The following is a 288,358-nucleotide window of genomic DNA, read 5'->3' on the forward strand; positions in this document are numbered from 1 at the left end:
GAGGAAAAATGGATCTGCTGCAAGGAAATGGTGGAGCAGGCTCAATGGGTCAAATGGCCTAATTCTCCTCCTATAGCTTATGGTCTTAGTAATGTCACAAGATCTGAATTCCCTTACATGTTCAGTCAATGAAACAGTTTGCCAAATGACATTTATTATTTTTACATATTCTACTCTACCAAACCTGTCTGTGGGTTTTATTATCTCTATAGTATCAGCATTGTCTAATTAGGAAGTAATTGACATAATATACTATCAACATTGTAAATCTAACCCTATCAGTGTTGGAGGATTTTGGAGTTTTAAAGCTTAAAGGTTTTTACTGGTTGCATCACAGCCTGGTATGGCAACACCAATGTCTTTGAACAGAAAATCCTACAAGAAGTAGTGAATACGGCCCAGTCCATCACGGGTAAAGCTCTCCCTACCGCTCAGTACATCTACATGGAGCAATGCCGCAGAAAAGCAGCATCCGTCAGGAGCCCCCACCACCCAGGTTATACTCTCTTCTTACCACCAGAGAGTTGCTACTGGAGCCTCAGGACTCACACCACCAGGTTCAGGAACAGCTATTACCCCTCAACCATCAGGCTCTTGAAAAATGGAGGTAACTTCACTCAACTCCACTTGCTCTGTCACTGAGATGTTACTACAATCTATGCACTCACTTTCAGAGACGCTTCATCTCGTGTTCGCGATATTTATTGCTCATTTATTGTAATTATATCTTTTTGTATTTGCACATTTTGTTTTCTTTTGCAAACTGGTTGAGAGCCCAAGTTATTATCATTATTATTCTATTATCAGAATCAGGTTTAATATCACTGGCATATATACTGAAATTTGTAATTTGTTAACTTTACAGCAGAAATACAATAAACTACATGATAAACACAGAGAACAAGTCTGAATTATTCTAAGTACTATATATATATATATATATATATATATATATACGTGCGTGTGTACACCCCCCCCCCCCCCCGTATCCGCAGGGGTTTGGTTCCGGGACCCCTTGCGGATACCATAATTCGCAGATGCTCAAGTCCCTTATATAAAATGGTGTAGTACGGTATTTGCATATAACCTACGCACATCCTCCCATATATTTTAAATCACCTCTAGTTTACTTATAGTACCTAATACAATGTAAATGCAATGTAAATAGCTGTTATACTGTATTGTTTAGGGAATAATGACAAGAAAAAAAACATGTTCAGTACAGACTCAACCATCGTAGCTCTTCTGCAAACCCTGAGCAGCGAGAGTGGCAGAAAGCAAAAATAGTGTTCAGCATTTGTTTTGCAGTGAGCCGTTATACAGGCAGCACGCAACCCGAGCAGCGAGAGTTGTGAAAAGTGAAAATAGCGTTCAGCGTTTGTTCTGCTCTCAGCATCTCAGCATCAAGCCGCCATAGCTTTGAACTGCATGAGATTTTCATTACGATTGACAGTGCTACAGTGATTGCGGAAAAGTATGACTGTAGCGGTGTGCTACACGCAGCGCTAAAATAACGACACGGAGTCGGTAAATTGCAGTTAAAGAAAGATTTTATTCGAACTTCACAGCCTTGCTTTAAAGCCTCCCTGATCCCGCCCTCCCCGGGCGCGGATGCTGTAGGGGGCACGTACTCACAATCCCCCGCAGGCTTTTCCCTTTGTTGGTGAAGCAGACCTGCTGCCCTTTTGGGACTGGCCTTTGTGCCGGCGTGCTGGCTATTTGTGAGCCGGTTCGAGTGCGCTAGGAAGTGGGTCGCCACATAACCCCCCCCCCCTCCCCAGAACCGGCGATACACCCCCCAATGTCCACAGTCTAGGCCGGACCCTGTTTGGGAGGTCGGCCTCTGCGCCGCGGTGCCGGAAACTCGACCGGTTGCGCCAAGTCCACATGGGCCGGTTTGAGTCAGTCCACCGTGAAAACCTCCTCTCTCCCCCCAACGTCCATCACGAACGTGGACCCGTTGTTCCTGAGCACCGTAAACAGCCCCTCGTAGGGCCGTTGCAGCGTTGGCCAATGCCCGCCCCTTCGTACAAACACAAACTTACAGTTCTGCAGGTCTTGGGGTACGCAGGTCGGGTTCTGTCCGTGCTGTGAAGTGGGTATGGGGGCCAGGTCACTGAGCCTCTTGCGTAGTCTGCCCAGGACTGCTGCGGGTTCTTCCTCTTGCCCCCTTGGGGCTGGTATGAACTCCCCGGGGACGACCAGGGGTGCGCCGTACACCAACTCGGCTGACGAGGCGTGCAGATCGTCTTTGGGCGCCGTGCGGATGCCGAGTAGGACCCAGGGAAGCTCGTCCGCCCAGTTAGCTCCTCGCAGGCGGGCCATGAGAGCCGACTTTAGGTGACAGTGGAAACACTCCACTAGTCCGTCTGACTGTGGGTGGTAGGCAGTGGTGTGGTGCAGCTGTGTCCCCAAAAAGCTGGCCATAGCTGACCACAGGCTGGAGGTGAACTGGGCGCCTCTGTCGGAGGTAATGTGGGCCGGTACACCAAAGCGGGACACCCAGGTGGTGATCAGTGCCCGGGCGTAAGATTCGGAGGTGGTGTCGGTGAGCGGGATCACCTCTGGCCATCTTGTGAACCGGTCCACGATAGTCAGGAGGTGCCTCGCTCCTCGTGACACTGGCAGGGGGCCCACGATATCCACATGAATGTGGTCGAAACACCGGTGGGTGGGGTGGAACTGCTGCGGCAGAGCTTTGGTGTGCCGCTGCACCTTGGCCGTCTGACAGTGCATGCACGTTCTGGCCCATTCACTGACCTGCTTGCAGAGTCCGTGCCAAACAAACCTGCTGGAGACCATCCGGACGGTTGTCCTGATGGAGGGGTGCGCTAAGTTATGAATGGAGTTGAAAATGCGTCGCCGCCAAGGTGCCGGGACGACGGGACGGGGCTGGCCGGTGGCAACGTCACAGAGTAGGGTCCTCTCACCTGGGCCTACGGGGAGGTCCTGGAGCTGCAAACCGGAGACTGCGGTCCTGTAACACGGGATCTCCTCATCTGCCAGCTGTGCCTCAGCCAGCGCCTCAAAGTCTACCCCTTGGGAAAGGGCATGAATGTTAGGGCGAGAGAGCGCGTCCGCCACGACATTGTCCTTACCCGAGACATGCCAGACATCCGTCATGTATTCAGTGATGTAGGACAGATGGCGCTGCTGGCGGGACGACCAAGGATCGGACACCTTCGTGAACGTAAAGGTAAGCGGCTTGTGGTCCGTGAACATGGTGAAGGGCCTACCTTCTAAGAAGTACCTGAAATGCCAGGTATAGTGCCAACAGCTCCCAGTCGAAAGCACTGTATTTGAGCTCGGGTGGCCGCAGGTGTTTGCTGAAAAACGCCAGGGGTTGCCAACGACCCGCGATGAGTTGCTCCAGTACCCCACCGACTGCCGTGTTAGATGCGTCCACTGTGAGGGCGGTAGGGACGTCCATTCTGGGGTGCACTAGCATCGCGGTGTTTGCCAAGGCTTCTTTCGTTTTAATGAAAGCGGCGGCGGACTCCTCGTCCCTGGTAATGTCCTTGCCCGGACCCGACATCAGGGCGAACAGAGGGCGCATGATTCGGGCAGCTGAAGGGAGGAAGCGGTGGTAGAAATTGACCATACCTACGAATTCCTGAAGGCCTTTGATCGTGGTGGGTCGGGGGAAATGGCGGACCACGTCTACCTTAGCGGGCAGAGGGGTCGCCCCGTCTTTAGTAATCCTGTGGCCCAGGAAGTCAATGATGTCGAGCCCGAACTGGCATTTGGCCGGGTTGATTGTTAGACCGTACTCACTCAGTCGGGCGTAGAGTTGACGGAGGTGGGACAGATGCTCCTGACGACTGCTGCTGGCTATGAGGATGTTGTCCAAATAGATGAATGCGAAGTCCAGGTTGCGTCCCACCGCGTCCATTAACCGCTGGAACGTCTGTGCGGCATTCTTCAGGCCGAACGGCATGCGGAGGAACTCGAAAAGGCCGAACGGGGTGATGAGAGCCGTTTTGGGGACATCGTCCGGATGTATCGGGATTTGATGGTATCCCCAGACGAGGTCTACCTTGGAGAAGATCCGTGCGCCGTACAGGTTTGCTGCAAAGTCCTGAATGTGCGGCACAGGGTAGCGGTCCGGTGTGGTAACCTCGTTCAGCCTGCGGTAGTCGCTGCATGGTCTCCAGCCCCCTGTTGCTTTGGGCACCATGTGCAGGGGGGAGGCCCATGGGCTGTCGGACCGCCGGATGATCCCCAATTCCTCCATCCTCTTGAACTCCTCCTTCGCCAGCCAGAGCTTGTCTGGGGGAAGCCACCGAGCACGGGCATGGAGGGGTGGTCCCTGGGTCGGGATGTGGTGCTGTACGCCGTGTCAGGGCATGGCTGCCGTGAACTGCGGTGCCAGAACCGATGGGAAATCCGCCAGGACTCTGGTGAAGTCGTTGTCGGACAGCGTGATGGAGCCGAGGTGAGGGGCTGGCAACTGGGCTTCTTCCAGGGAGAATGTCAGAAAGGTCTCGGCGTGGACCAGCCTCTGCCTCGGCAGGTCGACCAGCAGGCTGTGAGCCCGCAAGAAATTTGCACCCAGAAGCGGTTGGGCTACGGCGGCCAGTGTGAAGTCCCACGTGAACCAGCTGGAGCCGAACTGTAGCTGCACCGTACAGGTGCTGTAGTTCCTTACTGTGCTGCCATTCACAGCCCTCAGGGGGGGACCCGGTGCCCTGTTGCGGGTGTCGTAACTCGTCGGAGGTAAGACGCTGATCTCGGCACCGGTGTCGACCAAAAAACGACGTCCCGACCTCTTGTCCCACACATACAGGAGGCTATCCTGATGACCAGCCGCCGTAGCCATCAGCGGCGGCTGGCCCTGGCGTTTCCCGGGAACTTGCAGGGCGGGCTACAGCGGCGGGCTTCTGCGCCCCACCGCTGGTGGTAGAAGCACCATTATTCGTTGGTCTCCTCACCCCTGCCTCTGGGGTTAGCGGGCTCTGTGGCCGGGCCTGTTCTGGTTTGCTGCTGGGAGCGTGGCCTGGTGATCTGTGTGACGGATGCCCCACTCTCCTTCTTGGCGTTCCACAGCAAGTCCGCCCGGGCTGCCACCTTCCGGGGGTCGCTGAAATCTGCGTCGGACAGCAGCAGGCGTATGTCCTCGGGCAGCTGCTCCAGGAATGCCTGCTCAAACATGAGGCAGGGTGTGTGTCCGTCGGCCAGAGACAACATCTCGTTCATTAAAGCCGATGGAGGTCTGTCTCCCAAGCCATCCAGGTGCAGTAAACGGGCAGCCCGCTCGTGCCGTGAGAGTCCGAAAGTCCTTATGAGCAGGGCTTTGAATTCCGTGTACTTGCCGTCTGCTGGTGGAGACTGTACGAACTCCTCAACCTGGGCCGCTGTGTCCTGGTCGTGGGAGCTCACCACGTAGTAGTAATGTGTGGCATCCGAGGTTATCGGCTGAACGTGGAATTGGGCTTCTGCTTGCTGGAACCATAGGTGAGGTCGCAGCGTCCAGAAGCTTGGCAGTTTCAACGAAACCACATGAACAGATGCGGCGTCGGTCATCTCCGGTCCAAAAATCGTTTGGACCATTGGGGTCACCAATTGTAGTGGTGTGCTACACGCAGCGCTAAAATAACGACACGGAGTCGGTAAACTGCAGTTAAAGAAGATCTTATTCGAACTTCGCAGCTTCACTTTAAAGCCTCCCTGATCCCGCCCTCCCCAGGCGCGGATGCTGTAGGGGACACGTACTCACAGTCCCCCGCGGGCTTTTCCCTTTGTTGGTGAAGCAGACCTGGTGCCCTTTTGGGACTGGCCTTTGTGCCGGCGCGCTGGCTATTTGTGAGCCGGTTCGAGTGCGCTAGGAAGTGGGTCGCCACATGACTTTAATTTTGAAAGGGCACTTAGGTTTAGGGCAGGTTTGCAGAATGTTTTGAGTGCTTACAAGGAAGTGTATGATAGAAAAATGCGCGAACCTTCCAGTGTGCTCGCTGTCTTCCCGATTCCGGTAAGTGAAACTACACTGTACATACATTATTTCTACTTTATATAGTCTGTGTATTTATCATATCATTCCTGATTTTACTATATGTTAGTGTTATTTTAGGTTTTATGTGTTATTTGGTATGATTTGGTAGGTTATTTTTTGGGTCTGGGAATGCTCAAAAACACTCTACTTTCGGATAGCGGGGGAAACCTGTACAATGGAAATGCTATATAAGTGGCTGTTACACTGTATTGTTTAGGGAATAAGAAGAAAGAGAGAGAATTTCTGTGTTTTTTTTAAATCCCGATCTGCGGATGTGGAACTCACGGATACGGAGGGTCGACTGTATATATATATATATATATGTGTGTGTGTGTGTGTGTGTGTGTGTGTGTGTGTGTGTGTGTGTGTGTGTGTGTGTGTGTGTGTGTGTGTGTGTGTGTGTGTGTGTGTGTGTGTGTGTGTGTATCTATTAAGTAGTTAAGTTAAAAAAAGTGAAAAAAACAGAAATAAATAAATAAAGTAATGAGGTAGTGTTCATTGTTTCAATGTCCGTTTAGAAATTGGATGGCAGAGTGATAGAAGCTGTTACTGAATCACTGAGTGTGTGCCTTCAGGCTTCTGTACCTCCTACCTGATGGTAAAAATGAGAAGAGGGCATGTCCTGGGTGGTGGGGATCCTTCATGATGGACGGCGCGTTCCTAAGGTACCACTCCTTTCAGATATCTTGGATACTCCAGAGCCTAGCACACATGATGGTGTGGACTAATCTTACAAGTTTCTGCAATTTACTTTGATCTTGTGCAGTAGCCTCCCTCCCCACCCCCCCCCCCCCATACCAGACAATGATGCAGCCAGTCAGAATGCTCTCCATGGTACAGTTGTAGAAGTTTTTGAGTGTTTTAGTTGACAAAACAAATCTCTTCAAGCTCCTAATGAAATATAGCCTCTATCTTGCCTCAGAGACATTGACACCCAGGAACTTGAAACTGCTCATTCTCTCCACTTCTGATCCCTCTAAGTGGATTGGTTTGTGTTCCCACATCTTACCCTTCCTAAAGTCCACTATCAGCTCTTTGGTCTTACTGACACTGAGTGCAAGATATTCAATGAGATTACCCCCATTCTTCTAAACTCCCGTGAGTACAGGCCTAGAGCCATCAAAAGCTCCTCAAAATGTTAATCCTTTCATGCCCGAGGCTTTCCTTGTGAACCTGCTCTGGACCTTTTCCAATGCCAACACCTCCAAAGCCTCAGTCAATGAACATCTCCAACAGGGAAGACTAACAGTCACCAACTCCACCACCAGCAATGTGGTTCCCTCCCACATTCCAAAGATGCTTGGTTAGAGTTGGGGTTAGTGAGTCGTAGGCATGCCATATTGTCAGCGGAAGTGTGGGGCTGCCCTCAGCGCATTCCTCAGATTGTGTTGGTCAGTGACGTAATATGGCGCATTTCACTGTATGTTACATGTGATGACTGTCTCGAGATCACCAGAAACTCATTTGACCAGTTAAACAAGTATTGTGGCTTTAGTAACAGGCCAGAGGCAGGATATCTTGTTGCCCGAAAAACGTTCCATCATACATAAAAGCTCCAAGAGAAAAGTCTGCTTGATATTCTATTCACTTGCTTAAATCTTGATTCCCTCAGTACCAGGAACTCTGGCTGCAGTTTGTATTAAAAAGAGAATGCTATAGTGACTCCCCAGGGGAACTCAAAAAACACCTCCCAAATCTGAAATCTCTACAGGAAAAGGAACTCGACTTGGAATTGAGTCATCATTCCATTGCCTGGTTCCTAGAACTCTTTTAAGTATTAAAACTTTCAGGTTGCTTTCATCATATTTAAAGAGACAGCTCACTACTCCCTCCTCACCAAAAGCCCCGGGATGCTGCCTTCCAGTGACAAAACACCCAGAAGAAACCTCATCTCTGTCATCAAGGGAGCAAAGGGCAACTATGCACAAAAAATTCAGGAACACCTCTGATGCACCATCAATAACTCACTCTGAGACGTAAGAAGCGAGGTATCGGCTTCCATTGACTGGAAGAACGAACAACACTACATCCTGGAGAATGAGGCCGGGCATCAGGCCTCAATCGCCTTTATACAGGGGTCTGTGGGAGGAGCCACAGAAGCAGTCAGCAGGGGTCCGTGGGAGGAGCCACAGGAGCAGTCCAGACAGGTATATGTAGTTCACCACAACCTCTCTGATAGCAATCTCTGGCATATGTGGCTGGGCATTAAAGGCATTACTGATTATGCAAGGGAAAACAGCGTTGACTACATCAATGACACCTCCCTCCCTGACACTCAATGTTTATGCATGCTTCGAGACGTGCAACATAATGCCAGACCACAATAGTCACCACCCTCTCCACAGGTGAACAGTCACTGTCTGACAAGAGAAAGACTCTGCAGAGAGTCAACACCGGTGTTGCGGCTGGGCAGCAACATCCCAGGCCAAGTACTCAGGGAGTGTGCTCACTGATGTCTTCACAGACTTCACTCATCCAGGCTGCTGTCCCCACATGCTTCAAATCAGCCATCATCATCCCTGTACCAAAGAACTCTACAGCTCCAGCAATTAATGATCACTACCCAGTGCTACTGACGCCAATCACCATGAAGTTCTTTAAATGGCTGGTAATGGCACATATCAAAAGCTCCATTCCTACCACATTGGACACTCACCAAAATGTTTATCGACAGAACCATTCTACGACAGATACTGTAACTTCTGTCATGCACTTAGCCCTGACACATCTAGAGAACAAGGACACATGTCAGAATGATGCTTCTGTATTTCAGTTTGGCATTCAACATTATTGTCCCACAAACCCTGGTGAATAAACTCTTACTCCTTGGTCTAAATACACTTCTGTGCAACTGGGTGTTGAGCTTCCTAACCATCAGAACTTAGATAAACAGGATGTACAACTGCTTTCCCATCATAATCCCTCATCATCCACAACACCCCCCCCTCACTTGACTACATAGCTGTACAGCCAAGCAATCATATCATCAAGTTTGTCAATGACATGACAATGGTGGGTTTTGTCTCCGGAAATGATGAGATGGCCTCCAGAGAGGAGGTGGAAGAGCCCGAGGCCTGGTGCTGGGCAAATAACCTCTTCCTCAATGTCAACAGGATAAAGGAGATTGTTAACTTGCAAATTTGTCAATGACCCCAAGATAGAGGGTGCTGTGGACAGTGAGAAAGACTATTAAAGCTTGCAGTGGGATCTGGACCAGCTGAGAAAATGGGCTGATAACTTGCATCACTCACACCCCTCCTTTACATTGGTGACACAGCAGCGGAAACTGTGAGCACTTTCAAACTCCTGGGAGTGCATGTTTCACGCAACCTCTCATGATCCCAGAACACATCTGACACAGTTAAGAAAGCTCACCAACACCTCCACATTCTGAGGAGGCTAAGAGAGCTGGACTTCGTACATCCATACTCGTGTCTGCTACAGAGGCACAGCAGAGAACATCCTAACAAGCTTGGCGAGGAAACTTCACTGCAGTAGAAGGCTCTACAATGGGTAGTCAAAACTGCCCAATGCATCACCAACACCAGCCTACCCACCATCAAGGACATATATACAGAAAGTAGCTAGAAAAGGACCAGTAACATCATGAAGGATCCTACCTACCCTGCTCATAGTCCCTCTCCCATCAGGGAGGAGGCTACATACCATCCACACCAGGAACACCAGACTTAACAACAGTTACTTTCTCCAAGCAGTAAGACTGATCAACACTGTAGCATAGTGGTTAGTACCAGTGACCTGGTCATCCTTAACCCATGACCTCTAGATGTAGTCCCACCCAACCTCAGTGGAAAAAGCCTGCTAGCATTTACTGTATATCTAGCCCTCAATATCTCACTATCATATCTCCCCACGATCTTCCACATTCTAGAGAATAAAACTCTATTCCTTACAACTCTAATCTGCTATTTAAATTTGCCAACACCACTATATTGATTGGCCTTATCTCAAACAATAACGAGGTGGCCTACAGGGAAGAAGTCATCTCTCTGACACAGTGGTGTCAAGAAAACAACCTCTCCCTCAATGTCGCAAAAACAAAAGAGCTGGTTGTGGATTACAGGAGGAATAGAGATGGGCTAGCCCATATTGACATCAATGGATCTGGGGTTGAGAGAGTAAACAGCTTTAAGTTCCTCTGCATCCACATCACCGAAGACCTCACAAGATCTGTACACACCAGCTATGTGGTGTAAAAGGCACAACAGCACCTCTTTCACCTCAGACAGTCGAGGGAGTTTGGTATGGGCCCCCAAATCCTAAGAACTTTCTACAGGGGCACAATTGAGAGCATCCTGACTGGCTACATCACTGCCTGGTATAGGAACTGTACCTCCCTTATCTGCAGAACTCTGCAGAGAGTGGTGTGGACAGCCCAGCTCATCTGTAGTTGCGAATTTCCCATGATTCAGGACCTTTACAAGGACAGGTGTGTAAAAAGCATCTGTAGGATCATTGGGAACCTGAGTCACCCCAGCCCCAAACTGTTCCAGCTGCTACTGTCCAGGAAACAGTACTACAGCACAAAAGCCAAGACCAACAGGCTCTGGGACAGCTTCTTCCACCAGGCCATCAGACTGATGAACTCACGCTGATTTGAGTGTACTCTATATTACACTGACTGTTCTATTTATTATAAACTACTATGATTGCACATTGCACATGTAGACAGAGACGTAACATAAAGAGTTTTACTCCTCATTTATGTGAAGGATGTAAGAAATAAAGTCAATTCAATTCAATTCTAACATTTAATATTTCCTTTTAACTCAGGTCCTCCAGTCCCATCAACATCCTTGTAAATTTTCTCTGTACTCTTATTTACATCTTTCCTATAGGTAGGTGATCAAAACTGCATGCAATATTCAAAACTTGGCCTCACCAATGTCTTACACAACTTTAATATGGCATCCCATCTCCTGTACTCAGTACTTTGATCTATGAAGGCCAATGTGCCAAATGCTTTCTTTACAACCCTATCTACCCGTGAAGCCACTTTCAATGAATTATGGACCTGTATCCCTTTGTTGTACCGCACTGGTCAGTGCTCAGCCACTCACTGTGTAAGACCTTCTCTGCTTGGTCCTCCCAAAGTGCAGCACTTTACACTTGTCTGCATTAAATTCCATCTGCCATCTTTCAGCCCATTTTCTCAGCTGGTCCAGGTCCCTCTGCAAGCTTTGATAGTCTTCCTCACTGTCCACTGCACCCCCTATCTTGGTATCATTGCCAAATTTGCTGATCCAGTTAATCAGATTAGATGACAAACAACAATGGACCCAGCATCAATCCCTGTGGCACTCCACTAGTCACAGGCCTCCAGTCAGAAAGGCAACCATCTACTATTACTCTGGTATCTCCCACAAAGCCAATGAGTAATCCAATTTACTGTCTCATCTTGAATGCCAAGTGACTGGACCTTCTTGACCAACCTCCCATGTGAGACATTGTCAAATAACTTGTCCATGTAGACAACATCCATTGTCTCACTTTCATCAACTTTCCTGGTAACTTCCTCGAAAACTCACACACAAATGCATGCTGATTATCCATAATCAGTCCCTGTCTATCCAAATACATATCCAGACCTTTAGAATACCTTCCATTAACTTTCCCATTACTGATGTCAGGCTTGCCGGACTATAATTTCCTGCTTTATTCTTACAGCCTTTCTTAAAACAGCAAGGCAACATCCGCCAGTTTTCTAGTATCTAGCTGTTGCTAAGGATGATTTAAGTGTCTCTGTTACAGCCCCTGCAATTTCTACATTTGCATCCCACAGGGTCTGAGGGACACTTTGTCAGGCCCTGGGGATTTATCCACCCTCAAGACAACAAACACCTCCTCCTCTGTAATCTGTATAGGGTCCATGACCTCACTGCTGCCTTGCCTCACTTATAAGGACTCTGTGTTCGTCTCCCAATGCAAAAAAAATCATTTAAGATCTCCCCCATCTCTTTTGGCTCCACACATAGATTACCATTCTGATCTTCCAGAGGACCAATTTATTATCACTTACCTATGTCATGAAATTTGTTGTTTTGCAATACAGTACAATACATAACTACAAAAAGAAAAAAATATATAAATATAAATGGTGCAAAAAGGGAGAAAAATAATGAGCCATGTTCATGGACTGTTTAGAAATCTGATGGTGGTGAAATGAATCTGTTCCTAAAACTTTGAGCATGTGTCTTCAGGCTCGTATGCCTTCTCTCTGATGGTAGTAATGAGAAGAGGGCATGTCCAAGATGGTGAATGCTACCTTCTTGAAGTACTTCTCACAAATGCTCAGCCTTCCTCTGGCATCATCGTGTCCAATAGAGACAAGTAGTTTTAAAGGCATGTGTCCAGTTGACAGCAGATTGAACATGACGTAATGTCAATTGAGCAATAATATTGAAAATGGACAGATTGTATGGGTTGAAATATCCACACAGAATATTGTAACATCAACATGAGGCTACACTCAGTGTGGAGGAACAACACCTTACATTCCATCTAGGTAGCGTCCAATCTGAATATGATTCCTCCTTCTGGTAATTTTGTCCTCTCCCTCCCCTCTACTTCTATTCCCACTCTGGCCTTTTAATTCTTCTCAGCTGCCGCTCACTCCACCTCCCCCCACCCCAGCTCCTTTCTTACTTTCCTTTCTCTCATGGTCCACTCTCCTTTCCTATCAGATTCCTTCTTCTCCAGTCTTCTACCTTTCCCATCCACTTGGCTTTACCTGTCACCTTCTAGCTAGCCTCATTCACTTCCCCCCACCTTTTTATTCTGATGTCTTACCCCCTCCCTTTCAGTCCACAAGAGCAGATGAGGTGGAGACAGACAGATTGAGAGAAGGGGATGGCATTTTTAGATCTGTGACATTTCACACGCTCTGGATCTTTTCAATAATTTCAAGTTCCCTGGCGTCCATCATCTTATTTTCACTATGGACGTCCAGTCCTTATATACCTCCATCCCCCAACAGGAAGACCCCAAAGCTATTTTCTGGACACCAGGCCCAACCAGTTCCCCTCCACCACCACTCTCCTCTGTCTACCGGAACTTGTCCTCACACTTAATAATTTCTCCTTTGGCTCCTTCCACTTTCTTCAAACAAAAGGGATAGACATGAGCACGCATGGGTCCCAACTATGCCTGCCTGCTTGTTGGCAATGTGGAACAGTCTATGTTCCAAGCCTACACTGGTGACCGTCCCCTACTTTTCCTACACTTCATCGATGACTGCATTGGTGCTGCTTCCTGCACCCAAGCGGAGCTTGATGACTTCATCAACTTTGCCTCCAACTTCCACCCTGCCCTCAAATTTACCTGGTCCATTTCCAACACCTCTCTTCCCTTTCTTGAACTCTCTGGAGACAGCTTATCTACTGATGTCTATTAGAAACCCACAGACTCTCACAGCTACCTGGACTATACCTCTGCCCACCCTGTTGCTTGTAAAAATGCCATCCCCTTCTCTCAATTCCTCCTCCTCCACCGCATCTGCTCTCGGGATGAGGCTTTTCATTCCAGAATGAAGGAGGTGTCCCTTTTCAAAGAAAGGGGCTTCCCTTCCTCTACTATCAATGCTGCCCTCAACCGCATCTCTTCCATTTCATGCATGTCTGCCCTCACCCCATCCTCCCGCCACCCAGCCAGGGATAGGGTTCCTCTTGTCCTCATCTACCATCCCACCAACTTTCACATCCAGCACATAATTCTCCGTAACCTCCACCATCTCCAACAGGATCCCACCACCAAGCACATCTTTTCCTCCCCCCACTTTCTGCTTTCCGCAAGGATCACTCCCTACGCGACCACCTTGTCCATTTGTCCCTCCCCACTGATCCCGCTCCTGGTACTTATCCTTGCAAGTGGAACAAGTGCTACACTGGTTCCTACACCTTCTCCTGCACTACCATTTAGGACCCCAGACAATCCTTCTAGGTGAGTCTGTTGAGGTTATATAATGTGCCCACTACTCCCAGTGTAGCCCCCTGTATATTGTTGATACCCGACGTAGAGGGACACCGCTTCGCCAAGCACCTATGCTCCATCCACCAGAAGAAGCGAGATCTCCTAGTGGCCACCCATTTTAATTCCACTTCCCATTCCCAATCCGATATGTCTATCCATAGCCTCCTCTACTGTTGCGTTGAGGCTACCACTCATATTTGAGGAACAACTCCTTATATTCCATCTGGGTAGTCTCTCCTTCACCATTCCCCATCCCTTTTCCATTGCTTATGTTATCTCCTTTCCCGCCCATCGCCTCCCTCTGAGCTCCTCCCCTCCTTTCTTCTTTCTTCCAAGGTCTTCCTAGCTCTTTGCTTCATCCCTCCCACTCCAAGTTTCACTCTCCCCTCCCCTCCACCCTTCAAATCTTCTCAGCTTTCTTTCTCCGGTCCTGCCTAAGGGTTTCGGCCCGAAACATTGACTGTACTTTTTTTCATAGATGCTGCCTGGCCTGCTGAGTCCCTCCAGCATTTTGTGTATCATGCCTTGAGGAACACTACTAGTCACAGGCAGCCAACCAGAAAATACCCCACGAGGAAATCTGCAGATGCTGGAAATTCAAGCAACACACACAAATTGCTGGTGGAACGCAGCAGGCCAGTCCTGATGAAGGGTCTCGGCCTGAAACGTCGACAGTGCTTCTTCCTATAGATGCTGCCTGGCCTGCTGCATTCCACCAGAAAAGACCCCCTTTATTCCCAATTGCTGCCTACTGCCTGTCAGCCATTCCTCTATTTCTATATTTTAATAATTGATTAACTTATTATTATTTAATTATTTATGGTTTTATATTGCTATATTTCTTCACTATTCTTGGTTGGTGCAGCTGTAATGAAACCCAATTTCTCTCGGGATCAATAAAGTATGTCTGTCTGTCTGTCAATGCCATAGGATTTTATTCCAATTTTAATGCAAATGAGGTATAAGAGAAAGAAAGACTGACTATATTTACGTGGTGTATTTCAAAATCCCACTTCATCTCGAAGAGCATTCTATCTGATTAAGCAGATGAAGTCCAACCTCTGCTACAACATAGTTGATGGAGGAAACAATTTGCTTAAAGTCTCATAAATGAGTGATCATGACAGGGTAGATGTTGAGAGGATATTTCCTCTTGTGGGAGAATCTAGAACTGGGGTCATTATTTAAAAATAAGTGGTTACCCAATATAGACAGAAAAAAACATTCTTTTTATCTGTCAGAGCGGATCTATTTTCTTCAAATTCAATGGAAGCAGAGTCTTTGAATTATTTTAAGGCCTAGTAAGGCAAGTGCTTCATAAACAAGAGGGTGAGGGTTGGCAGAGGTATGTAGGAATGCAAAATAGAAATTAGTTGAATGTTCTTGAAAAGAACAATAGGCTCCTGGGGCTAAGTAGCCTACTTTTGGTTCCAATTCAGGTGTACTGACTCTTGCAAAGAAGTTTATCTAATACTTCAGTTAACAAACACTTCAGTGATTATTACTGATATTCCCAGAGATAGCCTGGGATAAGAATGTTCAAACTGCATTTATTGTGACAGGCATTGCAATGTTTTGTCTGGATATGGTTACAGATAATCTGGTATTGTATAACATTGTTTCCTATCATGTCACCTGCATTTATGCACAATGCATTCTGAGATCAATCATCACTTAAACAAAGGACTGTGCAGTGTGTTCTGTGTGCATGGCTGAGTAATGAAGATGAGTCACAGAACCTTCTCCCAAATCTGGCATTTACAATAATGGCTATTTCCTTCTTTCAGTTCTATTATTTTCCAAGTGCTCTAAATACAGAGGAAATTCAAATAGATCTTAAGGCAAAAGATAGGTTGCTTCTATAAATGGGCTCAGCAAATCCACATTCTCCAAGCCACAACCTTTGTGACCTCCGAATTCTCAGCCTCTCATAATCCATGAACTACCTCATATCTGTTCCCTGGCTTATTTCCACACAGAGCATAGGGCAGAAAAAACAGCTGAGATATGTCAACAATTGATGCCATTAAGGTGGAAAGAGTGCAGAGAAGATTGACAAAGACATTACCGGGACTCAAGGGACTGGGTTACGGAGAGAGGTTAAGCAGGTGGGCTCAATTTTCATTGGAAAATAGAAGAATGAGGGGTGATGTTATAGAGGAGTATAAAATATTGAGGGGCCAGATGGAGTCAATGCACAGTCCTGTTTCCAGGATTGGGGAGTCAATGACACTGACGTATGTTGTGAAGTTTGTTATCTTTTCAGCAGCAGTACAATATATAATTACATAATAATAGAAAAAAAACATGAATTACAGTAAGTATATATGTATATAAAATAGTTAAATTTAATCATTAGAGCAAAAATAAAAATAAAAAAGTAGTGAGGTTGTGTTTATGGATTCAATATCCATGGTTTAAGGTGAGAAGAAAGAGACGGAGTGGGAATCAGAGAGGCAACTGTTTCACTGAGGGTGGTCAATATATGGGGTGAGTTACCTTAGGAAGGGACTTAGGCCGGTACATTGACTTTTAAAGGGTACTTGGAAAGCTACATGGATTGGAGAGGTTTAGAGAGAAATGGATCAAATGCAGGAGAAATGGGACAGCCTTAGAAGGGAATCTTCATTGTTGTGGACCACCTGGGCTGAAGACTCCATTTCCATGCCGTATGAATCTGTGGCCCCATCCAGGCCATGCTCGTTGCTCACTGCTGCCATCAGGGGGAAAGTCCAGGAACCTCAGGACCCGCACCGCCAGGTTTCAGAACAGCTATTACCCATCAACCCACAGGCTCTTGAACCAGTGTGGATAACTTCACTCAACTTCATTTTCCCCATCACTGTCATGTTCCCACAACCTGTAGACTCGCTTTCAAGGATTCTTCCTCTCATGTTCTTGATATTTATTACTTATTTTTTATTATTATTATTATTATTATTAGTAGTAGTATTATTTCCTTTTTTCTTTGTTTTTGTATTTGCACAGCTTGTTGGCTTTTGCACACTGGCTGCTTGTCCGTCCTGTTGGGTGCAGTCTTTCATTGATTCTATTGTGTTTCTTATTTACTTGTAAGACCCGCATGCACATAAACTTGAAGGATTCCCAGATAAAGCTGATACTGCACAACACAGTGGTTATTGTGGGTAGGGCAGGAAGAACTGAGGCCAGCTTCCTGAATCATAGCAGTCGTGAATATTTGTCCTTCAAGACTGAAGTGCAAAAATCCTGTATTTTGAAGCAAATGTGTTTATTTTCAAATGCCTGAGGTATTTTCTTTCTAATTTAAAGGACAAATGTCAGGAATGTGATCAATGTTTAAAGTTCAAAGTAAATTTATTATCAAAGTACATATATATCACCGTATACAATCTTGACATTCATTTTCTTGTGGGCATACTCAATAAATCCATAATAGAATAATAACCACAATAGAATCAATGAAAGACCGCACCAAACTTGGGCATTCAATCAGTATGCCCAGACCACATTTGGCTATCCCTCTCCTTCCTGCATACAGGCAAAGGCTGAAGGGCAAAACTCCAAAGATTAGGGCACAAAGAGGTGTTAATGGCAGATACCCATTCTTATTACATTTTCCTTTTCTTAGTACACTTAATTATTATCATTTTGTTGGCCAGAAGAAAGTACAGTCGACAAATTAGTGAATTCGAATAAATCAAGGATAGTGGAGGTTGACAAAAAGAACTACAGTCTCCAATTAACGGATTCGATGAATCAAGGACAAGGGAAGCAGACAAACCAATTGTCTTTGTTTCCCTCCATTTTGTGAACTCTGTTCTGATTCTTGCTCTGGAAGAATCTGGACTCTGGACCTTGTTGTGGCCTTACTCCTCTGCACAAAAAACCTTCCTTAATCAGCCCTGCATACAGTGCTGATTGCCATTTTAGTCCTAGCAAGCCCACCTTCATATACCTTGGATTCATGTTCTCTGCAGTCACATATAAAATGTATTTCACCAGTTATCTGTACAATTATAGCTTTTAACTCTCCTCATTTATTTATTGTTATTATTATTTGTTTCTTTTTTGGAGTTTAGTTTGTCTTCTTTTGCACATTGGATGTCAGTCTTCCTAGTTTTTCTATGATTCTAGTGAATTTCTTTGTTCTACTGTGAATGCCTCCAGGAAAATGAATCTCAGAGTAGTATATGGTGTCATATATGTACCTTGATAATAAATTTACTTTGAACTTTGAACTTATCTGATGTGGCATATAATTTATGGTGCAACAAGTTGCAAAATCACTTCTGTCTTTTAATCATGTAATTGTGACCCAACATATATAAACATCTTGAAACTTGCAACTGAATGAGTAAACCTTCACAACCTCCATTAGCTCTTTCAATTTTGTGTACCAGTTGTGGATGGCATCAGGAAAATGGCAGGTAGGAAAGGTGGCTGAGGGGGAGAGCCAAAGGAAGGTGGAGAGATCACAATAGATAATATCAGTCTTGAACTTGAAGAAATGCTTGAGTTTTCCACACTAGATATCAGAGGTATCAGCAAAGGGTAATGAAGTAAGTCAAGAACTTGTTTTTTGCAATAATTGTTAGGTGAAAATCAGATTTTAAAAAATTGCAGTTTTGTTTTTCATGAGAATCTGACAAGATCCTCCCAAATTTGGCTTAGACTCTATCCTGTTGTCAGTGGGAGTAATGCTGGGTCTGCTCTTTATTACAGTTCAACCTTTCAGGAAGAACATGCTCAATATCTTTCACTTTAAACTATTCTGTTTTCTTATTAATGTATTTGAATATGGTGGATGCATCAGTCATTAATCTCTTCGTGTGATGTTATGTTCAATTGGTTCTACTCAGGCATTCTCACGAGTTGAGGTTACCCTTCTGCAAGTGACAATTTCTGAAGCAATCTAACAGCTGCATAAATGCATGCCTCCGTATCTACACACTAACAAAATATCAGGCACGTAACAGCGGTTTATGCTTATGGGTGGCACGGTACTGTAGTCGTTAGTGTACTTCTATTAGAACACCAGAGATCACCAACCAGGGTTCAATTCCTGCTGCTGTCTGGAAGGAGTTTGTTCATTTTCCTAAGACCGCACAGTTTTGGAAGTCAGTCTTTTCGACAATTTCTAAAGCACTCAGAATCAATTTACAACCTAATAAATTGACTGTGCTTTTTGGAATAATTCCTCAAAATATCCATGGTATTTCTGTGTCTGACCAACATGTTATTGTGTTTGTTACACTGATAGCTAGCAAGGCCATCTTGTTGAAATGGAAGGATATATCAGCTCCTACTTTGCCACAATGGTTCTCTCAAGTGATGCTGTGTCTTAGCCTGGAGAAAATTAGAAGTTGAACCTTTGAACCTTTATTTGATTTTGAGAAGAGGTGGGGCTCATTTACTCGTTATTATCATTTCAGTTAACTGATAGATCTCCTCCACGATCTAAATGTAATTTTTTTTTATATATCTTTTTTTCTTGTTGGCGGTTTGATGTTTACTTTTGGAAGCTTTCTGTGTGACGCATGGCTCCAGGGTTGTACCTCCAATGGGTTTCTTTTTTTCCCCCTCACTTTTCATACTTAGTAGAGGTTTTTATTATTCACAAAATTTTCAATCCTTAAGATAATTTCCTCTTTTATGAGGCATTGTAAGTGTCATTACTTCGATGTACTTGTGCTATTTTTGAATAATAGTAATAATAATAAAAAGATTTGAAAAGGCCGCATAGGTTTCTTCTGGGTGCTCTGGTTTCCTCCCACATTCTGAAGATGTACGGGTGAGTTGTGGGCATGTTATGTTGGTGCCAGGAGTGCAATGACACTTATGGGCTGCCCAGCACAATCCTTGCTGATTTGATTTGATGCAAATGATGCAGTTCACTGTATGGTTCGATGTACGTGACGAATAAAGCTGATCTTTCTCATTCTAAATTAATTGGTCAACTATTGAGTTTCATAGTTGATAATTGTTAAAATCAGGAATATCAGGAACCTAATACATGTTGGGAAGTTCTTGGCCCTGACAAACTTTAATATTTTAATATAATGTAAAGCAATATGTAATATTTTAAAATGAGTAAATTATGCCGAGTCAGACAGTCCTTGAAAAATAATAACATACATGCCAATCGTACATTCCTCCCACACAAAACAGCTAAGTTCTAGGCCCAATTTTGGAGACTCCCAGATTTCTATTCAATAGAAAAAAAAATGACCTGAAATGTTAGTTCTCACTAAATAACAAGACATTATTTTTCAAATGCCTTTCACTGCATTCATCAAACATAGAAAATGTCTTCAAACTATGTGATTGGTCTATGTGGCTCTGGTGAAATGTGAAGATAAAAAATATTTTTGGAATGGAATAAGAATGGTTATTTTACCTTAAGTATTCAGAGTGAGTGTACATCTAGCTAGAAATATGAATCTAATGTATTATACTAAAAGTTAATAGACGAGGCATAATTTTAATAAGTATCAAAGAACATACAACCAAAACTAGTAATTAAAAAATGTGACAGCAATGAGTTCTTGCTTTAAGTTACTCTGACTTCTTGAGCACAAAATATTTTCACAAACTATTTGACTTTTCAATAAAAGGAATGTAAGTTTTAAGAGCCATCAATAATATTGAGTCTTGCAAAAAGTATTTGCTTTGGGCAGTATTGGAAGGCAATGTGAAAAAACTAGACAAACTGAAATGACCAGTTGATTTATTATCATCCATGTATGTAGAATGGCTATCATTTGTACTTCAGCCTCTTTCTGGACTTACGTGAACACACTTTTATTTCAAAATGTAAGGCAGGGGTGGCCAAACTTTTATATTCCATGCATCAATTTTTTCACGCACGAGTACAGATGCGCCAAACAACTCATTTATGTATTTACATTTATTTACCCCCATTCAATTCTTGTAAAAATATGTTAATATAGACATATTTAGCATTTTACATGATATATTGATTTAATATAAAAACAAGATAAACATTACTTACCTTAATGAGACTCCTAACAAATATATTTTGTCTTCGTTTGATTTCTTCCTTTTTCTTAATCACATATTCTTTCTGTAACTCAGACCCAAGCACTAGCTTCAGTTTTCCTTCTGTTTCAGTCTGATGTGTTTTATAGTGTCTATTAAGATCATGTCTTCTATTATGTGAGAAAGTGTTTTCACAAACAATGCACAACGGTTTTCCTGACAGACCTGCTATAAATAAGAACTCATTTTCCCACTGTTCATTGAATTCATGCTTACTATCACTTTCTGCTTTTTTTTTGCACTGTGATGGGTAACTGAATGTAAAAACAAGGCTTAATTTTCGAAAAAGTACAAAACTGCAAATGTTCACAAAGGACGAACAAAGCAGAACTCTGTAGTGCACAAGTGTTAATTGTAAACTGGCAAAATCCTGCGACGTACTGCTGTTGCAGACGCCTGGCGCCTCGGGATCAAACAAGTATCAAACGTGTATTGAACAGTTATGGAACGACTGCAGAACAAAAGTCCTTCTTTCCTAGTTTGACTCATTGAACATTTTTTAAAATTGAAAACAGATTAATGTGAAAGATAACATTTACCAAAAGATGTGCATGAAATAATGAAATCGCTAAAAATAATTGCTAAGTTTTAGATTTATTCTCAGTAAAACCCATTTCTAGCTCTAAGCTACCTGAATTCCTGTTACAGATTCTTTTTTCTACAAAGTGGTTTTTGGTTAATACTTTTTGCATGAGTAGGCTTACTTTTTTATTATTATCACTGGGGTGCAATGCGCCACTTCTAATCATCCAATGTGGTACTTCTGGCGCATGCGCCATAGGTTGGCCATCCCTGATGTAAGCAATTACATTTCACACCTGAAGTAGGATGGTTTTAAATTCAGACCATTGGGAGCAAATGTGGTGAGCTCCTGTGCTTTTACACCCAGCTGACTTCCATCTTAAGACCATAAGATATAGGAGCAGAAGTAGGCCATTTGGCCCATCAAGTCTGCTCTGCCATTCAATCATGGGATGATCCAATTCTTCCAGTCATCCGAATTCCCCTGCCTTCTCCCCATACTCTTTGGTAACCTGGCTAATCAAGAACCTATCTATCTCTGCCTTAAATGCACTGAATGACTTGGCCTCCACAGCTGCTCGTGGCAATAAATTCCATGGATTTACCACCCTCTTACTAAAGTAATTTCTCCGCATCTCTGTTCTAAATGGACATCGTTCAATCCTGAAGTTGTGCCCTCTTGTCCTAGACTCCCCTATCATGGGAAATAACTTTGCCATTTCTTAATTATTCTTCTGATCCATTTACATCTTGATCATTTATAGGTCATGATTTAAAGCTGTTTCCCAGTTCGATGGGTTTTCTACATTCCTACAGTTCTGATCAAAAAGCTCCAAAATCTGGCCCTCTATACCTCTCTTTGCAACTGGATCCTCGACTTCCTAACCGGAGGACCATAATCTGTGTGGATTAGAAATATCATCTCCACCTCGTTGACAATCAACAGTGGTGCACCACAGGGATGTGTGCTTAACCCACAGTTCTGCTCTCTACACCATTGTCTGTGTGGCTAAGCACAGCTCAAATGTCATCTATAAATTTACTGACTATGCAACTATTGTTGACGGAATTTCAGATGGTGACAAGAGGGCCTACAGGAGTGAGATGTATCAACTAGTTGAGTGGTGACATAACAACAATTTTACACTCAACATCAGTAAGACCAAAGAACTGATTGTGGGTTTCAGAAAGGGTAAGACAAGGGAATACATGACAGTCCTCTTATAAGGATCAGAAGTGGAAAGAGTGAGCAATTTCACATTCCCGAGTGTCAATATCTCTGAGATCTATCCTGGGCCCTTCATAACAATGCAGCTAGAAAGAAGGCACAAGAGCAGCTATATTTCATTAGGAGTTTGAAGAAATTTGATATGTTACCAAAGACACTTCTAAATTTCCACAGATCTACCAAGATGAGCATTTTAACTAGCCGCATCACTGTCTGGGTTGGTGGGGGGTGGGGGTGGGGGGGGGGGTGGTGGGGGTGCACTATTGCACATGATTAAAATAAGCTGCAGAGAGTTATAAACTTAGTCATCTTCATCATGGACATTAGCCTTCATAGAATCCAGGACTATTCCAAGGACCGATGCCTTAAAAAGATAGCACTCATCATTATGGATCCTCATCACCCAGGTCATGCCTTGTTCTCGTTGCTACCATCTGGAAGGAGGTACAGAAGTCTGAAGTCACACACTCAATGATACAGGGACAGCTTCTTCCCATCTGCCATCCAATTTTTGAATGGACATTGAATTCATGAACAATACTTCACTAGTTTTTTATTTTATTTTTTGCACTACTTATTTACTGTACTTACAGTGATTCACATTTTTTCTTTATTTTCTATTCTTTGCTACTAGGACAACAAATTTCGTAATGTATGCCAGTGATATTAAACCTGATTCTGTTGCAAGGACGTGGCTGGGGACAAACCCAGGTGCAGGACACAGGCACTGAGACAGAGTCATTAGGTGTTAGCACCACTGCGAACGGAGAGCCGGTATCCAGGAGAGTCTTTATACAGAGACAAGGTTCACGTATAGAATCCAGGAGACGATGCAGGAGAACTGTCAATCCTAAATAACCATGAAACAAGGTTACTCATACAAGAGTTGACCAATGAACTGGCAGTTTCTTGTTGTGATTCTAGGGTTTTTATCCTGCATTTACTGAGGGGAAGCAGGTGTGTGTAATTTGCTGAATTGGGAACGAATGGAAATCAGGCAAGGAGATTTAAGGCTCAGTTAAAGAGCTAATGGGGAATTGCGGGATGGGACCATGACAGATTCTGATTCTAGTGTGCATTTTCCTCCTGTTTCTCTCATACACCTCTTAACTCAAATTTTTGGCATTTCTTCAGTCCATTCTCTGATGCCTCATCTCGATTCCTCTGCTTGTCCACCCTACTACACCCTCCTTGCAGTAGCAAAGAATTGATCCAAAATCAAAACAAAACAATTGCTGCCAGCCCGTGACCCCGAGGAGTTGTTCTAGTTGTGTGACATGCTCACAGCTCTAATGTTTGCTCCAAAAAGATTCCAATTCACTATTCTGAACCTTTGTCAGCAATTAGCAAACATACAATTAAGTATTGTTGAGCGCTAGCTCGGCGGTCAACAAAGATATGACCTTTGCGGTCCCAAGCTACAAACTGCCCCAAAATAAGCATGAATACATCTTACCCCCTTCACTTTTAACACTTATTCACTGCTAAGACCAGTTACCACAATACACGTAATAAATGCGTAGCCAGAACACTCCTGATCTGAATCTTGTGTTTCCTCCATCCCAAGAGGTTTACTTACTTGCTTACCCACTGTCACTAAAGTTGGTATTTCCTTTATCTTTCATTTGTGATATCCTTTCCTCCTAAGGAGTACGAAGAGTTTACGGGGCTTTGCTATCAGAGGTAAAGCACCTGCCCAGAATTAAATTATGGCAGAGGTCAGGCAGTACATATGTGATCCTGTTCTTCTTAACTTCCTTTGGAATTATCTATCTTGAACAGCTATGGAAGCTCTCTCTGATGCTATCAAAACAGAAATGGGTACATTTCTGGGCGTTAATGGAATGAACAGATACAAACACAAGATATTCTGCAGTTGCTGGAAATCCAGAGTAACACAGACAAAATGCTGGGAGAACACAGCATCTATGGAAAGGACTAAACAGTTTTGAGACCCTTCATCAGGACAAATGTTATGCTGGTAAGTGGCGCTGAAGTGGAAGATCAGACATGATCCTGATGAATGGCTTACTCCTGTTCCTAGTTATTTCTATCGTATTAATACAAAACATCAGTTTCATGTGTTAAGCCAATGAAATAAAACATCTCTGCTAAAGTGTGGCATTCAGTAAGCCTTTGAAAATCTTTTGGAAACAAGCCAGAAAATGAAGTTACATTTCTTTTCTAATATGCAATTTTACTTTTCCTTAGTTTGAAAGTATATTAGTAGTGTGGGTGACGGGGTGGAGATACATCTCAACCAACAAAGGTGCAAGGGGCTCCTTGCCTCTGCCACCCTTGGCCAAGGTGTAGCACCTGCTTAGCCTCCACCCTCCACAAAAGTCAGCATGGCTTTGTGCATGTTAGGTCATGTTTAACCAATCTATTAGTTTTTCGAGGAAGTTACCAGAAATTGGATGAAGGGAAGGCAGTGGATGTTGTATACAGGGACTTCAGTAAGGCCTTTGACAAAGTCCCGCATGGGAGGTTAGTTAGGAAGATCCAGTCGCTAGGTGTACATGTAGAGGTAGTAAATTGGATTAGACATTGGCTCAATGGGAGGAGCCAGAGAGTGGTAGTGGAGGATTGCTACTCTGAGTGGAGGCCTGTGACTAGTGGTGTGCCACAGGGATCAGTGCTGGGTCCATTGTTATTTGTCATCTATATCAATGATCTGGATGATAATGTGGCAAATTGGATCAGCAAATTTGCTGATGATACAAAGATTGGAGGTGTAGTGGACAGTGAGGAAGATTTTCAAAGCTTGCAGAGGGATTTGGACCAGTTGGAGGAATGGGCTGAAAAATGGCAGATGGAGTTTAATGCGGACAAGTGTGAGGTATTGCACTTCGGAAGGTCAAACCAAGGTAGAACATACAAGGTAAATGGTAGGACACTGAGGAGGGCAGTCGAACAGAGGGATCTGGGAGTACAGATACATAATTCCCTATAAGTGGTGTCACAGGTGGATAGGATCATAAAGAGAGCTTTTGGTACATTGGCCTTTATAAATCAAAGTATAGAGTATAAGAGTTGGAATGTAATGGTGAGGTTGTATAGGACATTGGTGAGATCGAATTTGGAGTATTGTGTGCAGTTTTGGTCACTTAATTACAGGAAGGATATTAATAAGGTTGAAAGAGTGCAGAGAAGGTTTACAAGGATGTTGCCGGGTCTTGAGAAACTGAGTTACAGAGAAAGGTTGAATAGGTTAGGACTTTATTCCCTGGAGCGTAGGAGAATGAGGGGAGATTTGATAGAGGTGTATAAAATTATGATGGGTACAGATAGAGTGAATACAAACAGGCTTTTTCCACTGAGGCCAGGGGAGAAAAAAACCCAGAGGTCATGGGTTAAGGGTGAAGGGGGAAAGTTTAAAGGGAACATTGGGGGGGCTTCTTCACGCAGAGAGTGGTGGGAGGGTGGAGTGAACTGCCAGATGAAGTGGTGAATGTGGGCTCACTTTTGACATTTAAGAAAAACTTGGACAGGTATATGGATGAGAAGGGTTTGAAGGGATATGGCCCAGGTGCAGGTCAGTGGGACTAGGCAGAAAAATGGTTCAGCACAGCCAAGAAGGGCCAAAAGGCCTGTTTCTGTGCTGTAATGTTCTATGGTTCTAATCCTCTGGCACCATCCCCATTTCTAATGACATTTGAAATATTTCTGTCAGAGCCCCTGCTATTTCTACACTAACTTACCTCAAGGTCCTAGGGAATATCCTGTCAGGATCCAGAGACTTATCCACCTTTATATTCTTTAAAAGCGCCAGTACTTCCTCTTCTTTAATCATCATGGTTTCTATAACTACCCTACTTGTTTCCCTTACCTTACACAATTCAATATCCTTCTCCTTAGTGAATACCGAAGAAAAGAAATTGTTCAAAATCTCCCCACCTCTTTTGGCTCCACACATTGTTGTCCACTCTGATTCTCTAAGGGACCAATTTCATCCTTCACTATCCTTTTGTTATTAATATAACTGTAGAAACCCTTTGGATTTATTTTCACCTTATTTCCAAAGCAACCTCATATCTTCTTTTAGCTTTTCTAATTTCTTGCTTAAGATTCTTTTTACATTCTTTATATTTCTCGAGCACCTCATTTACTCCATGCTGCCTATATTTATTGTAGATATCTCTCTTCTTCCAAACCAAGTTTCCAATATCCCTTGAAAACCATGGCTCTCTCAAACTTTTAACCTTTCCTTTCAACCTATCAGGAACATAAAGATTCTGTACCCTCAAAATTTCACCTTTAAATAACCTCCATTTCTCTATTACATCCTTGCCATAAAACAAATTGTCTCAATCCACTCCTTCTAAATCCTTTCGCATCTCCTCAAAGTTAGCCTTTCTCCAATCAAAAATCTCAACCCTGGGTCCAGTCCTATCTATTTAAGAAAAGCCAATTTATTTCCCTGCGTCTCAGAGAAAAGATAACATTAAATTCATGCAGTCAAATATAGTCGCATTTTTTTGAATCCTTGATCAAATTTGTATCCATTTCACTGAATTTATAACCTGTTATCTGTATCTGCAACAGCATTTTGTAAATTCTGCCTAACTCAAAAAGTAGGTTAATTGTGCTGGGCCATAAAGTATTGAGCATGAAGAGATGGTAGCGACAGAATAGAGATTTGACTCTTATTTCCAAGAGATAAACCCTTGAAAGTAAATACTCACATCAAAGTTCGAAGTTCAAAGTACATCATTTATCAAAGTATGTATACCATATACAACCCTGAGATTGATCTTCATGCAGGCAGCTACAAAATAAAGAAACACAATAGAATCCAACATAAAAGCCACACAACAAAATCCGTCAAATATCCAATCTGCAAAAAAAAGAATAAATCATGCATACAATTAAAAAAGTAAATGAATAATACACAGAACATGAATGGCAGAGTCGTTGAAAATGAAATTACAGTCACAGCCCCCTACAACTTAGTGCTGGTTATGTGCCCTTCAATTTTCCTTTGAGTATTTTGCTTCTCCCATATGATAACATAATGAGCAGCCCATCAACCATCTGTGCAATGTGGGGGTAAGTAGAACACCTGGATTTCCACATGGTCATGATGAGATGCACGTACAGTAGCTCAGTGGTTAGTGCAACCATGTTGCAGTGTCAGTGATCACCAATAGGTGTTCGATTCCCGCTTTGTCTATATAGCATTTGTACCAAGTTAGCCAACAAAACACACAGTTAGTTGTGTCATGACCTCAGCCCCCTCCTTCAAGAGAATCGCAAGATCGCTATTAATTCGGGTCTTGGACCCAGGAAATGAGAGACAATGCCACGGAGTTGACCATTGTTCTAAGAGGCACCTGTGTGAATTGCAACTCTATAGTACGTGCCAGATATCAGGGACATGGACACCCTCGGGTAATGTGGTGTGGGGATGGCCTCACCCTACCTTGATTGACATTTACAAATCTGCCAGCCATGATAAAAAGGAGACTGCTGGAGGTGGTACTCCAGCGACGCACTAGACGGACACCATCGCTCATTCCTCTCGTAATAACGGGAAGCTGCTCGGAAGCCACGTGTGATTCGGATCCCCTAGCTAGGGAATCGAGTGGCTAATAACCCCGAAAAGGAGTTTGGACTGACAACGAGGAACTCCCGTTCTCGATCTCGATCTCAAGCTTTGGCAAGTTTATTTTCTCTCTCCAACCCGTGAACACGCAGCGGTCCCTCAAGCGGCAAAAAGCCTCCATGAACTGGCGAGACTTTTATATTTCAATTGGACAAATCGTTTAACCCCTAGACAACGATAGAGCTCATTTTTGATTGATTATTACTACACCTATGCTTTAGATTGAGTTTTGACGATGTATATGATCCGAATGTTTTGTATTAACCATACGTTTGTGCCCCTTTATAAATAAAACGTTTGAAAATAGTAGCACCAGGCTCAGCGGACCCATCTATCTTTGCTGGTCAATTACCCGGTTACTGGGGAACGTAACAAGTGGGTTGCTCGTCCCGGATTTGAAACCAAAAGGGGAGGGTCAGTGAATTGGGCTGTAAGTCCAAACTTAAATCTGGTTACGCAGGTAGCCAGACAGGAAACCAGCAAAGATGGATGTGGGTGAATTTATGAGAAATCCGACTGTAGAGGCGCTAGGGACGGCTACCAAATCAGACTTGGTAAATCTGGCAAAGGGGTTAGGCCTCGCAGAGGTCATCAATGAAAAAGCAGGAAGTGCGAGGGGTCATAAATCAGTATTACATTGAAAAGGAGGTGTTTGCAGCTGAGGATTTGGAAAATATCCCCGAAAAGAGATTAGCGAGTGGGACAGATCAGGTAGAGTTGGAGAAAGTAAGGTTGGACCATGATCTTAAAGTAAAGCAGCTAGAAGCAGCTGAAAAGGAAAAGGTTGAGGAATGAGCTGAAAAGGAAAAGGCTGAGGAATGAGCTGAAAAGGAAAAGGCTGAGGAAAGGGAGCAGGTGTTCAAACTAAAGGAATTAGAGATGAAACGGGGTCATGAGCTCCAGCTAAAGCAGCTAGAAGCAGAAGCAGAAGAGAAAGAGAAACAAAGGAGCAATGAATTGGAGCTGGACAGGTGAAAGCAAGAGCGAAGAGCTCAAGGGCAAGAGAGAGAGGAGGGGTTTGATGTTAGTCGGGCGTTGAGGGTGGTCCCCCCCTTCGAGGAGATGGATGTTGATAGTTATTTCTTGCTTTTTGAAAAGGTGGCAGTGAATCAGAAGTGGCCCCGAGAGCAGTGGGTGGCGTTGTTACAAAGTGTGTTACGAGGGAAAGCACAGCGGGTATATGCCGCATTGCCCCCAGAAGGGGAAGGGAATTATGATCAAGTAAAGGAGGCCATTCTCCGAGGTTACGAGTTAGTAACTGAGGCGTATAGACAAAGGTTCCGAAATTTAAGGAAAGGGTGGAATCAAACGTATACCGAGCTAGCCCACGAGAAGGGTGTGCTCTTGGACCGTTGGTGCACCGCAGAAAAGGTGGCCGAGAATTATGGGCGTCTCAGGGAGTTATTTTTGATTGAGGAATTTAAAGGTTGTGTTCCGGAAGAGATCCGAATGTATTTAAATGAGAGGACGAATCAGTCCATCTCAGAAATTGCTAGGTTCGCAGATGAATATGCCCTAACCCACAAGACAAAGTTTTCCTTGCCAAAAAGTTACCAGAGAGACCGTGGGAACGGTAGAGAAAGTCCGCCGGCTGAGGCGGAGATCCCGCTGGGAGCTAGTGGTAAAATTGAGGAGGAGAGGCAAGACGGCAGGAGAAGTCCTGGCTTGACCTGTTTTAATTGCGGAAAGGTGGGTCATATTGCATCTAAATGCTTTGCTCCGAGAAAGGAACCAGAGAGGGGGAAAGCAGCGATCCCTATCGGGTGTGCAATGGTAATCAGACAATCGGCAAGAGGGTCCCAGGGGAGCAGAGAGCGCGAGGGGTCGGAGATTTATATGTCACACGGAACCGTGTCTGTGAGGAAGGGGGACCCGCCAATTCCCGTACGGATTTGGAGAGACACGGGGGCGGAGCTATCATTAATTAGCTGTAACGTATTACAATTCGGACCTCCGACGGGCAAGGTAGCCCTGAGAGGAATAGGAAAAGGGACAGAAAGGGTGTCTTTGCGTAGGGTCATTTTGGATTGTGAGCTGGTGTATGGATCAGTTGAAATGGGGGGGCCATCAGAATTCCCGAGAACTGACGTGGATGACCTCCTTGGAAATGATTTAGCAGGAGGAAAAGTTTGGTCGGCCATGACTATGACCCGCCGACCGGTGCGTGTTGAGGCCCCGCCCATAGAGTCCCCGAGCTATCCCGCATGCGCGGACACTCGCAGCCTGTCGAGAGCGGCAGCTGAGAAAGCGAGCAGTTTAAAATTGGCTCAGACGTTTTTACCGACCCTGTGCTACGAGGGTTTCGAGGGCGGTAGAATGAGGAATAGTAACGTAAAAGGAGGTAAGGGAGAGAAGGTAGATCCTCCCTTAGTGAAGAGAAAGGTCCTAGAGGTAGGAAATAAAGATGAGAAACAGATAAAGCTGTTAAAATGTCCAGGGTTGGACATGGATGATCTGTCTGGTTTGGCAGGACTGTTTGAAGAAGTTGAAAATTCTAAAGGTGTTCCCGATAATGAAATGAGGGCAGTCCTAGATGAAAAGGATGCCATTACCTTGAAGAAGTCTGCTGGGTTGGCAGATGGGGTTGTTTCAGCCTGCGGGGTTGAGTTTACTCCGGAAGTGAGTTGCCCAGAGAGTAACTGGGAGGATCAGGGGAATTTAGAATTTGAAAAGGGTACGGGTATTGAAAGCCTGGAAGAGGCCAATGTCCCGTTTGAGTGTGTCCAAGATGGGGATGCACGTGGTCCTGAACCTAGTCACGGAGCTCAGAAGAAGTCTGAGGTACTTGACTCGGCTGGACGAGACGGCCGTCCTTTTGGATCAGATAGACTTGGTTTGGGAAAGAAGGTGTCTGTGCTGAAGGGGGTGTTCAGAGTTAAGGTGGAGTTTGCGAATGGGGAGATAACTGTTGTTGTGGAGGAGAACGGAAAATCTGTAGTTCCCAAATCGAATGGGAAAAAGTTAAAGTCTAGATTGATGCCTGCGCATCGATTACAGGTTGATTTGGAATGTAAAGGGGCCTCACACGCTATTGTTATTTGAGAAAGCGCTGTGAGGAAGCCGAAATTTAAATGCGGCCGGAGAAAAAGGTTCGAACTAAAACACATCAGCCTGTATGGTCTTGACAAAAGGGTTAACTACCTGTGTAGCATTAAGGAATTGGGCGGATATTCCCATGATGGACTAGGTTGGGGACACGGAGTTAAGAGGATAACCCTCGAGGAAAGGAAAGGCGGGAGAGTACCTCGCCAAATTACTCAAGTTCCCCACGGGGGAACTCCCCGGGAAAGAGAAGAGGGTTAATAGAAATTGTCATTTTGAAACAGCGACGCCGGTTGTACGGGTTTGCGCCCAAGCCGGTGACTAATAAAGACAACCCCTTTGGAGACCTGCCGGTAAAATAACACGACCGTAACGATTAGTATTTGTATAAACTTTTGTAGATGCACCTAAGCTAAGATCACACCTCCTTAGTTGTGTTGCTGAAGAAAATAAATAAAAATAGGTGGTTATTGAGCTGAAGTTTGGTGCTACCAGACTTTAGTACGGTACGTGATGTTAAGATATTAAAGAAAGGGGCACTGTAATTGTTACCTGTTTAGATACTGACTGGAATGTATAACGGTAGTACTCTGTGAAGAGAAAAGCTTGTGTAGTATGTTAGAGTCCAAAGAAAAAAAGATCCTGTACCAACTTGTTTTTTAACCGCTGGTAAAAAAACTTTTAAGAGGGGAGGTGTCATGACCTCAGCCCCCTCCTTCAAGAGAATCGCAAGATCGCTATTAATTCGGGTCTTGGACCCAGGAAATGAGAGACAATGCCACGGAGTTGACCATTGTTCTAAGAGGCACCTGTGTGAATTGCAACTCTATAGTACGTGCCAGATATCAGGGACATGGACACCCTCGGGCAATGTGGTGTGGGGATGACCTCACCCTACCTTGATTGACATTTACAAATCTGCCAGCCATGATAAAAAGGAGACTGCTGGAGGTGGTACTCCAGCGACGCACTAGACGGACACCATCGTTCATTCCTCTCGTAATAACGGGAAGCTGCTCGGAAGACACGTGTGATTCGGATCCCCTAGCTAGGGAATCGAGTGGCTAATAACCCCGAAAAGGAGTTCGGACTGACAACGAGGAACTCCCGTTCTCGATCTCGATCTCAAGCTTTGGCAAGTTTATTTTCTCTCTCCAACCCATGAACACGCAGCGGTCCCTCAAGCGGCAAAAAGCCTCCATGAACTGGCGAGACTTTTATATTTCAATTGGACAAATCGTTTAACCCCTAGACAACGATAGAGCTCATTTTTGATTGATTATTACTACACCTATGCTTTAGATTGAGTTTTGACGATGTATATGATCCGAATGTTTTGTATTAACCATACGTTTGTGCCCCTTTATAAATAAAGCGTTTGAAAATAGTAGCACCAGGCTCAGCGGACCCATCTATCTTTGCTGGTCAATTACCCGGTTACTGGGGAACGTAACAGTTGAAACAGCTTCAGAGCCTGCAACAAGTCATGAAAGACGAGTGTTGAAGAATGAAGGCAAACAGTGCTATTATTGCACAATTCTATAGTCTTCCCAAGGTTCATAAAACAGGAACACCCCTATGCCCGATTGTATCATTACTGGATTCCCCCACTTACAACTTAGCATGGGAAATGTGGCATCGGCTTCAATATCTAATAGCAGGAAATGAATACTCAATAAATAATGTGCAACAGTTCTTGGACAAACTGGACAACGTTTGCATAGACGAGAACGAAACAATGATCTTGCTTGACGTCACTTCTATGTTCACCTTCTTTGATCTTAGCCTAACCAAAGAAACTCTAATAGAACTGCTCCCCAAAGAAAGGCCAAACAAAGGGAGATTAAATAAAGATAGCATATGCAAACTGGCAGAATTCTGCTTATGCTCCTACTTTGAATTTAACAGCATGCTTTACAAACAGCTGAAAGGGACACTAATGGATTTGCTCAGCTCTGGGTTCATAAGGAGCCCATCATGCAAAAGGCAGTGTTGCCAATTATAAATTCTAACATTTGGGTTCGTTACGTTGATGAAGCCTTTGTTATAGTAAACTGCAGCAAAATTGATAGAACTTATCAACGATGTATTCGATGATATTAAGTTCACAATGGAAACAGAGATTGAGGTGAAACTAACATTCTTGGATGTGTTTGTCAGTAGAAACACAGATGGCACTTTGGAAACTTCATAAGGGAACACATGCAGATTAGATCCTAAATTATCACAGCAGCCACCAAATGCACACAAGATGAGCTGTATCAAACCTCCCAAAAGTGCAGACTTGCTGCAGCACAGTGGAACTAAAGGATAAAGAGGAGAGACATCTCTTTGAAGTATTCACACTAAATGGATGCCCACAGAATTTCATATGAAGATGCCTATGAGGTTGACAACACACCAACCAAGAAGCGACCAAACGAGTTGCCTTCCAGGCATTTGAAATATTTTTGAAATGACAGCCCAACTGCTCCAAGAACATTGAATTCTATCATACATCAGCCAATAGCAGCATTGAGGAGAGTACTTGCAGGTCAAAAGAATGAACCAAGCTACTAGACAAGACCAATATGCTTTTAAAAATCCAATGCAGGGACTGCAGCAAACATTACATTGGCCAAACTGGGAGAAAACTATCCACAGGGATCCATGACAATCATCTAGCTGTATAATAGCATGACCAACTCTCCCTGGTCTCCACCCATGAAGATGAAGAGGAGCACAAATTCAGCTGGTACCTCAGTAAAAGTCTTGGCACAAGCCAACACACGGCTTGCAAAGGAATTCCTAGAGGCATGACTTTCTGCGAACAATTCTGTAAACAAACACATAGACCTCAATCCTATTTACAAGCCAATGCGGGCAAAAATTCCAAATTGTAATACACAAAGTTCACCACACAACCAATCAGCGATGAGATTTCCTCCCCACTTCACAGTCAAATTTCCAAAATTACATCCAATCAGCTGATCGAAAATTATATAAAGGCCAAGCATTTGGAGACACACCATAATCAACAGTGCCCTGACGATGTCTCCTCACATGGTTATAAAACGTTAGCCAGTAAATTGCCAAGATTAGAGAACTCAGCCCAACCATATCTTCAATAATTACGTAGTACAAACACAAAAACTACCATAATCTCAAAAATTCTGTTCAGAATTGATTTGGATTAGCACTGATTATTACAAAAATATTGTTCAGAAGTAAAGACAAGAATAATTTGTGTAGCTTCTAAAGTCTGTTCTAACTTTCAATAAGTTCAGGACTGACACCACTTGTCACTCTCTTGCTCAATGATTAAACCTGTGCAAGTTCCCTTAGTATTCACAAACATCTCTAAATTTCAGACATTAACTTGGGGGTGGCATGGTGCAATTGGTAGATTTGCTTCTTCACAGTTCTACTGATCTTGGTTCAATCCTAACCTCTGGTGCTGCCCATCTGGAGCTCATGACTGTGGGTTTCCATGAGTTTTCTGGTTTCCTCAACACTTCTGCATTTCATGGACTTGCATGTCAATTGCCTGCTGATTACCAGTATTTATCAGTTTCACACTTCGTAAAAAAAAATATGTGCAACAACCTAGAAATTGGATTAGAGGCTGCTGGTCCTCGAGTTGAGGGAATCCATTCACGCGACATGGCAGATTGTAACATCGAAACAGTGAGCTGTTTACTTTTCATCTCTCGCAGTGGCAGGAGTGATACCTCTGTACCCCTCGCGAGTGAGGGAAAGGAGATGACGAAGTGTGGGGTGGACAGTAGTTTTCGATGGACTCTAGATCATGGTCTCTGGGGGTTTTGTTATCGCTTGCGTGGTGGGAGGTGGGAGCTGATGCTTCCGGCTGGCTCAGATGGTGGGGGAAGGGTTGATACTTTTGCTGCTGTGTTTGCATAGGAGGAGTGCTTTGGGGCTCTAATGCTTTCTGTCATCCATTCCTTGGGTTTGTTTTCCTTTCTCTTTCATGGATGTCTGCAAAGAGTAAGGATTTCAGGTTGTATACTGTATACATTCTCTGATATTAAACCATTGAACCATTGAAAAAAAATGTGCCTGATATTTGTACATAAAATTTGCATAAGAAAACACTTTACTGATTATTTTACACACATTTCCTGCCTATTCGGAAGCTGAACCAGGGGTTTACTGCTGATTCAGTATAACCCTGGCATTGTTTGCATGTGCTAATAACGTGACTATGTAAGTTTCTCATCTTGTGATCAAACGTTTGTGATCTTTTATACTTGCTGCATGCTTGCAGATTTATCGAAGAGACACACACACACACACACACACACACACACACACACACACACACACACACACACACACACACACACACACACACACACACACACACACACACACACACACACACACACACACACACACACACACACACACACACACTCCATTACCATTAATACTATATTCTGCCATCATATTGGACCTACCAAAATGTACCACTTCACACTTATCTGGGTTGAATTCCAGCTGCCACTTCTCAGCCCTGTTTTGCATCCTATCGATGTCCCGCTGTAACCTCTGACAACCTTCCACACTGTCTACAACACCCCCAACCTTTGTGTCATCAGCAAATTTACTAACTCATCCCTCCATTTTCTTATCCAGGTCATTTATAAATATCACGAAGAGTAAGGGTCCCAGAACAGATCCCTGAGGCACTCCACTGGTCACCGACCTCCATGCAGAATATGACCCGTCTACAATAACTCTTTGCCTTCTGTGGGCAAGTCAGTTCTGGATCCACAAAGCAATGCTCCCTTGGATCCCATGACTCCTTACTTTCTCAATAAGCCTTGCATGGGGTACCTTGTCAAATGCCTTGCTGAAATCTATATATACAACATCTACTGCTCTTCCTTCATCAATGTGTTTAGTCACATCCTCAAAAAATTCAAATCAGGCTCGTAAGGCACGACCTGCCTTTGACAAAGCCATGCTGACTATTCCTAATGTTGCCTCTCCAAATATTCATAAATCCTGCCTCTCAGGATCTTCTCCATCAACTTAGCAACAACTGAAGTAAGACTCACTGATCCATAATTTTCTGGGCTATCTCTACCCCCTATCTTGAACAAGGGAACAACATTGGCAACCCTCCAATCCTCCAGAACCTCTCCCGTCCCCATTGATGATACAAAGATCATTGCCAGAGGCTCAGCAATCTCCTCTCTCATCTCCCACAGTAGCCTGGAGTGCATCTCAACCGGTCCCGGGATTTATTCAGCTTGAAGCTTTCCAAAAGCTCCAGCACATCCTCTTTCTTAATGTCTATATGCCCAAGCTTTTCAGTCTGCTGTGAGTCATCCCTACAATTGCCAAGATCCTTTTCCGTACTGAATACTGATGCAAAGTATTCATTAAGTACCTCTGCCATCTCTTCTGGTTCCATACACTCTTTTCCATTGTCACACTTGATAGGTCCTATTCTCTCACGCCTTATCCTCTTGCTCTTCACATCCTTGCAAAATGCCTTGAGTTTTTCCTTAATCCTGCCTGCCAAGGCCTTCTCATGGCCCCTTCTGGCTCTCCTAATTTCATTCTTAAACTCCTTCCTGCTAACCTTATAGTCTTCTAGATCTCTATCATTACCTAGTTTTTTTGAACCTTTTGTAAGGTTTTCTTTTCTCATATTTCCCCTTAACTCCAATTAAACACTTTCCTAATTTGTCTGTTCCTAATGAAGTCAAGGAGAGTTGTAGAAATTGAATAACACAGAGGGACGTGGTTGGTAAACTCAATAATGCAGCATTAAAAGATAGAGTAGGGGTTCCCAAACTTTTTATATCATAAACCAATGCTATTAAGCAAGGGGCCCGTGGACCCCAGGCTGAGAACCCCTGTGCTGGAGAGAGATTGAGCTAAGGTCAGTGAGGGATTTGAAAATCAAAGTCAGGACATTAAGTTTGACGTTGAACATTATTAAACCGGAAATGGTGCAAATCAGTAAAGACAGGAGAAAATTGAAGTAGAACTAGGGAAGGAAATGGACAAATGGATTTTGATTGAATTGGAGTTAATGGAGAGAAGAGGATCTTGGCTGACAAGAAATATTGTAGTGAACGGGTTTGGATGCAAGAGGGGTATGGACAGAGGTTTCAGCAGCAGTGTTGGAGAGTGATATTATAGAAGTGCCTTTGCTCAGAAACATGCTTGGTGAGGGATGGCATGTAGTCACTGGATCAGACAGATTACCAGCCAATTTGATGGACTGCTGGCAAAGAATATTAGATGGTCACATATTATTACTGCGCTTCCAGTTATTTTTTTTTTAATGAACTTTGAAGATTAGCTTTTCAGTGCAGTTGCAATCATATTTTATTTCAATCTGATCACGTGGTTAAATTAACTCAGCCATGGGCAGTCCCAAGCCTGGCTGCAAACGGGGGAGGGTTGGGCATGGGGTTGGTAACCCCATCCTGCAAAAACCCAGAGCTACAGAAACACCAACAGAGCTCCAAAGATCTCATGTCTCAGAGAGGAAGGATCTTCAGAGAGGGGCTACATCTGGGGATAATTCGAAAGACTGGTCCAGGGCAGAAGACTCTGGTGTTGCTGTCAGTGGCCTAGTGGGGGTGATGCCTTTAGAAGAAGAAGAATGTGGCTAAGTTCTACAATTTTGTCCTCTCACATTCCCCTCTTTTCCTTTCTTTCCTTTTCCTGCCCAGTTCCCTTTTCTCATCGTTGTTTTTTTCAATTGTGGTCTCTCTTATTCTTTCTCACACACAAACGTAGGGACTATTTACAAACCGGAGTCTACACTGCAGGAAATTGGCTTGTTTTATATCTCAGGCATCAGCAACATGTTGCAAGTTTAAGATTGTGGTAGCAACAGTGGGGCTTCCTGTTTGCTCCCTTGCCAGGCTCCTGGCTGGTTGAGTATTTCACATCCTGGTCTGCCCTACAGGAAGTAGTTGTTCATTCATCCACACATGCGGTTAAAAAAGTATCAACATATCTCCCTACCACAGTAAAAACTCCATTGTGATCACAAGACCTTAAAACATAGGAGCAGATTTATGCCATTAGTTTCATTGGATCTGGTCCACCGTTGAAGTAAAGCGGCTATCCCAGCTTTGCAATATTAGACGGCCCTGACATTCAGCCCCACACAAGAAGTGTCTGAAGTTAATAATGCCGCAGTTAGTCCTGATGCTTCATAGCACCGGGTGCGAGGGTTCAGCTGCTGATCTTCAGTGCTGTTTATGCAGAATTTGCTCATTAGCTCCATGACCACGTGGATACCATAAGACCAGAGAACCAATAAGACATAAGAGCAGAATTAGGCCATTTGGCCCATCGGTTCTGCTCTGCCATTCCAACATGGCTAATTTATTTTCCCTCTCAACCCCATTCTCCTGCCCTCTCCCTATAACCTTTAACACCCTTCACTCTCTGCTTTAAATAGACCTGATCACTTGGCCTCTGTCTGTAGTAATGAATTCAATAGATTCCCCATCCTTTGGCTCAAATTCCTCCTCATCTCTGTGTTCTGTGCAATGGGATGTTATTTTTGTTACCACTCCAGTACATTTTTAATTCACTCTTTAAAAAAGAGACGTGACATCATAGTAAACCTGGTAATTTTCAAAGGAGCACAGTGGCAAGGTTGCAATGGGTTTCAAAGGAGCATGGTGGGGGTGAAACCAGGTGGGTTTAAGGGGAAACATGGAGCCATGACCCTGCTGAGCTTAAAGGGAATGCCAGAACTGGGGCTCCAGTCAGCTAGTGGGAGGAGATGAACCGGGGCCTTGGACAGAAGCTGATGATTCAAATGTTGAACAGTCAGATTTCTGAACAAAGGGATGATCTTAGTTTCACTATAATAGCAACAGACACAAAATGCTGGGGGGTGGGACTCAACAGGTCAGGCAACACCTATGGAGGGGGCCTCAATATTTTAAGCCAAGACCCTTCAAGAGGTCTGGAAAGGAAAGGGAAGAGAGTGAGAATGAGAAGGCGGGGAAAGGGGAAGGAGTACAAGCTGGCTGGTGGGCAGGTGGGAGGGCAGAGTGATGTAAGAAGCTGGGAGTTGACAGACAGAAGACGTAAAGGGCTGAGAAAGGAGGGATCAGATAGAAGAGGGCAATAGACCATGGAATAAAGGGAAGGAGGTGGGAAACCAGAGGCAAGGTTAGCAGAGCTCGGACTTTTCTCCTTGGAGCGTAGAAGGATGAGAGGGGACTTGATAGAGGTCTACAAGACTATGAGAGGCATAGATAGGGTGGATAGTCAGTACCTGTTTCCCAGAGCATGAATAGCAAACACCAGAGGGCATGTGCACAAAGTTAAGGCAGGGAAGTTTAGGGGAGACATCAGGGGTAAGTTTTTTACACAGAGGGTTGTGGGTGCCTGGAATGACTTGCCAGGGATGGTGGTGGAGACTAAAATATTAGGGGTATATAAGAGCCTCTTGGACAGGCACATGGATGAAAGAAAAATAGAGGGTTACAGAGTACTGTGGGTTTAGTACTTTTTTTAAAGGAATATATGGGCCAGCACAACATTGAGGGCTGAAGGGCCTGTACTGTGCTGTAGTGTACTAGTGTTCTAGGAAGTGTTCGGCAAGAGGAGAAGGAAAAGGGTGAGAGGGTAACCAGAGTGTGTTATGGAAAAAGACGGAGAGGGAGGAGGAGAAATTACTGGAAGTTTGAGAAATCGATGTTCATAGCATCAGGTTTGAGGCTACCCAAATGAGGTATTGCTCCTCCAACCTGAGTTTGGCCTCATCGTGGCAGTAGAGAAGGCCATGGACAGGCATGTCAGAATGGGAACGGAAAATCAAATTGAAACGAGTTTCCACCAGGAGATTCTGCCTTTTGCAGCGGATTGTGAAGATGCTCCAAGCAATAGTGCACAATTTGTGTTGGGCAATGAACTTCAGAAACAGGTACAAAATGGTTTTCGAATGTAGATCATAAAGGCAGTTTTAAAATCAAATCTCCAGTAACAAGTCAATATAGGTGATCAGAGCTTGCAGCATTTAAGCTCACTGTACTTGTTTGAAAGATATAATAATAGAAACAAACTTTTCATTTCATCCCTGAAATAATGTACGTCCTCCCTCACGGTAGTAACGAGAAAAGGACATGTTCTTGCAGGTGAGTGTCCTTAATGATGGATGCTGCCTTCTCAAGGCACCACTTTTTAAGATGTCCTCGATAGTTGACTGCTGGATGATTGCCTGGTGGATGGTCAACTCTATATTCAGTGTAGTCCCGATTCTCTCCTCAGAGATATTTTATTAGAGAATGTGAATAACCTTCACAAATGTAGCATTGAAATTGCATAGTTGTTCTAGTAGACTCCAACGCATGTCCAATAGGATTCATTCAGAATGGACTCCAACAGTTTGAGACTGATGTACTTTGGGTTAAGACAGGGCCTCAATGTTTCCAAAATGGTCCCATGCAGTCCCCCTTTCTGCCACTAGAGGTCACAATGAGAAAGGAAATGGATGGTGGGGAGAAAGGAGAAAGGTCATTCTGTTGAGGTCTTGCTTCTTATCGACACTCAGCATCTGGGTACAAGTGTCAAGAAACACTTGCCAATCCAGTTGGAACTCAGCAGATCCAGGACATAATCTTTCAAAGTCATTGGCTTGAAGGCCTTGCTGTAGGATGACCACAGGGTACCTAAACTCACAAAGAGAAAATCTGCAGATACTGGAAATCCAAGCAACACGCACAAAATGCTGAAGTAACTCAGCAGGCCAGGCAGCATCTATGGAAAAAAGTCCTGCTGAAGGGTCTCAGCCCAAAATGTTGACTGTACTTTTTTCCATAGATGCTGCCTGGCCTGCTGAGTTCCTCCGGCATTTTGTGTGTGATGCCAGGGTACCTGAACTGTTGGGAGTGAGTTGAAGGCATCCACATTGCCCCAGAATAGATAATTCTGCCCGAGTTCTTAAGTATTTCAGTAAGGAGTCACTGCAGATTCAACTCCAAACTAATGATTGGTCTCTCTGTAGGTCCTGTTACTGTTTCAGGTTAATGAAGGTAAATATGGCATTTAATGGACCAATCAATGGCAGGAACACTATAGTAATTTTCAGTTATACAGTACATTTACATACTTGAATCCAGAATTTTGTTGATGGAGATATAAAATGTAAATAACATTGGATCTGAGATCCTCCATTCTGATGTAAAATGTTGGAACTGAAAAATTAACTGTTTCTCTTTCACAAATGCTGCCTGAACTGCAAAGAGTTTCTGGCATTTTTCTGATATTTTTAAATTAAAACTTAAATGAATGCCTTGAAAATTTAGTAAACATGTAGATTTAACATATTGGAATATTGGAAGAGGTCAATACTCCCCAATGCCATTAGGCTTTACAATTCTACTGCCAGGACTTAAGAACTTTTTAAAAGCTACGGTATTATTAATGCTTTTTGAGATAGTGATTTAGATGCATATCATATTTTTTTTTTACTGAGTTAAGTATTGTATGTAATCAGTTTTGCTACAACAAGTGTATGGGACATTGGAAAAAAGTTGAATTTCCCCATGGGGATGAATAAAGTATCTATCTATCTATCTATCTATCTATCTATTTAAGTGTTATCTAATGGTAACACTTCAGCAGACATCATTAGAAAGCATAAACTTGATTTCCACAGTTACACTGATGACACACAATTGTATATCTCAGATGAGCCTGAAGTTGGATACCTTATCTTCTCTGATTTCTAGTGCGGCTGCAATAAGCAAATGGATGAGCAATACTTTTCTAAAAATAAATGAACATAACAAAGAAATACTTTACGCAAGTTCCAAAGCCAAAGGAGATAAACTTCTTGATAAACTTTGGAACTTAGCTCCCCTTGTAAAATCAGAAGTAGGAAGCCTGGGTGTTCTCCTTGATTGAGATTTGAATTTTAAATCCCTCATAAAGGAAGTGACCAGAGCACAATTCCTATTATTGGGATTAGTGGGATGTTCTGTTGAAATAGCATAAGACACTGGTGTGGCCTAATTTGGAATATTGTTTTGGTCACCTAACTACATGAAAGATGTAAATAAGGTTGAAAGAATGCAGAGAAAATTTAGAAGGATGTTGCCAGGTCTGGAAGACCTGAGCTATAAGGAAAGAATGAAAAAGGCTAGGATTTAATCTTGAACATAGAAGATTGAGAAGAGATTTGATAGGGGTATTCAAAATTATGTATAGTGGTATAGATAGGGTAAATGCACTGAGGTTGGGTGGGTCAAGGGTGAAAAGTGTGAGGTTCAAGGGGAACTTTTTCATTCAGAGTGTTGTGAGAGTGTGGAATGAGCTGCTAACATAAGTGGTGCATATGAGCTCAACTTCAACGTTTAAGAGAAGTTTGAATAAATGCATGGATAGTAGGGGTATGGAGGGCTATGGTTCCGGTGCAGGTCAATGGGAGTAGGCATTTTAAATGGTTCAGCAGGGACTAGATAGGTCAAAGGGCCTCTTTCTGTGCTGTACATTTCTATGACTATGATTATTAATAATGGTGAAGAATTGAGATGTGAGTGATTTCCATCCACACTTACTTCTACATCTCATGTTAGCACTTTTCAAAGACTCACAGGTTCAAAGATTCATTTATTATCAAAGTACGTATCCATATACAACTCGGAAATTCACCTTCTCCAGATAGCCACGAAAGAAAGAACATGAAGGTCGATCAGAGAGAAACATCAAACCCACCCCCCGTATGAAAAAGAGTGGCATCCCGATCATAAACCCCCCTCCCTCCAAAATCCCTCTCCCCCCCACACAAAACAGAACAGGAACATCAACCCCCAAAAAACAACCCCACCCCCGCACAAAAAACTAACGGAACATCAACACCCCCCCCCCCCAACCCCCTTCCCTCGCACAACAAAACAGAAAAGGAATGGGCGATATAAAAACACAGAATATAAAAGCTGTAAGTCTGAAAACATCTGCAGTCCATAACTGCAATATTCCAGTCCATGAACACAGAACCACGCTACTGTCTTACAATACCGCTAAAGAGAGGGACACCACATGAGGCAGAGAGGCCTACCCGCCTGCCACAGTGAGTAACACAGTGATAGGCCACTCACAGGTTCCTTCTCCAGCAGCGATCAAAAAGCAGGCAGTCTGTGCTGTAACTCTCGCTGGCTTCTGTATTCATCTCAATCTCTCAGTCTTCCTCAAAGCTTTAATTGGCAATTAATAGACACTTTAAGTAGCAAAATGGACTTGTGCCCCTTCTCGAAGTTTCTTCACATCGAGGCCATCTGACTACACACTTGCTTCCTGGAATTTTGTTCATTATCAAACCATGTACAACTCTGAAATTTGTACTCTCCAGATAGCCAAAAAAACAAGGAAAGAACATTTCCTAGTATCTGGTTAATTTTCATCATGTGCCTCCATGTACCTTGAGGCCTCATCTTTAAAGGTCGACTCCAACATCTTCCCAACCTTCTCCCTAATAGCAACTGCACTCTGTTCTGTTCCCTGACGCTTTCAAATCACCGCCATACTGCTAGTGTGTTTCATAATGAAGTGTGATTTAAAATACTTACTCAATTCATCCACCATTTCTTTGTCCCCCATTGCTACCTCTCCAGCATCATACAAGCATTTTCTAACTCCCATTGTAATTTGTACCCCACATCCTGGCAAATATTCGGAGGCTGGCAAATATAACTCCCATCAGTGTCATTTTACCCTTGCAGTTTCTTAACTCTCTCCTCAAGAATTCGGCATGTCACCTCTTTCTAAGGATTTGATTTCACTTTTTACCAACAGAGCCACCCTTCACCCATTCTGCCATCCTGTCTGTCCTTTCAATATAATGTGTATCCTTGGCTGTAGAGCTCCTGACTATGTTCTTTATTTCAGTCATGACTCCGTGATACCTACGTATGTATCCCTAACTGTGCTACAAGATAATCTATCTTATTCCGTCTAATGCATCCATTAAAATATAACACACTCAGTCCTGTATTCATCACCCTTTTCGACTTGCACTGAACTGCTGCCACGAAACAACAAATCTCATGACTTACTCCAGTGACGATAAATGTGATTCTGACTCTGAATTAACAGAAGTCAATTTCCTCCTTTTACCTTTCCGTCCAGTTCGAATGAAGGGGCCAGACCAGAGATGCCAGCAATAGTTAGGATATAGTTTTTGAGCCAGATTTGAAGTACAGTGGGTTCTTGGTTAATTGGGACACATTGGGACCAGTACATTTTGGCCTATTAAGTGGCTGCTCCAGTTAGCCAAAGTTTCTTGAAAATAGTTAAGAAGGTAGAAAAAAGACAAACTACCATTTAAGTCAACACCAAATTATATATTTAGATTGTAATACAGAACAAATTAGAACATTACCTACACTAGTACAGTACTTTAAAAATGTGTATCCGTTCCTAATAGTTATCGACAGAGGGATTCATCCAGTGTATGCTGACGTGTTCTTTTAATTGAATGTAAATGAACAAAACCAGTGCAGACTCCTATAATGGACTGCCGTCATAAAATGCCTTCAATGATAGTGTTTTCCAAGTCTTTATTTTTATTATAACATCCAAGATGATTGCTGATACCTTCAAATTCTTTGTAGTCCCTAACTTGTTGAAGTATTGAAATTATTTTATTTTCACTCCCGGGTGATTATGGCATCTCAAGCCTGAATGTTTGAAACTGCAGTGAGCAAAACAGTTCTGCTTTGTCTTCTTGCTTGTCTTTTTTTGACAACTATCAGTGACCATAAACCGTCGCTCTTTGAACACAAACACACATGAGACACTATTTAAAAACTGTTCTCTCTAAGCACGGTGTAGTTTATAATGGCCATGCAAGTGCACGCGACTGATGCTAATTAGAAACTGTTCCACAACAGAGTCCTGTCCCAATTAAGCTGCTTGGGTGTCCCAAGTAAACAAAGGGAATCCAAGCTATTTTCTTGATTGGTTTCTGTTCTTTAACAGTTGTCCCAAATAAGAGCTGCCCTGATTAACCAATGTCCCAATTAACTGGAACCCACTGAAAATGGATGCCATTCCTCAGCAGTACTGAGTTCTATCCCCACACACAAGCCAGGAATGTTTTGTCCACAATGGGAACCTTATCATGAGAATGCTTTGGCTCTTGGGGAATACAGACACTGGGCTTTGGATTTGGATAATGAATTCAAAGTTCAAAGTGAAATTTATTATCATAGTATAAACCCATGCAACCCTGAGGTTTGTTTTCCTGCGGGCATACTCAGCAGATCTATAGAACAGTAACTGCAAACAGGATAAATGAAAAACAAACTGCAAATGCAAATATTAATAATGGCAATAAATAACAAGAGCATGAAATAACAAGATAACAAGTCCTTAAAGTGAAATCATTGGTTGTGGGAACACCAGAAATACAATGAGTGCAGTTATCCTCTTTTGTTCAAGAGCCTGATGGTTGAGGGGTAGTAACTGTTCTTGAACCTGGTGGTGCGAGTTTCGTACATTGGTTCCATTAGAACCAAGATTTCAGCTTTTGGAATTTATGGACATGAGTATCATCCATAGTTGGAATTCTTGGAGTCAATATTGAAAATGGGACCCCTCTGGATGGGGCATAGATGAGGTCTCAGAGATCAGGAATCAGGCGATGTGTTGCAGGGAGAAAATGTTGACCAAGAAATTGAACATATGGTAGAAAATGATGGTAAACTGGGAAGAACCATAAAAACTGTCTGTAAGAGCTTCTGCAGGTATATATGAAAGTCAGTGAGGAAAAATTGGAGCCCCTTATGTTCAGAGATGGAGGGAAGTAGAATGGTGAATAAGGAAATTGCAGAGGAATTAACCAATAATTTGGCCAGGTAACACAAGGGAATATGTGAAAATCCTTCCAGAAGTACTGGAGCACCAAGGTTCAAGAACAAATGAGTAAAAAATTTAGTATTATTAAATAAATTGTACTAATAAGCTTGAGAAGTGATACATAAATCTGAAAGACCCAAATTTACCAACATTTTGAATGAATTGGCAATGAAAATAGTGGAAACTTTGGGGATCATCTTCCCAAAGCCTATCTGCTTTCTCTCTCTCCTCCTTTCTTTAATAGCAGAATTATACTTGCTATCTTCTGATCTGCTTGGACTATTCTTAAATCTACAAAATTCCAAAAGTGAAGTCCCGTGCACCCATTGCCCCCGAAGTCACGATTCAAGCCCCTAGGATATAAACAATTAGTTCCCTGGAATACATCAATCTCTCCAGGGATCTTTCTTTTCTAAGACTAATTCCTTTAGCTTTTCCATTCTCATAACATTTTTTTTTGTCACGAAGACAGCACAAATTATTTATTTAATGTTGTTTTCATTCAGCCAACCTCGAAAGAGCAGTACAATCCTGTCCCACACTCCTTCATGTTCCATTGGATGCTTCTAATTAATTATCTTACCATACATGCCCAATTATATTTTCAATGACCTTATCAGATCCATTTCCACGAACTCTTTGCTTAGCAAGCCCTACATCTTACCAAGCCTCCACATGAAAATGCTTTTCCTTATTACCCTTTCATTCTTTTTGCAGTTACAGAACTGTGCAGAAGGGTTAGACATATTTATACAACTAGAGTGACTAAGACATTTGCACAGTACTGTATTTGTCAACATAGAGTGGAGAGCGAGTTTGTAAATCTGGCGGGAGCAAAGGATGTTGGGAGTGGGGAGGGAGAGCTGTGGGACAGGTGGCAAAGTGTGCCAGGGGTGGGGGAGTGGCACAGGTGCAGACACAAATGTTCCTGAGACATTAGGCAAGGTCATTTGATTCCAAACAATTAGTTTTTTTAAAACTTTGGTTTTATCGTTTTGCCAATAACAGAACAAACAGGATAAAAACAAACAGCCAGACAGAGTCATCATAGGTGAAGTAAAATCCGTATCTTATAATAGAAAAATTGAATAGAGAAATGGGTTACATTGCTGGATCAAGGTTAACCAAACTCTTACGTCCATTAATTGTCCTTCAATGTCTCAGGGGACCTTAAGATCCATAATTTTAAAGTCCATTCTGCAGGTTCCCTCATAAGAAGAAATAAAACAAAGTTCTTCAAACCAAGTAAATGTACAGTGAAGAAGTCATTTCAGGCTCAAATAAAATGTCCAATTTTCCCAGTATCTTTCAAATTTTTTAGTGGCCTATCTCAGAGAGAAAGTCAATCGTTCCATGACATAAATTTCTTGAACTATTTCTATCCATTCCAGGACTGTAGGACACTCTTTGCTTAGCCATTTCCTGGTAATCGCTTTCTTACTGGCTGCTGGTAGTATTTGTAACAAATATCTTTCATGCTTTTTGAGCCCATTTGGTACATTACCCAAATAAATAACGTTAAAGTCAAAATTAATCTCTGGGTTGATCTCTGTTACCGCATTTAACCAATAAGGCAAAGTCTTTGGAAACTCCCAGAAAATATGAAAATGATCAGCCAACATATTTTCACACATTCTCCAACATTGACCTTGTTCAGGTCTGTTACTTTGTAACCTCTTTATTTTTGGCATTATGGAAAATCTTAAGGTATTCATCCAGGTGAATTCCCTCCAGAGACCTGAGCTTGAAGTAGTCAAATGTGTTCTGCATATGTTTAACCGATCATCTTCTGTCAATTTTATGTTAGCTTCTTTCTCCCATTTTGATTTAACATACATTGTGGAGAGACCCCTGTTCGATTGTAAAATCAAGTAAATCCTGGTTATCAGTGTCTTTTTAATATTACCTTAATACACATCAATGAATATATTAATCAGACTTAACCCTCTCTCTCCAATAGTTTTAATATTATTATTAAAATACTGTCTTAGTTGAAGATATCTAAAGAAGTCTTGTCTCTCTAAGTGATATGTTTCTGTGAGTTGTTGAAAGGACTCCAGACCCTTAATGGAGGATATTGTACAGTACGAGGTGATTCCCTTATTTGTCCAATGTGTAAATCTACCATCCAATTGTGCTGGAAGGAATAATTCCAAGCAATTAGTTTATTGATCATTACTCCCTCCCCTCTCATAGAACATAGAACATAAGCTGGGTGGCAGTGTGACATGTGATGAGGATGTTAGGAAAATTCAGGGTGACTTGGATAGGCTGGGTGAGTGGGCAGATACTTGGCAGATGGCGTTTAATGTGAATAAGTGTGAGGCTATCCACTTTGGGAGTAAGAACAGGAAGGCAGATTATTATCTGAACGGTGTAGAGTTGGGTAAGGGAGAAATACAAAGAGATCTAGGAGTCCTTGTTCATCAGTCACTGAAGGTGAATGAGCAAGTGCAGCAGGCAGTGAAGAAGGCTAATGGAATGTTGGCCTTTATTACAAAGGGAATTGAGTACAAGAGCAAGGAAATCCTTTTGCATTTGTACAGGGCCCTGGTGAGACCACACCTGAAGTATTGTGTACAGTTTTGGTCTCCAGGGTTAAGGAAGGACATCCTGGCTGTAGAGAAAGTGCAGCGTAGATTCACAAGGTTAATTCCTGGGATGTCCGGACTGTCTTACGCAGAGAGGTTAGAGAGACTGGGCTTGTACACGCTGGAATTAAGGAGATTGAGAGGGGATCTGATTGAAACATATAAGATTATTAAGGGATTGGACAAGATAGAGGCAGGAAATATGTTCCAGATGCTGGGAGAGTCCAGTACCAGAGGGCATGGTTTGAGAATAAGGGGTAGGTCATTTAGGACAGAGTTATGGAAAAACTTCTTCTCCCAGAGAGTTGTGGGGGTCTGGAATGCACTGCCTCGGAAGGTAGTGGAGGCCAATTCTCTGGATGCTTTCAAGAAGGAGCTAGATAGGTATCTTATGGATAGGGGAATCAAGGGATATGGGGACAAGGCAGGAACCGGGTATTGATAGTAATTGATCAGCCATGATCTCAAAATGGCGGTGCAGGCTCGAAGGGCCGAATGGTCTACTTCTGCACCTATTGTCTATTGTCTATATAGTACAGCACATTACAGGCCCTTCGGCCCACAATGTTGTGCCGACCCTCAAACCCTGCCTCCCATATAACTCCCCCACCTTAAATTCCTCCAAATACCTCTCTAGTAGTCTCTTAAACTTCACTAGTGTATCCGCCTCCACCACTGACTCAGGCAGTGCATTCCACGCACCAACCACTCTCTGAGTGGAAAAATCTTCCTCTAATATCCCCCTTGAACTTCCCTCCCCTTACCTTAAAGCCATGTCCTCTTGTACTGAGCAGTGGTGCCCTGGGGAAGAGGTGCTGGCTATCCACTCTATCTATTCCTCTTAATATCTTGTACACCTCTATCATGTCTCCTCTCATCCTCCTTCTCTCCAAAGAGTAAAGCCCTAACTCCCTTAATCTCTGATCATAATCCATGCTCTCTAAACCAGGCAGCATCCTGGTAAATCTCCTCCGTACTCTTTCCAATGCTTCCACATCCTTCCTATAGTGAGGCGACCAGAACTGGACACAGTACTCCAAGTGTGGCCTAACCAGAGTTTTATAGAGCTGCATCATTACATCGTGACTCTTAAACTCTATCCCTCGATTTATGAAACCTAACACCCCATAAGCTTTCTTAACTACCCTATCTACCTGTGAGGCAACTTTCAGGCAACTTTCTCCCTTCACTTTTCCCAACCGTTCCCTGTCCCCTTTCCACTCTCAGCCCACAATAGAGACCCATGTCAGAATCAGGTTTCTCTTCACTCACATATGTCATGAAAGTTGTATTTTTTTGCGACAGCAGTACAGTGCAATACATAAAATTACTATACTACAGTTCTGTGCAAAAGTCCTAGGCACCCTAGCTATATATATATATATATATATATGTGCCTAAGACTTTTGCACAGGACAGTATTTCATATGAACTCTATTTACCAATCCATTTGTCAGAAGAAACAATTTCTCCTGACAGTATATATTGCAGCTTCTGATGATTTTGTTTGCATCCATTAGTTCTCCCCCAGACTTATCTGTTCCAATGTCAACTATTGCTGTTTTTCTGATCTGTACACATACTTGAAATACCTCATTCCCAGTACTGTCCTGTACTGGGAACTACTCAAGTCTATGACGTGTTCCTAAAGAGCAATTCCCAGAACCATATCGAGTGCTCTATGAGAGTCTAAGAGAGCTTTGTAAATGACTTTATTAACTTCTTTGCTCCATCCACCACCAAAGGTCATCATTTTTATTCTACTTCTCACTCCCATTCCAATATGTCCGTCCATGGCCACGATGAGGCCATTGTCAAGTTTGGGGAGCAACATCTCATATTCCATCGACCACCTCCATTCTGACGGCCTGAACATCAATTTCTCCAACTTCAACTTCAAGTCATTTCTCTTCCTTCCTCTTCTCTCTTTTTCCATTTCCCCATTCTGTCTTTCCTTTTACCCCTTCTCTTCTCTTTACCTGCTTAGCACCTCCCTTTAGTTCCACCTGCTCTCTCTCTCTCTCTCTCACACACACACACACACACACACACACACACACACACACACACACACACACACACACACACACACACACACACACACACACACACACACACACACACACACACACACACACACAAAGCCAAACATAACTGCAAAATCAATTTACTGCACCCAGGACATCTGCCCTTGAACCCACTTCAAAATTGTTCAATTCAGATTCCATTGCCTTTCTATGATATTCTTCACACTTTTAATGGCCCATTTTTTTTGCAGATTTAAATCTTCCTGGAATGTATGTTGAGAGAGACCGGGAATATGGTTCATATTTACCTGCAGAGTTCATGCAATAGGCTTTACCTTTTGGATTTCTGTGATATGCATTATGTGAAGTGTTCACTCTCTGCCTCAGCTTCCTCTCCTGCCCCAACCCCATCAACTAATGCAATTCCCCCAACTGCCACAATCAAGTTTCTGAATGAACAATTAACCCATGAATGTTCCCTCACTATTTTACAAATGTACTATTTTCCAATATTCATTTACCTTCAGCATTTATATATTATATATATATCATTATAATTTATAGTATATTTTATGTATTGCAGTGCACTGTTGTACAAAACAACAAATTTCACAACATATAATAACCCTGATTCTGCTCTGCTCTAGAAATGCTGCCATCTTCTCCTGCAGTTCCCCTATCACCAGTACACACATTGCTGGTGTCAATATTCCCACCATCCATCTAGATTTAAGACTCCAGTGCATCTAATTTTGGCTGCAGTACAGACTTCTAGTCTTTCAAGCTCAGCCTTGTGGAATGCATTTAACAGTTGAATGGGGACTGCACTTTATTAGAAGTAATAATTTCTTGATTTCCATGTACGAGCAGGCTCTGGACAACTTGTTCTGCCTGGTGGACACAACTTGTTTGCAATTTATTGTGCTGTGCCTTCCAGCCAAGATTTCTCCACAACACATATGCAGTGCCTGTTATTGAATAAGTTTCCATTGGATCCATGACTCAGAAGTCTGGACATAAATGGCTGAGTCCGTAAAAGCAAGAAAGACTATGCAGCCGAGTGATGTTAACGAGGAAAATCCCAGATCTTAGCCATTATCTCTGGGGTAACTTAATTCATCCCACCCAGCGCAGCTGTCAGAGTATTACACTTGAGGGAAATGTTTTTTTAAAGGTACAGCATGGTTACAGGCCTTTCTGGTTCTCTGAGTCCAGGCTGCCCAATTACACCCATGTGACCAATTAACCTACCATCCGTCTATGTGGGAGGAAACCTACACAGACACAGGGAGAACTTACAGACAGCGGCAGAACTGAACCCCTGTCGCTGGACCTGTAATTGCGTTGCACTAACTGCTGATACTACCATGCTGCCCTAAGCTAAAAAGAAATAAATAAGTGTTCCTCTCCTGATTAATGTATTATAAAATTACATACTCACAGTGGGTTTGACTGTGCTATCACTCCTATATCTCCTCGCCCACCTTCTATTGCCCTCCACATTGCCACTATCTGCACTCGCATGTTATAGGTTTAATCTGTTAATAGTCTGGGACTGCATTTTTACAATGGTCGACTTTGAATCCTCAGACAATGAAATCACTGTAGAAAGCTGTGCAATAAAAACTATTACATCTGCTTCTTGAATAATAGAGATTTACCTGCTTGATTACTTTACAAGCGGAAACTAAGCAGACATTTCCAAAGGTGAATCAGGTGGTGTTCCAGGGAAGTGTGCCAAACTGTAAAATACAGGCACCGTCTTAATCGGAGATGGCAAAGGTCTCCAGGTGCTGGAATGTGGAGCCAAAAATGAGCCACTGGAGGAGCCCAGCAGCGTCTGTAGAGGGGAATCAACAGTTGACATTTCGGGTTGAGACACATCATCCAGTTTAATTTTCATTGACATTAAGGTCTTTCTCCCCGAACGTCGGTGTCTTGTCCTGTACAATTAGAAACTGCAGCTTTATTTATCTGGCGGATATCCCTGGAGATGGTTTAGAAGGACATTGCTGCACAGAAGCTTAATTACACAATGAAATTCTGCGCTGACCACAACCCTGTTGGAGGGTTTGGAGACTTGCGTGCCTCAATGACCCAGAGGGCTATATTGGGCTGGATTATGCTTTGGCTCTTGGTAGGGTCAACCATGGAAAACAGATCAAAGAGCAGAGGCCAGACTAATAGAAGACTACTGGTCCTCTAGTTCTGGGGGTTCATCTCAGGGCTAACAACCCTGACTGGTAGAGAAAAAAGTGCGATGGAAACAGCAATGAAGGACCCTTCTACATCTGAGTGTGGTTGTATTCCTGTGTCTGCACCCAGGACTTGCATGACTGACAATAGTGAAAACCGAAAGGAGACTACTGACACAATGAGATGGAGGACTTTCATTGCCGCCCCAAACACCAGCCGTGTAACGGTCAGTAAGCAAGTAAGTAATTCTGTGTTGAGAGTGGAATGGAAATGTTTTGGTCATTGAGAAGATGTGTATATTAACACTAACCATTCTTCATTGAATGAGACAGGAAAGGCAGAACTCATTTTACAAATTAAGGTGTGCTGTAAGTGGATTGAATTTGGATGGAATGCATCCAGAAATTATAAAGACTTAATAATAATAGGAGCAAGAGACAACCATTGAAACTCTTGAATGTTCTCTACCATTCGATAAGATCATGACTTTTTTTTACAGTATTTCTTCCATGGCGACCAACATATCTCTTGTTTCTCGTGAATTCCAATATCTATCACTCTGAGGCAACAAAATACTCAATGTCTGAGCATCCACTACTCCCTGATCTCAGCCTTAAATGTTATCCTAGTCCCAAGCTCTCTCGCCAAGGGAAACATTCTCTTGGAAGTCATTCTGCCAAATCCCTTCAAAATCTCTGTACTTCAATGAGGTCATCTCTCTCTCTTCTAGATGGCCAAGAATGAAGACCCACTTCTTTTCTCATGTCTGAAGCTAGTGCTCTGAATATTGTGGGGAAATGTTGTCAATTGGTAAAAGTAACTGGTATCACTGGCGAGTAAAATTATAGAAAAGTTATGACTTCCAAACATACCTGTTCAAATGTGAAAATTGCCATTAGCAGCTTCACTCTACCATATGCTTAGCAAAGAGCTCATCCAGGCAGTGAGAGTCAGAGTTGGCTGCTCCACATTTACCGTGCAGGGAATACTGCACTGGTCCTGAGGATCCACAAACACTAACTTGCTATTCATTTTGCTAGAAGCCCATTGCTTTGGGAAACTTGGTGAGAGTCTCATAGCTTACAAAGACCTTCAGTTCAATTATTAGTTAAAATTGCCCTTTTAAATCTTTCCAAGAGTTTTAATAAAAATCTCTAGTAACGCTAAATCAGTTTTTTTGATGTGCTAAAGTTGCGTAGTGTCTGGAAATGTTTTAGAAGTGTTTTAGATTTTTAATTTAAAACGTTTAAAAAATTTGGATATTTCAATACCACTCCAAGTGATTTTAATAGATTTAAGTTTTTACAGCCCTGGCCAAGTCCATGTCTAGGGTAGGGACTTGGCCACTTCTTATTTCTTGTTTCTCTGTTGGGGGTCTTCTTTAGTTTTGGCTCCCCAAGTATGTCGGGAAGTCACAGATAAACGTAGGAGTACAAGAGCTATAGTACAGGCCGACTCTGAGCGATGAATGGGTTCTGTTTTCACAGGCGCCCTTAATTTAGATTCAGATTCAGAATTATTTGTCACATGAATATCGAAACGTGTTCTTTGAGCTTAACCAACACATCTAGGGCTGCACACATTCCAGCATGCTCATACTGTTCCGCAGATCAACACAAACCGCATCAACAACATCAGCATTATGAAACAAAACAACACCAAAACATGCCTCTTTCCCTACTCTTCAATTTTGGGTGGGGGGGGGCTCTCTAACAAAGGAGGTGTAAGGCGCTCCTTCCCTCCACTAGCCTGGCCAAGGTGTAGCACATGCTTAGGCCCGATTAGGGTCATAAGAAACCACGGGAGCAGGTGGTGGATGGTCAAATTAGCAGCTGGTGCACATCACAAGTCCTGGTTATGTGACCACTGACTCCAGGCAAAAAATCTCCAGAAACTATTGATAATAGCTGGGCTCACCTGTCTTGTAAAGACATGGCCCAGAAGAAGGCAACAGAAAACCACATTTGGCAAAACAGAAAACAGAAAAATTTGGCAAAAACGGAAGATCCTGATTGTTCATGTCATAGGACACTGGACATAATGACCCTATCGTATCCACCTCCACCACCACCACTGGCTGCCCATTCCACACACTTATCACTCTGAGTATAAAACTTACCCCTGGCACCTCCTCTGCACCTACTTCCAAGCACCTTAAAACTGTGCCCTCTTGTGCTAGCCATTTCAGCCCTGGGAAAAAGCCTCTGACTATCCACATGATCAATGCCTCTCATCATCTTATACACCTCTATCAGGTCACCTCTCATCCTCTGTCACTCCAAGGAGAAAAGGCCGAGTTCACTCAACCTATTCTCATAAGGCATGCTCCCCAATCCAGGCAACATTCTTGTAAATCTCCTCTGCACCTTTTCTATGGCTTCCACATCCTTCCTGTAATGAGGCGACCAGAACTGATCACAGTACTCCAAGTGGGGTCTGACCAGGGTCCTGTATAACTGCAACATTACTTCTCAGCTCCTAAACTCAATCCCACAATTGATGAAGGCCAATGCACCATATGCTTTCTTAACCAGAGAGTCAACCTGCACAGCTGCTTTGAGTGTCCAATGGACTCAGACCCCAAGATCCTTCTGATCCTCCACACTGCCAAGAGTCTTGCCATTAATACTATATTCTGTCATCATATTTGACTAACCAAAGTGAACCACCTCACACTTATCAGGGTTGAACTCCATCTGCCACTTCTCAGCCCAGTTTTGCATCCTATCAATGTCCCACTGTAACCTCTGACAGCCCTCCACACTATCCACAACACCCCCAACCTTTGTGTCATCAGCAAATTTGCTAACCCATCCCTCCACTTCCTCATCCAGGTCATTTATAAAAATCACAAATAGTAAGGGTCCCAGAACAGATCCCTGAGGCACACCACTGGTGACCGACCTCCATGCTGAATATGACCCATCTACAACAACTCTTTGCCTTCTGTGGGCAAGCCAGTTCTGGATCCACAAAGCAATGTCCCCTTGGATCCCATGCCTCCTTACTTTGTCAATAAGCCTTGCATGGGGTACCTTGTCAAATGCTTTGCTGAAATCCACATACACTACATCTACTGCTCTTCCTTCATCAATGTGTTTGGTCGCACCCTCAAAACATTCAAGCAGGCTCGTAAGGCATGACCTGCCCTTGACAAAGCCATGCTGACTATTCCTAATCATATTATGCCTCTCTAAATGTTCATAAATCTTGCCTCTCAGGATCTTCTCCATCAACTTACCAACCACTGAAGTAAGACTCATTGGTCTATAATTTCCTGGGCTATCTCTACTCCCTTTCTTGAATAATGGAACAACATCTGGAACCCTCCAATCCTCCAGAATCTCTCCTGTCCACATTGATGATGTGAAGATCATCGCCAGAGGCTCAGCAATCTCCTCCCTCACCTCCCACAGTAGCCTGGGGTACATCCCGTCCAGTTCTGGTGACTTATCCAACTTGATGCTTTCCAAATTTCCAGTACATCCTCTTTCTTAATATCTATATGCTTAAGCTGTTCAGTCCGCTGTAAGTCATCCCTACAGTTGCCAAGATCCCTTTCCGTAGTGAATATTAAGTACCTCTGGTTCCATACACATTTTCCCACTGTCACACTTTATTGGTCCTATTCTCTCACGTCTTATCCTCTTGCTCTTCACATACTTGTAGAATGCCTTGGGGTTTTCCTTAATCCCGTCCACCAAGGCCTTCTCATGGCCCCATCTGGCTCTTCTAATTTCTTTCTTAAGCTTCTTCCTGCTAGCCTTATAATCTTCTTGATCTCTATCATTACCTAGTTTTTTGAACCTTTCGTAAGCTCTTCTTTTCTTCTTGACTAGATTTTCAACAGCCTTTGTACACCATGGTTCCTCTGCCCTACTATCTTTTCCCTGTCTCATTGTAACGTACCTATGCAGAACCCCACGCAAATATCCCCTGAACATTTGCCACATTTCTTCCATAAGTTTCCCTGAGAACATCTGTTTCCTACTTATGCTTCCGCGTTCCTGCCTGATAACCTCATATTTCCCCTTACTCCAATTAAACACTTTCCTAACTTGTCTGTTCCTATCCCTCTCCAGTGCTATGCTAAATATATTATCCTTGACTTCCTTTGCTAACCATCCAGTAGATGATCCTCTTCTCATCATCTCCCACTTTCTAACTGGGATGGATCCATGCTGAGTTTCAGAGACCAACTGCATGGATACGCGTGCTCCGGGTTCCTCCCATATTCCAGAATCGTACCGGTTAGTGGGTTGATTGGTTTTGTAAATTGCTCTGTAAGTAGGCTGGGGCTAAATAGGTGAATCACTGGGCCAGAAGGGCCTGTTCTGCAATGTATTTCTAAATAAAGAATTAAGAAATCAATCAATAACTATCTGTCACTCTGCATCTACTGTCCTTTCTTACTTTATTTTCTCAGTTTACAAACAACTTCACCTCCGTGCCATGAAAATTCTCTTTAATTTAAAAACAACGGCTTTGGTCCTGTTGTGTGAACTCTCAGACTGCATCTAGGATTGTGTTACATTGTGACTGCCTCCTCCTAGCGGATCGTTTGACTTTAAGATCTCAAAGTTGAATACTCAAAGTAAAATTTATTATCAAAGTACATACTTGTTACCATATACTACCCAGAGATTCATTTCCTTGCAGGTAGTTACAGGAAAATGAAAAAGTTAGAATTTATGATTAAAAAACATATACATAAACAAAGACTGACAAATGACCAAAGTGTAAAAAGACAAATCGTATAAATAATAAAATATTGAAAACATGATTTGTGAAGAGTCCTGAAGGTTGTGTAATCAATTCAGAGTGGTGAATGAAATTATCCAATCTGGTTCAGGAGCCTTGTGGTTGTGGAGTAATAATTGTTCTTGAACCCGGTGATATAGAACATAGAATAGTATAGCACAGTACAGGCCCTTCGGCCCATAATGTTGTACCAACCCTTAAACCCTGCCTCCCATATATCTCCCCCACCTTAATTCCTCCATATACCTGTCTAGTAGTCTCTTAAACTTCACTAGTGTATCTGCCTCCACCACTGACTCAGGCAGTGCATTCCACACACAAACCACTCTCTGAGTAAAAAAACCTTCCTCTAATATTGCCCTTGAACTTCCCACCCCTTATCTTAAAGCCATGTCCTCTTGTACTGAGCAGTGGTGCCCTGGGGAAGAGGCGCTGGCTGTCCACTCTGATATTCCTCTTAATATCTTGTACACCTCTATCATGTCTCCTCTCATCCTCCTTCTCTCCAAAGAGTAAAGCCCTAGCTCCCTTAATCTCTGATCATAATCCATACTCTCTAAACCAGGCAGCATCCTGGTAAATCTCCTCTGTACCCTTTCCAATGCTTCCACATTATCCAATTATGGATAACTCTGAACATCCTCTACATAGCACCATCCAGAGACAGAGAAGCAGTTTCAGTGACAGGTTACTATCGATGCAATGCTCCTCAGACAGGATGAAGAGGTCAATACTCCCCAATGCCATTAGGCTTTACAATTCTACCGCCAGGACTTAAGAACTTTTTAAAAGCTATTATTAATGCTTTTTGAGATGGTGATTTAGATGCATATCATATTTTTTTTACTGAGTTAAGTATTGTATGTAATTAGTTTTGCTACAACAAGTGTATGGGACATTGGAAAAAAGTTGAATTTCCCCATGGGGATGAATAAAGTATCTATCTATCTATCTATCTATCTATCTATCTACATCCTTCCTATAGTGAGGCGACCAGAACTAGACACAGTACTCCAAGTGTGGCCTAACCAGAGTTTTATAGAGCTGCATCATTACCTCGCGACTCTTAAACTCTATCCCTCGACTTATGAAAGCTAACACCCCAAAAACTTCCTTAACTACCCTACCTACCTGTGAGGCAACTTTTAGGGATCTGTGGACATGTACCCCCAGATCCCTCTGCTCCTCCACACTACCAAGTATCCTGCCATTTACTTTGTACTCTGCCTTGGAGTTTGTCCTTCCAAAGTGTACCACCTCACACTTCTCCGGGTTGAACTCCATCTGCCACTTCTCAGCCCACTTCTGCATCCTATCAATGTCTCTCTGCAATCTTTGACAATCCTCAACACTATCCACAACAGCATCAACCTTGCATTGTCTGCAAACTTGCCAACCCACCCTTCTACCCCCACATGGGACTTCACATCTCTTTACCTTCCTCCCTGGATGGTGGGGTGTTTGATGATTTCTCGTGGCAGTGCCCCATCCAGACGAGCTCAGTGGGCAAGAACTTTGGGCATACATGTTACGTGGGAAGAATAAGCTCCCTCCCCCACCCACCCTCCACCCCCAACTCAGAAACTGTGTTGGTCATTAACACAACATGAAGCATTTCACTGTATGCTGCAATATTTTAATGTACATATGACAAATAAAGATAATCTAGCTTTATTTAGTAGGAAGGGCTTTGCCTGAGATAGACTGGGTTGTATCCACCATTTTCTGGAGTCTCTGACACACTCCACAAATTCTTCTTCTACAATAACTTTACCAGTCTGATTTGTTCAGTTAGTCTTAAAGTTCCCCTGGAAATTCCCTTCAAACAATGGAAATCCCCTTCAAACATGCTTTATTTCCCCCCCATTTATGCTCCAGCCTCCTACTGTGAGTCACATGTTGGAGCCTGTAGACTGCTCCCAACTGTGACTAAATGAAGATCAGCACAAATCGCACTCCTTATTCCAATGACATTCAGTGCCTTGGGTCCAGCACGTCAGTGCATTTACGAAGAAAGCACAGCACCACCTCTACTGCCTTAGGAGTTTGCGGAGTTTTAGCTTGATATCTAAAACTTTGACAAACTTCTATAGTTGTGTAGTGGAGAGTATATTGACTGGCTGCATCACAGCCTGGTATGGAAACACCAATGCTTCTTAATGGAAAAACCTACAAGAAGTAGTGGGTACTGCCCAGTCCATCAGGGGTAAAGCACTCCCCTCCGTTGAGCGTCACTACATGAAACGCTGTCACCGAAGAGCAGCACCCATCATCAGAGACCCCAACCACCCAGCACCATTCTTCTCACTCCTGCCATCAGGAAGAAGGTACTCATGCTACCAGGTTCAGGTACAATTACTACCTCTCAAATAACAGGCTCTTGAAGCAAAGGAGTTAAACTCACTCAACTTTACTTGCGCCATCCCTGAAATATTCCCACAACAAATGGATTTACTTTCAATGACTCTTCATTTCATGTTCTTGATAATTATTGCTTATTTATTCATTATTATTATTATTATGATGATGATGATGATGATGATGATGATGATGATGATGATGATGATGATGATTTCTTCTTTTTCTATTTGCACAGTTTGTTGTCTTCTGCACTCTGGTTGAATGCCCTATTTGGGTGGTCTTTCCTTGACACTGTTATGGTTATTATTCTTTAGGTTTATTGAATATGCCCACAAGAAAATGAACCTCAGAGTTTTATATAGCGGCATAATGTACTTTGATAATAAATTTTCTTTGAACTTTGTCTTTCTGGAGCTTTGTGCTGAAGATTGGGTTTGTAGGGATGGAAGCAGTGTAGTTCGATCACTTCCATCGTTAGACATGCATCTGCTACTGGGACAAGTTCAAACTCACTGATGTGGATCTTTGCCAGAAGGGCAAAGTACAGTTTCTCAACCACCATATTTTCGCCCCAGAATAATCACTAATTCCATGGAAGATTAATTTCATATCATATTGAAAACAAATGGTGATCCAGTTTCTCAATAAAGGTTCAGTTTTTGACTGACTGAGCAAGTAGAATTTGGAAATTAATTTATACCACTGGATTCCACCAGGAGGCACTGCAACACTACTAACACAGAACTTCAAAAGTTTATCAGCTATGAATATTATTCTGTAAACTATCTTGTTAACTTTTTTATACAGCGCTGTGCAAAAAGATATATATATGTGTAGCTAGATATAGCTAGGGTGCCAATGACTTTTGCACAGTTCTGTAGTAATTTTATGTACTGTGTACTGCTGCTGTAAAAAATATCTTGACATATGTGAGTAATGGTAAGCCTGATTCTGATACAGGTCTCTATCATGGACTGAGAGTGGGAAGAGAGCAGGGAGAGGGGATGAAGCAGTAAGCACCAGAGAGACATTCTGTAATGATCAATAAACCAATTGTTTGAAATCAAATGACCTTGCCTGGTGTCTCAGGGCTGGGTGTGTCTGCACCTGTACCACGCCCTGCCCTGGCACTCCTCTGTCACCAGGCCCGCACCCCTCCCGCGGTGCTCCGCCCTCACCATTCCCAACACCCTTTGCTCCCGTCAGATTTACAAACTGCTTCACGTTGACAAATACAGAACTCTTCAAAGGTCTTTAGCTACCTTATTATTGTCATGTGCCAAGACTTTTGCATAGTATTGTACTCACAGCCATGCACAAAATGCTTTCATCAAAGGACTTCTTCAAAAAATTGCAAATATTTGATTTAATGTCTGGTGTTCAGACCTCTTCCAGTTGAAAATGTTTCATCAAGGTACCTGAAGTGTAAACCAGATGACTATGCCTTTGTTATACTTTACACAGTCAAGATAAAAGGAAAAATGTTTGAAAAATATACAGCCTGAGACACTTCCGTTGGATAGCCATCAGATTGCAGCTACCTATTGTTTTCGAAATAGGTCACATGAATCTCTGTTGATTTAAGGTGGGAGGCTTAGGTCTGAACAAGTTTGATAAAGTATTTAGAAATTCTGAGACAATGTTTTTCACTAAACAGTAAACAAATAAGTGCAAAATAATTAATGCTGGGCGACTTATAAATATTGGACTTCTGGCTGTGAGCAAGTTGAATTCTTGTCGTGTACCAGGAGCATAAACGTAGGTGAAGCACTTCCAGAAGGAATGTGGTGAACTACATATACCTGTCTGGACACGCCCCCTGATGACTGCTCCTGTGGCTCCTCCCACAGACCCCTGTATAAAGGTGATGGAGGTCTGAGCCCGGCCTCTCAGTCTCCAGGATGTAGTATGGTGGTCACTCACTGCTTGTTCCTTCTTCCAGTCAATAAAAGCCGATACCTCGCTTTTACGTCTCAGAGTGAGTTAATGATGGTGCATCAAGGAATGACATATCTGATTTGCAATCAGGATTTCCTGACCTGTCACCAATATATAATCACTCCAATTGACTGATTATCTTCAGTTATTAGCATGACCATGTCACATCTGCTGGTAACTAAGGAAAGAAGCACTCCTGGACTGAAAGACTGTAAATGCCTTTTTTTTTGGGGGAGGGGTGTATTTGGGCTTCTGCTTTTCCCAATAAAAAGTGTAAAATCCCCTCAAAATTCCAATTCGGGTTTCCAATTTATACGATGGCCTTTATAACATCTCAAAAAGCCCATTAAAATTTAAAAAAAATTTACGAACACTTCAATTTGCACTAAACAAAGCTCCAGAAACACACATAAAGATAGAGAAAAGATTAACATTTGCATTGAAAAATGCAGTGAAATGCATCGTTTGTGTCGAGGATATGCTGGGAGCAGCTCACGAATGCTACCATGCTTCTGATGCCATCGTATAGTCCCCACAACTATCTTGTATGTCTTTGGAAGCCCATGCCCTCACAGTGTGAGTGTACAAGCTCCTTACAGACTACAGCAGGAATTGAACCTCGATTTACAGCTGACTCTATAAAGCATTTCGTTAACCGCTCCACTACTGTGCCTCACCACATATATGACTGCACTAGCCGGGAATGAATTCTCCCACTGAACCACCAAAGCATACAGTAATGCTCCGCAGCGTGTTGCGATGATTTTGGGTTAAGAATATGTATTGCACCTGAGAACATGTATTGCTCTTTTTCCAAAGTATCTGTTGAATCTTTTATGTTTATTCCAGAGGGTGCATGGGGCCTTGGTTCAGTGTTATATCCAAAAGGTCTCCAGCAAAGCAGTGCTCCCTCAGTTTTGCACTGGAGTGAGCTATCACAAACATGTGCAGCACAGCAAATTGCACTTTGCACATTGTTTGTTTGGCTGTCTTTGTATGTACCAGGGGTGATTGATAAGTTTGTGGCCTAAGGTAGAAGGAGATGAGTTATTAACTTCAAACTTTCCGCATCTTCACTCAAAGAGTTGAACTGCGTGTGCATGCAATGCGAGCTGTATAACTTATCTCCTTCTACCTTAGGCCACGAACTTATCAATCACCCCTGCTGTGGACCACCTGGAGGTCCAAGACGCTCTCGTTACATGCACGTGCAGTTCAACTCTTTAAGTGATAATGCAGAACGTTTGAAGTTAATAACTCATCTCTTTCTACCTTAGACCACGAGTTTATCAGTCACCCCTGCTGTGAACCACTTCTACAAAGAAGGGATCCGTATGCTCCACGACCGCTGGACTAAGTGTGTAAATGTAGGAGGGGACTATGTTGAAAAATAAATGTGCTAGGTTTTCTAAAACCGACTCCTTCTACTTTAGGCCACGAACTTATCAATCACCCCTCGTAGGTTTTACTGCATTTCTTTATTCCACTGCGAATGTCTGCAAGAAAATAAATCTGATGATAAATTTACTTTGAACTTTGAAAAAGCCGTTTGTCTACGATGCTCAAGCTGGCCAACAATGGAGTTATTTAGGTGAGTTTGCAGTGCCAGTCTGTAATACACTCTGCCTTTCATGGAGTGACCTCTGGACACCATTTGTTTGCTCTATGGGTGTAAAACATGTGCCTCTACTCTCCTCTAATCCTTCCACAGTTAACTTAAATCTAAGACCCTGCTGCCAAGAGAAGTATGTTCTTCCTGCTTTCTCAGCCTAGGCCTCTTATTATTTCATATCAGTCCCTGCTTAGAGAACAACCCCAGCCTAGATGGTTCCTGTTCAGGAGTATAATTCTTGAACTTTATGCTCTTGTCTTTGAAGTAAGCCTTGAACTGACAGCCTTCTGACAGAGAAACAAGCGGAATACCAGCTGTTGAACAGCCAACAACGATAATGATTAAAAGGGCTTTACTGTACTTTCATTAAAGAGGTCTACTTGTGTTTCACAGCTAACAAGATGGTCTTTCTGTAGAAACAGTGTTTGGTTAGACCAATGGTTAGAGATAATGGGTGCTTTGGATTGCGAGCTATCCAATCAGGGGAGCGGGTTTTTGTGTTGTGTGCCTGACAGTGGCGTGAGCTGGGGTCCTTCGTTTGGCGGGAGGTGAGGGAGTAGACGCGGGAGAGAATCGGTCGTAGGATTCGTCCCGGTGGGGGACCGTGATTCAATGGAGCAAGGTGCCAAGGTCTACTGAGGTTTGGTGAATGTCACTTCTGGAAGAATTGAGCTCCAACTTGTCCACATTTAACTGTTTAATTATAATGGGCCCTTTCTGTTTTTTCTTTCTTTTCTTTACTAACTCTTTAGTTAAGATTCATAAATATAATTCCTTTAATCGTACGCAGTGCGCTGTCTGTTATTTCTTGGCACCAAGTTGTAACATGGTATTGAATTACACAATATCCACACAAACCAGGGTTTGGGGTGAGAGAACCATCTCAATCTCATGGGTTTGGTGGGACTGGAGTGTGTATTCCCTCGACATATGCAGCCCAAGGAAACCAGGAGGGCGGACACGGTTGGTGCATGGCTTCAAAGTGCTTGCGATCACCGATTAGGGTTCAATTCCTATTGCTCCCTGTAAGGAGTTTGTACTTTCTCCTCATGAACGCATGGGTGCTCCAGTTACCTCCCACATTACAAAAACGTTAGGATTTGCAAGTTGTGGGCATACCTGCAAGCTGCCCAGTGCAATCCTCACTGATTTGATTTGATGGAAATTACACATTTCACTGTACGTTTCAATATTTCGATGTACATATGATAAATAAAGCCAATCTTTAAAACTTTTTTCTTTAATGGCAGCATATATAAATCTTTGACTGGACAGTATTTGATATCGGTATTGGTTTATTATTGGCACATGTACTGAGGTACAGTGAAAGTTAATAATTATTATTTTGATTCTTATTGCTTCCTTCCCTTGAATAAAAGCAAAGTGGTCAAAATTGTTGTTTGAAATTTAAATATTATACATTTTAAAGGAAATAAGAGCATAAGAAACATGAACTAGAGTAGGCCATCAATCCTTTCAAGGCTGTTCTGCCAGTCATAAAGATCCTGGCTGATCTGGCTTTGGACTCAACTCCATTTTCTTACTTCTTCCCTACAACCCTGAATCCCCAAAAATCTATTTGAGTTTTAAATATATTTAATGAGGTATCCTGTACTGTTTCCCTGGGCAGAGAAGTCCTCAGATTCACTGAGAAAAGAGAAAGATTTTTGTGAAAAGCAGTTCCAAAATCTACTCCCCTGAATCTTGAGACTATGTCCATTAGTTCAATCTCACTTACCTGTGGAAATAACTTTCTATCTGTCTATGTAGCTACTTCAATCTTATCAACACACACAAATGTTGGGGGATCTCAGCAGGGCAGGCAGCATCTATGGAAAAAAGTACCAGTAGACGTTTCCGGCCGAGACCCTTCTGCAGCATTGCCAAAGGGTCTTGGTCTGAAACATCGACTGTGCTTTTTTCCATAGATGCTGCCTGGCCTGCTGAGTTCCTTTGGCATTTTGTGTGTGTTGCTTGAATTTCCAGCATCTCCAGATACTCTCTTGTTTGAGTTCGATTTTATCTATTTCTTTCATAATTTCATACAGAAGTAGATGAAGTACTATTGAAATTGCTTCTCAATTCCAATGCATACATAAGTTTTTCTTATCTGACGTCATTTATCATCTCAAGACATCCCAGAACAATTTAGAGTGAAGAAAATACTTTTCAATTGTGGTTATCATTCTAAATCAGGAAGATGCAAAGCTCAACTTGCACACAGCAGTTTCTGAGACAGCAACTAAACCAGATACAGTATGAATGGAATCTGCCATTTCTACTTGAGCAAGATAACAGGGATTTGGCTGATTGCAATCTGATACTGCAGTGGAACATCAATTGAGATTATATGCTAGCATTTTAATTATTATTCACTTACGAGATGTGGGCAACGCCAACTAAGCCATCATTTATTGCCCATCCCTAGCTACCCTTGAAAAGTTGGTGATGAGCTGCCTTCTTGGACTGCAGCAGTTCCTGAGGTGTAGGTACACCCGCAGTGTGGTTAGGGATAATAATGATTCCATGATTTTCACCCAGTGACAATGAAAGAATGGTGATATGTTTCCAAGTCAGGATGGTGAGTGACTTGGAGAGGGATTTCCAAATGGTGGTGTTCCCAGGTATCTACTGCTCTCGTCCTTCGAGATGGTGGTGGCCGTGGGTCTGGATGCCGCTGCCTTAGGAACTTTGGTGTGTTGTTGCAGTGCATCTTGTGGATAGTACACACTGCTGCAACTGTTCGTTGACGGTGGAGGGATTGGATACTGTGGAAGGGGGACCAATCAAGTGGGCTGCCTTGTACTGGATGGTGTCAAGCTTCTTGAGTGTTGATGGAGCTGCCCTCATCCAGACGAGTGGTGAGTATTCCATTACACTCCTGACCTGAGCCTTGTAGATGGTGGACAGGCTTTGGGGAGTCAGGAGGTGAGTTACACGCCGCGGGACTCCTAACCTTTGACCTGCTCTTGTAGCCACTGTGTTTATGTGGTTAGAGCAGTTCAGTTTCCTGTCAATGGTAACCCCCAGGATGTTAATAGTAGGGGGTTCAGTGATGGTGATGCCACTGAATGTCAAGGGACGATGGTTAGAGCCTCTCTTGTTGGAGATGGTCATTGCCTGGCTCTTGGTTGGCTTGAATGTAACTTGGCCACTTGTCAGTCCAAGCCTGGATATCGTCCAGGTCCTGCTGCATGTGGGTATGAACTGCTTCATTATCTGAGGGGTCACAAATGGTGCAGAGTATTGTGTAGTCATCTGCAAACATCCCCACTTCAGACCTTATGGCGGAAGGAAGGTCATTGATGAAGTAGCTGAAGATGGTCAGTTCGAGGACACCTCCTTGAGGAACTCGTGCAGTGATGTTCTTATGATGAGATGATTGACCTCCAACCACCACAATCATCTTCTTTTGTGTCAGGTATGATTCAACCAGTGGAAAGTTTCCCCCTAATTCCCACTGACTCCATTTTAGCTAGGGCACCTTGATGGTCAGATGCTGCCTTGATGTCAAGGGCTATCACTCTTACCTCACCTCTGGTATTTAGCTTACCTCTGGAGTTTAACCTCATGGTACACTGACATCAAAGTGAAACTGCTTACTACAGAAACAAATTTAATTAAAAAAAAATTATTCATACACATTTTCTGATTAGCTTGGAGACTTCCACTGTAAGCTATAGATATATTTTCAATCCAATTTTGGAAGTTAAGATCCTGATCAAAAGATTTCAAGTTTCAAACAGTCAAAAATAAATTTGAAAAGCTGCCTTAAATTTTTGAAGTATGTGGATTAATTAATGTTATGTTTATTTTCATGCATATTAAGAAGGTGAAAAAATTGCATTGATACATCAAAGATTAGTAAAAACTGTAGTTTATTTTGTTCTCTAAAAAAATAAATTTTCGTTTTCACAAAGTGCCAAAATCTTGAAAAAAGACTTTGGAGCCATGAACCAGAAAACCTCACACTCCCTCCTCTCTTCAATCATCCCACACGCAAACATTTTTCAAGATTCAAGAATTTTTGCTGTCTGCTCAAGAGTTCCTCGCAAATTAATATTGTAGGTTAAAATGCTCCAAAACAAGTCAAGTCAAGTCAAGTCACTTTTTATTGTCATTTCGACCATAACTGCTGGTACAGTACACAGTAAAAATGAGACAATGTTTTTCAGGACCATGGTGCTACATGAAACAATACAAAAACTACACTGAACTATGTAAACAATACAAAAAACTACACTGGACTACAGACCTACACAGGACTGCATAAAGTGCACAAAACAGTGCAGGCATTACAATAAATAATAAACAGGACAATAGGCACAGTAGAGGGCAGTAAGTTGGTGTCAGTCCAGACTCTGGGTATTGAGGAGTCTGATGGCTTGGGGGAAGAAACTGTTGCACAGTCTGGTCGTGAGAGCCTGAATGCTTCGGTGCCTTTTCCCAGATGGCAGGAGGGAGAAGAGATTCTATGAGGGGTGCGTGGGGTCCTTCATAATGCTGTTTGCTTTGCGGATGCATCGTGTGGTGTAAATGTCTGTAATGGCAGGAAGAGAGACCCCGATGATCTTCTCAGCTGACCTCACTATCCGCTGCAGAGTCTTGCGATCCAAGACGGTGCAATTTCCGAACCAGGCAGTGATGCAGCTGCTCAGGATGCTCTCAATACAACCTCTGTAGAATGTGATGAGGATGGGAGGTGGGAGATGGACTTTCCTCAGCCTTCACAGAAAGTAGAGATGCTGCTGGGCTTTCTTTGCTATGCAGCTGGTGTTGAGGGACCAGGTGAGACTCTCCGCTAGGTGAACCCCAAGAAATTTAGAACATAGAACATAGAACAGTACAGCATAGTACAGGCCCCTTGGCCCACAATGTTGTGCCGACCCTCAAACCCTGCCTCCCATATAACCCCCTACCTTAAATTCCTCCATATACCTGTCTAGTAGTCTCTTAAACTTCACTAGTGTATCTGCCTCCACCACTGACTCAGGCAGTGCATTCCACGCACCAACCACTCTCTGAGTGAAAAACCTTCCTCTAATATCCCCCTTGAACTTCCCTCCCCTTACCTTAAAGCCATGTCCTCTTGTACTGAGCAGTGGTGCCCTGGGGAAGAGGCGCTGGCTGTCCACTCTGTCTATTCCTCTTAATATCTTGTACACCTCTATCATGTCTCCTCTCATTCTCCTTCTCTTCAAAGAGTAAAGCTCTTGCTCCCTTAATCTCTGATCATAATCCATACTCTCTAAACCAGGCAGCATCCTGGTAAATCTCCTTTGTACCCTTTCCAATGCTTCCACACCCTTCCTATAGTGAGGCGACCAGAACTGGACACAGTACTCCAAATGTGGCCTAACCAGAGTTTTATAGAGCTGCATCATTATATCGCGTCTCTTAAACTCTATCCCTTGACTTATGAAAGCTAACACCCCATAAGCTTTCTTAACTACCCTATCTACCTGTGAGGCAACGTTCAGGGATCTGTGGACATGTACCCCCAGATCCCTCTGCTCCTCCACACTACCAAGTATCCTGCCATTTACTTTGTACTCTGCCTTGGAGTTTGTCCTTCCAAAGTGTACCACCTCACACTTCTCCGGGTTGAACTCCATCTGCCACTTCTCAGCCCACTTCTGCATCCTATCAATGTCTCTCTGCAATCTTTGACAATCCTCTACACTATCTACAACACCACCAACCTCTGTGTCATCTGCAAACTTGCCAACACACCCTTCTACCCCCACATCCAAGTCCTTAATAAAAATCACAACAAGTAGAGGTCCCAGAACAGATCCTTGTGGGACACCACTAGTCACAACCCTCCAATCTGAATGTACTCCCTCCACCACTACCCTCTGCCTTCTGCAGGCAAGCCAATTCTGAATCCACCTGGCCAAACTTCCCTGGATCCCATGCCTTCTGACTTTCTGAATAAGCCTACCATGTGGAACCTTGTCAAATGCCTTACTAAAATCCACGTAGATCACATCCACTGCACTACCCTCATTTATATGCCTGGTCACCTCCTCAAAGAACTCTATCAGGCTTGTTAGACATGATCTGTCCTTCACAAAGCCATGCTGACTGTCCCTAATCAGACCATGATTCTCTAAATGCCTATAGATCCTATCTCTAAGAATCTTTTCCAACAGCTTTCCCACCACAGACGTAAGGCTCACTGGTCTATAATTACCCGGACTATCCCTACTACCTTTTTTGAACAAGGGGACAACATTCGCCTCCCTCCAATTCTCCGGTACCATTCCCGTGGACAATGAGGACATAAAGATCCTAGCCAGAGGTTCAGCAATCTCTTCCCTTGCCTCATGGAGCAGCCTGGGGAATATTCCGTCAGGCCCCGGGGACTTATCTGTCCTAATGTATTTTAACAACTCCAACACCTCCTCTCCCTTAATATCAATATGCTCCAGAACATCAACCTCACTCATATTGTCCTCACCGTCATCAAGTTTCCTCTCAGTTGTGAATACCGAAGAGAAGTATTCATTGAGGACCTCGCTCACTTCCACAGCCTCCAGGCACATCTTCCCACCTTTATCTCTAAACGGTCCTACCTTCACTCCTGTCATCCTTTTGTTCTTCACATAATTGAAGAATGCCTTGGGGTTTTCCTTTACCCTACTTGCCAAGGCCTTCTCATGCCCCCTTCTTGCTCTTCTCAGCCCCTTCTTAAGCTCCTTTCTTGCTACCCTATATTCCTCAATAGACCCATCTGATCCTTGCTTTCTAAACCTCGTGTATGCTGCCTTCTTCCACCTGACTAGATTTTCCACTTCACTTGTCACCCATGGTTCCTTCACCCTACCATTCTTTATCTTCCTCACCGGGGCAAATTTATCCTTAACATCCTGCAAGAGATCCTTAAACATTGACCACATGTCCATAGTACATTTCCCTACAAAAACATCATCCCAATTCACACCTGCAAGTTCTAGCCTTATAGCCTCATAATTTGCCCTTCCCCAATTAAAAATTTTCCTATCCTCTCTGATTCTATCCTTTTCCATGATAATGCTAAAGGTCAGGGAGCAGTGATCACTGTCCCCCAGATGCTCACCCACTGACAGATCTGTGACCTGACCCAGTTCGTTACCTAATACTAGATCTAGTATGGCATTCCCTCTAGTCGGCCTGTCAACATACTGTGACAGGAATCCATCCTGGACACACTTAACAAACTCTGTCCCATCTAAACCCTTGGAACTAATCAAGTGCCAATCAATATTAGGGAAGTTAAAGTCACCCATGATAACAACCCTGTTATTTTTGCACCTTTCCAAAATCTGCCTCCCAATCTGCTCCTCAGTATCTCTGCTGCTACCAGGGGGCCTATAGAATACCCCCAGTAGAGTAACTGCTCCCTTCCTGTTCCTGACTTCCACCCATACTGACGCAAAAGAGGATCCTGCTACATTACCCACCCTTTCTGCAGCTGTAATAGTATCCCTGACCAGTAATGCCACCCCTCCTCCCCTTTTTCCCCCTCTCTATCCCTTTTAAAGCACTGAAATCCAGGAATATTGAGAATCCATTCCTGCCCTGGTGCCAGCCAAGTCTCCATAATGGCCACTACATCATAATTCCATGTATGTATCCAAGCTCTCAGTTCATCACCTTTGTTCCTGATGCTTCTTGCGTTGAAGTACACACACTTTAGCCCTTCTACCTTACTACCTTTTTTACCCTTTATTCTGCTGCTCTTTCCTCAAAGCCTCTCTATGTGTTAGATCTAGCTTTACTCCATGCACTTCTTTCACTGCTCTATCGCTCCTGGTCCCATCCCCCTTGCAAATTAGTTTAAACCCTCCAGAACCATGCTAGCAAACCTACCAGCAAGGATATTGCTCCCCCTTGAGTTCAGGTGCAACCCATCTAACCTGTACAGGTCCCACCTTCCCCAGAAGAGATCCCAATGGTCCAAAAATCTAAAACCCTGCCCCCTGCACCAACTCCTCAGCCACGCATTCAACTGCCATCTCCTCCAATTCTTACCATCACTATCACGTAGTACTGGCAGCAATCCTGAGAACGCCACCCTTGAGGTCCTGTTCTTCAGCCTTCTGCCTAGTTCCCGAAACTCACACTTCAGGACCTCATCCCTCTTCCTGCCTATGTCGTTGGTCCCAACATGTATCATGACTTCTGGTTGCTTTTCCTCTCGTACCAGGATGTCATGCACCCGGTCAGAGACATCCCGGATCCTGGCACCCGGGAGGCAACAAACCATGCGGGTTTCCTTCTCACGTCCACAAAATCTCCTGTCTGCTCTCCTGACTATAGAGTCTCCAATGACGACAGCTCTCCTCTTCTCCATCCCATCCTTCTGCACCACAGGGTCAGACTCAGTGACAGAGGCCCTGCCACCGTGGCTCACACCTGGTCGGTCGTCCCCACCAACAGCATCCAGGACGGTAAACTTATTATTCAGGGGAATGGCTACAGGGGTGCTCTGCACTACCTGTCTACTCTCCTTCGTTTTCCCCCCTCGGACTGTCACCCAATGACCTGCTTCCAGCAGCCTAGGTGTGACAACCTCCCTGTAGCTCTCATCTATGACTGCCTCATTCTCCCTTATGAGTCGAAGGTCATCCAGCTGCTGCTCCAGATTCCTCACACGGTCTTCCAGATCGCCCAGCCGCAAGCACTTCTGGCAGATGTGACTCTGCGGGAGAGGGGAGTTCCCCCAGGACTGCCACATCTCACAGGAGAGGCACATCACCGTCTCAGGAGGCATTGCAAAGACTAATTGGGAACAAACTCGTCCTCTGCCTCTTCTCATCGAAGCCTCTCGAGTCAAAGCCTCAAATCTCCACTCCTTCACTGGCCCACTCACTCACTGGCCGCTTTCCACAGGCCACTCCGCTTGAGTGCTCTTAACGAGCTCTTAATTTGGTGCTCTTAACGATCTCTACCAAGGAGCCGTCGATGTTCAGTGGAGAGTGGTCACTCCATGCCTCCTGAAGTCAACAACCATCTCATTTGTTTTAGTTCACATTCAGAGACAGGTTGTTGGCTCTGCACCAGTCCGTTAGCCACTGCACCTCCTCTCTGTAAGCTGACTCGTCGTTTTTGCTGATGAGACCCACCACGGTTGTGTCATCGGCGAACTTGATGATGTGGTTCGAGCTGTGTGTTGCAGCACAGTCGTGGGTCAGCAGAGTGAACAGCAGTGGACTGAGCACACAGCCCTGGGAGGCCCCCGTGCTCAGTGTGATTGTGTTGGAGATTCTGCCTCTGATCTGGACTGACTGAGGTCTCCCAGACAAGAAGTCTAGTATCCAGTTGCAGAGGGAGGTGTTCAGGCCCAGTAGGCTCAGCTTTCCGATCAGTTTCTGAGGGATGATTGTGTTGAATGCTGAACTGAAGTCTATGAACAGTATTTGAACGTACGTGTATTTTTTGTCCAGGTAGGGTTAGGACCAGGTGGAGGGTGATGGCAATGGCATCGTCTGTTGAATGGTTGGGACGGTACGCGAATTGCAGGGGGTCCAGTGAGGGGGGCAGCAGGGTCTTGATATGCCTCATGACGAGCCTCTCGAAACACTTCATGATGATGGATGTGAGTGCAATGGAATGGTAGTCATTGAGACAGGACACTGAAGACTTCTTTGGCACGAGGACGATGGTGGCGGTCTTGAAGCACGCTGGAATGGTGGCGCTGCTCAGGGAGATGTTGAAGATGTCAGTGAGAACATCTGCTAGCTGGTCTGAACATCCTCTGAGCACTCTACCAGGAATGTTGTCTGGTCCAGCAGCCTTCTGTGGGTTGACCCTGCACAGGGTTCTTCTCAAATCGGCCACGGTGAGACACAGCACCTGGTCATTTGGAGGAAAGGTGGACTTCCTCGACGCCATGTCATTTTTCACCTCAAAACGATCATAGAAGTTGTTCAGCGCATCTAGGAGGGAGGCATCACCTGCACAGTCAGGTGATGTTGTCCTCTAGTTGGTGATGTCCTGAATGCCCTTCCACATGCGCTGCGTGTCGCCGCTGTCTTGGAAGTGACTGTGGATTCGCTGGGCGTTTATACACTTTGACTCGATGGTCCAGACAGTTTGGCCTTTACTGTTGTTAGGGCTGCCTTGTCGCCTGCTCTGAAGGTGGAGTCACGGGACCTCAGCAGCGCACGCACCTCCACGGTCATCCATGGCTTCTGGTTAGCGCGTGTAGTGATGGTCTTGGACAGAGTAACATCATCGATGCACTTGCTGATGTAGCTGGTCACTGATACTGTATACTCCTCTAAGTTGGTAGAGTCGCCATGGGTTGCAGCCTCCCTGAACATGTGCCAGTCAGTGTGCTCAAAGCAGTCTTGAAGAGCAGAGATGGCTCCTGCTGGCCAGGTTTTCACCTGCTTCTGAACTGGTCCGGAGCGCCTGACGAGCAGTCTGTATGCTTGGATTAGCATAACAGAGATGTGGTCTGAGTAACTGAGGTGGGGGCGGGGCTCCGCCCGGTACGCGTCAGGGACGTTTGTATAAGCAAGGTTCAACGCGTTCTCCCCCCTCGTGGCAAAGTCCACACACTGATGGAATTTGGGAAGCACTGACGTGAGGTTCGCGTGGTTAAAATCTCCAGCGACAATAAACAGTCCATCAGGGTGCGCGTTCTGCAGTTCGCTAATAGCCCCGTACAGTTCACAGAGCGTCTCCTTAGCATTAGCGCTGGGGGGAATGTAGACACCGATTATGAGGACAGTGGTGAATTCCCGTGGTAAATAAAATGGTCTGCATCTGACAGTCACAACCTCCACGTTCATGTAAGAATGTCTCTCAGAGGCTTTTTACAGAGAAACGGTTGAGCATCTGCATAGCTTCCTTGTATCTCAAACCCCTGACAATGGGATCTATACCATAGCTGTTCTCTGCACCATTTTCATAATCTCAAAACCATCTTTGTTCCTTGGTGGTCAGGACCGGTCATGTTGCTCAAGGTGACAGCTGATTGAAGAAAAGTACAATTAGGGAGGGGTAGCACTTGGCCAAGTGAACAAAGGTGAACTCAGGTTACAGGTGCGTACTTGGAGCAAGATGCCATCGCGCGTCCACAGGCAGCTCAGACCCTGCAGGCACCAAATTTCGGCTGTGTCAAAGTTCAAATTTCAAAGTTCTTTATTATCAGAGCACGTATGTGTTATACAACCTTGAGATCCGTCTCCTAACAGGCAGACACAAGGCAAAGAAACCCAGAAATGTTACCAGGTTCGGATAGGGCCCAAGCGTGGAGTGAGAGACACTGAAGCAGGCCGACAGTTCACAAAACTTTATTGCAAACAATGTTAAAGGGAAAATAAACAATAAACGCTAGGCTCTCAAATGGGAAATGAAGCCTATACTGCGGCTGAAAAGTAAATCTAAACATTAAGTGAATACCGCCAGTCTTCAGAGTCAGTTGACTCAACAGTCCAATTTCTCAGGGAAGGCCGATGCAAACAGGCAGCGAAGAGTTGCTGTGCTCTGTCCAAGTCTCGACAAGCCCTACGATGACAAGTACGGAGTTAAGTACTATCACGGTTAAATAATAATTAGCTGTCACGTGCATATTCACAAGTGCAATTGCTGTATCTACTGTGCTGCCAAATCCATGGTTGTGACAGGGCCCCACTCTCTGGGTGCAGCCCCCGGGGCATCACAGACCCGTGTCCGCTGGAAGTCCCGGATCAGCGATGTCCAAGATGTCTTTCGCCGGGATCCAAGTACATTCCTCTGGGCCATACCCTTCCCAGTCCACAAGGTACTGGACCTTACCACGTACCCAGCGAGACACCAGGAGGAGCTGCACAGCATAGACTAGGAAACCATCTACCAGGCGGGGAGGAGGGGGAGGTGGGGTGACTGGGGCCGGGGAGAGGTAGTAACCGGTTTGAGCTGGGAAATATGGAATACTGGGTGGATCTTCAGTGATGTTGGTAGACGCAATCTATAGGACACCTTGTTGACAGCCTTTTCCACTACAAACGGTCCCACATAGCGCGGTGCCAATTTCCGGTTCTGGACTTTCAGGGGAAGATCCCTTGATGCCAACCAGACCTTCTCTCCTGGCTTGAATGGCCTAACCTGTCGACGGGGCCGATCAGCCTGCTGTGAATGCTGTTTCTGGGCGCGCAGCAGAGAATCCCTGGCTCGTCTCCAGGTGTGCTTGCAGTGCTGGATCAGCTGTTCAGCAGCAGGAACTCCTACGTCAATCTCCTGATCGGGGAAGAGCAGGAACTTCTGGCATTCAACGGGTGATATACTGGCGGAGGACGACTGGAGGTTATTGTGGGCGATCCCTGCCCAAACCAATCGGGAGCTCCAGGACGTGGGGTTGGAAGAGGCAAGACAGCACAGGGTTGTCTCCAACTCCTGGCTCACTCTCTCAGTCTGGCCATTAGATTGGGGGTGGAAGCCAGACGAGGGATTGGCCGTGGCTCCTACAAGAGAGCAGAAAGCCTTCCGAAAGCAGGAAGTGAACTGTGGTCCACGATCAGACACTACGTCTTGAGGAAAGCCGTGGAGCCTGAAACACATGTTGAACCATGAGTGTGGCAGTTTCATGAGCCGATGGGAGCTTGGGCGGGGCAAGGAAATGGGCAGCCTTGGAAAATCGATCCACAATGACCAAAATGGTGGTGCTTCCATTAGACAGGGGCAGACCAGCGATGAAATCTACTGAGAGGTGGGACCAGGGGCGGTGGGGCACAGGCAGTGGACATAACAGACCCGCAGGACGCTGGCGTGATGTCTTGTTCTGAGCGCAGGTGGGACAGCTAGATACAAAATCTTGGACATCCTGGGACAGAAATGGCCACCAAAATTGCCTCTTTACAAATTTCTGAGTCCATTGAATTCCCAGATGTCCAGCCGGATGGGAGGAGTGACCCCATTCCAACACTTTGGAACACACCACAGCAAGGACAAACAGCTGGTTGGGAGGTCCCCCATCCAGGCCTGGATCTGATTGTTGGGTGGCCCTCACCTCTGCCTCTATTCCCCAGGTCACTGGAGCAGTGATACATGAATGAGGAAGAATGGGCTCTGGATCAGCATTGTCCTCAGATCCGTCGAGCTGCCAGGGCAGAGTGTTGGCCTTTGTATTCTTGCTGCTGGGGCGATAAGTGAGGATGACATTGAACCGTGTGAAGAAGAGAGCCCACTGGGCTTGACAAGAATCGAGTCTCTTAGCATCTTGAATACAGGAGAGGTTCTTGTGATCTGTCCAGACCAAGAATGGATGCTCTGCCCCCTCCAGCCAGTGTCACCATTCCTCCAGGGTCTCCTCGACAGCCAGAAGCTCCCAGTTCCCAATGGTGTTATTCCTCTCGGTCAGAGTCAAGCGGCGGGAAAGGAAGGCACAAGGGTGCAGCCGGCTATCCGCAGACGAGCGGTGAGAGAGGACAGATCCAATGCCGACATCGGATACATCCAGCTTGACAATGATTGGCTGAGATGGGTCTGGGTTTTGTAGCAGTGGGGCGGTGGTGAAACGTCGTTTTAGCTCGGAAGATGCTTGGTCAGCACCGTCTGTCCAATCAATGCAAGCAAATAGTGTTCTGGTCTGAAGACCACGAAGACAGACCGTCCACTGGTCCTTAGTTCAGCGCAGTGCAGAGCAGCAAGCTGAACCAGCCGTCCCTCGTCAAGGGGGCCCGGCACACTGGCCTTTTCAATTTGGCCTTCCTAGTAACTATTCTCGGGTTTTACTCAGTTCAGAGAGGTATAGGAAAATATTAATCAATCAGCCTTGTCCACCTTTGAGTGTGTTTACATGGAGTTCTGGCTCAAGAAAGCAGCCTCCATCATCAAGGACCCCCACCATCCAAGCATGGTCCCTTCTCACTACTATCATCAGGCAGGAGGTACAGGAGCCTTGGTTCCCCCAGAACCAGATCCAGCAACAGGTATTATCCTTCAACCATCAGCCTTATATATCATGCACCAATACTGAGTCTATGATCTACAGGCTCACTTTCAAAGATGCAATAACTCATCAGAATCAGAATCAGAATCAGAATCAGACTTTAATCGCCAAGTACCTATGCACATACAAGGAATTTACTTCCGGCAGATGTTGTCTCTCTGCTCATAACAATAATAATGATAAATATAAATGAAAATATAGATTATACATACAGGTAGCGCAATCCAAGTAATAGTTAGCCGACAGTTAACCGGCAGTTAACTGTTCAGCAAAGTGACCGCAGTAGGGAAAAAACTTCTCCAGTGCCTATTAGTCTTAGTCTGGAGGGATCTGAAGCGCCTACCAGACGGAAGCAGATCAAACAGTCCGTGTGCAGGATGGGAGGAGTCCTTTATGATGTTCAGTATCATTTATTTCCTTTTATTTACACAATTTATCTTCCTTTGGCCATTGGTTATTTGTCAGCCTTTGTTCATGTCTAGTTTTCCATAAAAAACTATTTATCATATTTCTTTATCTTCCTGTAAACGCCTGCTTGCAATAAAATGAATTTCAAGATAGTATGTGGTGACATACATCCACCATTGTTCCTGTACCAAAAAAGACCAAGGTAACATGCCTGAACAACTGGCGTCCCGTCACTCTCACCTCAATAATAAGCAAATGCTTTGAGATGCTGGTTGAGGATTACATTTGCAGCTTGCTACCACTCAAACTGGAATCCCTACAATTCACCTACTGACACAACCGATCGACAGACAACACAATAGCCACTGCTCTACATACAGTCCTTACACATCTGGAGAAGAAGGATGCTTATGTGAGAATGCTGTTCTTGGACTACAGTTCAGCATTCAACACCATAGTTCCATTCAGGCTCAACAGGAAGCTCAGACACCTCGGCCTTGACCCTGCCTTGTGCAGCTGGATCCTGGGCTTCCTGTCAGATCGCTGGCAGGTTGTAAGAGTGGGCTCCCTCACCTCCAACCCTCTGACTCTCAGTACAGGAGCCCCTCAGGGCTGTGTCCCCTCCTTTACTCCCTGTATACTCATGACCGTGTCGTCATCCACAGCTCTAATCTGCTAATTAAATTTGCCGAAGACACTACATTGATTGACCTTAACTCAAACAGTAATGCGGTGGTCTACAGGGAAGAATTCATCTCTGTGACACAGTGGGGTCAATAAAACAACCCCTCCCTCAATGTCGCACAAACAAAAGAGCTGGTTGTGGATTACAGGAGGATTAGAGATGGGCTAGCCCATATTGACATTAATGGATCTGGGGTTGAGAGGGTAAACAGCTTCAAGTTCCTCGGCATCCACATCACCGAGGATCTCACGTGGTCTGTACACACCAGCTGTGCACAACAGCACCTCTTTCATCTCGGACAGTTGAGAAAGTTTGGTATGCGCAAGTCCTGAGAACATTCTACAGGGACACAGTTGAGAGCATCCTGACTGGCTGCATCACTGCCTGGTAAAAAAGGCTCAAAAAGTAAGCCGAGAAATTATAGGCCGGTAAGTTTGACATCGGTATTAGGTAAATTATTGGAAGGAATACTAAGAGATAGGATCTGCAAGTATTTGGATAGACAGGGACTTATTAGAAAAAGTCAGCATGGCTTTGTACGTGGTAGGTCATGTTTAACCAATCTATTAGAGTCTTTCGAGGAAGTTACCAGGACAGTGGATGAAGGGAAGGCAGTGGATGTTGTATTCAGGGACTTCAGTTAGTCCTTTTACAAAGTCCCGCATGGGAGGTTAGTTAGGAAGATCCAGTCGCTAGGTATACATGGAGAGGTAGTAAATTGGATTAGACATTGGCTCAATGGAAGAAGCCAGAGAGTGGTAGTGGAGGATTGCTACTCTGAGTGGAGGCCTGTGACTAGTGGTGTGCCACAGGGATCAGTGCTGGGTCCATTGTTATTTGTTATCTATATCAATGATCTGGATGATAATGTGGCAAATTGGATCAACAAATTTGCTGATGATACAAAGATTGGAGGTGTAGTGGACAGTGAGGAAGGTTTTCAAAGCTTGCAGAGGGATTTGGACCAGTTGGAGGAATAGGCTGAAAAATGGCAGATGGAGTTTAATGCGGACAAGTGTGAGGTATTGCACTTCGGAAGGTCAAACCAAGGTAGAACATACAAGGTAAATGTTAGGACACTGAGGAGTGCAGTAGAACAGAGGGATCTGGGAATACAGATACATAATTCCCTAAAAGTGGCGTCACAAGTAGATAGGGTTGTAAAGAGAGCTTTTGGTACATTGGCCTTTATAAATCAAACAATTGAGTATAAGAGTTGGAATGCAATGGTGAGGTTGTATCAGGCATTGGTGAGACCGAATTTGGAGTATTGTGTGCAGTTTTGGTCACCTAATTACAGGAAAGATATTAATAAGGTTGAAAGAGTGCAGAGAAGGTTTACAAGGATGTTGCCGGGACTTGAGAAACTGAGTTATAGAGAAAGGTTGAATAGGTTAGGACTTTATTCCCTGGAGCGTAGGAGAATGAGGGGAGATTTGATAGAGGTGTATAAAATTATGATGGGTACAGATAGAGTGAATGCAAGCAGGCTTTTTCCACTGAGGCCAGGGGAGAAAAAAACCAGAGGTCATGGGTTAAGGGTGAAGGGGGAAAAGTTTAAAGGGAACATGGGGGGGGGGCTTCTTCACGCAGAGAGTGGTGGGAGTGTGGAATAAGCTGCCAGATGAAGTGGTGAATGCGGGCTCACTTTTGACATTTAAGAAAAACTTGGACAGGTACATGGATGAGAGGTTTACGGAGGGATATGGCCCAGGTGCAGGTCAGTGGGACTAGGCAGAAAAATGGTTTGGCACAGCCAAGAAAGGCCAAAAGGCCTGTTTCTGTGCTGTAATGTTCTATGGTTCTATAGTATGGGAACTGTACCTTCCTTAATCGCAGGATTTTGCAGAGTGGTGTGGACAGCCCAGTGCATCTGTAGCTGTTAATGTCCCATGATTCAGGACATTTACAAAGACAGGCGTGAAAGAAGGGTCTGAAGGATCACTGGGGACCTGAGTCACCCCAACCACAATCTATTCCAGCTGCTACCATCCAGGAAACAGTACCGCAGCATAAAAGCCAGGACCAACAGGCTCCGAGACAGCTTCTTCCACCAGGCCATCAGACTGATTAACTCACAAGTGTATTTCTATGTTACATTGACTGTTCTGTTTATTATAAATGATTATAAATTACTATGATTGCACATTGCACATTTAGACGGAGACAAGATTTTCACTCAAATATGTGAAGGATGTAAGAAATAAAGTCAATTCAATTCAACTTTTAAAATAAATTTTACTTCGTTTTTGACTTTCAACCAAAGTCCAAGGACCCCTGCTTCACCTCAGTCTTGTACATACATAATTTCAACTCCCTGGATGCTGAAAACGGAAAAATCCTATGCCGACGAGTTTCAATGGCTGCCATGATGAGGTGATTAGTCCGTTAAAGAGGGGCTTTAATGGGTGCTACACTTGTAATCTACTTATTTAAGGAGACACCCAAGGCGCTTAAAACAATGCAGACTACTCTGCTGTTATGTTGGTGAGTGTTTGCCCCATTTTACATCTGAAAAATAAAAACAATGCTTACAGTATTGATTTCTACCCCCAAAGACTCATTGGACTACTTCACAACAGTACTACTTCAGCACTAATCTATTTCAAATATTAAAATATGGAGAAAGAATAGTGTTTGCAGTTCTGTGGAGCATTTAGTGTGGTAAAACCTGATTCTCATTCCCAACTATCATCATTTTAAAAATATTTATTTAAGGGATGTGTGCTTCATAGGTGAGCCAACATTTGGCTACCGATCCTAAATTACCCTTGTCAAGGTGTCTCCTTGAACCATTGTAGTTTCTATAAAACCAGAAGACACAGGTGCAGAATTAGGCCATTTGGCCCATCAGGTCCTTGAGGAGTGGATATACTCACAGTGCCATTAGGGGAGTGCGTGGATTTTGATCAAGCGATGGAACGACAAAATATTTCCAAGTTAGGATGCAACTTCCAAGTGCTGGCCTTCCCCTGATTTTGCTGCACTTGTTCTTCAAGCTGGTCATGCACTTGGAAGATGCTTTCTCACAGCCTCAGTGAGTTCAAAGTTCAAAGTAAATTTATTATCAAAGTTCATATGTGTCACCATAAACAACCCAAAGATTAATTTTCTTCGGGCATAGGCAGTAAAACCAAGAACCAAAATAGAATCAATAAAACACCACACCCAACAGAGCGGGCCAACAACCAATCTGCAAAAGACAACAGGTATGCAAAGACAAAAGAGGGAATAATTAATAATAATTAATAAGCAATAAATATTGAGAACATGAAATGAAGAGTTCTTGAAAATGAGTCCATAGGTTTTGGGGACAGTTCAATGATGGGGCAAATGAAGGTGAATGAAGTTAAAAACAAATAAACACAGAAAACCTACAGCACAAAACAGGCCCTTCAGCCCACAAAGCTGTGCTGAACATGTCCTTACCTTAGAAATTACCTAGGGTTACCTGTAGCCTTCTACTTTTCTGAGCTCCATGTACCTATCCCACTCATTTAAGAGCCCGTTGGCTGAAGGGTAATAACAATTCCTGAACCTGTCGTATGAGTCCTGAAGCTCTTGTGTTATGTTTGATCTTACTAAAGACAAACTTGGTGTGGGTTTACGTTAGAACATTTTATTACTGAGCTCCTGCTCAACCCTATGGGTGTGTTACCATCATAGTTTCCGGTTCTGAGTGAACCCCTTGCACTGCCCACTAGGAAATGAAGTTCTTTATTATGCACTTAATAACACATCTTGTACCTTCTTCCTGATGGCAGCAGTGAGAAGAGAACATAGGTAGTGGGGGTCCCTGCTGATAGATGCTGCTTTCCTGCGATAGTGTTTAATGTAGATGTGCTCAACGGCAGGGAGGGCTTTACCTGTGATGGACTGGGCTGTACCCACTACTTTTGTAGGATTTTCCATTCAAGGGCATTGGTGTTTCCATTCCAGGCTGTGATGCAACTAGTCAATATACTCTCCACCACATACCTATAGAAGTTTGTCAAAGTTTTAACTGTTGTGCCAAATCTTTACAAACTTCTAGGAAAATTGAGGTTCCGCTGTGCTTTTGTTGTAATTGCACTTGTGTACTTGGTCTGATCCTCTCCACTTCTGATCCCCTGATGAGGAGTGGCTCATGGACTTCCAGTTTCCTCCTCCTGATGTCAATAATTAGCTCCTTGGTCTTGCTGACATTGAGTGAGAGGTTGTTATTGGGGCACCACTCAGCCAGATTTTCAATCTCCCACCTATATGCTGACTCAACACCATCTTTGATTTGGCCAATGTCAGCAAACTTAAATATGACAATGGAACTGTCATACGTGTAAAGTGAGTAGAGCAGGGGGCTAAGCACACAGCCTTGTGGTGCACCTGTGCTGAAGGAGATTTTGGAGTAGATGTTGGTTGCCAATCCAAACTGACTAGGGTCTGTAAGTGAGGAAATCAAGGATCCAATTGCATAAGAAGTTATCGAGGCCAAAGCTTTGAAGTTTGTTAATTAGTTTTGGGGGGATGATAGTGTTGAATGCTGAGCTGTAGTTGATAAAGAGCATAGTGATCGATACACCCTCACTGTCCAGATGGTCCTGAGTTGAGTGAAGAGCCAATGAGATGGCATCTGCTCTGGAAATTGGAGCAGATCCAAGTCACTTCTCAGGCAGGACTTGCTGTGCTTCATCATCAACCTCCCAAAACATCTCATCACTGTGGATGTAGGTGCCAATGCATGATAGTGGTTGAGGCAGGTTACCACACTCTTCTCAGGCACCGATATAATTGAAACCTGCTTGAAGCAGGTGGGTATCTCAGACTGCTGAAGAGTATCCTGCATATAATACAAACTGCTGCTACTGCAGCTGTCAATTGCAATCAAGCTAACTAGCAATTCACAAAGAGCTAAGCGTCCTGTTCTGCTGTTATTGTTCAGTAATTGTTACAACAAATGTTTATGATATAATTACACATCATCATTCTGTTTTTGTTTAATGCTTTGATATAACTTGATTACCAGGCATTTACACACACTAGAGCAGATTCTCTTCTCAATGTTTCAACACCAAGCAATGGATAGATCTGTCTCAGATTTCCAGAAGTGCTGAAGTAAAATAACTTCAATGTCAAAGTTGAATTTATTGCCATCTGCCACAAGTACCTGTATGGACAGGTGCAGTGAAAATCTTACATTCCACAGCATCTCAAGCACACACCATCAGAGACACAATGATCACAACAAAGACATAAACTAAGCACAAGTTATACAAGAAAGAACATAACTAAAATGAAAAGAGACAAACTTCATTCCAGTGCGAAGTGGTCAAGTTGGTCAGAGTGTTGCTCAGTTGTGATTAGGACTATTCAGGTTGGTTCAGTAACCAAGTGGTTCTTGAACCTGGTGACAGGGAGAGGTTAGAAATAGAAGGAAAAAAAAGCGTTATCTTCAGCAATGTATAACATACAATTTCTGTATTCCGCATTCATGTATCCTTTTTCACTTCTACCCAATGTTCCAAAAATCAACAGGTTCCAATAAATATTCTTTAATCACTTGAGCAATAAAAAATATTTATTTCATTTCAGTTGTGTTGAGAAGAGTGGTGGAAAGACTTAACTAATTTTTCTTGACCAGTCACAAAGTAGAATTGCAGAAACCTTGGAGAGTTGTATCAGTATTATAGTGGAGTAAAGAGAATTACAGAGGCATGAGAGAGGAGCTAGCCAAAGAGTTTGGAAGGGCACAGTAGCAAGGATGATGGCAAGACAACAACGGCTGGAGTTTCTCAGTGGGAATTCAGAAGGGACAGGATCGATACATCGCAAGGAAGAAGTGCCAGTAGGTAGTGTGTTGGTATCAGCACCGGACTTTGAGGTGAATGGTTCTGAGTTTGAATCTGGCCAGCTCCTTGCATGTTTTCCATCCATGCTGGGTTGAGCATCAAACTGGCAATTCAGGCTCATAACAAAACAACAAAAATGCCAGTCGTTGTGCCACAAGGCACGAAAACGAGCAACAAAGAAGTATTCTAAAAGGAGGACGAGGTCAATGACAAGGGAAGTCAATGACAGCATAAAAGCAAAAGACAGGGCATATAATATGGCAAAAACTAGGGGGAAGTTAGAAGATTTAGAAGCTTTCCAAAACCAACAGAAGGAAACTCAAAAAGCCATAGAGAAAAAGATGAAATATGAAGGTAAGCTAGCGAATAAGATCAAAAGATACCAAAAGAAAGTATGTTTTCTATGTTCTATGTTTTCTAAAAGTTTGTTCAGATATATTGAAGACAGACGCAAAAAACTTATTAAGTTCATCTATCATTTTTTCTACCCAGCCAGCATCATTTTCCAGCATCAAATATCCACTCTTGACTCTGTTTTACTCTCTCTCTCTCTCTCTCTCTCTCTATATATATATATATATAGAGAGAGAGAGAGAGAGAGAGAGAGAAAGAGAGAGAGAGAGTGAGAGAGAGAGTGAGAAAGAGAGAGAGAGAGTGAGAGAGAGAGAAAGTGAGAGAGAGAGAAAGTGAGAGAGAGAGAGCGAGTGTGTGTAAAACAGAGTCAAGAGTGGATATTGGATGTTGGAAAGTGATGCTGGCTGTGTAGAAAAAATGGTAGATGAACTTAGTAAGTATTTTGCATCAGTCTTCACTGTGGAAGACTCGGGCAGTAGGTCATAAATTTGAGAATGTCAGGGGATAGAAGTGAGTGTAGATGCTATTACTAAAGAGAAGGTGCTTGGGAAGCTGAAAGGTCTGAAGGTGGGTAAGTCACCTGGACCAGATGGACTACACCCCAGGGTTCTGAAATAGGTAGCTGAAGAGATTGTTTTAGTAGATAGATAGATACTGTTTTGACCCCAAAGGAAATTACAGTGTCACAGTAGCATTACAAGTGCACAGATATAAATATTAGAAAAGAAGTAAGAAAGAATAAAAACTAAGTTACCTCAAACAGTCTAACAGGAGGGGATCATCACTTCCCCAGTTATAGGTTGACTCATTAATGGCCGAGGGTAAGAATGGCCTTAGGTAGTGCACTTTGGAGCAGCGCAGTTGTGTTAGTCTATTACTAAAAGTGCTCCTCTATTCAACCAAGGTGACATGCAGAGGGTGAGAAACATTGTCCAGAATTGCCAGGATTTTCTACCACTGTGTCCAGTTTGACTCCTATAACAGAGCCAGTCTTTCTAATCATTTATTCAGCCTTTCTGCATCACCTGTGTTGATGTCATTGCCCCAGCACACCACTACATAGGAGATTGTACTGGTGACAACAGGCTGGTAGAACATGTAAAGGAGAGACCTGCATGCTTCAAAGGACCTCAGTCTCCTCAGGAAGTAGAGGTGAACCTGGCCCTTCTTGTACAGAACTTATATGTTAGTGCTCCACTCAAGTCTGTCATCCAGGTGCACCCCCAGGTACTTGTAGGTCCTCATTGCATTCATACCCTCTTCATCAGTAGTAACAGGGAGCAGTGCAGGCTTAGCCTTCCTAAAGTCCATCACCATCTCCTTTGTCTTACTGATGTTGAGCTGCAGGTGATTCAGCTTGCACCATTTGGAAAAGTCCACCACCAGGGCCCTGTATTCATCCTCCCGTCCTCCCTTTATATACCCACCTATTGCTGAGCCATCAGAAAATTTCTGTAGGTGACATGACTCAGTGTTGTATCTAAAGTCCAAGGTATACAGGGTAAACAAGAAGGGAGCCAATACAGTCCCCTGTGGGGCCCCAGTGCTGCTTATAGCCATGTCTGACACACAGCTCTGAAGCTGCACAAACTGTGGTCTGCCAGTCAGGTAGCTCATTATCCAGTTTACAATGGAAGTGACAGCCTGCATTGAATGGAGCTTCTCCCCCAGCAATGAGGGCTGTATGGTATTGAAGGCACCTGAAAAATTTAAAAAAACATGATCCTCACAGTGTTGCCCTGCTTATGCAAATGGGAGCAGGCTCCGTTCAGCAGATAGATGACACCATTGTCAACGATGTGCTCCTGATAGGCAAAATGTTGTGGATTGAGGGCTGATCTGACCAGGGGATGGAGATGAGCCAGGACCAGCCTCTCTAGGATCTTCATGATGTGTAAGGTTAGGGCCACTGGATGGTAGTCAATCAAGGCTTCCAGTCAGCCCTTCTTGGGTACTAAAGCACACGTGATGCTCTCCACACGGTCGGGACCCTTTCCAGCCTGAGATTCAGATTGAAAATGCGCTGGAGAACTCCACACAGCTGCTCAGCACACTCCTTCAGGACCTTGGGGTTCACACCGTCCGGTCCCGATGCTTTGGCGTGTCTGTGTTGCCCCAGAGACCTTCTCACCTGCTCAGTAGTGAAGGTGAGTCCATGATGAATGGCAAGTTGGTGGAAGGTGGGGGCTGTTGGAGCTGAAGATTGGGACAATAGCCGTTGGTATGTGGGGGTGTGGATGTTCGGTGCAGGGCAAGGAGGGGATGTAGATAGTGGTAGCCTGTGTTGTATATCCACGTGTTGAACTGGAGGGGGGAGGAGGGAGGAGGGGAGGCATTGGTGCTGAGGGAGCAGGGGTGCAGGAGGGCAATTGACAGACCTATTGAAGAATTGCTTTAACTCATTAGCCCATTCACGACTGCACTTTGAGGCTCTACAGCCAGGCTGATTGAAGCCAGTGATGTTCTTCATGCTTCTCCACACTCCCTGTGTGCTACTCTGCCCAAGCTTGTTCTCCAGCTCTCTCCTGTATTCCCCTTTAGCCACCTTGATCTTCTCCTTTAGCTCCCTCTGCACATGTTTCAACTCCTCCCTGTCTCCTGATCTAAAGTAGTGATCTTTCAAGAATCATTGGATTCTGGAGTGGTTCTGGAAGACTGGAAAATCGCAAATGTCATTGCACTCTTCGAGAAAGAAAGTAGAAAGGAAATTATAGGCCATTTAGACTGATTTCGGTGGTCAGAAAGATGTTGTCTATTATTAAAGATGAGGTTTTGGGGTACCTGGAGGCACATGATAAAATAGGCCAAAGTCAGCATTGTTTTCTTAAGCAGAAATATTGCCTGATAAATCCGTTAGAATTCTTAGAGGAAATAATAGGCAGGATAGACAAGGGAGTGTTAGTGGATGTTATTTACTTGGATTTTCAGCAGGTCTTTGATAAGGTGCTGTACGTGAGGCTGCTGGGAAATGATTCAAATCCCAACCCAGCATTGTTGTGAAAATTATATTCAAATACAATTAGTTGCCGCAGTGTGGAGCAAGTGGGGGAAGCCAGAAATGAATCTGTTTATAGGGAATGTCGTTTGTGACTTGCACTGAAATGAATTGCTTTGGTTTGTTTCAATATTTAACTGATAGAAAATAAAAGCAATTGAGAGAAAGATAAGAGGGGGTTTGAGAAGAAAATTTTCACCCAAAGGAAAGTGGAGCTTCAGAAGACTCTACCTGACTGTGGTGGTGTGTTATAAAAACTTCAATCTAGAAGTCATTATGACACACCACTGTCATAATATGGGTATCTGATGTGACATTCCCTACAATGTTACAACCCAAGAGCTGGAAGCGGGTGAAAGGTGGAGATACCTTTGGATGGCCACCATGAACTCCAAGGGCTGAATGGCATTTGTCTGTGCTGTAACTGTTTTGCCGGTTAACGGCTGCCCTTTGGAAAAAGATTGTCTCCATGGGTGGTCTTTTAAAACACTGGAAGAGAAATCTATGTCCATACTTAATTTTAAATTTAATCAGGATAAATTAAAATTCAGATGTGGGAATATCTGTATCGTTGATGGGTTCATGAATTCAATGCTTTTATTTTTACCTGATAGTATTAAGCTTGCAAGAAATTCACAATTTTATTAAACTAACATGTTGATTGAGATAGAATGCTTCTTCACTTTCTGAGATGATTTGTAGTAATCTTAATCAGAGGTTAAAAATCAGGATCTGCTGAAGACGATTACAAATGAGAAAATCCTCTGAGCTCCCCGCCAGACTTCAAACAGCTGACCTAAAGACAACATTGCAAAGAAAACAACATGATAGTGCAACTCAATAATTTGAATGATGGTCGCGGAATATGGGATTGCCACAGTTAGCACAGTTCAGTGTTATATTATCCCTGAGGCGTTGGGAGTTCCGATATAGTTTCAACTTTGGTCCACATGTTGGAGAACTTGCAGTGAATCTGAAAAGCTATGGAATTTCTTTCAGATTGAAGTGGGCACCTTCAGAGAAACAATCGGCCATCTATAGAATATGTAACGAAATAATAATTTTCCAAGTCCTACCACTCTGACAGCACCAGAAACACTGAACAAAACGGTGACATTGTCATGTTTCACTGCGATACCTTGAACCTGGATAATAGATTGCAGGAGAGTTAGCCAGATGTTGTGTACAATACTGATAAGTATTATCCACTTGACTCTCCACTTAATGCCAATTATCTTTCCAGTCTTCCAGATGATGCTTTCAAAGGTACTTTAAATTGAACATGAAATATGGTATAAACAGACACAACTGTACTTTTAAATTTTCCAGCATCACTATTCGAACAACAGTGTTATAAGACCAGAAGAGACTGCAAGATATAAAAGCAGAATGAGGCCCTTCAGCCCATCAAGTCTGCTCCACTATTACATCATGGCTGACCTATTATCCTTCTCAAAACTCATTCTTCTACCTTCCCCCATAGCCTTTAACACCCTGATTAATCAAGAACCCATCAACCTCCGCCTTATGTATACCCAATAATTTAGCTGGCAGAGTCTGTGGCAAAGAGTTACACAGATTCACCACCCTCTGGCTAAAGAAAATTTTTCTCATCTCTTTTGTAAGTAGACTTCCCTCAATTCTGAGGCTGTGCTTTCTGGTCCTAGACTCCCCCACTATCGGAAGCATCCTTGCCGCATCCTCTCAATCTAGGCCTTTCAATATTTGGTAAGTTTCAATGAAATTCCCCCCTCCACCCCCATTCTTCTAAACTCCAGCGAGTACAAGCCCAGAGCTGTCAAATGCTCCTCATACATTAACCCTTTCATTCCCTATTCCCGGAGTCATTCTCGTGAACCATCTGGACCCTCTCCAATGCCAGAACATTCTTTCTTAGATAAGGGGACCAAAACTGTTCGCAAAACTCCGTGTGTCCTGACCAATGCCTTATAAAGCCTTAGCATTACATCCTTGCTTTTGTATTCTAGCCCTCTTGAAGTAAATGCTAACCATGTATTTGCCTTCCTTACCACCAACTGATGATGAATTGTGGCCCGGGAGGGCAGACGTGAATCTGTCCATTCAGGAGTCAAGGATGGATCAATCTTCATTTGACATCTCATGCACAGCCGTTCCAACATGGGTGGCCCTCAGTTGGCATTGCCTGATGGAGTCCTTGAAGCACGCAAGCCTCCACACGATGTCACTGTGTTGATCCATTCTGGTCCATAAGCTCATCGAAAATGCTCCCCCAACTTCCCGACTCAAATCCTGAAAGCCTTTCTATAATTTGAAAACTCTTGACTCTTATGATGAACACACCGAATGGCAACAATACTGGCACACCAACATGCGTCGTCGTCGTCCCCCCGCCCCCGGTGGAGATCTGATCAATGACCCCACCTTGCTCCTCCCAGACTTTACAACAGCTACCAGAAACAACTGGACAGCCACAAATAGACTCAGAAGTCAGCATGCCAAAACAGTGCAAACACTTCACCAATGGGCCACCTGGCAAACCCTAGCCTGCCCCTGTGGTGCTTCAGTCCAGGAAGTCGTCCGTCTGGCCCAAACATGCCCTCTCACCAAGATCCGAGACGGCTTTGCCACAGTCCATCAACGTGGCCACGAGCTGGAGGAGTGGCTTGTCAAAAAGCAATTAGAAGCGTGTAAAAACACCTGCCATACGAAACAACAATGACCACCAGCTAACACTTTGCCCATTTCCATCAACTATCTAAGTCCTCCTGCAGACACCCCACTTCCTCAACCCTACCTGCCCCTCCACCTGTCTTCATATCATCCGCACACTCAGTCACAAAGCTATCATTTCTTTCATCCAAATCATTGACCGACATATAAAATGAAAAGAGGCGTTCCCAACATCGACCCCTGCAGCACTCCACTAGTCACCAGCAGTCAACCAGACAAGTCCCCCTTTATTCCCACTCATAGCATCCTGCCAGTCAGCCAAGCTTTTAGTACCTTTCCAGGAATACCATGGGCTCTTATATTGTTAAGCAACGTCATGTGTGACACCTAGTCAAAGACCTTCTGAAAATTCAAATAAACAATATCCACTGACCCTCCTTTGTCCATCCTGCCTGATATTTCCTGAAAGAATCTAACTGACCATAGTAACACAAACAGAAAGAATCAGGTGTAGACCATATGCCACCTCATCTGTATGCTACCAGTTAATATGATCATGGCTAATCACCCCTCATTTGATTAAAATGCCCTTTGATTTTCTTAGTGTGCAAAAAAATTGTTTTCAGTCTCAAATACACTCAACCATCGAGTATTGAGACTTCTGTGGTAGAGAATCCTGGAGATTTAAAATGCTTTGCAGAGGTGTCTCTTCATCTTAATCCAAAATGATTGAATCTTTTCCTGAAATGTTTCTAGATTCTCCAGGCTGAAGAAACCGCCTGCCAATCCCTTTAGGAAATTTCGATGCCCTGAAGTAATCGGCTCCCTTTCTCCTAATGCCCAGCCTCTAGATGCTGATTAACAACCTTCCATGGACAGGAACGGAACTTCCAAAGCTTTGTTGCACTGCTGCCAAGCTCTCCAACTATATGCAAAGTCTCCCATAAAACCTTAATATATTTTTCAAGCTAGTAATAATAATAAAATATTTCATTATATTAATTCCTGACTAGGTATGTATATTTAATTAGTTTAATTATGTGTCGTGTTAAAATGAATACTTGTTGAAATGAGTGACAAGTTGCATCTCCATCTGGTATGGGAGCAGCTGAGCATCAGATCAGAAGTCCCTACAATGGACTGTGAGAACAGCTGAGAGGATCATAGGATTCTCCCTACCCTCCATCAGCAAAATTTATCAGGAATGCTGTGTACGCAGGCTGCTTAGTCTTACTAAGGAACCCACCCATCAATTTTGGAGCCTGGGATGAGCAGGCATTTATGGACAGCAAAACCAGCAACATCCTGAAACACGTACTGCCATCATCTCTAGAGAGCTGAGAAGATTCCAAATTGAGCTTGCTGCCCTCTCTGAAATGTGATTGGCCAAGGAAAGAAAATTGGAGGAGAAGGGTAGATACACATTTTTCTAGAAGGGGAAATTAGCAAATGAACCCAGAATCCATGGATTTGGATTTGCCATAAAGAACAGCATCTCTTCAAATTGCCATTTGTCATCAATGAATGCCTCATGGCCATGAACCTTCAGCTCAATCACAACCAAATGGCTACAGCAGTGAGTGCCTACACTCCAACCCTAGTCTCACCAGATGATGTTAAGTTGTCATGACAGGGGCACCGGGAGCAGACCCAGATGCAAGACACAGACACTAAAGTACTAGGAACTGGACTGGACTAGAGTTAGGGACAGGACAGGACACAGACTAGGAGCTAGAACAGGAACACAGACTTGGGCTAGGAAAGCAGGACCAGAGAGACAGGGACCACCGGAGCCTTGATCCCAAGAGAGACAGGGACCACCGGAGCCTTGGTCCCAAGAGAGACAGGGACCACCAGAGCCTTGGTCCCAAGAGAGACAGGGACCACCGGAGCCTTTGTCCCAAGAGAGACAGGGACCACCGGAGCTTTGGTCCCAAGAGAGACAGGGACACAGGGACATGGAACACAGAGCCAGGACCCCCCCCCTTAGGAACAGGACTTGGGGCTGGGGTTCTACACAGAGTCAGGACCCCTCCTAAGGAGCAGGATGTAGGGCCAGGACTTGTACACAGAACAACACAGAGAGACAGTTCCCAACACAAGGTAGCAGCAAACAGCCAGACCTACCAAGCAAAGGCATGGACACAGAGACAGTTCCAAACAACAGTAGACAGTTCTTAGACACAGCAAGGCTCCAGTCTTGCTCCAGCATTAGAACTTGTCAGCAATACAGGCAAAGGCTTCAGAAAGAAAGTGAGGTGAAGGGAACGGTCCAGCAAATGAAGCTGAACCCAGGAGCTATTTATGTCGCCAGCCCAAAATGAGAATCAGGTGCCTCAATTAGAGCGCCCAACAGAACAAGGGAAAACTGGAAAGCCTGGAATAAGGAACAATAGACCAGACCGTGAACCGGAATGCAGATTTCACGGACCGGACCATGACATAAGGAGACCTTCTATGCTGAGCTAGACCGCATGCTATTAGATACTCCAAGGAAGATAAGGTCTTTCTTCTTGGAGACTTCAATGCTAGAGTTGGCAGGGACAACAAGGTGTTGGCAACATCAATTCCAGTGGAGCGCTCTTACTCTCTAACCGTACTGAACATGACCTGACCATCACCAACATCCTGTTCCACTGGAGAAATAAGATGCATCCCTGTTCAAGGGCTTGGCATCTTATAGATTATGTCGTGGTTCAGGGGAGGGACTGTGGAGACGTAAAGAATACAAGAGCCATGATCAATGCTGGACAGACCATCAGCTTATTCGCTCAATATGTCTCAATATCACCAAGACCAAGGAGATGGTGGTGGACTTTAGGAGATCTAGGCCTCATATGGAGCCAGTGATCATTAATGGAGAATGAGTGGAGCAGGTTAAGACCTACAAGTATCTGGGAGTACAGTTAGACGAGAAGCTAGACTGGACTGCCAACACAGATGCCTTGTGCAGGAAGGCACAGAGGCGACTGTACTTCCTTAGAAGGTTGGCGTCATTCAATGTCTGTAGTGAGATGCTGAAGATGTTCTATAGGTCAGCTGTGGAGAGCGCCCTCTTCTTTGTAGTGGCGTGTTGGGGAGGAAGCATTAAGAAGAGGGACGCCTCACGTCTTAATAAGCTGGTAAGGAAGGCGGGCTCTGTCGTGGGCAAAGTACTGGAGAGTTTAACATCGGTAGCTGAGCGAAGGGCGCTGAGTAGGCTACGGTCAATTATGGAAAACTCTGAACATCCTCTACATAGCACCATCCAGAGACAGAGAAGCAGTTTCAGCGACAGGTTACTATCGATGCAATGCTCCTCAGACAGGATGAAGAGGTCAATACTCCCCAATGCCATTAGGCTTTACAATTCAACCGCCAGGACTTAAGAACTTTTTAAAAGCTATTATTAATGCTTTTTGAGATAGTGATTTAGATGCATATCATATTTTTTACTGAGTTAAGTATTGTATGTAATTAGTTTTGCTACAACAAGTGTATGGGACATTGGAAAAAAGTTGAATTTCCCCATGGGGATGAATAAAGTATCTATCTATCTATCTATCACAACTGACCATCAAAATAATGCTGAAGAGTAGAGTGCAAAAGAAGCTGAGCCATCCCGGGTTGAACATTGAGAGCCTGAAAGGCACAGCGAAGGTACAACATCTCCAGAATGCCCTTTCTGAAAGACTCCCACAGCCGTATCCAGAGGGTATTGAAGCACACACAACACTGAAGACCACCGTCCTTGATACTTGTAAAAACATCACTGAAAGAACAAAGATTGGTTTGATGAAAATGACAATGAAATAGAAGAGCTAATCAAGAACAAACAGAAAGCTTTCTGTGGCTGGCAGAAGGACATCAATTGTAAGGCAAAAAGAAAAGACCACTCCAAACCCAATGCCGTAGTCCAACATGGAGTAAGGGAAATAAAGAATCAGTTATGGACTGAGAGAGCCCTATAAGTACAGCAGTTTGCTGATTCTGGTGATAACAGGGGTTTCTTTATTGCCACCAAGGCAGTGTATGGCCCTAACCCTAACCCTAAGCCCCATTCACTCTAAAGATGTACAAAGGCTGCTAAAGAACAATGATATCATCAATTCTTGATGTAAGAAACACTTTCAGGAGCTACTTAATTGTAACACCACTGTTGACATTGAAGTCATCAATCAGCTTGAGTAACCCTCCTGGTATCAAAAAGATGCAGACGGCTTGCAACAAGAAACTGAGGGACAAGAAGGGCACTGGGCCTGATGGAATTCCAGCAGAAATCCTCCGTCAAGGTGGCGAAGAGTTTTAAAATCATATTCACGACTTGCTTGTCAGGATCTGGGAGCAGGAGAAGATTCCAGCTGAACTCAGGATTGCAGGACTCTTCAAAAGGGGTGATAAAGCTGACTGTGGAAATCATGGAGGCATCTCGCTCCTCTGCACAACAAGAAAGGTACTCACCCAAATTTCATGTGACCAGCTTTAATCTCAGTGTGGCTTCTGTCCAGCCAGAGGAACATCTGACATGATTTTTACAGCATGTCAATTACAGGAGAAAGCCCGGGAACAAAATCTCCCACTTTATATAGCCTTCATAGACCTTACAAAAGCATTTGACTCTGTAAGTCATCCTGCCTTTTGGTAGGTACTGTCCAAAATCGGGTGCCCAGAGAAAAACCTCAAGATTCTGCAGCTCTTACACAATGATCTGAGTGCAAAAGTCATCAGCACAATGTGCAATATGTACAATATCCAATATGCAAATGACATCTCCAATGTAGCTCACTCTGAGACGGATCAGCAGTGCATAATGGATGCTTTTGCCAGAGTGTACAAGCTCCTGGGACTTGATCTAAACATCAAGAAAACCCAAGTCCCGCACCAACCTGCTCCAGATCAATCTCCTAAACCTCCAACCATCCAAGTTGACAACATCCCTCTGGAGGACACTGCTCAGCCCATACCTTGGCCGCCTCCTTTCTTCAAGAGGCAACATTGACCTCAAAATAAATCACAGAGTAGGTTGTGCGCGTGGAGCTTCTGCCAGGCTGAGAATGAGGATTTCTGAAGATCGGGATATCAAGACCAACGCTAAGCTTCTGGTCTATAAAGCTATAGTCCTCCCTTCTTGCTATATGGACCTGAGTCATGACTAAATAACCTCATCAAAAAGGCTGGCGACAACCCGGACTTTGAGTTAGTGGTGGAGAGGAGATCACTAAACCAACTCTTACCCATTATCGACAATCTGGCATATCCTCTCCATGACCTACTGAGTAAGCCAGTGGAGCACCCTTTTGAACTGGCTCATTCAGCTCTGCTGTCACGAAGACCATTACAGAAAATCTTTCCTACCAAATGCAATAAGCATATGCAACAGTTCATCTCTGTGCAACAGGAGAACACACATCATAGTACGATAGTCTTTATTTTAATATTTCACATTATTGCACATTGGTAATTTATTATTGTGTATATTATTATTCTGTACTTCATTATTAGTTAATTCTGCACACTGCTAAGTATGTTTGTAAACGTTGCTGTTGTAATGGAAGAATTTCCCACTTGATATCAATAAAGTACCTTCACACAGAGAGTGGTGAATCTGTGGAATTCTCTGCCACAGGAAACAGTTGAGGCCGATTCATTGGCTATATTTAAGAGGAAGTTAGATATGGCCCTTGTGGCTAAAGTGATCGGGGGGTATGGAGAGAAAGCAGGTACAAGTTTCTGAGTTGGATGATCAGCCATGATCATACTGAATGGTGGTGCAGGCTCGAAGGGCCGAATGGCCTACTCCTGCACCTATTTTCTATGTTTCTATGTTTCTATTATTATAACATACAGCAGGCACATAAAATCCCCAGAAACCTATCATCAAAGATGCCTCTGAAAGATTCTGAAAGTTAGCTGGAACAACAGGCGTACTAATTGCAGCATAGTGGAAGAAGCTAACAGTAACTCCATAGCCACAATTGTGACTGAACACCAATTGCGATGGATAGGTCACATCATCCATATGCCTGACTCCCACCTCCCTAGACAACTCCTGCTTGGCCAACTCCAAGATGAAACGCACACTCCTGGAGGGAAGAAAAAGTGTTTGAAAGACAATATAAAGGCCCACCTGAGGTAGTACCACATCAACCTGAATGGATGGTAGAAATTAGCATAGGATAGGGAAAATGGAAAAGGACTGTCAGTGAGGGGACTGCACAGCTTGAACAATACCTCCACCCTGTCACTGAGACGAAGTGGCTTCAATGTGAGGAGAGACTGGGAAAGGTCCAACCAGCTACACCCACCACCATTTCAAAGACCTACACCTGCCAACACCTCAATATGACTTCTGGATCATGGATCAGTCTCTTCAATCATCTCCAGACCAACCACCAGGAGAAGAAACATCCTCGATTACGAATGATCACTGATGATGATGTTATATGTACCACTGTGCTTTACACCCTGGTTTGGAGAAATGTCTTATTTTTAAAAACTGTACATCATATAATTATATGTGTTATATACATGTATATAGTTAAATGACAATAAACTTGACTTGGCCTGAAGAATAACAATATATGGGTTATTAAAGGAAGTAGACATTTCTGATATGGAGAAATTAGATTATGGACTGTCCTCAGGAACTAAACCTTACGTAACATACAGACTGCCCATATATCATTTCCTAATCACAACAAACAAAATCACACTCAGTTTTGATCGCAATAAAGCCCAAATCAACTGCACTTGTATTCTAACCTCCGAGCAATAAAGGAGAAAATAAAACTGCATTTCTATTTGATTTTTGTACCTGAAAATCTATTTTCTGCATTTCATTAAACAAGCACCTGCAATCAATGAGTTACTCAACAAAACCTATTCCTCTACTTTCTCTACCCAAGTGATCAACGTCACATTCTCTAACATTATACTGTCCTCGGCCACTTTCTTGTCCATTCAGTTATCCCATCGTCTGTCCAATTGTCAACTCCCTGTGTTCTCTTGCCCCTCATATTTCAGTCTACCCTCGTATATTTCACACTGGCCTACAAGTTTCTTTGCAGAACTCTAAAAGAAACCAACATTGTATAGCTGAAAATTGGCCTAACCTGCAGTAAGACAATGGTGTACCTAATTCTGGGCTTCTTTCTGCCCTGCAGGAACTATGTTCCTGACTTTCCAGCAGGATTTTTGTTAGTGCTAGAAGCTTTTGTTCTGATGGTAAAACTCTACTAGGTGTTACTGATAATAGCGCAGTGCACTGTTCTGCTCACCAGTATGATGTTCACCCTTACTGGTCTGATGTACACACAGTTGATATTTACAATGTGTAAACCAGCACTAAAAAAGGAAATTTGCTGCTTTAGGGCACTACTATGTGGAGAAATGTGGCGTCCACTGTTTTCATTCTATGTTTGAGCTGCTTTAAATAGCAGAAAAATTTTCCTGAACTTATCAAATCAGCTGCACTATTGCACACTCCTCCTTCCACTTTTGCCTGGAAGGCTGGGCGTTCCAATATTCTAGCAGTCAGAAGAGGTTGTTTCTGACATGTGTTACATATGTAGCTACCACTCAAACATTCCCTGTGGATATTAAAACAATGTGGCTCTTAACTTTCATGACATGGACACCACAGTGTAGTGAACGGGGTCAGTAATATAAGATCATAAGACCGTAAGACATAGGGGAAGAATCAGGCCATTTGGCCCATCAAGTCTGCTCCACCATTCAATCATGGCTGATACTTTTTTATCCCTCCTCAGTCCTGTTCCCCGACCTTCTTCCCGTAATCTTTGATGTCATGTTCAGTGAAGAACCTCTCAATCTCTGCCTTAACTATACCCTACGACCTGGCCTCCATAGCTGCCTGTGGTAACAAATTCCACAAATTCACCACCCTCTGGCTAAAGAAATTTCTCTGTTTAAATAGATGCCCCTCTAACCTGAGGCTGTACCCTCTTGTCCTAGACTCTCCCACCATGGGAAACATCCTTTCCTCATCTACTCTGTCTAGGCCTTTCAAAATTCAAAAGGTGTCAATGAGATCCCACCTCATCCTTCTGAATTCCAGCGAGTACAGGCTCACAGCCGTCAAACACTCCTTGTATGATAACCCTTTCATTCCTGGCATCATCCTTGTGAACCTCCTCTCAACTCTCACCAACGCCAGAACATCTTTTCTTAGATAAGGAGCCCAAAACTGTTCACAATCCTCAAGGTGAGGCCTCACCAGTACCTTATAGAGCCTCAGCATCACATCCCTGCTATAATAATCTAGACCTCTTGAAATGAAAGCTAACATTGTATTTCCCTTCCTTACCACCGACTCAAACTGCAAGTTAACTTTAGGGTATTCTGCACAAGGGCTTGCAAGCCCCTTTGCATCTCAGATTTTAGGATTTTCATCTCATTTTCATCAATAGTCCGCACATTTATTTCTTCTTCCAAAGTGCATGACCAGACTATACATTTTCCAACATTATATTTCATTTGCCATTTTCTTGCCCATTCTCCTAATCTGCCGAAGTCCTTCTGCAGCCTACCTGTTTCCTCTACCTGCCCCTTCACCAATCTTCGTATCATCTGCAAACTTGGCAACAAAGCCATCAATTCCGTTGTCTAAATCATTGATATACAGCATAAAAAGAAGCGTTCCCAACACTGACCCCTGTGGACACCACTAGTCACTGGCAGCCAACCAGAAAAGGATCCTTTTATTTCCACTCACTGCCTCCTACCAATCAGCAAATGCTCTAACCATGCCAGTAACTTTCTTGTAATACCACGGGTTCTTAACTTGGTAAGCAGCCTCGCGTGTGGCACCTTGTAAAAGGCCTTCTGAAAATCCAAATATACAACATCCACTGCATCCTCTTTATCTGTCCTACTCATAATCTCCTCAAATAATTCCAGCAGGTTTATCAGGCAAGATTTTATCTGAAGGAAACCATGCTGACTTTGTCCTATCTTCTCCTGTGTCACCAATTACTCCATAACTTCATCCTTAACAACTGACTCCAACATCATCTCCACCACAAAGGTCACGCTAGCTGGTCTATAATTTCCTTTCTGTTGCCTTCCTCCTTTCTTAAAGAGTGGAGTGACATTTGCAATTTTCCAGTCCTCTGGCACCATGCCAGAGTCAAATGACTTTTGAAAGATCATTGCTAATGCCTCTACAATCTCTACCGCTACCTCTTTCAAAACGCTAGCGTGCAGTTCACCTGGTCCAGGTGACTTTCTTCTCAAACAAGAGAAAATCTGCAGATGCTGGAAATCTGAGCGACACACACAAAATGCTGGAAGAACTCAAGCACCTAGGAAAAGAGTCGACTGTGCACTTTTCTGTAGATGCTGCCTGGCCTGCTGAATTCCTCCAGCATTTTGTGTGTGTTGTACACTTAAGTCTTTCAGCTTTTTGAGCACTTTCTCCCTTGTAACAGTAACTGCACTCACTTCTCTTCCCTCACACCCTTCAACACTTTGCACACTGCTGATTTCTTCCACGGTGAGGTTCTACAGTGTGTTCTTGCTCAGCAATGTATCAGCGAAATAAATGGGGTTTTCAAAGCAAGGAAGTTCATTTAGAGTTCATTCCCTCTGAACAGAATGTATCACTGGTTCAGAGAGATGGAGGGAGAGAGAGAGATAAGTAGATATATATAGAGAGAATATTTTTAAAGATGAAGTAGGTATATTTTTGGAAAAATAGGAAATGAGTTATGCTCAATTGGGGAGGAGAGGTATGCTTTATGAAGGAGGCTATACGAGACGGAATGGTAAGATTAATCTTGGAGTAGAATTAAAAGGTTAGCAGAACATTATGGGCTGAAGAGCCTGTATTGTGCTATATTCTTCTATGTTCTAAACATATTGAAGCATGAGAGAGTGAGTGAGAGAGATAGAGAGAGAGCCCTTCCAGATGCAAGAGGGTACAGATTTATTGTTCAATTTTTGTGTGGTGTGTGGGTTTGATGTTTCTCTCTGAATGACTTTTCTTGCTTCGTGGCTATCTGGAGAAGATGTCTCTCAGGGTTGTATATGGATGCATACTTTGAAAACAAATGAACCTTTGAACTTTTGAACCTTTTTTGAATCTTTGAATCTTTGGAGTCACATGTAAGCCATATAGCAGATCTTCTTCCCCAGCATCCAATTGTGAAGCTGGCTGGTTTTCATGACATTTTGCATGGTCATTACCATTGCTTCTAAGTCGCTATTACTAGCTTTCTGTTCCATTTTTAATGAACTGAATGACACTGGCATGGTGGAACGAGTCCAAACTTCCAGTAGCACATATGTATACTACAGCCCATAAGCTTAGTTTTATTTTGACTACACATCTGGAATAAGCTCAGAAATCCAAACAGAAATAATTGTTGGAGTCATTGCTCAGATGAATGAGGATAGCCACTGTTGCTAGAGTCATGATAATTGGCACTTCAAATATTATGACTTGCTTGGGTCAAAACTCATGCTTCCAGGCCAAGAAAGTTCTATTATGTTTTTTCTTTGTGATGATGAAAAAACACTAAAGATTGCTTCACTAATAAGGCTCCAATTCAGAGCATCTCTAGATTACAAATGACCAGTTTGTGGACACCTGTACATAGAAATCAGTTCCCAAATTCTGAAATCTGACTGAAATACATATGTCATTCCAACAATGCCAGAACTAGTTTCCTCATTCTCTCTACTTGTTGTTTCGTTCTTATCAATCTTATGTGCTTTTGATGCCATTCGTTACAATTCTGTGGAGGTACAGTTACCATTTCAAGTGATTTTTGAGTATTTCGTGAATTAATGGAAACTAACTGACTTATGGCCTTTGGTTAAATCAGTACCCCTTCATTGCCAATGGTTGGCCTGCAATGATACTTAACTGTCTAAATGACTTTTTAATAAGTTTTTAATAAAATTCCTCTGGGAAACACACAGTATCACTGTGCTTTACAAGAGAACTTCGGGCTACTTTCTGGGTAATTTTGTACCGTTTGTTTCCAGGCTTCTTTTATCTGCTTCTGTCGCAAACTCACGCTGGTCCCATTACACTTTTCCTCTGAGTGAGATTGATGAGCAAGGAAAACTGGGACTTGGAGCTGACGGCTTTCTCTTTCCAGCTGGAGATTTTGCACTGCCCCTCGGGCAGGAAGCATTGGATTCACATAGAGTTAGCATGGTGATGGGTAATCAGTAGAAAGTTTGCACCCACTAAACGACACGTTTTGTGCATGACCCCTGCCCCCTACACAAAATTCGATTGTGTGGTAAGCTCAAAGCTGCCTGCAGAGTAGAATAGGCCATGCAAACTTTCTGCTCACTCAGGCTTCTCAAAGTACAAAGTAAATTTATTATCAAAGTACATATATGTCACCACATACAACCCTGAGAGTTATTTCCTTCAGGCATACTCAATAAATTCACGGAAAAATAACTATAACAGAATCAATGAAAGACCGCACCAACTTGGACATTCAACCAGTGTGTAGAAGACAACAAGCTGTGAAATGCAAAACTAAGTAAATAAAGAAATAAAGAAACAATGACTGTTGAGAACATGAGATGAATAGTCCTTGAAAGGGACTCATCTAGCCACTGCAGAGTGAATGGATCAAATCAAGTTGTGGGGTGGGAATCCTGGTTAACGAAGGCACATTAGTGGAGGAAAGATGAGGAATTCAGGTCTTTATTCTTCGCTATAAAACGGAAAATATTGAAACACTTGGCAGGTCAGGCAGCACCTGTGACAAGATAATTTGAAGATATTTAACTCTATTTCAATTTCCACAGATCGTGCCTGACTTACTAAGCTTTTCCAACATTTTTGATATTATTTCAGATTTTCCACATGTGCAGTTTTTTGATTGTCATATTGTAATTGTCTCCCCGACAAAGGAATTGCTGAACAGTTATGAGGCATGATTGTGGGAGGGGAAAGAGTTAATGTAACAGCATTAATGAAACAGAGGCAAGCCGGGAGGTCAAAGACTGAAGCTGGAGGCCCAAAAGGGTCACGAGAGCCTGGGTCAATGGGGGGTCAGAAGTCCATGCAAGTCAGGAAGCTGAGTGTGGTGGTGGTTTGAGGGAGGGTGAGCAAGAAGTTTGTTTTAATGTAGTTCTGCTGAACTTGTGGCCATTGTTGGCCCTGGGAAATGCGGTGAAACTCGCAGGCTGCCCCCAACACATTCTTGTGTGTGTTGGTTGTTAACGCACTACCTCACTTTTTTTCATATATAGTGTTTCTGTTTTTACATGTTTTTAATCTATTTGATATATATATATACTGTAATTGATTTACTTGTTTATTTTTTTCTTCTATATTATGTATTGCATTGAACTGCTGCTGCTAAGTTGACAAATTTCACGTCACGTGCCGGTGATAATAACCTTGATTCTGGTTCTGATGCATTTTACTGTATGTTTCCATGTACGTGTGATAAATAAACCTGAATCTGAATCTTAATGTCTTTCCTGAAACATTAAATCTGCTTCTCTTCCCACAGATGCATCCTGCCCTGCTACGCAGTTTCTGTTGCTGATTTTTCATGTCCATGAGTTACGTTTAACTGATCCGTGATCCATTAACACCTCAGCGTCTTCCATCGCAGAGAATCAGGTGGGAACTGGAATTTAAATAAGGACAGTGGAAGCATAAAATTACATCACTTACCGTATATGTAATTTGCTCACATTCAGTGCTTCTAAAGCTGCTATCTTCGTGCTTCATGTAACTATCCAACCAGATGAAAGCAACAGGAGGATGCTAACAAACCTTACACTAAAGAAACAAACTTTGTTTTCAATTTGAAGAAAAAGGCTGTGTTTATAATAATAGATAGATAGATAGATAGATACTTTATTCATCCCCAAGGGGAAATTCAATGTTCCTCCAGTATGATATCACATAAACACAAGACAGACCAAGACTAACTGACTAATTTTATTCACTTTATTTTCAGTTTTAATAAAAAACCAATGTGTTGCAAGACCTGTTGAAAGGCTGTTGTGAAACAACAATCCCACATTCCACAATCCTTCCAAACATTAATTATTTGGCAAGATGGGAATTTCCTGCTTGATGAATTAAGGAAAATATATTCAATAGGATGTTTAGTACTCCAGTGTTTAAAATTTCAATGATTTAAAAGCAATCTTATTTATGATTTGCTATAAGTATGCTTCCCTTTCTGATTCTATTTTCACAGTGGCTGATTGATGTGCCCTGACTATGTTGAATAATAATGAGTTTTTCCACAGTTTCCCGCTCACTTTGTGTTCACAGACAGAACGCACAGGCTCCAAATACACCAAAGTGAAAAATATATGCATGTTCCAAACACATGGTAACATTTTCTATTGTAAACATGTGTGAACTTGTTTGTATTTTAATCTCATCTGCGGCACTGATAGAGCCAGCACCGTAGCTGTGAACAGAAACTCAGGATGAGGGCAAACCACAAAGAACAACAATGTAGAAGAGGAACTGGAGGTCTTTTCTCATGTTTTATCTCTCCTGGGCATCAGTGCAGAGAGTGAAGTAGCTTAAACACTCGTTTCTCCCAAGAAAGAGTTGTATTTCCTCTCTTTGTGAGGAGTTTCCTATGAGTGCAGACACTGGGTCCATTTGTGCATAGAACATCGGGCCATACAGAATTCTACCCTCACTGCTACAACAGTGGCTGTCTGTGCAGTTTAACAAAGAGTACTTCCATTCAGTCATTTATTAAATTTTGTTTTTACAGGTATGATGTACTGTGTAAAAGTCTTAGGCACATATATATGTTTTGCACAGTATTGTATACATCAACATAGAGCGGAGAGTGAGTCTGTAAAACTGGCAGGAGCAAAGGATGCTGGGAATGGCGAGAGTGGTGCAGTGCGGGAGGAGTGTGGGAAAGGTGACAGAGAAGGAGTACTGGGATGGGGTGGTACGGGTACAGACACACCCTGCCTGAGACACCAGGCAAGGTCATTACATTCCAAACAATTGGTTTATTGATCATTACAGAATGTCTCACTTGTGCTTCCCACTCCCTTCCCTCTCCCTTCCCCCTTTCCCAACCATGATTCCCTTCTCCCTGTTGCCTTCCCACTCTCCGACCACAATAGAGACCCATATCAGAATCAGGATTATCATCACTCACATACGTCATGAAATTTGTTTCTTATTGTGGCAGGAGTACAATGCGATACATAAAATTACTATAGTTCTGTGCAAAAGCCTTAGGCACCCTAGTTAGATATTTATATATGAGAGAGAGAGAGAGAGAGAAAGAGAGAGAGAGAGAGAGAGAGAGAGTGTAAACCTTTTGCACAGCCTCCATGTTCATTGGAACTCTACTTGTATATGTTGTCAAATGACCTTCCCGCAAGACTGTTGATGTATCCGCCTGTGGTAGTAATTCCTTATTACCACCAAAGCATTAGAAGAAGATTGTCTCCTTATTTATTGATTTGACTGCGTGACTTATTGATTATTGATTTGACTGCGTGACTGCCATCATCTGGCTAACACTCATCCACATCCCCTCCCAGACAGCTTGCAGAATCACACACCTTCCTCGGACGGGGCAGGGATTTGCTCAGACAGTTGACAAACTCCAGAAATTTTAGGGCTACGCTTCTCCTTACTTGCCACGACTTGACTTGACTTGCCTTCAGATCATCTCTGGTGATCATGTGACCCATTCATCTTCTTTTCGTTTGGCTTCAGTTGTTTCTCCCTGCATCAGCTGAAGGCTCCCAACCACTGTTCACGGCCGAACTGTGACACTTCCAGTGTTTCTCCTTCTGCAAGTACCCATGTGTCACTTGGAATTTGCCCTGCTGAGAGCTTCAAATGCAACACTCGGTCATTTCTGAAATTCCTCTGATGCCATATTGATTCTAAGTAACATTGTCCAGATGTTGTGCTGGAATATATTAAGCATGAGCAAGCTCCCATGTCAGAATCCTTTTCTTGTACTCTGAACTTTTTCAATCGTCTCAGAACTAACCAAAACGTTTTCTATTGACTTTCAGAGCGGCACAATAGCGAGGTGTTTGGCGTAATACCTTACAGTATCAGCGAACTCCGTTCCGTTCACTCTGCTGTTTGTAAGTTCTCCTCATGACCACCGTGTGCTCCAGATTCCTCCTACTTTCCAAAGGCATACAGGCTGGTAAATTCTGGGCTTGCTATGTTGGTTCCAGACGGATGATGGCACTTGCACGCTCCCACCAGCATATCCTTGGACTGTGTTGGCTGTTGACACAATTGCACATTTCACTTGCTCCCCCCCTCCACTTCACCATTCCCCATTTCAATTTCTCTCTCTCATCTTCCCTCCTTACCTGCTCAACACCTCCCTCTGGTGCTCTTCCCCCTTCCCCTTCTTCTATGGTCTTCTGTCCTCTCCTATCAGATTCCCCCTTCTTACTTGCCATGACTTCGGTCAGCTGAGAAAATCATCGGGGGTCTCTCTTCCCGCCATTACGGACATTCACACTACACGTTTTATCCACAAAGCAAACAGCATTATGAAGGACCCCACACACCCCACACACCCCTCATACAAACACTTCTCCCTCCTGCCATCTGGGAAAAGGCACCAAAGCATTCGGGCTGTCACGACCAGACTATGTAACAGTTTCTTCCCCCAAACTATCAGACTCCTCAATACCCAGAGTCTGGACTGACACCAACTTACTGTCCTCTACTGTGCCTATTGTCTTGTTTATTGTTTATTGTAATACCTGCACTGTTTTGTGCACTTTATGCAGTCTTGGGTAGGTCTGTAGTCTAGTGTAGTTTTTTTTCTGTGTTGTTTTTTATGTAGTTCAGTCTAGTTTTTGTTCTGTGTCATGTAACCACATGGTCCTGAAAAACGTTGTCTCATTTTTACTATGTACTGTACCAGCAGTAATGGTCGAAATGACAATAAAAGTGACTTGACTTGACTTCTCCATCCCTTTTGCCTCTTTCCCCAATTGACTTCTCAGCTCTTTACTTCACCCCTGCCCGGTTTCACCTACTACCTACCACCTTGTACTTCTTCCTCCCCTCCACCCAGCTTCTTACTCTGACCTCATTTTTTTTCCAGTCCTGATGGAGGGTCTTGGCCAGAACCATCGACTGTTTAGTCTTTTCCATAGATGCTGCCTGACCTGCTGAGTTTCTCCAGCATTTTGTGTATGTTGCATTCATTTCACTGTATAGCATATTTTGATGTTTTGATGTACATGTGACAAATATAGGCAATTTTTATCTTTAAAGGTCTTTAAAAATCTTTATTGAATATTGGCTGTCATCAATGGTCCATCAACAGATTGAGGTTTATTCCCTCAGTTTGCTACTTTATTTCTGAACACACATCAAGTTGGATTTTCAAGAGCAGGTGTACATGTACGATTATTTCTTCTTAAGTCAATTTCTCCCACTCAGTTTTTAGCTCTATTCAGAAAGCATGAAAAGATCTTCTCTGTTCCTGGATGTATGTAAAAATCTAGCAACAGTCAACAGTTAAAAATCGGAACAGTTACAATGTTAATTGAGTGGTCAAGTTGGCCCACTCCTTACATATAATATGCAACATAATTTTTAGGACACTTGGTACATCATTTTAATGGATCTAATACATTCTTCAGAATCTCATTGGGCCTCACGGGGCTTTATTGGATGGTGAAAAACTCTTCTGTTGTGACTAATGTATCAAATGATCATAAAGGGAGAAAATTGTATAAGACATGATACAATTGATTCTTTACATTGGTGTGCAATGGTTTATCAGTGCCTTAGATGTTGGAATTAATTCTCAGAAGCACCAAACCATTCAATGTAAATTTGTTATCAAAGTACATATAGTACTGTGCAAAAATCTTGGGCACCCTAGATTTCGAATTTGATTTCAACATTTAAGAGAAGTTTAGATAGATACAAGGATGACAGGGGTATGGAGGACTATAGTCCTAGTGTGGATCAATGGACTAGATGGGCAAAGGGCCTGTTTCTATGATTCTATGACCCTAGCTATATATATGTGCCTAAGGCTTTTGCAAAGAGGTCAGTTGCTGTGATAGAGTCATGGAGACATAGGATTATACAGCTTGTAAAAGGCCCCTCACCTCGGCCTTCCATGCAAACCAGGGTGCCTTCCTAAGCTGGAGCCATTTACCTGCTTTTGCAAATATCCCATTAAAGTGTTCCTATCCATGAACTTGTCCAAATGTTTGTTCATTGCAATGGTACCCGTCTCTGCCACTGGCTCTAGCCGCTTGTTCCATTCACCCAACTGTGTGAGAACCTGCCTCTCATCTTGCTTTCAGATCTTTTCCCTCTTAACTCAACTCAACGCTGTCTAGTTTTATAGAGTCAAACAGCATTATAGCACAGACCAGACCCTTCAGCCCACCTAGTCTGTGCCAGACTGTTATTCTGCCTAGTGCCATTGACTCACGCCTGGACCCTAGCCATCCAAACCCCTCCCATCCATGTAACGAACCAAATTTCTCTTAGATGTTGCAATCAAACCCGCATCCACCACTTCCACTGGCAGATTGTTGCACACTCTATGAGTGAAGAAGATCCCCCTCCAATCCCCTCTTAAATGTTTCACCCTTCAGCCTTAACCTAGTTCCAGTTCTCCGACCATGGGAAAAAGACTGAGACCATCCAAACCTCCTCATGGTTTGATAAATTTCTACAAAGTTAATGTTTGTTTCATGGAATACAGTCTCACCATACCAAATTTCTCCTTATAACTCAACTCCTTCAGACTCAGCAACATCCTTGTGAAACTTCTCTGCACCCAGTCTAGCTTGATCAAATTCTTCCTATAAAATTGCAAGCAGAACTGTACATATAGAGACATAGAAACATAGAAAACCTACAGCACAATACCAGCCCTTTGGCCCACAAAGTTGTACCAAACATGTCCCTTCCTTAGAAATTACTAGGCTTACACATAGCCCTCTATTTTTCTAAGCTCCATATACCTATCCAAAAGTCTCTTAAAAGACCCTATCGTTTCCACCTCCACCACCGTTGCTGGCAACCCATTCCACACACTCACCACTCTCTGAGTAAAAAACTTAACCCTGACATCTCCTCTGTACCTACTCCCCAGCACCTTAAACCTGTGTCCTCTTGTGGCAACCATTTCAGCCCTTGGAAAAAGCCTCTGACTAACAACAAGATCAATGCCTCTCATCATCTTGTACACCTCTATCAGGTCACCTCTCATCCTCCGTCGCTCCAAGGAGAAAAGGCCAAGTTCACTTAACCCATTCTCATAAGGCATGCTCCCAAATCCAGGCAACATCCTTGTAAATCTCCTCTGCACCCTTTCTATGGCTTTCACATCCTTCCTGTAGTGAGGTGACCAGAACTGAGCACAGTACTCCAAGTGGGGTCTGAGCAGGGTCCTATATAGCTGCAACATTACCTCTCGGCCTTCTTCTTAAGCCCCTTGTTGGGGCATGGGCTGCCAACAGTAGTTCACCAGAGCCCTCTGTCCCGGGCCATTCTTTCACATTGTTTCTGAGTGTAGCCCATCTTCTTGGTGTATCCTTCCTCTCCCAGGGATGAGCCCTTTGGAGCTCTGGGTTTTCATAGGATGGGGTGGCTAGCACCAGGCCCAACCCTTCTCCTTTCGCAGCTGGGCTAGGAGTTAAATATTCATGTTTCAATATTCTATCAACTCTTTGAATTGAAGTAGTTTCACTAGTATAAGTAGGGACTGAAGCAGTCAGAAGCCACTTGAGATTGTTGGGTTTTTTTTTAGCCTCTCCAAAGAGTTGCAAAAAAAGTTATAGAGAGTCCATGTGAGGATGAGGACATCTAGCATAAAGATTCAATTGAAGGAGATGCACAAGGATGCTGAGCTTAGCTAATCAATATGACAAATAATATTCCATTCTCTCAGCTGTTAATGCAAGGGATTGAAGAAGCTGGTGAGTCAATGCAGAGTGTGGTTCAGTCAGGATGGAATGAGACACAGAGTAAAGATAAACTTGTTCTCAGAGTCCACATCCATATGACAGATGAACTGGGTATTTAGAGACCAGATATTCTGAGATCAAAGGGTGGCCATTCATCAGAGCTAATGAAAGAATGGGCTTGCCAGGGATGTGTGGGCAGGTCCGCGTCTATATATAGAAATGTCAAACAAGTAATCTTCAGAAAGGAACCAACCAAGGGCGGACTTCACTTTCATCCAGTTCCAGAGAGTTCCCAGGAGAAAGTGAGGTCAGATTTATTTCACTCAGATGGAAAAAAATATCTGGTTAATTTTTAGGATGCAGAATTCATAAAGATTAGTAGTTACTCCTTGGAGAATATAATACCACTTCCTACACAGAGCACGATGAATGGAAATGAACTGCTGAGGAAGGTGATAACGTCACAGTCAGAATTTTTTCCTGGTCCCGCGTTGAGGCTGATGTGAAGATCGGTGATAGCAAACTGGTGAGACCAGAGTTTGAGACCTAGTTTTTGGGGCCCCAACATTGTGAGTCCGGAGTTTGGCTCCAGCGTTCTTTAATCAGCTTGTCCTGGGATTGATGCTGAAGATGGAGGCTCGAGAGTTGAGTCGGAAGTCAGGAAGTAAAAGCCCAATGTCTGAAGGCATGAATCCAAATCTAAGTCTGAGTCTGAGACAGCTGGAGGCTGGAGGCTGAAGAAGATGGTCTGCCCTGGGGTTAAAGAATCGTGTACGTGCTATAGTGGGAGGGAGAAATGGAGCTTGTTTTGCTGCTGTTGTTTTGTTGCTTGCTGTGTTCTGTGTTGGTCTGCTAAGCATTGCAGGAATGCTCTTTTGCAGCTGGAGTGTATGGCAACACTCGCAGGCTGCCTCCCGCACACCCTCATGTATTGGTTGTTAAAGCAAAAGGCCCATTTCACTGTATGTTTCAATGTAAACCATCACTTTATGTACACACAATCAGTCTTCATAGGGCATATAAACTAAGTCTTATATAACTATATTTATTGTGTTTGTTTTTATGCTCTATATCCTTACTGTGATTTTTTTAATGCTACTTCAGATCTGGTGCAACAATTATTTCATTCTCAAAACACAAAAATACAACTGCAGATGCTGTGGATCAAAGAATACGTACACAACGATGGAAGAACTCAGCAGGTCAGGCAGCATCCGTGGGAAAAGAGTAGCCAACGTTTCGGGCCGAGACCCTTCATCAGGAATGGGGGGGAAGAGAGGGCCGAAGCCCAGTAATAGAGATAGGGGAAGGGGTAGGGCCTAGAGGCATCAGGTGGAAAACCAATCAGAGGAAAGATAAAGATAAAGATATCACCTGGCGCCTCTAGGCCCTACCCCTTCCCCTATCTCTATTACTGGGCTTCGGCCCTCTCTTCCCCCCCATTCCTGATGAAGGGTCTCGGCCCGAAACGTTGGCTACTCTTTTCCCACGGATGCTGCCTGACCTGCTGAGTTCTTCCATCATCGTGTATGTAATCATTTCATTCTCTTTTACATGAGAGTAGTGAAGAATGACAATAAAAATTCTCGAGTTTAGAATCTTGAATGCTTAGCACATGGTATCTGGGAGAATAGTGAAGATGGCTGCAACATCGAATGTCTAATGACAGCCATGGTTCTGAGTTGGATAATTGATCAACAGTCTGCCAAAATCCATCAAAACTGTCTGGAAGACCACAGAGAAGTGTTTTGGTAGGTGAGGAGTGGGAGGAGCTAAAGATAGCACTAGAGGTTTTCGCAGACCTGGGTGACTTTTTCCAGTTAGTCCGCAAAACAGTTTAGATCTCCTGTCCTTTCTTTCCTTTTCAAGGTGGCTGAGGTCCTGTCGGAGTCTGTGATCTATCAATGCGCTCAAACTACATTCTTTTTGAGCGATCGGTTCCTACTCTCAGAATTTGCCGAACGGCCTAGCATTTCGGTATCTCCAGAGGCGGCTTGGAAGACCTATGCCCTTAGGATGACGCCCTGTGAACGACCCAATTCCTTGTTGATGTTGCCAACTGAAGCATTGTGGGAGATCGAAGCATCGAGACGGCTGACGCGGCTGTTGGAGGCTTCTGCACTCAAGCGACCTTTCACCCTCTCTCTCAGTCTGCAGGTTCTTGAGCCAGGGGAGCTCAAATAAGTGACGCTACAGATTGTAACATCGAAGCAGTGAGCTGTTGGCCTCCCCTCTCGCTGAGGCAGGAACGATGTCTCTATCTCCCTTGCTGGTGTGACGACTGTTTGAGTCGTCAAAGTGCTGGGGTGGACAGTAGTTTTTAGGTGGGCTTTTTGGGGGCTTTGCTATTACTTGTGTGGAGGGTGGTGGGGGTGTTCTGCTGCTCCCCGCCGGAGCACGTGAGGGGTGGGGGGGAGGGAGGAAGGTTGTTGCTTTTGCTACTGCTTGTGCATGGAAGGGGGAGAGGTGCTTTGGGGTTCTAACGTTTTTCTGTCATTCATTCTTTGTTCTTTTTCCTCTCTTTTTCAATGTCTGCAAAGAGTAAGAATTTCAGGTATACATTCACTGATATTAAATTGAACCATTGAAAACTGGTGAATCAATCGATAACTTTGTAAAATTCATAAAAGTGGTAAAATCGATTTATTCAAAACAGAGAGGGAAGACAGTTGAAAATATAATATCGGCTGTGACAAATGTTATTCACGGCTGTCACCTCTTTAAGCCATGTTGATGGGTTAAAGAGGGTGATGTCAATAACTGCTCTCTGTAACAATGTTGATGGGCTGTTCCAGAGCAGTTGGTGAAGAGCCGTTGAATAAATCATGTATATTTTGTTTTGGCGTCCTGTGTCTGGTGAATATAGGTCTGTATTTTCTGCAGCTGACTTTGTTAGAGCGGAAGATTTTACTGAGCAGCAGTACTCTGCAATACACACACAATGCTGGAGGAACTCAGAAAATCAGGCAGCATCTATGGAAGAGAATAAACAGCCGACGTTTCCGGCCGAGACCCTGAGTCAGGACTCATCATCTCGCTTGAGATTCATTTTCCTGCAGGCGCTTACAGGAAAATAAAGAAATACAAAAGAGTTTATGAAAATTATAAACTGACAAGCAATGAATGTGCAAAAGAAAACAGACTGTGCAAATAAAACTTCAGTAAATAAATAATACTGAGAAAGTGAAATGTGGAGTCCTTGAAATTGAATCTGTAGGTTGTGGTCCGATCACAAACAAGAGAAAGTCTGCAGATGTTGGAAATCCAAGCAACACACGCAAAATGCTGAACACTTTTCTATAGGTGCTGCCTGGCCTGACGAGTTTCTCCAGCATCTTGTGTCTGTGGGTTGTGGAATCAGTTCAGAGTGGAGGTGACTGAAGTTACTCTCGCTGGTTCAGCAGCATGATGGTTGCAGGGTAATAACTGTTCCTGAACCTGGTGATGTGGGATCTAAGGCTCCTGTAACTCCGGTTCCATGCTAGAATAGGGAAGAGCAGACGTGCTTGGAGGTGGAGAGGGCTTTCCATGTAATGCACTAGGCTGCACTGACCACCTTCTGTTGACTTCTCCCTTCCTGAGCGCGGGTGGTTCCATATTGGTTAGTGATGCAGTCAGTCCGGATACCCTCCACCGAGCATCTGTAGAAATTTTTCCAAAACTTTGTAATCATTCCCCAGCCTCTAAACTCCAGGCAGCACAAAGTTTCCTTATAATTGAACTCTCTCATTACATGCCTGACCTGCACTCACTGAGTTGATATCCAGTGATAAATACAGCAGAATAGATGGGTTTGGATTGCTCTTGGGAAGATTTATATTTTGGAACTACGTAACCCCAGTTAATAAAAAAACTATAGAATCAGAATGAAGTTTAATATCACCGGCATATGTTGTGAAATTTGTTGTCTTTGCAGCAACAGTACAATGAAAAAAAATATATATATTAAATTGCTCACTTGAATAAGTTGTGAAAAATAGAAATATAACAGTAGTGAAAGTGAGATAGAGTTTATAGGTTCAACGTCCATTCAGAAATTGGATGGCAGAGGGAAAGAAGCTTTTCCTGAATCGCTGAGTGTGTGCCTTCCTGATTGTAGCAACGAGAACAAGGCTTGACCTGGGTGATGGGGGTCCTTAATGATGGACACCCCCCCTTTTCGAGGCATCACTCCTTGAAGATGTCCTGGATACTATGGAGGCTAGTGCCCATGATAGAGCTGACTGAGTTTACGACTCTGTGTGGCTTATTTCAATCCAATGCAGTAAACCCCTCCCCTACCCCAATACCAGACAGTGATGCCGCCAGTTAAAATGCTCTCCATAGTATATCTGTAGAAATTTTCAAGTGTCCTTGATGACATTCCAAATCTCAAACTCCTAATGAAATATAACTTCTGTCGTGCCTTCTTTGAAGCTGCATTGATATGTTGAAGTAACATTATCCACGTGATTATCTCCTGAAATGATGTTAACTTATTGTAAACCTAACTTTGATTGATGACATCTTTTGGACTCATGCTTGAAATGAATCGGCATACACAAAATTAATAGTGAGCATGTCCACACAGAGCACTGTTTCAGGAAAGTAGCATCCATCACCAAGCACCCCCACCGTCCCAGCTACGCTCTCTTCTCATTGCTGCCATCAAGAAGAAGATACAGGAGCCTCAGGACTCACACCACCAGGGCCAGGAACAGTTACTACCCCTCAGCTCTCAGCCTCTTGAACCAGAGGGGACGACTTCACTCAACTTCAGTCGCCCCATCGCTGAACTGTTCCCACAACCTATCAATTCACTTTCAAGGACTTTTCATTTCACGTTCTCAATAGTTGTTGCTTATTTATTTATTATAATGTTTTTATAATATAACCATATAACCATATAACAATTACAGCACGGAAACAGGCCATCTCGGCCCTTCTAGTCCGTGCCGACTTTCCTTTGTATTTGCACAATTTTTTGTCTTTTGCACATTGGTTGTTTGTCTGTTCTGTTGGGTGCGGTCTTTCAATAAATTCTATTCTGTTTTTTGGATTTACTGTCATTGCCTGCAAGAAAATAACTCTCAATCTTGTCATATAGCTACTTTGATAATAAGTTTTCTTTGAACTTTACTTCTGCCAGAGGAGGCTAATAACAATGTCTCTTTCTGGTACACAGTTGAGCTCAGAATCCTGCTGGTTTTCCATAATTTCCTATTCCAGGGTACTTAAATTCCATCAACAATGCAGAAATGGTCACACTAAAAGTCTTAACTACGTAATGTGTTGAATAGAATACCTAGTCATTCATATTCCAGATGTATGGGATACTGACATCATGTTTTAAAGTATTGCTTCCTTTGACTGTGTGAGGTATTGCATGATTGACTGGTCTGGAGCCCGGAATGCCTTTTCATCATTTGGTCTTGTAAGTCATTGTCAACAGATATAGACATACAAGTTCACCTTAAGAGTAAATAAGTCATAGATACAAGGTTTACTTATTTATCTTTAACTTGTTTATTGTTTTAGTAAATATGATATTCTGATACATCTTACTGATTTTATATGTTAGCTGTGATTGCAACAATGTCATCTGTAACAACTGCAAAAAGGATTTGAAATGGAAAACACAGAACCAAATCCTAGTTATTTTTATTTCATATTCCTTTATAACTGATGTCAGTGAAAGACAATTCTAATTGTTAAGTTCCAAATTGCAAACAATAAAGATGGAAATCTTTAAAGACAGCAATTTTTTATACAGATATACAAGTATTTAATTGCTTTATAAGTTTAAAAACTTTATCATGAAATGCAGCAACCTTTTTCGGGAGATTCCTCAAACATGATGATGACTACATGACAGTTCTGATGACATTAATTAAAGAGTGGACATTTTAACAGTTAACATTTTGAGTAACAGGATGACAACTCTCCAGCGTAGTAGTTAGAGCAATAACATTACAGCACCAGTTCGATTCCCGTGGCTGTCTGTAAGAAGTTTGTATGTTCTGCCCGTAACCGCCCGGGTTTCCTCCGGGTGCTTCAGTTTCTCCCCACATTCCAAAGTTAGGGTTAGTAAATTGTGAGTACTGGAAGCATGGTGACACTTGTGGGCCACCCAACACAATCCACGCTGATTTGATTTGACACAAATGATGTAGTTCATTGCCTGCTTCGATGTACTGTACTTGCCAGAAATAAAACAAATCTTTAGCTTTAAACCCTGCTCAGCACTGAACTAACATGTCAGCTTAGATTCTGTCCTGTGGTTTTTGCAGTGGAGCGTTAACCACAACGTCCTGTCCGAGAGGGGAGTACGACACGTAACATTTGAAATGTGCTGGGAGCTTATGTTTATCTTATGACAGGACACAAGTGAATTTAAAATTGAACAATACTTTTGCATTTGTTCTGCGAGTATATTCTAGAGCAATGATCCCATTTTGCAGTTCGTCTTCACAGTGAAGCTTGAAGCATACAAACTATTAACCAGAAAATCATTTAAGATTCACATAGAGAGAATCAACACTGAAACAGGTCACTCAGTCCAATGATAGAAGCTGACGTCAAACTCTCAGTTTTATACTAGTCCTACCCTGATCCACATTTCTATCAAATCATTCCCTACTCCCATTCCTCAGATTCTACCGCTTATCAACATACTACGGGATCATTACCATGGCAACTAACCCAACAACCCAGAAGGTATTTTGGAAAGGGGGAACAACCAGAGCGTCCTGAAGAAATTAATGGTGCCTGTATATTGTTTCATAATGATCTGACTGAAGTTCATAAAATTGCACTTTGTTATGCTTACGATCACAACAGTAACACAATATGTAATTAAGTCAATAAAATAACTTGTGATTGAAATACATATCATCATCATCATAATTATGTGCAGTGCCATATGATGTAGGTGATCATGGTCTTTTGACCATGATTGCTCTTGTCAAATTTTGCCATTGCTTTCTTCTGGATGGGCCTTACAAGATGGGCCACTGCAGCCATTATCAATACTCTTACAAATACCTGGGGATACGAATGGACAATAAACTGGACTGGTCAAAGAACACTGAGGCTGTCTACAAGAAGGGTCAGAGCCGTCTCTATTTCCTGAGGAGACTGAGGTCCTTTAACATCTGCCGGACGATGCTGAGGATGTTCTACGAGGCTGTGGTGGCCAGTGCTATCATGTTTGCTGTTGTGTGCTGGGGCAGCAGGCTGAGGGTAGCAGACACCAACAGAATCAACAAACTCATTCGTAAGGCCAGTGATGTTGTGGGGGTGGAACTGGACTCTCTGACGATGGTGTCTGAAAAGAGGATGCTGTCCAAGTTGCATGCCATCTTGGACAATGACTCCCATCCACTCCATAAGGTACTGGTTAGGCACAGGAGTATATTCAGCCAGAGACTCATTCCACCGAGAGGCAACACTGAGCGTCATAGGAAGTCATTCCTGCCTGTGGCCATCAAACTTTACAACTCCTCCCTCGGAGTGTCAGACACCCTGAGCCAATAGGCTGGTCCTGGACTTATTTCCACTTGGCATGATTAACTTATAATTTAATTATTTATGGTTTTATATTGCTATATTTCTTCACTATTCTTGGTTGGTGCAGCTGTAACGAAACCCAATTTCCCTCGGGATCAATAAAGTATGTCTGTCTGTCCGTCTGTCTTCAGAGCTTGTCTGCCTGGTGTTAGTGGTCGCATAACCAGGACCTGTGATATGCACCGGCTGCTCATATGGTCATCCTCCATCTACCCATGGCTTCATGTGACCCTGGTTAGGGGATAAGCAGGTGCCACACCTTGCCCCAGGGTGACCTGCAGTCTGGCAGAGGGAAGGGGAACCTTGGAGTGCCTTATGCCTACTTTGGTGAAGACGTAGCTCCACTCCACCATCCAAAAGTAAACATATCACAATATATTATGTAATTAAATAGTATTGTTATTTCACACTCTTTTGCTATTTTTGTTGTCGTTTTACCCTTCTATTATTGGCAAGTGGTCAAAAATCAAGAGGCTGATTGCCATTCTTATTCCTACCATCCTTGGCTGTAGTGTGGCAATGAAGACAAACAACACTGCAGACACTGGAATCTAGATCAAAAACAGAATGCTGGGAACACACAGCAGGTCAAGCAGCAGCTGTAGAGACAAGAGGTGTAAGCTGATGTTTCAGATTGAGTCCCTGCATCAGGACTGAGAGGTTACAAAAAAGATTGCCAATAGGTGAGTGGTGGAACCAGGTAGGAAGGGAAATGGAACCAGGAGGGAAGGAGGGGAGGAGGGTAGGGTTAGTGACACATGATAACAATGGCTGGTCTAGTTTTAATAATCTCTCTCTTTTACAGGTGCCTGCCATCCACTCATAATCTCTCACAATACTGCTATTAAAAAGATGGCACATACAGCTGTGACACAAACTTAACTGCATCAATGAATAAATTCTTCTCAGGCTTCCAGCTGGGTACAAGTATTGATTTTAACTGACATTTCAATGACAAACTCTGCCACCTTCATCAGGAATAATGCTTGGGCATGTCTAGTCCAATGGTATTTATACCCCTGTCATCCATCCCTCTGATTGGTTAGTCCTCATCCGCTGTCCCACCTTGTATACATTGAATTCCACTTCTTACTTAGAGTGAGACCAAAGATGAAACCTGATTGGATGAGGACTAACCAATCAGGTGGGATGGACTATGGATATATATACACCAGTGGACTAGACATGCCCAGGCATCATCCCTGATGAAGATGGTGGAGTTTGTTACTGAAATGACGATTAAAATTGATACCTGTACCCGGCTGGAAGCCCGAGAAGACTTCATTCATCATATATATATATGGGTGGGACAGCATTAGATCCTTTTTCTCTTGCAGCATCCTTCTGCATCAAGCAATGACAAGTCAATGTACTTTTAAAATATCAACTTTGGTAGGTATATTGTTCACAAAATTACAAAGAAACAACTTTCGAGAAGTAAAGCATAAACACAAGAAATTCTGCAGATGCTGGAAATCCAAAATGCTGGAGGAACTCAGCAGGTCAGGCAGCAATTGTGAAAATGAATAATCAGCTGCCGTTTCCGGCCGAGACCCTTCTTCACGACTGGAAAGGAATGGAGAAGACAGCAGAATTAAAAAGGTGAGGGGACGGGAAGGAGGAGGGCTGGAAGGTGATATGTGAAACCAGGTGCGTAAGAAAGGTAAAGGGCTGAAGAGGAAGGAATCTGATAGGAGAGAAGAGTGGACCATAGGAGAAAGGGAAGGAGGAGGGGACACAGTGGAGCGTGTGATAAGCAGGTGAAAAGAGGTATGAGGCCAGAGTGGGGAATAGAAGAAGAGAGAAGGGGGAAGGAGAAATCGATATTCATACCATCAGGTTGGAGGCCACCCAGACTGAATATGAAGTGGCGTCATCGTGGCACAAGAGGAGGCCGTGGACCAACATGTCAGAAAAGTCCTACTTTTGGCGGATGGAGCGGAGGTGCTCGGGAATTTCCAAGAAGCATCAGATCCCTAAGAGTTATCAGCAGTAATTTCTTTTTTTTCTGTCAGCTATAATCCTGTAGTGGAACATAGAGCACATGGGTGATGTGAACTTATATCACCAGTCCAGTACAAGCTGGTCTGAAACAAATCATTGGAGATTCTAGGTGCAAGAAAAGTCAATGACACGGAGCCCCTCTGATAAGTGCCATTATATATGTATAGGCACCGACTTTTCAAATAAAGAAGAAAAGGAGGCCCTGTGATTATAGTACTTTCCACATAGTCGTTACAATGTTTTGACATAATTTACTTGATGGTAAGCAATCATCACTTTCGCTTAGACATGAGCCAGTCTGCTCAGAGAACTTGCAAATGTTAAGTCCAATTAATCTGCTGAAGATGTTTACATTTAAAAAGATGAAGTACCTAAGATGCACTTATCTGAAGTGCTCATTAAAACACTTATCTCCCAGATCTGAAGAGCTGGGTCTATTCTGTCCATTTTCACTTCACCATATCACAGAGGACCATCCGTGCAAACGGGTATCTAGATTTCATGCAGAAAGAAAGCATTTGGCCAGAAGACAAAGTATCCTTTTTACTATCAGGGACAAGACCAACTCAATAGCAAATAAACACATGTTTTTGTCCAAAATCTGATGATTCACTTTATCAAACATTTTTAGGAGAGCATGTGGCAATGTCTAACCACTACATTTTAATTTATTATGTCTTATTTCCTATGTTTTTCAATCTTTACGCTATCCCCTGTGCTGGCCTTTGGTCCAATTTCTTAACTTTAAAATTTGTAGTGCAAGATTTTGGAATTGGAGTTCATTTATTTCATTTATCAACAAAATTAGCTCTGGAATGTTGAAAGGAATATTTTACCTTTGACATTATTAATATTGCAAAGAACTTCAAAAACAAAGTTGTAAATGCACAATCTTGCAATGGCCATTCAATTGATGTATGATTAGATAGTTAGGCAATGAACAGTCAAAATAGCAGAAGAATGACATAACTACATGACAAAGCGGATTCACTTGGACCAAGCAAAGCGGGCCTCAGGCAGTTTTGGATATGAATCATTACTGGGTGCGACTGGAACCTAAAAAAAGGCCTGTAGGCATTTTGATGCTGTTAGTCTGCAGGATTGCAGCATCACTTTAGTGAGAAATGTCAGGTTAGGGTTTTAGCTTGGATGACCTCGGTGAAAAAAATAACGATCAGGCTCAGAAACAGGGCCAGGAGATAGGAGATAAAATGGGAGAGAGTTTGGTGATGGGTTCATTGGTTCAGGGATTAAATATTTGATGAATAAAGAATTAGAATCAGACTTCTTATCACTGACATACAGTATGTTGTGAAAGTTGTTGTTTTGTGGCAGCAATACAGTGCAATAGATAAAAAATTACTTTAAATTACAATCAATAAATCAATCAATAAATAAATAAATAAATAAATAAGCAAATAATAAATCAACAAATAGTTTTCTTAAAAAGCTAAATAAATAGAGGGACGGATAAACACTGCAAAAAAGGAATAGTGAGTTAGTGTAGATGGACCATTCAGAAATCTGATGGTGGAGGGGAAGGAGCTGTTTGTAAAATGTTGGGTATTGGTCTTCAGTCTCCTGCACCTCATTCCCAGAGGTGGTAATGAGAAGAGACCGTGTCCCAGATGGTCGGGGACTTTAACAATGGATGCCTCCACCTGGAAATGATGTCCTCAGTGGTGAGGAGAGTTGTGCATGTGGTGGAGGTAGCTGAGCTCACGCCTCCCGGAAGCCTCTTTTGATCCTGTGCATCGGAGCCTCCGTACCAGGCAGTGGTGCAACCAGCGGGATACTTTATCTCAGAAAGACATCATCTGCCAGTTGCATTTAAAATAAAGATTGACGTCTGTTGCCGATATGTCAAAACAATGTCCTTTCTGTGTTTCTCTAATATGCCAGGCACCCTTTCAGCAGAGGACAGTGAATACGTTTCCTGCAGCTCATCATGCAGTCACACGGGTTAACTTCCCAGCCTCAAAATGCCCTCTGGATAGAAGGAAGGTGGCACTCACTGCACACATTAACGTCCCATTGTTTATGGTTTAATTTCCACATGCATTGTGAGCTCAGGACCACAATGCAGCTGGCCCTGTGTATGCCTGATAGCTACGGCTGTTTGCAGGCGAGGCAGCCAAACCCTTCCCATGGTGAACCACACAATAACTCCCTTCCCATTCACAATCAGACTAAAGTGAGTCAGTCTCTTGTTAGAACCAAGCACAGGCTGACACAAGCTTGATACATCTTTCAAAATCTGCCAAGTGTTTATGAGACATTAGCTTTCAAAAGGTATCTTGACAGCAACTGCATTGCTTCATAGTTTTAATGGGATCTCACAGATTACTCAGAGTCCCTTACATGCCTCAGTGTTGGAAGGGGTAAACTATGTAGGCATCGACAAAACACATAAAAAATACATTACCTTATTTTCCTTCCATTTATTTTACTCATGCAATGATGTAATTAGGTTCCTCCTTTAAAAGTGACAAATACTGGGTTATAGTAGAGCTGTAGGCATTGTACCTCTCTGTGTTCAGTAGACATGGTGACCGAGAAATTCACCACGCCTCCAAAGGAACATTAAGCCTGCGATAAGCGGGAAGTTATGTATGGCCACTCCCGCAGAGATATTCCATAGACCTCCCGGTCTGCGACGTTGTACACAATAGAAATGTACTCACTAATTGTCACACTGGGTTACAGACTGTGGATCGTGGGCATTCATTCAGAAAGGCCTGCGGAGGCATCAGAGAAGTTGAGAAGAGCTTGCGGAATTGAGGCAGCAGAGAATGACAGTGTTGGGTCAGAGGTGTGGAGGGTATTTATGATGGGTTGGGGCAGGAAGGTGTTGGTGACTTCCCTGAAGAAGGGTCTCGGCTCAAAACATTGACTATCTATACACTTACATAGATGCTGTCTGGCCTGCTGAGTTCTTCCAGCGTTTCGTGTGTGTTGTGTTGGATTTCCAGCATCTGCAGAATCTCTTGCATTTGACTTTGTTTGAGAATCTGAGAAGGCAGACGTTCTGCAGCATTGATGGGGGAGGTGGGGGTCACTTCGGGAATACATTGCTCACGGTGGCAATAACACGCACTAATAAGACCCTTGAAGAGGACATCCCTGTCAAAGGATCCAAAGGTCAGACACGACCGCCTCAGCCAACAGTCAAGCTGGCTCTCTGTAAGGGGTGTACACTCAGTGTTCACTTTATGAGGTACTGCCTGGACCTAATAAAGGAGTATGGAATGCATAGTGGTCTTCTGCTGCTGTAGCCCATCCCCTTCAAAGTTCAACATGTTGTGCATTCAGAGGCGCTCTTCTGCACATCACTGTTGTAATGAGTGGTTATTTGAGTTACTGTTACCTACCTGTCAGCTTGAACCAGTCTGGCCTTTCTCCTCTACCCTCTCTCATTAACAGGGCATTTCCACACACAGAACTACCACTCACTGGATGTTTTTTCTCGTTGCTTTCTGTACCATTGTCTGTAAACCCTAGAGACTGTTGTGCATAAAAATCAGCCGTTTCTGAGATATTCAAACCACCCCGTCTGGCATCAACAATCATTCCACGGTCAAAGACAGTTAAATCACATTTCTTCCCCATTCTGATGTTTGGTCTGAACAACTAATGAACCTCTTGACCATGTCTGCATGCTTTTATGCATTGGATTGCTGCCTAATGATTGGCTGATTACATATTTTCATTAACAAGCTATGTACAGGAGTTCCTGATAAAGTGGCCACTGAATGCAGGCACAGGACTCGAGCATGAAATGTATGGTTATGCCAAAAGGGATTTCTGTGTGTATCGATGGATACATCGATGGGTGGGTGGTGGATAGAGGAGGCTTGTTTTGTTGGTGCTTGCTGTGTTCTGTGTTCTGCCGAACATTCTGGGCATGCATTGTCGGTGCTGGAATGTCTGCACATCCTTAGGGTGCGCAAACAAGAGAAAATCTGCAGATGCCGGAAATCCAAAGCCACACACACCAAATACTAGAGAAACTCAGCAGGTTGGGCACCATCCATGGAAAATAGTAAACAGCTGACGTTTTGGGCTGAAACCCTTCTTGGCCCAAAGCGTCGTCTGTTTACTCTTTTCTGTAGACACTGCCTGACCTGCCGAGTTCCTCCAGCATTTTGTGTGAGTTACATCTTTCAGGTGTGTTGGCTGTTAATGCAAATGATGCATTTCATGCTATGTTTCGACGTATATGCGATAAATAATGAATCTGAATCCGAGATGAATTACATCAAATTGTAGCCGCTGTGAATGTCAAGCATCCTCAAGCACATCACAGACACCAAGGACCCCAGAGCTAATACACTAAGCAGGTTTTGCACACAAAAGACCTGATCAGGCCGTTGGATTTTAGATGAAGTGCTTTCACGTAATACACAACAGTATTACATTATATTGGAAGCATTACCAGCCTTCCATGTTTGAAGAATTCCTTAATGGTTTAAAGCATATATGTCAAACTCAAGGCCCGCGGGCCAAATCCGGCCCGCGGTGGAATTATCTTTGGCCCGCGAGATAATATCTAATTACTATTAAAGCTGGCCCCAGTAATCGAAGCGCCTATGGCGTATGATATGGCTAATGCTGAGTTTATTCAGGTACCAGGTTTTCAGGGTTTTTAGTGTTTATTCGGCAGTCTTCTTCATAAGAAACGGAATTTGTAAAGTGAAACACTTTGTAGTTATAGCAGAGACTGAGACACATGGGAGCAGGCTGAAAAAACAGAGGCAACGAAAGCTGCGTTCGCACGCGTCCGACTGATCCGGCCCGCATGAAGCTGCATTTTGCTCAATCCGGCCCGTGACCTAAAATGAGTTTGACACCCCTGGTTTAAAGCATGGGGGAGTGTTCAGCACATGTTTAGGATGCACTGGAGAGATGAATAAAATATTGTGGCAGGTAATTTAGATTAAAGTCATAAAGATGTTTAATTTCATATAATTGTGATCAAACCCAAATTGTTCCCAGATTATATTCACATCTTTGGAAGCAATCTGTTTTTCAAAGGGCAACATTTTAGGTTAGAGGGTAAAAAAAGTGTATCAGACTTACCTAAACTAAAGAGCTTGGACTAGAGTCCTCTGAGGTATCGCCAGGAACCATACATGTAACTCATGTTCACACTGGTAAACAGGCAAGAGATCGAAGCCCAAGAGTATACAAAAGCAAATATTGACTGCAGGCCTATTGGTAAAATTGCTTAAGTGTTTACTTTTGGTTTTCAAGACAGGGTCATTGTGCAAGAATTTAATCTGATGTTTGAAAAACATATTTCAAACAGTCCTTTTAATCATTTATTTTTCCATTCAACATCTATTTGTATATTTCTAAATATTATGATATTTTTATACATTTTTATGTACATCTGGCTCCAGGTGTGCAACTGAATAAGGCTTTGCTATTATTCCCTTTGCTAAGTCTTACCAAAATTAGTCATTAAATTTAAAGGAAGTTGTAGCTTTACGTTGGAACTCAAAGCATCTGTGACTTTATTTCAATAACAATCTTCTTGATTGTTGATAGTTTGTTCTTTTCCAAATGTTTCATAAAGGGAAAACAAAACTATGCTAATTGTAGATTTGTGGAGTGACTGGGGCTAAACTCGAAGACATGTGGAGGGTGCATCAGTCGTAGGGTTTATCAGCTAGCTGACTTGCTGAGTTCCACCAGCACTTTGGCCAGTAGGAGATTTCCTATGGAGGAACTAAGGAAAAATGTATTGGATACAGCCCACTCCTTCACAGGCAAAGAGCTCCCCACCAATGGGCACATCTCGAATGAATACCACCACACAAAAAGCAGCATCCATCATCATGGACCCCACCATGCTGTCTTCTCACTGCTGCCATCATGAAGGAGATACAGGGGCCTTAGATTCCACACCACAAGGTTCAGGAATGGTTATTACCCTTCAGCCATCAGGCTCCACAACCAGTGTGGATAACTTCACTCATCTCAACTCTGAAATGACTCCACTATCTATGGACTCACTATCAGGGATTCTACAACTCGTACTCGCAGCAGTGGTTCAATGGCTCAATTTAATATCAGAGAAAGCATACAGTATACAACCTGAGATTCTTGCTCTTCACAGACATCCACGAAAAGCAGAAGAGTACCCCAAAGAATGAATTAAACATTAGAACCCCAAAGCCCCTTCTCCCCCCTCCCACACACAAGCAGCAAAACACCAACCTTCCCCTTCCCACAAACCCACTTATTTTGGCAGAAAGTATTAGCCCCCACCACCTACCAAGCAAGCAAAAACGAAGCCCCCAATAAAGACCATGATCTGCAGCATAGGAAAAACTACCTGTTCACCCGACCATTTGACAAGCCACAGGCTCTTTCTCTCTGTTATATAGGGACAGAGAGGTGCTACCACAGAGAGAGGGGAGACCAGCAAAACAAAATAACTTGGTGATTATGATGTTAAAGTCTGCCATGCTGTCTTTGACTTGAGAATCAGCAGCAAACTCTCCCCCACCATCGAGAGGAAGAGAAACAAAGAGCAATCTTCTGAGTAGAAAGGCCTCCGACAGCCGATCCACTTTTCACCATGTTCTGTTTCTTCTGCAACGCCTCAGTCGGCAACATTGGCGTGGAATTGGCCTGTCCACAGGGTCACAGTACCTCGCCCCAAAGGCCCGCACATCTTCCAGGCCACATCCTTGGGATATGGAAAAATGGCCAGATGGTGAGCCCCGGGAGCAGAACCCATCGCCGTAAAGAACCGCAGTTTGAGTGCAGCTGTAGATCACGGACTCCGACAGAACCCCATCCACCTTGAAAAGGGAAAAAGAGACATTAAAGGGAAGAAATTAGGCTGTTTTCGCAGATGAGCTCAAAGAAGTCACCCTCTGACTTGTATTGTTTCTTTGTTTACTTTTTGTATTTACCCAGTTGGCCCTCTTTTTCACATTGGTTATTAGTCAGTCTTTATGTGTAGTTTTTCATTGATTTGATTGTTTTTCTTTGTTCTACTGTGAATGCCTGCATGAAAATAAATCTCAGGGGAACATATGGTGATATATACAGTATGGACTTTAATAATATATTAACTTTCTACTTTGGAATTTGTACTTTGAAATGTTCAGGTCCACCAGTTGCCCACGTCATTCTGAATTCCTCTGGGAATAAAAGGTAACTGGAACTTCAACCTGCTCCTTTTTGTCTGAATGAAACTTCCTTTGTGCCTCTGGCAATGTTCTGGAGGCACTCAGAAATTTCAGCCCAGTGTAACATCTGAAAGACCCACAGTGTGTCATGTCTTTTGAGAGCTAGACCTGTACTGGGCTTTAGGAAAACTTTTTTGTGTGTACTGCCCTGGTTAAGATTTTACTGCTAATGTTGTAGGGTATTCATTCAATAGTTCTCTGTAGAAGCAGTGTGTTCTGCTGGTAGTATCTGGGTTGCCATTAAAGATAAGGTGCTGTGATGTTCATGCTTAGGAATGTAGTGTCTTCCAATCAGGATGGTGGAATTGGGAGAAAATTCTAGAAAACACTGGGCCGAGAGGTTTTGTGACACACACCGGGGTGGGTTGAGGTCTTCTCAGCAGGAGATGGAGAGAGAAGAAGCTTGAGACAACCAGGCGTAGGATTTGATCCAAAGGGAATGTGCGATTTGATGGAGTCCAAGAAAGAAAATCCTACCGGTGATCAGTAAATAGGAGATGGCACCATGAGTACATCGGACACACCAGCTTTTGGAAGATTTGAGCCCCAACCTGTGCACATCTGACTGTTTTATTTATGATGGGCCCTTTTGTTTTCTTTTTCTTCCTTAGTAATGATTTGGTTAAATTAACATTCATAAATATACTTTCTTTATAATTGTATGTAGTGTACGGTCCGCTATTTTTTTGCTGATGGGCATTACATGGGGGCAGTACTTGCACAGTATTCACACAGAGTGGGATTCGGGTTGGCAAGACGTCCCGAACTCCTGGGCTTGGTGGGCCCCAAGTCATATTGACCCTAGACCTGTAGAGTCTGAGAAAGGTAGTTTTCTTGCCGTTGAATCCAGTGGCTGTAAGCAAGCGGCAAACAAGCTGCATCTCTAGAGATGCCCAGCAAAAAAGGGTTTCAATTGTATATTCTACCCTGGCTTCCCAGGCCTGTTGATGTTGTGCTGGAACATGTACCAACTGATTGTCATCCATGGGGTAGGATAGTATCAATATACTTCAGCATCCTGTTATGGTCCGGTCTGGAGCCCGCATTCTGGGTCTTGAACCGGTCCGCGGACTCTGGACTCCGGGTCTTGTAGCCATCCCTCCTTTCACCCTTCAGCCCAAATAGGATCATCTTGGCTTAAGGAAACATAGAAACATAGAAAATAGGTGCAGGAGTAGGCCATTCAGCCCTTCGAGCCTGCACCACCATTCAGTATGATCATGGCTGATCATTCAACTCAGAACCCTGTACCTGCTTTCTCTCCATACCCCCTGATCCCTTTAGCCACAAGGGCCATATCTAACTTCCTCATAAATATAGCCAATGAACGGGCCTCAACTGTTTCCTGTGGCAGTGAATTCCACAGATTCACCACTCTCTGTGTGAAGAAGTTTTTCCTCATCTCAGTCCTAAATGGCTTCCCCTTTATCCTTAAACTGTGACCCCACGTTCTGGACTTCACCAACATCGGAAACAATCTTCCTGCATCTAGCCTGTCCAATCCCTTTAGAATTTTATACATTTCAATAAGATCCCCCCTCAATCTTCTAAATTCCAGTGAGTATAAGCCTAGTCGATCCAGTCTTTCTTCATATGAAAGTCCTGCCATCCCAGGAATCAATCTGGTGAACCTTCTCTGCACTCCCTCTATGGCAAGAATGTCTTTCCTCAGATTGGGGGACCAAAACTGCACATAATATTCTAGGTGCGGTCTCAACAAGGCCTTGTACAACTGCAGTAGAACCTCCCTGCTCCTGTACTCAAATCCTTTTGCTATGAATGCCAACATACCATTTGCCTTTTTCACCACCTGCTGTACCTGCATGCCCACCTTCAATGACTGGTGTACAATGACACCCAGGTCTCGTTGCATCTCCCCTTTTCCTAATTGGCCACCGTTCAGATAATAATCTGTTTTCCTGCTCTTGCAACCAAAGTGGATAACCTCACAAGGAGGCGCACCTGATGCCTATCAGCTGGCAGGTGTATATAAGGGGCTCTGGGACTGAGTCTAGTTGGGGGTTGTCCTGTTTGTCTTGTACCTGCTGTTCTGTCTGGTTTGCCTTGTTTGTCTGGCTATCCTGTTTTGACCCTGGCTTGGAATACCCACTGTTAATCATCTAGTTCTGTAAGTCTGTTCTTGTAGTCACTCTGGCCTGAGCTCCCTTCTGATCCCTTGCCTCTGTTGGGTAAGCAGGCTGGACTGCTGTTGCCTGGTGGGGGGACTCTGACCCTTTCCTACCCCTTGCTTCTGATGGGTGGTGCCTTGCATCCTGCCCAGGTGCCCTGTGACCTGCCCAGGCCCCTGTGTTCCTGCCTGGGAGGCTGGGCCCTGCCCAGGGGGCTATCCTCCCAGCATTCCTTGTCCCATAGACCCATCCTTTAGCCTAGCCAGGGCCCTGCCTTTGCCATGAACTCTCTGAACCCCAGGATCACTGTTGCCATGGTCTCCCCATCTTGTTCTATCCTTTAGTTGTTCCTGTCCTGTCCCTAGTATTTCAGTGCCTGTGTCCTGTATTTGGGTCCAGTCTCCATGTCCCCCTGTGACACATCCTGTGTGTTACATCAATATAAAAAGAGTTTTATAGCCTGTTGTTCTGATGCTTTACAGTTCCAGAAGCAGAACTGTGGTCCAGGGTTTCTAAAGCAAATTCAATGGATGTATGCCCCCTTTGAATGAATATGCAGATTGCTTGTCCCTCTTCCCTTTAAAATTTCCTTAGAAACTCAGATGGTGACGAGGAGGTATATAAGAGTAACATAGATCAGTAGGTTGAAGGGTGTCACAACAACATCAGAGAGATTAAGGAATTGATCCTGGACTTCAGGAAGGGGATGTTGATAGAACACATAGCAGTCTTCATTGAGGGATCAGCAGTGGAAAGGGTTTTAAGTTCCAGGGTGCCAACATCCCTGAAGATCTATGCTGGGCCCAACATACTGATGTGATTACAAAGAAGGCACACCAGTGGCTATATTTCATTACAAGTTTGAGGAGATTTGGTATGCACTGAAGACTCTTGCAAATTTCTACAGCCTTCTACAGATGAACTGAGGAGAGCAATCTGACTGGTTGCATCATCATCTGGTATGCAGAGACAGAATCAGAAAAAGCTGCAGAGTTCCAAACTCCGCCAGTTCTATCATGAGCACTAGACTCCCTACCATCTGAGAAATCTTCAAAAGGCAGTGCCTCAACAAGGACCCCTAACATCCAGGACATGCCCCTTCTCACTATTACCATCAAGAAAGAAGTACAGGAGCCTAAAAGCACACGCTGGATGTTTTAAGAACAACTTCTTTCCATCTGCAGTCAGATTTTTGAATGGTCCGTGAAAGCTACCTCATTATTTTTACTCACTTTTTGCACTAATTATTAATTTTTAATATGTATTTCTTATTGTATTTATATGTTGCAGTGCTGCTGCTTAACAACAAATTTCATGACACAAGAGATCCTGCAGATGTTGGAAATCCAGGCCAATACACACAAAATGCTGAAGGAACTCAGTATTGTGTTTTGGGCCGAGACCCTTCATCAGGACTGGAAAGGAAGGGTGGAGGGGGAAATGCCAGAATAAGCAGGTGGGGGGATTGGAAGGAGGTCAAGTTAGAAGGTGATAGGTAAAGCCAGGTGGGTGGGGAGGGGTGATGAAGTAAGATCCTGGGAGGTGATAGATGGAAAGGGTAAAGGCTTGGAGAAGAAGGAATCTTATAGGAGAAGAGAGTGGAGCATGGATGAAAGGGAAGAAGGAGAGGCATTGGTGGGAAGTGGGAAGAAGGAAGAGGTGAGAGTGGGGAATTGAAGAAGTGGGAATGGAGGGAGGGGGATAAATTACCGGAAGTTGGAGAGAACGATGTTTGTGCCATCACGTTGGAGGCTGCCTAAATGAAATATTAGGTTTACGCCACCCTGAGAGTGGCCTCATCATGGCAGCAGAAGAGGCCGTGGATCGACATGGCAGAATAGGAATGGGGATTGGAATTAAAATGATTGGATACCACAGGTAATTTTGCTTTTTGCAGATGGAGTGAGGGTGCTTGACAAAGCGATTCCCCAATCTCCGTCAGGTCTCACCCATGTAGAGGAAGCAGCTTCAGGAGCACCGGATAAAGTAGATGGCCACAGCAAGTTCACAGGCGAAACGTTGCCTCACCTGGAAGGACTGCTTGGGGTCCTGAATGCAAGTAACGGTGGAGGTGAACGGGCAGGTGGATCAGTTCTGCCACTTGCAGGGATAAGTGGCAGGAGGGAGATTAGTGGAGAGGGTCAAATAACAAGGAAATCATGGAGTGAGAAATCCCTGCGGAGAGTGGGGTGAGGGAGGTAAAGATGTGTTTGGCGGTAGGATCCTGTTGAATATGGCAGAAGTTGCGGAGAATTATGTGTTGGATGCAGAATCTCGTGGGCAAGAGGAAGCTTATCCCTGTTAAGGTGAAGGGAAGATGGAGTGAGTGCGATTGTCTGGGAAATGGAGGAAATGCGGGTGAGGGCAGCATCAATATAGTGGAGTAAAGCGAACCTCATTCTTTGAAGCAGGAGGACATCCCTGATGTCCTGGTAGGAAAAAGAACCTCATCCTAGGAACAGATGCAGCAGAGATGAAGGAACCAATGGTGGAGGAAGAGAAACCCCATCATTTGAAGAAGGAAGATACTTCTGATGTCAACGGTGCAGGACATATGTCAGCGATAATCAACCTAATTCTGATTCCGATTCTCATTTATCCAACTCAGGAAAAGGATAGGTTCCCTGCCCAACTTCATCTCCGTATCTACACTGAAATAGAAAATAGAAAGGAGATGAATTTCCAGAGTTGTAGGTACAAAAAAGATCCTGCAGCTGCTGGAAATTCTGAGCAACTCACTCAAGGACCTCAGTAGATTGAAGATCAAAGTTCAAAGTAAATCTATTATCGAAGAACATTGATATCACCATATACAATCTGAGATTCAATTTCTTGCAGGCATAAATGGTAAATCCAAGGAACACAATAGAACCAATGAAAGACTTCAGCCAACAGGATGGACCAACAATCAATGTGCAAGAAAGAACAGAATGCATCAATGCCTGTATAGAAGGACATAGGTCTCAGCCCGAAATGACGACGGGATAATCTGGTGATGGAGGGAAACATCCAATCAGATGTGAAGAAGTGTGATTTGTAGATGTGAAGTTCCAGTGTATCCCATCACTATGCAACATACACAAAATGATGTAGGAACTCGGCAGGTCAGGCAGCATCTATAGAGAGAGATAAACAGTCCCTTCACTACTCTATTTCCTTCCTAAAAAAACAGCTCTGTAGCTTTTGGGCACAATAGAGGGACGTCCACTTAGAACAGAGATGAGGAGGAATTTCTTTAGCCAGAGGGTGGTGAATCTGTGGAGTTCATTGCCATGGTCATTTGTTGAAGCCTGGTCATTAGGTGCATTTAAGTCAGATGTTGATAGGTTCTTGATTAGTCAGAGCATGAAAGGTTACAGGGAGCAGGCAGGAGATTGGAGTTAAGAGGGAAATGATCAGCCATGATGAAATGGCGGAGCAGACTCGATGGGCCAAATGGCCTAATTCTGCTCCTTTGCCTCATGTTCTTATGGTCAGTTCAAAAACAATCGATGAACTAAATCGATTTACCATGCTGATTTGTTTTTGTACATTACTCTTTTCCTATTCCTTATGGGATTGTCACGGCACACTTCTCCGGGGATTGTCAGCTTGTCATGACGGAGAAGCTGGTGAGTTTCTGAGTTCCTGAGATCCTGAGGGAGATGCTGTCTGAAGTTTAGCCATTTGGCGCCTAATTCCTGGTAAGATCACCCATGGAGGTAAGGTCAAGGAGGAGGTTCCAGACAAAGAGACCTCAGTGATGTAGCTGGCAGAAGATAGAGACACACCACCACCGGCAGTGAAGGGTCCCTAGTCATCTTGCATTCCATACAAGTTGAGACCCCAGTTTATAAAGAACCACGTGGAGACTGCCAGTGATTCAGCCTCCCCATGTCACGTACAGGGGTTCTCTATGAAGGGAAAATCTGTCAGACTACCCTGGAGAACATCATACTTTGTGTGAGTCATCACACTACTACAGTTATGGCAGCAAAAGATGGCCATTCAGCCCATCATACCTTTCCTAGCTCCTAATAGAGCAATCCTTTTTATTCTTTCTATATTTTAATCAAAAAACCCTCTAACACATAATGCTCTCCTGCCCATTTCAGACCAACCTGCACATACAATTCACACTTCTTCACATCCATTTGGATGCATCAGCAGGTTATCTGATTTTACGTCCTATAGGTAGATCTGGGAAATGTGTTGCAAGGCTTGGACTGAGTCCATGCTTATGGTGAAATCAGGAGACATAGGAGACTGCTGATGCTGGAAGCCTGGAGTTACACAAAAAGGAGTTGAACAAACCCAGTATAACCATATAACTATATAACAATTACAGCATGGAAACAGGTCATCTCGGCCCTTCTAGTCCGTGCCGAACATTTACTCTCACCTAGTCCCAACCACCTGCACTCAGTCTATAACCCTCCATTCCTTTCCTGTCCATATACCTATCCAATGTTTGTTTAAATGACAAAATCGAACCTGCCTCTACCACTTCTACTGGAAGCTCGTTCCACACAGCTACCACTCTCTGAGTAAAGAAGTTCCCCCTCGTGTTACCCTTAAACTTTTGCCCCTTAACTCTCAACTCATGTCCTCTTGTTTGAATCTCCCCTACTCTCAATGGAAAAAGCCTATCCACGTCAATTCTATCTATCCCCCTCATAATTTCAAATACCTCTATCAAGTCCCCCCTCAACCTTCTATGCTCCAAAGAATAAAGACCTAACTTGTTCAGCCTTTCCCTGTAACTTAGGTGCTGAAACCCAGGTAACATTCTAGTAAATCTTCTCTGTACTCTCTCTATTTTGTTGATATCTTTCCTATAATTTGGTGACCAGAACTGTACACAATACTCCAAATTCGGCCTCACCAATGCCTTGTTCAATTTTAACATTACATCCCAACTCCTATACTCAATGCTCTGATTTATAAAGGCCAGAATACCAAAAGCTTTCTTCACCACTCTATCTACATGAGATTCCACCTTCAGGGAACTATGCACCATTATTCCTAGATCACTCTGTTCTACTGCATTCTTCAATGCCCTACCATTTACCATCTATGTCCTATTTTGATTAGTTCTACCAAAATGTAGCACCTCACACTTATTAGCATTAAACTCCATCTGCCATCTTTCAGCCGACTCTTCTAACTGGCCTAAATCTCTCTGCAAGCTTTGAAAACCTACTTCATTATCCACAATGCCACCTACCTTAGTATCATCTGCATACTTACTAATCTAATTTACCACCCCATCATCCAGATCATTAATGTATATGACAAACAACATTGGACCCAATACAGATCCCTGAGGCACACCACTAGTCACCGGCCTCCAACCTGACAAACAGTTATCCACCACTACTCTCTGGCATCTCCCATCCAGCCACTGTTGAATCCATTTTACTACTTCAATATTAATACCTAACGACTGAACCTTCCTAACTAACCTTCCATGCGGAACCTTGTCAAAGGCCTTACTGAGTAGAGGAGGACAAGGGCCTCCTCTACACTGACACAATGTTGGGCACAGATGAGAGAAACAACACCTCATATTCCACTTTGATGGTCCCCAGTCTGGTGGTATGAATATCTTATCCTTTAACTCCTCCAACTTCCAGTAACTACTCGCCTTTAGCCCTTCCCTCCTGCTCCCCTTTTCGATCCATGTCCCACTGACTTCTATCATCCTATCCTCCAACTTCTTCATCTGCCCATTACTCACACATTCTTCTTGCTGGTTCCCCTGACTCCTCCTTCCTATCCTATCAGATTCTTCAGCCCTTTGTCACTTCCACCTGTTGCCTCCAAGATTCCTACATTATTCCCATTTCCTCGATCGTCATCTACCTATCACAATCCCCCTCACCTGGGTCCACTTAGCACCCACCAACTCTGCTTCACCCCCTCCCCCATGCTTTTTTATATCTACTATCTCCACCCTTCCTTTCCAGTTCTGATGAAGGGTCTCAACCTAAACATTGATTGTCCATTTCCCTCCATAGATGCTGCCTGAGCTGCCGAGTTCCTCCAACTCTTTTGTGTGTGGCACATGGTGAAACCAATCGTTTCTTTGATTAATTGGCTTTTGCCAAATTGATGGCATCACAGTCTCCCAGCTCCGTTCCTATTTGCTGGAATGGAAAAAAAAAATAGAGTGAAAAATAGATTGAATGTTCGTTATGTGCCATGCCATATGACATAGGCAATCATGGTGTTTCCATGACCATGATTGTTCTTAGCACATTTTTCTACAGGAGTGGATTGCCATTGCCTTCTTCTGGGCAGTGTCTTTACAAGGCAGGTGACACCAACCATTATCAATACTCTTCAGAGATTGTCTGCCTGGTGTCAGTAGTCGCATAACCAGGTCTCATGATATGCTCCAGCTGCTCATATGACCATCGACCACCTGCTCCCCTGGCTTCATGTGACCCTGATTGGGGGGCTAAGCAGGTACTACACCTTGACCAAGGGTGACCTGCAGTCTAGGAGAGGGAAGGAGTACCTTAAACACCTCCTTTGGTAGAGACATATCTCCACCCCATCACCCAGAAAAATAGATCACCATTTCAGTTTTGAAAACATCACTCCTCTCCTCCCCATGATGATTTTCTCTTCGAATGACTTAGAAAACCTGAATACTTTATAGGCATGCCTGCCCTTTGTAATGATACTTTTAACCTGTCTAACCTCAAATAAATAATGTAATCCATCATCGTGGTTTTGCTTCATCAATATTTCTTCTCCCATTATACCTTTACTGTTTGATATTTATATTAAATTCCCAATGGAGTCACAGCTCGTATTTACTACCTCTATCATACTTGTTTGGGAATTTGCACTTTTCTTGTAACATTTTACTTCTCAAACCTCTAATGCAACCTATGATTAATTCTGTCTTTTATTCCTCCTTTCAGAATATTTTATAAACTGGAATGTTTATCCTATAAGCCTTCCCTTATCTGCGCTATCATTTTTATATCACACCCTTTCTATTTGCATCTCTTACTTAACCCTCAGTTATATACTTCCTGTCCAGAAAAAGTGTGACAGGCAATTGATTTTTAAAGAAAAAATATTAGCTTTATTTGTATCGTACATCAAAATATTGAAACATACAGTCAATTGTGTCATTGGTATAAAATCAAATCAGTGATGATCGTGCTGTCACCACACTTCCAGCGCCAACATAGCATTTGCACAACTCACTAACCCTAACCTGGAAATACATATGAGATTCTGCAGATGCTGGAAATCCAGAGTAACACACACAAAATGCTGGAGGAACTCAGCAGGTCAGGCAGCGCCTATGGAGAGGAATAAAAAGCAGGTTGAGACCCTTCATCAGGCCGGCTTTTTATTCCTCTCTATAGACGCTGCCTGATCTGCTGAGTTCCTCCTGCATTTTGAGTGTGTATATCTTTGGAATGTTGGAGGAAACCAGAGCTCCCGGAGGAAACCCATGCAGTCTCAGGGAGAAAGTACAAACTCTTAACAAGCAGTGACAGGAATTGAACCCTGATCACTAGTGGGAAAAGTGATGCAGTGACCATTACATGATCATGCCTGTTTGCAGTCTCATAGAGAGGCAACCAGCATACCCATCCAAAACTAGCAGAGGCATCCGAATGCACAAAGCAGGTTCAGTGAAAGTTGTCAAACTTCAGTGAAGTGTTCAGGAGAGAGTAAGAGAACTCTGCGTAGCACATGTTGTCAGAAAGCATATCATTAGTCTTTGGCAAAAGGTAAAATGCTTTGCGTTTAGCTCAATGTTTACGTGGACCCAGTAAAATGAGGATCAACACACCCTTAAAGGGACACCAACAATCTATCCTAACTTGACAGAGTGCCCACACAGCTCATTTAACAGACCTTAACTAAACTGCCTGCTTGATTTTTATTTTTTGCAACCCTTTTGTAACTTCAACTCGTCAAGTTAATACTAATGAGACTCGATCCTGAAACTTATCTAGGCCACTCAATCACTGTGAAAGGTGGGTGATCTGAGAATTTTGCATATATTATGCTATTTGACAACCAGTCTGGTAGACTCTGGCACCACTTCTATTAATAATGTATTTTTGTGATTTGTATACCTTATCCCATTGCAATTTGTCCATCAATTTGGACAATTATACCCTCTGATCAATACTTTATTACTTCCTGAGTTTCTGCTGTTATCTTTTCTACACTTCTTACCACCGAGGATTTCCCATCTATTGCCTCCTTTTATCTGATCCCTTTCCCCATCGTGTTGTTTTAAACCCCTCCTTCAGTATGAGTTATTGTGCGAGTTGAAGACTTTAGTCCCAGCTTTGCCTGGGAACTAGCCAATCCGTCATTGTACAATCACTCATTTGTCACGTGGACCTCATTAACATCTGAAATTGATGCCATTTTCTCAGGCTGCATGTTTAACTCTCTTGTCTTCTTGTAGGGTGTCAGCTTGGCTCAGTGGAACTACATCTAAGATTACAGGGTTAATCCCCTGTTTGGAGACTTGAAATGCAAAATCTAATTTGACGCGGCAGAGAAGTACTGAGGAAATACAGAATATTGCACACTAATCTATCCACAAAGTATGTTAACTGTTCATTTATAGACCATCAAATAGCGGAGCAAAATTAGGCCAGCTCACCCATTGGGTCTTCCCTGCTATTTGATCGCAGCTGAAGTAGTCTATAAGACATTGGAGCAGATTCAGGCCATTCTGCCTCTCAAGCTGCTCCACCATTCCATCATGGCTGATTTATTATCTCTCTCAAACGCATTCTCATGGTTTCTGCAAATAACATTTGACACACTAACTAAACAAGAGCCGAGCAATCTCTGCTTTAAATATACTCAATGACTTGCCTCTGTTATGTCTTGTAACTCCAGAAGCAAATTGAAAGAAAAACACGGGAGCTGGGAAGCAGGTCTGCTCCTAGTTTTACCTGGTGAGATGCTCAAAAATAACTTGGTGGCATAATAACGTATGCCATTCACATACTTTTACGTACTGTATAGCACATTAATGCACTATTTAAACAAACAAAGAATGCTTAACCAAACAATATATTTACAATATTACTTAAATATTACTGAAATATTAAACACACAATAGGCTACACAGTCATCTGTGGCAATGAATTCCACAAATTCACCACCATCTGGCTAAAGAAATTCCTTCTCATCTCTGTTCTACATATATGTCCCTCTATTCTGAAGCCTTTGAACCTAGACTTACTACAGGAAACATCCTCTCCACATCCACTCTGTTGAGTCCTTTTGATATTCAATGGGTTTCAATGAGACCCCCTCTCATTCTATTAAACTTCTGTGAGTACAGGTCCAGAGCCATGAAACACTCCTCATACATTAACCCTTTCATCCCCAGAATAATTCTCGCTGACCTCCTCTGGACTCTCTCCAATACTGGAGCCTCATTTCTTAGATAATGATAAAACCTGCACACAATATTCCAAGTGCAATCTGACCAATGTCTTGTAAATTGTCAGCATCAAGTTCTTGCTCTTATATTCCAGTCCTCTTGATTAAAGATAATATTGCATTTGCTTTTTTTTTTAAAACACTTTGATTCAACCAGCAAATTAACCTCTAGGGAATCCTGCACAAAGTCTCCCAAGTCCCTTTGCACCTCTGAATTTTGATTTTTTTTGTCCCAGTTGAAAATAGATTATGCCTTTATTCTTTCTACCAAAGTGCATGACCATACAATTCTTTGCCCATTTTCACAATCTGTCTTGATCCTTCTGTAGACTCTCTGCTTCCTCAACATTACCTGGCCCTCCACCTATCTTTATATTATCGGCAAACTCGGCCACAGAACAATCAATTCTGTCATCCAAATTGTTTGATATAGCATGAAAAGAAATGCTTCCAATACCAAACCCTACGGAACAACAAAAGTCACTGACAGTCAACCAGAATAGTCTCCATTTATTCTGACTGTATGCCTGCTGCCAGTCAGCCAGTCTTCTTGGAGATATGATGTGGTGGCCATTACAGAGACTTGGATGGCTCAGAGACAGGAATGGTTACTTCAAGTGCCGGGTTTTAGATGTTTCAGAAAGGACAGGGAGGGAGGCAAAAGAGGTGGGGGTGCGGCACTGTTGATCAGAGATAGTGTCACGGCTGCAGAAAAGGTGGACGTCATGGAGGGATTGTCTACAGAGTTTCTGTGGGTGGAGATTAAGAACAGGAAGGGGTCAATAACTTTACTGGGTGCTTTTTATAGGCTGCCTAATAGTAACAGGGATATCGAGGAGCAGATAGGGTAACAGATCCTGGAAAGGTGTAATAATAAGAGTTGTCATGATGGGAAATCTTAATTTCCAAAATATTGATTGGCATTTCCCTAGAGCAAGGGGTTTAGATGGGGTGGAGTTTTTTAGGTGTGTTCAGGAAGGTTTCTTGACGCAATATATAGATAAGCCTACAAGTGGAGAGGCTGTACTTGATTTGGTACTGGGAAATGAACCTGATCAGGTGTCAGATCTCTCAGTGGGAGAGCATTTTGGAGATAGTGATCATAATTCTATCTCCTTTACAATAGCATTGGAGAGAGATAGAAACAGACAAGTTAGAAAAGTGTTTAATTGGAGTAAGGGAAATTATGAGGCTATCAGGCAGGAAATTGGAAGCTTAAATTGGAAACAGATGTTTTCAGGGAAAAGTACGGAAGAAATGTAGCAAATGTTCAGGGGATATTTGTGTGAAGTTCTGCATAGGTACATTCCAATGAGACAGGGAAGTTATGGTAGGGTACAGGAACTGTGATGTACAAAGGCTGTAATAAATTTAGTCAAAAAGAAAAGAAAAGCTTACAAAAGGTTCAGAGAGCTAGGTAAAGTTAGAGATCTAGAAGATTATAAGGCTAATAGGAAATAGCTTAAGAAGGAAATTAGGAGAGCCAGATGGGGCCATGAGAAGGCCTTGGTGGGCAGGATTAAGGAAAACCCCAAGGCATTCTACAAGTATGTGAAGAGCAAGAGGATAAGACATGAAAGAATAGGACCTATCAAGTGTGACAGTGAGAAAGTGGGTATGGAACTGGAAGAAATAGCGGAGGTACTTAATGAATACTTTACTTCAGTATTCACTCTGGAAAAGGATTCAGTGCTAGTTCAGAATCAGAATCAAGTTTATTATCAGTGGTGTGGGCTGGGAAATTTGTTGTTTCGTAGCAGCAGTACAATGCAAGGCATAAAATTACTATGACTTACTAAATAAATACTGCAAAAGAAGAATACTGAGATGGTTATGGGCTGTACAGAATTCTGATAGTGGAAGGGAAGAAACTGTTCCTAAAACATTAAGTGTGGGTCTTCAGGCTCCAGTATGTCCTCCTTGATGGTGGCAATGATGGTAACCAGAAGAGGGTATGTTCCACATAATCCACAATTCCATGGTCTTGCAAATATTTATTAGCTTTATTTTTAGATACCCCTGTGATCTAGCCTTCACAACCTTCCATGGTAGAGACGTCAAGATGTTTATCAACTTCTGCAAGAAGAAATTCCCATGAACCTTAGTTTTAAGTGTTCGCTTCCTAATCTTGTAACCATATTTCTTAGTCTAAGCTTCTTCCATTTAGGAAACAACTCAACAGCTACCTAATAATACTCCTGAATGATCTGTGTTTCATCTCTCAGCAAGGATGTAATTCTGAGGCTTTATAAGGCATTGGTCAGACCGCATTTAGAGTATTGTGAGCAGTTTTGGGTCTCTTATCTAAGAATGGATGTGCTAATGTTAGAGAGGGTCCACTGGTGGTTCACAAGAATGATCCTAGGAATGAAAGAGTTAATATATGAGGAGCATTTGATGGCTCTGGACCTGTACTCACTGGAGGTTAGATGAATGAGGGGGAATCTCATTGAATATTGCTAAGCCTGGACAGACTGGGTGTGGAGAGGATGTGGGTGAGCCTAGGCCCAGAGGACACAACTTCAGAATGCAAGGATGAGGAGGAGATTCATTGCCACAGCCGACTGCAGAGGCAAAGTCATTGGGCATGTTTATTTATTTATTTATTGACATACAGTATGGAATAGGCCCTTCTGGCCCTTTGAGCCATGCCACCCAGCAATACCCCAATTTAATCCTAGCCTAATCATGGGACAATTTACAATGGCCAATTAACCTACCAATTTTGGACTGCATCCGGAGGAAACCCACGCGGTCACTGGGAGAACATACAAACGCCTAACAGGCAGTGGCGGGAATTGAACCTGAGTTGCTGGTACTGCAAAGAACTGTGCTAACCACTACACTACCGTGCCGCCCCGAAGTGGCGGTTGATAGATTCTCGATTAGTAAGTGTGCTAAAGGTTACGGCGAGAATGGGGTTGAGAACGATAATAAATTAGCCATGATGGAATGGCGAGGTAGACTCAATGGGCTGAATGACCTAATTAAGCTCCAATTCCTTTTGGTCTTATAGTCATTCTTCTATACAACAAAAAACCTATTTTCTAATATCTTTCACTGCTGGTGTTAGGACAATCTTCTCACTGCAGCCATTTCGTCTAGTGAATCTCCTCTGGACTGCCTTCAATGCAATGTTTCATTTCTTAAATAATGGGGACCAAACTATGCACTCTACACTAGGTGTGACTTCACCAGTACTCTATACAACTGTAACAATACTTCACAATTTCTAAATTCCAATTTTCTAACCACAAAGTCCAACGTGCCCCTGACTTCTTAACCACTTCCTGCACCTGCTTGCTAACTTTCTGCAATTCATACACAAGGGCATCTAGATCCTTTTGTACTGCACTCAGCAATGACCTTTTTCCATTTATATATTAGTTGGCCTTTAAATTCCTCTTACTGAAGGACATAGTCTCACATTTTCCCCACATAAAACTCCACCTGCAACGTTCTCAGCCACTCACCACCTTATGTACATTGTAATGCAGAGTCCAAATGTCTTCATTGCAACATACCACTTCATCTATATTTGTGCTATTGACAAACATTACTTTCTGACTCTCCTCCAGATCACTAATATAAATTATAAATCCCCTTGTTTGTGACTTTCCCACCAGTGAAAACATCTCATCATCTATCCAGTTAATCCCTAATAGGATCTTATCTATTTGAATAAGGTCATCCCTTGTTCTTCCAAATTCTGACGAATACAGATCCAAACTAGCCTCTCCGAGTAGGACAACTCTCTCATCCCAAGAGTTAATCTTTTTCAATCTTTTTATTATTATTATTAATATCAACATGATAAGATTTATACATAGATAGTGGGATTACAAACTTACAAATTTAAACTGAACATGAAAGGATACACAAGCTATAGTTACAATATAGTTAAGTCTTCCAAAATCATGAATGATACAAATATCATATAAACAAAGCAAAACTAGGTATATCATATATATGTAAAAAAAAAACAGAAAAGAGAAAAAGAAAAAAAATTTAACCCTAAGAAAAACTAATCTAACAACCTAATAACTAATAAAGAGAAAAAAAAGGAATAATGGGCTGTTTATAGTATCTATAAAAAAAATACAAAATCATCAGTGTCGCCAACTCCAATCCTCTCAACATATGTATAATCAAAACCGGAAAAACGAATAGGTTTGGAACAGGGTCAAATTACATCATATGAAAATATTGAATAAATGGTCTCCATGTCTTTTCAAATTTAATAGAAGGGTCAAATACAACACTTCTAATTTTCTCCAAATTTAATCTGCTTTCAAAGCGACTGCATCCTTTTATTGGTAAGGAGACCTAAACCACTAAATTTCCCAGGTGCTGTCACACCAAAACTTTACACAATGGGAACAAAACTTCCCATTTCTTAAACTCCAACCCCTTCACAATAAAGAACAACCTGGCATTTGCCTTCTTAACTAATTGCTTACTAACCTCTTGTGATTCATGCACCAACACATAGCTCCCTCTGAACTTCACTCACTTGCAGTTTTCACTCCATTACAAGTATAATCCACCTTTAGATTCCTCTTGCTATGGTCTCACACTCCCTCGCATTAAACTCCATTTGCCAGATTTTAGTCTAGTCACTCCGTCTATCTATATTCTGTTGCAGAATCATAACATCTTCATCACAACACGCTCTCTCACCTTTCTCCATTTCATTGACAAAGGCTAGTGAAACCCCTTCTTCAGGAGGGTCCATACCTCAGGCTATATTTTTCCCTTAATACAACCTCAGGCTATATTAAGATTCTCCCGATCAATCCAGCACTAGTGTTGTGTTTATTTAATTGCTTATTTATCATGTTTCACAATTTCACATATAAATTTTATGTTGAAATGTACAGTGTGGTTGCTGTAAAACAGCCAATTATCATGGGATTTGTACCCTGTATCCACATGACTTGGCTGGCGGGGTGGAAATACGTCTCTACCAAAGAAGGTGTAAAGCGCTCTTACCCTCCGCTAGCCTGCAGGCAACCCTTGGGCAAGGTGTAGAACCTGCTTAGCACCCTCACCCCACCCCATCCCGATCAGGCATGGACAAGCGAAGCCACCAGAGCAGGTAGTGGAGGGTCGTATGAGCCGCTGGTGCGAATCACAAGACCTGGTTATGTGACCACTGATGCCAGGCAGACAATCTCTGATGAGTATTGATAATGGCTGGGGTCACCCATCTTGTAAAGACTCTGCCCATTCAAAGGCAATGGCAAAGCACATCTGTAGAAATATTTGCCATGAACAATCATGATCATATGCCAAACCACATAACAGACAGATACAGACACCTATAGCAAAAATTAGTTTTAACATTTCACCTACGATACTGAAAGCATTAAACATTGTAGAATATTCTTCCCCACTTCCTCACTGGAAACTAGACCTTCCACAGAAAGAAAGGAGTTTGTTGTAATTAGATGAGGAGGAGATGAGGCCAATTCCCTACAATGGGAAAGTGTTGATCTAAACTGAAATGATTAAAGACTTGGTAGGTAAGGGGTGTAAGGGAACTGACTTTCAACAGGAATGCAGTATCAAGGTTACAATCAGATCATCCACGATCTTAATAAATGACAGCAGGTCTGAGGGGGCAAATGGCCACCTATTCCTGTGCCTAATTTGTATGTCTATATGTAAGTCTGTATGTTTTTGCAGCTTTGCAGTTTTCCTGGAGGTGCATAGGAATATTTTAATGAGAATATCTTTTATAAACTGCTGGAAATCGATTGGGTCATGAGTTAAGGGTTCCATGAAGACAATTCCTGCACTAATAAATCTTAATATTATTATATCGATTTGATCTGCTTTAATGAATTGGCTGGATCAGTGCCAAAGCTGATGGTGGGCCAGGCAAGTTAGTAATTTAATCTCTTACACAGTTTGCTGGATTAAAATTTTCTTGATGGTGTTACTGTCAATTCCTTGTCATGGCATTTATGTAGCTTTTAACCAAGAAAGGATGAATTACTGTCATGAATATTGATTTCTCCTCTCCTCTTGATTAACAAATTTCTCCACCCTCCTCTGTTACCTACTCTGATCTTTTACTTCTTCTCACCTGCCTATCACCTCCCCCTGGGTTCCCTCCTTCTTCCCTTTTTCCTATGGTCCACTCTCCTCTCCTATCAGATTCCTTCTTCTCCAGGCCTTGGCCTTTCGCACCCACCTGGCTTCAACTATCACCTTCCAGCTAGCCTTATTCGCCTCCCCTCAATCTTTTATCCTCCCATTCCTCCTCAGTCCTGAAGTAGGGTCTCAGCCCAAAACATCGACTGTTTATTCTTCTCCATATATGCTGCCTGACCTGCAGAGTTCCTCCAGCATTTTGTATGTCTTGCTTTGGATTACTCTCCCATTGTTTAGAACTTAACCATTCAAAAATTCTGAGAAACAAAGATGATCATACTTGGAAGATGCTGTATTAAGAACACTGCTGACAAACCTTAAGAAAAATAATCTTGATGCTTCTGTCAGTTAGAGAAAGGGCTGAGTGTATAAATGCAAGAGATTCTGGAGATGCTGGAAATGTTGAACAACACACACACAAAGTGCTGGAGGAGCTCAGAGGGTCAGGCAGCAGCTATGGAGGGAAATGAACAGTTGATGTTTCAATTGCCCTCGATAGATACGGCTGTAACTTTCAAGGAATCGATAACTCACATTGTCAGTATTATTTGACTATGGAAGCTTTGCGATTGGTATCGGATCTATCCATACTATCCTTTGGTCTTAAAAGTCACATACTTACAGATACTGATTGCAACATTTCAACGGTAAACCCCGACCATTTTTCTCAGTCACATTTTATGGTCAATATTATTTATTTATTTACTTTTTGTATTTGCACATTGGTTGGTTGTCAGTCTTTGTGTGCAGTTTTCATTGATTCTATTGTACTTCTTTGTTCCTCTGCAATGAAGTGAATTGCAGAGACATACAGGTATATGTACTTTGTTAATAAATATATTTTGAACTTTGAACTTTGACTAGCTGAGTTCCTCCAGCATTTTATGTGCATTGCTGAGTATGTATTACATGTTTTGAAACTTCAGAATCCTATCTCTTGCCTGTGGATATATAAAAATCTAGATAGCTAGGATTTCTTCGGTATTCACTAAGGAGAAGGATATTGAATTGTGTAAGGTAAGGGAAACAAGTAGGGAAGTTATGGAAACTATGACAATTAAAGAGGAGGAAGTACTGGCGCTTTTAAGGAATATAAAAGTGGATAAATCTCCAGATCCTGACAGGATATTCCCTAGGACCTTGAGGGAAGTTGGTGTAGAAATAGCAGGGGCTCTGACAGAAATATTTCAAATGTCATTAGAAACAGGGATGGGGCCGGAAGATTGGCGTATTGCTCATGTGGTTCCATTGTTTAAAAAGGGCTCTAAGAGTAAATCTAGCAATTATAGGCCTGTCAGTTTGACGTCAGTGGTGGGTAAATTAATGGAAAGTATTCTTAGAGATGATATATATAATTATCTGGATAGACAGGGTCTGATTAGGAATAGTCAGCATGGATTTGTGTGTGGAAGGTCATGTTTGACAAATCATATTGAATTTTTTGAAGAGGTTACGAGGAAAGTTGACGAGGGTAAGGCAGTGGATGTTGTCTATATGGACTTCAGTAAGGCCTTTGACAAGGTTCCGCACGAAAGGTTAGTTAGGAAGGTTCAATTGTTAGGTATTAATATTGAAGTATTAAGATGGATTCAACAGTGGCTAGATGGGAGATGCCAGAGAGTAGTGGTGGATAACTGTTTGTCAGGTTGGAGGCCGGTGACTAGTGGTGTGTCTCAGGGATCTGTACTGGGTCCAATGTTGTTTATCATATACATTAATGATCTGGATGATGGGGTGGTAAACTGGATTAGTAAGTATGCAGATGATACTAATGTAGGTGGCGTTGTGGATAATGAAGTAGGTTTTCAAAGCTTGCAGCGAGATTTAGGCCAGTTAGAAGAGTGGGCTGAATGATGGCAGATGGAGTTTAATGCTGATAAGCGTGAGGTGCTACATTTTGGTAGGAATAATCCAAATAGGACATACATGGTAAATGGTGGGGCCTTGAAGAATGCAGTAGAACAGAGTGATCTAGGAATAATGGTCCATAGTTCCCTGAAGGTGGAATCTCATGTAGATAGAGTGGTGAAGAAAGCTTTTGGTATTCTGGCCTTTATAAATCAGAGCATTGAGTATAGGAGTTAGGATGTAATGTTAAAATTGTACAAGGCATTGGTAAGGCCAAATTTGGAGTATTGTGTACAGTTCTGGTCAGCGAATTATAGGAAAGATGTCAACAAAATAGAGAGAGTACAAAGGAGATTTACTAGAATGTAACCTGGGTTTCAGCACCTAAGTTACAGAGAAAGGTTGAACAAATTAGGTCTTTATTCTTTGGAGCGTAGAAGGTTGAGAGGGGACTTGGTAGAGGTATTTAAAATAATGAGGGGAATAGATCGAGTTGATGTGGATAGGCTTTTTCCATTGAGAGTAGGGGAGATTCAAACAAGAGGACATGATTTGAGAGTTAGGGGGCAAAAGTTTAAGGGTAACACGAGGGAGAATTTCTTTACTCAGAGAGTGGTAGCTGTGTGGAACGAGCTTCCAGTAGAAGTGGTAGAGGCAGGTTCGGTATTGTCATTTAAAGTAAAATTGGATAGGTATATAGACAGGAAAGGAATGGAGGGTTATGGGCTGAGTGCGGGTCAGTGGGACTAGGTGAGTGTAAGCGTCGGCACGGACTAGAAGGGCCGAGATGGCCAGTTTCCGTGCTGTGATTGTTATATGGTTATATGCAACATCCATGGTCGACCCTGACCGACGGAGGCCTCACTCGCTCCCTCACACTTTATTCTGCATTGTTATTGTTTTAAGCTATTCTAGCTCAATGCATTGTGTAATGACTTCATCTGTATGCAAGGCGAGCTTCTCACTGTATCTTGGTGCACAATAAACCGATATTCCTGCCCCATTTGAAGAAGGGATTTCTTTTCCTGCATTGGCCTCATTAGCTGCTTCAAAACTGGAGGGAAAGCAAGTCATCCTCAATCCTGAGGCGCTGCCAAAGAAGAAGTCATTCTTTGTAGATAGAAGGAACGAAGTGCAGATATTGGTAAGTATTTTTAAAACTCTTGTATAACTATTGTGTGTACAGTCATGTCATGAATTTTACCAATTTACTTTTGCCTCAGTTGAAGCTGCAGTATAAGATGACCAAATAATCTGGGTTGATATTATAGTGTGATACTGGGGAAGAACTGCATCTGTGAAACAGCCATCTTTTGGATGAGTTATTAAGCTTGCTGCCTAATCTTTAGTTCAGCCAGAGGTTAACGGACCTCATTCCAATACAAAGGTAAGCGGAGATCTCTCCCAGTGTTCTGGTGAACACTCCTTCCTCAACTAACATTGCCAGGTCATTATTCATCATGATGTTGTCTTGTGAATTTGCTGAGTTAATAGTAAGAACAGCTTTCACAAAATAACATGTAAGTATTTTGTTTTATTTCAGCAAGGACTTTTCACTCCTTACAGAATGTCAAGCATCTTTTCAAAGAGAATTCAAAATAAATCTATTATCAAAGTACATATACATCACCATATACTGCCTTGAGCTTAACCTTCTTGCAGATATTTACAGGAAAACAAAGAATTACAACAGAATTCATGAAAAAGTATGCAAAAACAAAAACTGACAAACCAACAATGTTCAAACAAAGACAAATTGTGGATGATAAATATAATAAAAAGAAAGATTAAAAACCTGAGATCAAGTCGAGTCTTTGAAAGTTGGTCTATGGGCTGTGTTGAAGTTAACCACACTGATTCAGGAGACTGCTGGTTGAAGGACTATAACTGTTCTTGACCCAGGTCGTGTGGGAACTAAGGCTTTTGCACCACCAACCCGCTGGTAACAGCAACAGAAGGGCATGGCCAGAATGATGGGTGCCCCTGATAGGGATGCTGCTTTCTTGTGGCAGAGCTTCTTGTAGGTATTCTCAATGGTGGGGAGGGCTTTTCCTCGGATGAACTGGGCTGTTTCCTACCACCTTTTGTAGACTTCTCCATTCCTAGGCATTGGTGCTTCCCTACCAGACCGTGATGCAACCGGTCCATTGTACATTTAAGGAAGTTTGTCAGCAGACCTACTGAATCTATGCAACATACTTGTTTCTATGAAGCTAGATTTCTTACAGCCACCAATATTATCCCTTTCTTTCTCTTTTCCATTCTGCTCCTTTTGCTTCAAGTCTCTTGGCTGTCATGATCCCCCCCCCCCCCACCAAAAAAATTCTGCTAAATCCACTGTCCTTACAACCTGGTATTCAACTTCCAACCTCCCCTTTCTCTGGAACATCATTCAGCATTGAGTCCCATCCCAAAGTCGTGTCCATTCTCCGGGAAATCCACGTCTGAATGCTCCAATCAAGTTCCTGTTCAGCCACCGAAACAAAAAGGCCTCTTGTGAAGCCTTATGAGACTGTGGCAATAGTAAGCAGGCTTTGACAGCAAACCACCCACTCCAAATGTTATCTTCTGCAGTCTCGCTGTGTTGATCTTCTATTCTCATCCACTGCCTGGAAGCCAGCAAATCTCTGACAACAACTTCTCTTTCAATTCCCACACCACTGTCTCTGATACCCAATTCAGGCCCACCACCCATCAATACCCCCCCACCCCATCTCACCTCCACTCAAATCACCAGCCCACTATCACCCCCATCATTCTCTATATCCTCATCTTCCATTTCTCATTCAGAGCTTCAGAGGAAAATAAATCATAATTCACATAAAAGCTGCCCAAAAGGGGGAAATGGGAAAATTATTTGAGAAATCTAATTTCCTAAAAAACACAATGATAACTGTCTGAAGCAGACTCTTGACGTTCAACCATATGGCCATTTCTCTCCACATAATTTGCCCCACTGACTTCTGGTCCCGTATAATAGAAATTCTCTCCAACTAAATACGGGGGAAGTGTGGAATCATTATCCACGCTCCACAGAAACATGATACCTGACCGTGCCATTTCTTTCTCTCCCTGTCAGCTTTCTGAATCTAAATCATAAATTTGATGTTGCAGTTGATCAAGCTGGCTTTCCAACTACATATCCACTCCATCACAAGAAACGTCTACTTCTATATTCGATCCCTAAACTTTCATCCATCCTCTTTACACTTGGACCTCCCTCTTCCACCAGAATAAACCACAAAACCAACATTGGTAGCTGAAAAGCACTCGGTGGGGGGGGGGGGGGGGGCGGGGGCTTCAGGTTATCACTAATATCATATAAATCCAAAATATCTTGATATCAAAAAATTTGGTCATATTCTATTCATCCCATTCACTCATTGCACATTGCTCTCTCATCCACGTTACTCCCTGGTCCAATGGTTCTCAGATTTAAAACCCACAACCTTGTTTTCAAATGCTTTATGTTCATTTGTATACATGCCAACAATTCCCTGCATAACTGTGTGGAACACTGGGGTTTTCAGATGCAAACACAAGTCGTGAGGTTGGAGTCAATGGTTTACAGCTGTTTTTTTTCTGACTAGGCTTCCTTGATCTCTTGGAAGTTGCCTGAACTTCCTGACGCAGGAACTGCCTCATAATTTTTATCAATTGAGGTGAACAGCTTCAAGGGATCAAGATAAGGATTACTTAGATTATTTAATATTTTATTGTGTTTAACTACATCTATGTTTAATCTATTTGGATATATTTCTTTTACTTTTTTTTTACAAATGTCACGTTGTTTTGGAAGTTTCTAATGAAGTTAACAGGGTTTGAATGCTTTTCTGAATGTGCTTGAATGTCAGAAATAGTTTTGGCTTTGGGATAAGGTATTTCATTTGGAGGTCAGCCACAAACCTGGGCGATTATAGGCCAGTGTAAGTCAGTCTATGTGTAAGCCAAGTCAGTTTGAGTTTATTCATTTGAGCAATGAGGTACAGGTACAATGAAAAATTTGCAACAACATCACAGGTATGTGTATTGTTTGAATCCACAGTATATTCCTGTGATGCTGCAGCAAATTTTTTGTTCTTTCTATATTTTACCGTGCTTATGCATATGACAATAAACTCGACTTAATTATGTGGTTCCGTGTCCAATTTTGGAAAACAAACAAAACTGCCAACACTTGAAAATGACACAGAAAACCAAATTGCTGGATGAACTCAAATCTTCTGACATTTTCTGCTTTTGTTATTAAATTTTGTTCCCTGGAACACTTTGGTGTATTTTAAAGATTAAAGCTTAACTTTATATTTCACATGTATATTGAAACATACTGTAGTGATGTACTACATACAGAGCTAGAGACGACATGCAGTCGGTAAGTCGTTTCGAGACTAGTTTTTCAAACTTCGCGGCGCCCACCCTCTCCGGGCGGAAATGATGTCAGAGGTGCATTACCAAAGTCTCTCCCCATGCGCTGGCTATTTGTGAGCCGGTTCGCCTGTGCAGAAAGTGGGTCGCCACAATACAGTGAAATGTGTGATTTGCATCAAATCAAATCAGTGAGGATTGTGCTGAGCTTTGCCTATGCTGTGTTGTCATGCTTCCAGTGCCATCCACAACTCACAAACACGAGCTGTACGTTTTGGGAACATTGGTGGAAAGTGGAGCACCCAGAGGTAATCCATGAGGTCACAGGGAGGACATACAGTACAAAACTGCGCTGGGAATCGAACCCCAATCCTATGGCTGGTGCTGTGAAGCACTGCACTAACCACTACACTGTTCTAATTACTAATACCGTTACTGTAATGATTAATGTACTGTATAAAAGTAGGCTATTGTTCTGCAAAGAGAACAGGGAACAGCACCAGGCATGATAGTTTGGTGACTGTGGTACAGAACAAGGCATTTCAGAAGATGAGACTTAAATCCAGTTACAGCAAGACAGTGAATTCTGTAAATCCTGAAGAGCATGCTTGTAAAAGTTCAACTGGTTTTCAAAGCCCTTCAAGGAAAGGAACATATCATCCCATTCAATTGTGACATTGACTGTTGCCATGAATTATCCCCTCCTCAGATCAAGCAAGGTCAAAGGAACGGGTACTTTAGTGCTTGAGGCATTGAGCTAATGATGCACGATTTGAATTCACGTCCTGAAATAACCATTTAGAAATTATACTGTACATGGATCCATACAGGAAGTGACATAGAGACATGGCTAGACACAGGGACATATATAGAAAGACTCTGTATAAGGAAAAGTGGTGTGTGGGATCATCCACTGTGGATCAGAGAATGAAGCACTGGATACAATGATGACGTTTAGAAGCCATTTAAGGGCACAAAGATTTAGGTATTCGCATACACAGATCGCTGAAAATTTAGTGTGCAGACCCAAAAAGTAGTCAAAAAAGACCAATTGTTGGAACGAACGAAGCGAACCCAAGCACAGGACACAGGCACAGAGATTTAGTTAGGATGCAGATGTGGGCGTGACCATTGAAGGGCAAACAGGGGGAAGAGCAGGAAGGCATTCCACACACCCACCACTCTCTGTGTGACAAACTCACCCCCGACATCCCCTCAGTACCTGTTTCCAAGCACCTTAAAACTATGCCCCCTCATGTTAACCATTTCAGCCCTGGGAAAAAGCCTCTGGCTATCCACATGATCAATGCTCCTCATCATCTTATACACCTCTGTCAGGTCACCTCTCATCCTCCATCGCTTCAAGGAGAAAAGGCCAAGTACACTCAACCTATTCTCATAAGCTACACCCTCCAATCCAGGCAACATCCTTGTAAATCTCCTCTGCACCCTTTCTATAGTATTCACATTCTTCCTGTGGTGAGGTGACCAGAACTGAGCATAGTACTCCAAGTGGGGTCTGACCAAGGTCTTATATAGCTGTAGCATAACCTCATGGATTTTGAACAATCTCACGGTTGATGAATGCCAACACCTCACATGCCTTCTTAACAACACTGTAAACCTGCACAGCAGCTTCCAGCATCCTATTGACATGGACCCCAAGATCTCTCACATCCTCTACACTGCCAAGAGTCTTACCATTTATAATATATTCTGTCTTCAAATTGGACCTACCAAAATGGACCACTTCACATTTATGTGGGTTGAAGTCCATCTTCCACCTCTCAGCCCAGTTCTGCATCCTATTGATGTCCCACTGTAACCTCTGACAACACTCCAGACCCACAGACACCCCCAACCTTTGTGTCATCAGCAAACTTACTAACCGACCCTTCTACTTCTTCATCCAGTCATTTATAAAACTCACAAAGAGGAAGGGTCCCAGAACAGATCCCTGCAGAATACCACTGGTCACCGACCTCCATGCAGAATATGAACCATTTACAACCACACTTTGCCTTCTGTTGGTAAGCCAATTCTGGATCCACAAAGCAAGGTCTCCTTCGATCTCATGCCTCCTTACTTTCTGAAGGAGCCTTGCGTGGGGAACCTTATCAAATGCCTTACTGAAATCCATATACACTACATCCACTGCTCTACCTTCATCAATACATTTTGTTACTTCCTCAAAGAATTCAATCAGGTTCATAAGGCATGACCTGCCCTTGACAAAGCCATGCTGTCTATTTCTAATCAGATTATGTCTCTCTGAATCCTCATAAATCCTGCCTCTCAGGATCTTCTCCAACAACTTCCCACCACTGAAGTCAGAATCACTGGTCTATAATTTCCTGGGTTATCTCTATTCCCTTTCTTGAACAAGGAAAAAACATTTGCAACCCTCCATTCCTTGTGTACTTCTCTCCCTATTGATGATGCAAAGATCATCGCAAGAGGCTCAGCAGTCTTCTCCCTCACTTCCCAAGTAACCTGGAATATATCTCATCTGGTCCCGGTGACTTATCTAACTTAATGTTTTTCAAAAGCTCCAGCACGTCCTCTTTCTTAATGTTTATATGCTTAAGCAATTCAGTCTGCTGTAAGTCATCCCCACAATTGCTAAGATCTTTTTCCCAGGTGAATACTGAAGCAAAGTATTCATTAATTACCTCCGCTACTTCCTCCCACTCCATGCGCATGTTTCCGTGATTGCACCTGCTTGGTCCTATTCTCACCCGGCTCATTCTCTTGCTCTTCACATACTTGTAAAATGCCTTGTTCAAACCCTCTGCAACAGCCTTAGCAAACCTCCCCGCAAGGATGTTGGTCCCCTTTGGATTCAAGTGCAAACTGTCCTTTTTGCAAAGGTCACACTTGCCCCAGAAGAGGTCTCAATGATCCAAAAATCTGAATCCCTGCCCCCTACTCCAATCCTTCAACCATGCATTTATCCTCCACCTCACTCTATTCCTGCACTCACTGTTGTGTGGGACAGGCAGCAATCCCAAGATTATTATGTTTGAGGTCCTGCTTCTCACCTTCCTTCCGAACTCGCTGTATTCTGCTTTCAGGACCTCCTCCCTTTTTTCTACCTATCTCGTTGGTACCAAATATGTACCATGACTTCTGGCTGCTCACCCTCCCATTTCAGGATACAAAACATTCACAAACTCTGGCACCTGGGAGGCAAACTACCATCCTTGTTTCTTTTTCACGTCCACAGAATTGCCTATCTGTCCCCCTAACTATAGCGTTCCCTATTCCCGCTGCGTTCCTCTTCTGTTCCCTGCCCTTCTGAGCCACAGGGCCAGACTCAATGCCACTGTTGCTTCCCCCAGACAGGCCCTCCCAACAGCACTCAAACAGTACTTATTGTTAAGGGGAACAGCCACAGGGGTACTCTCCACTACCTGGCACCCTCCCTTCCCTCTCCTGATGGTCACCCACTTATCTGTCTCCTGTGACCCCGGGGTGACTACCTGCCTGTAGCTCCTGTCTATCAACTCCTCACTCTCCCTAAAAAGCCGAAGGTCATCAAACTGCAGCATCCAGTTCCCTAACTCAGACTCTAAGGAGCTGCAGCTCGATGCACCTGGCACAGATGTGGCCATCAGGGAGGCTGGAAGTCTCCCGGACATCCCACATCTGACACCCAGAATAGAAAACTGGCCTCACAGTCATACCCAATATTCTAATGCGCCGAGCTCCTTTTTAAAAACTCTTCTCCCTGACCTGTGCGAAGCTCTCTCTCTCTCGTCGAATTGATTGGTCTGCCACTAATGCACTGAGCCTCAGGAAATGCTCCTTTATTAAACTTTTCTCCCCAACCTGAGCAAAACTCTCTCTGTCTATGAATCGATAGGTTGTATGAGTCACCAAATCATGGCTGAAAGAATATTATAGCTGGGAACTTAATGTCCAAGGATAGACATTGTACCAAAAGGACAGGCAAGTCGGCTGAGGGGGTGACATGGCTCTGTTGGTAAAAATGAAATCAAATCATTATAAAGTGGTGACATAGAATTGGAAGATGTTGAATAGTTGTGGGTAGAGCTAAGGAACTGCAAGAGTGAAAAGACCCTGATAGGAGTTATATACAGACCCCCAAACAATAGTAAGGATGTGGTCTACAAGTTACAATGTGGTATTGAAAATGCACGCCAAAAGGGCAATGTTACGATAGTCATGGGGAATTTCAATATGCAGGTAGATTGGGAAAATGAGCCTGGTGCTGGATCCCAAGAGGAGGAGTTTCAAGGTGCCTATGAGATGGCTTTTTGGAGCAGCTCATGGTTGAGCCCACTAGGAGATCAGCTGTTCTGTATTGGGTGTTGTGCAATGAACCAGAATTGATTAAAGAGCTTAAGGTGAAAAAACACTTAGGGGAAAAGTGATCGTAACATGATCAAATTCACCCTGCACTTTGAGAAAGGGAAGCTAAAGTCAGATGTATCAGTATTACGGTGGATTAAAGGTAATTACAAATGCATGAGAGAGAGAGGAGATGGCCAGAATTGATTGGAAAATAACACTGGCAGGAATGACAGCAGAGTAGCAATGGCTGGAATTTCTGTGAGCAATTCAGAAGGCACAGGACATCCCAAAGAGGAAGAAGTATTCTAAAGGAAAGATGACACAACTGTGGCTAACAAGAGAAGTCAAAGCCAACAAAACAGCTAAAGAGAGGGCATATAATAGAGCAAAAATTAGTAGGAAGTTAGAGGATTGGGAAGCTTTTACAAACCAACAGAAGGCAACTAAAAGTCATAAAGCTAGCCAATAATATTAAAGAGGATACAAAAAATTTCTTCAGATACATGAAGTGTAAAAGAAAGGCAAGAGTAGATATTGGACTGCTGGAAAGTTAGTATATGGGGTCAAGGAAATGGCGGGTGAACTGAATAAATATTTTGCATCAGTCTTCACTGTGAAAGTCACTAGCAGTACATCAGAATTTGAGAATGTTAGGGTGAAGAAGTGTGGGAAGTTGCCATTACTAGGGAGAGGGTTCTTGGGAAACTAAAAGATCTGAAGGTCTGACCTTTATGCCCCTATATCTTATAGTCTTATGGCCTTGGAGGGAGTTCAGTATATATCAGGGCTTAGAGAATAAGTGAAGAGATCAGGTTGCATAAACTTGGTGCTACAAGGGGGCGTTGGGAGTGGACCCAAGTGCAGGACACAGACACTGAGGTAGTATAAACAGAACAGTGTTTATTGATAGATACTTGGAAGGCCAGGGAGCGAGGATTAAATGTCAACATGGATGTAAACATTGGATAACAAACTGGTGAAACCTGGACTAGGAATTAGACTTGGAACTTGGACTTGAACATGCCTTGGACTCGACTTGGACTAGGAACCTGGACTTGGACTTGACTCAGACTCAGACCCAGGACCTCGGCTTGCACTCGGAACTGGGACCTCGGCTTAGACTCGGAACTTAGACCTTGGCTTGCACTCGGAACTGGGACCTCGGCTTAGACTCGGAACTTAGACCTTGGCTTGCACTCGGAACTGGGACCTTGGCTTAGACTCGGAACTTGGACCTTGGCTTGCACTCGGAACTGGGACCTTGGCTTAGACTCGGAACTTGGACCTTGGCTTGCACTCGGAACTGGGACCTCGGCTTAGACTCGGAACTTGGACCTTGGCTTGCACTCGGAACTGGGACCTCAGCTTAGACTCGGAACTGGGACCTCGGCTTAGACTCGGAACTTGGACCTTGGCTTGGACTTGGAAGTTGGATCTTGACTTGGACTTGAAACTCGGACCATGAGATTGGACTTGGACCACAAAAAGACAGAACACCCAACTCAGAGTAGCGTCAAATGGCCGGACCTACTCGGCTGGAAAGGACTTGGACAACGAGGAGACAAAACCACATAATGACAGTCCATTGGTATCTTTGCTCAGAGTGGCAGCAACCGGCCAGCAAGTCTCAGCCGGCCACGAAAACGACAGAATTCGTACCTTACTCGGAGCTGCGGCAAAGCAGCCGGCAACTCAGCTGGACACGAAAATGACTGAATTCGCTAAGCAGCCACAGGCACCGAATCAACTAGAATCCACGATTCTCGGCGGTTCCGGGATGAGCATAGCCGTAGTGGCTACGGTGAGATGACTGTCTTCTGGTGACTGGTTTCCAGTGACGTGCTTCTGGTGACGATCCAGCATTGAATAGCTGTCCATGATCCTTCTAAGCTGCCGGTTCAAAATGAGGATCAGGTGCCTTAATCAAGGCACCCAACGGAACATGGGGAGAAAGAAATAACTGGAATGAGGAATCTACTGACCGGACCATGACACTTGGCTTTTCCTGCCTGGATTGAGAAGGATGAGGGCTGTGATAATCAATGCAAGAAATATGATGAAAGGAAAATGATCTTTAACTAACTCATTAACAACATACCCCTTTTATAATATCAGAATGTGGCTACTCTTGGGTGATTCCCAATGTTCATCTCCACTCATGGTTCCTCAGATATTGAAGCAAAGTCAAATCAAGTCATTTATTATCATTAACTATATATATATATATATATATATATAATGTATATAGAAATGAGACAAAGTTTCTCTGAACCAGGATGTAAAGCACAGTAGTATACATAACACATGATAACTTAAGGATAAAGTGAGATTGATTCCTGAAATAGCTCTTCTTCTTCTTCGGCTGTCCATCTATTTCAGTGTTGACTGAGGACCAGCAGTTCCCATGCTGCAAGTCTCCTGTCTCCATGCCACCAATGTTGTCCAAGGCAAGGGCACCAGGCCGATACAGCTTGGCAGAGAGACAGTCATCGCAGAGCAATGTGTGGGTAAGTGCCTTGCTCAAGGACACAACACACTGCCTCAGCTGAGGCTCGAACTAGCGACCTTCAGATCACTAGACCAATGCCTTAGCCACTTGGCTGCACGCCAACACTCCTGAAGCAGCAGGAGGAAGCATTAAGTAGACTGTATCTGTTACATTTCCTAGTCCAGTGATCACATTGAACAATAAACCAATAAGGGCCTCGATGTTTGTTCTGCACAGCACCAAGAATCTTAAAATAAAGGGCTGACAAGTCAAGACTGAAATGAGAATAGTTTCTCCACTCATGTGAATGTATCTTTGGAACTGTATTGTCAAGAGGGCCCTGGAGAGTCTGGTTCTGAAAATATTTAAGAGTCTGATAGATATGTTTTTTAACATTCAAGGGGGTACTGAGAATAATTGGACTCTGTAAAAGGATATGACCAGATTGAATGAATGTGTGAAAACTTGGCAAATGGATTTCAATGCAGGAATGTGAGATTGTGCACTTTGGAAAGAGGAATGTAATTCAGGCTATTATTTAAATGGAGAGAGATTGCAGAAGAGCAAGGCACAGAGAGACCTGGGCATTCTCGGTATGAATTACACTAAGTTAGAGGCAGGTACAGCATGTGGGGAGGGAGGCAATTGGCATATTTCCCTTGATTGCAAAATGGTTGGAGTTTAGAAACAGGGAAGTATTAGTCCAGTTATACAGATACTAGTGAGTACTGGCTAAGCAGGTGTATGGTGTATTGGTCCCCGTTAGTCAGTGGATTGAATTCAAGAGCCACAAGGTAATGTTGCAGCTGGTTAGGCCACACTTAGAATATTGTGTTCCGTTCTACACACGTCCTCATTGTTATAAGGATGTGGAAGCTTTAAAGAGGGTGCAGAGCAGATTTTCCAGATGTTACCTGGACTAGAGGTATGCCTTATGAAGACAGGTTGAGCTAGTTAGGGCTTTACACTTTGGAGTGAAGGAGACTGAGAGGTAACTTGACAGACGTGTACCTGATGATAAAAGGCACAGATAGAGTGGATAGCCAGAGACCTTTCCCCAGAGCAAAAATGGCTAACAGAAGGGGCAATGGAGGAAGGTATTGGGGAGATGTCAGAGGTGAGTTCTCTATATACAGAGTGATAGATGCATGGAAAACCCTGTCAGTGGTGGTGGTAGAGACAGATACATTACAGGCTCTGTATTTTGCAAATCCCATATTCTTTTGTCTTAGTTCTTGAATCAATAGTCTCATTTTCTCACTGCATCCAGATTGACCAGACGATCTGCCAGAACATATTGCCATAGTCACTTTGGGTTTCATCCCATCAGAGACACATCTCTACCCCACCCTTCCCTTATCAACTTTCTTCTGTCCCCGTCCCACTCTCTGACCTGAAACATTGACTCTGTTTCTCACCCTACAGTTGTAGCCTGACCTATTGAGTTTTGCCAACATTTTTTTTTGTTTCATTCTCTCCATTGATGGTGGCTGAACAAATGTGTGTTACCAAGCTTTGGTTGCAATCAAAGTTCAAAGTAAATTTTACTATCAAAGTAAATATATTTGACCATATACAATCCCGAGCTTCATTTTCTAACAAATCCACAGAATAATAACTGTAACAGAATCACAGAAATACCACTCAACTAGGCTGTACAAACAGAGTGCAGAAGACAACAAACCGTACAAATGCAAAAGAAGAAGCAATAATAGTAAATAAATTAGCAATAAGTATCAAGAACATGAGACAGGGACCAGAAAGTGAGTCCACTGTTTGTAGGAACATTTCAATGAAGGGGCAAGTGAAGTTGAGTGAAGTTATACCCTTTGGTTCAAGAGCCTAATGGTTGAGGGGTAGTAACTATTCCTGAACCTGGTGGCTCCTGAGGCTCCTGTACCTTCTTCTTGATGGCAGCAGTGAGAAGTTATCTAGATATTTTCTCTATCATCTAGAGAAAGCAAAAACCTTACTCACCATTGATGCTTTTAATGAAATTTTCTTTTGAAGTATCCATCTTCCTGAAGGCAGCATTTTTCCTTATACAAGTCACAGAAAACTACAAAACAGAGACAGGCCATTCAGCCCATCTAGTTTGTGCTGAACTATTATTTTGCTTCGTGCCATTGACCTTCCTTGTGTATGATTCATCTGTCAGCAGTAAAATAGTGCCCTTATCAACTCAAATTACTGCTTCCTAAAATCTTCTGTATAAGGAACCAATCAACAGGTGACATCAGAGCCCGTCTCTTCACTCATACCCTCACAACACACGTGGAGGTTATGTACAAGTAAGAGGATGTACAATTTTTCTTCTGGCAGCTATGGAGTAGTGTCACAACAACCTTGCACCCAGCATCAGCGTGACCAAAGAAATGATTGTGGACTTCAGGAAGGAGAAACCATGAAAAGATGCCCTGGAACTCATTGAAGGGTCGGCACTGGAACAGCTTCAGGTTCCTGGGTGTCAACATCTCAGATGACCTATCCTGAGATCAACATATTGATGCAATCACAATGAAGACATGCCAGTGGCTACACTTCACCTGCAGATTTGATATGTCACCAAAGACAAGCAAATTTCTACAGAGGTACAGTAGAGAGCTTTCTGACTGGTTGCATCATCATCATCATCATCATCATCTGGAATTCCAGTTGCCAATGCATATGATAGCAAGGGTCTTCAGAAGGTCATAGACTCAGCCAGCTCCACTAAGCCTCCCCACCGTCAAGAAAATCTTCAAAAGGCGGTGCCTCAAGAAGATGACATTAAGAAACCTCACCATCTGGGATATGTCCTTTACTCATTACTACCATCAGGGAGGAGGAGAGGAGTAAGAGGATCCACACTCAACATTTTAGTAACAAGCTCTTCTCTTCTGCTATCAGATTTCTCAGCAGTCTACTAACCCATGAATGCTACTCTTGTGCACTATTTATTTATTTTTGTTTGTTTGTAACTTGTAATATTTGGTTATGCTTACTCTGTACTTCTGCTGCTAGAAAACAACAAAATGACAAATATCAGTGACAATAAATCTGATTCATATTCAGAGTTAACAGTGCATTTTGCGGTCATTAGTCATGGTGTGAGTCTCTTAATGGATTTTCCATCACATGTTGATCGAGATCTTCTTCCTAATTTCTTATCCCTCAACAGTTAGGTTCTTGCCCCATCATTGAGCTGCTCCCACAAAATATGGACTCACTTTCAGGGATTCCTCATCTTATGTTCTTGATATTTAATGCTTATTTATTATTATTGTTGTTGTTGTTGTTATTATTATGATTATTATTATTAATAATAATTCTTTCTTTTTGTATTTGCGCAAGTTTGTTGACTTTTGAATGCTGACTGAATGCACAAATTAGCTCAGTCTTTCATTGATCCTAAGATGGTTATTATTCCATTATGGATTTATTGAGTATGCCCAAAAAAATGAATCTCAGGGTCATATATGGTGATATATATGTATTTAATAATAAATTTATTTTGAACTTTGAGCGTTTTAATTTTTCCTGCTGTTTCTGTTGATGGGGACATGTGACATATTGTAAGCTTCCTCTGTTGTATCACTAATTCTGAGTTTCAGTATGTACATGGAACCATAACATAAGACCATAATACGTAGGAGCAGAATTAGGCCATTTGGCCCATCCAATCTGCTCCTCCATTCCAGCATGGCTGAGTTATTATCTCTCTCAACTCCATTCCCCTGCCTTCTCCTCATAATCTTTGAAGCCTTAACTAATATACCCAATGACTTGGCCTCGAAAGCTGTCCAAGGCAATGAATTCCACAGATTCACCACCCTCGGTGAAAGAAGTTCCTCCTCATCTCAGTTCTAAATAGATGGTCTTCTATTCTGAGGCTGTGCTCTATGGTCCTGGACTCCCCCAGTATAAGAAACATCCTCTCCACATCCTCTCTATTTGGGATTTCAATACTCGATAGATTTCAATGAGATCCCCCATCATTCATATAAACCCCAGCAAGCACAGGTCCAGAACATCAAATGCTCTCCATGCGTTAACCCTTCCATTCCTGGGTTCATTTTTGTGAATCTCCACTAGATCGTCTCCAATGCCCGCACAATATTTCTTAGCTAAGAGGCCCAGATCTGCTCGCAACACTTTTAAAGCTTCAGCATTATATCCTTGTTTTTATATTCCAGTCCTCTCAAAATGAGTGCTGACATTGCACTTGCCTTCCTCACCACTGACTCAGCTGGAAGTTAATATTTAGGAAATCCTGCACAAAGGCTCCCAAATCCCTTTGCACCTCTGATTTTTGAATTTTCTCCCCGTTTACAAAATAGTCTATGCCTTTATTCCTTATACCTATGTGCATAAACATACACTTCCCTACAGTACATTCCATCTGCCATTCTCCAAATCTATCTAAGTCCTTCTGCAGACTCCCTGCCTTCTCAACATTGCCTACCCCTCTACCTATCTTTGTATTGTTGGCAAACTTGACCACAAAGCCACCAATTCCTTCATCGAAATCACTGATATATAACATGAAAAAAGCGGTTCCAAAACTGACCCCTGCAATACACCATTAGTCACCGACAGCCAACAAGACCAGGTCCCCATAATTCACACTGTTTGCTTCTTGCCAGTCAGCCAATCTTCCATCTGTGCTAGTGAACCCCCTTTTTTCTCGGGCATCCAAGGAACCGGCTCGTTAGCCCTCGCTGGCAGTTTCCCATCTCAGTGCAGTGAAACCTGCTGTTCTCTGGCATTGTAGGTCTAGGGAATACACACTCCAGTCCTGCCAAATCCGTGAGATTGGAATGTCTCTCCCACCCAAGACCCGGTTTGTGTGAATGCTGTGTGAGTTGCTCATCAACCGGAAATAACAGACCACACACTGCTTATAATTAAAGGAAATTTATTTATGTATATTAAATTAACTACAGAGTTAGTAAAGAAAAGAAAGCAAAAACCAAAAAGGGCCTATTCTAATTAAACATTCAAATGTGCACAGGTTGGAGCTCAAATCTTCCAAAAATCATATTCACCGATCCTCAGTCGACTCCCGCACCTGGCTCCATCGAATCACAGACCCCACTGGATTGAATCCTATGACTGGTTCTCTCCAGCATCTTCTCTCTTCATCTCCTGCCAACCAAAGAGCAAAGCTCACACCGCTGTCAGGCGCAAACAAAACTCCGCTTCCCCAGCCTTTTCTCTTGATTGGATGGCTCACATTCCAAAACACCTGCTATCTCTAACCATAACCTAAACACTGTTTGTGCAGAAAGACCATTAAATAAAATACCCTGCAACATTAGCCATGAAACCTTTACCTGGGCATTACACTAGTATCTTTCCTCTAAAACCATGAGTCCCAGCATACCAGACAGTGATGCAGCCTGTCAGAATGCTCTCCATGGTACATCTACAGAAGTTCTCGACTGTTTTAGTTGACAAATCAAATCTCTTCAAAACCCAAAACAGCCTTCTTTATAGCTGTATCGATATGTTGGGACCAGGTTAGATCCTCAGAGATCTTGACACCCAGAAAATGGAAATTGCTCACTCTCTCCACTTCTGATCCCTTTATGAGGATTGGTTCATGTTCCCTCATCTTACCCTTCCTGAAGTCCACAATCAGCTCTTTGAAATTGGCATTGAGTACAAGGTTGTTGCTGTGACACCACTTGTCTAGCTGGTATATCTCACTCCTGTACGTCCTCTCATCTCCTTTGCTTGGAGTTGCCAGTACCATATCCCAATGAGCTCCTGGCCTGGGGAATCGTGTTGACTGGGACTCCCTCACTCAGGTCATTGGAATGTTTAAGGTGTAGCCAAGGTGAAACCACTGGCCATGGACTTTATAGAATTGCATTATCACTTCTTCTTCAATAGGCTCTAGAAAGATACAACTTCCTGTGTTTTGTAGGTACCTTTTGAGATCCATCAACATTAATTTGTGAATCATTTGCAATACCATTACAGCTGCATGATATACCTATCAGGACATATTTGTAATTCCCTAAAACCAACAGGCCCCTGGACCTGCTTGGATAACTTCACTCATCTCAACATTGAACTGTGTCCTCAACCTACATTTTCAAGCACTCTGCAACTCATTTTCATAATATTACTTACTTATTTTCATATTTGCACAATTTTTCTTCTTTTGCAGTGTTTATGTATAATTCTTTATAAATTCTATTGTATTTCTTCATTTTCTTCATAAATGTTTGCAAGTAAATGAATCTCAAGGTAGTATATGGTGACACATTTGTGCTTTGATAATAAATTTACTTTGACTTTTGTACTGGGCCTCTGACTTACAATGATATGGTGGTCTGTTTCTAGCAGAGTGCTCCCTGTCTCTTTCAGAACTTGTCCAAATGGGAGATTAGGTGTAAGATGAATGGACCCTGGAGCTGAATTTTTCACCAAACCTCACCCTCTCTTCTCTAGCTGTGCAAACTCACTATTGCTCCAGTGAGGAGCAGGATAGAAATCTGGCCACGAAATGAGCTGCTCTTCAATGACATATTTATTCATGTCTGATTGGAGTGCAACTGTAACCGTCCCTTAAAAGCCCTCACATCCAGCTCATGCTTCCAGTAGGAAACTCTCCTTCAGTCTAACAACTTGTTAATGCTAAAAAGGGTCTTTATTTTCTAAACCTCCCAGGGCACAATTTGCTAGCTGTAATGCACTGGAGAAAATTAGCTTCTTCATGGCATAGAACAGGAGTATATATCACCCTCATTAAAACACAATGCATCCATTTTATTCAACTGATTCTGATACTTTTTCAGATGGAGATGTGATTCTTGGCTTGAATATTGAAAAAAATTGCTCACTTTATTGCTGTTTGGAGGTTGTCCTTTTAAACAATTAACATAAATGACATCAGGACACACAATGACACAAGTTTAGTATTTGAGAGGCTGCAAATTAAGTTCTAATCTAACTTATACTTCAGCTAGCTCTCCTTCTTCACTTGAGATTGATAGTTACACCACTGAAAACTTGAAATTGAATTTTTCAATGAATGTGCAACAATATCTGGAGTGAGGTGGTGAGAATAATAAATTAATGTCCATTTTGGGCAGAGTGCTCCCTGTCCCTTTGGGAAATTATTCAAGTGGGACAAAGAAATGGAACAAAGAAAGGGGTTTCCCTTCCTCCACAATCAACACTGCCCTCAACTGTATCTCTTCCGTTTCCCGCCACCCTACCAAGGATAGGGTTCCTCTTGTCCTCACCTACCACCCCACCAGCCTCCACATCCAGCACATACTTCCGCCGTCTCGAATGGAATCCCACCACCAAGCACGTCGTTACCTCCCCCCAACTTTCTGCTTTCCATAGGGATCATTCCTTATGCAACTCCCTTGTCCATTCACCCTCACCACTGATCTCCCTCCTGGCACTTATCCTTACAAGCAATACAAGTGCTATGCTTGCTCCTACACCTCCTCCCTCACTACCATTCATGGCCCCAAACAGTCCTTTCAGACACTTCACCTGTGAGTCTATTGGGGTCATATACTGTGAAAGAGAGGGGATAGGGTGCTCCCGGTGTGGCCTCCTGTATACCGGTGAGGCCCGATGTAGATTGGGAGACCACTTCACCGAGCACCTATGCTCCGTCCAACAGAAGAAGCGGGATCTCCCAGAGGCCACCCATTTTAATTCCACTCCCATTCCCATTCCGATATGTCTATCCATGGCCTCCTCTACAGTCACGATGTGGCCACACGCAGTTTGGAGGAATAGCACTTTATATTCCATCTGGGTAGCCTCCAACCTGATGGCATAAACATCAATTTGTCAAACTTCTGGTAATGTCCTATCCCCTCTCCTTCACAAGTCCCCATCCCTTTTTCCCCCTCTCAGCTTATCTCCTTGCCTGCTCATCACCTCCCTCAGGAGTTCACTTACCAAGTAAATCCTTTTCCAGAACACAGCCTGTCCCAATCCACACTTGCTCGACCTTTTCTACTACCATCAAAATAGGCTTTCTTTTCCAGTTTAGAATCTCAACCGGAGGACCAGACCTATCTTTTTCCATTAAGAGCACAAAATGCAAAGCGTTCCCCTGCACAACCTTCTGTTATACGCCTTGCCTCATTCCTTCATAGTAGATGTGGTATTACACTCTCTCTAATCGGAATTTCTATGTACTGATTAAGGAAACTTACCAATACATATTTGACACACTCTTTCCCATCCAGTCCTTTTACAGTATGGAGGTCCTATATGTGGAAAGCTAAAATCACCTACCTCATGGTTCTTGGCACAGTCTCTGATATTTCTACAAATTTGCATCTCTAAATTCTGCAGACTGCTGGGTGGTCAACAATATAATCCCATTAACGTGCTTATGCCTTTCTTATTCCCCAGTTCTGCCCATGAAGTCTCAGAGGGCAAGCTTTCCATTCTGTCCTGACTGAGCTCTGTCATGACATGTTCCCTGGCTACTAATGCCACCCTTTTAATCCCTCCTGCTCTAACACGTCTAAAACAATGAAACCCCGGAACATGGAACTGCCAGTCCTGCCCCTTCTGCAACCAACTCTCACTAATGGCGACAATGTCATAATTCCATGTGCTGATTCATGCCCTAAGCTCATTCGCCTTTCCTACAATACTCCTCACATTGAAACATATGGAGCTCAGAACATTAGTCCCACCACGCTTGATTTCGTATTTAGGTTTAACAGCATATTTCTCCACCACAGCTCCCCTCTCTGTTCAGGAGCTCCGGTTCCCACGGCCCTGCAACTCTAGTTTAACCCCCTACTAGGATATTAGTCCCCTCCAGTTCAGTTGCAAACAGTCCCTTCTTTTCAGGTCCCACCTTCTCTGGAAGAGAGCCCAATGTTCCGAAAATCTGAAGGTCTCCATCCTTCACCAACTCCCTAGCCAGTATTAAAATGTATGATCTTCCAATTTCTGGCCTTACTAGCACATGGCACTAATAGCAGTCTGAAGATCACATCTTTGGAGGTGCTGTCCTTTAACATAGCTCCCTGAACTCACTTTGCAGAACCTCATTACCCATTCGACCCACGTCCTGACATGGACCAAGGTTTCTGGCTACTCACCCTCCCACTTAAGAACGCTGTAGACTCATTCTGAGATGTCCTGGACCCTGGTACCTGGGAGGCAACATACCATCTGGGAGAGCCTCCTTTCTGTTCTCCTAAGCAAAGAATCCCCTATCATCACAGTTCGCCTATTCTCCCCTCTTCCCTTCTGAGCCACAGAATCAGACTCAGTACCAGAGACATGACAACTCTGATTTTACTCAAATCGGTCCCCCCCCCCCCCCCCCCACTGTATCCAAATCGGTACACCTGATGTTGAAAGGAACAGCCACATGGGTACTCTGCACTGGCTGCCTATCCCCTTCCTCTCTCCTGACGGCCGCCCAGTTACCTATGTCTTGTACTTTTGGTGTAACTATCTCCCTGACTGTCCTGTCTACCAACCCCTCAGCATCCCGAGTTCCAGTTCCAACTCCACAGAACCATGGAACTTTACAGGCCTTTTGGCCCTTCTTGGCTGTGCCGAACCGTTTTTCTGCCTAGTCCCACTGACCTGCACCTGGCCCATATCCCTCCAAACCACTCTCATCCATGTACCTGTCCAAGTTTTTCTTAAATGTTAAAAGTGAGCCCACATTTACCACTTCATCTGGCAGCTCATTCCACACTCCCACCACTCTGTGTGTGAAGAAGCCCCCCCTAATGGTCCCTTTAAACTTTTCCCCTTTCACCCTTAACCCATGTCCTCTGGTTTTTTTCTCCTCTAGACTCAGTGGAAAAAGCCTGCTTGCATTCACTCCATCTATACCCATCATAATTTTATACACCGCTATCAAGTCTCCCCTCATTCTTCTACGCTCCAGGGAATAAAGTCCTAACCTATTCAACCTTTCTCTGTAACTCAGTTTCTCAAGTCCCGGCAACATCCTTGTAAACCTTCTCTGCACTCTTTCAACCTTATTAATATCCTTGCTGTAATTTGGTGACCAAAACTGTACACAATACTCCAAATTCGGTCTCACCAATGCCTCATACAACCTTAACTCGTTAACACGGTCGACTAGAAGCCACAGCAGGAAGCACTTCTTGCAGGAGTATTTGTCAGGGGTGCTGGAGATCTCCCGGTCTTCACACGTCCCGCATGAGGAACATTCCACTATCCTTTATTCCTTTATGAACTTCCACTGCCCTAAATGTGTAATAAGAACAAAATAATAAATAACAAAAGAAAACTCTACCTATGGCCTACATTTCTCCTCGCCAACCATGCCAGAGCTACTGTGCATCCAATTCTGTCTCCAACCTCAATCAGAATTGTTTCTTTGCCCTTCAAACAACCTTCTGCAGGTCATACCTGGATTTCAGATCAACAGATGAATGGATAGTTGATGATTAGTGCAGTTTTGCTGGGCCAAAGGGCCTCTTCCTGAGCTTCATCTCTGTGTGACTCTATAAGTTTAATTTGCAAACAGTGTTTATTAATGAAATTTTCTTGAACATTTGCTCATTATATCAACATTTGAAAGAAATATGTTCAAACTTGTATAAATTTAAAACAAGCTTTAATGGACTTACCAAATCTCAGCTTCTACTGATTAATTCATTTTGTGGCTATGAATCTGTAAATTGCACTTTTTTGAGCCTGTTCTTCCAGAGGTACATTTCAGTTTTGACGACCTTTGATAACCTTACTTTGAATCACCTGTTTACCTAAAGATTTCTAGGATTATGGGTGAAGTGAGTGCCAACTGAAACAGACCCCTTCCAGCCCACCCACATACCTGGCTAGCCACATCAAACAATGTGTCAACAATATGATCAATGATTTAAGGCGAATTACTGTTTAAACTGCCAATTACACCATGGTAGCAGAGGGTCAAAGAAGAAATCACTGTGCTCTGTGCTGAGTGTGGAGGCCTGCAGAAAATGAAATCCATTTTTTTTCTTTGAACTGACGCTTTGTGATTTTGTGGTTGAACACTCTGCAGATGCAAGGTCAGAATTTAGGGCAAATGTCCCAACTGGAGTTTTTACATACCTGTAGGAATGGCTTTTTGACTCCAGGAAGAGAAAGATTAATCAGGCTCGTTGACTGGATGTATTTATGTAGGCCTTTTTATTCTCAAGAACCAATTTTGAGTGTAACATTGGCCTTGTGTATTTGCTTGTCAGTGTTAAATGAAAAATCACATTCGCTCTGTAAAGAAAAAGCAAAGAAAAACATCTTAATCGAGGGAGATTAAGCCTAATTAATTTGACTTTAGTGGAATGGAAGAGGAGCAATATGCTTCTAATGAATACCTAGTTAAGCAGACTGGGGCCTGGATAATGGCGAGGGAAGCTGGTGCACCCTACAGTATAAAGTGAATACAGCCCAGTCAGTCACAGGCAACACCCTCAGCTCCATTCAGCACATTTACACAAGAGTGCTGGCAATAAAAAAAACTGCATTCCGGCCTCCCACCATCCAGGCCATGCTCTCTTCTTGCTGCTACCATCAGGCAGGAGGTGCAGGAGCCTTAGGTCCCACACTGCCAGGTTCAGGAACAGTCATTACACTACAACCATCAGGCTCTTGAACCAGCATGGATAACTGCACTCACCTCAACTCTGAACTGATTCTGCAAGCTTATATGCTCTCTTTCGAGGTCTCTACAACTCGCGTTCTTGGTATTATATATCTTCTTATTTGCGCAGTAGATATCCGCTTATGTGTAGTTTTTTTTCATAAAACCTATTGTATGTCTTTATTCTCCCATAAATGCCTGAAAGGAAATGAATCTCAAAGTCGTATTTGGTGAAATGTATGTCAGTACAGGAGAAGAAGGTGCCAGTGACCAACTTGACTGAAGGTGACATCCTCCATTCGGTTCACAAAACAACTTCTTTCACTTCTTTCGAGTTCCATAGTTTCCTTTGCTTCGCGGTTATCTGTGGAGAAGACGAATCTCAGGGTTGAAAACTGCATACATACTTTGATATTTAACGTACTTCGAACTTCGAATTTACTCCGACTTTGACTTTGGATACAGATGATCAAGCCAGCAAACTGAATTCATGTCCCAGCAAGAATCTGTCATATTTACAGGTAGATGTTATGTTCATTACTATTTCCACGCAACAATTAAATTATAATTACCTCCATTTTGTTTATAATAAGTCACTGTATTTTAAAAAAAAGTGCAACAAGGCCAATTGACCCACAGATTTTGTGTCAATATCTTGTTACCCATGGCAGTGTATTATTGATCAAATGTCAATTGTTTTCTTGTGGTTTTTCTTACTTTAATTGTATAGCACAATGTCCTAAATAACTTTTGGAATGTAATACTCCTTCAGAAAAAATAGATAGGGAAGTGAAACATTTCTCTCATTTCAGACTACTGTTGTCTGCATCAGGATGACAATGTATCATGCAGTATGCTGCTATGTAAGTAATATTTAGGGAGCATATGCTTTGAAAGTCATTCATAGTCCAAATTTCAATACTGTTCTCTTATGTTTCATACTAGAAAAATAGTACTAGGAGTTGTACCTTTAAAAGTTCAAAGTTCAAAGTAAATTTATTATAGAATTACACGTCACCATATACTACCCCGAGATTCAATTTTCTTGCAGGCATTCACATTAGAACACAGAAATACAGTAGAAACAATGAAAAACCGCACACCGGCATAGACCGACAAACAACCAATGTGGAAAAGAAGACAAGCTGTGCAAATACAAAAGGAACAGCTTAAATAAATAAATACACAAAACTGCAAAAACGAGTTGTGGAGTCCTTGAAAGCGAGTCAGTAGGTCCAATAGCAGTGCTGTCAGCAAACTTGAATCGCTGTACTCAGTCCCACCGTCATAAATATAAAGCAAGTTGCTGTTGAAATTGTCTTTTACAGAACAATCGTATGAGGAAAGTACTATGCTATGGATGTGTACAGAAGAAGATGAAGTACATATTATAAAGAAGAGGTCCTGAAGCTTTTGTCTTCATAGGCTGCACTGGCATATACCACACATCAAGTTCCATATAAATTGAAAGAAGGTAATAAATTAATTTGTATACATCCCAAATTCTAAAAAAATCCATGTCCATAAAATCCCATAGAAATCAACAGATGTAAATTTGAAGAGAAATCAAAATGATTTTTGCCTTCAATGGGCCACAAAGCCTGGATCTCATTGTTTCAGGATCTAAAGCCATAAGCAGCACACTCTAAAATAACCATATCAGTTATAATATGTATTTTCAAAATAGATTTACATGATATTGATTCTTACATTATATCATACATGGAATTTATGATATAGAAACTGGCTGATCATCCCATCTCATATGCGATGAACTGCTGTAACAGAAACCATAAGACATAAGAATAGAATTAGGCCATTTGGCCCATCAAGTCTGCTCCTCCATTCAATCATGGCTGATCATTTTTTTCCCCTCCTCAGCCCAGCCTTCTCCCCATAACCTTTGATGATATGTCCAATCAAGAACCTATCAATCTCTGATTTAAATACTCCCAATTACCTGGCCTCCACAGCTGCAACAAATTCACCACCCTTTGGCTAAAGAAATTTCTCTGCATCTCTGTTTTAAATGGATGTACCTCTATCCTGATGCTGTGCCCTCTTTTCCTAGACTCTCCCACCATGGGAAACATCCTTTCCATATCTACTCTCTTCAGGCCTTTCAACATACGAAAGGTTTCAATGAGATTCACGCTCATCCTTCTAGATTCCATCAAGTACAGACCCAGAGTGATCAAACCTTCCTCAAAATAACTCTTTCATTCCTGGAATCATCCTTGTGAACCTCCTCTGAATCCTCTCCAATGCCAGCACGTCTTTTCTTAGATGAGGAGCCCAGAACTGTTCACAATACTCAAGGTGAGACCTCACCAGTACCTTATAAAGCCTCAGCATCACATCCTTGATCTTGTATTTTAGACCTCTTGAAATGAATGCTAACATTTCATTTACCTTCCTCACCACTGAATCTACCTGCAAGTTAACCTTTAAGGTGTTCCGTACAAGGCCTCCCAAGTCCCTTTGCGTCTCAGATTTTTGGATTTTCTCTCCATTTAGGAAATAGTCTGCACATTTATTTCTTCTACCAAAGTGCATGACCATGCATTTTCCAACACTGTATTTCATTTGCTACTTTCTTGACCATTCTCCTAATCTGTCTAAGTCCTTCTGCAGCTTTCCCACTTCCTCAATACTATCCGCCCCTCCACCAATCTTCGTATTATCTGCAAACTTGGCAACAAAGCCATCACCTAAATCATTTACATACAGCATAAAAAGAAGCGGTCCCAACACTAGCCCCTGTGGAACACCACTAGTCACTGGCAGCCAACCACAAAAGGATTATTTTGTTCCCAGTCGCTGTCTCCTACCAATCAGCCAATGCTCTAACCAGGCCAGTAACTTTCCTGTAACACCACGGGCTCTTAACTTGGTAAGCAGCCTCATGTGTGGCACCTTGTCAAAGGCCTTCTAAAAATCCAAATATGCAACATCCACTTCATCCCCTTTATCTATCCTTCTTGTAATCTCCTCAAAGAATTCCAACAGGTTTGTCAGGCAGGATTTTCCGTTAAGGAAACCATGCTGACTTTGTCCTATCTTGTCCTGTGTCACCAAGTACGGCATAACCTCATCCTTAACAATTGTCTCCAATGTCTTCCCAAACACTGAGGTCAGGCTAACTGGTTGATAATTTCCTTTCTGCTGCCTTCCTCCTCTCTTAAAGAGTGAAATGACATTTGTAATTTTCCAGTCCTCTAGCACCATGCTAGAGTCCAATGATTTTTGAAAGGCATTACTAATGAACCCACAATTTCTACCACCACCTCCTTCAGAACCCTAGGGTGCAGCTCAACTTGAGCAACATCACCAGAGAGACATTGAAGCTAGTGCATACAGAGTGGGCTCAACAAAACGAGACACTCTTGGAGGAAGAGATCAGTGTGATCCAATATTATATGACATTTTATATGCTAAAGATCAAAGGTAGCAACAGGAAAATTCTATAGTTATAATGTACCTACAATGCTTCCTCTGAATTACATATAATGTTCACACTTCCTTCTTCGCACCCACACTGCAGACACCCAAAATGATGTTAATCAGCATTGCCTGGTTTTCAATTAACTGGTGTTCACGGCTCCTGGAAGCTATTGTCCAGGACTGCATTTTAAATTTAATCTACAGGTCTAAAGATTAGTTGCTAAAGTAAATATTTGCTATATACTCTAATTCCAGAATATGCCCTAACAGAACCACCTTGCCCAACTGAGCAGTAGTCTTATATACATCAGTTAATCTATATGTGCTCATTTATTCCATTTACCTGAGAGCAGCAACCTAACCACGTAAATCAGGTATAACAGAGCTCAATGGATTTGGTATGAGAATATCAGCCTGTTTGACTCATTCCCTTTGCTGTATTATCTGTATACCCTCAATGGATTGTTCAAGGCAGCTTTTCACAAAATGTGCCAGATATTCTACTGGATAGAGGGGGGAAAGGCCGAAGTTCAATATTCAAAATAAATTTATTATCAATTTGCTTACACTGTATGTCACCATAAACTACCCTGAGATTAATTTTCTTGCAGGTATTCACAGTGGAACAATCGAATCAATGAAAAATTAAGCAAAACAAGCAACAATCAATCACGAGGAAATCTGCAGATGCTGGAAATTCAAGGAAAACACACACAGCATTTTGTGTGCGTTGCAACAATCAATCAATGAGCAAATACAAAAAAAACAAATAATAGTAAATAAATGAATAAATAAATAATATGGCGAACATGATTTATGGAGTCCCTGAAGATGAGTCCATAGGTTGGTTCAGTGCTGATGTGAGTGAAATTATCCACGCTGGTTCAGGAGCCTGATGATTGGAGGGTAATAACTGTTCCTGAACCTGGGGGTGTGAGACCTAGGGCTCCTGTACCAGCTTTCTGGTGGCAGCAGTGAGAAGACAGTATGGCTTGGATGGTGGGTGTCCTTGGAAATGGATGCTGCTTTCCTGCCGCAGTGCATCTTGTAGATGTGCTCAATGTCATGGTGGGTTTTGCCTGTGATGGACTGGGCTGCATCCACCACTTTATTTAGGGTTTTCAGTTCTTGAGTGTTGGTGTTTTCATACTGGACCATGATGCAACCTGTCAGGATACTCTTCACTATGCATCTTTGGAAGAATTTACGTAAGAAAATTATTATCAGTCAGCCGTACTGCACAAATTCTCTGCCCAACATGCTAGTCACTTGTTTGACACGTGGAGCAGTTTATAAACAAGATGGCAGAGCAATAATGTGCTGGAGTTTGCACCCTATTTTTGAGAAAACGCCCCTCACCTTTTTATTCTCTGTTGGGTTACTGCAGGCCTTCATTCAGAACTTGCTTACCTGTGAGCAGTTGTTCAAACTGGTAACCTGTCAATGTTTATTCCTTCACTCTTGAGCCAAAGTGGGAAACGAAATGCTGGTGCAAGGCAGAGTTATCTCGCTTTCAATCCATACACAGAGATTTCGGTCTTAAGTCTTTTTTATTTCTTCCCGTTGGGAAATGTTTAATCTCTATTTGATAACTCTGTTTTGGGATTCAATTGGAATCAAAGATTTCATATTCAAAGAATCATGCTCACAGATTACATATCAACACTAAGCACGCAACCGGAATCGGTATTGCTTACCGACTATCCGACCTTCAAATAAACTTGTAACTCATTACAAAAGTAAACAAGCTGATACCAAAATAAAATGAAAGTGAAGACTTACTTGGTGATTTTACCATAAATCATTTTTGGAGATCAATGATAAGATGCATATATGTATAAATAGACTAGAACAGAAAACTATTTAACTCAAAATCAATTTCACTTCAGACCAAAATTCAATTCACTCAGGAGTAGTTTACTAATGTCATTTTCACAGCATTATGTGTATTACATATCATTTGAAATAAAAAGAATCTCTCAATTTCACATTTCAATTTAGTTTCAAAATTATGAATGGAATTTCTTGGGCATTAAAGGTATTATATCCACTGGCCGACAAGAATAAGTGGAATTTTTAACCAAGGATGCTATCAGATCAGAAAGGAAAACCAGTTTTAAAAAGTGAGTGGTGCCTGTTGGGACTTGTCTGCAGAGCAGGAGATTTCTTGGTTTATTAATAACCTAGCAAGTGCCAGTAAAAGGAGATTAGGTTTAAGTGGGGCAGCCATTGTTGGAGTGGCCAATGTCAGGCTTTGGCTAAACTGGCTTCAGTGAGGGTAGACAGAGGCTAAGGGTGCTGAGTCTATTGGAGCCATTTATTTGATTGTACAACTTAAGCTTGAGAAGTCAGAGCCAACAGTGTAACAAGTGTAGGCAGGAATGCTAGTGGAATGCTCCTCCTGTGAGATGTGAGATTGCAGAGTACCTAATGGTCTTGCTCATGATCACATTTGCAGGAAGTGCACCCAACCTCAGACAAGGTCAAGGAACTGGAGCTGGATGTACTCAGGACATCCTGGGAGGCTGAAAAACTCATAAATGAAACATTTACTGAGGTGATCATACCCAGAGTGCAGGCTTCAGATCCCCCAGGGCTATTCCCCTCAGCAACAAGTATAACCCTTTGGAGACTGCTGATGGGGCATCAGCTATCAGGGCACAGCAGCAGCAGCCAGGCCAGTGACCAGCTGAGACTCAGCAAGGAAAGGTAAAGCCAGACAGAGGAATAGTGATAGTGATAAGAGACTCAATAGTTATGGGACAGACAGGAGATCCTGTGGCTATGACAGAGATGCCAGGACAGTGCATTGCCTCCCAGTTGTGAGGGTCAGGGATGTCTCAGAGTGGATGTAGAATATCCTCAAGGGGGAGGTTGTGGTGCATATTGGCATCAATGCCACAGGTAGAAGAGGTCTTGTTCAGTGAGTATAGGGAGTTAGGGAAGAGGTTGAAGTGCAGGATCTCCAGGATAGTAATCTCTGGATTACTCCCAATGCCACATGCTGGTCAGGGTAGGAATGGGATGGTAGTACAGATGAATGAGTGGCTGAGGAACTGGTGCAGAGGGCAGGGTTTCAGCTTCTTGTATAATTGGAAACTTTCCTGTACAAGAGAGGCACATTGCACCCAAACTGAAGAAGAACCAATATCCTGGCCGGGAGGTTTGCCATTGCTCCTCAGGAGGGTTTAAACTAGCTCGGCAGAGGATGGGGACCAGAGCACAAGATCAGAGAGTGAAGGGATAAAGAGGAAGGTAGATGGTCAGGGCCAGTAAAAACAGACAGGAGCAAAGAAATAGATACAACTAATATGAAGTGTACATATTTTAATGCTAAGAGTATTATGGGTAAAAGTGATGAACTTTGGGACTTTGATGTTGTGCAATTGATTTCTTCAAGAAAGGGAGTACAGATAACCCAGGAAATTACAGGCCAGTGAGTCTTACTCCAGCGGTGGGCAAGTTCTGGGAGAAGATCCTGAGAGGCAGGATTTATGAGCATTTGGAGAGATATAATTTGATTAGGGATAGTCAGCATAGCTTTGCCAAAGGCAGGGCAGTAAGGCATTTTATAAGGTTCCCCGTGCAAGGCTCATTCATAAAGTAATGATGCATGGGATCCAAGGAGACCTTGCTTTGTGGATCCAGAACTGGCTTGTCCACAGAAGGCAAAGGGTGGCTGTGGATGGTTCTTATTCTGCATGGAAGTCGGTGACCAGTGGTGTTCCGCAGGGATCTGTTCTGGGACCCCTCCTCTTTGTGATTTTTATAAATGACCTGGATGAGGAAGTAGAAGAGCGGATTAGTAAGTTTGCTGATGACACAAAAGTTGGGGGTGTTGTGGATACTCTGGAGGGCTGTCAGAGTTTACAGCAGGACATCAATAGGATGTAGAACGAAGCTGAAAAGTGGCAGATGGAGTTCAACCCAGATAAGTGTGAAGTGGCTCATTTTCGTAGGTCAAATTTGAAGAAAGAATATAATATTAATGGTAAGACTCTTGGCAGTGTGGAGGATCAGTGAGATCTTGGGGTCCATGTCCATAGGACACTCAAAGCTATATAAGACCTTAGTTAGACCCCACCTAGAATACTGTGTTCATTTCTGGTCACTTCATTACAGGAAGGATGTGGATACTATAGAAAGGGTGCAGAGGAGATTTACAAGGATCTTGTCTGGATTGGGGAGCATGCCTTATGAGAATAGGTTGAGCAAACTTGGCCTTTTCTCCTTGGAGCGACGGAGGATGAGAGGTGACCTGATAGAGGTGTATAAGATGATGGGAGGCATTGATCGTGTGGAGAGCTAGAGGCTTTTTTCCAGGGCTGAAGTGGCTAAAATGAGGGGGCACAGTTTTAAGGTGCTTGGAAGTAGGTACAAGGGGGTGCCAGAGGTAAATTTTTCAGAGAGTGGTGGGTGCGTGGAATGCACTGCCAGCGAAGGTGGTAAAGGCAGAAACAATACAGTCTTTTAAATACTCTTTGATAGGTACACTGAGCTTAGAAAAACAGAAGGTTTTGTGGTAGAGAAATTTTAAGCAGCTTCTAGAGTAGGTTACAGGGTCGGCACAACACTGTGGCCTGTAATGTGCTGTAGGTTTTCTATGTTTCTGTTGCAGAGGTGGTTGAGAGGGGGACAGGATTAATATCCCAGGGTTTCGATGTTTTAGAAAAGATAGAGAGGGAGGTAAAAGAGCTGGTGGAGATACGCTACTAAACAGGGATAGTTCCAAAGCTGCAGTCAGAGGGGACATAATGGAGAGCTCATCCATTATTTTAACTGGATCGCACTTGTATCACATGGGAGCATCATGATATATGCAATTCATGTATTTTTACATGTAACCTGAAATGAATTATATAAGCAACAAAGAATATCTATATAGCCAGAACTCAAAAATGGGAAGGCTGCAGGCACTCTGATGGGATTGTACTACAAACTTCCCAGTAGACACCTGGACATTGAGGAACAGATAAACAGGCAGATTAAGTAAAGGTGTAAAACAATAGGTTTGTTGACATTGAGGGACTTCAACTTTCCTCGCATAAACATGGGTCTTCTTAGTGGAAGAGGTTCAAATGGGGCAGAATTTGTTAGGTGCATCCAGGAGGATTTCTTAAATTAATATGTAGCTAGTCCAACAAGAGGAGAAGCTGTACTGGACATGGTGTCGACTAATGAGCCCAGCCAGTGGGTTAGATAGGGAACAATGACTACTACTCCTTAACTTTTAAGATAGCTATAGATCAGGTTAGGTATATCCCTTGTGGAGGAGTATTAAATTGGAGCAGGGCAAATTACAAGAGTATTTAGCAGGAACTAGGGAGAGTTAATTGGGAACAAGTCCACATCTGACATACGGAGGATATTTAAATACCTCCAGATATTTAAGCACACAGTACAGGACAGGTACGTTCCAGTCAGAGGGAAGAAGAGGGATGTAAAGGTAAGAGAACCTTAGATGTCAATAGAGATGATGAATTTAATCAAGAATCAAATGAGAAAAAGTATGCAAAGCTTAGAAAACTAGAATCAAACAGTGCTCTTCAGGATTATAAATAGGCCAGAAAAGAACTTAAGGGAATTAGGAAAGACCTTGGTAAACAGGATTAAAGAGAATCCCAAGGCATTCCATTCATATAGCAAGAACAAGAGGATAATTAGGGAGAGGGGAGGACCACTCAGGGGTAAAGGAGGATGAGAGTGAGGTCCTTAATGAGTATTTTACATCAGTATTTACCAAGGGATATGGGGGACAGGGAGATCAGCATCAAATGTTCCACTGGGCCTCCGCTGTTTGCGATGTATATAAATAACCTGGATTACCATGTAGAGGGGTTGGTTTGGAATTGGAGGCATTGTGGACAGTGTAAAGGACTGGCAAAGAATACAATGGGATATAGATCAGTTGCAGATATGGGTGGAGAAATGGCAAATGAAGTTTCACCTAGCCAAATGTGAAGAGTTGCACATCAGTACGTCAAATACAAGAAGACAGTACACTGTTAAGAAGCATGATCTTTAACACTTCTGATGAGCAGAGGGATCTTGTGGTTCAAGTTCATTGCTCCTTGAAAGTCCTATGGTATGCTTGCCTTTATTAATCAAGGCACTGAGTTCAAAAGACAGCAGCTTTATAAAACTCTAGTTAGGCTACATCCGGAGTATTGTTCACCCCATTATAGGAAGGATGGTGAGTCTTTGAAGAGGATGCAGAAGAGGTTTACCATGATGCTACCTGGATTAGAGGGCATAGGCTATAATGAGAGTTTGGACAAACGTGGGTTGTTTTTTTCTGGAGCGGCAGAAGCTGAGGCGAGATCTCATAGAGGTTTATAAGATTATGAGAGGTACAGGTAGAGTAGACAGACAGTATATTTTCCCAGGGTTGAAATGTCTAATATAAAAGGGCATGCATTTAAGGTGAAAGGGGTTAAGTTAAAAGGAGATTTGGGGGCAAGGATTAACACAGAGAGGGGTGGGTGCCTGGGATGCGCTGGTGGGGTGGTGGGAGAAGCAGGTACATTAGGGACATTTTAAAGAGATGTTTAAATAGGCACATGAATGGGAGGATATGCACAATGTGTAGGCAGAACAGATTAGTTTAGTTAGCCATTAGCTTACTTATTTAATTGACTCAGCGCAACACTGTGGGCTGAAGGGCTTGTTCCTGTTCTATGTTCTATGAGAAAGCCAGCGGGACTGACAATCAGTTTACTCTATCACCAGAACCCAAAGTTATCCTCAAAGACATCAATGTAATCTCTTGCGATAAAGGAATAGAAATTTGTTGTAATCTTCAGCCACTTTTTCATCATTACAAATGTTCTATCTCAAAGAAAATTTATTATTTAAGTATATGTCTGTCACCATATACAACCCTGAGATTCATTTTCTTGCAGGCATTCTCAATAAGTCCTTATTAGAATAATAACAATAATAGAATCAATGAAAGACCGCACCACCTTGAGTGTTCAACTACTATGCAAATGAATCCTCACATTCATGTGCCAATGCAAATATAAAAAGAAAGAAATAAGAATAATGAATACTGTAAATAAACAATAAATACTGAGAACATGCGACAAAGAGTCTTTGAAAGTGTGTCCATAGGTTGTGGGAACTTTTCAATGCTGGGGCAAGTAAAGTTGAGTGAAGTTATCCCCTTTGGCTCAAGAGCCCGCAGGCTGAGGGATAATAATTATTCCTGAACCTGCTGGTATGAGTCCTGAGGCTCTTGTACTTTCTGCCTGATGGCAGCAGTGAGAAAAGAGCATGGCCTGGGTGCTGCTTTCGTGTGACAACACTTCATGTAAATGTGATCAATGCTTGGGAAGGGTTTACCCATGAAGGACTGGGCTCTATCCATTACTTTTTGTAGGATTTTCTGTTCAAGGCGATTCGTGTTTCCATTCCAGGCTGTGATGCTGCCATTTAATATAATCTCCACCACCCATCTGTATCTTAGTAAGTGAGGGAGACTACTTTAATCTTAAAAATCTGTTGCGGAGGTGCCTTGATGATTTGTACCTTAATATGCAGTTTAATGCAATATACATTACTTATTTATCATGAAAGAGCTGATTTCACAACTCAACAATATTACTTTTGCCTACGTGTAAGGAATTTTCTTTGTCATTTGTCAAAAGGAGAGCAAAATATTTTTCTAAGTATTTGCTTCCAATTTGATGATTGCTATCAATAGACAATGTAATGCACATTTGATTTATGGAAGTGGTCTCATTACAAATTCAGCTCTGGTTGTTCCAGATCACAAAAGGAGTGTTTTAAGTTGTCATAAATCACTTGCTCTCCCACTTCTGCTCTTGCTGTACAATATTTAACTTGTTTTTTATTAAGATAAATCCCTTTCTGTTTTTTTCTATTGCATTGCACTAGTCTATTACAACACTAAACATAAATGCGAACCAGAAAGAATTAAGGAAGTAAGTTTGAAATGTTTCAAAGTTATATTAAGATTCAAGCTTTAAGATTGATTAATGTCAATTCCAGTAGACAAATGTAAAGGAGAATGAAATAATTGTTACTCCAGATCTGATGTAGCACATCAAAACACAATAAGATAAGGAACACAACAGTAATAAAACACAATAAATATAAATACATGAGATAGCTTATATATATAGTTTGTCCGTGATGCTAGGTACAGAAGCATCTGTAAATAAGGTGACTGATAGGGATTGACAAAGTAGTGGTGGCTGGGTGTGTGGATGGTTGGGTCAATGGGTGCAGGTGTTGCTCAGACTTACTGCCTGGGGGAAAGTAACTGTTTTTGAATCTGATGGTCCTGGTGTTGATGCTCCATAGCCTCCTCCATGAGGGGAGTGGTACGAGCAGTCCATGAGCAGGGTGGGTGGGATCCTTCATGATGTTGCTGGTTGCTTTCTGGCTCATGTCATGATAGAAGGTGGGGGGGGGGAGGGTGCCGGTGATGCGTTGGGCAGCTTTGACTACCTGTTGTAGAGCCTTCCTGTCTGCCACAGTGCAGTTTTCCTGGATACGTTGGACACGCTGTGTTGGTGCAGGTAAGTGTGGTGACACTTGTTGGCCGTGCACGTTCAGTGTATTGGTCATTAATGCAAACAATGCATTTTACTGTATATTCCAACATACATGCAATAGATAACTCTGAATTTACGCTTCTTAGATTTTCAGCTTCAAAGTTCAAAGTAAATTTATTATTCAAGTGCAAAAATGTCACCATATACAACCCTGAGATTTGTTTTCATGCAATCACAGTAAATACAAGAAACACAACAGAACCAATAAAATAATAATAATAAATAATAAAACAATAATCAGAGGCTTTTTCCCAGGTCTGAAATGGTTGCCACAAGAGGACACAGGTTTAAGGTGCTGGGGAGTAGGTACAGAGGAGATGTCAGGGGTAAGTTTTTTACTCAGAGAATGGTGAGTACATGGAATGGGCTGCCGGCCTATTTTCCATGTAGAAGACTCCGCCCAACAGAAAGGACAAAAAAACCAATGTACAAAAGGCAACAAACTGTGCAAATACAAAAAGGAAAGAAAAATAAATAAATAATAATTACATTCCAATGATGGGGTGAATGAAGTGGAGTTTTCTCTTTGGTTCAGGAGCCTGATGGTTGAGAGGTAATAACTGTTCCTGAACCTGGTGGTGTGGGTCCTGAGGCTCCTGTACCTTCTTCCTGATGGCAGCAGCGAGTAGCGAGCGTGGCCTGGAAATGGAGTCTTCAGCCCAGTGGTCCACAATAACCAAGCTTCCCTTCTGAGCAAGTCCCATTTCACTCACTAAATCCAAAAACTATAATGGCTGCACCAATAGGGCGGGCAATCAGTGTGCAAAAGACAACATTTTAAATACAATATTATGTTTTCTAATACTTCTGTTGTCAGTTGAATCCGACTCTTTGTGACCTCATGGATTCTTGCACACCAGGCTTTCTTGTTCGAAGCTGTTTCTCTAAGATCTCCCAAGGTCATACGCATTCTCTGAGTAATATTATCTATCCATCGTGGCCTCTGTCGTCCTCTCATTCTTTTACCTTCTATTTTACCTAATATGAGAGTCTTCAAGGAATTCTGTCTTCTCACAATGTGGCCAAAATATTTGAGCTTTTCTCCCATAGTCAAGCCTCCTAGTGAGCAGCCTGGCTGTATGTCTTCAAGTTTTGGCTTGTTGGATTTTCTTGCTGTCCAACAAACTCTTAACGCTTTCCTCCAGCATCCAAGTTCAAAGGCGTTGATTATTTTGTATTCAGCCTTACTAATTGTCCAGCTCTCACAGCTATACATCACAACCGGAAATACCATAGATTTGACTACAGCATGTTCTTAAGGTTAGAAGAGGACGGCTCAGAGGACATGTATGCAAGAAGATTTTTCACATAGAATCAGAATCAGACTTATTATCACTGGCATGTGATGTGAAATTTGTTAACTTAGGAGCAGCAGTTCAATGCAATACATAATCTAGCAGAGAGAGAAAAATAATAATAAGTAAAATAAAACAATAATGAATAAACAAGTAAATCAATTACATTTTTTGAATAGATTATTTAAAAATGTGCAAAAACAGAAATACTTTATATTAAAAAAGTGAGGTAGTGTCCAAAGCTTCAAAGTCCATTCAGGAATCGGATGTCAGAGGGAAAGAAGCTGTTGCTGAGTGTGTGCCTTCAGGCTTCTGTACCGTGAGAAAAGGGCATGCCCTGGGTGCTGGAGGTCCTTAATAATGGACGCTGCCTTTCTGAGACACCGCTCCCTAAAGATATCCTGGGTACTTCGTAGGCTAGTGTTCAAGATGGAGCTGACTAGGTTTACAACCCTCTGCAGCTTCTTTCGGTCTTATGCCCCTCCATACCAGACAGTGATGCAGCCTGTCAGAATGTTCTCCACAGTACAATTGTCGAAGTTTTTGAGTGTACTTGTTGACATGCCAAGTCGCTTCAAACTCCTAATAAAGCATAGCCGCTATTTTGTCTTCTTTATGACTATATCAATGTGTTGGGACCAAGTTAGATCCTCAGAGATCTTGACACCCAGCAACTTGAAGCTGCTCACTCTCTCCACTTCTGATCCCTCTATGAGGATTGGTATGTGTTCCTTCGTCTTACCCTGGGTGACAGATGCCTCGAATGTGCTACCAGTGGTGAGGGTGGACAGATATGATGGAGAGGTTGAAGAGGCTCTTAGATAGGCACATGAAAATGCAGAGAATGAGGGATATGGATGATATGCAGACAATAAAGATCAGTGCAAGTAGGTATTTTTAGTTTAGTTAGTTCAACATAAGAATGTTAGCCAAAGAGGCTGTTCCTGTACTGACCTGTACTCTTTGGGTCAATAGTGTCTAATTAGGAAGAGTCATTCTGGTTTTATGTATTGAAGGCTGTGCTTAATGAATCTTCTAGAGTTTTTTTGAAGAGGTAACCAAAAAGGTAGTTGAGAGTAAGGGATCGGATGTGGTCTGTTTGGATTTTAGCAAGGCCTTCAATAAGGTTCCGCATGATGGGCTGGCCTGGAAGGTTAGGTCCCTTGGAATTCAGGAAGAACTTCCAGTTTAAGATTACTGAATACCCAGAGCCTGGACTGACACCTTACTGCCCTATTGTCCTGTTTATTATTCATTGTGATGCCTGCACTGTTTTATGAACTTTATGCAGTCCTGGGTAGGTCTGTAGTCTAGTGTAGTTGTTGTGTGTTTTTTTTTCTCTGTGTTGTTTTTTTTTACGAAGTTCAGTCTAGTTTTTGTACTGTGTCATGTAACACCATGGTCCTGAAAAACGTTGTCTCATTTTTACTATGTACTGTACCAGCAGTTATGGTCGAAATGACAATAAAAGTGACTTGACTTGACTTGAAGTTGTGTGACTGCTCAGTGACACTTCAGAAGGCAAGAAATTCTACTAAATATATTACCAACACCTTTTGTGAAGTAAATTGTGGTCAACTATTTCTGTCAACAAGGAAGAAGCAAGTGGAGGCAAAGGGAATTTCAAGGATGAGCCGTGCTGGTGTATCGCGAAGCTGAAATGCAACGTGTTCAAGATGGGTTTGTATTGCTGTTGGAGTGAACAATTTGAAGTCGATGTGGAAGAGTTTCGATGCCCGTCCACCTAACCCAGGTGTGAGGTTGGATCGCTCCAAGTGCCGAGCCATTTTGGGGAGATCAGGAATGGCTTCCGGCTGTGTGGCCCAAGCGTGTCACTGCGCTGAGATCCAGGTCCTAGAGAGAGGCACTACCCGTTTGCTTGGATAATTTAAACGCTGGTCCAGATAGACTGGAAATTCCAAGTGTCGGGACTGAAGGCGACGGTTGGGCTGATTTCACATGCTCTCCCACAGTGTTCATTCCTCTCTCTGCGGGTTGGCGGCTGTCGTCTCTGTGATTTTCTTGGCGTTTTTTACCCTGTTAATATGATGTGCTGAGTTTCAGGCTTCGGCCTACTACTCTGGCTGTTCCGCAGAGTGGATTCAAGGACTCAAACTGGCTCAGAATGCTGTTGTTTGCTGCTATTGTTTGCAAGATGTGTGTGCTTTTCTTCCCTCTTTCTCTCCACGGTGGTTACAGTCTTACATTTTTTTTAATTGGGATCTTCGGGATTCTTGCTTTGTGGCTGCCCATTAGCAAGCAAATCTCAAGCTGTATAATTTATACATTCTTTGATAATGAATGTACTTTGAATCTTACGGATGAGACTTTTGAAGAAGTGTATCAGAGTACAGGCTTCGGACAGAAGATGGTGACCAGCAGGAGAGGTAAGGGGATTAGATTAGATTGTGAGGACACTCAGTCCTTGTTTATTGTCATTTAGTAATGCATGCATTAAGAAATGATACAATGTTCCTCCAGTATGATATCACAAAAACACAAGACAGACCAAGACTAACTTACAAAAACTACATAATTATAACATATAGTTACAACAGTACAAATCAATGCTGTAATTTGATAAGGGCAGACCATGGACATGGTAAAAGAAAGCCTCAAGGTCCTCGATAGCCCATCATCTCACGTAGATAGTAGAAGGAAGAAAAACTCTTCCTGCCATGAACCGCCAGCACTGCAAAGCTTCCCGATGCAGCCTCTGGAAGCATCCGACCACAGCCAACTCTGAGTCCGTCCGAAAAACTTCGAGCCTCCGACCAGCCCCCTGACACCGAGCACCGAGCACCATCTCTGCCGAGTGCTTCGACCTCGGCCCCGGCCGCCAAGCAACAGGCAAAGCTGAGGATTCGGGGCCTCCCCTCCGGAGATTCCTCTGATTAAGAAGTCAGTACAGAGTTTCTCTGTGGCCATTCCCCTTGGCAATAAGTGTATCCCCTTGGAGACATCTGGGGGGGGGGGGGGTGATCCATTAGGGTACAGCAGCAGTAGCCAGGCTAGTGGCACAGTTGCCAGCTCTGAGGCTCAACAGGGAAGGGTAAGGTCAGGGAGCGTGGTAGCTGCAGGGGACTCAGTCGTTAGGGGGACAGAAAGGAGATTCTGTGGCCGCAAAACAGACACCAGGGTGGTGAGTTACCTCCTGGATTCTGAGGTCCAAGACATATCGGAGCAGTTGCAGCATATTCTCAAGGGGGAGGGTGAACTGCCAGAGGTCGTGGTGCATTTTGGCACCAACTACAGAGACAGAAAAGGGGCAGAGGTCCGACAGGGTGGGTATATAGAGTTAGGAAAGAGGCTGAAGAGAAGGACCTCCAAGGTAGTAATCACTGGATAACTCTCAGTCTCAAGGGCTCGTCCAGGTAGCAATAGGGTGACAGCATGGATGAATGAGAATGATGCGGAGATGAGGAGACAGGTGTTTCAAGTTCTTGGACTATTGGAACCTTTTCTGGGGAAGGGGTGACTTGTACAAGAGGGACAAGATGCATCTAAACTGGAGGGGAACCAATATCCCGGCTGGGAGGTTTGCTGATGCTTGTCCGTAGTTTTGCAGGAGCTTGGGAACCGGAACCCCAGGTTAATAAGGGAAGGATCAGACTGGAAGGTAAATGTCAGGGAAAGAATTGAAAAGCAAAGTTGAATTAACAAGTACGATGAGTCAGATAGTTTGATGGGTGTATATTTTAACGCTAGGAATATTCTGGGTAAGGGTAATGAACTTAGAGCGTTGATCAGTACGTGGAACTATGATGTTCTACTAAAACTTGGCTGAGAGAGGGATGTGAATGGATAATTATTGTACAAGGTTTTCAAAGTTTTAGAAAAGATAAAGAAGGAGTTAAGGGGTTGGGGCTGGGAATTCTACTACAGGGACAATATCAGAGCTGCACTCTTGGGAGACATAATGGAGGGGTCAGACACTGAGTCCACTTGGGTGGAGCTCGGGGATAGGAAGGGTGTAATCACACTGATAGGATTGTTCTACAGAAACACCCCCCCCCCCCCCCAATATCCATTGGGACATTGAGGAACAAATATGCAATCAGAGTTAGGAAATGTGTAAAAATAACAGGGCTGTTGTTAACTTCCCTAATATAAACTAGGATCTTCTTATTGGAAGGGGTTCTAAATGAGGCAGAATTTGTTAAGTCTATCCAGGAGGAATGGGTCGGCACAACATGGAGGACTGAAGGGCCTGTACTGTGCTGTAGTGTTCTATGGTTCTATGGTTATAACTAGAGAGAGGGTAGCACCACTCAACATAAAGGGGAAACATTTTCCTGGATGCAGAGAATGTACGTAAGGTACTTAATAAGTACTCAAGGAAATGAAGAACCATTGCTGAGTGTATAAATATGTTAGTGCACTTAGAGGTCAAGGATGAGGAAGTGTTGGAGCTCCTAATAAGTATTAAGGTAGATAAATCCCCAAAACCTGATGGGATTTACCCCAGGTTATTGAAGAAGGCAAGACACAATCATTCCTCAGCACCTGATTGGAAAGCTGAGCCTACTGGGCCTGAACACCTCCCTCTGAAACTGGATCCTAGACTTCCTGACTGGGAGATCTCATACAGTCCGGATCGGAGGCAGCATCTCCAACACCATCACACTGAGCACGGGGGCCCCCCAGGGCTGTGTGCTCAGTCCACTGCTGTTCACTCTGCTGACCCACGACTGTGCTGCAACACACAGCTCGAACCACATCATCAAGTAGAGTGGATAGGGGAGAGCCAGTGGATGTGGTATATTTAGATTTTCAAAAGGCTTTTGACAAGGTCCCACACAGGAGATTAGTGTGCAAACTTAAAGCACACGGTATTGGGGGTATGGTATTGATGTGGATAGAGAATTGGTTGGCAGACAGGAAGCAAAGAGTGGGAGTAAACGGGAACTTTTCAGAATGGCAGGCAGTGACTAGTGGGGTACCGCAAGGCTCAGTGCTGGGACCCCAGTTGTTTACAATATATATTAATGATTTAGACGAGGGAATTAAATGCAGCATCTCCAAGTTTGCGGATGATACAAAGCTGGGCGGCGGTGTTAGCTGTGAGGAGGATGCTAAGAGGATGCAGGGTGACTTGGATAGGTTAGGTGAGTGGGCAAATTCATGCCAGATACAATTTTATGTGGATAAATGTGAGGTTATCCACTTTGGTTGCAAGAACAGGAAAACAGATTATTATCTGAACGGTGGCCGATTAGGAAAAGGGGAGATGCAACGAGACCTGGGTGTCATTGTACACCAGTCATTGAAGGTGGGCATGCAGGTACAGCAGGCGGTGTAAAAAGGAAATGGTATGTTGGCATTCATAGCAAAAGGATTTGAGTACAGGAGCAGGGAGGTTCTACTGCAGTTGTACAAGGGCTTGGTGAGACCACACCTAGAATATTGTGTGCAGTTTTGGTCCCCTAATCTGAGGAAAGACATTCTTGCCATAGAGGGAGTACAGAGAAGGTTCACCAGATTGATTCCTGGGATGGCAGGACCTTCATATGAAGAAAGACTGGATCGACTAGGCTTATACTCACTGGAATTTAGAAGATTGAGGGGGGATCTTATTGAAACGTATAAAATTCTAAAGGGATTGGACAGGCTAGATGCAGGAAGATTGTTTCCGATGTTGGGGAAGTCCAGAACGAGGGGTCACAGTTTAAGAATAAAGGGGAAGCCTTTTAGGACCGAGATGAGGAAAAACTTCTTCACACAGAGAGTGGTGAATCTGTGGAATTCTCTGCCACAGGAAACAGTTGAGGCCCGTTCATTGGCTATATTTAAGAGGAAGTTAGATATGGCCCTTGTGGCTAAAGGGATCAGGGGGTATGGAGAGAAAGCAGGTACAGGGTTCTGAGTTGGATGATCAGCCATGATCATACTGAATGGCGGTGCAGGCTCGAAGGGCCGAATGGCCTACTCCTGCACCTATTTTCTATGTTTCTATGTTTCTAAGTTCATCGATGACACGACCGTGGTGGGTCTCACTAGCAAGAATGATGAGTCAGCATACAGAGAGGAGGTGCAGTGGCTAATGGACTGGTGCAGAGCCAACAACATGTCTCTGAATGTGAGCAAAACAAAAAAGATGGTTGTTGACTTCAGGAGAGCACAGAGTGACCACTCTTCGCTGAAGATTCATGGCTCCTCCGTTGAGATCGTTAAAAGCACCAAATTTCTTGGTGTTCACCTGGCGGAGAATCTCACCTGGTCCCTCAACACCAGCTCCATAGCCTAGAAAGCCCAGCAGCGTCTCTACTTTCTGTAAAGGCTGCGAAAAGTCCATCTCCCACCCCTCCACCCTCACCACATTCTGCAGACGATGTATCGAGAGCATCCTGAGCAGCTGCATCACTGCCTGGTTCAGGAATTGCACTGTCTCGGATCGCAAGACTCTGCAGCAGATAGTGAGGTCAGCTGAGAAGATCATCAAGGTCTCTCTTCCCACTATTACAGACATTTACACCACATACTGCACCCACAAAGCTAACAGCATTGTGAAGGAACCCACGCACCCCTCACACAAACTCTTCTCCCTCCTGTCATCTGGCAAAAGGTACTGAAGCATTTGGGCTCTCACAACCAGACTGTGCAATAGTTTCTTCCCCCAAGCCATCGGACTCCTCAATACCCAGAGTCTAGACTGACATCTACATCATTTATTATTATATTGAAATTTGTCCTCCACTGTGCCTATTGTTTTGTTTATTATTTATTTATTTATTTATTTATTTATTAATTATTGTACTGCCCTGCACTGTTTTGTGCACTTTATGTAGTCCTGTGTAGGTCTGTAGTTTTTGCGTTGTTTTACGTAGTCTAGTGTAGCCTTGAGTTGTCTCACATAGTCTAGTGTAGTTTTGTGTTGTTTCATGTAGCACCAGGGTCCTGGAGGAACGTTGTTTTGTTTTTACTATGTGCTGTATCAGCAGTTTATGGTCGAAATGACAATAAAAAGCAACTTGACTTCACTTAACTTGAGTCAAGATTGGTGGTGCCTCAATCCGTATCTTCTTGTCCTCTCTAGCCACAGGTGAGGTTCCAGAGGACTGGCCAGTGGCTAATATTATACCTCTATTTAAGAAGGGAACAAGGAAATTCCTGGGAACTATACACCTCTGAGTCTCATGGTGGCTGTAGAGAAATTGGTGGAGAACTTCTTAGAGATAGGATATATGAGCATTTGGAAACCCATGGCCCAATCAGGGAGAGTCAACATGGTTTTGCACGGGCAGCACATGCAAAATGCTGGTGGAACTCAGCACTTTGTGCATATTGCTCGCATTTCCAGCATCTGCAGATTTTCTCTTGTTTGTGCAGGACAGGTTGTGTCTTACCAAGTTGATTGAGTTTTTTGACAAGGTGAGGAGAGAGATTGGTGAAAGTAGGGCAGTAGAAGTTGTCTATATGAATTTTAGTGAGGCATTTGCAAAGTCCCCCGTGGAGGCTAATCCACAAGATTAAGGTGCATGGGGTTCGTGGTGAACTTGCTGTTTGGATTCAGAACTGGCTTGCACATAGAAGACAGAAGGTGGTTGTTGAAGGGACTTATTTGAGCTAGAGGTCTGTAATTAATGCTCCACAGAGACCTGTGCTGGGACCTCTGCTGTTTGTGATGTATATAAGTGACCTGGATGAAAATGTATTTGGGTGGGTTAGTAAGTTTGCAGATGATGCAAGATTGGTTGAGTTATGGATCGTGTAGATGGCTGGCAAAGAATACAGCATGACATAGACCAGTAGCAGATATGGGCAAAGAAATAGCAGATGGAGTTTAACCCAGTTAAATGTGAGGCGTTGCACCTTGGTAGGGTAAATGCAAGGAGACAGTACACCATTAAGGGGAAGATCTTCAACAGTGTTGCTGAGCAGAGTTCTTGGGATCCAAGGTCATTGCTTCTTGAAAGTGGTTACACAGGTCAATAGGGTGGTTAAGATAGGGCAGAATTATTGTTTTTATTAGCTGAGGCATTGAGTTCAAAAGTCAAGAGGTTATGTTGCAACTCTACAAAGCTCTGGTTTGGCCACACGAGTACTGCATACAGCTCTGGTCACCCCACTGTAGGAAGGATGTTGAGGCTTTGGAGAGGGTGCAGAAGAGGTTTACCAGGACTCTGCCTGGTATAGAGGGCACGTGTTATCATGAGAAGCTGGATAAGCTTGGGATGTTCTCCCTGGAACGGCAAAGGCTGTAGGGTGATCTGATAGAGGTTTATAAGTTTATGAGTGGCATAGATAGATTAGAGGGGGGAGCATCTGTTTCCCAGGGTAGAAATGTCTAATACCTGAGGGCATGCATTGGAGATAAGAGGGGGTAGGTCCAAAGGGAATGTGAGAAGTAAGTTTTTTACTGAGAGAGAGCTGGAAGCCTGATATGGTGGTAGAGGCAAGTACATTAGAGGTTTTTAAGAGACATTTAGATAGGCACGTGAATGGGAGGAAGATGGAGGAATATGGACATTGTGTAGATAGGAGGGATTAGTATTTCCATGTTTTTGAATTGCTTTTTAGCGGGTCTGGCACAACACTGCGGGCTCAAGGAGCTGCTGCTGTGCTGTACTGGTTTACGTTCTATGGATTCAAAGCAGGGTCCGAGATGGAAAGCAGAGGGTGGTGGTTGAAACTTGTTTCTTGGAGTGGAGGTTGACGACTAATGGTATGCCACAGGGACTGTTTGTATTGGTTATTTATATCAATGATTTGGATGCACAAGGCTTGAACAGTAAATTTGTAGACGACATGAAATTGAAACCAGTTGTTAATAATGAAGCAGGTTATCATAACTACAGGGGGATCTTGGCGAGCTACAGCAGAGCAGTGGTTAGCACAACACTATCACAGCCTGGGGCATCAGAGTTCAGAGCGCAGTTCTGGGGTCCTCTCGAAGTATCCTTCCCATGTGAGTCTGGCTTTCCTCTGGGTGCTGCAGGTTTCCTCTCACAGGCAGCGATGCACCAGTTAGAAGGTTACTTGGTCATTTAAATTGCGCCAGGATTGGGCCAGGGTTAAATCAGTGGGTTTCTGGCAGATGGAGCTCGAAGGACTGTAAGAGCCTGTTCTGCTCTGTATCTCGAAATAAATAAATAAACAATTTTAATCAGTGGAGGAAGTGAGGAGAGGAGTGGAAAATGGATTTCAATACAGATAGGCGTGAGGTAATGATTTTTGGAAAATCAAACCAGCAGAGGACTTATGCTATGAATAGTAGGCACTAGGGAGAAAATGGAACAGAAAAATCTGGAAGTACAGCTACACAGATCATTGAGAGGGGCATCACTGGTAAAGAGGGTGGTGAAAATGGTGTTCATCAGTCAGAAAATTGACTGTGATAATAATATTATCTTATTCACAGATAACTTTTCATACAAGCGATGTAGTTCAAAGTGCTTTACAATGGGATAAAGTGCAAACATAAAAATCAAAGAAAAATTGACGTTAGTTACAAAGATTATATAAATAGGTCTTGAGCTGGTATTTAAGAGTGTCAACTGAGTCTGCATCCCTTATAGTTTTAGGTACTGAGTTCCAATGTTTAGGAGCAGAGTACAAAAAAAACTGACCTGCCAATTATCTTTTGAGGGAGACTGTTTAAATTTAAGAGACCGGCAGAAGACGATGGAGAGCTCAGGAAGGATTATAGAACAAGAATGATTCTGTGATGTGTTCCGGTCCCAGACCATTGAGAGCTTTAAAAACAAGCAAGAGAACTTTAAAATCAATTCGAAAAGATGGAGGAAGCCAGTGCAGAGTAGCTAGTATGGGAGAGGTATGCTTCAACAACCTGGTTTTAGTTAAGAGTCTAGCAGCGCTATTCTGAATGAGTTGAAATCTGTCAATGGATTGCTTTGGAAGGCCAGTAAAAGGTGCATTGCAGCAATCTAGTCTATTCGATATAAAGGTGTGAGTTAGTTTCTCAGCATCATTACGTGACAGAAATGGACGTACTGCACCTTTGCAATATTTCTTAAGTGTAGAAATTCTGGTCACTTTCCTTATGAGGGATTTAAAATTCAGATCTGAATCAAGAACACCCAGGCTTGTTACTGCTGATTTTACAAGGGGAGCCAAGTTTTCAAGTTTATCAAGAAGTTGATCTCTTTTTGCTTTGGGACCGACCAGAAGTATTTCAGTTTTATTTTCGTCTAGTTTTAGGAAATCATTGCTTATTCATTTGTATATTGCAGCCATGCCAGAAGTCAGACAGAGAGGGTGTTATCATCATCAGGCTCAACAGAAATACACAATTGCATGGCACCTGCATAACTCTGGAAATGAAGTTTATGCTCTCTAATGAGGTCTGCTAAGGGGTGCATGTATAACGAGAAGAGCAGGGGACCAAGATTCAAGATTCACGATTCAAGATCAGTTAATGTCATTTGCAGTACACAAGTGTAAAGGAGAATGAGATAATTGTTACTCCAGATCCAACACAGCACAAAAAAATCCATTATAAGATAAAGAGCACATCTGTGATTTAAAAGACAAAATAAATACAAATACTTAAGATCGCTTGTAAACACAGATTGATTGCATGTCCATAAAGTAACACTGGGCAAAGAAGTGTCTATACATGTTGTAACTGACAGGAAATGAGAAAGGAGTGGTGGTTGGGAATCTGGAGGGGTGACTTAGTGGCTGAAGATGTTGATCAGCCTCACTGCTTGGGGGAAAAGTAACAAGTTTTGAATCTGGTTGTCCTCTTATGGATGCCACGTAGCCCCCTAGGTGATGGAAATGGGACAAGCGTTCCATGAGCAGAGTCAGTGGGAAGCTTCATGATGTCACCGGCCCTTTCAGCTTCCCTGAAAGAGCAGCACATTGTAATTCTTAGAAAACTGGTCTCCAAGACAGACAAGAAATTTTCTCTCTATGATAATATGAACAAAACCAATTAAGGGTACTGATGCACAATCAATAACTCTCTCTGAGACGTGAAGGCGAGATATAGGCTTTTATTGACTGGAAGAAAGAACAAGCAGTAGTTGACCACCATACTACATCCTGGAGACTGAGGGCCGGGCTCAGGCCTCAATCGCCTTTATACCGGGGTCTGTGGGAGGAGCCATAGTCAGTGGGAGGGGCCACAGGAGCAGTCAGCAGGGGGTGTGTCCAGACAGGTATATGTAGTTCACCACAGGCACTATTGCAGTTCTTAAGGTGATCCAGGAGAATGTTGTGGTCTATCGTTTCAAAGGCAGTATAAGAGTTGGGGCTTTATGTTGGTGTTGTATAAGTTGGTGGTGAGGCCATTCTTGAAGTACTATGTTGTTTTGGCCACCCTGTTACAGGGAAGATATGGTTAAACTGGAAAGAGTGCAGGAAATATTTACAAGGATGTTGCCAGGACTAAAAGGGTTGGATCCTAGGCAGAGGCTAAGCCTTTATTCCTTGAAACATCGGTGAATGAGGGGGTGACCTTATATTAATGTTTAAAATATTGGGGGCATAGATAAGGTAGATGGTAAGAATATTTCCCCCCAGGTAGGGGAGTCCAAAACTAGGGGGCATAGATTTAGAGTCATGGACTCATAAAAAAGTACAGCACAGACACAGAACCTATGGGTGATCTAGTCCATGCCAAAGCATTTAAACTGCCTACTCCCATCAACTTGCACTGGGACCATAGCCCTCCATTTAAAAGGTACCTGAGGGCAAATCTTTCCTGCTGTGGGTGGTGCGTATATGGAACAAACTGCCAGAGGACGTGGTTGAGGTAAGTACAACAGTGTCATTTAAGAAGCACCTGGATTGGTGTATGGAGGCACAGTGCTGAGAGGGATATGGGCTGAAGAGAGTAAACTGGGGCCGGCTGGCCGGGGCACAACGGATTCACTGGGCTGAAGAGCCTGTGTAAATGTTGTACGACTCAATGTTCTACGATCCAATATTTCACCAGAAATTAAATAAAATGATCATCACAAATTTATAATGTGCTACAAGCCCGTTTGGAGATGCAAGCTCTTAACAAGTGGGCCATGTGCTGCTAATGTTGGCAAATTCCAGCAATTTTGCTGCTAGTTTGCTCTGGAATTACAAATCTCTAGCAAATGATAGGAATCAAGGTCCTGGTGCAGGGTTTAAGGTGGAGGGTTATATGGGAGGCAGGGTTTAAGGGTCAGCACGACATTGTGGGCCGAATGGCCTGTACTGTGCTGTATTGTTCTTTGTTCTTTGTTGGTGCAAGTTAAAAACACCTATGTGATACTTAGACTTGTGCAATGTCATGGATATCCATTTAAAACCAAAACCACGGTCAGCCACACTGCCTGAGAGGCTGGTTAAAACAGATTCAATGACAGCTTTCAAAGCAAAATTTGCCATGTACCTGAAGCTGAAAAAGAATTACATAATGCCATGTCAGGAGTAGTGGTTTGAAGAGCTCTTTGTAAGGATTGGCACGAGCACAATTGGCTCCTGGCCTCCTTTGTTCTTACTAATCTACGATTATACAAAAATATTTTAAAAACTATTTTGTTCTTTTCTTCTTCCACCCAGTTGCCAACATGCCGTATATATAGTCCTCTTCACAAAACATATTAACTGCTTGTCGCATTGTGTTCTATAGGTATCAGATATGGACTGAATTTTATCAGCCTTAGCAACGATCCTGATACTGTTTCACCCAGCATGAGCAAGCACTTTCCACCTAAGGTCATTGAAAGTGACCAGGAGTGAGGGCAATGATTCTGTCGCTGCTGGCTCAGGACAGCCATAGTGTTCCTGGTACGATCAGAGCAAACTCAGCAAAAGATCTAGGCCATTCTGGTCTGCATGACCCCATGCCATGCTGGCACGTAAGTGTCGGATCAGGACTTTCTGCTAATTTATGAGAATTATCAGACCTTCAAGTACTTCATTCTCTGCGCATGCCCTCAGATTTTCAGGTGTGTCTGATATCGGAAGAATAGGCCTACATTCTAAAAGGTCTCGGGATGAAGTTCCTGTTCCTGGGCAGTAGACTGATCTGCTGAACTACATTCAGCAACAGAATGCGGAGCATCACCAATAATTTTCTTACTATTGCGTAGATGAAAAAGCTGAAAGGATGAACAGAACATGTTTTTTCCCTCAATGCTGTTTTGACTGCGTTTAACATTTTTTTTCCAACCTTTGTTCAACTGAACTGCATCAAGCAAGAAGAAAACCCTCCTCCTCTTCCCGAACCATTCCCCTCCCCTCCAGCGCTTGCGCAATCTTCCATGGTTTCTGTGCTCGCGTTTTCACTCAAAACCAAAATTGTCCACCAATTACATTTATCTCAACCGTGTTTTAGTTTGCAGAATAGAACACATTCATGTGTTATCGTTTTCAGCTGGTCTAAATATTTCATTTATTTTATTCTCAAGGCTGCGTGACATTTTCAGCTTAGAAAAAGAAAAAAAACATTTCAAGAACATTTGTTTGCCAATGTCCAACGTTTGCAGAGAGTATGAGAAACACATTCCCAAAACTGGGCACTCGGCCAATTCATTCTTTTAATAAATAGCTGGGTTTCGAGGCTGCATTTAATTTACCAGCAGTGATCCAATTCACAATACCTAACCTAATTTAACTAAATAAACCTTTAGATTATTAGCCAAGATGGGAGGATAGGAATGAATCTGAAGGTAACATATAGTTATAAACTTTTATTACCAGTACAAGCTGGGTGCAAAGGAAAGCAGTCGTACATGTAAACAGAATTCGTCATTGCCTGTGCACATAACTCAGGGTCAATATTTTACAGGAGGGTGCCTGGCACCTGTTGGGGTAGGCAGCTAGGCTAGCAACAATAAACTACGCATCAACCTTGATGACTACCTCTGTGTGCAGATTGCAAATAATAAAAGTATTTTTTTTCAGGCTCCTGAGACTGGAGAAGGTGAGTGAGGGTAAACAAAATTAACTACTCCAGGCAGGTTGGAAAACAGGTGGTGACATACCCTTATACAATTATTATATTTCTCACGCACAAATTATGGGTTAAGATGTTTACTCTTTATATGACCTCACAGTTTACACCTGCGTGGCCATATCAATCTACATCAGGGGTTCCCAACCTCTTTTTATGCCATGAACCCTGACCATTAACTATGGATCCCAGGTTGCAAACCCCTGATCTACATGAACAGGGAGCCTCAATGCATTGGTTTATGAAAATAACATTACAGTAAAAGGAAGATACTCATTTTGCTTTCGTAAGAATCTGCAAATATTTCTAAAGGACTTACCTGCCCTTGCAGAGATATTTTCCCTCTATTTTTTCTGTGGTCTTTTCAAAACGGTAAACTCACCTTTGAGTCCTCCAGAGCCAATAGTCCTCCAGTAATTCACCGTTTTTCGTGAGTAGGTAGATAATGAGCATCAACAGCCTCTTGACCTTGGAGAATCTTCACAAAAGTGCATTCATTTGACCTCGGCCACATCCACATTTGAGTGTGAATTCAGAGAACAGGAATCTAAATGGGAATTGCAGATAGTGCTGGAAAATAATGATTCTATTCGTACAGTTCAAAGGGGAATCATCAAATGATTGCTCTTGAAGGATCGCCGTCCAAACTGTTGACTGTTTATTCCCCTCCATAGATGCTGCCCGGCCTGCTGAGTTCCTCAGTAATCTGTATGCGTTACTCTTAGATTGCCATTATCTGCAGAATCTTTTGTGTTTAAAATCACAACATGTTCCTGTTTAAGATAAGATAAGATATACTTTATTTATCCCAAAGGAAGTTATTGGTGTAAGGTTGCTCAGTCAGAAATATCTACTTTAAAATACAAAATGCAAGCATGGAGGTGCGAAAAAGAATATAATTATGCATTAAGAAGTAAAGTACAGATGTACACTGAGACCATATACTTATGTACTTAAGGAGGAGGAGTTGTAAAGTCTTATAGCCACAGGGAGAAAGGATGTCCTATGGTGTTCAGCGGTGCACCTTGGTGGAATCGGTGGAATATATAAAATCACAATTCTGATTCCTTGACAGCTTTTGGCTGGCCACTTACAACCTCTTCTGAGCGGAATGAATTTACCGCAGATTACGTCCACAAAACCCTGCTGTGCCTCCGTTTAATTCAGTGTTGTATCTGCCGATGTGGATCCAGTTTCCATTATGAATCTCTCTGAAACATATTAAGCTTGGAGACTCATTCCCCTCAAGCTGGGTGAGACTAGAGCTAGAGGTCACAGGTTTAAAGGTGAAAGGTGAAATAGTTTAGGGGGATCTGAGGGGTATCTTCTTCCCTCAGAGGGAGCATGAGCATGGAATGAGCAAGTGGTAGATGAAAGTTCAATTGTAACCAATAAGGGAGGTTTGGATAGTGCGTGGATGAGTAGGGTATAGGGAGCTATGGTCAGAGCGCAAGTAGATGGTGCCAGGCTGGCACGGACTAGATGGACCAAAGGGCCTGTTTCTGTGCTGCAGTGCTCTGTGGCTCTATGACTCCAAGTCCAACTCACACTCATATCAAAATAGCTTCTGAGTATTGTGCACAAAGGATACAGAGAAGAGAAGGCTGCTGGCAAATGCACTCTTCATAGTTTACCATAAAATGTCCAGAGACTTTTCGGATTCTTTCACTACACTCTTCTCCAGAAGCAGGACAGCATTAACCTTACCCTATTTTACAACACCGAAACAGGCCATTCAGTCCAATTTATCCATGCCAGTGTTTACAGCAACAAGGAGAATGAGGGGAGATTTGATAAAGGTATACAAAATTATGAGTGATATAGACAGGGTAAATGCAAGCAAACTATTTTTCAACTGAGGTTGGGTGGAGCTAGAACTAGAGGTCATAGGTTAAGGGTGAAAGGTGAAATATTTAAGAGGAACATTTTCACTCAGAGGGTAGTGAGAGTGTGTAACGAGCTGCAGCAGAAATAGCAGATTCAGGATTGCCTTCAATGTTTAGGAGAAGTGTGAATGAGTACCTGGATGAGAAGAATATGGAGGTCTACATTCCAGGTGCCGGTGAATGGGACTAGGCAGAATAATAGCTCGACACAGTCTACATGGGCAAAGGGACCTGTTTTGTGCTCTGGTGTTCTATGACTCTGATTCTCTGACTCGAAGTCAAAGATTGAAAGTACATTTACTATCAATGTATGTATGTAGTATACAACCCTGGATTCATCTTCCCCACAGACAGTCACGGAACAAAGAAACACCACGGAACCTGTTCAAAGAAAACATCAAACTCCCAACGTGCAAAAAAAAGAACAAATCTTGCAAACAGCAAAGAATGAGCGAAAAGCACACAAAATATAAAACCCCAAAACACATTGAAACAGCCTAGGAATGTTCAGTTCAATTCAGTTTAGTGCTGTGTCGTTCGTTGGCTGCAGGCTGCAGAGCGAGTCCACCCCAATTAAAATAGCACAAGATAGCAAGGAAAAAGGAAACCACGAACACATTATAACATGAACTGCAGAGTCCAATCCACAGACCACGTCGATTAAACCTCGCCCAAGCCCCAAGACTCTGGCACCATCCTCTATGAGTTCCCTCCCTCTCGACTTCATCTTGCGGCATTATGGTGAGGTATACTGTACTCCAGACCCTGAAACTGCATGGATTAGCATACACCTCATTCTACCATTATCCCAGGAGAACCAGGGGATCAGCACTGGTTCAGTGCATAGTGCAGAAGGGCAGGGACCATCACCAGGTAAAGGTGCCTCCCTGGTACAACTGCAACACGGCAAGTAGCAAAAGTAGTAAACGGGAAAGTGCTAAACAACTTCACAACCAATGGGCCAGAACAGAGCTCAGCAGTCTAGCAAAGAATGACAGTGGACAACTAAACACCGAATGCAAGGAGGAGGCTCTGAGTACACGTCTATTCACTTGAACACTTCTTACAGATTTAGTTGCAAACACTTCTTTGTAATCGTGTGCGGCGACATTCGAGTATAAAGTCAAATCTGGATTATTTGCATTCAGATCAGCCCAAAGTGCCAAGTGAATGATTCATCTTGGGTTTGACTGGAGGTTCCCAGCAGCACAGAAATCAATCTCAGCCAGCCTAGCTCAGTCCCCATGATATCATAAATTGGCTGAGAGCAATGGATACAGAAAGGCTGTGGGACCAGACAGCATCCAGGCTGTTTTTATTATTACGTATTGGAATGTACTACTCTGCCATGGACAGTTCGAAGCCTGGCTGTGAAAGGGGGAGGATTGGGTATGCGTCTAGCAATCCCATCCCATAAAATCCCAGTGCTGCAGAAACCACAAGGGCCTCATCATTGGGAGAAGGATCTTCAATGATGGGCTACACCTGGAGACAATTGGAAAGACCGGCCCAGGACAGAGGACTGTGTCAAGCTGCTGTTGGCGGCCTAAGTCCACGTTGGGGTGATGGGCTTAAGAAGAAGTGAGATGTGCACCAGGGATATTAAAGCTAATTCTGATTGTGACATTACTGAAGACTTGTACTCCAATGTCAGGCTCTCTTCTAACTGAACTGCTCCAGCAAGTAAAAGTAACAGCATCTGTCAGCCAATCTGGTGTGCCTTGCCCACAAAAGCAAGTAAAAGTCAATCCGGAAAGTATTAGCCCCACTGATGGATTTGGAACTGCTAGTAAAGTAATGGAAGGTAGAATGGACTTTACCATCAAGCAGCACTTATTCACAAATGACCTGTGGATATCCAGGGCTTGATGGGACATACGTCAGCTTATTGAGAGAAGCAACAGAAGATATGGCTGGCACATTGCCCAATATCTCTGTGTCCTCTCTAGCCACGGGTGAGGTCCCGGAGGACTGGTGGGTAGCTAATGTTCCATTATTCAAGTAGGGAACCAGTAAGTTAGCAGATGTTGCGAATATTGGTGTTGTTGTACATAGCATAGAAGACTGGCAAAGAATACAACAGGCTGTAGGTCGGTTGCAGATATGGATGGAGAAATGGCAGATGGAGTTTAACCCGGCCGAATGTGAAGTGTTGCATGTTAGCAGGTCAAATGCAAGGAGGCAGTACACTGTTAGTAAGACTGATGAGCAGAGGGATCCTGGTGTCCAAGTTCATAGCTCCTGGAAGATGGTTGCATAGGTTGACAGGGTGGTTAAGAAGGCAGATGGCATGCTTGCCTTTATTAGTTGAAACATTGAGTTCAGAAGTCAGTAAGATACTGCAGCTTTCTAAAGCTATACTTAAGCTGCATCTGGAGTTTTGCATACAGTCCTGGTCGCCTCACTATAGGAAGGATGTCGAGAAGGTGCAGAAAAGGCTTACAATGATACTGCCTGCATGTGCTATAACCAGTGGTCGGACAGACCTGGGTGGTTTTCTCTGGAGTGGCGGATGCTGAGGGGAGGTCTGATAGAGGTTTATAAGATTATGAGAGGCATAGATTGTGTTGTACCTGTACACAACTACATAACAATGAAATAAAAGCACGCATGCATTGCAATGAGAGAGAGAACAATGCTCATCTGCATACGCGCAGACAACAGGTCACTACGTAGTGCTAAGGGGGGAGGGGTCATTGCTCTAAAAGAAATAAATCCATACATTGCACTTCCTCCCCCCCCCTTGGATTAATGCAACATAAAATTGTATATGTATGGAACATTCAATTTCCCTTTCATAAACCTATATTCCAAATAAACATGTTTTCACAATAACAGTCCTTAACTAATTTCACAGTTCTAAAAGTTCACTTTTTTGGGTGCCGCTCTGTTTCTTCCAGGATCGTGCCTCTGGGCTTGTGGAGTGGTATCAGGTTTGGAAGGTGTCTTGTCAACGATAATGTTCACGTCGTGCCTCTGGGCTTGTGGAGTGGTATCAGGATTGGAAGGTGTCTTGTCAAGGATAACGTTCACGTCGTGCCTCTGGGCTTGTGGAGTAGCATCAGGTTTGGAAGATGTCTTGTCAACGATAATGTTCTTGTCGTGCCTCTGGGCTTGTGGAGTGGTATCAGGTTTGGAAGGTGTCTTGTCAACGATAATGTTCTTGTCATGCCTCTGGGCCTGTGGAGTAGCATCAGGTTTGGAAGGTGTCTTGTCAACAATAACGTTCTTGTCGTGCCTCTGGGTTTGTGGAGTGGTATCAGGTTTGGAAGGTGTCTTGTCAACGATAATGTTCACGTCGTGCCTCTGGGCTTGTGGAGTGGTATCAGGTTTGGAAGATGTCTTGTCAACAATAATGTTCACGTCGTGCCTCTGGGCCTGTGGAGTAGCATCAGGTTTGGAAGGTGTCTTGTCAACAATAACGTTCTTGTCGTGCCTCTGGGTTTGTGGAGTAGCATCAGGTTTGGAAGGTATCTTGTCAATGATAATGTTCACGTCTTGCCTCTTGGCTTGTAGAATAGCATCAGGTTTGGAAGATGTCTTGTCAACGATAATGTTCTTGTCATGCCTCTGGGCCTGTGGAGTCGCATCAGGTTTGGAAGATGTCTTGTCAACGATAATGTTCACGTCGTGCCTCTGGGCCTGTGGAGTCGCATCAGGTTTGGAAGATGTCTTGTCAACGATAATGTTCACGTCGTGTCTCTGGGCTTGTGGAGTAGCATCAGGTTTGGAAGATGTCTTTTGAATGATAATGTTCACGTCATGCCTCTGGGCTTGTGGAGTAGCATCAGGTTTGGAAGATGTCTTGTCAACGATAACGTTCTTGTCGTGCCTCTGGGCTTGTGGAGTAGCATCAGGTTTGGAAGGTATCTTGTCAATGATAATGTTCACGTCTTGCCTCTGGGCTTGTGGAGTGGTATCAGGTTTGGAAGGTGGCTTGTCAACATTAATGTTCTTGTCATGCCTCTGGGCTTGTGGAGTGGTATCAGGTTTGGAAGGTGTCTTGTCTAAGACAACATTCTTGGTTTTCTATGTCACGTTGCTGTCAGTGACATCATCATCACTGAGTAGACAGAAAATATCTTTTGCCAGGAATTGAAATGTCTAATACTAGATGACATGCATTTAAGGTGAGAGAGGGTAATTTCAAAGGAGGGGTGTTTTTTACAGAGAGAGAGGTGGTTGCCTGGAATACACTTCTTGGGGTGGTGATAGTGGCAGATACATTGGACTTTTAAGAGATGTTTAGATAGACACATGAACGTAAGGAAAATAGGAGGATATGGACATTGTGTAGACAGAACAGATCAGTTTAGTTAGATATTTGTTTACTAGTTTAATTGGTTTCGCATAACATCGTTGGACAAAGGTCAGCACAACATTGTTGGATGAAGGTCCTGTTCGTGTATTGTACTGTTCTATTTTCTATGTTCTAAGCAGACATTGCTTGCATGCATTAAGGCATAGGCAAAATGCAAACATGGTCAAGTAAGATTTTGCCACCAAGGTGCTAGATGATAATCATCTCCAACGTGAGCGGGTCAAATCACCTACATTCATTGACATCGTCTTCAAGAATACTTCTTCCATCAACATTTATTATCATTTCACTGGCATTGTTCTTCTGAATATTCTGCACCACTCAATTGACAGGCATGTCAGAGAGACAGTGCAGAATTAATAACAGCAGAGAGACATTTGGCACATGAATGTCCTTTCTGGCCTATTAGTAAGCCACAGGTGTATCAGTTTATCTTTCTCCTAACAGCCTTTAAAAACGGCCTAATCAGAAACTCTCAGAAACAGTTCAAGGGTTGTCAGCTTTGTCAGCAACCTGTGCGCACTGTGAAAGAATTATTAAATATACAGCACAAATTCCTATCAGCCTCACTCCGCACTTGTAACTCCTGCGCCATTTTTCAGGCAGAACAAGTTGAACGACTAAACAATATTCTGGTTTAAAATTATTATAACACAGGGTTTTCGGAATAAGCCACCAGTTTGACAGATGTGTAAAAGAAGTTGTTAATTGAAGGAACTGATGTGGGATTTAATGTTTGCTCAATACCATTTTTGTACTTACACTTTCAGTCATTGAAAGACAAGCACGCAAGAACAAAGAGTTTTAGTTCAATGATATTGAAGGGAAAGTGTACAATTGAATTTCTAAATAATTAAGATGACAATGTTGAAACATTGACACAATTTCCCTCAGAGTTTGGCATCCCAGGATCTCTATACCTTCCGGTCAGGCTTGCACACTGGAGAGGTCACTCCAGTGTTGCTATCTATTGTCCTTCAAGACAGACAGACGCCATCAATCAATTGTCAATCTTTGTTTATATGGCATTTTTCATTGATTCTGTTGTATTTTTTTGTTCTATTGTGAACACCTGCAAGAAAATGAATCTCAGGGATGCGAGTGTGGCCAAGATCTCCCTATAACTCAAGTCCTCTTGTCCAGGCAGCATCCTCATAAAATCTTTTATGCACACTCTCCTTGATGATGTATTTCCTATAACAAAAGCTTTACAAAACACTCCAACTGTGGCCTCATCAATGACTTATTTTGTGGCAGTATAATGTCCCCACTCCTAAACTCGATGCCTTTACTGGTGAAGTCTTCTTCACCACTGTCTACTTGCATGGCTGCTTTTAGTGAAGTGAGCCCTGACCTGTCCGATCACTCTGTTCCACAACACTTGTCAATGCCCTATATGTGTCCTATTTTGGTCTGAATGTCCAAAATGCATCACCTCATACTTATCCAAGCTGAAATCCATTTGACATTCTTCAGTCCATTGCCATAAGTAATCAAGATCTCTCTGGAATTCATTGTAAACTGTTGCACTACCAACCAGATCCCCTAATTAAGTGTTACTGGCAAACTTAGTCAGAGGCAAAGGAAAGCAGAATATCAATCAAAAGGTGACAGATTGTGAGAGTGAAAACTCTGCAGTTCCTTATAACACGTGTAACGCCCTGGTTAAGATTTCTACTGCTATGCTATGAGGTATTTTATTTTAACAGTTTTCTGTAAAAGCAGTACATCCTGTTTTGGTTTCAGCTGCAGGAGTCATGTTGTCCAACTTAGGAATGTTGTGTCAGCCAATCAGGATGGTGGGATGGAGAGAAGGTTCTAGAGAGTGCTGGGCAGAGAGAGATTTCTGGCGGACAGTAGTCAGGTTTGTGGTCTCTTGGGGAGGAGGGAAACATGGAATGCACCTGGAGGATCCTATCCAAAGGGAAGAGTTTAATACAAGGAGTGCTTTGCGAGACAAAATAGTTCAAGAAGGGGAGTTCTACCTGTGATTGGTGATGGGAATTCAGCACCATGAGTAAAGCAGTGTACCCAACCACTACCGAAATTAGCTCCAATGTTTGTGTGCACATTTAGACTGGTTTAACTGTAGTAGGCCCTCTTATTTTTTTCTTTTCTTTTTCCTATTAACTCTTTGATGCAGCTGAAATTGGTAAGTATACTTCCGTCATAATTTTATGCTGGTGTACGACCTGTTATTTCTTGCCGACTGATAATTGTGTACGAGTAGTATTTACACAGCATTTGCTCAAATCGAGGTTCCTTTAATCAGAATCCCAAATCATACCGACCTTGGCTGTATATCATTTAGAAAGGTGCCCTGTTCTCTGCTGAGTCATGCGGCTGTAGAGCTCTGGTGAGAGGGCTACACATGAAACAATAGCGTTGGCATGTAGGTGGAGCAAATAATTAGGAACCATCGACCTATACTGCAAAAGGGATGGAGCATAGAATTAGGGAGCAAACAAGATGCTGGAGGAACTCAGCAGGTCAGGCAGCATCTGTGGTGGTGGGGGGGGGGGGGGGAATGAATGAAAGATCTCAACTCAAATCATTGACTGTCCATCTCCCTCCACAGATGATGACTTACCTGCTGAACTCCTCCAGCATCTCGTTCCTTGCTCGGCATCTATAGTCTCTTGTGTCTCCACAAAATTCAGGAAGTCTAGCTTCCACTGCACAGGGTATTAATGAGAGCAAACCTGGAGTACTGCTTACACATTGATATCTTTGTTTAAGGAGCAACAATGCCGTAAGATTAGTTCCACACTGATTCTCTGTTGTAAAGACTAACGAGAAGGGGAATAAATATATTTATTGGGAATACACTCGTGACAATCATCATCAGCAAAAAGAACTTTGCATATATATTCACGATCGTTATTTTAGAGAAGTTGGCTGAGCACCCCTTCTCTGGAAAGCGAATAGGCTCCTCAGTCTTATCACAATGATCTAAGAAAACGCCAAGATGAATGATAGCCAAGAAGAAAAAAAATAAAACTTGCGTTGACTACAAGTTACTTTGAAATATTTTCCCAGTAGAATTTTAATGAAACAGGGTCACAAAAGAGAAGAGAAAATTAAGAAGGAATATAAGGACGTCTGGCTGCTTAGAATTTATCTTTCACTCCAGTGAGTCACAGAATCAGAAGAGTTACAGAAACAGGCCCTTCAGCCCATCTAGTCTGTGACAAACCATTACAGTGGATGACAATTCATTTGATTCTTGCCTTTTTGATATATAATCCTTAATAAAAACAAAACACCAGTCAAGAAATTTGCTTGTGGTGGAAACTGGCAAACAGCAAGTTGGCTTAAAGACAGATGTTGGAAATAACTGATAAACAATTCTTTTACAGATCAGAGTATGGTACACAGAGGTGTCCGCCCGAGGTTAGTGTTGAGGTCACTGTTTTTGTTTCCAATAAATGTGAAGGTCAGACATCAGTTTGCAAGTAAAATTTCAAACAAATTGGAAGATCCAAAGCTTAAAATTGTGGAAAATATTTGAGGAGGATAGTTACAGACTGCATGAGGTCACAGACGGGCTGGCAGAAACAGCAGATGGATTTAAACACGAGTGTGATGACAGCTTGTGACAACAAGAACTAGAGGACACAACATTGACTAATGTCAGGCATGCTTTTAGCCAGTGGTCAAGATTAGAGGGACATGATGGTCTATGACTATAAATCTTTAAGAGGGGCTCGTAAAGCATCTGAGATACTGAGATTGTAAATAAAGGTGCAATTTTAAAAGCAAAGAGGCTATGTTGAAGCTGTTGAAATTCTGATTATGGAAATATTGGAGCATTGCATTTAATTCTAGACATCTCACTTTCGTGAGGTCCTAATCAGATGCAATCAAAATGAAAATCAAAATAAGCCTAGTAATTTCTAAGGTAGGGATGTGTTCGGCACAGATTTGTGGGCCGAAGGGCCTGTATTGTGCTGTGGGTTTTCTATGTTTCTATGAACTGTTCCAGTTAAGGAGTGGTCAGATAGGGGTACTGATCATGAAGAGCAGGAACAGGGTGAAAGGACACAGTCTTGTTCACAGGGAGGGGATGCTAAGAACGAGAAGCCGTCAGCGTAAGATCAGAACTGAGAGATGTAATGGGATATCTCTTTATTTTATTTACTTATTTAGAGATATAGCATGGAATAGGCCCTTTCCGTCCTTCAAGGTGCGGCCAGCAACCCCCGATTTAACCCTAGCCTAACCATTGGATAATTTACAATGACCAATTAACCTACAAACCAGTACATCCTGGACTGAGGGAGGAAACCGGAGCGCCCGGAGGAAGCCCACACATTTCATGGGGAGGACACACAAATTCCTTATAGAGGATGCCAGAATTAAACTTCGAACCCTGATGACCCTAGTTGTAATAGCATCATACTAACAATTCTGCAACCACGGCACCCAAAGCTTCTTCACACAAATGGTGGTGCTTTAGAATGAGCTGCCACAGATGTACACTTCCCCTTAAAAGATACCAGGGTGAGTGAGAAAAATTATGTGAAAAAAAATGAGTGCACGTACAATCTGGAACTTGCCTATAATGCTGGTGGACACATAGAAACATAGAAAATAGGTGCAGGAGTAGGCCATTCGGCCCTTCGAGCCTGCACCGCCATTCAGTATGATCATGGCTGATCATCCAACTCAGAACCCTGTACCTGCTTTCTCTCCATACCCCCTGATCCCTTTAGCCACAAGGGCCATATCTAACTTCCTCTTAAATACAGCCAATGAACCGGCCTCAACTGTTTCCTGTGGCAGAGAATTTCACAGATTCACCACTCTCTGTGTGAAGAAGTTTTTCCTCATCTCGGTCCTAAAAGGCTTCCCCTTTATCCTTAAACTGTGACCCCTCGTTCTGGACTTCCCCAACATTGGAAACAATCTTCTTGCATCTAGCCTGTCCAATCCCTTTAGAATTTTATACATTTCAATAAGATCCCCCCTCAATCTTCTAAATTCCAGTGAGTATAAGCCTAGTCGATCCAGTCTTTCTTCATATGAAAGTCCTGCCATCCCAGGAATCAATCTGGTGAGCCTTCTTTGTACTCCCTCTATGGCAAGAATGTCTTTCCTCAGATTAGGGGACCAAAATTGCACACAATATTCTAGGTGAGGTCTCACCAAGCCCTTGTACAACTGCAGTAGAACCTCCCTGCTCCTGCACTCAAATCCTTTTGCTATGATTGCCAACATACCATTTGCCTTTTTCACCGCCTGCTGTACCTGCATACCCACCTTCAATGACTGGTGTACAATGACACCCAGGTCTCGTTGCACCTCCCCTTTTCCTAATCGGCCACCGTTCAGATAATAATCTGTTTTCCTGCTCTTGCAACCAAAGTGGATAACCTCACATTTAGCCACATTAAATTGCATCTGCCATGAATTTGCCCACTCACCTAACCTATCCAAGTCACCCTGCATCCTCTTAGCATCCTCCTCACAGCTAACACCGCCGTCCAGCTTCATGTCATCCGCAAACTTGGAGATGCTGCATTTAATTCCCTCGTCTAAATCATTAATATATATTGTAAACAACTGGGGTCCCAGCACTGAGCCTTGCGGTACCCCACTAGTCACTAGACACATCCAATCAATGCTCTCCCTAAGGTGTGTGCATGTGCGTGCACACACATCTTTTTCTACTAGCACATTTAAACTGAACACAAAAGGTTGTCACCGTCTCCCTCGCTGGCATATCAAGTATATTTCACAATCATACGCAATCACATTTCCTTTTCCGGTTTCTGCTGCGGACAGTGTTGGCAACATGGAATTTGCGATGACTTTTCTGCCGATTTTAGAACTGGTTTATTTACAATGTTTTTATTGAAGAGATTATTCAGTGCGCACGAGGTGTTGTCATTGGGCAAAACTATTGCACCGCTCAAGATTTTTGCACACACTGATCATTACAAATTAGAGGGAACATTACACCCAATCAGTGACTTTTAAAAGGAATTGGTGATGCACTTTGAGGAACCATAATCTGCTGGGTGAAGAGAAAGAGCAAGTGAAGGGATTGTTCTATCAGATATTTGCATAAACTCAGTGATCAGAATAATTCTTTTTGAATCACTTGATTTTGTATTACAAGGAGGGTGAACTTGAAATTCGGCATTGACACTGGTGATGTCTGGATGCCAATGGGTTTCAAAAAATCATCTACAGAATGTGGCCTTCTTAAAGCAGTTGGCTCAACACTTATGTGAAAATTTCACAAAAATATTATTGAGGAGTCAGTAAAAGCTATTTTCCTGATCCACGTTATGGATAATGCCTTTCTTTCAATTGTTTCCAATAACTCCTCCAAGATTTTTTAGATTTTGATCCCGTTAATATTAGAGAATGATTACAGCATACAACCTGAAATTCATACTCTTCACGGACATCCACGAAACAAGAAGCCTGATAGAATGAATGATAGAACATTGAAGCCCGAAAACCCCCTTCCCCCTACCCTTCACAGAAGCAACAACAAAAGCATCAAGCCCCCTCTCCCCCGACTCGTGCCAGCCAAAGCACCAACACTCCCACCTCCGCCATGCAAGCAACAGCAAAAGCTTCCAAAGAGACCCTGATCCAGGGTCCATCAAAACTACAGTCCATTACCCAGCACTTTCTAATCTCAGACAGGCTCTCTCTGTCTGATGAGGGAGACTGAGAGATCGCTCCTGCAACAACACCAGTGGAGACCAGAAACTCACTGTTCCAATGTTGCAACCTTCCCTGTTGCTTCTTCAAGCCCAACACCCCACCCACCCCACCATCTCGAGGACTGGCAGGTTCTCACTCTCCGTCAAAAGAGACCTGAATTTACACCTGAATCCAGACACGTCAACATTTGCTTTTTATGTGCAAATCGTGTGACAGGCAGGTTATGGTTTCTCTTTTCCTGGCATAAACTGGAGTTATTGAGCAGCAGATGTATGAATACAAGTCAAATCTTGCTCCTCTGGTGCCGTTAAAGAAGCACATTGCTGACATTGGGACAGCAATTGGGAAGCTGTGAAACTGACTGCAAGTACTGCAAAGTTCATAGGTTGTGCTTTAGCCAATAGCATTTAGCTGTTGGGATATTAATTCCATCAGTGCCTTAGAGCTGACACAATTGGAAACTCTCCATTAGCAACATAATCAGTTGGCCACCCTAGCATCTTTCTTATAATACCATGGGCTCTTCTCTTGTTAAGCAGCCTCATGTGTGGCACCATGCTAAAGACCTTCTTAAAATCCAAGTAAACAACATCCACTGACTCTCCTTTGTCTATCCTGCCTGTTATTTCCTCAAAGAATTCCAACCGATTTATCAGGCAAGATTCCCCCTTAAGAAAACGATGCTGATTTTGACCCAGTTTATCATCCAAGTAAACCTCATCCTTAATAGTGGGCCCCAGCATCTTCCAAAACACTAAAGTCAGGCCAACTGGCCTATAATTTCCTTCCTTCTGCTTCCCTCCTCTTTTAAAGAGTGGAGTGACATTTGCGATTTTCTGTCCTCCAGAACCATTCCCAAATCTAGTGATCCTTTGAAGATCATTACTAATGCCTCTACAATCTCTTCAGATAGCTCTTTCAGAACCCTGGGGTGTAGTCCATCTGGTCTACTTTCCACTTCCCAAGCAGCTTCTCTTAGTAACACCAACTACAGTCACTTCTGCCCCCGATACTCTCACATTTCTGGCACACTGCTCGTGTCTTTCACAGTGAAGACTGACACAAAGTACTTATTAAGTTCATCCGCAATTTCTTTGTCCCCCCTTACTACCTCTCCAGTGTCATTTTCCAGTGGTTCAATGTCCACTCACACCTCTCTTTCACTCTTTGTATATCTGAAAATCATTTGGCATTCTATTTTATATTATTGGCTAGCTGACTAACGTATTTAACCTTTTCACTCCTTCTGGCTTTTTAGTTACATTCTGCAGGTTTTTAAAAGCTTCCCAATCCTCTAACTTCCCACTAATATTTGCTATGCTATATGCCCTCTCTTTTTCTTTGATGTTGTTTTTGACTTCCCTCGTCAGCCACAGTTGCTCAGCCTCCCTTTCAAATACTTCTTCGTCTTTGGGATGTACCTATCCTGCACCTTCCGGATTACTCCCAGAAACTCCAGCCATTGATGTTATGTTGTCATGTCTAATAGTGTCCCCTTCCAATCAACTTCAGCCAGCTCCTTTCTCATGCCTCTGCAGTTTTCCTTACTCCACTGTAATACTGACACATCTGACTGTATATTCTCCCTCTCAAATTGCAGAGTGAATTCTGATCACTGCCTCAAAACGACTTCTTTACCTTAGCTTCCCTAATCAAATCTGGTTCATTACACACCTCGTAACCCAGAATCACCTTTCCCTACTGTGCTCAAACATGAGCTGCTCTAAAAAGCCATCTAGGCATTCTACAGATTTTCCTTCTTAGGATCCAGGACCAACCTGGTTTTCCCAGTCAACCTACATGTTGAAATCCCCCATGACTATTGTAACATTGCCCTTCTGGCACGCGTTTTCTATCTCCTGTTATAATTTGTAGCCCACATCCTGGCTACTGTTCAGAAACCTGCATGCAACTCCCATCAGCATCTTTTTACCCTTGCAGTTTATTAACTCTGCCAACAATGATTCTACATCTTCTGATCCTACCCCACCTCTTTCTAAGGATCTGATTTCATTTCTTACCAGCCGAGCCTCCCCATCCCCTCTGCCTGCCTGCCTGTCCTTAACAACTGTGATCTTTCAGCCAAGACTTTGTGATGCCCGCAATGTCATACCAGCCAATCTCTAACTGTGCTACAAGATCTTCGGCCTTATTCCGTATACAGTGTGTAAGAATTATTATGTATACTATCTAGGGAGATTGCTAATAGGGCTACAGTACGAGGTGATTTTGCCTTCCCTGATATTGACTGTGACTACCACAGTGCTAAGTCTTAGATGGCCCTATAAAAGAGAACACAACACTGAACCTTCTATTCAAAAATGTGGCAGGGCAAGTGATAGATGTGTCAGTGGGGGATATACTTTGGGACTAGTGACTATAAATTATACTAATTTTAGAATAGTTATGAAAATGGATAAGAATGGTTAAAATTCCTTAACTGGGGTCAGTCCCAATTAAGTCCCAATTCCTGAACCAGCTGGTATGGGACCTAAGACTTCCTGCCCAATGACAACTGTGAAAGAAGAGAGCATAGCCTGGATGGTGGGGTCCTTGATGACAGATGCTGCTTTCCTGTGGCAGTTTGGCTTGTAGATGTGTTCAGTTGGGTGAGGGATCAGCCTGTGATGGGCTGACCATATCCACCACTTCTTGTAGGCTTTTCCATTCTTGGGCATCGGTGTTTCCATACCAGGCCACGGTGCAACCATTGGGCATACTCTCCGATGTGTATCCATAGAAGTTTGTTGAGGTGTTGTATAACATGCCAAATCTGTGCAAACTTCTGAGAAAGCAGAGGTGCTGTTGTGGCTTCATTTTCATTTCAATGATGCTGGCTCACAGCCAATACTAAACACACTGTTCAGAACTTAGAAGAAATACCAGGGGATCCAATATATAGGTGGAGCACAACATCTGTATTTGGAGTCCTAACCTAAGTATTTGCCTACTGATTCACAGATCTAATGCTTGCTTTAATTAGTACTCAGCGTTCATTGAGAATGGAATTAACTATGTGAGACAAATTGCTGCCCCTTAGGTGAACTTTACATCAAAAATGAATGCTGTGGGACCAGTTTCTGAATACCCATCGACTTGGCAACGCTTTTGCTTTCAAAGTTGAGAAGTTAGTTCAACTTAACTTTCAGTGAAATATGTCAGTCACAGAAGGGAAACAAATGTTGTGAATGAAGTTGTAGGTGAGAAGGCTCGTTTTCCACAAATGCTGTACAAAGTAAACTTTATTATCAGAGTACATACATGTCACCACACACAACACTGAGATTCTTTTTTTACTGAGGGCATACTTAGCAAATCTATAGAACAGTAACTGTAAACAGGATCAATGGACAACAAACTACAAATGCAGATATAAATAAGTAGCCATAAACAATGAGCATGAAATAACAAGATAAAAGAGTCCTTAAATGAGTATAGTTATCCCCTTTTTTATCAAGAGCCTGATGACTGAGGGGTAGTAACTGTTCTTGAATCTGATATGTGTGAATCCTGAGGCATTTGTACCTTCTACCTGATGGCAGCAGTGAGAAAAGAGCATGGCCTGGGTGGTAAGGATCTTTGATGATTGATGCTGCTTTCCTATCTTGTCTTGTCTTGTCCATACTGCACCAACGGCCGCCGCTGGGCTATAAACGTGCAGACCCTCATGCATGCAGTAGTAATTTAAATTGCGGTGTTTAAGGGCAGTGACCTGAAAGTTTTACTATCAGCAGCAGATTTACCGTGTGGCGGCAGGGAGTTCCAGACTGGATTGGTCCTAGGGTAGAGTGAGTAGCGGTAGCAGTCCTTGTTGGTCTGGATGGTCTTGTAGTTCAGGGATTGGTTTTGTCGGGTTGATGCTCTGTTATTCTGGTTACACAAAAAGTGACTAATGTTGGATGGAGTTAATGAATGAGTTTCCTCGTAAATTGTAGTAAGCCTGGCTATTGCGTGGCGTCTTTGGAAGTTATCCCAGTTGAGGTCAAGATATCTGTAACACTACCGGTCTTTCTATAATCACTGGTTACAAACCTGGCAGTTTCTTCCCCCAAGCTATCAGACTCCTCAATACCCGAAGCCTGGACTGAGACCTTGCCCTATTGTCCTGTTTATTATTTATTGTAATGCCTGCACTGTTTTTGTGCACTTTATGCAGTCCTGTGTAGGTCTGTAATCTAGTGTAGCTTTCTCTGTGTTGTTTTTTTTTTACGTAGTTCAGTCTAGTTTTTGTACTGTGTCATGTAACACCATGGTCCTGAAAAACGTTGTCTCATTTCTATTATGTACTGTACCAGCAGTTATGGTTGAAATGACAATAAAAGTGACTTGACTTGATTTGACTTGAGCTCTTCACTGGACTTTCTCCAAGTTATTGATGTGAATGGTTTGGTAGGGATCCCAAATGGCACTACAGTATTCAAGTCTTGGATGGACGTGAGTTTTATAAGCAATTTCTTTTGTGGTTTTTGAGCAATTCCAAAAGTTACGCAGTAGAAGGCCAAGGATATTGTTGGAACTTGAAATGGTTTGGTTGATGTGTTTTGCCCGGCTAAGGTTATCTGACAGTTCAATGCCCAAGTCGGGGTGATGTTTTACTTCCTGGAGTGCAGCATTTCCCATGAGGTACTGATGATGGTAAAACTTTTTCTTGTGGGTCATTTCTCATAATGTAGCACTTTGAGATGTTAAATTTCATCTGCCAGGAGACTCCCACTTGCACAGCAAGTTAATGTCTTGTTGAAGGGTATTGCAGTCATTTGGAGAATTAATGGATCTGTACAGAATCGGGTCATCTGCAAACAGTCTAACTTCAGATGTAACATAAGTTGTAAGGTCATTTATATAGGTTAAAAGAAGTAGTGGGCCCAAGACAGTGCCTGTGGTACTCCCGAAAACACTGGACAGCTGGATGAGGATTGCTTGTCGATTAATACCTTCTGGTGCCGTTTAGTTAGAAAGTTTTTGATCCAATCCTTGGTAGAGCCTCAGATGCCAAGATGGCCAAGTTTAGCTAATAGGCGTTGATGTGGTACAGTATCAAAAGCTTTACTAAAATCCATTATGCAAAGGTCAACTTGACTCTTTGCATCCAGAGTTTGGGCTAGATCATTAACGAGTCCAGCTAGCTGTATTTCACAAGACCATCCATTCTTAAATCCATGCTGTCTGTCGGAGTGAAGTGAGAATCTCTCCAGCTGAGCCATGATATTGCTGTGAATAATGTGTTCTAACTGCTTGCTTGCAATACAAGTAAGTGACACAGGATGGTAATTAGATGGTAAAGACCAGTCCCCTTTCTTGTAGATTGGTATGACATTGGCATTGAGCCAGTCTTTAGGCAAGGTTTCAGTAGACAAAGACTTCTGATAGATTTTTTGGAGTATTGGAACAGCACTAGCAGCACATTCTTCGAGAATACGGGCTGGCACATTATCAGGTCCTGTGGCTTTGTGGGCCTGGAGGTTCTTCAATAATTTTTCAACACCTGCAGTGGTAATGTTGATATTCGGCATATTTGGAACACTACTATGTACTGATCTTGTCTTGCGAAAACAGTGCAAAACTGTTGGTCGAGTACTTCCGCTTTCTCCTTTGCACCAGAGACAATCCTTCCCATAGATGATAATGGTGAGACACCGACCGATTACTTCCCGGTGTATGGCTTTCATGTAGTTCCAGAAAGGCTTGGTATTTTCACTCTGGAGACTTGTACCAATATCATGCACATAATCACGGTGAAGTTTTCTCATCTGCCTGTCAACCTTTCTCCGAAGAAGTTCAAACTCATCCCAAGTAGAAAAATTACCTGTCTTTCTGGCACGATTATACAGCTTACGTTTCTCCCTAATACTCCTCTTCAGCGAAGCACTAACCCACGGTAAGCTTGGTAAGCTATGAGAACATTGTATGTAGGTGTGCTCAATAGTTGGGAGGGCTTTAGTCATGATATACTGGGCTGAATCCACTACCAGAATTAATATTGAAATAAATGTTGAGACATAGAGCTTATATATATGTAGCCACTTCTACAGACTGATGTAAAGCAGTCCTTGAATTGGTTCTCCTTAGAAAGGGATTATTTTGCAAGTTGTTGCAATGGCAACGTCATGTCTTGCCGTATGTTTGACAAGAGATTATAGAAGCCAGTACACATGGAGTCAACACAGAGAATTCTCTCCATGTTACATTTCTATTGACTAAAGCAATAATTTCAGATTTAAATAACTAGTAGCTGATATTGGAGTGAAAACAAATCAATTTCATTCACCAGGAAAATAAATATTGGCAGGGGTTATTCTCTCTTTAATCTACAATGGTTTAGTCTGGCATTAAGGAAATAGCAACAATGCATCAAAAATACATTTATGTGTTTATGAACACACTTAAATAGGCTTTTACTCAGTTCCAGACCCCACACTTGAACAATAATATAGAATCATTGTTGCTAAAATGAAGGCGATATTTTAATTGAACAAGTTCTTCTGTCGGGAAAGATTAAACAGGGCTAGACACTTTTTCCTGAGAAAGACAGAGTTATGACGGGAAGGCCATTTAAAATTAATTGGGTTATGAGGCAATTGAGGCACAACTGTGATATGCCGTTAAACCTTAATGATATGGTAAAGTTGGGGGGGGAGTATATCAGTGTTATTCTAGCTACTGCTTTCAATGTTTTGCAGCATTCAATGAATAGTAACGTCTTACTGGGTACATGCATCAACAGGAGTCCAATACCGTGACTGCTGACTCCAGTCAAAGAAGGCAACGCTGCATAAAACATCACTTAAAGAACGGTGTTCCAGGAGTAGAGACAATAATGCTACAACTACAACGCTTGCAGCACCTTCTCTATCTCTGGCCCACTTTCCTTTAGTTGGTGCAGGGTAGTTTTGCAACTACATTTAAGCTGGAAAACACTAAAAAAAAAAGTGCGGGCTCCATATTCTGTGGATGTAGCTCTGGAGACAGGGGAGAAAGAAAACTGGTGAAATGCTCTGCATCTGTCCGAAACCGGGGAGTGTTGCAGACATGCACTTAAAAGCAACAGAAGAGATCGCCATGGTGGCTTATTACAGGAGTCAAATACAAAGGACCCCGATGCATTACCACAAGGTGTTCAATGTTCTCATATAATAGTACAGATCAGATAAAGTTCTTTCCACTGGTATATCATGTCAAAATCAGATTCAGATCAAATTAGAATTTGGCATATGTCACGAAATTTGTTAATTTAGTGGCAGCTGTACATGCAATACATGATAATAGAGAAAAAATAAATCATTTACAGAAAGCATATAAATGTATACTCAATCATTAAATTTAAAATAGCGCAAAAACAGTGAGGTGGTGTTCATGGGTTCAATGTCCATTTAGAAATCGGATGGCAGAGGGGAAAAGCTGTTCCGGAATTGCTGGGTGTGTATCTCCTTCCTGATGGTAACGATGAGAGAGGGCATCTCCTGGGTGATGAGAGGCCTTAAGAATGGACTCTGCCTTTCTGAGGCACTGCTCCTTGAAGATGTCTTGGATACTATGGAGGTTGGTACCCATGGTGGAGCTGACTAATTTTACAACTTTCTGTAGCTTCACATCATATCTATTGCAACATTAGCCCTGATGGTGTCATAATTTTTCACTCACTTCCCAATAACTCCAGTCAATCAGGACTTCAGCCTGTCTCTCATACACGGCACCACATGCTCACACAGTGAGCTCTGCAGCAAATCACACACCTGGACGTCCACATCTCACAGTCTGCACACACGCTGCCAGATTTTGAGCCCATGCAGGGTAATGTAAAGGGTGGAAACGTGCATAATTCACAACCACCAACGCTGAGTTAGGATTACACTTTAAGAGGCTGGTCTGACGTGATAATGAAATTATGTCAAGTTTTTTTTAACCGTGCTTTATGTTCTGGAGTTTGGTTGACAACAAACAGTTGTTACGGTTTCCCTTTCGTTTAAAATGCCTCTGCCATCTTATTTACAAAAACCTCGCCTGCACAGCACACACTGACTCACTTCAAGTCTTGCTTGCAGGTGAAGGTTGCATGCAGTGAGTGGTTGGCAGGGGAGAGCCTGATCAGTGACAGGGTGATGTAGTGCAGGTCAGCTGTCAATCTTGCACTGGAGTCCATAAGACCATGACATAGGAGGAGAATCAGGCCATTCAGCCCATCAAGTCTGTTCCACCATTCCATCATGGCAGATTATGGATCCCACTCAATACCTTCTCGCTGTATCCTTTGACGTCCTGACCATTCAGGAAGCGATCAACTTCCACTTTAAATATACCCACAGACTTGGCTTCCATTGCAGAGGATGGTGCTGGCCAGTACTGGAATCTTTTGTTCAGGGAATGGTCAGATCTAGGCTGAAGCCAGGTGAGATGCCGTTATGCCTACAGCTCACCTCCCATTAACCAGCAGATCATCAGCATGTGGCACACTTGTGCAGAACACAAGGAATGGTAATGACTACAGAAAATACTGGACACACTCACCAGGTCAGTCAATATCCCAACTCTAATTTTCTCCCTCCTTCTTTTTCCATTCCTTGTTCCCCTACCACCACCTCCTGGTGCCATTCCTCCTTCTCTTTCTCCCATGGCCCACTCTTCTATCCAATCAGATTCCTTCTTCCTCAGCTCTTTACCTTTTCTACTTCTCACCTCCCAGCTTCTCACTTCAACCTCCTCCCCCCACCACCTACTTACCTCCCCGTCACCTAGATTCACCTTTCACCTTCTAGCTTGTACTCCTTCCCCACCCCAACCTTCTTATTCTGGTTTCTTCTCTCTTCCTTTCCAGTCCTGAAGAAGGGCCTCAGCCTGAAATGTCAAGGGCTTATTCCTTTCCATGGGTGCTGCCTGGCCTGTTGAGCTCCTCCAGCATTTTGTGTGTGTTGAGAAAGGGTCAATGTTTCAAACCGAAGACCCTTTCCTCTGATGCTGCCTGACTGCTAAGTCTTTCCACCGTTTTGTTTGAATACTCCACATTTGAATCCTTTGCAGTACATTTTGATTTTCAGTGAGAAAGGGAAGCCATTTTCCAGAGAGCAAGAGCAGGCAAAATATCTCCCACAGCGTGGTCATGTCAGGAATGATTGAGCAGTTGAAAGAAGTTTGGTGCATTTGGAAACCTTCCAAAAATGTTTCTGCTCAATACTAAAGAACATAACAATTTCTGACAGTAATTTGGCACCAAAATTTCTTTAGAGCTTGTAGCTTATTTGATTTAGTATGGAAATAGTGGCCAACTCCATTGTTAAACGTGCTGTCCCACCCGTGCACTGTCACCTGCTGATCAATATGGCAGTAAGGGACATTGTCCAGCCAGAAACCTCTTAATAACTGACGGGCACCAGTCAAAGCCAGAATTGCTGCCATCATGCCGGTAGACTTTAAAGTTCAAAGAGGGTGTGCAGGGAGTTGCAAAAGTCATGGTAAAAAAAAGAGTGGAATCTCATTGCCTGGCTTTGAATTGGAAACCTCAGTGACCTCTCTTGCGCAACATACTATTGGATGTTGCAAGTATGTCCAGTTTCAGACTGAAAGGAGATCGTTACATGAAGGTTCACCGCCACAGTTACCTTTACAGCCACTGACAGCCAGGTCGTTGCCCTGCTCTGTTGCTGCAGCAAACAGCACCGTTACTGAACTCAAATGGGTCTTATGCAACTTTCCTGGTGAGAGAAATGCTCCTTGAACTTCCTGCATGGGCATAACCTTCTGCCCAATTCTCCTCCCCCTCCTCTGTCTTCCAGCAGTGTGTCCAAACATTCAGAGGTTCATTTAACACCAGAGAATACAAGCTGATATCCGTACTTTTCACAGACATCCACGAATGAATGATAGAATCATCGAAGGCCCAAAACTACCCCACTCCCTCCTTTCGCACATGCAGCAGCAAAAACATTGATACCACACCACCACCCCCCCACACCATGCAAGCAACAGCTCAAGCCAGAAAGAGTCCTTGATCAGGAGTCCATCAAAACTACAGTCGACAAACCATCACTTCGGTATCTCAGACAGGCTCTCAATGAGGCAGAGAGAAGAAGCTCATTCTCATGTTACACTTTACTATGACACATTTCCAAGCACCCCTCACCCCATCAACGTGAGGACCAACAGGCATGTGCGCACTCTCTCTCTCTCTCTCTCCCTCCCTCCCTCTCTCTCCCTTCCCTCCCTCTCCCTCTCTCTTTCTCTCAGAGGGTAAGAAGGGGGAAGGGCATTAACATCATGAACATTGATTTCTCTAACTTCTGTTAATGCCCCTTCTCCCCCCATCCCTTATTTATTTATTTATTTACTTACTTATTCCACTCTCCTTTTTTCTCTCTCTCTGCCCCTCTCACAATCACTCCTTGCCTGTTCTCCATCTCCCTGTGGTGTTCCCTCCCCCTTTCTTTCTCCAGAGGCCTCCCGTCCCATGATCCTCTCCCTTCTCCAGCTCTGTATCACTTTTGCCAATCACCTTTCCAACTCTCATCTTCAACCCTCCCCCTCCTGTCTTCTCCCATCATTTCGGATTTCCCACTCCCCCCCCCCCCACTTTCAAATCTCTTAGTATCTTTTCTTTCAGTTAGTCCTGACGAAGGGTCTCGGCCGACAGTGCTTCTCACTATAGATGCTGCCTGGCCTGCTGTGTTCCACCAGCATTTTGTGTGTGTTGCTTGAATTTCCAGCATCTGCAGATCGCCTTGTGTTTGGAATATGAGATGTTGCTCCTCCAACCCGAGAGTGCCTCATCATAGCAGTAGAGGGGGCCATGAACTGACGTGTTGTTTTCAGTGCACTAATACAGTAACCTTAATATGTGACATTCTCAGATCAGGGTGTATATACGCACCAATCAGCATATGGTTACCTAAGCTTACACAAACTTAACTTAGCTACTCAACTTACTGTGACAACGTTCCTTTAGAGAGAGGGGCTGTGTGTATCTCATTCCATGAATGCATCTGTGCAGAGACTGGTAGGAGGGGCCAGCATATCTCTGAAGCACGTGGTTGAGTTTAGCATCGCTGCATCTTCCGTCAAACAGCCGGGCTGGTTGATTCTCACAGCGTATTTACGTGCTAGTGAGGAAGAAATGGATCCACTGAACAATCGTTATGAAACCTCCTGAGAATCTGAAGTCCCCACAAACATTTTCTGCTGTGCCCTTTAAGTTAACTCACAGGCCCGATAATTCCTGGAAATAAGAGCTAAAATGCATAATACTTACACCGAAGCCCTTTGCTAACGTGTGGGGCTAACGTGAGTGATAGGCGTCCAGCTCCCGGCGTGCCAGACGCATGTTATTTCAAATCTCTCAGGTCTATTTCCAAGAATTGACAGCAGCATCGGCCTAAAGGCTATGGGAATGTCATCAAAGATGAAAGCACGAGCAGCAAAAACATTGAAAAGTGACTGATAACTTTTCCAGTGAGCTTAACATTGGTAATGCTATAAGTATTTCTGTGGGGGCACGATCTTTCCAGTGTGTTTTCTCCAAAGTAAATAACATTTTGATACACAGCATACTTTGTTTTGTCAGCTTGCTTCATTTGGTAATGTGCTTTTCTCTAATTCTGCTTTTTGACACGAAGCCTCTGATTTAGGGATGGGCGCATTAAGATTACAGGATCTCAGCATGCTGTTCTGTGGCTGTAATGCATCGCTGACATTATCAGTGCCCGATTTAAATGCGATTTTAAACGGAGGCCATACAAGAGCATTCTGTGAGTCTGGAATATACTGTAAATGGCCGCATGACGTTTGAGGGAAAGCAGGGACTTCTCCCAGTGTCCTGGTCAACATTTCTGTCTCAGCCAACAATACCAAATGAAACTAAATCTATTTGTTAATACACGTTTTAATTTGGGATCTTCATTCCTTCGTGCCTGGCTGCAGCCTTTTAGTAATTAATGCATTGTGAAGGGTTTTGCAGTGCCCTGAGGAGGTGATGGTGAAACGTAAATACAGATTATAACTTTGTGTTTATCTGACAGGTTGCTTTGGAGGTGCAAATGCAACAACATGTGTTTCTTTGTTGACTCCAAGCCAAATGTGCTTTCTGTTGCTCTCTCCTTTATTTCCAACACTGAATTGTTCCTCTTGGCTCCTCTGCTGAAAACCTTGACTTGAATCGGAATCAGAGTCGGCTTTATTATCACTGACATATGTTGTGAAACGTGTTCTTTTGTGGCAGCAGTACAGTGCAATGCATAAAATATACTGTAACTTACAATATGAAATATATATGCACACACACACACACACACAAACATATATACATATATGTGTGTATGCAGAGCAAAGAAAGAGGACAAAAGGAGTAAGGTGAGATTTAGAAATCTGATGGCAGAGGCAAAGAAGCCGTTCCTAAAATGTTGAGTGTGTGTCTTCAGGTTCCTGACCCTCCTGCCTGACGGTAGTAATGAGAAGAGTGTATATCCTGTGTGGTGGGGTCTTCAGTGATGGATGCTTCTTGTTTAAGGGATCGGCTTAACACTGGGACAGCTGTCAGATATTACAACTTTCTGCAGCTTTTTCTGATCCTGCGCATTAGCCCCTCCATACCGGACGGCGATGCAACCAGTTAGAATGCTCTCCATGGTACGCCTGTAGAAATTGGTCCTAACTTGCAGTGCCTTTGCCACTGGTCAGCCTTGGCATCCTATCCAAATGACAAGATCTTGTGTCTGCTTTGAGACTGGACAGTCAACGTTAAGATTTTCAATCATGGTGGCATTGTATTAACTCAGTTCTGCCCTTATCCTTTCCAATCAGATTCCACCTCCTTCACCCCTTTGTCATGTCCATCTGACTTCAACTTGACCCATCTACCTCCTTCCAGTTCTCACTCCACCACTTCCACCCACCTCCTTATACTATCTCCACTCTTTCTTTCTAGTCCAGATGAAGGGCCTCAAACTGAAATATTGACCTCCATCGATGTTGCTTGACCTGCTGATTTTCTCCAGCATTTTATGTATTGTTACATAACACTGTCATTTGAATGGGAGTTTTTAGCTTACTATCCTGGGAAATAACCTTAGCCAGATAGTGGTGAATCTGTGGAATTCATTGCCACAGACAGCTGAGGAGGCGAAGCCATTGGGTATACTTAAAGCGGAGGTTGATAGGTTTTTGATTAGCAAGGGTGTCAAAGGTAGGAGAATGCGATTGGCTGGTTGGCATCTGTCCATCTCGAAGGACAATGGGTAATGATGGTCATCATCACAAGCCTGGGCAGAGAGTATGGAGATCCTGAATTGCCCAGTCATTAAGATCACTTTGGCCTCACCAGTGTAGTCCAAAGGAAAGCTTATAAAGCAATACATTTGGCACCAGCTTGGCTGCAGGAGCTGCCGGAAGAACGTTCAATGATGACCAGCTGCCTTCAGGGCTTCACTCTAGATTTGCCGTCTGGGTTTATTCCACAGCCTTCATCCCTCCTGAAGCTGCCCACAAGGCAGTGGAACTATTTACCCAAAGCTGGGGATCTGGTTCACGAGCACCAGGGTGTGTCCACACGCCGGTGGGCCTGTGTGCTACGTGTGCAGGGGCCAGACCTCCTCCCCATCCTCTGCAGTTCAGCCTGAGTTCGAAAGGAGTTTAGTTTCCGTGTGTCGCCAGCAAGGAGGCACTATATGAGGCTTGCTGTTGGAGAGGCTACGTACTGGCAGGGAGAGACTTACACATTCAGCTCTCCTTCTCGTGAGACTGCTAGCCAGCGGTGGAAGGTGAAAGCGAGAGCAACAGACACTACCCTCTACACTACCACCCTGGGCGCATCACAACAGGCTCTGCAACCACTACTCTATCCAACCCAGAACAGACTGGGATTGCAACTGTTTGTACTCATTGTAAAGGCACATTGAGACATCAGGAGACATAGACTTAAAATAATGTCTTCAGCTGCCATTTTGTGCATTGTAAGTGATAGTCAAAGCTGGATAGGTGTCAGCAGATAAAATACTAATTTGTAAGCTCTTCCAACAACTTTTGAAAACTATCAGAAATATAATTCCAGAGATATTAACTCTAAAAATGATATCAGTGTTGAGGGCAACAGAAAAAAAAATTAGACAATTGAAGTATTCATTAAAAAGAAAATAGAAATGTATTTATCAATGAAAAGTTATATAAGTCGATTTTAAGAGCTTCTTTTAAACTCTACAGAAATGGAGTGTTGTTTCATCTACACTAGAATTGATGGGTGGGAAAAGGTTTGGGATTTGTTTCTGATTTATGGTTTTAATGAATGCTCCTGTTTGAAAATGCCAAGGTATATGTTGATAAGCATTTGCAGATATATTATAAATATAAAATAAATATACTTAAGTCACAACAGTCTGCAGCCTGCTAGTATTTTTCCAGGTTTTTTTTAGATTTCTAATATAACCCCTCTGACCTGAAATAACTTGGAGAATTTTACCCATTCATCTTTTAGTAAGCATAAAAGGCATTTATCACGTTGTTTTTGTGATTAGAAATGCTATTGTTTTCACACAAAATACAAGCCCTGTCGAACAAAGGAAGAAATAGCTATTAGTGTGTCTACAGAGGAAACATGCCAGTGGAACTAGGAAGTGGTTTACCTTTTAATCCTTCAACTAGTAACAGCCACCTACAGACACCGAGCTTCACCTTCTGCACAGAGCTTAACTTGCCTCGTGCTTCCTAGCACTCCCATGAAAATAATATAGGTGCTTGTCAAGATACATATAGAACTTAACCCTATCCCGGTCCAGAGTGTATCGCTGCATTGGGCCCCAAGCCTGGGTGTTTGGATCATTTAATCGCTGGCCTAGATAGACTGAAAGGGAGGGTGACGGGAGTGGAGGTGAGGATCGGGCTAACTCTGCTCGCTCTTCCACAACGATTACTCCTCCCAGTACTGAAGTTGCTACTTGCTTTGTGTCTATGAGCTTTACGGCAATTTGCCCTGCTGTGTCATGAACTGAAACTCAGGCTTTGGGCCTACTCCAGCTGCTCTGGGGATTCGGATCTAAGGACTCAGTTTGGTTCAGAATCCTGTGCTCTCTTCTATTGTTTGCATGATTTGTGTTATTTTTTCTCTCTTTCGCTGTGCATTGGATATTGTCTTTGCTTTTTTTAAAATTGGGTTCTTTCAGGTTTCTTGCTTCGTGGCTGACTGTAAGCAGATGAATCTCAAGGCTGTATAACTTATACTTTCTTTGATAATAAACGTACTTTGAATCCTTTTGAGTATCTGTGTATGTGAATGATTAATCTTCTGCAGTTGTCCAAATGTCTATAATTTACATTAAAATGATCAATTGCATATTGCTAGTTCTTAACAAATGCTCAAACTATCATTCCTGTTGACTGAAATCTGGTAAACCAGGGATTAGTAGGTAAGAGATTGCAGAAACGGAAAGCTATAATAGATTTTGAATTGCATCACCTCCCATTATTCCTGGTGTGCCTAGTTTGTTGAACCGCTACAACACTATCCACTCCAATAATGTTTGATGCCTTTGATATTGATTTTGGAGAATTAGACTCACTGTTGTAAGCTGCGGTATCTCTGTAATCACAATGGAAAAGTATGCCAAGTTACTCCAAAATGCCCCTCATTTCTTCTTATCACAGAGCAAATGTGTAACAATCATGCAGTCCGTGTCATCTAAAAAAACCAGTCAAAGGAAGAGTGAGGACTAAATATTATTAATTAAACCCCATGGTAACACTGTCTTGTTTGGCTATAATTATATATCATTAAATGACAATTAAATTTGAGTTGAATTGAAAATAGTACTACTACAGTTTGTTACTGCCAACCAAATAGATTCAGATACAGATTGATCAGTGATTTATACAGTGAAATGTGCTATTTGCATGATGAATCAATACATCTAATGTTATTCTGAGGACAGCCACACATTCTGGTGCCAACGTAGCATGCCCGCAACACTCACACATCGCAAGCAACAGAACAACAGCAGCGAAGTGAGGCACTTTCCTCCATCCCTGTTCCCCTTCACCCACCCATACACCTGGACAGGCTTCCAACTCCAGGTCAGGCCTTCGGGCCTTCAGCCACCGGACTTCAGGTTTTGGCCATTGGGCATCAACCATCGGTATTGGCTTCCAATCTAGCCAATGACGAAATTGCAAACTCCAGGTTCGAACTCGGGCTCACTGACTGACCAGCCCCCATACCTCCTGCTTGCATGGACAGATGATCTAAATTGATCCGGAGAAGAGCGAGCGTTCACCTGACAGGAGTAAAATATACAACTATAGTAGGTAAATAATATAGCCATCATTTCCAGTTAGAAAATACATCCATGGAATTGCCCAATAAAAGGATAAATGGTCTAAAATTCAATGTTACTCTTTCAACATTGTGTACCTCTTCGCAAAATTTATTCCCGGCCCACAAACCAGATGTTTCTCAGTCATGTGGAATGCTTGATCAGTTATGTGTCCGTACTGGTCTGTAATTGACGGCAGCAGGAATGTGTGACTCACCTCCTGATCTGATGAGAAAAATAAAGTTCAGAAACCACTAAGACTTTTATCTCTAGATTTGATTGACCATTTAATTAAAAGATACAGATAAGAGTCTTTTTTTTTAATAATTAATGATATGTCTTTACTTCTCAGAATGCATTTTTTAAAAAAATATTTCACCCATGTTCTGCATATTACTGACAAATGGCATTTTGGCTCTAAGGTTTGAACCCTGTCCAAATATTTTATTTGGGAAAATAAATTGTGCTACTTTTGCAGTGCCATGTGGAGGTTATTCTATTTCTATTCGGATACAGAACATTCCCAAAGTGCATCAAACTGGTGACAGCCTATTTTAAGACTGCAAACACTCAGGCCCCTCCCATTCATATGGAATGTTAATGGCGCCACCATCAACCTCATTGTGTACTGGAACATCAAAGAACTAAACGACGAGCCACATTCAGCTCTGATGATGACTCAGTTTTCATCTGTATCGCTCACTGAGAAAAGGAGTACCCAGACTTCACTGGAAAGATAATAATTTCCTCGCAATGGAAATGTTTTGCCAGTCAGCTGAAGAACAGAGATGTAAATTGATTCAGTCATCTTTATTCCCACAGCTGTAAGTAGGAGCAGCTTGGTATAGTTAGGAAAAGGAAAATAAATATGATTCGCTAAACTTGAGTTTCATGATTTTATAATAATATAGTATTCTCTCAACTTATGTTTGCTGCCCTGTTAACCATGGTCTGATCTCAAAGATTAGATACTGTCATTTGCATAATATGCCCCTAATGTATATTTCACTTGTCTATCATGGCAATTAAACACAGTTCTGCACTTGGCATCCAATAGAATGGATGGTAAAGTAATAGAATAACATTGTCAGCAAATATCACAGTAAAATGACCCAACTATTCTCGGGCTTCCAGCGAGCTACCTATATGGATTATAACCAACATTATGATGACAAACTCTGCTATCTTCATCAGGGATGATACCTGGGCATGTCTAGTCCGGTGGTATTTATACTGCTGTTGTCCATCTTTCCCGATTGGTTAGTCCTCATCCAATCAGGTTTCCGCTCTCCCACCTCACTTACAATCAAATTCCAGTTCTTACTTAGAGTAAGACCTTCATCTTTGTTAAAATTCTTTTCCTCTAGTATTATTTCAATGGCTTCCTTTACCAGGCGGTCCCAAAAGCCACTGACATGGCACAGTAGTTTTGTGCTATAGAAGTCAATCCTATGGCCATTGTGAATGTAGTGTTCTGCTACATCCGATTTCTCCTGGTAACCCGAACAGATACACCTCCTGTGCTCCTTGACACAGGTTTCCACTGCGCATCCCATCTGGCTGATATACGCTGCAAAATCTTATATCATATATCGGTAAATCGCTCGAAGTAGCAACTAGAATCCGATTGTGGGCAAGATGGGAGAGTGGAAACCTGATTGGATGAGGACTAACCAATCAGGAGGGATGGATTATGTGGGTATGAATACATGGGACTAGACGTGCCTGGGCATCATCCCTGATGAAGATGGCAGAGCTGTCATCATAACATTGGTTATAATTGATACCTGGACCTGGCTGGAAGCCCGAGAAGAGTTTATTGATCGTATATGTCGGGAAAGCACTAGATACTTATTACAGTAAAAGTTATTATCTGATTTCAAATAAATTTGAAGGTTTAATGTAAAAGCCAAGGTATGTATGTATTCATATTGAAGTGTAAGAGCTTAAAAATACAGGAAAAGAACTGCTTCAGCATTTTTCAAGTGACTTAATTGGTCATCAGAATCAGATTTAATATCGGTGGCCTATGTTGTGATATTTGCTGTCTTTGCAGCAGCAGTACATTGCAAAATATAGTAATAAAAATATATATTATGTTATATATTATTTGCATGAGGTTGCACAGGAATGCCCAAATTATGGTCGTTCTGCATCCCAAAGCTGGCTTTACCAAAACCGTAATGCTTGCCAGTGGAGGGATCTATAACTTTAATGGATGGAAACAAGAAAAAAGATGATGTTTCTACTTGTACCTCACCTAATACAGTTTTCCTTACTATGCGACTTCCTTACTTATTCCTCACGTAATTTAAGTAATTTTCCGCATGTTCAATGTCTTCAAGGGCTGAATATTGGAATGAGAAGGCAATGTCCTGAAACTCACTCAAATAATGCAAACCCATTATCAAGTTGCTTCTTGCAATATTCTGTACATTTATGAAGAGCAGTCTCTTCTAACTTCCTGTCTTGTGTCTACTTGCAGCACACTGTCCCTGATGTCTGACCTTACCTTGCTTTTTATGTAGCACCTTTTTAGCCTTCTAAAAGCTGAAATTAATTACAGCTGCAGGTTTGCCTATATTGATTCCATTTGCCACGTTCCATAAAGAACTCCAATAAATTTGTCTACCCACCTTGGCTTTGTTTGATCAAGTTAACCTTCTCTAATTGATTCCCTACTGAGAACATTGAATACTACAGCACACTACGGGCCCCCACGTAATCCTACTCTGTGACCAATTTGTGCAACATTATTACAACACCTGCAGAAAGATTGAGGCTCAATCCCTGCTGCTGTCTTCGACGAGTTTGAATGTTCTCCTACCGGAATCTGGTGTTCTCAGATTCCTCCACATTCCAAAGATGTATAGTTAGGATTAGTGAGCTGTGGGCATACTACGTTGGTGCCAGGTGCATGGCGACACTGCCATAGCAACCACGGAATGGCTTCAAATGAACAAAATTGATGTCCTTGAGTGGTCTGCTCAGAGTCCTGGCCTTAGCCCAACCGAACATCTCTGGCAAGACCTCAAGATTTCTGTCCACTCCCACCCTCCAGTTAAGCTGGACCAGCTTGACAATTTGCAAAGAATGGGTAAATCTTGCTCCATCACACTGTGCAAAGCCGATCGAGACTTATCCACAAAGACTACTGGCTGTAATAGCCATGAGAGGTGGTTCAACTAGTGCTGAGCAAAGGCAAATGAATACTTTTGAACTGTTGACATTTCAGTTTTTGAATATTTGGTCTTTCATGCTTTACATGATGTTTTTTGGCTTCCACTGTGTAAAATAAAAGGGTCATGTGTTTCACAAATAAAAATTCACACTTAAATTGATCAAAATCCCTAGTTGTAATACTCACTTATGTGGAAAAAAGAGTTGGGGGTGAATAGTTTTTAAGGCAGATGCTCCCCCATCTTTGTGTCATCTGCAAAAGTGGCCACAAAACCACCAATTCTTGCACGCAAACATTGACATGTAATGTAAAAAGGAACAGTCCCAACACCGAACCCTGTGGCTCACCACCGATCACCAGAATCCATCCTGAAAAGGCCCTCTTTATTCCCACTTTTGGCCAGTCAGACAACCTATCCACGCTGGTACCTTTCCTGTAGTACCATGGGCTCTTAACTTGTTAAGCAGCCTCAAGTGCGGAATCTTGTCAAAGGCCTTCTGAAAATCTAAATAAACAACATCTATTGACTCTCCTTTGTCTAGCCTGCCTGTTATTTTCTCAAAGAATTCCAACAGATTTGTGAGGAAAGATTTCCCCTTTGGAAAGCCACGCTGACCTTGGCCTATTTGATCAACAGAATTAGGTTTAATATCACCAGTTTATGACGTGAAATTTGTTAACTTTGTGGCAGCAGTACAATGCAATACATGATAATAACGTGAAGAAACTGTAAATTACATTAAGTCTATATAGTGTCAAAATGGTTGGTGTGATGTGCCTAGTGTGACAGTGAAATGGGCAGTGCTTGTTGCTCTCACTTTCAGCTTCCTCCGCTGGCTAGCAGTCTTGCAAAATGGAGAGATAAATGTGTCCGTCTCTCCCTGCCAGTGCACAGGCTCTCCAGCAGCAAGCTTCATGTAGTGCCTCCTCGCTGGTGACGCACGGAAACTGAACGACAGAGGGCAGGAAGGATGTCTGGACCCTGCACACATGGCACGCAGGCCCACCAGTGTGTGGACATGTCCTGGTGTTCGTGAATCAGATCCCCAGCTATGGGTAGATATCCCCACTGCCTTGTGGGCAGCCTTGGGAGAGACGAATAAAAGTTAAAGTCTGTCCCGAGCCTTATAGGCTCACAGGCCGGTGCTTATGCTGGTTTCTGTGGCGTAAAAGTATGAGACTCCCCTCCCAGAAAGGAGAGCTGTCTATCATGAGGTTATCCACCAGCATTTTGCTGGTACCGATTTTCAGATGGGTGGACTGGAGCAATGTGTGGTTAAGTGCCTTGCTCAAGGATGCAACACATTGCCTCGGCTGGGGCTCGAACTCACAACCTTCAGATCGCCAGTCCAACACCTTAACCACTTGGCCACGTGCCACACTGGGAGAGATGAAGACTGTGGAATAAACCCAGAGAGCAAATCCAGAGTGGAGCCCCTAAGACAGCTGGACACCATTGAACATCCTTCCCGCTGCCCCTGTAGCCAAGCTGATGCCAAATGCATTGCTTCATAAGCTTTCCTTTGGATTAAGCTTTCTTTTGGACTACACTGGTGAAGCTGTGAGGGGAATCTTGATAGCTGGGCATCTCAGGATCTCCATACCTTCCACCCAGGCTTGTGATGATGATCATCATCACCCATTGTCCTTCGAGACAGATGGAAGCCAACCGACCATATATGTATATCAAATAGTTAAATTAAATAAATAGTGCAAAAATATAAATAAAAAGTAGTGAGATAGTGTTCATGGATTTAATGTCCATTCAGAATTCAGATGGCAGAGGGGAAGAAGCTTTTCCTGAGTTGCTGAGTGTGTGCCTTCAGGCTTCTGTACCTCCTTCCTGATGGTTACAATGAGAAGGGGGCATGTCTTGGGTGATGGGGGTCCTTAACGATGTGCCTCCAAGTTATCCAAAATCTCACTCTTAATAATACTAGAACCTCTGTCCAATCAGATAGATAGATAGATAGATAGATAGATACTTTATTCATCCCCAAGGGGAAATTCAATGTTCCTCCAGTATGATATCACATAAACACAAGACAGACCAAGACTAACTGACCAAAAAAACCACATAATTATAACATACAGTTACAACAGTGCAAAGCAATACCATAATTTGATAAGAGCAGACCATAGGCACGGTAAAAAAAAAGTCTCAAAGTCCCAGATAGCCCATCATCTCACGCAGATGGCAGAAGGAAGAAACCTCCAACGTGGCAAAACTTCCCGATGCAGCCTCTGGAAGCACCCGAGCACAGCCAACTGTGAGTCCGTCCGAAAACTTCCGACAACTTCGTGCCTCCGACCAGCCCTCCGACACCGAGCACCGAGCACCATCTCTGCCGAGTGCTTCAACCCCGGCTCCGGCCACCAAGCAACAGGCAAAGCCGAGGATTCGGGGCCTTCCTCTCTGGAGATCTCTCCGATCGCTCAGTAGCAGCGTCAGCAGCACAGGCATGTCAGAAGTTTCGCCAGATGTTCCTCCGTGCGGATTTGATCCGTCTCAATCAAATCAGGATTGTGCACGGCCCCTACTTACAGATAACGGATATTCCTTACTGGAGTGGCCGCTGCGCCCTGCGTCGTCGCGCCGCCATCTTGATGGCCTAACTGGCCTCAAGTTTCCTTCCATCTGCCTCTCTCTTTCTTGAAGAGTGGAGTGACATTTGCAATTTTTCATTCTTCTGGAACCATTCCAGAATCTAGTGATCCTTGAAAGATCATTATTAATGCTTCACAATCCTTTCAGCTACCTCTTTCACAACCCGGGGGGGGGGGGGTGGTGTAGCCCACCTGCCCAGGTGACTTATGAAGATGAAGAAATACTCTAAGGGAGGATGTTGCAACTGTGGCGGACAAGGGAACTCAAAGACAGCCTGAAAGGAAAAGAGAGGACATATGATATAGCGAAAAAGTGATGGAACAGCAGAACAGGCTGAATGGGCTTATAATTCTGCTCCTATATCTTATGGTTTGTGTCGATGACCAATACAGTCTGAGGATGTCCATCCTTTCAATGTCAAGATGGCTCGTCTACAACTTACTACCTGGTACGTCTTTGTCATGTGGCAGGCAACAGGAAACCCATGCGGTCATGGGGAGAACATACAAGCTTCCTAGAGATAGCAGCGGGAATGGACCCCAGGTCACGTGATCGCCGGCACTGTAAAGTGCCCCTTTGCCCCCCCTCATGAGGAACAAGAATGAATCAATTCTATATTTCATCATGTATTATTCCCTCCTTTCTCTAACACAACAAAATTACGAAGTTTTGTTAAATACGTGGCACAGCATTATACTGGTATAATTTAAAAATCGCATTTTTTTTCAACAAATGTTCTTTGATGATTTTGATAATTTCACAATCCTAGACAATGCAGCTGTGTGCAGTTGGCTTTACTGTTGTGGACTGGTGAACATTACACAGATATCTCCAGTCGTAATTGCTATCTGCACATTCTTTCTGGAGCGATCACATTCCCTGCATATGTACCGAGAAAGATTTGTCTATGATGGTTTTCACAGTGACATCCATTTTCTTAGTTTTAAAATGGAAAACAACACTCATATGAACTGACAGATAGCAGCTCATTTAAATTAATCCATTACAGAACGGGCCTGTCTTCAGGAAAGGGAGGAAGAAGCTAACAATAATAAACTTACATTTGCATAGTTTCTTTGGTGTAGTAAAATATTCCAAGATGGTTCAGCAGAGAGTTGCTAAGCAAAACACGGAACCACCTAAGATATTTGGACAGACAACAGATGGCAATTTATAAGGAGAGTATTAAAAGAGGAAGCAGTGACAGAGAGATTTAAAGGAGAGAATTCCAAAGTCTGGCGCACTGGCTGCTGAAGCTTAATATAAGATTAAGACCTGGAACAATCTGTTTCAGTGAGGGGAGAATGCTACCATCAGGTAGGAGGTACAGGAGCCTGGGTTCCACACAACCAGGTTCAAAGTTCAAAGTAAATGTATTATCAAAGAAGATGGATTCAACCCTGAGTTTCATTTTTTTCCTGGCAATGGCAGTAAATAGAAGAGACACAATAGAATCGATGAAAGACCACACCCAACAGGACAATCAAACAATCAATATGCAGAAACAACAAACTGTGAAAATACAAAAAAGAAAGTGAGAAAAAATTTAATGAACAATAAGTATTGAGAGCATGAGATGAAGATTCCTTGAAAGTGAGTCCAAAGGTTTTGGGAACAGTTCAGTGTTGGGGAGAGTAATGTTGAGTTATCTCTTCTGGTTTAGGAGCCTGATAGTGGAGGGGTAATAACTGTTCCTGAACCTGGTTGTGTGAGGTCTGTGGCTCCTGGATCACCTTTCCATTGGCAGTGGAGAGAAGAGAAAAGTTATCTTACTTCAAATAGCAGGCACTGAACCTGTGTGGGTAATTTCATTCACCACAATTCTGAATTAATTCTACAATCTGCAGATTACTTTCAAGGACTCTACATTTCATGTTCTCAGTTTTAGCTTTTATACGTATTTGCATAAATTGTCTTCTTTTGCACATTGCTTGTGTTTCAGACTTTGTTTATGCATAGCGTTCGTAAACTCTATTGTATTTCCTTATTTTCCCGTAAATGTCTGCAAGAAAATGACTCCCAAGGTAGCATATAAAAACATATATACACATCGATATTAAATTTTACATTGACTTTGACTTTGAATGGGCTTTGGGGATGAAAATACTAACTTTGGTATTCCCAATATTCAGCTGTAGCAATTTTTTTGCTCATTCTGATATAAGCAAGCAGACAAAGAATTAGGAGTGAGAGAGAGGAAGGGGAGTGCCATCAGTTTACAGTATGATGCTCAGTTTTGCTGAAGGCAGAGACTGTATGTAGATAAGAATAATTCAGAGGAGACAGCAATAATGCCTTGGGGATCAGGAACAATGTGAACGATGCTCTATTAACTCCTGGAAAGGTGAGAAAAGTGGGGGCTGCTTCCTCGCGGCAGCGTGACAGCAGAAAGGATTAGTACAGCACAGTGTGATCAATCTGGATAAAACCCATGCAGAGGTCCAGAGGAATGCAGTGCTGAGGAGGATGCAGGGTGACGGTATTTCACTGCAGGCGCACCATAGATAATCTCACTTCCCCTTGAGAGATGCCAGTTGGAGTGATTCCGACATGGAGTTTGATGTGCATGAGTTTGAGAGAGAGAAGCTCTTTGGAATTTGGAGTGGGAAAGGATGTTGCAATGCTGTGGCAGGAGATTTCTGAAGAGTCTACGGAATTGAACAAGGAAGCTGATCGCTTCAGATCTCAGCTGCCAGGTTCAATTTGTTTGGACTGAAACTGCTTTGAGTGAGTCTGCTGTTGCCATCTCCTCTCGACCCTTATTTCATTTCATTGATGGCCCCTTTATCATCCTCTTTCTTTAAAATTATAATTCCTTTGCCAGTTAATTTATCTGCATTCTTGCAGATACAGATTTTCCTCCTGATTTTCCCTCCTGTCCTAGTCTGCACTTGCTTGAGATCTGTTTATCTCAATATCTTTCCGGTTCTGAAATTTGTCTTGTCAGCTTTGTCTCTCTCAAACCTTATATTTCATCTGGGTAACCTCCAGCCTGATGGCATGAACATCAATTTTTGTTTGCAGATTAAAGCAACGAGGGAGATTGAAACATCGAGGCAAATGTGGAAGGTGAGCACTGACTTCCTACCTTCTGATTGCTGTTGGGATCACTCTGCTGCCAGAGGGGGGAGAACGTGTGGCCTCCTGCTGAGCCTGGAAAATGTAACCAAGGTTTTCTGTGTTTTGGATATAGATATAGAGATGGTTTTGGACTATTGACTATCGACTATCGACTTTTATTTCAGTCTTATAGTTTTCTATATTCTGTGTTTTTCATCTAATTCTTCTCATTTTCTGTGTAGGAGAGGGGGATATGGAGATTTACTTTAACACCCCTCCCCCACCCACTCATCTTCCCCCTCAACTGGTTTCACCTATCACCTTCCAGCTTCTTACTTTAACACCCCGTCCCCCATCAACTGGTTTCACCTATCACCTGCCGGCTTCTTACTTTAACACCCCCTCCCCTACCCACCTCAACTGATTTCACCTATCACCTGCTGGCTTCTACACCTTCCCCTCCCCTCTCCTTCTTATTCTGGCTTCTTCAGCTTCTGCTCCAGTCCAGATGAAGATTCTTGCCCAAGACATCAACTGTTTATTCAGTTCTATAGATGCTGCCTTACCTTCTGAGTTCCTAGAGGTCAAGAGGCTATTCACTGATGACACAATGTGAGGTTTAAAAAGAGCTCGGCTCTTTAAGCTTTTCTCTCAGTGGGCGGCAATCAATGTAGGAAGTCGTGCATCAGTGACACAGCTCTGGGATTACAAAGAGCTCCAGTGCTTTTGGCTGTTTTTGCAGTGGGCGGCAATCAGCGTGGGCCAATTAAAAGAAACGAGGTGTAAACGAAGCGGCCATTGTTGGAGTGGGCCAGTGTTAGAGTGGTCTGGCTTTTGGCTCACCAGGCTTGGGAGAGCACGGGCAGAGGTTCTAAGTAAATTTCCATTAAGTTTTCTTTGTGAGTAGATAGCTAGTATGCTCAGAGTGCATCCAGAGATAGTGGTATGTTCCTTGTGTGAGATATGGCTACACTGGGAGACCTCTAGTTTCCCTGATAACTACACCTGCAGGAAAGTCACCAAGCTTTGGCTCCTTAGAGACTGTGCTAAGGAACTGGAGCTGCAGCTTGTGGCCGATGTCCCATACAGGATAACAAAGAGGAGATAGATAGGACCTACAGGGAAATAGTCACCCTGAACTTCCAGGAAGCAGGTCCCTGGGTGACTGTGGGAAGTGGGAAAAGTAACAGGCAGCTAGTGCAGAGTACCCCTGCGGCCAAGCCCCTCAATAATAAGCACGCTGTTTGGAAGCAGTTGGCGTGGAAGCAACATAGCAGTGGGAAGCCTCAGCAAACAGATCTCTGGCACTGAGCCTGGCTCTGTGGCTCAGAAGAGAAGAGGGGTGCAGTACTGAGTGCAGGCAGGAGTTCTGGGCGAAATTTGGAAGCTGCAGAAAAGATACACTTCAAAGCTGAATAAGTATTCTAAGCGCAGATTGAGGCAGCCTTCGCTGACAAGGGAAGTCAAAGACAGCATAAAAGGAAAAGAAGGTGCGTATAATGTGGCAAAAGTTTGTGAGACAGTAGCGGTTTGGGAAGCTTTTATAAACTAACAGGAGGCAACTAAAAAGCCATAAAGAGAAAAATGATAAAATATGAAGGTAAGCTGGCCAATAATATCAAAGAGGATTAATCAGCGTGCCAAAGTTTACGGGGAGAAAGCAGGAGAATGGATAATAAATCAGCCATGATGGAATGGCAGAGCAGACTTGATGGGTTGTACGGTTTATTCTGCTCTTTGTGTGTGTCTTACTGAAGATTTCCAGCATTTGCAGAATCTCTTGTGTTTATTATTTATTTCTCTCTCCATAGATGCTGCCTGACCTGCTGAGGAATTCTGCATTTTCTGGTTTTATTTCAGATTTCCAGCGTCTGCAGCAATTTGGTTTAGCATTGGTGTGCAAACTGGTCCCAATATGCTTCACAATAATTGAACCAGAACTTTGGATTAGCTCATTTTTATGAAGAGACAACAATAGAGGGCTAGCTGGGACATATTTAAGAAAGGAAGAAATTTGTCAAAAAAATACCATTAAAAGCAACAAGTGCAGGGTGGCACGGCACCACAACGTTTTACAGTACAGGCGACTTGGGTTCAATTCCCACCGCTGACTAAAGGGAGTTTTTACATTCTCCCCACGCTTCACTTTCCTCCTGAAGCCCAAAGACGTACCAGTTGGTAAGTTAATTGGTCACTGTGAATAGTCCTGCGATTAGGATAGAGTTAAATCGGGGTTGCTGGGCTGTGCAGCTCGAAAGGCCTGTTCCAGTCTGCGTCTCAGTAAATAATAAAGTAAATTATCAAAAAGTATGATGTCAAAAGAAATTACTCATTCAGGGATTTTCCAAATGATTCAGGTTTTACTGGTAACTGGGTGAAACTCTGAGATTGTTATATGCAGTTACGATGAGAGGGTGTATATTCAAAGGAGGCGTGAGGAGCAGTGTGCAAAGTGTGGTGAGTTTGGTGAAATGTGCTGCCGGGCATGGTACTGGAGGCAAATGTGACAGGCAATTCAGATCCACTTGATAGGCACATGGAGAGATATGGACATCATGCTGGCTAAGGGGATTAGTTTAACTTGGCATTTAATTACTAGTTTAATTAGCTTGGTGCAGCATTATGGACTGAAGGGTTTGTTCCTTCACGGTACTGTTCCGTTTTCTATGTTCTGCAGTTTAGTTAGCTATGATAAAATGCTTCTATTTAATAATGTGGCAATTAACCTGTAACTCTATTTTTTATACAGTTCTTTATAATTATTGATTGTTGTTTTATTTTTGTTGCATGTCACGCTAACACACCGGTGCAAATTCCTAATACATGTAAATGTAGGTGGCAAATCAAGTTGATCTTTGGGCCGTGAATTGTTATTTTAGGGAAGTTGTCTCCTGGTGGCATAACCTGGCAATAGGTAAATCTGCAACTTCATGGCAAGGCAAAAAAATAGAGTGAAGACTATGACAAAAATTAACTGTAATTAGTAGATTGCCCATGTATGCTTTAAACCACATGTTATTTATCACTTTAGTCATAAACTCAAGAACTATTACGACTGCCAACCATAACAATGATTTCTGTTTTTTCTTTGCTATAAGATTTGTTAGGGTGGTTTCCGATGATACAGTATCACTCCCTTTAGGGAAATAAAATCAGTCTGTTTTCCTTTTAGACTGTGTGCCTTTTAAAGATGATGAATTTGAGAAAGCATGAAGGATTTCAAGCTGTAGTCCAAGATATGTGTATATATGTATCTCCCACCAAGAAGGTTTTGGAGCTTTATAATTTTAAAAAAACAAAAGCGATAACTGAAATAGAAATAAAGAAAACGCATAAATAACCCCACTGAGTTTGCTCAGTGTGTGGGAGAGCACAGTAGCATAGTGGTTAGTGTATCACTATTACAACATTACCAATCTGGGTTCAATTTACACCACTGTCTGTGAGGAGTTTGCACGTTCTCCCCCCCCCCCCCCCGCCCCCGACTGTGTGGGTTTCCTCTGGGTGCTCTGGATTCCTCCCACATTCCAAAGACGTACGGGTCAGAAGGTTAATCAGTCACATGGACGGCATGGGCTCTTGGGGTGGAAGGGCTTGTCACTCTAAATGAAATACAAATAAAGACTTACCTTGACAGTTCATGTGAAATTTGGAGATCTGTAACCTGAAGCAAGCTGGTCAGCTAGAATTATGTCTGGTTCTGAATGAATTGCTAGACCTGACAAGTTGGTTTTATGTAAAAGTTATTCCACTCTGCTAAGGAAAACATTTCTTTCCTCTTAATCATCCTCATTATGTAGACCTATCCACAGGCTCCTTTGTGGAAGTGTTGGTGCCTTCCTGATAACTGGTGAGTTCTCTCACCATCTCCCGGAATGTTTTTATTTTCAGCAGTCTAATTAAAACCATCACATTTTGTTATTGTAAATGCACATAAATGTATGTTTTTGGTCTTTGACATGGCTGAGAAGTAGGACTGGTTCAGATATCACTGACAAGACTGATATCACTGAACACAACCTGCCCAGACTCACTTTCAAGGACTCTACAATTTATGTTCTTCTTCTTCTTCTTCTTCTTCTTCTTCTTCTTCTTCTTCTTATTATTATTATTATTATTATTATTATTATTATTATTATTATTATCTGTCTATCTATTTATTATTTTATTATTATTATTTTGTATTTGCACAGTTTGTCTTCTTTTGCACATTGGCTGTTTGTCAGTTTTTGTATGTATTTTTTCAGAATCTGAATCAGAATCAGGTTTATTATCACCGGCATGTGATGAGAAATTTGTTAACTTAGCAGCAGCAGTTCAATGGAATACATCATCTAGCAGAGAGAAAAAAAACAAAATAATAATAACAAATAAACAAGTAAATCAATTACGTATATTGAATAGATTTAAAAAATGTGCAAAAATAGAAATACTGTAATTTTTTTTAAAAAGTGAGGTAGTGTTCCCAAGATTCAATGTCCCTTCAGGATTCGGATGGCAGAGGGGAAGAAGCTGTTCCTGAATCGCTGAGTGTGTGCCTACAGGCTTCTGTACCTTCTTCCTGATGGTAACAGTGAGAAAAGGGTGTGCCCTGGGTGCTGGAGGTCCTTAATAATGGACGCTGCCTTTCTGAGACACCGCTCCCTGAAGATGTCCGGGGTACTTTGTAGGCTAGTACCCAAGATGGAGCTGACTAGATTTACAACCTTCTGCAGCTTCTTTCGGTCCTGTGCAGTAGCCCCTCCATACCAGACAGTGATGCAGCCTGTCAGAATGCTCTCCACGGTACAACTACAGAAGATTTTGAGTGTATTTGTTGACATGCCAAATCTCTTCAAACTCCTAATAAAGTATAGCCGCTGTCTTGCCTTCTTTATGACTACATCGATATGTTGGGACCAGGTTAGATCCTCAGAGATCTTGACACAGAGAAACTTGAAGCTGCTCACTCTTTCCACTTCTGTTCCCTCTATGAGGATTGGTATGTGTTCCTTTGTCTAACCCTTCCTGAAGTCCACAATCAGCTCTTTCGTCTTACTGAAGTTGAGTGCCAGGTTGTTGCTGCGGCACCACTTCACTAGTTGGCATATCTCACTCCTGTACGCCCTCTTGTTACCACCTGAGATTCTACCAACAATGGTTGTATCATCAGCAAATTTATAGATAGTATTTCAGCTTCGCCAAGCCACAAAGTCATGTATATATAGAGAGTAGAGCAGTGGGCTAAGCACACACCCCTGAGATGCGCCAGTGTTGATTGTCAGCGAGAAGGAGATGTTATCACCTATCCACACAGATTGTGGTCTTCCAGTTAGGAAGTCGAGGACCCAATTGCAGAGGGAAGTAGAGAGGCCCAGGTTCTGCAACTTTTCAATCAGGATTATGGGAATGATGGTATTAAATGCTGAGCTTTGGTCACTGAACAGCATCCTGACATAAGTATTTGTGTTGTCCAGGTGGTCTAAAGCCGTGTGAAGAGCCATTGAGATTGCATCTGCCATTGACCTATTGTGATGATAGGCAAATTGCAATGGGTCCAGGTCCTTGCTGAGGCAGGAGTTCAGTCTAGTCATAACCAACCTCTCAAAGCACTTCATCACTGTAGATGTGAGTGCAACTGGGCGATAGTCATTAAGGCAGCCCACATTATTCTTCTTAAGCACTGCTATAATTGTTGCCTTTTTGAAGCAAGTGGGAACTTCTGCCCATAGCAGTGAGAGGTTGAAAATGTCCTTGAATACTCCTACTAGTTGTTTGGCACAGGTTTTCAGAGCCTTACCAGCTATTCCATCGGGACCTTTCGCCTTGCAAGGGTTCACTCTCTTTAAAGACAGCCTAACATTGGCCTCTGAGACAGAGGTCACAGGGTCATCAGGTGCAGCAGGGATCTTTGCAGCTGTAATTGTGTTCTCCCTTTCAAAGCCGGCATAGAAGGCAATGAGTTCATCTGGTAGTGAAGCATTGCTGCCATTCATGCTATTGGGTTTTGCTTTGTAGGAAGTCATGTCTTGCAGACCCTGCCAGAGTTGCCATGCATCCGATGTCGCCTCCAACCTCATTCAAAATTGTCTCTTTGCCCTTGAAATAGCCCTCCACAAATCATACTGGTTTTCTGGTACAGGCCAGGGTTACCAGACTTGAATGCCACAGATCTAGCCTTCAGCGGATGATGTACCTCCTGGTTCATCCACGGCTTTTGGTTTGGAAATGTACAGTAAGCTTTTGAGGGCACACACTCATCCACACAGGTTTGAATGAAGATGGTAACAATTGCAGCATACTCATCTAGGTTCGAAGATGAACCCCTGAATACAGTCCAGTCCACCGATTCAAAGCAGTCCTGTAGGTGCTCCTGTGCCCCCCTTGTCCATACCTTCTTGGTTCTCACTGCTGGTGCAGCAGTCTTCAGTCTCTGCCTACAGTCAGGGAGTAGAAGTACAGCCAAGTGATCAGACTTCCCGAAGTGAGGGAGTGGAATAGCACGGTAGGCATTCTTGACGGTGGAGTAGCAATGTTCCAGTGTGTTGTTTCCTCTGGTATTGCAAGTGATCTGTTGATGGTAATTACTTAGTGACTTTTTCAGACTGGCCTGGTTAAAATCTCCCAAAGCGATGGCGTTAGGGTGTGCCGTTTCGTGCATGTTGATCCCATTACTCAGATCATCTAAAGCCTGCTTGACATTGGCCTGAGGTGGAATGCAAACTGCTACCAAAATGACCCCAGAGATCTTCCATGGTAGGTAAAAAGGACGACACTTTACTGCTAGGTATTCCAGGTCTGGTGAGCAGAATTGGGACAGCACTGAAACATGTATATTTGTGCATCAAGAACATTTGATCATGAGGCAGACTCGTCCACCTCCGCTTTTGAGAGACTCTCTAGATCTATCCTGACAGTGAACCCCTTGATCTGGATCGCTGCATCCAGTACGGAAGTGGTCAACCAGGATTCCATGAAACAAAGGACACACGCAGTCCTAATGTCCCTCTGATTCAGCACCCTAGCTCTGAGATCATCGATTTTATTCACCAGAGACTGCACATTCACCAGCAAGATAGCTGGTATAGGGAGTTTAACACTCCATTTCCCTAAGTGCACTTGTAATCCTGATCTACACCCGTGCTTCCTCTGAGGTGCCCTCCGTGGGCACTTCCGACCATAATCGGTGTCGTTTCCGTTGGTTTTACACAGCGATAGTTCATTTAACCACTTTAAGACATCTTTGCTGATTGTACTGACCTTGGAAGCAGTTGTGCTTTTTAGCTGAATCAGGCTGAAATAGGAATATTTAATCGTATCCATTGAGAGTAACTGCTGCTACTCGAGTCACACCTAGGCGCCCAAGAATGATTCCTTTGCATTTCTTCGTTCTACTGAGAATGCCTGCAAGAAAATGAGTCTGAGGGTTGTATATGGTGACATAAAAGTACTTTGATAATAAATTTACTTTGAACTTTGAACATCTAGCTTTATGTTCAACTTGGCATGGGATCAAAAACTCAGCCAAGCTTGCTAAACTGACATTATTCTCCAAAAGCACACAATCATATTTCATAAAAGTTATAAAACACTAAACTGTGTGCTTTATTTTGAAGTATGTTCTTGGCCTGCTTTTATATTTTTGTTTGGTAGCTTTGTCTCAGAGGGTTTCCACTGCACTGTTTGGCTGTGTATAGAAATCTGGGGACTTTGTCCAGACTTTTCTGACTTAAAATGACATTAGCCTCAGGACACACTTGAGTTTTTTATTTTAAAAAAACTGGACAAGGCTGAGGTTAAGATCAGAGGTGAAAGAAGCTTCATTGCTCAGTGTTATTCAAAGATGATAATTAACCATTTAAGCCAGGACAGCACATTAAGACATAAAACTACAGATAGTCTTATCAGTGTGTTTGTAAGTAACATGATTGAGATCCTGTGGTAGAGCTCTTTCAATAGTTGCAGTTGTTTAAGTCGAGTGCAATTCCCTTTCCCTCATCATACAGCTAACAGTTGATGCTCCCTAAGGCCTGATTTACAGCCGGCTATCTTCTGACTCGAGCAGCATGCCTGTAGAGCATTATACTTCTGGAGACTGTGTGGTCAAATCGCTGAAGTGGACCATTTTATTCTTCGCCACTTCCAGCCACAGCATCTGAAACTTGTTACCATCAAAATGTCAATGGATGTGGCACTAAATGCCCAGACAGTTCACCATGTTATCAAAGAGGGGACTGTCAGAGTCCTGTTAATGTAGGACTGACTGAAGAAAAAGCCATTGGCAGCCACTGATGAGTCTGTTCTGAAGCATTTAGCTTTTATAGTTAATAAAAGACATTTGTGCTAAGTGGTTCTGCGTGGATAGAATGATTTGTCTTAAACATATATGAAATATGTGTTTGTCACCACAAGTGGCTATAATTTGTGTGCTACTAATTCTGAGTGTTATAATCCCTGGGCAAGTCTTCATTTATTTGTGAACTTACATATTAAATTAACAAGCTTATTATAAATAAAAATAAAGAATGCCATAAATATGCAATAAGTTGGGTGGCAGTTTACAGAGAAAATTTGTTTATGTTGGGTGTTCATAAAAAGACAAGAGATTCTGCAGATGCTGAAAATCCAGAGTAACACACAGAAAATGCAGGAGGAACTCAGTAAGAGTTAATGTTTCAGGCCAAGGCCCATCATCAGGATTGGAAAGGAAGGCAGAATAAGATGGCTGGAAGGAGGAGAAGGAGGACAAGTTGGAAGGCGATAGGTGAGGGGGAGGGAGGTTAGATAGATGGAGAAGGGGACATGAAGTTAGACGCTGGGAAGTGACGAGTGCTTAAGGTACAGTGCTGAAGAAGAAGGAATCTGATAGGAGAGGAGAGAGGACCATGGGAGAAGGGAAGGCAGAGGGGCACCAGAGGGTGGTGATAGGCAGGTGAGGAGAAGAGAAAGGGTAAGGTGCACATTCACGAATGTTACTGATGTCGTACTTGCTTCCGATATTTGATTCATCTGAAGTGGACAGCAGCACACATCTCTAGTGGCCAGTGGGATTTTGCGTTACCAGATTTAGGCATCTAATCACTGTGGGTTTTCTCTTGAAGAAATAAAAAAAGACATCAGGACAGAAAGTGACTGTTCCAAGTGTTGCTTCACTGGAATGATCAGCACAGATTGGAGCCGATCGCTCTAAATGAGGTGTGAAACAGCCTTGTGGTCTGCAGCTGCATGTTTTGAGACCCACTCCATTTTATAGTCATGTATTTGAGATAAAAACCTTTAAATCATGCAATATGCACCAGCTGCACCCTGCAGCCTTTACATTCAATAACATTATACTCACGGAAGACTGTGATAAAAGTTACCATTGCATACACAGGGTATGGACAGAGGTGTAATCATGTTTACCAATCAAATACTTTTGCTGTAAAACACAATTCCACACTACCAAATTTCGAGCTCATTCTATTTTGAAGTATTTTATACAAGAGATGAATCTCGCATTTCCCCACATTGCAGCTAATTCCTGACTCACTATTTAATCTGCCCAAGTCCCTTTTCAGAATTTTCCCATTCAGCTCTGTATCACTGGAAACCTGAATCCATTAAACCACATCTCTTTGTCTAAGCAATTAATAATGACTGTAAAAAGCTAAGGTGCTGGAACAAATTCTTATTATATTCCTCTTTCTGCATCTAAAGTACAGAAGCAAGATAAAATGATTTACTAATCCATAACAATAAACATATGTGAGGAGAATTCAGAATGTCCAGTACCATAGTTTTGCACATTACAAGGCTCATTTAAAAGTAAATGTTTCAAAAAATTGAGGATCTGCACTCAGTTTTTCTCTCTGTAATCCTAATCTAAACACACACTTGTATAGCTTCTATTGATGCATTATGATCCTCATTGCCTGCAGTCCATTTGTGAGGAAGCAGTCTCAACTGCACTTTCAAGTACAACTGGCCTGTAACAATATTCCTTAAAGGGGACTTGCTTGACCATAATGCAGGTAATTCATCTCAAAAAGGTTCCCTTAAGGACATTCACTAACCCAGCGGTGTTCTAATACCCTCACTACATCCCCTTCTGAGCATCTCTTCATCCACTGATTTGCCAACCTCACCTGTTGCTCCTGATAAATGACCATCCCTCACAATCATCGTATGTTCAATGCCAGCAGTCAACCCTCAACTCAACTCCTCGACTGACCAATCAACATCAATTGAATTCCATACCTCTACAGACAGATACTGGCTGCTTTTCTATTTCATACCCATAATAGTTTTTTTTTGAAGAAATAACCAAGTAGGTTGATGACAGATGGACGATAGATATGGTATACATCAGGAGTTCCCAAACTGGCATTCACAGATCCCTTGGTTAATGGCAGGGATGGACCCATGGCATAAAAAAGATTAGGAACCCTTGGTCTGTATGGACTTTAGTAAGGGCTTTGATAAGATTCTGCATGGTAAACTGCTATGGAAAAGTCAATTACGGGGATCCAAGAAGAGCAAGCAATGTCTTGATGGTAGAAAGATCAAGATGATGGTGTTTCCCAGGGCTCTGTTCTTGACCCATTGCTGTTTGTCACCTATGTCAATTATTTGGAAGAAAACATACAAGGCATGGTTAGTAAGTTTTCAAATTATACAGAAATATGTGGTGCTATAGACAGTGAAGATAGTTATCAGGAATTACAGAGGGATCATAATCAGCTGAATAAATGGGCCAAGGAATGGCAAATGGAGTTTAATTTGGACAAGTGTGAGGGGTTACATTTTAGGAAGACAAATGAGGAAAGGATTTTCACTGTGAACAGTAGGTCCCTGGGGAATGTTGTAGAGCAGAGACACATAAGAGTACAAGTCTATGTGAAGAAAGCTTTTGGTATGCTGACCTTCATCGGTATAGAAATTAGGATGTTATGTTCCAGTTTCAGTTATCGCCACCTTGCTATAGAAAAATTGCCACTAAGCTGAAACGCAGGCAGAGATTTACAAGGTTGCCATTGGGACTTAGGGGACTGAGTTGTGGAGAATGGTCAAGCGGACTAGGATTTCTATCACTGGAACATGAGGAATGATATTCGAATTGTCTAAAGTGAGGGTCATTGTTCACAGCCTTTTTCCCAGGGTTGGGGAATCAAGAACTAGATGGCATAGGTTTAAGTTGAGAAGGGAGAGATTTAATAGGAACTTGAGGGGCAACTTTTTCACCCAGTCGGTGGTCTATATATGGAAAGAGCTGCCAGAGAAATAGTTGAGGCCGATATGTTATCAACTTTTAAAGGGGACTTGGACGGATACATGGATAGGAAAGGCTTAGTAGGATATGGGCCAAACATTGGCAAATGGGACTAGCTTAGATGGGAACCTTGGTTGACATGGTCCAGTCAGACTGAAGGACCATGCCGACCAAGATTCCCAACTAAACTTGTCTCATTTGTCCATGACCGAAGTTTCCATGGTGTAATACTCTGTGGCTCTGAGCCTCAGCAGCAGGTGTTGACAGTGAGAATTTGGTTTGTCACAGAGATGTAATTTCTCTGGCTGATGCATGAAATCTTTTGAGTTTGTGTGTCACGATGTGTAACGTAAAAGATTTGTTTACTGAACTTACACACAAGAGATTTTGCAGACGCTGGAAATCCAAAGCAACAAACTCAAAATGCTGAAGGAACTCAGTGGGTCAGGAAGCATCCTGGAAATGAACAAACGTTTGACGTTTTGGGCCAAGACCCTTCTTCAGGCCTGGAAAGGAAGGGGGAGGATGCCAAAATAAAAAGGCAGGGGGAAGGGAAGAAAGATAGCTAGAAGGTGATAGGTGAGATCAGGGAAAAGTAAGGGGCTGGAGCAATTTTCCCTCTAATCTGTAAAGACTAGTGTGCACAAAAATCTTGTGTTGTGCAATTTTTTTGCCCAGTGACAACATCATGTGTGCACAGAATAATTCCTTCAAAAAGCCATTTCTAAAATCTGCAGAACAAATCATCACAAACTCCATGTTGTCAACACCGTCTGCATCAGAAATTGGAAAAGGAAATGTGATTGTGTCCGATTGTGAAATATACTTAACATGTCAATGAGGTAGAGGGTGATAACCTTTTGTTCGCAGTTTAAATTCCTTTGTGTGCTTGAAATAAAAGATGTGTGCACATGAACACCTGAGAGGGAACTTTGAGCTGGAGAGGAAGGAATCTGACAGGAGAGGAGAGTGGAGCACAGGAGCAAGGGAAGGAAGAGGGGCACCATGGGGAGATGATAGGCAGTTGAGAAGAGGTGGGGAATAGAAGAAGGGGAGAAGGGAAGGGACAATTTTTTTTACCAGAAGGAGAAATGAATATTCATGCCTTCAAATTGGAGCTACCTAGCTGGAATATAAGGTGAATTTCACTGAACCTGAAGTAGCACACATTTTCTCCTATTACAACTCCACAGAATAAGATAACCATAATGGTTATCCTTTTCATATAAGGATCACCATAACATTCTCAATTTGAGCCAAGACACATTAAGCATTGTTAAACTGAGTAGCTACATTCATCATCAGCGTGGTTCTGCGAGTGATGGGGGAAAATCTATTTAAATAGCAAGCTCAGATGAATAGAAATTGCTTTTGACTTCTCAAGCATTATTATTCTCACTGTAGTGAATGTCGGTGCAATCTTTTATTTCACCCTGTGATTTTACTTTGGAGGATTCCATCTCCTAATCACTTGCCAGTGCAAACATACCGCTTGGCAGATGATACAAGTTCATGTCACTATTTGTACAAGAAATTATTCAAGATTAACGGTTCATTAGGTCATTAGCAAGGAAGTATCACCCATGGAAGAGAAAGTAAACTATTTGTCAGATTAAAACAAAATTCAAAATTAGTTGAACAGGATTTAAAGAGATATGATATTACTATAGATGTTAACGTGAAGCGATTACCATTAAAAGAGAATGATGCTGAGAAGGCTTCTATTTATCTAGAGTACAATTGAAACAAAACATAGCTATTCTTAAGTGACGTGATTCATAGAACTTCACTCAAGTCACCTCTTGGGACAAGTTAAAATGATTCTAAATCACGAACAGCCGTAGTAGCTACCTAATCTACAGCCAAAGCTCAGAAAGGTGATCTACATTGCCCCATCAGGTAATTTATATTAACTGATTTTATTAACATATTAACTGATATTGACCAAGTTAGCACCAAGCACAGCAACATTTGCTATCCAATTTCAAAAGTTATTTTCCACCTAAACATGTTAACATTTCTTTCCAGGTTGTTTTATTTTATTTAGGGATACAGCAGAGTAACAGGCCCTTGCAACTAGCCCACGCCACTCAATTACTCCCATGTGACTAATTCATCTACTTCATCTAATTCATCTCATTAGAGAACATACCTTACAGACAGCGGCAGAAATTGAACCCAAGTCACTGGCTCTGCAATGGTTTTACACTAACTGTCACGCTTCTGTGCTGCCCCAGTTTACTGTATGCAACTGTTTTACTGTTAGGCAAGTGAAACGTACTTTATCAGCTCATTATGTTATGAGTCAACCTCAGGATTAAGTGAACCTCTCTCTCTCTGTTTGTGGATTCAACTCCAGTTCACATTTTTGATGTGTGTCTGGGGTCTGGTCGCTCCTTTCTTTCGTTGCTGTTTAGGAGCGATTTTGATCAGGGTGGACTGGCACTGCGGCAGGCAGGTAGCGAGCAACGCGGCGCTGGACTGAACCGAATACGCCAGGACTTTCTGATTTGCTGTTTTTGTATTCTGTTTCTCGCTCGCTTTTTTTTGTGTGCGTTGGGGGTTAGAGGTTTCTCTTTGAAGTTCCATGGGTTTCTTGGTTTCGTAGCCGTCTGCGTGAAGACAAATCTCAGGGGTGTATACAGCATACATACTTTGATAATAAATGTACTTTGAATCTTTATTCCAAAATACAAGTGTCTCTAGCCTTTCAATGCAAATTGCAACAGACATTCATATTTGCATGTTGGCACTGTCAGTAAGCTGGGATAGTCAGTTCACTGTCAGTTGCACCTGATCTAAGTGTCCAGTGGCAGCTGTGCTCTCCTAGGGCAAGTTATGCTTGGTTGTAACGGTTCTTCATATCCTAAATGTTATTGATGTTATAACACACTTGATAAAGGTGATTTTGTAAACTAGGAACTGGCAGAGCAGTGCAGAGACAGGGGTGAAGGGCACATTGTGAGCCTTTAGAGGTGGGGTATATAGGTTCTGCAGGCTGCTCACTCTCCAGAACCTACTCTCTCCTTGGCATAACAGGGGCTGAAAAGAGGGGAGGCATCAGGACCATCACGGAGACTGCAGAGCGAGCTATGGATTAAGAGGTGTGACCTGGTGGACCACTGCTGCTTGGACACAAGCTGAGGCCTGATCCGCCCTGGCTGGGTCTCCTGGGTGAGGCTGTCTGATGTTGAAAAACCTGAAACACCCAATAACCCCAGGTTACATCACTGATGATGTGTTCCAGCTCATCCTAGGATGTATCTCAACATCATACCCTAAACGTTCTTAGTGTTTTATAAAGCATTTGATAAAGTTGATTTTGTTAACGTGGTGCACATACATCAATCAATATCTATTATTCTATTGAGGTGATACAGTTGCCGTGTTGGAAATGGAAAAAGCTATTAACTGTAGTCATAAGGAAGATGATTAGCTGCAAAATTCTTCCTGTCTGATCTATTCAGGTTTGTGCAAGCCACCTGTAGATTGCTTAACAGCCATGCCTTGATTGGGTAATGTATTTATACAAATAGTGTATTTAGTGGAATTAATATAGATTAATTCGGCTAATCAGAATGACAACCATGGTTTACATTAGATAGGAATGACATTGTCAAAACAATCAGTAGAATTAGTATGACTACTGCTGGTAGATAATATGGATGTCTGTTTGAACAGCAAATGTCAAGTACTGTGATTGGGTGAATTATACCATGATTTGGCTAAGACGACATTGTCATTACAAAATGGTTTGCAAAGTTCTTACTTAATTTAAGACAATTATTAAAATCACCATGCAATGTATTACTTTATAATTTGTATAAAATGTCCATTTTTCTTCCTTTCACCTCTTCTGTCATGAAGTTCTTGACTCATTCCAAGGTACCGATGGCTTCAGCCTTCTTGTCCATCATCACTAACTTTCACCATTATGTCGGGAGGTGAATTTTTAAATCTCCACCTGATCTAAATGGGAAAGTCACAGATCTCTTACTTCCCATACTTACTCCAAGTGTGGAAACCTGGAGTGAGGTCCTTACATAGGTGTCTTTAATATCTAGCTTCTAACAGGAGTTGAGATTCAACAGAATCGTCAAAGTCAAAATTCAAAGTAAATTTATTATCAAATTATTTACATGTTACCATATACTATCTCGAGCTTCATTTTCTTGCAGGTATTTAGAGACAAATAAAGAAATAAATGGAATTTACGAAAAACTCTACATTAACAAACACTGAGAAACAATCAATGTGCAAAAGAAGACAAACCGTGCAAATGAAAATTAAATAACACTGAGAACGTGAGTTGCAGAGACCTTAAAAGTGAGTCTATAGGTTGTGGAATCAATTCAGAATTGCGGTGAGCGGTTATAAACTTTGGTCGCAGGGTAATAAATGTTCCTGGTCCTGATAGGAGTCTTATAATCAGGCTGGGTTAATCATGAGGTGCACAGTCTATTTGCATTGGGCAACATGAATCCTTTCAGAAAATGAGCTGAGAAATGTTCATTTCCTTTCAGCTTGATCCCAGGCCAACAGCTTCCTTGTTCAAAAAGGGCTATTTACCTGCTGCTGATGAGTCCAAGGTTCACACTGCCAGTTGCCTCTTTCTCCCCTTAAGTTCTAAGTTTTGCAAGGGTTGTTTCCCATTTGAGCATAACTGGGTACCTGCGTGATTGAATGTAGTCAAGGATTGACCCTTGACCCTTCGTCCCGATGTACAGTCTCAGCCCGAAACATGGACTGCTTGTTTCCCTTTGTAGGTGCTGTCTAACCTGCTGAGTTCCTCCAGCATCTTGAATGTGCTGCTCAAGGTTTCCAGCATTTGCAGAATCTCTTGTGTCCCCAAACCTCGGAAATGGTCTAGGGATCAAGGCAGCGGGTACACTCACCCTTCTGTATTAAAATCAGTACTCTTGAGTGTTGGTGGGCTACTTGACAACAGGAGTCACTGCAGCTCAGCCTAGCCCTATCCATACACATCAGTTTTCCAGCGGAAATTTTTACCTAAAGGCCAAGTGACTGAACGGTGACTCTTCTCTGATACAGAAAAACAGGAAAACAAAATATCACAACAACATAATTCATTAAACCTATGAGTGGCTAGCTTTGGTAAAAGTTTCTCAATTTAGACAAACTGAGTAAGTGGGCAAATATATGGGAGATACAATATTACATCTTAACAATCAAATTGGTAAAAATTAGTTATATTTGTCATATGTGCATCAGAACATCAAAAAAAAAGTGGAGTATGTTGTTTGCATCAACGGGCAACACAGTCCAGGGATGTACTGGGGGCAGCTGGCAAGTGTCACCATGCTTCTCAGAGGTTCAAAGTTTCAGGAGTTTATTTATTGTCAAAGTGTACAACTCTGAAATTCTTCAATTCTCCTGCTAGTCATGAAACAGAGAAATAAAAGAAAAGCAGCACGATCATCGATCCCCAAATCCCATCTCCTCTCAAATAAAAAGAACAATAACAGATCAGGCACATCGACCCCCAAACCTCTCCTCCCACACAAAACCAAGCAAAACAGATCAGGCACATCAACCCCAAATCCCCCTCCCCACACAAAAAACAAACAAAAACAGATCAGGCACATCAACCCCAAATCCCCCTCACCACACAAAAAAAGCAAACAAAATGGATTGGGCACATCAAAACCCCCATCCACGCAATTCCCTCTTCCCGCACGAGAAAACAAACAAAACAGATCAGGCACATCAACCCCAAATCCCTCCTCCCACACACAAAAAACAAACTAAAACAGAACATGCACATTGACCCCCAAATCCCTCCTCTTGCACACAAAAAAAGCAAACAAAAACAGATCAGGCACATCAAACCCAAATCCCCCTCCCCACACAAAAAAAGCAAACAAAATGGATTGGGCACATCAAAACCCCCCCATCCACGCAATTCCCTCTTCCCACACGAGAAAACAAACAAAATGGAACAGGTACATCGACCCCCAAATCCCCCTCTCCAAAAAAACCAAGAAGATCGGACGAAATAAACACAGAATATAAAAATTATAAAACTGAAAAATAGAGTCTGTAGTCCAAAGTCCACATCCAAAACACAGAAAATCCTGGTTAACTCTATACTGGGTGCAACAACAGGCTCTCCTCTCTCTTCAGAGCAACTGATCAAAAGGCAGGCAGCCAGTGCACTTGCTTTAATGCTTCAGTCTCCCTCATCGGTTTAATTGGCGAACAAGGGGAGCTTTAATCAGCAAAATGGAGCCAAATATCAGCTTGCCGGCTGCGAGGCTCACGCACGCTGGCTCTTCCTCCTAGAATCCTCTTGGAGACTGCAGAGCACTGGAACACCCAAATGATCTCCAAATGCTCTCCAAACAGCAAGACGGGGACCCCAGCAGTTCCAGAATCACATTCAAGATGAGAAACAAATATAAAAGACATAAAATAAGTGAAAAAGATGGTTTCGTGATCTATCCGGAAGATGTCGACCATCTTGACCAGAAATCAACATAGCATGGCCACAACTTACTAACCCTGACCTATATGTCTTTGGTATGTGAGAGGACACTGGAGAACTGCATAATAACAGGGAGAACATACAAACTCCTCAGAGAGAACGGTGGGATTTGAACCCCAATCTTTAAATTGCTGGTGTTGTAAAGCATTATGTTAACTGCTACATTACCATGCTGGCAGGGAGAACAGAATTGAAAATTATTATTTAAGTAATAATAGATGAAGAAACAATGACATACTGAAAGGAATCTTGATTTACCACAGAACTATAAGCTTATCTGTCTACATTATATCGAACCCTAGTAAAATCACAACTGGAGTATTGTATGCATCCTTACCATAAAAAACATTCACCAAATTGATTCCAGGGATGGTAGAGGAGAGTTTGGTCAATTAGCCTAGAACACACTAGAATTTGGCAAATTATCAGATTCAGATTAACCAGTTCACTATCCTGACATCAGGGTTAGGACTCTCAAAAGCAGCGATGGAGGTGTATCCCTCATGATCAACTCCTCTTGGCGCACTAATGTCCCAATTCTGCTCACCAGACATGGAGCATTTTGCAATGAAATGTTGCCCAATTTACCTGCCGTGGGAGATTTCAGTGATCATTTTGATAGCAGTGTAGATTCCACCTCAGGCCAACGTCAAAGAGGTGATCTGAGTGCTGTGATCAGCAGGCATGAAATGGCACACCTTCCCCATTATTATGGGGGATTTTAACCAGGCCAGCTTGAAAATGTCACTAAATAATTATCATCAATAGATCACTTGTAATACCAGAGGAAGTAACACACTGGGCCACAGTTACGCCACCGTCAAGAATGCCTACCATGCTATTCCACGCCCACATTTCAGAAAGTCAGATCACCTGTCCGTACATCTTCTTCCTGACTGTAGGCAGAGACTGAAGACTGCAGCACCCATAGTGAGGACCAAGAAGGTAGGGACAAGGGAAGCACAGGAGCGCCAACAGGACTGCTTTGAATCGGTGGACTGGACTGTATTTAGGGAATTCATCTTTGAATCTGGATGAATATGCCACATTTGTTATCGATTTCACTTGCTGTACCAAACCAAAAGCCTTGAATGAACCAAGAGGTTCATAGTCTGCTGAGGGCTAGATCTGTGGCTTTTAAATCTGGCGACCCAAGTCAGTACAAGAAAACCAAGTATGGCTTGTGGGGGGCTATTTCAAGAGCAAAGAAACAGTTCTGAGCGAGGTTACAGGCGAGGTCAGATGCACATCAACTCTGTCAGAGTTTGCAGGACATTACTTCCTTCAAAGCAAAACCCAACGTCATGAATGGCAGAGATGCTTCACTACCAGATGAGCTCAATGCCTTTTATGCCTGCTTTGGAGAATATAGCTACAGCTGTGAAGATCCCTGCTGCACCTGGTGACCTTGTGATCTCTGTCTCGGAGGCCTTTCAGGAGGGTGAACCCTCGCAAGGCAGTAGGCCCTGATGGAGTACCTGGTAAAGCTCTGTAAACTTATGACCAGTGTAGTTAAAGATAGTTTCAACTTCTCACTGCTACAGTCAAAAGGGCAACAATTATACCAGTACCCAAGAAGAGTCCTGTGAGCTGCCTTAATGACTATTGCCCAGTAGCACGCACATCTAGGGTGATGATGAAATGCTTTGAGAGGTTGGTCATGGCTAGAATAAACTCCTGCCTTAGCAAGGACCTGGACCAATTGTAATTTCCCCATCACTACAATAGGTCTATGGCAGATGCAATCCTAGTGGCTCTTCACACGGCCTTAGATCACCCGGACAATACAAACTGTTCATTGACTATAGCTCAGCATTTAACACCATTATTCCTGCAATCCTGATTGAAAAGCTACGGTGGGAGACCTCGTACCTACCTCTGCAATTGGATCTTGACTTCCTAACCGGAAGACCACCATCTGTGCAGATTGGTAATAACATCTTCTCCTTGATGACAATCAACACTGGCACACCTCAAGGGTGTGTGCTTAGCCCACTGCTCTACTCTCTGTGTACCCATGACTGTGTGACTAGGCATAGCTTAAATGCCATCTAAAATTTTGCTGATGATAAATTCACTGTTGGCAGAATCTCAGATGGAAATGAGAGGGTGTACAGGAGCGAGATATCAGCTAGTTGAGTGGTGTCACAGCAACAACCTGGCACTCAACATCAGTAAGACCAAAGAGCTGATTGTGGGCTTCAGAAAAGGTAAGATGAGGGACCATGAACCAATCCTCATAGAGGGATCAGAAGTGGAGAGAGTGAGCAATTTCAAGTTCCTGGGTGTCAAGATCTCTGAGGATCTAACCTGGTCCCAACATATCGATGCAGCTATAAAGAAGGCAACACAGCAACTACACTTCATTAGGAGTTTGAAGAGATTTGGTTTGTCAACTAAAATACGCAAACACTTCTACAGATGTACCATGGAGAAAATTCTGACAGGCTGCATCACTGTCTGGTCTGAGAGGGCTATTGCACAGGATTGTAAAAAGCGACAGAAAGTTATAAAATTAGTCAGCTCCATCAAGGGTACTAGCCTAAGTAGTATCCAAGACATTTTCAAGGAGCGATGCCTCAGAAAGGCGGTGTCTATTAGTAAGGACCCGATCACCCAGGACGTATCCTCTCCTCGTTGCTACTGTCAGGTAGGAGGTACAGAAGCCTGAAGGCACACGCTAAGCAATTCAGGAACAGCTTCTTCCCCTCTGCCATCTGATTCCTAAATGGACATTGAAACCACAAACACAACCTCACATTATAAATTTCTGTTTTTTCCACGACTTATTTTAATTGAACTATTTAATATACATATATATATATATATTTACTGTAATTCAGTTTTGTTTCTATATTTATCATATATAGCACTGTACTGCTACTGCTAAATTAATAATTTCATGACATACACCTTTGATATTAAACCTGATTCGGTCTCTGGATATGCGGTAATACATTTAACACAGAGATGAGACAGCATCCATGGAAAAGAGTAAACAGTCAATGTTTTGGGCCAAGACCTTTCTTCAGGACTCTAGGTGGTGCTTCCATCGTGCAATCGTGGAATTCTGTGCAATTCACTAGCATGAAAGACTGCAGAGGCCAAAACACCAAATATCATCAGGAAAGAGATAAATTTCTGGACATAAAAGGCATCGAAGAACATTGAATCCTGAAGAAGGGTCTTAGCCCGAAACGTCAACTGTTTATTCTTTTCCATGGATGATGCCTGACCTGCTTGCCTTCTGGTTTCTTCCAGCATTTTGTGTATGTTGCTTTGGATTTCCAGTGTCCGCAGACTTTCTCGTGTCTGTGGGAAGAAGTTTCTTGGCGTAAAGGATGGCAAATTTGTGGAATTCACTAGTATGGAAGATGGCGGAGGCAAAGTCACCAAATATCATTAGGAAAGGGATAGACTTCTTGGCAGACAAGGCAAAAAGGTACATTGTCTGAGAATAGGATTATAGTATTGAGGTAAAGGGTGAGCATTGGCCCATCTTAAGTGACAGGCCAAATGACGTATTCTTGTTCCTATTTTTCTATGCTCTGTGACCATAAGACATAGGAACGGAATTAGGCCATCTGGCCCTTTGAGTTTTCAATCATGGCTGATCCTTTTTATTCCCCTCCTCAACCCCTGTTCCCGGCCATCTCCCTGTAACCTTTGATACCATGTCCAATCAAGAACCTATCAATCTCTGCCTTAAATACACCCGGCCTGGCCTCCACAGCTGCGTGTGGCAACAAATTCCACAAATTCACCACCCTTTGGCTAATGAAATTTCTCTGCATCTCTGTTTTGAAAGGGTGGCCTTTTATCCTGAGGCTATGCCCTCTTGTCCTAGACTCTCCCACCATGGGAAACATCCTTTCCACATCTACTCTGTCTAGGCCTTTCAACATTCGAAAGGTTTCAATGAGATCCCCCCCCTCATCCTTCTGAATTCCAGCAAGTACAGACCCAGAGCCGTCAAACGTTCCTCGGATGATAACCCTTTCATTCCTGGAATCATCCTTGTGAACTTCCTCTGGACCCTCTCCAAAGTCAGCTCATCTCTTCTAAGATGAGGGGCCCAAAACTGTTCACAATACTCAAGGTGAGGTCTCACCAGTGCCTCAGCATCATATCCTTACTCTTGTATTCCAGACCTCTTGAAATAAATGCTAGCATGACATTTGCCTTCCTCACCACCAACTGTACATGAAAGTTAACCTTAAGGGTGTTCTGCACAAGGACTCCCAAGCTCCTTTGCATCTCAGATTTTTGAATTTTCTCCCCATTTAGAAAATAGTCTGCACATTTATTTCTTCTACGAAAGTGCATGACCATGCATTTTACAACATCGTATTTCATTTGCCACTTTCTTGCCCATTTTCCTGATCTGTCGAAGTCCTTCTGCATGCAGACTACCTGTTTCATCAACACTGCCTGCCCCTCCACTAATCTTTGTATCATCTGAAAATTTGGCAACAAAGCCAGCTATTCAGAATCAGAATCAGAATCAGAATCAGACTTTAATCGCCAAGTACCTATGCACATACAAGAAATTTACTTCCGGCAGATGTTGTCTCTCTGCTCATAACAATAATAATGATAAATATAAATGAAAATATAGATTATACATACAGGTAGTGCAATCCAAGTAATAGTTAGCTGACAGTTAACCAGCAGTTAACTGTTCAGCAAAGTGACCGCAGTAGGGAAAAAACTTCTCCAGTGCCTATTAGTCTTAGTCTGGAGGGATCTGAAGCGCCTACCAGACGGAAGCAGATCAAACAGTTCGTGCGCAGGATGGGAGGAGTCCTTTATGATGTTCCCCACTCTCTTCTTCAACCTGGAAGAGTACAAGTCCACAATGGAGGGCAGGGTGGCTCCAATGATGCGCTCGGCAGTCCTCACTGTGCGCTGTAGTCTGGTTCTATCCTGCTTGGTGGCGGCTCCAAACCACACAATGATGGAGGTGCACAGGACAGACTCAATGACTGCAGTGTAGAACTGCAGCAGCAATTCCTGAGGCAGACCGTATTTCCTCAAGAGCCGCAGGAAATACATCCGCTGCTGGGCCTTCTTCAGGATGGAGCTGATGTTCTGCTCCCACTTCAGATCCTGAGAGATGGTGGTTCCCAGGAACCTGAAGTTCTCCACGGTGGACACAGGGCTGCTGAGAACTGTGAGGGGAGACATAGTGGGGGGATGTCTCCTGAAATCCACTATCATCTCCTTTGTCTTGAGCGTGTTCAGCTCCAGATTGTTCCGACTGCACCAGAGCACCAGTTGGTCCACCTGCTGTCGATATGCAGACTCCATCATCTAAATCATTTATACACAGCATAAAAAGAAGTGTTCCCAACACCGACCCATGTGGAACATCACTAGTCACTGGCAGCCAACCAGAAAAGGATCCTTTTATTCCCACTCGCTGCCTCCCACCGATCAGCTCTAACCATGTTAGTGGCTTTCCTGTACTACCATGGGCTCTTAGTACCAGCCTCATGTGTGGCAGCTTGTCAAAGGCCTTCTGAAAGTCCAAATATACAACATCCACTGCATCCCCTTTTTCCATCCTAATTGTAATCTTCTCAAAGAATTCCAACAGGTTCGTCAGGCAGGATTTTCCCTGAAGGAAACCACGCTGACTTTGTACTATCATGTTTTGTGTCACCAATTACGCCATCACCTCATTCTTAACAATTGACTCTCACATCTTCCGAACCACTGAGGTCAGGCTAACTGGTCTATAATTTCCTTTCTGCTGCCTTCCTCCTTTGCTGCTGCCCAGCAGCATCTCTACTTTCTGCGAAGGCTGAGAAAAGTCCATCTTCCACCCCCCATCCTCACCACATTCTACAGAGAGCATCGAGAGCATCCTGAGCAGCTGCATCACTGCCTGGTTCGGGAATTTCACCGTCTCGGATCGCAAGACCCTGCAGCGGATAATGAGATCAGCAGAGAAGATCATCGGGGCCTTTCTTCCCGCTATTACAGACATTTACACCACACGCTTCACCCCCAAAGCTAACAGTAATGTGAAGGACCCCACGCACTCCTCACACAAACTCTTCTCCCTCCTGCCGTCTGGCAAAAGGTACCGAAGCATTTGGGCTCTCACGACCAGACTGTGCAATAGTTTCTTCCCCCAAGCTATCAGACTCCTCAATACCCAGAGTCTAGACTGACATCTACATCATTTATTATTATATTGTAATTTGTCCTCTACTGTGCCTATTGTTTTGTTTATTAGTTATTGTACTGCCCTGCACTGTTTTGTGCACTTTATGTAGTCCTGTGCAGGTCTGTAGTCTAGTGCAGTTTTGATGTTGTTTTATGTAGTCTAGAGTAGCCTTGTGCTACACATAGTCTAGTGTAGTTTTGTGTCATTTCATGTAGCACCAGGGTCCTGGAGGAACGTTGTTTCGTTTTTACTGTGTACTGTACCAGCAGTTTATGGTCGAAATGACAATAAACTTGACTTGACAAAGAGTGAGGTGATATTTACAATTTTTCAGTCCTCTGGGATTATGCCAGAGTCCAATGATTTTTGAAAGATAATTCTAATGTCACCACAACCTCTAACGCTACTGCTTTCAGAACCTTAGGATGTAGTTCCTCTGGTCCGGGTGACTTATGTACCTTTAGGTCTTTTAGCTTTTTGAGCATCTTCTCCCTTGTAATAGAAACTGCACCCACTCCTCTTCCATCACACACTACAACATCAGGCATGCTGCTAGTTTCTTCCACAGTGAAGACTGATGCAAAATACTCATTTAGTTCATTTGCCATCTCCTTGTCCACCATTATTATTTCTCCTGCCTCATTTTCTAGCGGTCCTATGTCCACTTTCATTTCCCTTTTATTTTTAGCATACTTGAAAATCTTTTACTATCCACTTGGATATTATTTGCTAGCTTGCTTTCATATTTCATCATCATGACAACTAAGCAACACGTTTACACTCACAACTTTTCACAAAGTAGTCTTAGATATTTATGGACACAATAAGTGAAACAATCTCCTTCAAAAAGATGTGCAAGTTAACCGGATTAGTCCTAAATAGGAAACAAGTGTGTCACTGATGTTGCATTGTAAATTCAGACAGTACCTCAGAACTGCTGTAAAATAATAGGAATAAAGTAAGCTAACATATCAGATAAATTATAAAGTTATTATAAACAAAATAATAAATAGACAATAGAAGCACCTGCTGAACATGAAGAACATTGATGACTGTTGGTGTTTTATTGTAACTCTGACCAGATGGGTTACTTGTGAAGCCAGAGTATTTGTAACATGGTTTTGGAAGCATTTACAATGACTTTGCCCAAATCCTCATGTAACCACTTGACCTATGATTAGATAATTTTGATGTGTTGGCAGAGAATGTATTTTTATCAAAGAAGAAAATGTGGAGAATTATGTCAGCAACCACGTTAGATTACAATCACAAGCAAGAGAAAATCTGCAGATGCTGGACGTCCGAGCAACACATACAAAGTGCTGGAGGAACTCGGCAGGCCAGGCGGCATCTGTGGAAAAAAGTACAGTCGACGTTTTGGGCCGAAACCCTTCGGCAGGACTGGAGAAAAGCTGAGGAGTAGATTTAAAAGGTGGGGTGGTGGGGTGGGGGGAGGGGGGGAGAAACGCCAGATGATCAGTGAAACCTGGAGGGAGAGGGCAGGGGTTGCTCCCTATACAACTTCTCTGTCCGTTCGTCCCTCCCCACTGACCTCCCTCCTGGCACTTATCCTTGCAAGCAGAACAAGAGCTACACTTGCCCCTAGACCTCTTCCTTCATTGCCATTCAGGGCCTTAAACAGTCCTTCCAGGTGAGGCAACACTTCACCTGTGAGTCCGTTGGGGTTATTTACTGTGTCCGGTGTTCCTGGTGTGGCCTCCTGTACATCGGTGAGACCCGGCATAGATTGGGAGACCGCTTTGCCGAGCATCTGGTCCGCCGGAAGAAGCGGGATCTCCCAGTGGCCACCCATTTTAATTCCATTTCCCATTCCCATTCCGATATGTCCATCGATAGCCTCCTCCACTGTTGTGATGAGGCCACACTTAGGTAGGAGGAGCAACACCTTATATTCTGTTTCCAACCTGATGACATGAACATCGATTTCTCAGACTTCTGGTAATGACCCCACCCACCTCCCCCTTCACCATTTCCCATCCTCTCTTCCCTCCCTCACCTTATCTCCTTGTCTTCACCTTATCGCCTCCCTCTAGTGTTCCTCTTCCATTTTGCTTTCTTCCATGGCTTTCTGTCTCTTTCAGCAATCAACTTCCCAGCTCTTTACTTCATCCCCTCCCCTCCAGGTTTCACCAATCACCTAATGTTTCTCCCTCCCTCCCCTCTCCCCAACTTTCAAAGCTACTCCTCGGCTTTTTTTCTCCAGTCCTGCCGAAGGGTTTCGTCCCGAAACGTTGACTGTACCTGTTCCCATAGATGCTGCCTGGCCTGCTGAGTTCCTCCAGCATTTTGTGTGTGTTGTTTAGATTACTATCATTTTTTTTCTCTTTTAGCTTGGTGTTTCACTCAGCAAAAAGCAATCACTGTTGCCTTGAGAAAGTGCCACTTTCCGCCCATGCACAACAACCTCTCACTCAACATCAGCAAAAATCAAAGAGCTGATTTTTGACTAGAAGAGGATGAAACCAAGGGCCCATGAGCCAGCCCTCATTAGGGGATTGGAGGTGGAGAGCACCAGTAACTTTAAATTCCTTTGTGGCATCATTTCAGAAGATCTTTCTGGGGCCTGTACTTAAGTGCCATTACAAAGTAGGCGTGGCACTGCCTCTACTTCCTTAACGGCTTGCGCAGTTTTAGCTGGTCATCTATAACTTTGACAAGCTGCACAGTGGAGAGAATCCCGACTGGATGCATCACAGCCTGGAATGGAAACACCAAAGCCTACGAAAAGCGGTGGATACAGCCCAGTTTGTCAGAGTCCTCCCCACTGTTGAGCACATCTACAAGGAATGCTGCCACAAGAACCCACAAAATCCTGACCCTGCTCTCTTCTCACTGCTGCCATTGCAAGTAAGATATAGGAAGGAGCATTAGGTCCCACACCAACAGGTTCAGGAACTTATCTCCATTTAAGTATCAGATTATGGACCAGCAGCAGAAGATCATACCAGCATCTACTCCCGCGCCTAATAAAGTGAGCAAAGGTTCATGGTCTTCAGCTGCCGTCACCCAGGTTCAATGTGTTGGGCATTCAGGGATGCTCTTCTGCACACCACTATAGTAACTCAAGGTTATTTGAGTTCCTGCTGCCTTCTTGTCACCTTGAACCAGTCTGGCCATTCTCCTCTGACCTCTCTCATTAGCAAAGCATTTTTGCTAACAGAACTGCTGTTCACTGGATGTCCTTTTTTTTGTTTTATACACTGTTCTCTGTAAATTCTAGAGACTTATGTGTGAAAACCTCATGCGATCAGCAGTTTCTGAGGGTTTTGAACCACCACGTCAGGCACCAACAATCACTCTATGAGCAAAGTCATTTAGATGTGTCAAGATGAGGCCACTCTCAGGGTGGAGGAACAATACCTTATAGCAATACCATCTGGGTACCCTCCAACCTGATGGTATGAATATTGATTTCTCTTTCCAGTAAACAAACTCCCAACACCCTCCCCTCCTCTATTTCCACTCTAATCTTTTATTTCTTCTCACCTGCCTATTACTTCCCCTGGGCCCCCTCCTCCTTCCTGTTCTGCTATGGTCCACTCTTCTTTCTTATCAGATTCTTTCTTCTCCTACACTTGAACTTTCCAGCACCTGCCTTCACCTATTACCTTCCAGCTAGCCTCCTTCCCCTCCCCTCCCCACCTTTTTATTCTGGCATCTTCTTCCTTCCTTCTCAATCCTGAAGAAGGGTCTCGGCCCAAAACATCGACTGTTAATTCCTTTCCGTAAATGCTGCATGACCTGCTGAGTTCCTCCAGCATTTTGTTTGTGGGTGTGTTGCTTTCAATTTCCAACATCTGTAGACTTTCTCAAGTTTGTAACTGAACTTCTCGACCATGCCTGGATGCCTTTATACATGGGTCGGTGCTGCATGATCGGATGATTAGATACTTGCATTAATGAGCAGGTGTCAAGGTGTACCTAATAAAGTTGCCATGGAGTGTACATTCAAGGATCATGTTCAAGGATGTATATATACCCTGCATTTTGACTGTGCAAATATACTTTTACGATGAATATCTTCCCAAACAGTTCTGATAAAATATACACCTTTTATGCCAAAGAAACTTAAGGTTTATCCTGATTAACTTGATCTAACTGGTGGCAACCCCTAAACCTGGCCTTTGATGCTTAAGCAACGGAGAATAATGTTTCCACTGTACTCTGCTCACACCTCATTAATTATTTGATGTCACCCATTGCACCTATTATGTCTGAAGTGAGAGTCAATTTAATTGCCACTTCAAACAGTGTGTAGTGTCCGAGTGAGTATTTAATCATTCAAACTGAAGTCAATTTCCTGGAATAGTAACGCCATTAGTCAGAAACAAATAAGTTGTATATTTCCATTTGCCTCTTAATTATTCCATTCTTACTTTAACGATTGCTTACGCCATTCTTTAACGACTATTGTCCTGTTCCTATATAAATGCCGGGAAGGAATGATAGAGCACAGAACATGCAAAGACAGTTAGACATGCAAAGGAGTTGCTATTTACATTTATGTTCTTTTAATTGTAAAAGTTATATTGGAGTAGACAGTGAATCCTAATTTGTACCGTAGAAGTTTTAAGTTTAACAAAGGTCTATTTATACATAAGTTAAAAAAAACTTGGCAGCAGTCATTCAGAGCACTTTCTTGATAAGGGATTCAAGGACAGACCAAAATCTACGCCATGACCTTCATCTGCGTCAGTGCTAACTAGTCCTTTGCAGCTGTACTCAGCCATACTTAACTGTTCAATTGCTAGATTATACAGCATCCGGATCCAAAAGTACAAATACTTTGGCATCATTTGTGCACTTTGATGTGATGGCGAGTAACATCATTGACAAAAGAATGATGTTGAAGAGAGTTAGGTTTACACTGAAAGAAAATGCATCAATCATGAGACAACTTTCTTAATTCCCCTTCCAAAGACATATTATACAATACATGATCCTGCTGAAATTAGATGTAATGACCTTTTATAAAATTTCACTTTTGATTCAATATCCTATTAAGTATGCTTTATGTTTAATATCACTAGATGGGCCAAAGGGCCTGTTTCTGTGCTGTACATTTCTATGACTCTATGACTGTGATATTTCTGTTACAATTTTGCCCTGATTGACTATGAAAATTAATTGTGATTATAATGTGAACAGTTTAACCACCCTTCTTGTTATTTACAAAACGCAAATTTTAACTGAGGCAAGGAAAGAACTTGTTTTCAAATGATTAAACAATCCTGTTAACAGGTTTAAAGGTCAAGGTCTTTGCTGTAATATGGTGCTATTCACTCACATCCTTCATGGTATAATGAAGCAAAGGGAACAGCATTTGTGTAGACTTTGTAATTGTTCTGGGTTTCTCATAAAAAGTAATGTCCAAAAGCATGTATGATCCTTTAAAATGACAATGCTGAAAGTCAGAATGCCTCAGTATTTGTGCCTCAAAAGTATACGGATAATTAGATAGAGAATTTATTTATCTACATTTTAACCAACCACTTCAGGTTTAATATAAAAAGGAAATGACTAGACGTATAGTCCATATCCGACACGTCAGAGGAAAGTGTGTGGTGCTTTGCAACGCCAGTGATCCAGGTTCAATTGTTGCACAAGAAGCTTGTACGTTCTCCCCATGACCGCATGGGTTTCCTCCGGGTGCTTCAGCTTCCAAAGATGAACAGGTTAGTATAAGTTAGTAAGTTGTGGACATGCTATGTTGGTGACACTTGTGGGCTCAGATTTCACGGTATGTTTCAATGTTTTAATGTATATATGACAAATAATGCTAATTTTTACTTACAGTGAATGCGTCTCCACATCCTTTGATCATGTTATATCAACACTCTGAGCCTGTACTTGCAAAGGCCTTCAGGGCGTTAATGCAGTGAAATGTGGGATACCCTAAATAGTCCTCTGTGTGAGGAACGTTGAGCCAAATCAACAAATAGCTCTCAGCCCTTTGCTCAGCTTGTTTTAGAATTTTGTACGTGCTTGGCCAAACATGGAAGTCAGAGGTGACCTGAAGGTTAGATGTTGGAGAATCAAAGCTGCCACTGGACTCACCACGGGTGTTCCGGGAAGAAGGGATGGATGGATGTCACGGCTGGTCCCCCATCCTTGTGCTAAGGTGGACGGATGAAGGATCGCTGGTTCCATTCGTTTAAATGAGGTCGCCTGCCTGTGAAGGAAGGTAAAGGCAGGTAAGTGTTGCTGAGGGTTCTTTTACAGTGAATAAATGTATTAGGGGAAAAAATGACAACATTAGATATGCACCAGTGGTTAGCGTCAAACAGGCTGAAGAGTTCAACTGGAATTCATCCTCAGTCTGGGCATATTGACGTCCTTCTGTTGTGTAAGCCCCAAATTTGAATGAATCATCCTCCATAATTTCTCCTTTATTTTCTTCACCCACAATGGGATCCCGGCACCAATCACATCTTCCTTTCTTCCCAACCATTCCAGTATTCTGAAGGAAATGCTGGATTAAGGTGTAGAATTGTTCTTTGCTTCTTCATGCACTAAGATTTCCTATACCAGTGCTTTTGATATGCCTTTCATTTTCCCTAAGTGTACCTGCCCATCCAGCATAACTAAAAAAGCTTACAGTGGTGTCTGTTCTATTCCCCGTTCCTCTGCTCCTTCACTCCAAAAGCAAAAATGGAGTTCCCCTTCCACCCTACCAGCCTTCACATGCAACGATCATTCTACGCATTTCTCACCACCTGCCACAAACAGATGCAACACACACAAAATGCTGAAGGAACTCAGCAGGTCAGGAGAATCTATGGAAATCAATAAACAGTCGAAGTTTTGAGCCAAGACCTTCCAGATGCATGTCTCCCTCCCTCTTCTCCCCTTTCCACATTCTGAAGGAACCACTCCCTCACTGACTCCCTGGTTTACAATTCCATCTCCACCAACAGCCGATGTCTGACTCACAGCACTCTCCCATGCAATGCCTGCTCTTTCACATCTTTCCCTTCCACCCCCAAAGACCTAAACTCTCCTCCCAGGTGAAGCAGCTTGTGTTTATTCCAGTTCGGTGTACTGATTTCGGTATTCTTGACATGGTGTCCCTACAAAGGAGAAACCAAATACAGACCGGGTGAATGCGCGGATTTCCATCACTTGCTCTGTCCTGTATCTCATGGTCCTAGCATTTCTTTTTCTCCTGCTCTGTTCTCATTAACTTCCCTCAAATTCTCCCTCTCCCAGACAGACCAGATGCTTTAGCACATCTTCAGCATCCTCTTCCAGTCAGTTTTGCTTCCACATCAGTGTCTCTTGATTCCCATTCTGTGATGGACACTCCTTTTGTTGCCTCCACCTCTTACATGCATCTTTCTGTCTTAGTATTCCTGATGAAATGTTATTGAACAGATACATGGACTCCATCCACAGATGCTGCCTGACCCGCTGAGTATTTCCCACATGTTCTGTTTATTTTCCCCATTAAATGCCTGGCAGCATTACTGTTATCACATCTGTGAGATTTAATGCTTATTTTAGGATACATCGATAGTCTCATTAAAAATTTAAATGAGTTATTCTACATAAGATAGCAACATGCTTGACAGTACCAGCAACATGGGTTCAGATCTGTAAAGGGTTAAAAGTTCTTCCCGAGACAATGTGGGTTTCCTCAGGACACTTTGTTTTTCTCCCACAGTCCAAAGATGTACAGGTTGGTAGGTTAATTGGTCATTGAAAACTGTACTGTGATTGCTTACTTACTTACTGCCTATTACACTGTTGGTGTTCAAGTGGTAATGAAGGCCCTTCATCTCCGGTTTCCTTCATCATGTCAGTAGCTTCCTCTCAGTTTTCACCACTGTCAGTCATGCAAGTGCCTCTGCAATACCATCACACTCAGATGTAGAAGGTTTCTTCTTTGCTGCTTCCGTAACAATATTGTTCTTCCACTCAGGTTTGTTAGCCCTGAGCTGAACCCCCTGAACCTGGAGGGCCGGTGGACCTTTCTTTGTCTGGCCTCTACCCTTTGACCTGTTTGGCATAGGTGACCCTGCCAAGAGCCAAAGCGTGAAGCCCTGACTCCTGTCAGCCTAGCTCTCTGGGTCATTGAGGCACACAGGCCCCCAAACCATGACAAGGCTGTGGTCCTCTTGAAGGTGTTTCCATGATTAAGCTACAATTAAATCAGTGGATTTCTGGGTGGTGCAGCTCGAAGGGCCGCATTGGCCTATTCTGCAATTTGCCTCAATAAAATAAAAAAAAATAAATCACCATAATAAGGAGTTTTAACATCTATTATGCATTTCTTGGTACTTCCCAAAGCAGGTGAATTATTCTAAGAAAATTCCTGCCCACAACATAATTATCAGAGGAAGAAGGGAAAAGTTAATTCACAGAAAAATTAACCTAGGAGTTTTATTCTCAGTGGAGAATTGCCAAATTAGGTTGCTGTAGGACTATATTGTTTTTCTAAAGCGCTGGCGAGTTCACACATTTCAATATTATTTCTGGCTGAAGTGACTTGTTTTTCAATATAAAAGCCTTGCGTTCTTGGTTTTGTTTTGTTTTAGAATACTAATAGACATGTTATAACAATGATGCCATCGTGTGCTTTTCTGTGGTCACCAGGAAATAAGTACAGTTAGAGTTTTAAAGGTAACAGAATTCTTGGAAGTTATTGGTTGTACTTGCCTGTTGGGCAGACCATTTTTTTTTCTAAATTGCCATCAACGTGAAATGCAGTTTGGAGCAAGATTCTTTATAGTCACCCCTTTTAATCTGAAACTTATCACCCTGACCTGACTGCTGAAGGTCACTTTCTTAGGTACTGAGTGAATTATTGAATAAGAGAATTTATTCTGGATTGAATCTTATTGTGGAAGTATTACTCCTTCTTTTGCACATTGATTATTTATCAGTCTTTCCATGTCATTTTTCATTGATTTTATTGTATTTCTCTTTCTGCTGTGAATGCTTGCAAGAAATTGAACCTCAAGGTAGTATATGCTGACATATGTAGTACAGATCAAAGCAAATCAAATCAAATTTAATTACCATTCAACCATACATGAGTACAGCCAAACAAGACAGCATTCCTCTGGGGCCAAGGCGCAAAGCATACACAGCACATTCAAAATAGCAAGAAAAAAAACATAGTCATGGAAGAAAACACATATATAGTCCAAAAGCCTGAGCGAAATGTCCTGCAATCCAGCCTGTCATTCCACCAATCAAACACTGGAGGGCAGCACTGATAGGAGACATCAGCCTCCAACCGAGCACGGACACCACGCTACACCACCTCTGTTATATCCTCCCTGGGCTGCAGCAGCAGGAAAACGGGTGGTTGAGGCCTAGTCCTTGCTATAACTGAGGGCACGCCGCTGCCTCACTGGGTGTCGCCCCCTCAAACAAGAGAAATAGGCCTGGGGCATCTTACATTATCAAGGGAACCTAACATCTTTGACAATAAATTTCCTTCGAACTTTGAACCTAGTCCAGATTGGTGGGATTTAAACTTCTTTTCTCTCTCAGCTTGCTGTGAAGACTTCAGCAGCAAATGAATTTGTCTTCAGATTATTTCCTGTTGAATGTGAGTTAAAGTCTTTAATTCAGTACTATTTTGGTGCCATGTTGAGATTTTTGTCTTGATGTGACAAAGTGTAATCTTGAATAAAAATCTGCCATTGCTGGTGGTTCCCATGTATCAGATTGTTTTTCTGTTGGCAACAGTCTAAACATCACCAGTGGGAAGCTCACTAATGATTCATTTCTTTTTAAAGTTAACATTCAGTGGGAGTCATGAACTGCCTTTCCTTTTTTACTTAATAAATCATGAACTTATTAATTAGAAAAGAATCTTGGCAGTCAAAGCTCCTTATGTATCAAATTCCATGCATGTATTTACATAAGTTAGTATGATGATTTGCCTGTTTCTGATTTTTGGCATCATAAATGAACTTTGGATAAATGCTGAATATATTACAAAGGAAAGAGCAATGTAAAGGCAGAATGGGACTATCTACGACAATGGTTAGTGCAGGAAATGGAAAATGCAGTGTTGTTTCTAAGCTCAAGGTCAAGTTATTTAATTACAGTGTTTGACCTGACTGGGCATCCTAAATAGTTCAATCATCAATACTGACATCCATGTTTTTGATAAACAAAAAAACTATATACTAAAATTGGATTACGTGACGTTGGTGCAGAATGGAGCTGCAAACAGGAGATCAACTCAATATCCACATTACCAAGTTCCTAACTGCTTTTCAGCAGCCATCTTCTTTAAGTAGCTTTGCATTAACTGTAAAATGGGTGAAGAAAGTCAAGGTGGATAGGATTCAGGATAAAGGGAAGTGTCTACTTGAAGGAGGATCTTGTAATCTTTGCATGATCAAAAACAAGATTCACCTTTCTGGAAATGGTGCCCCAAAAGAGCAATTTTTTTGTGAAAATTTATATTTAAATTAGTTTTCTCTTGTGGTCTCTTAATTGGAAATGATCTAGAACATAGAAATCTACAGCACGTTACAGGACCTTCGGCCCACAATGTTGTGCTGACCATGTAACCTACTCTAGAAATTGCTTAACATTTCCGTAGCGCATAGCCTTCTATTTTTCTAGGCTCCACGTATCTATCTAAGAGGCTCTTAAAAGACCCTGTTGTATTCACCTCCACCACTGCCGCTGGCAGTGCATTCCACGCACCCTCCACTCTCTGTGTGAAAAACTTATCCCTGACATCCAAGCACCTTAAAACTATGCCCCCCTCATGTTAGCCATTGTTATTTTGTGAAATCAGTTTTAATTTATTTGGTTGGTATTAGAACTATATGATGTTCTGTTTCGAAATGGTGGGACTTGCCCACCCTGACTCAGGTGCCCAGAAACATCCAGAAGGAAACCATATTATGATGGGGCTCTGCATTCTGATTTTAAAAGTGCCTCATAATTTTGTGTGGAAAAGTAAAGGCCTAAGACTATGATCACAATCTATCCATAATGCATAAATAATAAAATAGAATGTACCTTTGCTCCATTCACCACAAAAACGACCTTTTCAATTCAACTTCCCATTCCCATTCCAACATGACAGTCAGTTCAAGGCCATTTCTACTACCACAATGAGGAGTTGGAGGAGCCACATCTTGTATTCCATCCGGGTAGCCTCCAACCTGATGGCATGAACATTGAATTCTCTAACTTCTTGTAGTCATCCCAATTCCTCCTTCTGACTTTTTCCATTCCCTATTCTGGTTCTCCTCTCATCTCTTCCCTTCTCCTCACCTGATCATGACCCCCCCCCCCCCTTCCTTCCTTTTCCCCTATAGTTCACTCACCTCTCCTATTAGATTCCTTCTTCTTCAGGCCTGTATTTCTTCCATCTATCACCTCCCAGCTTCTTATTTCACCCCCACTCTTCCCCCACCCACCATGTTTCACCTATCACCTGCCAGTTTATATCCACCTTCTTATTCTGGCTTCTTCACAATTCCTCTCCATTCCTGATGAAGAGTCTCAGTCCAAAATATCCACTGCTTATTTCCTTCCATGGATGCTGCCTGACCTTCTGAGTTCGTCCAGCATTTTGTGTGAGTCCCTAGAGCAGAATGTGTTATTTAACTCAGAGAACTTTTTGTGCTCTGGAGAGCAAGCTAAAGAAATTCTTCAGAAATTGTTACGCATCATCAAAATTGGCTAGGTGCGTACAGATACCACCTGCTTCTAGGTTCCTGCACACATTCCTATGATGTTCATGAACTGTGAGGATTCACAATTCATCAGTACTTGAGTAGGTTCTCTAGCATTAGATATTTTCATGTACCTTGCCTGCTACCTCTTATGATTTAAGCCTCAGCAATGAGTGAGATTGTAATTTGATTCAGAATCATAGTTGAGACTAATGACAAGCAAGGGAAAATCTGCAGATGCTGGAAATCTGAGCAACGCACACAAAAAGCTGGAGGAGCTCAGCAGGCCAGGCAGCATCTGTGGAAAAGAGTGCAGTCGACGTTTCGGGCCGAGACCCTTTGCGGGATAGTTGAGACTAATCCTGCACTTCTCTGATGTCCACAAGTGTCAGACAGCAATCAGGAGTGCAAAACCTTGATGATTTCCTGCGCCTTTTGGAGACTTGAAAGCCAATTGTGTAACTTAATTTGGTTGCACATGTTACTATAATATCTCAACAAATGCCACAGCTCTGATCCAGGTGGTTTCTGGTAACAGGCAGGGATCTCAATAATATATGGAAATCCAAGTTTCCAATATCATCATTCACACATCTGCCCAGGTGCCATTGACAGTTTTTCATTACTGTTCACAAACCAGAGACAATATAATCCAACAGGTGCCCATTTTTAGCAGCACTTGGGATCCACAGCTACAATTAGCTACTCACGTCTTACTTTCACCATGGAAGCTTCCAGTTCCAAGTCCTTGCCAGTGTAGAAAAAAATCCCACATTCTAAAACTCCGTTGCTCTGTTTCACTCACACCACACACATCTGCCCTTCGTAAAGTCCTTAAAAGAAGATCCCAACTGTATTTTTGTTGTCTGAACTGAGGACTGTCTACATAAAGCACCTTTAGCTTGGTATCTTGGTTAAATGCAAACATGATTAAGCTGTCAAAGTTGGTCATGCCTCCTGCTGATCATCATAGAGTGAGTGAAATAGATGACATGCAAGCCCACTCCTCCTTTATTCCTATATTAGTTCCATATTCAGTGGAGCCAGTGTTATTACCCAACACAAAGGGCATGACTGAATGTCAGTTGTCAGTTCCCGGGTGAATCATCAGCTAAAAACAATGCACAGATCAACACATTCTTGATTTCTGCACCTGAACATTGCAACTCAGAAGTCAAGAATGTAATGTTGGCACATCAGACTATGTCAGTGCGATCTATTCAATTCACAGATGCTGTTGGCCTCTACGTTGCCCAATTGATGCAGGGATACCTGATCTCCCACTCCACTTCTGATCTCAGCAGAGCTGAGTCGAGATCTTGAGTGTCAGGCTATTCAGCTTCACATCACAGTTGGTGTGACCTCTTCCACCTGAACGAGGTAACCGATCTGATTATAAATTTAACAGTGGGTAATTGTTTTCCTTCTGTTCTTATACTGTGAGTTCACCCCCAGGACTTATTTCAATACATTTTAAAAATCAATATATTGACAAGCCAGCTGTTGTCTGAATTGAATAGATAGGCAGACAGATTAGAGAAAGAAGTAAAAGGGATGTCATAGTGGGTGACTTTAACTTCGCTCATCCTGACGGGGACTTCTTTAGTGCAAGAGGCTTAAATGGGACAGAAGACAGAATTTCTTTAGTACATCTGAGAAGCTTCCTTGAAAAAAAAACATGAATATTCCAACTAGAGGAATGAACATATTGGATCTCATTCTGAGAAATGAGCCCAGTCTTTCAGTGGGAGAGTATTTTGGAACAGTAATAGTAGCTCCATAAATTTTAGGATATTTACGATGAAGGAAGAGTGTGGGAAAGTACTACATTGGGGGAAGACAATTCTGATATTATTAGACAGAAGCTAGGGAGAGATAATTAGGAGCAGCTGATATTAGCAAGGCCACATCTGATATGTTGGAGTTGTTTAAAGGTCACCTGATTGGAGTTAAGGACTGCCTAATGTTCTAGTAAGAAAGAAGGATAAGTACGGCAATATAAGGGAACATTAATGTGGAGCAAGGTTATAAATTTAGTTGAAAAGGCAATGGAAGGTTTTGGAAGCTAAACTCAGACATGGCCCTTGAGGAATATAAACTTATCAAGGAAAGGGTCATGCAGCAGATTAGGAAGGCCAAAAGGACTATAGAATGTCCCTAGCAATCAGGATTAAAGAGAATCCCAAAGAGTATTGTCTCAAAAACAATAAGACCATAAGGGAGCAGAGATAGCCTAGGAAATTATAGACCAGTGAGTCTTACTTCAGTGGTTGGTAAGTTGATGGAGAAGATCCTGAGAGGCAGGATTTATGAATATTCAGAGAGGCATAATATGATTAGGAATAGTCAGCATGGCTTTGTCAAAGGCAGGTCGTGCCTTACGAGCCTGATTCAATTTTTTGAGGATGTGACTAAACACATTGATGAAGGAAGAGCAGTAGATGTAGTGTATATGGATTTCAGCAAGGCATTTGACAAGGTACCCTATGCATGGCTTATTGAGAAAGTAAGGAAGCATGGGATCCAAGGGGACATTGCTTTGTGGATCCAGAACTGGCTTGCCCACAGAAGGCAAAGGGTGGTTGAAGATGGGTCATATTCTGTATGGAGGTTGGTGACCAGTGGTGTGCCTCAGGGATCTGTTCTGGGACCCCTACTCTTTGTGATGTTTATAAATGACCTGGATGAGGAAGTGGAGGGATGGGTTAGTAAGTTTGCTGATGACACAAAGGTTGGAGGTGTTGTGGATAGTGTGGAGGACTGTCAGAGGTTACAGCGGGACATTGATAGGATGCAAAACTGAGCTGAGAATTGGCAGATGGAGTTCAACCCAGATAAGTGTGAAGTAGTTCATTTTGGTAGGTCAAATATGATGGCAGAATATAGTGTTAATGGTAAGACTCTTGGCAGTGTGGAGGATCAGAGGGATCTTGGGGTCGGAGTCCATAGGACGTTCAAAGCAGCTGGGCAGGTTGATTTTGTGGTTACGAAGGCATACGGTGTATTGGCCATTAATCGTGGAATTGAATTTAGGAGCTGAGAGGTAATTTTGCAGCTATATCGGACCCTGGTCAGACCCCACTTGGAGTACTGTGCTCAGTTCTGGTCACCTCACTACAGGAAGGATGTGGAAGCCATAGAAAGGGTCAGAGGAGATTTACAAGGATGTTGCCTGGACTGGGGGGCATGCCTTATGAAAACAGGTTGAGTGAACTCGGCCTTTTCTCCTTGGAGCGACAGAGGATGAGAGGTGACCTGATAGAGGTGTATAAGATAATGAGAGGCATTGATCGTGTGGATAGTCAGAGGCTTTTTCCCAGGGCTGAAATTGTTGCCACAAGATGACACAGGTTTAAGGTGCTGGGGAAAAAGTACAGAGGAGATGTCAGGGGTAAGTTTTTTATGCAGAGAGTGGTGAGTGCATGGAATGGGCTGCTGGCAACGGTTGTGGAGGCGGATACGATAGGGTCTTTTAAGAGACTTTTGGATAGGTACATGGAGCTTAGAAAAATAGAGGACTATGGGTAATTTCTAAAGTAGGGACATGTTCAGCACAACTTTGTGGGCCGAAGGGCCTGTATTGTGCTGTAGGTTTTCTATGTTTCTATAATACCTTACGACATAGGAGAAGAATTAGGCAATTAGGACCACCGAGTCAGCCCTGCCATTCAGCCACGACTGATCTTTATTTCCTCTCCTCAACCCCGCTTCCCAGCTTTCTCAGTAACATTTGATGCCATGTCCAATCAATCTCTGCCTTAAATACACCAAACGACCTGGCCTTTCCAGCTGCCTGTGATAAAAAAATTCCACAAATTCACCACCGTCGGGCTAATGAAAATTTTCCACATCTCTGATTTAAATGGACTCCTTTCTATCCTGATGCTGTGCCCTCTTGTCCTAGACTGCCCCACCATGAGGAACATCCTTTCCATATCGACTCTTTCTGAGCCTTCAAACATTCGAAAGGTCTCAATGAGATTCCCCCTCATCCTTCTAAGTTCCAGTGAGCACATACTCAGAGCCATCAAACGTTCCTCGTTTGATAGCCCTTTCATTCATGGAATCATTCCTGTGAACTTCCTCTGGACCCTCTCCAATGTCAGCACATCTCGTCTTAGATGAGGATCCTAAAACTGTTCACAATACAGAAGGTGTGGCCTCAATATCACATCCCTGCTTTTGCATTCTAGACCTCTTGAAATGAATGCTTAATTGCATTTGTGTTCCTCAGTTCTGACTCGGCCTGCATGTTAACCTTTAGGGTGTTCAGGACAAGGACTCCCAAGTCCCTTTGCATCTCAGATTCTGGGATTTTCTCCCCAATTAGAAAATACCCTGCACATTTATTTCTTCTACCAAAGTGCATGACAATACATTTTCCAACATTGTATTTCATTTGCCACTTTCTTGTCCATTCTCTTAATCTGACTATTATGCTTCACCAGCCTATCTGTATCCTCAGCACCACCTGCCCCTCCACCAATCTTCATATCATCTGCAAACCTGGCAACAAGGACATCTATTCCATCATCTAAATCATTGATATACAGCATAAAAAGAAGCGGTTCCAATGCCAAACCCTATGGCACACCACTAGTCACTGGTAGCCAACCAGAAAAGGTTCATCAGGCATGTTTGTCCCTTAAGGAAACCATGCTGATGTTGTCCTATCTTGTCCTGTGTCACCAAGTACTCCATAACCTCATCCTTAACCATTGGCTCTGACATCTTCCCAACCACTAAGGTCTGGCTAACTGGTCGATAATTTCCTTCCTGCTGCCTTCATCTGCTCCAGGTGACTTATGCACTTTCAGTTTTTTTAGCTTTTTGAGCACTTTCTCCCTGTAATAGTAACTGCACTCACTACTCTTCCATCCCACCCTTCTACACCTGGCACACTGCTAGTGTCTTCCGCAGTGAAGACTAATGCAAAATACTCATTTAGTTCATTTGCCATCTCCTTGTTCCCCATTATTATTCCTCCTGCCTCATTTTCAGGCAGTCCTATATCCACTCTCATCTCTCTTTTATTCTTTACATACTTGAAAAAACTTTTACTATCCACTTTGATATTGTTTGCTAACTTGCTTTCATATTTCGTCTTTTCCCTCCTCGTGATTCTTTTAGTTTCTTCCTGTAGGCTTTTTAAAGGTTCCTCTATCTTCCCACTAATTTTTGCTTTGTTGTATGCCCTCTTCTGCTTTGACATTAGCTTTTTTTTCCCATGTCAGCCACAGTTGTACTACTTTGCCATTTGAGTGTTTCTTTATTTTAGGAATGCATCTATCCTGCACCTTCCTCATTTTCCCCATCTGCCTACCTTCCTGGCCCTCTGATATAACATGTAGTCTTGGACGTTCAGCTCCCAACTACACCCATCCTTCTGCCATGATTCAGTGATGGCCACAGCATTGTACCTGACAACCTGTGTGCAACAAGTTCATGCACCTTCTCTCTTATACTCTGTGCATTGCGATACAGTATAACACTTTGAGGACTGTATTTGCTACCCATTTTGATTCTGAATCCCTAATATGCACTGATACTCACATCAGCTGGCTGCAATTTTGTCCCATCACCTGCCTGCCCTTCCTGACCGTCTGACTGCAAGATATCTTTGCTTTTTCACTATGTGTCCTATCCTGAGTCCATTCACTCCATTTTCCATTCCCCTGTCATACTGGTTTAAACCCTTTCCAAAAGCTCTAACAAACCTGGCCCTGAGAATATTGGTCCCTCTCGGGTTCAGGTGCAACCCATCCCTTTTGTACAGGTCATACCTCCCCAGAAGAGATCCCAATTATCCAAGAACCTGAAGCCCTGCCCCCTGCACCAGCTCTCAGCTATGCATTTATCTGCCAAATAATCCTTTCCTCAGGACCTCTTTGCTTTTTCTTCCCATGTCATTGGTACCAATATGTACTAGGCACCTGACTGCTCCCCCTCCCTCTCCAAAATGCTGTGGACGCGATCCAAGACATCCCTGACCCTGGCACCTGAGGCAACATACTATCCGGATGTCTCGTTCACGTCCACAGAATCTCCGGTCTGTTCCTCTGACGACTGAGTCCCCTATCACTTCCACTCCCCTCTTCTCCCTCTTTCCCTTCTGCACTGTAAATCCATGCTCAGTGCCAGTAACCTGGTCTCCGTGGCATTTCCCTGGGAAGTCATCCCTCACAACGGTATCCAAAACAGTATGCTTATATTTGAGGGGAATGGCCATGAGGTTCACTGTGCTCACAGTTCCAGACGTTTTCCTGACAGTCACCAAGCTACCTGCCTTTTGCAGCTTAGGGGTCACTACTTTCCTGAAACTCACACAGCCTCAGGACAGAGGGGTGCCCTTTCAAAACAGAGATGTGGAGGAACTTCTTTAGCCGAAGGGTGGTGAATTTGTGGAATTTGTTGCCACGTGCGGCTGTGGAGGCCAGGCTGTTGGGTACATTTAAGGCAGAGATTGATAGGTTCTTGAATGAACATGACATCAAAGGTTATGGGGAAAAGGCTGGGAAATGGGGCTGAGGGGGAGATTAAAAAAAAGATCAGCCATGATTGAATGGCGGAGCAGACTTGATGGACCAGATGGCCTAATTCTGCTCCCATGTCTTATGGTCTTCTGGTGTAACTCCAATCAATGATCTCCTCAATCTCCCGTACAAGCCGAAGATCATCCAGCTGCTGCTCCAGATCCCTATCACAATCTTCAAAGAGCTACAGCCGGATGCACTTCACACGGATGTAGTTCCTTGGGAGGCTCCGAGCCCAAGCCTCCTTTAAGCCAAAGCCTGACACTCCACTCTCTCCGCTGGCCCACTCCCAACAATGGCTGCTCCACTTGTCCCTTCTGTGCTTTTATTTCATCCTCTTTGCACTTCTCCCGCCACTGACTGGGCCACCAGAATGACACAGAATGCCCACGCAGCTCTCCTCTTAAACAATTGCCACCGACGTGCGAGAAACCTCCTCTCTGCTCTGCTCCCATTACTGATTGGGCCGCCAGAATGACTGAGGAGAAGGTAAAACCATTCATGGATAAAAAAAATAGAATTTATGTTTGGAGTCAGAGGTTGTAAGCGAGGTGCTAAATGATGGCTTTGCATCGGTATTCACCAGGGACATGGAAGATAGTGAGAGCATTATGGAGCATAGCAATGTGCTAGCACAATTTGAGATCAAGAAGCAGTGTCATCTGAAGAGCATTAAGGTGGACATGTTCCCAGGATCCGATGGGAATGATTCTTGAGTCAAAGCTTCACACTCCCACTCCCAACAATCGTCGCCCTGCATGTCCCTTCTGTACATTTACTTACTTCACAGTGCTCTGTTCCCACCGCTGATTGGGTCTCCAGAATGTCCGAACACCCGCGAAGCTCTCCTTTTATACAAGATTCGTCAATCTGCGAGTTATCTCCTTAAAGTGCTCTGTTCCCACCGCTGATTGGGCCTCCAGAATCTCCAAATGCCCGCGAAGCTCTCCTTTTATACAGGCTTCACTGACCTTTATTTATTTATCATTCATTCATTTATAGGATGTAGGCAATGCCAGCTAAGCCAGCATTTATTGCCCATCCCTAGTTGCCCTTGAGAAGATGGTGATGAACTGCCTTCTTGAACTGCTGCAGTTCCTCTACATCAGGGGATGTAGAGTCAGTATGGATAAAACTGAGAAATTCTAAGGGTAGAAGGGCCCTAATGGGAGTTATCTACAGGCCCCCAAACAGTAGTCTGGATGTAGGGTGGAAGTTGAATGAAGAGTTAAAATTGGCATGTCGCAAAGGTAATGATACAGTTGTCATGGGGATTTCAACATGCAGGTAGACTGGGAGAATCAGAATGGTACTGGACCCCAAGAAAGGGAGTTTGTGGAGTGCCTCTGAGATGGATTCTTAGAACAGCTTGTACTGGAGCCTACCAGGGAGAAGGCAATTCTAGATTTAGTGTTGTGCAATGAACCGGATTTGATCAGGGACCTCGAGGTAAAGCAGCCATTAGGAGGTAGTGACCATAATATGATATGTTTTAACCTACAATTTGAGAAGGAGAAGGGAAAATCGGACGTGTCAGTATTACTGTTGAACAAAGGGAACTATGGAGCTATGAGGGGGGAAGTGGCCAAAGTTCAATGGAACAATACCCTAGCAGGGAAGACAGTGGAACAACAATGGCAGGTATTTCTGGGAATAATGCAGAAGGTGCAGGATTGGTTCATTCCAAAGAGGAAGAAAGATCCTAAGGGGAATAAGGGGAGGCCATGGCTGATGAGGGAAGTAAAGGACAGTATAAAAATAAGAGAAGTATAACATAGCAAAGATGACCGGGAAGCCGGAGGACTGGGAAGCTTTTAAAGAGCAACAGAAGATAACAAAAAAGGCAATACGCAGAAAAAAAATGAGGTACAAAGGTAAACTAGCCAAGAATATAAAGGAGGATAGTAAAAGTTTCTTTAGGTATGTGAAAAGCAAAAAAATAGTTAAGACCAAAATTGGGCCATTGAAGACAGAAACGGGTGAATTTATTATGGGGAACAAGGAAATGGCAGATGAGTTGAACAGGTACTTTGGATCTGTCTTCACTAGGGAAGACACAAACAATCTCCCAGATGTAATAGTGGCCAAAGGAACTAGGGTAATTTATGAACTGAATGAAATTTATATTAGGCAAGAAATGGTGTTGGATAGACTGTTGAGTCTGAAGGCTGATAAGTCCCCGGGACCTGATGGTCTGTATCCCAGGGTACTTAAGGAGGTGGCTCTAGAAATTGTGGATGCATTGGTAATCATTTTCCAATGTTCTATAGATTCAGGATCAGTTCCTGCAGATTGGAGGGTGGCTAATGTTGTCCCACTTTTCAAGAAAGGAGGGAGAGAGAAAACAGGGAATTATAGCCTGACGTTAGTAGTGGGAAAGATGCTGGAGTCAATTATAAAAGAGGAAATTATGACACATTTGGATGGCAGTAGAAGGATCAGTCGGAGTCGGCATGGATTTACAAAGGGAAAATCATGCTTGACTAATCTTCTGGAGTTTTTTGAGGATGTAACCATAAAAATGGACAAGGGAGAGCCAGTGGATGTAGTGTACCTGGACTTTCAGAAAGCTTTTGATAAAGTCCCACATAGGAGATTAGTGGGCAAATTAGGGCACATGGTATTGGGGGCAGAGTACTGACATGGATTGAAAATTGGCTGGCTGACAGGAAACAAAGAGTAGCGATTAACAGGTCCCTTTTGGAATGGCAGGCTGTGACCAGTGGGGTACCGCAAGGTTCGGTGCTGGGACCGCAGCTGTTTACAATATACATTAATGATTTAGATGAAGAGATTAAAAGTAACATTAGCAAATTTGCCGATGACACAAAGCTGGGTGGCAGTGTGAAATGTCAGGAGGATGTTATGAGAATGCGGGGTGACTTGGACAGGCTAGGTGAGTGGACAAATGTATAGCAGATGCAGTTTAATGTGGATAAATGTGAGGTTATCCACTTTGGTGGCAAGAACAGGAAGGCAGATTACTATCTAAATGGAGTCAAGTTAGGAAAAGGGAAGTACAACGAGATCTAGGTGTCCTTGTTCATCAGTCACTGAAAGTAAGCATGCAGGTTACAGCAGGCAGTGAAGAAAGCTAATAGCATGCTGGCCTTTATAACAAGAGGAATTGAGTATAGGAGTAAAGAGGTCCTTCTGCAGCTGTACAGGGCCCTGGTGAGACCCCACCTGCAGTATTGTGTGCAGTTTTGGTCTCCAAATTTGAGGAAGGACATTCTTGCTATTGAGGGAGTGCAGCGTAGGTTCACAAGGTTAATTCCCGGAATGGCGGGACTGTCATATGTTGAAAGATTGGAGCGACTGGGCTTGTATACACTGGAATTTAGAAGGATGAGAGGGGATCTGATTGAAACATATAAGATTATTAAGGGATTGGACACGCTGGAGGCAGGAAGCATGTTCCTGCTGATGGGTGAGTCCAGAACTAGAGGCCACAGTTTAAGAATAAGGGGTAGGCCATTTAGAACAGAGATGCGGAAAAACTTTTTCACCCAGAGAGTGGTGGATATGTGGAATGCTCTGCCCCAGAAGGCAGTGGAGGCCAAGTCTCTGGATGTTTTCAAGAGAGAGTTAGATAAGGCTCTTATAGATAGCGGGGTCAAGGGATATGGGGAGAGGGCAGGAACGGGGTACTGATTGGTAATGATCAGCCATGATCACAGTGAATGGTGGTGCTGGTTAAAGAGCCTGAATGGCCTACTCCTGCACCTGTTGTCTATTGATCCTGAGGTGTAGGTACACCCACAGTGCTGTTAGGGAGAGAATTCCATGATTTTGACCCAGTGACAATGAAGAACGGCAATATGTTTCCATGTCAGGGAGGTGAGTGACTTGGAGAGGGATTTCTGAGTGGTGGTGATCCCAGGTATGTGCTGTTCTCATCATTGTAGATAGTAGTGGTCGTGCTGCCTTAGGAACATTGGTGTGTTGTTGCAGTGCATCTTGTCGATAGTACACACTGCTGCAACTGTTTGTCAACCTGCAAGTAACCTCCTTAAAGTGCTCTGTTCCCACCGCTGATTGGGCCTCTGGAATCTGTGCATTGATGTAGTACAAGCTAAAGCAATAGAATCAAGTGTTACACTTACAGAGAGAGTGCAGTGCGGGTGGGCATTAAGGGGAAGGTCATGATGAGGTAAATTGTGTGGTCAAGAGTGTGGTCTTATTGTCTCAGAATGTCAATAGTCTCAGAATAATGGGTTGAAGATGTCCTTGAGTCTGGAGGCACATGCTTTCAAAGCTTCTCTATCATTTGCTTGATGGGGCGGGGGGTGGGAGAAGGGGGTATTTCTGGGGTGGCTGGGGTGTTTTATTATGTTGGATGCTTTACTGTGGCAGCAAGTACTGTAGACTGAGTTCATGGAGGGGAGGCTGGTTTCCATGATGTGCTGAGCTGTGTCCACAACTCTCTGCAGTTCCTTGCAGTCACGGGCAGCGCAGTTGCTATATCAAGCCACGGTGCATCCCAATAAGATGCTTTCTAAATTGCATTGATAAAAATTAGTAAGGGACAAAGAAGAGATTGTGGATAATGAAGTAGGTTTTCGAAGCTTGCAGAGAGATTTAGGCCAGTTAGAAGAGTGGGCTGAAAGATGGCAGATGGAGTTTAATGCTGATAAATGTGAGGTGCTATATTTTGGTGGGAATATTCAAAAAAGGACATACATGGTAAATGGTAGGGCATTGAGGAATGCAGTAGAACAGAGTGATCTAGGAATAATGGTGCATAGTTCCCTGAAGGTGGAATCTCATGTGGATAGGGTGGTGAAGAAAGCTTTTGGTATGCTGGCCTTTATAAATCAGAGCATTGAGTATAGGAGTTGAGATGTAATGCTAAAATTGTACAAGGCATTGGTAAGGCCAAATTTGGAGTATTGTGTACAGTTCTGGTCACCGAATTATAGGAAAGATGTCAACAAAATAGAGAGAGTACAAAGGAGATTTACTAGAATGTTACCTGGGTTTCAGCATCTAAGTTACAGAGAAAGGTTGAACAAGTTAGGCTTTTATTCTTTGGAGTGCAGAAGGTTGAGGGGGGACTTGATAGAGGTATTTAAAATTATGAGGGGGATAGATAGAGTTGACGTGGATAGGCTTTTTCCATTGAGAGTACTCAAACAAGAGGACATGCGTTGAGAGTTAGGGGGCAAAAGTTTAGGGGTAACACGAGGGGGAGCTACCACGAGGTAGCTGTGTGGAATGAGCTTCCAGTAGAAGTGGTAGAGGCAGGTTCGGTATTGTCATTTAAAGTAAAATTAGATAGGTATATGGACAGGAAGGGAATGGAGGGTTATGGGCTGAGAGTGGGCCAGTGGGACTAGGTGAGTGTAAGCGTCGGCACGGACTAGAAGGGCCGAGATGGCCTGTTTCCGTGCTGTAATTGTTATATGGTTATATGGTTGATATATAGATGCCAAGTTTCTTTCGATTCCTGATGAACTAGAGGTGCTAGCGAGCTTTACTGACTCTGGCTTCTAACTGGTTGGTCCAGGATGGGATATTGGTGATGTCCACTCCCTTCAACCCTCTCAACCTGAGCACTGTTGGTACAAACAAGACCATGTGCACTGCCTCCCTCCCGCTTCCTAAAGTCAATAATCAGCTCTCCTGTTTCACTGACATTGACGGAATAGTTATCATGACGTCATGCAACTAAGTTCTCTATCTCCTTCCTGCGCTCTGTCTCATCGTTATTTGCGAACATAGCCTGGTGGTATCATCTGCAATCTTGTAGATGCAGTTACAGCAGAAGCCAGCCATGCAGTTGTGAGTGTATTGAGAGTTTGGGGAAAGTTTTCTGGGAGATGTGAGGTGCTAGTTTATTGTTACACAGAGAGTGGTAAGGTTCAAAGTTTATTTGAATTTTGAACTTTGGTAGGTGCCTAGAATCCTGCTACTATGAGCAGTGGTGAGGCAGACACAAAGAGGCTCTTTTTGACACAGATAAATATCCAGGACATGGAGGGATATGGATCATGTGCAGGCGGACAAAGTCTAGTTTTATTTGGCATGATGATCGGTGCAGACATCTTGGCCAAAGGACTTGTTCCTCTGTTGTATGTTCTGTCTTCTTTCTGTATAAATACGCTGATAAGATTCCAGACCACTTATGTCAAATAAGTCCCTGCTCTTCACTGCTTGAATAGAGAGTGTTTTTTGCTTAAATGGCTACACCCCCTTCTAATTTCATACCTTTCAAATGCAAAGTATAGTTTATCAGCAAATACCTAAAAAGGTATTATTTTACTCCACTTATTAATATGTATTAATGTATTTATGATATCTTAAAGCAAATTTAGGTTTATTTGAAAAGGTGAATTGGGTACAAATTTGAGATCTTTAGTGGTATGTGTGTTTGCTATTGGCGGAAGTCTTTTCCCATTTTCCCGAGGGCCGCGATTGAGTAGATGTGAAGAGGATGTTTCCTATTATGGGGGAGTCGAGTACCAGAAGGGGTGTCCTTTTAGAAAGGAGATGAGGAGTCTTTTTTTTTAGCTAGAGAGTGGTGAATCTGTGGATTTTGGCTTAAATATACATAAAGAGCCAAGTCTTTATGTATATTTAAGGCAGAGGTTGATTGATTCAAGGCATGAAGGGATACAGGGAGAAGGCAGGAGATTGGGGCTGAGAGGGAAAATGGATCAGCCATGATGAAATGGCGGAGCACATGCAATGGGCCAAATGGCCTAATTCTGCTCTTGTATCTTACGGTCTTATTTTCTTCACAGATTCAAGGGCTTAGTGTAGCACAAATTCTTCTTTTCAGCAACTCATTTTTTAAATGAGTTATTGCTTGAAACTGAGTGATTTATTTGTTCCATATTCAATGAATCAGACAGCTCTCTGCCTCAGTACATGTCCACATGATATCCCATTTGGAAAAAAGAAATCATTCCAGGTGTTTGCTATTGCAATTTATCTGAATAAGTAACTGTTCTGACACTAAGTCTCACTACTTTCCTGTTTCACTCCCTGAGAAACAGGAAAATAGTTAGTAATTCAACCTAACAACAAACTAAATGTTGGAGGAACTCAAGGCAGCAACCATGGATGAAAATGAATAGAGAACGTTTGCGCTCAGCCCTTTCACCAGGTCTGGAAAGGAGTTCAGAACCCAGGATAAAAGGCTGGGAAGGAGTAGGAGGAGCTCAAGCTGTCAGGTGAAAGGTGAATTCAGGTGAGGTGGGAAAGGCAGGTAGGAGGGAAGAAGGGAAAGGGGGAACGATGTGAGAAGCTGGGAGATGACAAGTGGAAGAGGCAGAGGGCTGAACACGGTGGAATCTAACGGGAGAGGGTAGTAAAGGGGAACCAGAGGGAGCAAGAGGTGGGGGAGGGATAAAGGCCCAGAGAGATGTTTGGGTGTGGGGCGGGGGTTTTCGGAGGCAGAGGGGAGTGGTTTCCCGAAGTTAGAGAAATTGATCGGTTCAGAGATAACCAGGACAGGATATGAGATGTTGTTCCATGAATTTGTTTGTGGGTCATCATGGCAGTGAGGAGGCTGTGTACAAGCAGGCCAGTGTAAGTGGAGTTAAAATGGCGGGCCACCAAGTGGTCCCAGCTGTTAAGGCACATGTGCTCTCCGAAGCAGTTCCTCAATCTGTGTCGGGTCTCACCAGTGCAGAGGAGACTGCACCAACAGCACCGGATGCAATAAATGATCCCACATTCACATGTGAAATGCTGCTTCTCCAAAATCCACCGTTGACCAAGCAAAAAATTGCACAGTTCTCTTTTTCAAAGCACAGTTATTATTTTCGGTAGCTGAAAATTTTAAAACCTGCAGATGCTAGAAATCTGACATTAAAAAAAATTGTAATTGCTGGAAACAATCAGTAGGACAAGCAATATCTGCTTGGAAAATGGAATACAAGACAAATCGTGTTCTTTCTCTTTCCATGACTTGTGATGGATTTCCTGAGCATTTCCATCATTTTCTGTTTGTATATTATTTTCAATCCTCTCTACTAATTCCATTTGCTGAGGGTGAACAAAACCGTTCACAATCTTCAGTAAGTTCTGAGTCTGAGATGAGATTCCAGGCACATCTGCAGCCACTGGAATGACCACCTATTATTGTATGGCTATAATGACTGTGTTGTGTAGGGAATACCAGCAACTCCTAAACATACATTGGAACTTGCTATCATTTCTATAAGGTAAACGGATCAAGAGCTGAGAATTTTGGTTCTCTAGCTGTAGATACATAGCCAATGTATTCAAATCATAGCAACTATTTTTTGTTTCTGTCAGAAACCTTTTTCTGATAATTGGATGATTTCATCTGTCTGTTCTTTAATATCTCAAAATAAGATATCATCTCCTTGCTTGATAAATAACTTGACTGTGGACATTTTGAAATTTGCCTAAAGTAGCACTATCTTCATTTAAAAAATGCATTGTTACTTTAACTTCGATGTGCATTTCATAGATATTCCTTTGTAATATTAAAACATATTTTGTCACTCAATTGTTTTCATTCTAACTCTTCAATAAATCTTCAGCTATTTTTGCAGAAGTTTTGCAATCAGTTCATAGTTTTCCCTTACAGCACATGGCAAGGGAAAGTGAAAACTTCACATACTAATGTGTTATCCTTTGCCTGGATTGATAATGTTAACTGCTGGATGACACCAAACCTTCTGGGCACCTACATCCTCTGAACATTTTCTCCTACACTATACTGAAATTATAAGAATTATATGGTTATAATTTGGTGGTGGGGTGGGGATACATCTCTACCAATGGAGGTGTAAGGTGTTTCTTCCCTCTGCTAGCCTGCAGGTCACCTCTGGGCAAAGGGTAGTACCTGCTGAGATCCCCCGATCATGGGAGCAGGTGGTGGATGGTTGTGTGAGCAGCTGGTGCGTAACACAAGTCCCGGTTATGTGACCACTGACACCAGGCAGACAATCTCTGAAGAGTACTGATAATGCCGGGGGTCACCCGTTTTGTAAAGACACGACCCAAGAAGAAGGCAATAGCAAACCAAGTCTGTAGAAGAAGTTGCCAAGAACAGCCATAGTCATGAACAAGAGAAAATCTGTAGATGCTGGAAATCCAAGCAACACACACAAAACTCAAAAACACAACTGCAGATGCTGTGGATCAACGAATACGTACACAAAACTCCTCCAGCATGTTGTGTGTGTTACACATTTATGGTCACAGACAGGTGGAAGTCTGTGATCACTCACGTCATGCAACACGGCACTTAATGATGATGTGTTTATCTGCCACATGGAAAATGAAATACTGTATGGTTAGCTTATTTTACTTGAAACGCATCAAAATTTTCACTTTTTTAAAAGCATAAAATTGCTTTGAAAATTCTTTTGATGATTGGCTGGAATATCTTTCTGATAGATCTACAGAATGGACTCCTTTAACTCGAGGCAAAGTAATTGTTATAGCATATTTCTGAGTTCCTTTTAGACCATAAGAGGAAGTAAATATTGTGTTTACTTGTCTATTATTGCATGTGGAACCACAGGCTCTTTTAATGACTGATAGACTTTTCATGACTGACTATTCGATCAGGAAGGTGAATCAGTATTTCAGTATATATTTCATTGTTCTAAGTTAATAAAATTCCTTTAATCAGTTCTGATTGTGGATGGGGCACATTTCAATCTCATTCCATGTCTTGTCAGATTTTACTCTTCATACAGTTATCCTTATTTAACACAGGAAGAAATCAACATGAGCAACACTATGCACTGTGCCCAAAATAAAATAATGTAACATTACTGCTGCAGAAGGTGGAAGGAAAAGTGACAGGAAACATTTTAATGCTCAATGAGTCTGAAACCTGCCTTTAGCCTTTAATCTGCCCAGTAATGTCTCACACCGAGGAAAAGGTACTGTATGGCCTTCTACAAGATGCGGTCAATAAACCACAATAAACATATTAATCCATTGAAGTAACCCCAAGAGCTGAGCAATTTAGCCACTGCATTAATTTCAGTATTTGGAAGAATACAATAGAAATTCGGACTGAAATAATGGCGACCATTATGAAGCACGCTCACCATCGAGGACACGGCCTCTTCTCCTTGCTTCCATCAGGGAGGAGGTACAGGGGCCTGAAGATGCACGCTCAATGTTTTAGGAAGAGCTTCTTCCTCTTCGCCATCAGATATCTCAATGGACCTTGAACCCATGAAACTACCTCACCATTTTGTTCACTTTTTGCATTATTTTCATACGTACTTCATATACTGAATTCCCTATTGCAGCTAACAGAATCAGAATCGGGTTTATTAATATTGCACTGTACTGCTGAAACATCAAGTTTCAAAACATATGTCAGTGATAATAAACTTGGTTCTGATTCTGGTTGAGTTTCAAACAAATATTGGACAATAACTATGCTTAATTTCATTTTATTTGAATGAAGGTGCTCTTCACAGAACGCAAGCATGCATGATTGAGGATGCAAGTGCTTGCTTCAAGTCCAAGACTGCTGAGACAATCAATGCCTCGGGTGCTCCCTTTGCGGTTGTTATTATTATGACTTAGCAACTTGGCAGGAGAAGAACAGCTAGCTTCCACTTATTCCTACAGGCAGGAAGAGGCTCGCAGCCTGTGGAGGAGCCAGTCTGACTGAGCACTACAGCCAGCCGCACTATAGATAAGTAAATATACACAGCCTGGACATAAATTAACATGGCCTTCTATAGCAGGACACTGACCAGGTCCAGCTGATAAAAGGACAAATGATGACAAGTTATGCTTCCCCGACTATTACACAGAGACCGTGCAGCTCCGACACACAGGCAAAGACCTGTTGGAGCCACCATTTCCTCAAAAACAGTTGTGCCCTGATACTTTGGAATAAAATCTACTACTGAAAATAAAACACCCATTAAGTAATGTACCACTGATCTGATTAAAGAATTAAAAGGGAGAACTGTTTAAAAAAAGTATAGTAGTATTACAAAAGCCAGATAAAATCCACAAAGGTTTGTTTTCAATTGGATTTATTGTGAAATCAAATCAAGCTTAATTATCATTCAAACCATACATGAATACAGCCAAACGACAACCTTCCACTGGGGCCAAGGTGCAAAACATACACACGTGCAAAATAGCAAGACGGAGAAATAAAGAACATAGTCACACAAGAAAACACAGCTTTAGTCCAAGACCCTGAGGGTACTGTTGTATACATTAACAAAGGAATAGTGCGGTCACTCAAGTTGAGTTTGAAGTTTGACCCTGGATTATTCCATTAGTGGAGGGTGTCCCTATGTGACTTTGTTTTATGTGAGGAGGCTGGTGCATGGGAAGCCACCACACGGTCCTTGACAGATTGGAGCCAGGGTATGCAAGATGACTGGGGACCCTTCCTCTGCCTCCATTGCTGTTGTGATGTGTCATCATCTTTCAGCACCTCCTCCGCTGAGGTCTTGGTTGGATCCTTCCCTTTGACCTCACTGCCTTGGGAGCTCTCCAGGAGGTTTCGTTCTTGGCATGTCAGCAACTCAGAAGCCCCTTCACCACAACAAGGTGACGATCCTTGGAGAAGGTGAATTAACAAAACCCTGTTTACAGCCCCTATATAAAGGTACCAATATAGAGGCAAAATATCACCCTTTGTGTACAGTTCTGGTCACCGAATTACAGGAAAGGTATCAACAAAATAGAGAGAGTACAGAGAAGATTTACTAGAATGTTACCTGGGTTTCAGCACCTAAGTTACAGGGAAAGGTTGAACAAGTTAGGTCTTTATTCTTTGGAACGTAGAAGGTTGAGGGGGGACTTGATAGAGGTATTTAAAATAATGAGGGGGATAGATCGAGTTGACGTGGATAGGCTTTTTCCATTGAGAGTAGCGGAGATTCAAACAAGAGGACATAATTTGAGAGTTAGGGGGCAAAAGTTTAAGGGTAACATGAGGGGGAATTTCTTTACTCAGAGAGTGGTAGCTGTGTGGAACGAGCTTCCAGTAGAAGTGGTAGAGGTAGGTTCAGTATTGTCATTTAAAGTAAAATTGGATAGGTATATGGACAGGAAAGGAATGGAGGGTTATGGGCTGAGTGCGGGTCAGTGGGACTAGGTGAGTGTAAGTAGTGGCATGGACTAGAAGGGCCGAGATGGCCTGTTTCCGTGCTGTAATTGTTATATGGTTATATATGTTTATATGGTTAGTTAAATTTGTGCTAAGCAACTGCTTCAGTACAGCTGGTGCCAACAGGGAGCAAAAGAAAGCACTCTGAAAATGAAGATAGACAATGCATAATCTTGGAACAGCTTTGCAAAATGTTCCCAGAGCCATTCCCAGCCAACATTCATCATAAGAGATTGCAAGGCTTGTCAGTTTGTCAAGAGATCCTCCACCAAGGCACTCTGTAAGCAAAAGCAAGCCAACATGGATTAGTACACATGTTAAACAT

The 288,358-nt window shown here is 42.9% G+C and overlaps 2 long non-coding RNA genes across 3 annotated transcripts; both read right to left on the reverse strand.

Annotated features, from left to right (window-relative positions):
- Positions 1–23,342: 23,342 nt before the first annotated feature.
- Positions 23,343–124,204, reverse strand: LOC140730073 (uncharacterized). The gene is made up of 3 exons (XR_012099515.1): positions 124,130–124,204; positions 27,455–27,537; positions 23,343–23,619 (listed from the first exon to the last, which is right to left on the reverse strand). It is a non-coding gene; the product is annotated as an uncharacterized lncRNA (long non-coding RNA).
- Positions 124,205–161,918: 37,714 nt separating this feature from the next.
- LOC140730128 (uncharacterized) lies at positions 161,919–219,855 on the reverse strand. 2 transcript variants are annotated; one of them, XR_012099521.1, is made up of 6 exons: positions 219,610–219,855; positions 196,187–196,577; positions 168,055–168,213; positions 167,371–167,465; positions 167,055–167,205; positions 161,919–162,117 (listed from the first exon to the last, which is right to left on the reverse strand). It is a non-coding gene; the product is annotated as an uncharacterized lncRNA (long non-coding RNA). The 2 variants fall into 2 exon arrangements; XR_012099522.1 differs by lacking the exons at positions 196,187–196,577; positions 219,610–219,855 and adding an exon at positions 168,620–169,060.
- Between the last annotated feature and the right edge of the window lie 68,503 nt (positions 219,856–288,358).

The sequence above is a fragment of the Hemitrygon akajei genome, chromosome 1 (genome assembly GCF_048418815.1).
Source record: "Hemitrygon akajei chromosome 1, sHemAka1.3, whole genome shotgun sequence".
Classification (NCBI taxonomy): Eukaryota; Metazoa; Chordata; class Chondrichthyes; order Myliobatiformes; family Dasyatidae; genus Hemitrygon; species Hemitrygon akajei.